Consider the following 288,358-nt stretch of genomic DNA (forward strand, 5'->3'; position numbering starts at 1 on the left):
CAAGGACCCAAGTACCCCATCAGATGCAAATTACTTTGAGTTTACTTTATTCCTATGTAACTTTTGCCCATGCCTGATGTGTTTTGAATGCTGCATGTGGGGAAGAAGGCTCACTCTGGACTGGTGGAGAGAATGTTGAAGACAACATGAATTGAATACCTGAATTCAGGGTGGAGTTAGTGCCAGAGCTTTCCTGGGGAGAGATATATATATAGTTCCAGATACTCTATGGGAAATAAAAAAAGACTTTGGGAGCTGCAGATAGGTAGGAGAAACCAGCTCCTCAACTCCCTTAACATGTCCTTAGTTTCCAATTTGTCTCCCTAGAGATTTTAGGAACATTATTCTTTGGTGAAATTAAGACCTTTCTCTTAGTTTGAGCTGAGTCCTTATCTCACTCCCAATACAAAGGGTTCATTCACTCATATATTTTTTGCTATATTCTAATATGTAGAATTTCTTCATAACTATTTGCTGTTTGCTTAGGTAAATGGGCTTATTCACTATTTCCTATTTGTAGTGGTCTTTTCTGTAATCAGCATTACATCTAAACTGTAGGATGTAAGCTTGGGTCAATCTTTAAGTGTTATCAGGCTTAAAGGGGAAAGAGATAAACAGAAGAAAATAGGGTGGAGGGAAATAAACAGCTGTGAATGCGAATGGGATGGACTTACCCATAAAAAGGAAGTACATAGCAGAATGGATTAGAAATCAGCATTCAACAATATGTTTTTTATAAGAAACAAACTTGAAACAGAAAGACATGCACACAGTTAAAATAAGGAACTGGGACAGAATCTATTGTGCTCCAGCTGAGGTGGAAAAAAAAAAAGGGCTGGAGTAGCAATCATGATGATCTCCAACAAAGCAAAAGCAAAAATAGTTCTAATTAAAACAGATAATCAATGGCCAACATGACAAAACAGGAAAATGATAAATGTTGGAGACGATGTGGGAAAATTGGAACACTAATGCGTTGTTGGTGGAGTTGTGAGATGATCCAACCATTTTGGAGAACAATTTGGAACTATGCCCAAAGGGCTACAAAAATGTGCATACCCTTTGATCCAGCAATAGCACTCCTAGGGCTATATCCCAAAGAGATCAAACAAATAGGAAAAGAACCCACATGTACAAAAATATTCATAGCAGCTTTTTTTGTGGTGGCAAAGAATTGGAAATTGAGAGGATGCCCATCAATTGGGGAATGGCTGAGCAAGTTGTGGTATATGAATGTAATGGAATACTATTGTGCTATAAGAAATGATGAACAGGCTGACTTCAGAAAAACCTGGGAAGACTTATACGGTCTGATGCTGAGTGAAGTGAGCAGAACCCAGAGGACTTTGTATACAATAGCAACCACGTTGTGCAATGACTAAAATTGTTAAACTGAACCCTTCTCAGCATTACAAAGATCTAAGACATCTCCAGAGGCCTCGGGATGGAAAATGTTGTCCACATCCAAAGAAAGGACTATGGAAGTCAAATCGCCCTCACTTATTTTTTACCTTTTGTTGAGTTTTGTTTCATCTTTCTGATGGTTCCTCCTATTGGTTTTAATTTTTACTTACAACTTCACTAACGTGAAAATATGTTTAATAGGAATGTAAATGTAAAGCCTATATCAGATTGTGCGCCATCTTGGGGAGGGTGGTGGGGAGGAAGGGGGAGAAAAATTTTCAACTCAAAAGAATAGGGAAGTGATTGTTGATAAATCAAAATAAATTAATAAAATTTAAAAAAATTTTTTAAAGAGATAATCAAGTAAACTACCTTTTTCTAAAAGGTTTCGTAGAAAATGAAAGGTATCACAGACAATATTAAACATATATGCACCAAATGGCAGATTAACTAAATTCTTAAAAGAATAAACAAAACCAAATGCAGCCAAAATTAGAAAGAAAGCAGGAAAATGGGGGAAAAAAGGTTTACAGCAAGTTTCTCTGATAAAGGCCTCATTTCTCAAGTATATAAGGAACTGATTCAAATTTATGAAAATAAGAACCATTCCCTGATTGATAAGTGGTCAAAGAGTATGAACAGCCAGTTTTCAGAAGAAGAAATCAAAGCTATCAGTAGTCATGAAAAAATGTTCTAAATCACTCTTTATTAAAGAAATGCAAATTAAAACAACTTTGAGGTACTGTCTCACATGTTTCAAATGGACTAACATGATAGAAAACAAAAATGACAAATGTTGGCAGGGATGTGAAAAAATAGGTATACTAATGCATTGTTGATGGAGTTATAAACTGATCCAACTATTTTGGAGAACAATTCAGAATTATGCCCAAAGGGCTATAAAACTGTGCATAAACATGGCTAATATGGAAGTACATTTTGCATGACTTCATATGTACAATCTATATCAAAATCTTTACCTTCTCAAGGATGTAGAGAATTTGGAACTCAAATTATAAAAAAAGAATGTTAAAAATTGGGGGGAAATCAAATAAAGCATTCTTTTAAAAAACTGCATAAACGCTTTGACCCAGCAACACTACTACTAGGTCTGTGTCCCAAAGAGATCAAAGAAAAAGGAAGAGGATCTATATGTACAAAAATATTTGTAGTAGCTGTTTTTGTGATGGCAAAGAATTGGAAATTGAGGGTATACTCATCAATTGGGGAATGACAGGTTGTGGTATATGCACAGGAAGACTTATATAAACTGATGCAGAATGAAGTGAGAAGAACCAAGAAATCATTATACACAATAATAATAATATTGTAACAGTTGTAACAATGATAAACTACTCTGATCAATACAATGATCCAAGACAATTTCAAAAGGACTCATGATGAAGTATTTTATCCACCTCCAGAGAGAGAACTGATTAACTCTGAAAGCACACTGAAGTATAATTTTTTCACTTTCTTTTTTTTTTCTTGCTTTTTTTTGCAACATGGCTAATATGGAAATATGTTTTGCATTGATATCATAACCCTTGCCTTCTCAGTGGATAGAGGAGTGGCTGAAGGGAGAAAGAGAATTTGGAACTAAAAAAAAAATTTAGTAAATGTGAAAAATAAATACATAATGATTTTTTTAAAGTTACCAGCCTTTTATTTTAAAGCTAACTTGTATCCCTAGATCAGAAATACTTGGGTTGGCAGGTAGATATAATTCTTGTCTGGTAACTTCTTGAGGTACTCCTAAATTTGGCCTGCCCCTTCCTTCCATTCTCTTCCCTGACCCCACCCTTATAACATGCAGTAGGTGGTGCAGGAATTGTCCTGATCTCTCTTCCTCTCTGCAGAGGAGAGTTAGCGTTCAGGTAACATCCATCTGTATTGCCCTTGAACCATATGTATATGATATGGACACCCTATATAAACATGAACATCTTTCATGGGTATTCACACCTATCTTACATGCATTTTGTTCATAACCCTTCCAAGACACATCACCCAGGAAATTTTGTGCAACCAGAATGCCGGGACCAGGCATTACCTCACTTCCCCCAATTTTCCATAGCTTTGGGCCTTGAAAAGAATCTTGTCCTACAAAGTCAAATGACCAAGGATGCAGAGAAGCACATGAAGAGAGAGGAAGAAAGTAAGGATTGTGCTGGTTTCTCCTCCACCCTGCTTCTCTTGCCAAGTCAGTGAGAAAGTGTGTGGGGGGGGCGGGGCTTGGATCCTGTCTCTGCAAAAGAAAAAGTTGAAAGCAAGTCGAGCTGAGACTTTGTGGCACATAGGAACATGCCCAACAACCGGCAGAGCTGGGATTGGAACCCATAACCTCTACCTCCAGTTTCAATGCTTTTCCCAAGGTGCCATGTTGCCTTCTTAAGGTTTGGGTCTCTTGGTTTTCATTTCAGTATACATCCTTTCTTTAAAGTTAATTAACTTTTTAAAATAGGGATTAATGACAAGCAATATTAAATATCAGTGTGACTAATAAAACTTGCTTTATAACTATTTGCACCAATTTCAACACATAAACTGAAATAGCAATCTTTCAGTCACTCCTTTTAAGTCTCCATCGGGATTTATATGTCCATTCATTCTCTAATTTTCCATTTTTGTCATCAGAGTTCCTGTAGGCTTTGTTCTTCTGGTTCCATATTTTTTTTCTACTTTGCATCATTTCCAACAAATTTGTCTGGGTTTTTTTCTATTCCTCATATATTGTCATTCTTAATTCTATTAGAGTATTCCATTTGGTTTATGCAACACAGTTTCCTTAATCATTCCCCTATTGTTGGAAGTTCAATGTACTTTGCGTGGCTTTGTAGGATACAGTCATAGATCTATCAGTGGAAGGGACCCCAGAAGCCATCTAGTACAATTTCTTCACTTTACAGATGAGAAAAGAGAGGAAACAAGGTTGAGTAGTAAATATCAGGTGTAAGATTTGAATGTAGGTCTTCTGGATTCAGTCAGTATGCTTTCCACTATACCAATGCTACCTCATTCATCCATAGCAGTTCAAAGCAAGGATTTTTTTTTTTTAGGCAATTGGGGTTAAGTGACTTGCTCAGGGTCACATAGCTAAGTAAGTATCAAGTGTCAGAGGCTGGATTTGAACTCAGGTCCTTCTGACTCCAGAGCTGGTGTTCAATCCACTGAACCACCTAGCTGCCCCTGAAAACATGAGCCCAAACCCTTCATTTTTTTTTTTTTTAGGCAATTGGGGTTAAGCGACTTGCCCAGGGTCACACAGCTAGTAAGTGCCAAGTGTTTGGTTTGAGGCCAGATTCAAACTCAGGTCCTCCTGACTTCAGGGCTGGTACTCAATCCACTGCGCCACCTACCTGCCCCTCAAAGCAAGGATTTTTAAACCAGATTATTTTTCTGTGGCCATGACAATCTCAGACAGTTACCTAAATAGAAAGTCACAGCATAACACAGAACTTTGGAGCTAGAAGGGCACATGGAAATCTTGTAGTTCAACTTCAATACTTTACGAATGGGGAAATGAGGGTCCAGAGAACTGATATGATTTGAGCCAAGTGTCACAGTTAACATACGGCAGGGTTGGGATTCAAAGCCAGGTCTTTTCACTCTTAAGTTCAGTGCTCTTTCTACTGACATGGTTCTTCTGAACTATTTTGGCTCAACACACATTTCTATGTCCTAAAAATTTTTTATATCATCTGTCCCATGTACATACTTTCTTGTGTGTTCCAGAATTCAGAAAATTCTGTGGATTTCTAAAGTTCTTTTCCTCAAAAGAATAGTATAATCTATAGACAAAACTATTACTAACTTCTTCCACGTTGTTGTGAGAGTACCCAATAAAAACCAAAAGGTATTTTGTAAACAATAACTGCTTCCCCCCAAAAAAAATCAGGGATTTTTAATCCTGAACAATAATAAAACGGTTGACCATTTGTGAAATTGATTTTTCCATAGAAAGCTATTATTCCAATTCTTTCAATACCTGAGAACTCACTTTGTTTATCATTATTTGGCCTTACTCTTTACTAGGAAATTAAAAGATGGGTGGAGCCAAGATGTCAAAGTAAAAGCAGTGACTTGCTTGAGCTCTTCCCCAAAGCCCTCCAAATACCTGTAAAAAAATAGCTTTAAACAAATTCTAGAGCAACAGAACCCACAAAAAGACAGAGTGAAACAAATTTCCAGCCCAAGACAACCTGGGTGGTTGATTGGCAAGGTCTGTTACACCAGGTTGGAAGAGGAACACAGGTCAGCACGTGTGAGCAGGCAAAGACCAGGCCTCAGCAAACCTGGAGCAGGCCTCAGGGGACTGAATCACAGGCAATTGTGGTGGTTTCCAGACTTCTCAACCCACAAAGGCCAAAGACAGTTTGGAAGGTCAGTAAGAAAAGTCTGTGACGGGTGAGAGAGAAGCTCAGTCCCAGCCCCAGTGCCAGCGCAACCCCAGTGCAACAGCTGCTTCCTGAGTCGGCCCACAGACTGAAGGGGAATCGAGTGGCTGATCAGAGGGGGATTGCAGGGCTCTCTTTGCTGGTGCAGAGCCAGGAATCTCTTGCTTTGCCATTCTTGGATCTGGGTCACAGTTCTGGGTGGCGGTCCTGGGGCAAGGAGGAATGCTGGCATGGTAGAGTTTGTAGTGGAGGTGCAGAGAAAATCCTCCTCACAGTTCCAAGGCAGAAGAGTGTTTGTGGTCCACTCATAGACCAGAGCAAAGGCCAGAAAAGGAGTAAACACCTCACCCTTGATTGTACCCCCTTGAAAGAACTGAAAATTTACAGGTCCCTAGAAGTATCTCTGAAAACAGCTGCACGAAACTCCCAAAGCCTGGGACAGTACATTCCCCACATTAGAAGCAGACCCTTACCTTAACAAAGAATTTAAAACTCAAGTAATTGGCTGGGAACATGAGCAAACTATGCAAAACAATTCAGACCATGGAATCTTTCTTTGGTGACAAAGAATATCAAAACATATAATCAGAAGAAGGCAACAAAGTCAAAGCTCCTACATCCAAAGCCTCCAAGAAAAATATGAATCAGTCCCAGGCCATGGAAGAGCTCAAAAAAGATGTTGAGAAGCAAGTAAGAGAAGTAAAGGGAAAACTGGGGAGAGAAATGAGCGTGGTGCAAGAAAATCATGAAAAACAAGTAAACAGCTTGCTAAAGGAGACCCAAAAAATTAATGAAGAAAATGACACCTTGAAAAATAGCCTAACTCAAATGGCAAAAGAGGTCCAAAAAGCCAATGAGGAGAAGAATGCCTTAAAAAGCAGAATTGGTCAGATGGAAAAGGAAGTCTAAAAGCTCACTGAAGAAAATAACTTCCTTAAAAATTAGAATGGAGCAATTGGAAGCTAGTGACTTTATGAGAAATCAAGACATTTTAAAACAAAACCAAAAGAATGAAAAAATAGAAGACAATGTGGAATATCTCACTGGAAAAACAACTGACCTGGAAAATAGATCCGGGAGAGATAACTTAAAAATTATCAGACTACCCTGAAAGCCATGGTCAAAAAAAGAGCCTAGACATCATCTTTCAAGAAGTTATCAAGGAAAACTGTCCTGATATTCTAGAACCAGAGGGTAAAATAGAAATGGAAAGGAAATGAAAAGGAGAAGGGTGCCTTCTTTTGACTTTACCCTTCTAGAAGCCCCAGAAAAAAAAAAATAGAGATCTTAAATTTAGAGCTGAAAGCAATCTTGAAGGTCATTTTAATTCTGCCTTCTCATTTTTAGGTGGAGAAATTGAGGCCCAGAAAGGTTAAGCTATTTGCCTAAAGTTCCACAGGGAGTTAAGGGGCAAAGCTGGGACCTCTTTCTCCGCTATAAATCCAACACACTTTCCACTATGCCACGCTGAGCCAGGCATGCAGATAGTTAAGGCGACACTTCCCACATCAAGGCAGGCCTTGTTCAAGGGCTGAGTTATTTATACAAGCTGCCTTGCCTGCCTACCAGAGACAAAGTGGGAAACTCGGAGCCTTTGCTTCGATGCTTGCAGACACTTTCAGGAGCCAAAACAACCAACTAATGAGCTTCCATCATTCCCAAAATAACCCTGGAGGCTAGGGTAGACGTTCCCTTGAAACCGTTTTCCTGGAAATTTTTCTCTTGTTTTTTTTCTTGAAAGCCACTGATTCAGTGATTCTGGTCATTCATGGGGATAAACAAGCCAGGAGAGCTATAGCAGGAGAAAACGGATTCAACGTGAACTCGGAAAGAATCAGGAAAGCTGAGGACTAGTCAGGGATGTGCTGGTAAATGTTTAACAACCAGCTTTCCAAAGGGGAAAAAGTACTCAGGATACACTTTTAATATTAATATGCATTATCAATATTTTCTCCATCACTTTCTTAAGTCTAGACAATCAACAAAACAATAAGTCAAGACCCGATTTTTATCAGTTGTTGATTTTCAAGGTGTAAAGGTGAAAAAAGTCACCATCGGCTCTTTTGAGACAGGCTAGTTCTAGCTGACGCCTGGCTTTAGGCCTATCCTTGTCACTGTCTCACTGAGAGTTCCAGGCAGATCTAGAAACTCTGAGGGGAAAAGGAACGTTGAAACCTTCTGATATACCATCCTACCTTTACGGCATTCTCGATAGGTGCTCTGCCGTGGGGAAGTCGCTATCACCCAAGAGGGCTCATTCCACTGATGGGCAAATCTGATCATTGGAACGTTTCTCCTCCTGTTGAACCTCAAACAGGCCTTCCTCCAACATCCACCCCTAGCTCCTCCCTCTGCCCTGTGGGGCCAAATAGAACACGTCTACTTCGTCTTTCACAGGACAGCCCTTCATGTGATTGGACAAGGCTATCAGACTGTCCTTATATCTCCTACAAGAATTGGTCTTTTTATGGAGATGGTCCAGTTTGTCAAGTTTCCTTTCCCTTAGGCCCCATATAGCCAGCATGATGATTCCTCCATCCATTCCTCCCTTGGCTCTTTTCTTTTCCTTCTGGTAGTTGGGATGAACCAGGATTTACTGGATGTAAGATAAAGGTGGAAGGTGCTCTGAGCAGAGTCTCTGTAGCCTGAGGGGACCCTAACCTGGGGCTGCACGCTCCTTCCTAAAACTGGGCAAGGCCAGTGTCTGCCACTCACTGAAGGATGGAAGGAAGGCAAGGGGTGTTTTGGAAGAGTCTCTGCCGCAGCGGGGGATACCAAGATGGTCCCTGCATAAATCTGTAAGTTAGCCTTTGCTCCTGCAATGAGATGCTGAGGGAGCACGTTAAGGAGGTGAGTTTTCTGGTGTTGATGCATATGATTGTACCTTGATGATATCCTGCTGCCCTTCTCCTGTGGACTTAGCTACCCACCATCTGGCATATAATTCTTTTTTATTGGTAGATTGGAGAGTTAAAATGGTTTGGAGAAATAAACTGATCTTCTATCTTATTCATGTCTCAAGCTTTCTTAGACACATCTATAGAATAGAATCTGACCTTTCTTTAATGATTCAGGCTCACATTGTGAGCAGAAGTCATTGTCTTGTGCCCCAAGGCCTCTTGCCCCAAACAATCCATCCTTCATAAATGATTGAACATATGGAAAGAGCTTTTTAAGCTTTAAATTCTCATACAAATGCTAGCTATTATTACTATGCATAGCCCTCGTGTGGAGATCTGGTCAAATCATATATGCTAATATAATATTATAACATAATATTTTATAGATACATATTGTTCAGTCATATGTGACTCTTTGTGACCACATTTGGATTTTTCTTGGCAGAGATACCAGAGAGGTTCGCCATTTCCTTCTCCAGCTCATTTTACAGATAAGGAAACTGAGGCAAACAGGGTTCAGAGGCTTGCCCAGGGTCACACAGTTAGTAAGTGTCTGAGTCTTCCTGGCTTCATATCTGTAACTCTATCTGCTGGGCCACCTACATGCATGCATATATATAGAAGTATGGGTATATGTGTGTATGTATATGTGTGCATATGTATGTCTGGAACTATCTACTGGTCCATCTACCTGCATGTATATGTATGTATGTGTGTGTGTATATACATGTATATATATACATGCACACATATATGTGTATATATATATATATATTCAATAATTCCATATTTCTTAGCAAGTAAAATTCAAACTCCTTTATCTGACATTGAGAGTCCTCCACAATCTGGCATCTTGTTTATTCCTGTCTTATCCTCTATTAGACTGTGATCACCTCAAGGGCAGAAACTATCTTTTGGCTTTCTTTGTATTCTCAGTGATTAATACAGTGCTTGGCACATAGTAGGAATTTAAATGTTTGTTGACTGACTGATTGCTCTGATTTAAACTGCTCAACTCTCTGTCTCCCAAGCAGACCTTCCACTGTGATGCCTCTTCTTGACCCGTCCCCTATACTTGTGATGACTGCTGCCTTCTTCATGTATTAAATTGTTTAAATTCCAACTCCTCCATGAAGTCTCCCCTGATTCCCTCTGGATTGGTACCTAGCTGCCCCCTCAGATCTCACACAGGACATTGCTTTAGACCTCAGGAAGTACTTACCACGTGATGTGAATTAGATTAGAGCTCTCCATTCTGTGCCTTCTCCCCTTTACTAGACTTTATACAGGGGCTGTGTCTTGTCTAAACTTTGGGTCTCCACCTCCTCCTCCAGGGCAGGCTTTTGCACAAGTGGGCACCTAAAAAAGGTCTGCTATTGATGTGATTGAGAAGTTTTCCCCCTCAGAAGATGATCCCACACTTTTGAGATCTCAAGTTCTTCTCATTCCTACCTAGGAGAGCCAGCACCACCCTAGCTAGGGTCACACTAGATTCCTCATGCTCAGTGAGCGTGCTTATCCAGGTGAAATCAGGTTAAAATGACAGGTAAAGGCAGCACCGAAGTGACGAAACAAGATCACAAAGTGGGGCATGATGGGAGGAGGAAGGATGTGGAGGCAGGGAAGGGCAGTGGGTAGTGACTTGTGAGAAAGTAGCAGGTCTTCCAAATGATGCTGAGGAGGGAGGTGTGGTACCAAGACTCTTATATACACAATGAGCCCACCATCCCCCTCCTCCAGACTTAAATGCTGCACCTCTTATGGAGTGAGGGGAGGGGTGAGAAGATGGAAGTGAAATTATGGGCTACAGAGGAGCCTAGGGCTTTTAAAATTCTGTTTTTGTTTTGTAAGGCACCAGCTGGGTGATGAAGAAAAAGGGTGTCAGACTTGGAGCCAGGAAGCCCTGAGTTCGAATCCTGCTTTAGACACCGCATCACCCTACGCAAGTCACTTAAGCTCTCTCATTCTCAGTGTCCTAATCTGTAAAATGGAAAAAATAATAGCTTCTATCTCACAAAGTATTTGTAAGGACCATACAAAATCGTATATGTAAAGTGTTTCACAAATCTGAAAGCAGTATGTAAATGTAAATGTAAATGTTAGTTATCCTTATTATTATTGTTGTCATTATTATTATCCTCCTGCTATTATTCAGTCACATTCAACTCTTCATAATCCCACGAACCATTCTGTCCTTGGGGTTTTCTTGGCAAAGACACTGGAATGATTTGCCATTTCCTTTCCAGTAGATTAAGACAAACAGAGGTTAAGTAACCTGCCCAGGATCACACAGCTAGTAAGTGTCTGAGATCAAATTTGAACTCCGGTCTTCCTGACTCCAATTCCAGTGCTCTATCCACTGAGCCATCTAGCTGCCTCTGTTATCTTCCAAATTGCCTTAATAAGTCATTGCCTAGGGGCAGCTAGATGGCGCAGTGGATAGAGCATTGACTCCAAGGAAGCCACTGCTTCCCAAAGGTAGGATCTCTGCACATACTATTGTCTAGAACAGAATATGGCATCCAGTCCTAGCTAATAGAATGAGCAACGTTTCTTCAACGAAAACTCTACAAGTTGTTATAATCACATGAACAGCAGCAGAAGGTGCTGCTGTTAATTTTTATGAAAATAAATTGGCTTTGCCAGTGTGTTAAGCTAATCTCCTCACAGCTCCTGGGGCTCTGCATGCTGTGGGCCTGACTGGGTGTTATTAATAATGTCGAGCCTTATTTGAACCACTCATGGAATGTCTCCTGGGTTGTGCCCCAGTAACAGCTACCAGTTGCTTCCTTTGGGTTATATCACCCTCTCTTTTTTGAAAATGGGCTGGTGGGTTTTTTTCTCCTTCCCTGGAAAATAATTAAAGCCATAGAACTCAATAAATACTTAAACAGATTATAGTTTTAATTAAAGTCCTTCCAGAGAGTCAGCTCAGCTGCTATTCACCTCAGGCAGGAGAAGCAATGCAATGTTTGTACCAGCAGGCATCTGTGGACTGAAGAATCAAGGATCTGCTTTGCCACTCCACCCTAAAGATCATGGGACCTTTCCATCTTACTTGTAGAATGTGAGTGCCTGGAGGTCAGGGACTGTCTTACTTTCTTGTTTGTATTTTTGGGGATCAGTACAATTCTTTGCACATAGAAGGTGCTTAATAAATGCTTTGTAAAATTCATTCATTCATTCATTCATTCATTCATTCATCTGTTCTTGATCTTCAAAACTCTTCCTCCTGGTCCCTAGATTCTTTTTTCCTCTGGAAACCATTGACTAACATCTGAATCAACCAGGGATATCTGCAGGTTGCATTTTTATTGAATTTTTCCTGTGTAGAGTTCTGCTCTAGTAACAATATTAATATATACACACACACACATATATAGCACTTTCGTGTTTGCAAAGTTCATATGTATTATCCCTCTGTGAGAGCAGGTACTATTCTATCCCCATTTTATAAACAAGGAAACTGAGGGAGACAAAGTCACACAGCTCAGTAAGGGTCTGGAGCAGGAGTGGAACTCAGATCTTCCCAAATGACTTCCTCCTCTAGCACTCTATCCACTAGGCCTTCTAGAGGTCACAGTGAGAAAGAGATAAAGGAGTTCAGAGGTATAGGTGAAGGAGGGGTGTGGTATAATGGGAAGAAAAATAGCTTAAAGTCAGGAGGTCTGGGTTCTAATTCAGACTCTGCCATTTTCTACTTCTTTGACTAGAGTGGACAAACCATTTCACTTCTCTAAAGCCCCAGCTTTTCTCATTCATAAAATGGGTTGGTTTTATCTTTCCTACCTACTTCTACATGGTTCCTATAAAGAAAATGTTTAGTAAACAGTGTGGACTTGGGTGGGACCCTGGGCTCTCAAAAGCTGCATCAGAGGAGAATCAGCCCTGGGAGTTTGTTTTGCTTTTCTTTGTGTGTTTGTGTGTGTTTTGTTTTTATTTTTTACCAAATTCTGAAAGTTTCCAGTGTGATCCCAGTGAAGGAATAATTGAGCAGACAACCCAACACCAGGTGGTTTTTCTCACGTACACCAACTTTTAGTAAACCGTATATCAAGGAAAGGGTGGGTTTGAATCTGTATTAGTGGAAGTAGACTCCACAGGGGTGGAATCATAGGCCTTTGAAGTATTGCTCTATCTGTCCCTGCCCTCCAAAGTTTGTGTTCTCATGGGGAAACAGGACACACACAACAGATTTAAAAGAACATACACCACTACCACAAGTGTTACATTAATAGATGACTTCCTGGAATCCAGAGGTAACTGAAGTGCCTGAAACCATTGGTAGGGATAGGGGTAAGGTTGGAAGGGGAGAATCAAGGCTTCCTGGGGGAGATATAAAGAAGGAAAAGACCACGGTTTTCTGGGGAGACCATAAAAGGACCTTTTAAAAGGAGGAGGAGGACATTTGCAAAGATTCCAAGTCTGAAGGGAATTCAATTCAATTTAACTTGACAAGCACTTACTGTGGCATGCTTATTATTTGCAAGATACTGAACTAGACTATGGGGATACAAATATATTCCCTGCCCTCTAGGAGCTTATATTCTACTAGAGAGATGTGGCATATGGCCAGAAAAGTAATAATAACTCACATTAATACTGCTTTTTGAGGTTTGCAAAGCATTTTCATCAAAATAACCCATGTGGGGTAAATAATACAAGTGTTATTATCCTTCCATTTCACAGATGAGGAAACTGGGTAGGTGAATTAACCTGAGGGGAGAGGGGGAGGAGTGTAACACAGCTGCTAAGTGTCAAAGCAGGATATTGAACTTGGCATCCTAACTCCGGCAGGATTTCCGGTATACTGGGGTGGGGCAAAATAGTTAAAGGCAAGAAAATTTGATGGAAGAAAATTAGCTGGGGAAAGCCCAAAAGCCTCCATGGAGGATGTAGCCCTTGCAAGGATGAGGATGCTAAAGGGTAGAAGAGAAGATGATGTGGCCATTTCCATTCGATTCGGCTGTAATAACAAATCCATAAAGAGAAGTAATACAACAACCCATGGGAGGAAAATAGTGCAAGTATTATTACCTCCCATTTCACAGATGAATAATCTCTGTGAGAAGTCTGGAAGATTGGATTGGAGACCATGAAGCATGCTATCTTGTACAGAGAGATGACAGACTTAGGGGGCAGAATGAGACATATATGTATGTATGTGTGTGTGTGTGTGTGTGTGTGTGTGTGTGTGTATGTATATATAATATATATATATATATATATATATATATATATATATATATATATATATATATATATATATGCAAGTTGGATAGGTCGCTGTCGTGCAAATTGCCACTGGGGTGGTGTCTGGAGCAACCCACTCTTAATAAAATCTATTATCCCTTGTGTGTCATGATGACCGCCCCCCCCCCTTAGGAACTAAAAAAGCATATCTGGGGAGGAGTGGCTTAATTATCCCAGGAGCCCAGATCCAAGAAACCTCTTTAGTATTGTACTGCTATTTAGACTTTTTCACTGCAAGTTCATACACAGTAAATAGCTGGTTCAAAATAATAGCATTAAAAGATACAATTACATGAGTTTCCAAATGGTCCCGAATGACACCCACTTATTATTCAAAAAGCTTTCTTTTTCCACTTTGGGTGGGAGAAGCCTTAGTTCCCCAAAAGGCAGTGCAGCTGAATTTTACGCCACCCTGTCAGTAGAGCTCATCCCAAGGAACCTCACAGACAAAGCTCTCCTAAGAAGATTTTGCAATGCTTTTCGCAACAGTTAAGTCATCATCATCATCATTATTACTATTATTTTCTAGGGTTTTAAAAATATAAACTTCAATAATTATATAACAGATGTATTTATAACAGAACAGTATTCAGATTGAAAAGAGGAAGAAACTTGCTTTAATAGCTTCTCTTAGCCTTCTTGCACTTAAAACATCACCAGTCATGTGATAATAATTTAGTTTAATACCTTTCAAAGTTACCAATTCATAGAAAGTCATTTATCTTATTACCCCTGGCATTTTCATGCTAATCGTAGTAGTTGTTGTAGTGCCTACCCCGTGACAGGCTTCTTCTATGTCTTAAAAGTTGCTCAAGCCTGTTCTTTAGTAATACTTTAAAATGTTTAGTCTATGATTTCCCAATTTTGTTAACATTCCATGCCAATTAGGAAAAGTACCTATAGATGGGATGGCATTTTGTTCAACTGTATTCCTACAAGGTCTGAACACTACAATGCTCATCCTTTACACAAGCTCAGCAGTGTGTTAAGGACTTCACAACTATGTGTTTCTCCCAACAAACCTGAGAGCTAGGAGTAAACATTTATTATTCCCTTCATATATATAACAACTGCTTAGATTCTCTAACTTAGCACCGTTTTGATATTTTCAACCCAATCAATTTTTATTTATGGTGATTAGTAGTAATAACTAAACTTCATTTTGTACAAGGTTCTATTATTTTTAGTTGGCTTCTATTAAAAAAAAATCCATGGTGACATTCTCAACTTCCCATTACTGCTTCTTTGTTTCTTTGACTTCCCTAAAGAGCCAAACCAATTCCTTTCAATTTTCTTAATGACTAATCCTTTAGCACAACTATCTAAACCAAAGCAAAGAGATAATCCTTTCTCTATCAATCAATTAATTAACGTATTTTATGAAGCATGTTTTGTAGACTTATATTGATTGAAGAAGGAAGACATACATCAACTATCAAAGGGGCATTGCTTTAAAAAAAATTCCTACATCTTTTCTGTTTCAGTGGGATTAAGACCCTCTCTGAAATCTCCCTTTCACAACACCAAAACTCTTACTTTCAAACCCTGAGTTTACCCTGTCAGTGCAAATAAATTCCCGCTTTCTTTACCCATCTACTCATCCTTAACTTTTCTCATTTCCTTATGCAACACTACTCTTTCTTGATTCTACTTGCTTACTTTCTCTAGTAAACCCCTTTTTGGTTCTTTAGTGGTTACCATTAATACCAATTTCTTTAAGAGCTTTTAGGCAATTAGAATTCGTCACAACCACATAGTTTTTATAAGTGATAGGCAAATAACAAGAAGTTCTTCATTTTAGGGTGTCAACAGATTTTAGCAAGCAAGATGACTTTAGACAAATCTTCTGTCTCCTTCTCAAAGTTAGCCTCTTTTATACTGGAAAGACATTCATCCAGCTATTTTCGCAATGTCCAACGGGGATTGGACAAGGCCCAACTATGGCACAGAAATGGTACCCTAAAAGGTTCTCTGCTATTCTCACAATAGTAAGTTACTCTTATTACCCTCTTCTTCATTATTCACTCTTAATGAAACACTGAACAGTTTTCTCAAAGGCAACTTTCATTTTAGTGCTTGTTGGCTGGGAATGATCCTGATTCCTGCCTCTTTCTTTTTTACAAAGTTTCGATATTTTCCAAAACTGTAGTTTCCCTGTTAAGAATTTTATGTTTGCCTCTCATCAAAAGAAGAACTGATTTCCTAATAGTTATAAATGAACAAAAATCCTTATTATACTAAATTAACTTTGAATTCACTTAAATTAAATAAAGTTAAATAAAATTTTCAAAAATTTCAACTTCCTCAAAGGCTATTAACTGTCAATATTTCAAATTTTAGGGCCCAATACCATCAATATGCTCCTGTTTTAATATATTTTTGACAATTATTTGAATTAGAAAGATCCTTTTATTTGAAGTATAACAATTTCTTGATTTAAAATTTCTATTTTTATTAAAACAGTTTTTTACTTCATGTAGAAATAACCGGAATTGCACTACTTAAAACTATCTGATGGAGATTGTATTCTTCTGAAGTGCTCAGGACATAACTTTTCCCCCATTTCCTTTCAAATCACTCAAAATTAAGTCTAGTTAGTTAGTTAGTTAGTTAGTTATTTTGCCCAACCTATTGTATGGCATCATTTAGTAGAAATTTCAAATCACTGCTTTATGGCTTTGCAAGCTTTCAACTGATAAGAACTTTCTTTATATTTTAAGTTTCCCCATTTCATCCTATAAAATGTTTATTTGTCCTGAAATAATTTGCGAGTTCTGCTTTTCCCTCTCAAAATTTCAGTATTTCATATTTTATAGGCTATATGCTGATTTTAATTTGATCTTTTCTAATCTAAGCACCCATGATCATTTATTATTATGATCATTTATGACTTTTCATGGCTTTCAGACTGGCCACCCTTACTTCTGAAGCTGCTATCAGTGAGGGCTGCTCAAAAAGGCTTTGGTGTGGCTGTAATCAGCCCTAATACCATGAAAGCTACTAAGAACCTTTCTCTCCTATTAAAGGGTTATAGGGCTCCACTTCCAGCCCCAACTCTCTGCAACTAGAATCACAGTGCCCTCTCCTTCAGTCCCAGGCACTGCTGCCAACAGCATTGCCCTGTCCCCTTTTTATGTGAACTAAACTATTCCTTATATTTTTAGGGTTTGGGAAATAGGGGGTCCCTGTCCTGAAGAGTTACGCCCGTGGTTCGATCCCTTCAGCCTTCATGAGAGGCTTCTCGGAGATCTAATCACAGACTTGGTGTCCAGGCTCATAAGATAAGAGATCCCCAAGCAAGCCCTACCTGGTATGCATGCACTTATTTTATTATTATACCTAATTTTAATTTTTATGTATATAGTCCTATTTATTCCATCTTCAATGATTCTCTCCGTAGTTTACTATAGCCTTATTTGGACAGTTTGAATTTATTTTCACTAACCAATTGATTTCAGTGTTTTGATTTACTTAAATAATTGACTGAAATTGCAGTAGTATCATTAAGCTTCCACTTAGCTTCAATTGCCTTCTGATTTCAAAACAAGTTCTCTTTTTCTGGGAGCACTTTGCAAATCACCTTCAGTCTGGGATCCCTAATCAGGACTTGCTTGGTACCCTCAGGTTGCCTGTTTAAAAGCAGTAAACAATGGAAAGATAAATGAACCCCAATTCTGCCCATTTTTATTCTTTTCTGAAGATGGTCTAAGATTTCCTTATTCTGTTTTCTAATAATAAAAATTCTTTCCTACAATAAACTTATCTCAACTTTGAGTACAGTTTTTAAAGTATACCTTTATTCTATACTAAAATTAAAATCCATTTCACAGATCGATACCCCAAAATTTTAGACTCAGAGACTGCTTAGCTGAAACTTCTTTAAACTTAGCAAATGTGTTTCTTCTTTTTTTTAATTCTGAATTGTGGGATTATTTAAACTCACAAGAATTTTAATCCAATTTCTCCTATACTATTTCTTAAGGTTTTTTTCTTATTTTAACACTTTCCTGAATGCCTATTTCACTGAATCTTTCCTGCACATATCTCATGACTATTAAGACAGCTCTTAAAATGCAAACTTCAGCTTTAACTCAACCCTCGGTCATTGTAAAGGTCCCTTTTAAGGAATAACTGATAGGTAAATTTGGTTTGTTGCTGTTATTTTCGCTGAGCTCTACGGAGTTTGGTAGTGTAGAACTCACCACCGGCTTGTGGCTGGGGTCCTGCCATCAGCCTAAGATAATTCTTCTGTTTCCTAATTATATATTAATGCTTTTAGAATCTTATCAATAAAACATGTAATTTAGTAGCAATACAAATTGCTCCAGTCTAATTTGCCTTTGCCAATTGGGTTCACTCATTTAAAGTGTACTTTGTATTTAGAACAAGCCTCTAATAGATAGAAGAATAGATAGAAGTTCAAGTTCCATTCCTCTAAACTTTTTTGCCAAAGTATAATCACAGGAAGAAAAACTGAGACTGATGAAGGATTAAGCAATATCAGTAGTACATGTATTCTAAGGTGATTTGGGAGGTTATTCAATAAAATTCCATAACTTTCTAAGTAACCAAAAGTTCCATGCTTTGGCCAAAACAAGCTCCTAAACCTTTTGTATTCTCAAACCAAACTTCACACCACTTAATAGTTCTTTCTTTCATTATCCCCACCCCCCAGACAAAGAGTCCACTCTTTTCCCAGGCCATAATGGGGATCCTGTAGGATGCATTTCTCCTCTCATGCCAACCTCTCTCATTCTAGTGCCACTCTTTGGAGGAATTTCCCTTGAGAGAACTGGACTAGGTTCCTGAGCTACACACCTTTTTGGCTATTCCTTCTGAGAAGTTCCCCAACTGAAGGTGAATAGAGATTACCTCCCTCAGATATCCGCCCTGGGCAGGGAGTTCACCCTTTTCCCAGGCCTCATAATAAATCAAGGAAGATAATTTCCAATAGCCTATATCGGAGTCTTTCCTACAGCTAACATTGTAATATTCAGGGATCTCCTTTGACAATTTCTCCAATACTTCCAATTCTTAATTTCTGGGCTTAACCTCTAGGGTCCTAAGATTGGTCAACTAGTGCCTAAAGGTGCTTAATAAGGGAATATTCAGCAAAATTTATAACTACTTTCCTTTAAAACTTCCTGAAAATTTAGCTCTGACTTAATCCTAAGTAAATGTAAGTGAAAGTAACCTTTTCCTTTCCTCATATCTATAAAACTAAAATAAGCCTTCTCAGGTCAAAAGAGGGTGGGATTGTTCCCGGGATGGTCAAAGCCTTGACAGCTTACTGCTGGGGTTGGAAATCTCTCCCCTAAGGCCCCAAAAGATCCCCCCCCAACCAATTTGAGAGGTTTCTCTATTGAGAATTATTTGTTTACTCCTTGTAAAAAGAATTTAAAGACAAAAAAAAAATCTGTTTTAACCCTGCTAACAGGAAGTTTTAAAATTACCTGTCTAGCAATGGTGGCTAGCTAGCTGAAAATGAGGAACTAGCAATTCCACTGCTAAATCTCTCTGGTCTTAACAAACGAAAATAAGAAAAACAGAGGAAAGAAAAACAGTAGCCTATGTTAAAAAAAAAAAGTTAAAATTATGGCCATATAATTTTATAAAAAATGGAATTTGAGTCCTCCAGAGCTTATAAATTTGGACAGATTAGTCACAAATTCAAATAATCCCTGTTACCTCAATCAGGGACCCTTCTTAAAGAAAATGAATTTAGGGTAAATCAAGACAGACTCACAGACTCTTGAGGAGACTTACCTCAGGCTCAGAGAATCTGAGTACAGATAGTGAGGGGAGTCCAGCCTCCCAGGGCCAGTGTCTGTAGGAGAGCCATCAGCAAAAATTCGACCCTCTGTGTGCTTCCTCTTTGGGTCACTTGCAGAGGCCAGCCAGCAGAGATTGGGGTCCATGCATAGCTGCCCCAGCAGAGTTGCTATTTATGTGGGGATGAAAATCATCAAATCTACAATAAGAGAAACTGAAGCAAAGCTCTGAGTCAATGGTACTTTATTAAAGGATCCATGGTCCCCTCTGATGAAGTGGACCTCACCCCCTCCTCCCAGGGCCCTGTTTTAAAGGACTCAATATGCAAACAATCAACAACAGAATCATTTCATTGGTTGACATATGATGCACAGGCTGAAATAAGCAAAACGATATATCAACAGAGTCATGAGTTGGGCAGAGTAAGGAATATCTCCACTGATTAGTTGGTCGTAAGATGTCACAAGATGGGCACCTGCTCATGCTGGACAAGAGAGAATGGGCCAGAGGTACCAAAATAACTGGGGGGGATTTTTCATGTAGTTGAGTCACATCTTCAACACTAGGCTTGATCACCGGGACATGGAATAACAAGGGGGGAGGGCCTCCATCCAGCTTCCCATGGTGACAAAAATGATCTTACCATCTGCAGCTCACAGCTCTGGGGCCTGAACTTACAATTATATCAAATGGATTGATACTGATTGGAACAGGGTAGGAGTCTTCAATGAATCAGCTTCATCAGGAGAGAGAGAGAATCTCCATACACACAGGTATATACACACATATGTATATATATATATGCAGCCAAGTATGCACACACACACACACAGCCACTGAGAGAATTTATTTTGATTGACTTTTCATATTTGTTACCAAAAAAAAAAAATGTTTTTCTTTTCTTTCCACTGGGAGTGGAAGGGAGCAAAAACAGATTTCTGTTCATTTTTTTAAAAATAGAGAGAGGTGAAGGTGTGTTACAAATGGGAAACGCTGCATGACCTTTCAGATGAGATCACTGGATTCTTAGTTTTACTTAACTGCTTTACTATGTTACAAAAGCCTTTTCACAAAATGGGAGCAATAATCTGTATTTGCAACGTAAAAACAAAATACACCAATAAGACTTTTAAAAAAAACCGAATAGATAGAAATCGGATTGTGGAAGGCTTTAAATACCAGGTTAATGAGGTTGTATTTGAACCTACAGGCAATAGGAAGCCACTGAAGGCTGCTGAGCAGGGAAAGAGACCTGGATAAATTAGCCTGGCTGGTAAATAATTGATGAGGTGTCTAATAGCCTATGGGAATGGTCCTTCATAAACAAATTACAGTTACTCAAAACTGGCTGCCCAATTGACGCAACAGTTTTTGAAGTTTCTATTGTCAAGAGTTAACAAAGACTGGTGTGTAATTGATGTGTTTAAAGAATTTCTCTGGGATATGAGCTAAACCAGGGGTAGGAAACCTTCGGTCTCAAGGCCACATTCAGCCTTCTAGGTCCTCAAGTGTGGCCCTTTGACTGAATCCAAACTTCACAGAACAAATCTCCTTAATAAAAGGATTTGTTCTGTAAAACTTGGACTCAGTCAAAAGGCCACACCTGAGGACCTAGAAGGCCACATGTGGCCTCGAGGCTGCAGGTTCCCCACTCCTGGGTTAAACCATATCAATTATTTTATTCTTTAGCAGACATACCTTTCCCCACCCCTCCATGCCCCAAATCTACAAGTCCTATCTATAAAAGCACTGCAAGTGACCATGAGTCACACCTGAAGTTCTAGTTTACTGGGAAAAAAATTGTTCATGTATTTCCAATGCTATGGTAAAAGAAACAGGACATGTATTGGAATGTTTGTATATTTGTTATTATTAGGGTTCTAAATTTTATGACCCATCTAAGTTTCCAATTTCTTGGCTTGCAAAAGATTCCAGTTCTGGAATTAACAGGTTTTGGTAATAAGGGATGGACATGTGCTCTACCCCCTCCTTTCACATTCAGCATGAAATGAAGAGAATACTGAGTTGGAAGTCCGGAGATCTGGGTTCCAGATCCAGCCTTGCCACTTCCTAGTTAATGTCACCTTGAGAAAATTTCTTCACCTCTCTGAATCTCAGCATCTTCTTGTGTAAAATTAAAGGAGTGGATGAAAGGACCGCATAAGTCTTTTCCAGCTCTGACCTCTAAGTTCCATTCTGGCTCTGACTCTTTTTGGCCTATGATTCAGTTGCCTGCATGACTCGTGTTTTGGTTCCATAAGGGCACCTTCTACTGAGATTTGACCCCAGTGTTGGCCCTGCCGCAAAGGGGGTAGAGGAGGATGGCTGGGGCTGAAAAGGAGCTAAGATGCAATCCCTCCTTGAAAAGGGGATTTGGCTTTCCCGTGTCTGTGCATTTAAAATCCCTCTTTAAAGCCACAGCCTGAACGTGTCCGCGGGGAGACTTGAGGGCTGCGCATTGCCAGTAGCCAGATGAGGCTGTCTCAGGACCCCTCTTCCAGGCCCCTCCCTCAGGCCCAGAACCACTCAGCTACGCCTTTTGCGCACTTGTTTCCGAGCTCTGGATGCCCAGGAGGGATGCCACTTACATCACTTTCTCTGCCAGGGCCTCCTCCAGGCTCTAGGAACAAAAATCTTTCCTCTTCACTCCCCTCACTCCAGCAGGGGACACGAACCACCAGTCCACTCCAGCCCTCAAGGTATGGATCATCTAAGCGTTTCCCAGAACGATTCTTTGGCGAGATTTGCTGGCCGTATGCCTCCGCCAGAGGGCGCACCGGCTACGGGCCGGGAAAGCTGTAGGATTCAGGCGAACGAGAATAGGAAAACCGGCCTACAGGCAGACAAATAGCCAGGCTCTAGCCGCTTGCCGGATCCTTGTCCAGGAGACATTAGCTGGATTCCGTTTTATATTTAACACCATCCTCCCTCCTTTCCTCCTTCCCTCCTTTTCCTTCTCTTCACTTCCAGGTTACTGGGGAGGCTGACGGTGGCGGCAAAGCTCTGGCCAAATTGACCGGCGGCTCTCCACCATAATTCAATGATTCTCCCTCTGGCTGTTTCTCTTTGTTCGAATTTTCTGGTTATCCCCTTATTCCTAACTCCTGGAGCCCGGGGAGTTAGAGCTTTCCTGAATTTCGGCGCTGGTTAAAAAAACAAAAAGCAGCCACCACCAACAAAAACGAACGAACATAAAGGCGAAAACTCAGATTGTCAGATTTAGAGCTGAAAGGGATTTCAGGGGGGAAAACGTAAACTCAGGGAAACTGAGACCAAGAGACTTACCCACCTCCTACACGTTTTAAGTTGCAAAGCATGCGTTTGAACCCAGGTTCTCAGACTTCAGAAGAGCATGATGTCCCTGGTAATACTGTTTTCCTCTTGCATGAGGAAATTCAGAGGCTGGGATAAGGTAGAGGAAAGGATATGTTATTCATTATTTCAGAGGACCACAGATTTAGCGTTGCAAGAGACCTCAGAATACACCTACTACAGAATCCACCCCCTTTATTTTACAGGCGAAGAAAGGGAAGGCCGGTGAGGTTAAGTGACAAGGACTGTGACTTCACATCCATTGTATTTTCCGCTGTTGCGTCTTTATAAGGAAAGCCAAAGGCTCGGGTGAGGGTGGGAGAAAGATGCGCTATTCGGTTATTTCTTTTCTCTGCCTTAATAATAAGGAAGGATATTAGCATAATAATAGCTCTTGTTCGTTCTGCAGGCAGACAGGCATTTTCTAGGCGCCCCTTCTAGGTCCCAACCCAGCCAGCAATGGAACTGTAGAAGAGAACCCAGGAATCCCTTTCCCGAGCCTTCAGGCTATTTAAGCGACAGCTTTGACAAACACATATTTAAGTCTCGATGATCTCAGAATTGGAGGTGGGGGGCGGCAAAGAACGGCTTTCTGTCTGAAGACGCGGGAAAGAGAGAGGACAGAATAGAAGTAAGAATAGAGATACTGAGCTGGATTAGATAAGGAGGCAGGAGGAAGGCCTGAATGACCTCTGGAGTGCTCCCTCCGACTCTCTGGCTTTGTTCACACAGCCATAATCCCCCCACCTCCCTCTTTTCATATTCACATTCATCTTCATCCGTCCCTCATTTTGGCCAGAAGAAGGTTTTGCCAGGTTGCCAACCTGCCTTTACCGCAGTTTAGCTTGACCTAGAACGCCTTAAAACCTCTTTTGCAACCACGAAAACAAAAAATTATTTTAAGAGAACTCTGAGGACCAACGTGGACCCTTCCCTCTCCCTACGGGCCTGGGAAACAGCCTTGTTTCTCCTTAAGGACAACTTATCTAATAGAGAGGCTCTCTGGGCCACAGGGTAACTGACCAAGGAGCCAATCCAGGGCTGAGGGAGTAAAACCGACAAGGGCAGAGAACCAGGAAAAGCTTTTTAAAGGAAGGCGCTGGGACCTGAATTTCCCCTCCCCACTTTCATTTCTATCAGTCTCCCCCCAATCTCGCTTCTTTCTTTCAGTCTGGCCCTTTCACTCCTCTCTCCGGCTCCCGCTGGGCCCCGCGGCGCAGGGCCAGGACGCAGAAGGCTAGCCGCGCTAAATAAGGGCGGTTCTCATACGTTCGCCTATCTGGTTTGAGAGCCATCTCCAGAACAGGGACATCTCTTGTCTCCCGCGCACCAGGGAAGCCGAACCCAGGGCTGGAAACCAAGATCCCTTGTTGCTGAGTATCCGGCACCTTTGCTATCACTGTCCCGTCGCAAAAGGTGGCTAAGGTTTAGAGATAAATGCTTTACAAAACCTGTAACGAGTCAGAGAGCTCTCGGGTAGCCAAGAAAAGCTGGGCAGACTTCGCTCTCCTGGGTACCTCTATCGAAGCATAGTCCTGACTAGCCTGGCTCCACCCTGAGTGTGTACCCCGACTCCAGTCCCTTTCCAGTGTCTTGAGCCACAGTTGGACACCCAGCGATCCAGACTTTCCTGGTTCCCCAGTTACTCCCACACCCATCCTGCCATCCTGCACACACACAACTAGCCGAGGTTTGGTTCTTTCTCTCCCTGTCTGAGTAAAGGGCGAGCAAGTGCAGCTCAGTCCAGAGCTGAGCAAAGAGACAAAAATACCTAGCTCCGGCCCAAGTGACTACTCCGAACTGGGTACAGGACAGCTCTCCATCCCCTTTACCCTTTCAGCCCTATCCCTACCCCCAGAACCTTCGAGCTTCCCTGGTTGGAAGAGAGGTGGAAAGCAGGGATAGCGCCTAGGGCCACAGTAAAGAAAAGAAAAACCTTTGACACACCTGAGGCCATTCTCTCCCGGGTTGGCTGACTGGCTGAGGAAGAGAAGGGAAGTGGAAAGGTCGACGGTTCCCTGGTGAGGGACAGGGGACAGAGACCTAGCTGACCCAGGACTCCCACGACGCCGGGCTCTGGGCCATTTTTTTTTCTCTCTTTATCCTTGTGCAAGGCTATATATCCCCCTTTCCCGGGCCTTGAAAACTGGAGGGGGCCACGGAAGGCTGAAGATTTGATGAAGCGGCTCAGGGAAGAAACTGATTCACTATGACCTGCCTCACTCGGCGACTTCGGGGGGTGCGCGCGCATGGGTGTATGCGAGTGCGTTTGTGCCCGAGTGTGTGTTCTTATTTATTGTACAAAGAATCTCCAGAAACCCAGGTTCAGGATGGTCTCCCTAGACTAAGAAAGAAAACAAAAACTCTCCTCAGCTCTTTTCTTACTTCCCTCCCCCGCCCCTATCTTGGTCATTAAAATGCTAAGCATTCAAATACGCTGCTGCATAGCCTGGAATATTGATCTTCTTAGACACCAAACAAAATTGGCAGATGCTCTATTGATTAAGAGCGGGTCGGGGCCGGGGGGCTATGCGCACGTGTGTGATCGCAGTGACTTCATCTTGAGGGAGGAAGAGTATTCACTATGCCTGCGGGTGCATGTGTATAGGGGTGCTGTTTACCCCTTACGTCGCTACGCAGGAACATTGACACACACGGATGTAATAGACAAATGAGGGGTGTAGGAAAGCCTGTACACGCTGGCTCACGTCTCTCCTTACAGAAGCAGTAGCCTGTCTTATATGAAAGTGAGCTAGCTGGGACATGGCGGTGGGGAGAGGGGTAAAGGCTTAATAGGTAGCATCACCGGGTCTGACGGATGGAGAACGATGTATTAACACTCATTAGCTGATCGCCTTCCAATCCCTTTGTAGAAATGTTTCGGCAAAGTCTATGCGCGCAGGACAGTATAGTGACTCGTACAAAAGACACAGACCTAATTCGTTCTGGACTCCTACACCTTCCTCCTTCTAACCCACCTCCCTCACCCCCTCAGCAGAGATAAGACAATCACCTCCCTCATTTTTAAGTTTTTGTTTCTCGGGGATCAGCTTCCGCACAAATGTCCTTCAAGACCACCCGAGGAGGGATGATATGCGGTTAGAAAACCAACCTAGCTGCGTCAGTACCTTTCCACTTAGCTCCTGAGGGGTATAATACCCCGTATGCCCCAGAAGAGCTCATTCATCGCCGGAGCAGCAGTGCCGACTCTTTCTCCATCCCTGCCCATTTTGGGTTCATAGATAGCCTCAGCTGTGCACTCCACTCTGGAAGCTGGATCCCTCAGCGAGCCAGCTGACTTCTGAATTCACCAGTTCAGCACCGAAGTAATCGGCCTGCTGAGTAGGCAGGCCTGTAGTAACCACACTGTAGTGGGGCTACTGATTGACACCTGTTTCCATCCCGCCCACCTGTAAAAACCTCCCTGGAGTCATTTCTTTCACCCTGTAATTGTAACCTAGCACTGTGGTTCGTCTCTTTTTGTCAGGCTTATTTACCTGGCACGGGAGAGGAGTTTTTATGGTGGCATGTCTAAAGGGGGTTTGATTGGGTGAAAAGAGCTTTGGGCTTGAGTCAAAGGGCTTCTCTGAGATTTACTGCCTGACTTTTGACTAGGCATTTAATTTCTCTGAATACCTGTTTCCTCAACAATAAAATGGGGCTGATATTTGCACTATCTACCTTATAGAAACATAGTTCTAGAACTGGAAGGGGCTTTACAGGCCATCTAGTCGAACCCCCTCACCCACTTTACAGATAAGAAGACTGAAGCCCAGAGAAGTGGATGACTTGCTCAAGGTCATAGCATAGTAAATGGAAAAAAAAATAAACCTAGGATTCGAACCCAGATCCCATTTCAAATACAATTCAAATGCTGTGCTCTTCCGACTCCACTTTGATGCCTACAACAATCTCCCGGCACTTTGTGATATGCCTTATAAATGTGAGTTATTGTTATTATATGACTGGGTATGTATGTGTGATTGTGTGTAACAGAAGGAGAAAATGGATTGCGCCTGCAGTAAGATGAATGTGGGCGTGGGTGTGGGCGCGGGTGGGCGTTGGTATGTGTGGTTAGCAGGTAGTGTACGTGTGTATGAACAACTGCGACTGTGGGAGTGAATGTAGGTGAGCTTAAATGAGATTGTGTGAACCTAAACGACTGTGCTCCTGTGATTGTGCTGTTTAGATGTGTGTAAGCGGCTGTGTCAATATGTATCGTTGTGTGTGTCTGGGGAAGCAAGAGCCAGCCTTCAGTGTGCGCCCAGGGAAAGTGCAAAGGCGAGACAAGAGGAGGAGATCCGCTGGTTGAGGACATTCAATTAAGAAGCAGCTACGTTATAACTAGGCATTCCCCTACATCCACATTTACATAGCTTGGATACACAGCCAGAGGGAGCGGAGGGAGCGAGTAAGAGAGGCAGGCTCACCGATCCAGAATCTACACCCACAACGAGCAAGCTACTAGTAGAACCTTAGATGGCCCCTGATAGGCCTTGGGTGGGATGGACACAGGGTATGTGTCCAAGGTTCTTTTTCTCAGTGAATGTTGAACTAGCCCTGCTCTCGGCCTCTATCTTGGTCTAGATCTGAGTTCTCTGCCTACCCTCCTCCTTGTCCCCACCACACAGCATTCGCTGTACATCTCCCGGAGTGTGTTTATAAGACATCACCTCCTGGGTTAAATTGGACTTTGAAAACAAAAGATGTGTTGCCAGGAATCTGGCTTGAAAGAGAATGAGGAGAAACAAGGGAGAATGAGGGCCTCAAAGAGAAAACTCACTTCTTCCTCGTCTTCCTCCATCAAGCTGTTCTCAGCATGGGATGCTTTTGGGTGTGCCTTTGTATCTATTGGGGTGGGGGAGGAGAGGAGAAGGTCGGAAAGTCGAAATTGCCAGGTTCTAGACAAAAATAGAAGGGAGGGAAGATGAACTCTCTCCTAACACAATCAATTATGCATCATGTTGAATGTGGCTTCGAAGAGAATGGAGTGGGGGCTGAAGGGAGGGAGAGAGGGAGAAAGGGAGAATGGAAGGAGGAGGGAGCAGAGAAGGGGGAAATAAAAGACTTCACTTGAACTGGGGATGGGGAGCTGAAATGTAGATCTCCATCCATTATTTTTCTAATCCAGAATCCAGTCAAGATTTTTTGGTGCGTTTGTTTTGTTTTGTTTTTGTTTTAATAAAGAGTTTAAAGACACAAACACCCTACCCCTTCCTGAGCCCCTCCTTCCCCCAAATTCCTCAAAGATGGTTTATCTCACGAGCTAAAGCGATTAAAAGCTGTTTGCATTCAATCAGTGAGCAGATCCAATGTACTCGCAGAATATCTGTGTGTTGGGGCGGGGGGGGGGAGCTGGCGGCTGGGCTCTGTAAGATGGCAGTGAGCACGAAAACATACTGATGTGATAAATATTACATTGGCTTTGGTGAGGGTCCCTACAGCTTTAACACACGCAGAATATGCAGGAGGTGGGAGAGGCTAGGCGCGTCCCCGCTGGCCTCGGGAGCGCGCTCTGACTGCAGCTTGCTGCCAGCCAAAAGGTGGGATTTGGGGGGAGGGGGCAAAAGTGACTGCACTAGAGTTGGGGGGCAGGCGGCTGGAGGAACCCAGAGACTCCCTCAATTCCTATCTTTCTTTTTTCCTTCCTACCCCCAAAACGTGGACCTGGTGTTCTCACAGACCGAGACTAGGCGGCCGCCGTCACAGCAGCAACAGATGCAGGAAGACCTTCTCCGCCGGCGTCCGTACTTCGCAACTCAGCATCTAGTTGGGGGTCCGAGTCCCCGGGGAATCTGGGCCTCATCGCTCCCCAACAGCAGTGAGAGCTCGGGGACCTGAAGCGAAACAGGTGAGCAGGTCCCCAGTACGACGCTGAGCCAGGTGCGGTTCTGGGGCGTGGGAAGGACCCTGGACAGCGCACACGGCGGGTGCTTGAAGGTCTATCTTTGTGTGTGGACTTGGCCCGGGCGACTCCCTGGAAGCGGGGACCCGGAGCAGGGACATAGGGGGCTGAAGGGCCTCCGGGGTGTATGGAGAGGGACAGAGAGACACTGCCAAGACTGGACGAAGGAGGTTTGCTCTGGTGAAGGAGGAAGGAGATAGGAGACATTTGGGTAGGGGAAAGGGGGTAACGGATTTTCCAACTCGGACCAGCAAACATCCTGGAACCGCTTCAGATAAGCTAGCCCTGGAGCGGTACAGAGCTGGACATAGACTCTGTTAAGCGGAGTGAGGCTTCGCATATCCTCCTCCAGCTCTGGTGGGTGAGTAAAGACATTGCTCCATTGAAAAAATGGGGGGGGGGGAAGCAGGTTTTTTGGGTCTAAGAAATAAGTACCTTGTTCCTCTTTTCCCCAAGCCTTACAGTCCCGGAGCCCCTTAAGCGAAAGAACCAGCCGATTTGACAGATGGACACTGGTTCTTCCAACCCGGGAGCCTGCGATGCCAGAAGGCTGCAACAGGGGGTCTTTAAGCACCAAGGGAGAACTAAGGGGGTGTATTCCAGGACAGCGGCTGAACGTTCCCACCCACTGGGGTTTCACGGGGGTGGGAATGAGGGGGAGGGCTGTCTTTCTGCCCTAAGTTTTTATGTTTTCTGGTCGGTTGCGTTAAGAGGACAAAAATGTAGTCACTGCGAATATTGTGTTTTTACTTAACATTGGTATGTAGAAGGGTGTGTGCATGCATGTGCGATATCTAGACTTGCGTTTGTGTGCGTCTGCATCTGGGGGCATGTGCATGTATTTGTGATTGTATCAGTGTGAACATGCGTCGTGTGTTTATATGTATGTTTGTACATGCTACAAAGCGAAAGAGGAAGTCAAGGACAACGACACTGTTTTTGTGTATTTAAAGGAGAGCCGCCCTCCCCTCCTTTATGGAGCTTCTCTGAATCTCATAAATTCCAGCAGAAAGAAATTCTTCTTCTAGCTGCCCCATCACCCCACCTCCCACATCCCTTACCATTAGCTGGGGAAGAGAGATGCTCAGATAGCGCCAGGCTAACCCTTGGGGAAAGCTTTCGGCGCCAGGTAGCACACTCCGCCTTAGCATCAGCTCAGTGGAGAGGCGCCGTGGGACTTGACTTGGACACTAGCATGGAAACTCAGGCTCGATCCAGCAGAAGACTGTGGGTGGCGTGAGGCGGGAGCTGGGACAAGGGCCTGGAAAGGGGGAGGGGAACAGGATGAGTTGCGCAGAAACCTTATTAGATTCCCAGCCATTTTCAGCCCCCCTTCACGTATCTCTCGGAATCAGGGCTGTCGCGAATGGGACCTATACCAGCAACAGCTCTAGGACAGCCTCGACAGTTGGGGTGGGAGACATAAGGGGAAGTGATCAAGACGAGGATAAGATAGGAAATTTGTTTCCAACTGGAGCAGGACTGGCGCAGTGCATTGCCCTTTGCTTGATGTAATGGAAGGGACCGAATTGGGAATCAAAGACCTGGCTGTCCTACCTGTGCAAAGTCACTGTACCCCTTCTGGACCTCAGTTTTCTCATCTGACAAATAATAGTGTTGGACGATCTAACCTTGCAGTCCCTTCCAACTATACATTCTATAATCCGGTGACTTCCCCTTTCCTCCCCTCTTTGCAGGAGACACGATGGCGGCGTCTTTGCGGGGCCTGTGGCTGGTGTGGGCGCTGCTGGGGGCCGCCCACGGCTGCACCGAACCCTGCGCTTGCGTGGACAAGTACGCGCACCAGTTCGCCGACTGCGCGTACAAAGACCTGCAGGAGGTGCCGTCAGGGCTCCCTGCCAACGTGACCACGCTTAGCTTGTCTGCCAACAAGATCACCTCCTTGCGTCAGGGAGCCTTCGCCGAAGTCACGCAGGTCACGTCTCTGTGGCTGTCCCACAACGAGATTAGCGCCATCGAGCCAGGGGCCCTAGCGGTTCTGGTCCAGCTCAAGAACCTGGACATCAGCCACAACCAGATCGTTGACTTCCCCTGGGCTGACCTGCGCAACTTGAGCGCCCTGCAGCTGCTCAAGATGAACAATAACCGCATGGCGGCGCTGCCGGCCGACGCCTTCCGCAACCTGCGCGACCTGCGCTCTCTGCGCATCAACAACAATCACTTCAGCTTCATAGCCGAGGGCACCTTCGACGCGCTCACCTCGCTGTCGCACCTGCAGATTTATAACAACCCCTTCGACTGCACGTGCCGCCTTCTGTGGCTCAAGGCGTGGGCGGAGAACACTCTCATCTCCATCCCCGAGCGGGAGTCCATCACGTGTGCCTCTCCCCCAAACCTCAAAGGCATCGCCCTGGGTAGCCTCCCGGCGCTGCAGTGCGCGCCGCCCACAGTGCGCCTTAGTTATCAGCCCAACGTAGACGGAGCAGAGCTCCAGGATGGCCTGGCCCTGGCCCTGCACTGCATCGCCACCGGCCACCCCATGCCGCTGATCCAGTGGAGGATCGAGACGGTTGGCGGCGCGCTGCTCATCGAGCAACCCAACGCCAGCGAGGCCGGGGAGGAGATACCCCCGCGCTCTCCACAGCGCTTCCTAGCCTTCGCCAATGGCACCTTGCTTATCCCGCACCTGAGCAAAAAGGAAGAGGGCACCTACACATGCCGGGCAGACAACGAGCTGGGCAGTAATGAGACGTCGGTGAGCGTGGCGGTGGCCGGACCGCAGAAACACCCCCCGGCTTCGCCCAGAGGTGAGCTCCCGGGCCTGGGCAGCAAAGGCTCAGGAGGAGATCGCAAAGCGTCTGGCAAGGGATATGGCAATAGCGTCCTGACCTCCAAGGGCGAGGAGAGGACCAAAGGCCGGGGTCCCTGGGGAGGGCAGGGCAGGGCGTCAGCTGCACGGACCCCCGAGGTCCTGGAGGATGTCGAGGTGGAGGCGGAGGCAGAAGAAGACCCCTTTCGGCCACCGCCATTTGAGCGGCGCTGTGGCCAGGGGGACCCTACAATGTACGTGTCCAACCACGCCTTTAACCAGAGCGCGGACCTTAAGCCCCATGCCTTCGACCTGGGAGTGATCGCACTTGACGTGTCCGAGCGAGAGGCCAAAGTACAGCTGACTCCGTTCGCGGTCAGGCCAGAGAAGAGGCACCTGCGAATGCTCTACCTGTGCGCTGAGGGCGGCCACGCAGTAGTGCAGTGGTCCCGGATTGAGGAGGGCGTCAATTCCTACTGGTTCCAAGGCCTGAGCCCGGGCACCAACTACTCGGTGTGCCTCACTTACGTGGGCGAGGCGTGCCAGGTGCAGGTCGTGTTCACCACCAAGAAAGAAGTGCCCTCCCTAGTCATCATAGTGGTGGTCAGTGTCTTCCTTCTGGCGCTGGCCACTGTGCCTCTGCTGGGGGCCACGTGTTGCCATCTTCTCTCCAAGTACCAGGGCAAGACCTACAGGCTCATCATGAAGGCGCAGAACCCTGACCAGATGGAGAAGCACATCGCTGCCGACTTCGACCCCCGCGCTTCCTACTTGGAGTCTGAGAAGAATTACAGTCCCACAGACTCTGGTCCCGGGGTGGGAGAGGGGACTGGACCTGGGAGCAGGGCTAGGACAAGAGTAGGGGAGGAGGAAGAGGATGATCAGGAGGAGGAAGAGGTGGGTGGAGGATTGGAGAGGGACGAGAGCCTAGTGGCCGGCTCCCTTCCGGAGTCCCAGTCCAAGGCCAACCAGGAGGAGTTTGAGGCAAGTTCGGAGTACAGCGACCGGTTGCCACTGGGGGCTGAGGCGGTTGATATCGCCCAGGAAATTAATGGAAACTATAGGCAGACAGAACGTTGACTTTCCTCTCCCCTCCTCCCCCTCCTTTCCACCTCCTCAATTCCTGCCTGACCCCCAACCTTGGACATTGGGAAACAAAAGAAAACGGGGTGGGGGGAGGGATAAGACACGCTCTAAAGCATTTCACCTTAACAGTGTAAATAAGGTTGCCCGGGGGTACTGACCTAAAATTCTCGGCATGCAGTCGGATAGCGGGGAATAGAGTTCGTCCGCCCTTTCCACTCAGATGGCTCCTCCGCCCAGTCCCGGGAGGCTCAGCCTCCCACACCCGGGAGCCTTTCTGATTGAACCATCCTTCCCCATCTCATTTCTAGCTGCTTTCCTTTTAAAGCAGGTGCACTTACTCCCTAAAGACCGGGCCCCAAAGCCCTTTTGAAATTTTAAAACAAAAAGAAAAAAATATATATCCCTTTCCTTCCTTCCATGGCTTTGAAGGGAACAAAATCTAAGTTCCGTGTTCTCCTCCTTCCATCTCCACCTCAACCATTTGCAACAGAAAGAAACGAACGGGGGGTTGCAGACTGGGACAAGTTACAACTCACCACTCCTTTTGATTTTAAGATTTGTATTACTTTTTAAAAGGAAAATCATGACGCTGTTGGATCTGGTGCTAACACCCCGCTTCCCAGCCTGATGGGAAATAAGGGTCTTTCATTCATTCATTTCATTCATTCACCTGTGTTCCCCTCTCAATTTTCCCCCCATCCTTGCCTCCCCCACTCTCTCTTTCTCCCTTCTTTCCCTTAAAACCGGGAGTCTATCCGATCACGCCCAACTGTCCAGGAATGTGTGAGTTAGCTCCCATTGTGTATTTCGTTGTAACTGTCTTTGAGTTTCAGGAGGTTTCCGCGCTGGACAGGTCCAGTACCTGCTGTACTCACGCGCCCCCACTGGGGAGATAACTCAAAAGGTCCCCCCGAGCAAGGGCTGTTTGGGAACAGTGAAAAGAGTGAGTTTAGAAAGAGCCCCCAGAATACCCCCTCCCCACTCGATTCCTCTCACCTGGGAATCAACTAGATGTGAAACAGAGTTGGGTCTGCCACACTGAGCCCGCGACTCGGAAGGTGTGTGTCTTTGTTTGTATTTGTGGCTTGGACTAATCTTCAACCGCGAGTGCTTTAAATTTGTTTGGCACAAAATATCTGTATATAGAAATGGATGAAGGACGGAGAAAAGAATCTCTGTTCTTTTGTGGATCTCGGCGTCCCGCCCCACCCTTCCTCCCTATCCCTCCAAATAGATATGATATTCCCTACTGAGAACTGTATTAGAGAAATGTGTATTCCTAGGCTAGAGTGATTTCTAGAAACAAAAGTATGTGGTCCTGTTCATTGTAAACCTGTAGTCTTAGCAGGGGCTGGGAAGGGGGGAGGGGAGGAGGCGAAGAAGAAGGTTCAGCCGCAGAGACTACCCGGGTCTAGCTCAGCCTTGCCAGTCCTCAGTCCCGAAAGCGCTCGAGGGTCTTGCTTTCCTTTCTTTCTTAAGAGAAAGAACTGTATATATTAAGGTTTGGTGGGATGTGGGGGAGGGGGTTATATTGTTGTATTTGTTTGTTTTGAGAGAGGCTATTTTTCTCTGGCCTTGAGACAAATTTCAACTACCACCCGCATTGCCCAGCTCAGCCAGCACAAGCTCTTCGTCTAGGGGTCGTCCCCGGAAGGACCGAAGAGTACAACCAACCCTCCCTCCCTCTCTATCGAACCATCAAATCAGTGACCTTTCCTAAAGCGCTTCTGTGTGTAGAGTCAATAAAAGAAATGGATTCAAAACGGACTTTTCAAACTCTGTTTAGAGGGAGGAGGTTAGGGGAAGGAAGAGGAGGGGGGATTTCCATATTCTTTCTCTTTTTGGGATAATTTTCATGTTGTTTTTTCAATCCATTAATATGATCAGGTATTTGCGTCTAGGTGGAAGTCATTCTACCCAATCCCTTTCCTAACTGCCCACTTAGACTAATTCCTCCTTGGGCTTTCCAGAAGACACCACTCAGTGCTTCTCCAGCTTCTGAGATTGCACTAGGGTGGAACCAATGTGGGTAGTTTTGGGAAACAGAGGCTAGCTCACCAAGGAATCACTGTGACCAGAAGCCAAAAAAGGCCTCAAGTGCCAAGGAAGGGCTGGGTCATCTTCCAAGTATTGAGGGTGGATGGTTAACAGTGTAGGGTCAGTGGTTTCAGAGAGTCACAAATATTGGGAAGCATGAAACCTAAAACTTCTGAGCAACTACATCCATCCACCCCCAAATCAGAGTCTTGTGTGTCTCAGTTCTGTTTTCACCATAAAGTCCCTTCCGGCTCCAAAGGTCTAAGATAGTAGGAGTTTAATCGACGAAGACGCTGCATGTAACAGCAACCTGGAGCAAAATAACCATCCTATAGGAGTTGTTTTCCATCTGAGAATTTGGCTATTGAGACCAAACATTCTATAGAGCAAAAGAGAACCTTTTGTTGATTAAAATGAACTCCTAGTTAGCATGGATCATATTTTTGTAAGAATTCTGAGAAATAAGCAACCTCTTTAAGTAGACACTTACTAAACACACAGCTATGCTGTTTCTCAGCTGGATAGTGACTTTCTCACCCTGTGTTTGTGTTAGAGAGAGAGAGAGAGAGAGAGAGAGAGAGAGAGAGAGAGAGAGAGAGAGAGAGAGAGCAGCTAAGATGAGGTAGAAATATTTTATATTTCTTCTTTTGAGAACTTTGTTCATATCCTTTATGTCTATTGGAGAATAGCTCTTGGTGTTATAGAGCTGTATAAATTCCCCACAGATTTTTATATGGAGAGGTGAGGGAGAAAAGGAGGATCACTGAAAAAGGTAACAGAAGGGGAAGAAGAGAGGATTGGAAAGATGGAGAGAAAGAAGGGAGGGAAGGAGAGGGATGGTAAGGGAGGAAAAAGAGGAAGGAGAAGAGAGAAAGAGAGGGAAGGAAGGAAAAGAGGGGAATGAAAGAAGAAAAGGAGAGAGAGAGATCATTTTGGCTCTTCTCAGATTTATTTATGGGTGCCCATATACAGTATCATTGTCTCAATTAAAAACACAGCAATTTAACAGCTTTATAAGTGAGTTGGTTTCAAATGGGGCTCGAGAAACAGAAAAACAAAGCGGGAGGCATGGAAAGCTGGCCAAGACAAAAGCAGCTTCTGTGCTTGCTTGGCCTGTGACTGGTCTGTGAATTTAAGCTCAGTGGTATGGGGGAGGGGAGCAAAGGAAGAAAGCCCAGATCTTTCTCATACAGACTCCCATACACACATATACACATTCCAAGCATATACACACCTATGGAGTGATTTCCTCCATTTATCCTTCTTTTGGCCAAACTGTAGATATAAGCTCAAATAAGCAGGCCAAGAACAGTTCAATGGGGAGAGGCTACATAGAAAAGCATTCTCCCTTTGGGTCCTGCCCTGGGCTGTGCACCTTGTCACACAGTTGTGGAACTTAGAAAGTTGAAGGGAAAGGGCCACTTGCCAAGAGGACAAGGTCATCACCACCTGGGCCAGAGTTTCATGCAGATGAAGAATGTTGTTCCATGGCCCCTACCCTTCGCTCCAATATAGACTGACTTCTATCTACACCTGAGGTCTATTCCCTAACCCTGATCAGAGACTGCCCTGGTAAAATACTGACCCCTGACCCTAGCCAATTCCTTAAGTGTAGCCAAGGACTGATCTGTAACATTAGCCACAGGTTGATGCATACCTCTGTCAACAGTTTGATCCCTAAATCTTGCTACAAATTGACCTCTAACCCCAATCACAGCCTGACCTATCTCACTACTGATTAACCCTTAATCCTAGACAGAGAGTGAGTCCTAATCCTGGACAGTTGTTTTACTAACAAGATCATAAGGGGGAAATTGTGAGAGTGTTTGGGAAAACCTCTTAGCCAGATCAAATAATGGGGCAGCATTTTTTATAAAGAAGATGACTTTTCAAAATTCTACCTGCATATATAGAATATATGACCAAAGGGAGGAGGACCATGGCTAACCCATCTGCTGTCTCAATTCCTACGTACACACATGAAATATATGCTCAAGAGGTCAAGATGCATTAGCCATCAGAGACTATTCCCATCTAAGGACAAACATTTGAATGGGAAGTGGAAAAATGCAGCTGATGACCCAGACACATCTAAATTCTCATAGGACCTTTTCAGTTTTCATCCAGATGTTTGGCATTGGCCCCAACTTGTCCCACTCTCAACTTCTCCCTTTCTTCCTGTTCCCTTCTTGTCTTTATCTGTTATGTATCTAGGCAGTCAGTATGGTTATGGTGGAATGAGTGCTGGATTTGGAATTGGAGGACCTCGATTTGAATCCTGCCTGGCTCTGTTATTTACTACCTGTGTGGTTTGAGGAGAGCCACCTCTCTGGGCTTAAGGTTCCTCACATGTAAAATTAGGGGATATGGTCTAAATGATCTCTCCCTTTTAGCTCAAGAATAATCAGGGGTTCTGAACCTGGGATATGGGCACTTTATTGGTTTGTAAATATATTTTAATTATTGTATTTTTTAAAGTCACTTTAATTTTATTTTCAGTTCCAAATTCTTTACCCTCTCCCACTCAATGAAAAGAGAAGAAAAATAAAACTCATTACAAATATGTATAGACATGCAAAACAGATTTCTGCATTAGCCATGGGATAACTGTATTTCAAAAAGATTGGTTTCCTTTGTAAGCCTATGCATTTTATTCCAGGGCTTTAAAAACGTGTATGACAGGGGTCCAGAGGCTTCATCGGACATAAAAAACCCCTTATGCTAGATCCTATTATCCTATCCAGTTATTGGTTTTTCTGTTGCTCACTTTCCACATTCCTCTCACCAGTCTACCTCTTTTACTGGGATTTATGCCAAAAAGCACAGTTTTCTTTCCCTAAGTCTTCATCTGTGTGACTCCCTCTCCACCCCTAGGACCTGAGTGAGGTATTTTCTTTCCCATGAAAACAACACAGGATGTTCTGTTCAAGAGGCTGGTTCACTCATAGATTTTGGGTAACTGAAAGCCCCACACACATTCCCAGACCCAAGTTCACAAACCAATCTCTATATATGTCAGGACATATGGAAAAAGATTTGAGTTAGAAACTCTTAGGATTTTTTTTCTCTTCAATGAAGGAAATACCAGCCCCATTATCCTTCCCCCTCCCCCCAAAAAGCCACCCAGGATATGCTCTTGACATTCTTGGCATAGATGGGGACCTTCTCATTCATAGGTTTGAGGTTTGATAAGAGACACAGATTTTCCTCCAGGGTGGGAATTAAAAGGAGGAAAGGAGGAGAAAGAATAGGAGTGAGAAAGGAGAAAGTGAAAGTGGCAGGAGAGCAGAAAGAGAAAAGCCAGGAAGGACTGAAGAGAGAGAGGTGAATCCCAGAGGCTCAAGAGCTGCGCTGGAGCTAAAACAAGGTATCTGTGTGCCCCAGGAGAGGTCTGATAATTGTACCCACTATGTATTACTATCTACCAACGACTCTCTGTCTTTCCTGTAATGTACAACACTTGACACCAGAAAATTAAATCATAGAGTCAGAATGTTAGAGCATGGGAAGACATTAGAACATTGAGCCTATAGTGTCAAAGGTAGAAAGGATCCTAGAATACAGAATGTTAGAGATGGGAAGCGCAAAGGGCAGAGCTAGTCTAGTCAATATAGTACACTTTTGTGTCCTGGATCCCTTTGGTTTGGTGAAACCTGTGTACCCCTTCTCAGAATAACATTTTTAAAAGTATTTTTAAAAATTACATAGGTTGACAAAGAAAACCAATTACATTGAAAAGCAGTTATCAAAATTTTTTTAAATAAATTCACAGACCCCAGGTTAAGAACCCCTTAGTTCCCCCCCATCTTTGTTTTACTTGTGAGGAAGCCAAATGCCTTCATACCCAAAAGAATAAAATGTGCTGATATTAAAATGTGTGCATTTTAAAAGGGAATATTAAAAAGTGTCCTTTGTTTTGGCTCCCCTAAACAGCTTCCTACCTGGCCTCACCTAACTCCAGTGCTTATAGCCAAAAAAAGAGGGACAGCTTGTGTATCCTAACTTGAACTGCTTCAATAGACCTTTTTCTCTACCAGGAAGGCTGTTGTGTAACACATTCAGAAAGGAAGATGTGCATTGTTATTCTGGTAGAAATCTTCTTAATGACTTGTTTATTTCACTATGAGTCCAAATGGCACCATGGGAAAGAAGGATAGGCTGGGAGACTTCCTTCTGCTTCTTTCATTTACTGAGCTTATGGCCTTGATAAGTCTCTTGTCTTTGTGTGACCTCAGTTTCTCCATCTGTAAGGAGAGGGGTTGGAACTACATATTCTCTAAGGGTCCATCCAGCATTAATGTACTGAGAGAGACAGCCTGTGAGAGCAGAGGAGAAGAAAGCATCTGGGCAGCTGCTGCGGGTCTGAGCACACACAGGTCAGAGCTCCATGAATATGGAGTTATTGATGCTGAAATGTGCTGAGCTAGTCCCTTTGGAGAAAACCCTGATGGAGGCAGAATTCTCTTTGAAGCCAATGAGAGGAGGGGTCGGAGACCTGTTGGGGAGGGGAGTAAGGAATGTGGACAAAGGCTTCTGGCCAGATGGGGGATGCACAATCAAAATGACCAGTTGATGAGAGTAGGTCCATTGTATGGTATGGAATCTTAAATCAATAGAAAGCCCATCAATGACCTGCCATCCCCATGAATAAATAGTTGGGTGTTAACCCAATGAAGTGACCTGAAAATTGCCCACCCAGGGCTCAGGGGAGCAGTTCTCTCTCTCTCTCTCTCTCTCTCTCTCTCTCTCTCTCTCTCTCTCTCTCTCTCTCTCTCTCTCTCTCTCTCATTTAACACCCCACATTCAGTACCTACTATTTGTAGACACTATTCTAAGTACTCCAGACCAAACAACACATTTGACAGAAGTATGTGAGATATGGCCATCAAACAGAGACACAGTGGAGAGAGTGCTGAATGATGAGCACAGAGCTGCGGCCATCTCTGTAACTTACTACTCGTGTGACTGAGGACAAGTCAGTTCATCTATCTGGATTTCAGTTTGTTTGTATACAAAATGTTAGAGTTGGACTAGATGACCTCAGAGCAGAGGTTCCTTCCAGTCCTAGATCTATGATCTTATTAAAGAATAACAGATTTGGAGGGAAGGGATCACTTCTGGCTGGGGAGATCAGGGAAGGCTTCATGAAGAGATGGCACCTGAGCTAGGACTTGAAAGGAAGGTAAGACTTTTAATAGGCAGAGACATCTCTACATTTTTAGAGTGCATTCCAAGGAGCAGGGGTGGGGAAGGGCAGCTTGTAGAAATGTGTGGAGGCAGGAAAGGGCAGGAAGAGATTAGAGCACTCTGTTTTGGTAAGTGAAGGAAGGCATACATTCAACAAGCCTTTATTAAGTACCTAGTTACTAGCTGTGTGACTCTGGGGAAGTCATTTAATCCTGTTTGCCTCCATTTCCTCATCTGTAAAATGAACTGAAGAAGGAAATGTCAAACCACTACAGTATCTTTGCAAAGAAAACCCCAAAGAGTCAGACACAACTCAAACAACGGAACGATAAACGTTTGTGCCAGGCATTGTGCTATGCCATGGTGGGGGTGATGATGGTGATGATAATGATGAGGGCTAGCATTTATCTAACCATGTTTACAAAGTGCTTTACACATGTTAACTCATTTTATCTTCACAACAACCCTATTAGGTGCTGTTATTACCTCCATATTACAGATGGGAAAACTTAGACGAAGAAAGTGACTTGTTCAGGATCACACAGGTCTCAGAAGGGCCAGAGCTTACATTCTACCTGGGGCTGGGGAGGTGGACAACACATACATAGATAAGCAAATGTAAACTATATGCCAAAATAAATATGAAGTCATGAATGAGGGAGGGAGGAATCAGGAAAGGTTTTCTGTAGAAGCTGACCCCTGAGCAGAGTATGAAAGAGGGCTAGGGATTCCAAGGGGCAAAGGTAAAGATGAAGAGCATTCCAGGCATGGGTGAATAGCCTATTCAAAAGCATGGAGATGAGAGATGAAATATTGTGCATAAGGAATTCAAAGTAGAACACTTTGTGTGAAATATACTGTGAAGGGGTAGGGCAGTAAAGTGAAATATGGTTGGAAAGGTTGGTTGGAGCCAGCATATCTTGAATGCTGGGAATGAGGAGTTTGCCTTTTATATTACTGACAAAAGCAATCCATTGAAGTTTTTAAAACATCACCATCCTCATGACATGATCAGATGTATATGTTACCAGGATTAATCTGGAAATTATGTGAGAGACAGTTTGAGCCTGGGTGTGAGGGGAAGGTTAGAAACAGAAACACCAGGTAGGAAACTTAAAGTAGTCCAAGTGAGAGATGATGGTACACTGAATTGCGGTGGTAGTGAAGGCAATAGAAAGAAGGGAATGGATGCAAGATACTGTGGAGGAAGAATCGATCAGACTTGACAATTTGGTGAGTGATGGCATGGGGGATGGTGAGGGAAAGGAAGAGAACATCATAGAATCTAAGAGCCAAGAAGTGACCTCCTATTACATCTGGCTCAACCCATGCTTGACCAAAATTATCTTTTACGAAACCCTCAACAAGGGTCAGCCAGCTTTACCTGAAGCTCCCAGTGAAGGGGGATTCACTGCCTTTGGAGGCAGCCACTCCTCACTTTAGAGGAGCCCTAATTGTTAAGAAGATCTTTTTTCCTTTTCTTATATTGAATTTAAATCAGACTCTTTAATTTCTAATAATTTTTCCTATTTCTGTCTTCTGGAGTCAAGCAAGATTTATTTTGGCAAAGGATAAGGACAATATGAACGGATTTGTAAGCAAAGAGGAAGGAGCTAATGGAAAAGGAGAGACTGGAGATTCCAGAAAGAGTAGAGGCAATTGGACAATGGCACAAAGTCCTTAGAGACACAAGAGGGCACAGTGAGCTCAGGTGGGGCCAGTTAGCCTTGGGAAAGAAGAATTCATGGGGCAACAGAGAGGGGGTGAGAAAAGGATAAGTGAAAACAGAAAGAGGCTTAAAGTGGCTCAGGAGGGGTGGTCTAGGAGCTCACAATGCTTTTTATTTTGACAGTAAAGTGGGGGAAAGGGAGAATCCATTTACTGGGTGGGGAGGGAGGGAGATGACATTGGGAACTGAGAATAAGTGTTAGATACAGCCACTATCAGGAATAGGGGTGGGGTGGGTAAATATAGTGCTAGGGAGTCACTCAGAGATGGTAAAAAACAAATTTTTTTTGTGCACTTAAGAAGGTCCACTTGAGGGTAAATTAATTTTTCCTATGGTGTTTATATGAACAGACAAAAGGGAATGATATTTCCCTGGCTATACAGGTAAGGGTATGCAGCAATATGCACCTGACAGAGAAGGTCATGTGGGGACCAGCAGCAAGAAAAAGAAAGTTAAGGCAACCATCCCTATGCTTGGTATTATGGGGTACATGGGAGGAGAAGATGCTGCCTGGAGAGCTCCCTCTCTGGATGGAGAGAAGACTCAATAATAGGAGACAATGAGAGAATAGCACAAGGAAAGATATGATTAAGCATCACGGATGTGTAAAGTTCCTATTCTGTTAGCTTCAGGAGGTCAGAGAAGGGAGTGTTCAACCCTATGTCCCTGATTAGCTTAATCAAGGTAGGCTCTCTGGAGATGAGTCTTGAATAGGACCCTGATTGATGGGTAGGATTTAAACAGGAAGAGAAGAGATGGGATGGCATTTCAAATGAAAGTGGTGGAGACCCACAAAGGCTCAGAGGAAGGAATGAGCCTGGTGTGTTCAGGCAACAGTAAGTTGGCCAGCCTGGCTGGAACAGAGGGTGTGTTTGGTGAGCATTGAGAGGACACGGTGGAAAGATGGAGTGAGAGATCGCAGCCCAAGGGGACTGAAGAAAAAGAAAATGTTTTTATTTAGCAGGACAAGAGTGGTCAAGCTGAGTGCCTGCACTGGTCAATTTCAAACATGTACTTGTTTCATTTCAATTCAATAAACATTTATTAAGCACCTACTGTGTACAAAGTGCTGTCTTTGGTACCGAGGGGCAGCTTGGTGTAATGGAAGAGCATGGTCTCTAGAGTGAAGAGACCTGAATTTGCATCTCACGTTTTCTGTTTAGGACTTGTGTGACCTTGACGGTTTTTTCCCCCTCTCTGGCCTTAGTTTCCTCACCTGGAAAATGAGAACATTGTAGTAGATAATATCTATGATGCCTTCCTTTTCTAAATCCTATGATCACAACCTAAGGGATGACCACTCATCCTTTTCCAAACCTATATCCATGACAATTTACAGACTACAACTTTTGGAGAATTTTCTCCATCTCCCTTCACCCCTCTACTCCATCTCTAACCTCCTAGTGCTAACGTATTGCAGCACTCAAATGAATTCCATCAAAGACATAGGGCTTAGACACCTACTGTATACCCACCTGCTGTGTATCAAACCCCAATCAGTCAACATTTATCAAGTGATAAATGTTGTTCTGCTGAGTCCAGAAACTGGGACTTCCGGAATTAAGGCAGGAAATGATGCCTAAGGAAAAGAATTCTAAATCCCTGCCTTCTAGGACAGAAGCATTTTTTTATAGGGGGGAGGTGCAGGGAGTGGAAAAGGATTGAGGATGGGGAGGAGTCACCCAGCCAGGCTGAGTCTGGAGTTGCTTGAGTCTAGCAATGGGAAGTAAAGAGGCTTTGGATCCTTCTCTGGGGCATAGCCCCCACAGGTGCACAGCTCAAGAGGGCTGAGCCTTGTCCACTTGCTCCAGTGACACAGTGCAGAGGAGAGGCTACATCTCTAGTGAACCAAGGACTTACCCTCTGACTAGGATCCAGTGGGGGGGGGAGGAGACACAATTCCTGCCTTCAAGGATGACGACTGAATATGGAAACCAGTGCCTGCCTTTAGGGAGAATGGAGTCCCAGAGGCAGACTCAGACCCTGCCTTCAAGGAGCTCTCATTCTAAGGAGGAAGTATAGCCCCGTCTGCTGGTTGTCCCCAGTTTGAGAGAACCTTAGTCTGAGGTGGAACACAGGTACAGCTTAATAGGAACAACATTCAGAATAAGGAGTGCAAGTGTAACAGGTGGTGTGTATGTGGGCAACCTCCCACTGTCTTCCTGCCACTCCCACCCCCTGTGGCAGGGTACTCTTGGCTAATCCATCCTCACCCACGAGTCCATGCCCACTATTTAGATCCAGCCACTAAAAACCAGATAGACCTCGTGTCATAGGTAGCGTTGTGATAGTGAAATATATATATGTATATATGAGTGTGTGTATACATATATATACTATATATACATATATACTTATGTATATGTATACACACATATATACATATATACATATATACATATATACATATATACATATATACATATATACACACATATATACACATATATACATATATACGTATATATGTATATATAGTATATATGTGTGTATATATGTATATATGTATATATGTATATATGTATATATGTATATATGTGTGTATACATATACATAAGTATATATGTATATATAGTATATATATGTGTATATATGTATATATGTGTGTATACATATATACTATATATGTATATATAGTATATATAGTGTATATATATGTATATATATGTATATGTATGTATATATGTATATATGTGTGTATACATATACATATGTATATATATAGTATATATAATGTGTATATATGTATATATGTATATATATATGTGTGTATACATATATACATATATGTATATATAGTATATATGTGTGTATATATGTATATGTATGTATATATGTATATATGTGTGTATACATATATGTATATATATGTATATATAGTATATATGTGTATATATGTGTGTATACATATATACACATATATATGTATATGTATATATATAGTGTATATGTGTGTATATATATGTGTATATATGTGTATATATGTGTATATATGTGTGTGTGTGTATATATATATACATATATATACACACACACACACACACACACACACATATATATATATGATTAGGAGACTGTCACAATGGCCCATGGCCCCAAGCAGACTACCTCATCTTGTCTTAATCCCCCCTTTAAAAGACTAAAGGTTATCAGTGGCTCCAAACTCCAAGGCCAGTCTACAGAAGACAGAAATGTTGGTTTAACAGCTTGCCCACCACCCCAGAAACATTCTGTCTCTGGGATTCAGTAGCCACAGGAACATTGCTGCTCCAGAAGGGGTAGGTCTGCCTGGGGTCTGGACAAGGGCAGATGGTGTCCAGGCTTCAGCTGGAGTTATGAAACTGTACTGCCATAAAATCCAACTTCAACAAGCTGGGAAGGAAGATCTCATAGGATTCCAGGGTCAGAGATTTACAGCTGGAAGGTGTATTAGAAATCTTCAAAGCCACTCCCCCCCCCATTTTAGAGATGAGGAAATGGTGGCTGAATCGAATTGTCCAGTCACATGGGCAATAACAGACAGAACTAAGACAGAAATCTAGGTCCTCTGACTCCAATTCCAGGCAAGACACTATTTTCTTTCCCCCTCTCCCCTCCAATTCTTTCCTATCACCTTTCTTGCTGACTTGATTTGTTTTAAACTTTAGAAAGTCTTTCTGAAGACCCTGACTTAAACCCAGAGTTTACACTGAGGCTGCATTGCCATTTGCTTTGCGCCTTCCAAAAATCCACCTTGAGCCTCAAGCCTCTGAGAGAAGTGGAATGAAAGAAATCAGGAAGACTTTGAGGGTAACCTCCAGATAAAAGGTCCCAGAGAAGCCCTTAGCTACCCTCCTTACTGTGCCCCCACACACTGTTTTTTTCCTAATACAACCCAAGGCGATTCTGCTTACCCAGTAATAAACCCAGCCCCCTCTGAGTGGACTCATTGGTTAAGGAGCTAGTATGTCTTTCAGTAAACTCAGATGTGCTTGCAAAATTGAAGCAAGCATTGAGGAGATCCTTGTTTACCAAAAAAAATGAGTCAATTCACACTTTTGGCTGAAAAGATGATTATGAAAAAAAGCCTCAGGCACTAGTTGGGAAGTAGCGATCATTTCAAACCACCTTTTGGGTTTCAATAAGCACCACTGTTTCTTGATTTATGCGATGGCACAAAAAAATTCCTTTGACTTTATGGTCTCCAGCAGGCTGGCTCTGTTCTGGAAATGCCCCTACCTTCCACACATGTCTTGCCCTTTTCTGGAAATTCCCATACCCTATTTTTTTTTAAATTCACCAGAGAAACCCTGGTAACTCACTCCCTGCAGATATCAGAGATAGGAAACCAATCAAACCCATGGGAGTGAAAGTCTGCCCCTCCTCGTAAGATCTTGTTGAGTTCCTTTCTTGTGGAGGTGGGGGCACCCAGTCATCACACCATTAATTAGGAGGAGTTAAGAGTGCTGGCGAAACTAGCCATGCCAAATCCAAGGGCTACTTTACCAATGGAACGCTGCTCATCTGCCTCACCCGTTCCTTATCTTTTCTTTCCTCCCACTGTGACCCTCAGAACACCACACCTGAAGGTCCAACAGCCTTAATTGTCTTCTTCCAGTGATACCCCTGCCCTCCGTGTTCTGATCCCTGGGTATCTCATCTCAGGCCTTACTTTGAATGACTTAAAACACACCACACAAAGGGTCTTCTTGAGGCAGCCAAGGATTGTGAAGGATAGAGTAGCACTAGGCTTAAAGCCAGCCAGTTCTTAGTTCAAATCAGCCACTTATTAACTGCATGGTACTGGGTAAATTTCATTTTCAGTCTGTTTCCTAATAGTAGGGCAGCTGGGTGGTGCCACAGTGCACAGAGCACTGGGCTTAGAATCAGGAAAACTCATCTTCCTGAGTTCAAATCTAGCCTCAGACACATAGTAGCTGTGTGACCTTAGACAAGTCACTTAACTCTGTTTGCTTCAGTTTCCTCATCTGTCAAATGAGCTGGAGAAGTAAATAGCAAACGACTCCAGTATTTCTACCAAGAAAACCCCAAATGGGGTCACGAAGAATGGAACAATACTGAAGTGACTAAAAAACAACAAAATTATTATGCTGCTCTGACTTTTCTTTGAAAGGCCCTTCTAAGGACCTAAACTACTGGAATGAGCTGGAATAAGATCACAAGATTTCTCTAGAGACAACCTTAGAGATCGTCTAGCCCAACCTGGTCATTTGATAGATGAAGACACTGAGTCCCTGAGAAGGGACTTGCCTGAGGTTACCCAGGGAGCAAGAAACAGAGCCAGAATTTGAACCCAAGTCTCCAAATCCAGAGCTCTGATTACTAGATCATACCACCTTCCAGAGATCTCTCTGAAGCCTGTGGACTCAGTAACAGACAAGAATCCATTTTCAAGTCAATATCTCACTGAAAATACATAGACTGCAATCCAATCGGGCAGAGAGATGCTAAGTAAGTCCTACCTGTATACACCAAAGGCAACATGGGATAATGGAAAGAGTTCTGAACTCACGAACCTTAGGTCTGAATCCTGGCTCTGGCATTTGCTGTGTGACTGCAGGCAAGTTGCTCCCCCTCTCTGAGCCTCAACTTCCTCATCTGTAAAATGGGGAAGAGAAATAAGAAGCAGGGCATGGCCTGACCAGAGGATTGTTTTGAGGAAAGTGCTTTTGTAACCTTGAAGTACCCAGCTTTTACCAAGCTGGAAAATCCTCAGTTGTGGGATGTCCTGTTGTCTAAAGACTAGTCTAAATCTAGGCAGGTTTCTTATTATAAGGATAACCACCAGGTGGTTAATGTTCAGTCTTGAAAGACCATCATTCCACTAGGAAAAATCCTACCAGGACTGTGGCTGGACTCCAACTGATGGGTGATTAACCAATCAGAATATGGGAAATTGAGTCACATCTCACTCTTTCCCAAATAGTCAAAAGTGGGCTTGCCTCTGACACAATTCTACCGTTCCTTTCAGTACTCTCACTGAGCTGATCTTCTGGGGCTACATGAGTATGAAACCCTCAGGGTAGGAAAGGTGTAGCCCAAACTGATCCAGGTACTAGTATAAGCTAAACGGAAAAATTTACACCTTTCCCCCTCAAGCTCTTTGTCTCTGTCTCTGTGTGTGTGTCTCTCTGTCTCTCTGTCTGTCTGTCTGTCTCTCCTGTGTAGGGCACCATCATCCTTCCAATTTCCTGAGTTCTCAACCTCCTGCCTATTCTTGAGTCTTCACTCAATTGAAAGGACTGCCTTCAAAGTGACCAATCATCTCTTAACTGCCAGATTTGATGTCCTTTTCTCAATCATCATCCTCTTGACTTCTCTATATCATTTGATACCACTGACCACTCCTTCCCCCCATATAATTATTATCTCCTGAACTTTCTTCTTTCTGTGGAGAATACCAAGCTCATTCCAGGTTTTCAACCTTGTCAGACTCCTCCCATATCCAATCATTTGACAGATTTTCTCATTTTCACCTCCACCACATCTTACATATGTTCTCTCCACTCACATAGCTAAGGTCCTCATGCATCCCTTTTATTTCTTGCCTTGACAAGTGACATAGCCTCAGGTGTGTGTGCTGGTAAATATTTAACCCCCATGCCTCAGCCTCTCCTTTACCAGGGAGGAGGAAGAAACTATAACCAGTTGTAAGCTCAATCTTCACTAAACATATTCTCCATTATTCCTTAAGTCTAAATAATCAATCAAACAATGAATCAGGACTGAATCTGTAGTGCTTACTGATTTCTGAGGTGTAAATTCTAACATTGAAAATATGATAATCACCACTCCTGAGCCAGTACAAGCGGGTTCCAGCACACCACTGCTAGTCTCTTATTTGGTTTCTCTACCTCAGGCCTCTCTCTCCCTATTCCAATCCATCCCTCACATAGTTGTCAAAATGATTTTCTTAAAGTGTAGTTCTGACCATATCACCCCCTGCTCAATACATTCTACTGGCTCTCTATTAACTCTAGGACCAATATGATTTTATCTTTATCTCATCCTTTTTAAAATATGTGTTTTTGTGTGTGAGCTTTCTTGTTCATCCTTCATTTTTGAAGGGGACCAATGACATCATGGTGTGATTTCTTGACTCCTGAGTGAATTAGATTTAAGTGAGGCAGAGTTGCACTAAGTCACCTGTCTCACTGTCTCTCCCTGAGTCATCAAAGTCCAGTAGCAAGACAAGAGTCAGGGCTGCTGTCAATGGCCTGGGATGTAGTGGATGACCTTGGTGTCTTCAATACTTGACCAAACTCTTAAGTGCTCCATAGCACCTGCTTCAGCCATCTCCATGGTCTTTGGAACAAACTGTTCTCATCCACCCATTCTGTTGGAGGACTTCTTGGGGTAGACATCCCCTTAACTCACTGACAAGTTTCAGGCCTGTTGGTTACCCTCAACATGGGTTAGCCCATCTGCTGAGAAAGTTTTAGTGGGTTATGGCATACTTACAGCTTCTTGCAGTCACAGGTGAGAGTTGGGTGACAGGCGGACATCAAAGGTGGATGAGCAGCCTTCACACCAGAGGTGCGAGTCCTCCCTGAGTATTAGAACATTGGTACATGCACACAATTTATAAATAAGTAAATACACATATATTGAGGATACAAGCACCAAGAGTTTTGGTTTTGTTTTTGTTTGTTACTAATAGGATTCATGATCACAAAAGGTTGTAGCCGGCTGCATCAAGGCACGGAAGCATTGGAATCTGGAAGAGAAGAACATTCAGCTAATGGCTGTGGTCCATCTTCTCTCTTCCCTTCCCCTCCGTGGTACAAAATTAACTGGCCATGCTATTCAGGGTTTATCTGCACTATTTGAAATGGATGATTCAGTGGATATTTGGCATTTGGGGGCTCTTCTCTATGATTCCCCCCTGGCTTGTTGGCTTACTGTTCCAGGAACACACCAAGCTTATTCCGTCCTCTGTCCTGCCATCCCAGGCTGAATCACATGGTCCAGCCAAACTCACCTTCCTGCCACTCCTCATTCATGGCATTCCATTTCTTATCTTGGACTTTTTATGCTGTAATCCATTCCCTCCTCATCTCTATTTCTTGCAATCCCTTGCTTCCTTCTGAGCTCCTACATGAAGTCTTTCTTATTCCAAGCAGGCAGCTCGGTGGGAAAACTCAGCCTGGAGTCAGGAAGACCTGAGTTCAAATCCAGCCTTAAACACTCACTAGCTGTGTGACCTTGAGCAAGTCTCTTAATCCTGTTTGACACAATTTCCTCAACTGTCACGGAAATAATGACAGTACCTATCTTGAAGGGCTCTCATGAGGATCAAATGAGATAATATTTGTAACACGGAGCCTGGCACATAGTAGACTCTATATAAATGCTAATTCCCTTCCCCTTGTTCCCCTAAGCATTGGTGACCTCCCCCTGAAATTACCTTGTGTTAACTTTGTACACAGTCAGACCTCAATTAGTACATGTATTCCAAATTCTCACTATTCCAAGTTAGAATTATATAAAATATGGCCTTTGGTTCCAGACTCAAGGAAATATGCAGTGTGAGTTAGAAGGAGGAGGAAGCAGGAGTGGAGAAAGTCAAAGAACTGAGAAGTTAGGTTTTTACAGGAATGATCATTGTGAGCATTGAAGTCCCTAAGAATGATACAGGGGACAGGGATATAAACTAGGTACTGGATTCATTCACTAGACCATTGGGGATTCATCATTTGTACATATCGCTGTGTGTATGTATTTATATGTGTACACACATACATACACACATACATGTTCTTTCACAGATTATAAGCCCATTGAGGACAGGTACTATTCCATGTATGTCTTTATGTTCCCAGCACCTAGCATGGAGCTTAGCACATAGTAGGCACTTAATAAACTATCTCCCTCAATTATTGTCCTTCCCCCCATCAGTCCTGACTTCACCGATTATTCTGGCATTTTGTAGATACTTTTTAATGTATCTTGTAGGTACATAATAATTTGTATTTGTATGTTCTCTCCCCCAGTAGAATATGAGCTCCTTGAGGGCAGGGACTGTATTTTTTGCCTTTTTTTTTTAATCCCCAGTGCTTAGCACAGAGTCTGGTACAAAATAAGTGATTAATAAATACTCATTGCCTGATTTATTTATACAGGTTGGTCGGAAGTTCTGACACCCTGATCTTCACCTACTTGGATTATCCAGAGCAGGCGGACACCCTGGGACTCCACTGACGTCTGCTTCCCCTTTGGCAGCTCAGGCCCCCACAAGTGCAGAGCTGAGCCCTGTTTCCCACAGATGTCTTCTCAGCAGTCAGGCTGGCCCAGAGCCTCATTCCCATCTGCAATCCCAGGCACCCAAGGCCAAACTTGAAATAAATAAGAGGAAATTCTTACTTGCAGATCATGCAGCAAGCAGACAGATGGGGATGGATGTGAAAACAGGCCCCTGGGAATTTTTGTGACAATTGTTATTATTCATGGCAGAGAATCAGGCTCCGGTGGAGGCTGTAGATGAGAAAATCATGGGACCAGACTGAAGCTCTGGTTTGGAAGCAGGAGGTCTTCACTGAAGTCTTCCATTTGTCATCTAAGTGACTGTGGACCCCTCTGAGCCTCAGTTTCTTCTTCTTTAAAATGGGGATAAGAAAACTTTCCCTGCATTCCTCATAGGGTTGCTGTGAGGGTCAAATGATTTAATGAATTTGAAAACCCCTAGTCTATACTATGAAAAAGTCAGTTGTGACTCTAACTATTGTTAATTGAACCTCTACTTCTTACTCTGACCCTTCAAGCACAAGGTAGAATTAAGAGCAGTTTCCATAGGAGAAAGGGAGAAAAGAGGGGCCCGTGCAATGGGGGGAGCAGGTAATCTGACGGAGCCGCTCATCTTCACTGCACTCATCAAACACAATATATGTTACATGCTATGTTCTGCTATACTAGTATAGTCTATGATACTGCTTTTCTATATGGTTAGTAGTTCCAGGAGGGGGACTCCTTCACTGCCCTGGGCCACACTCACTTTCCCCATCTGTAAAAGGAAGGAGCTGGTCTAGATGTCCTAGCTCTGAACCTGTGGGCCCAAGTCCGTTCGTCTACTCAAAGGACTTCTATTGGTCTACTTACCCAGCTCTGCCTCACTTAGATCCAGCTCACTTGAAGTCAAGACATAACCTCTGGATGTCACTGGTCCTCTCTGAATGAAAGGCCAGCAGAAACAACACAATATCGATGTGGAGAAGGGTGTCACATATACAATATACATATATAACATATGTAAGTCTACATATAGATATATTTGTGTATATATGCATCCATCTAAGAAAAGTTATAGGTACAGGGTATTCCAAAATTCTGCATGCAGTTTTAAGCTATTAAAACTTTAAGCTAACCTTAAAACTGCACAAAGATTTTTGAAACGCTATGTATGTATAGGTACACATATTACACATGTATGTATTATATAATATATATAACATATTATTATATATTATATACAATATAATACACAATATATTATTATATTTATATACAATATAATATATTATTATATAATATATGATATATAATACATTATTATATTTTTATATGATAATATATATTATATTATATATGGCACATGATAATGTATTATTGATTTTGTTGTTGAGTTATTTCAACTGTATCTGACTCTCCGTGACCCCATTTGGGGTTTTCTTAGTGAAGGTCCTAGAGTTGTTTGATGTTTCCTTCTCCAGTTCATTTGACAGATGAGGAAGCTGAGGCAAACAGGGTTAAATGACTTGCCCAGAGTCACATAGCTAGTAAGTGTCTGAGGCCGGGTTTGAACTCAGGTCCTCCTGACTTCAGGGCTAGTGATCTAACTACTCTGCCACCTAGCTGTCCCATATGTATCGATACATGCACAATATTATGTGTAAAATGACATAGTGTGCTATAGTATTTATTATATATGGTATATTATGCTATATATTATTTATGGTAATATATGCATCTATACATAAGAGTGAACCAAAAGTCTTTATCCAGTTTTAAAGTATAGCTTAAAGTTTTAATAACTTTAATAGCTTAAAACCACATGAAGACTTTTGGAATATCCTGCATTACATATTACTATGTTATATATAATGATAATATATTATATACAATACTATATATTATATATGATAATCTGATCATCATATGTTATTATATGTACTAAAGAGTATGGTAAATACTAATCATATAGTAAAGTATATAATATAGAATATATAATGTTCTATATATAGCCTATAAGCACTAGTGTGTATGGATATATGTGTGTTGTATATATTTGTATGTATACATAGCTATATAAAACAACTGCACGTATATGAAAGCTATTGCAATTACAAGGCCTGTTGGAATAGAAAGGATCGTGTGGGAAATCAGGAGATCTGTGTTTCAGTCCCAGCTCTTCTCCTAATTTTCTATAGGTTCTGAGACCAGCATTTCACCCTTTCTGGGCCTCCTTCTTCCTGTCTGTAAAATAAAGCGGTTGGCTCACTGGATGCCCTTTAGTGACCCTCCCAGATCTACCTTCTCTGACCATCTGCCATATCTTTCTCTGGTTCTGCCTCTCACATTGTTTCCTCCTCCTGAAATGCCCTTCTCCTTCTCCCCAAACTGTCCTTGAGGCCCAGGGTGATGCTGATCTCCAGGAAACTTCCTCTGACCATGGGAGCCCACACTGATCTGCTCTTTTGCTATCCCATCAAAACAGAAATATCTTTTCAAAATAATCATTTCCAACCTTCCAACTTCTCTAGAGTCCTGGTTCTGGCACCCAACTTAGGCTGTCTGTCTGCTCTTTAGCTTAACAGTGTTCTCCCTAAAATGTGACGTCCAGGGGTATGCGTCTTACTCCAAAAGTGGTGTGAGCAAACAGTGTACAGAGAGACAGTTGCCTCCTCATTCCTTGATGCAGTGTCCTTCTTAACGTGTGTAGCACCTGAGGGCGAGGCCCGACTTCCAAAGTGCGTCCAGCCAGCAAGCTCCTCAGGTCAAGACGATAGCTTACATGCCCACCTCCAACAGGCGAGAGAGAAGGCACAATTAATTCAAAGTAAAGGCATGCAATGATAGCATGATATAATAGGGCCTAGTCAGGCCTGTTAATGACAAGTGACTCCTTTACCCTTATGGGTGAGAGCAGCTGCAACTTTCTTGAAAGATTTGGTATACCAAATGAAAAGTTTGCAAAAGTTTGCAAAAGTGTGCTGTACCTAAGTGCAGCAGTCCAGCTGTTAGTACACTAGTATTCTAATCTGTCCACCTCCAAAGCCCACCAATGTCTTAGGGCCCTCCCCCGTCAAAATTTCCCTGGTCTGCCAATCACTTTGAAAGATCTCTGACCACAAGCATCCTGCTGGACTTCCCAGAAGTATTGCTATTCTTAGAAAGTCTCCAACTAAGAAAGTCTGTGGGTTCTCATATAATTGGGCTGCCCATTACTAGAGAGAGAGGCAGGGTTGGAGCCACTCCCCAAGGTCAACCTATTACTACATGGAGACCTGGATGGATGGCGACACCTCTGTATTTGCACTAACTCTAATTAAAATCAGTGTAACTCCTCGCTTTATAACCAATCACCAGATTGCACCCATTCAGCATCATTGTAGAAGGTGTTCATATAGCAGCCTGCCAAGGGCTATCTGAGTCTGAGGGGTCCCCTCCTCTGCCATTTTCTCAGTTCCAAGGTTCTTTTGGTCTCACATGTAAATAAATGAGAGGAAGAAAGGCAGAGGGAAATAAAGACCCTAAGGAGAACTTGGAGGTATTGCAAAAAATCACTATTTTGATTGTGCTCAGAACTTTGTGCCTCAGTTTACCTTATTGGCAATCATGACTGTATCACTCCTCTTCTCAATCATTTGCTTCAAATTTTGCCCTTTAATACATGTGTGTGACCAGTTCCAAAGCTTTTCAGGTTTTGTAACCATACAGCAGATCCAGACTGGTGAACACACCATAACTTTCACTCTTCTAATGTACAATTCACTTTAAGTCCTCTATTTTCTGCAGATGAACTCATGGTCAGCCACATCTCCCCCATCCTGGAAATTTATGAAGATGATGTTTTGAAATTAAGTGTAATATTTTAGATTTATCGCTGTCCTGATTCTATCATCTACTATGTTAATACTATCCTGCCTTGCTTTATGTCATCTGCAAATTAGACCAATATGCTACCTACGCAAGTACTCGTCATTAATGAAAAAAAAAGGTTTAACTCACGTTCTCATCGTCGCCACCACCATATACATCCTCAACAACATCACCTCCCCTCAACCAAAATAATTTCTTGTTTCCCTTTGCATGAAAAAGTCTCGTCTCTCTACCCCCATACTCCAGTGCTCAATCAGGAACTCATTCTTCTCTAGCCTTCCTTCCCAATGTCTTTGACATCCTTCCTTTCCATGCCCATTGTTTCCATCTTAGTTCCCCTAATTCTTCACCTCTTTGTCTCACTGGGTAGCCTAATACAGAGCTGGGCTGTAGTAGGATGGGTTGATGTTGAATTCATTTGTTAATTAGGCAAAATGTGTCTCAAGGCCAGCCAAAAAGGGCCTGACTTTATCGAGTCCAGGACTACTAGAAAGCCAGCTGGCTTGGAGGAAAAACAAATTGGAAGTGAAAGGGTCAGATTTATGAGTTGTTAGGCCAAGCGGAGTCTGCCACTAAGGGAATAAGCAAAAAGCCTGTGACAGATTTATGGGCTGGGGCTTATTTCCTGGACAGGCAGAAGGGAGGTATGCCATGATACCAATGGTGAGAGCAAAGAGATGAGGAGGTAGGAGTGGGGGTGGGGAGAGACTTATTAGACAATGCTGAAGAGGTCATATCTTCCACTGAGGTTTCCAAACTGATTTCCTCATCTCACAACAATCCCAGAAGGAGGTGCCTACAAGAATTATTTTGCTCATTTTGCAAGTGAGAAAATAGAGGTTCATAGGTTTCCACAGAGGCAATACTCAAATTCAGGTTATCTCACTCCAAGACTCTTTCCACCAATTATTTTAGTATCTCCATGCTCCAGATTCAGTTCCGTCAAATGCTAATAGAAACAAGAGCACTAAACTTAGAGAAGGATCCCTATGGGCTACTTAGTGACTGAGAAAACCACATATTCACATTGTCTATAGTCTATTGCATTTTTAAATTTCATGAAATATTTCCTAATTGCATTTTAATCTGCTTCAGGCCCTACTTGGGAGGAGGGCTGTAGGTTGCAATGCTGTTGGTTGCATATTTGACATCTCTGGCCAAGAACACCCGCAAATTCAGGGCCTTGAGAGCTAAATCCATTTTCAAGACGCACTTTGGTTGGGCATTTATTCAAAACCAAAGCTCATGAGTCTCTGACAATCTTTGTCTTTTACCAAACCACACTAGAGAATGTATATTTTTAAAAGGGCATTTAATTAAAATAGAATAGCAAAGTTAAGAGCAAGGAACATTTCCCCACTCTGGCTCTCCAACCTCATATACAGATAGATGCTGTTCCACAGATGGTCACCATTGGCGGAGGAGGGAACATGAATAAAAAACATATCTAGCCTGGACAATTCACTCCTCCTGGGCTACAGCCAGGGAGTGCTGGAGGCAGCTTATCCAGGCTCCTGAGAGTGACTGTTAAATTTTCAGTGTAATTTGCACTCCCCAAATTAGCTGCAAATAAGGGTTTGAGTTACGATTTTACTATGGATTATCTAGAGTGAAAGTGATGAAGAAAATGTTAATAATGCAAATTAAACTTAAAAGTCTGCGTGGGCACATGTCTTCCACTCCCTTCCCCAGAACTGGTTGTTAAACATTTACTAGCACACCTCTGGCAGTATCTCAGTCGGAACGCTTCTCTGACTCTGAAGCTTACCTTTTGTTTCTGAGCTGTTGATGTCATCTACTGGCTTGATCATGTCATCTACTACTACATCTTCCACCCAGCTGCAAATTCCCAGTGTCATCTTTGGGTTTTCTTCACTGTGCTGCCTCGGAATAGAGTTACTAAGCACTTATTAAGTTCTTAATGTGTGCCAAGGTCTTTGCTGAACCACATCAGCTATGGGACAGCTTCTCTAGGGAGAGGCTATCCGAAGTCTTTTGTGAGTTAACTCAGCATTCAGGGTTATTTTGGTTCTTTTGTGAGTTAGACTCATTGACAGACACAGCCAGCTAACGAAAGTTCTTTGCTCCAATCTGTCTTTTAAGCTGATCTTTTTTTTTAAACCTCCAAGACTACTCCAAGCCTGCAAATCAGTCTGTTATTTTGGTGAGGATAACAAGATTAGGGCAGCTAGGTGGCACAGTGCATAGATTGCCAGGGCCTGGAGTCAGGAAGACTCATCTTCTTGAGTTCAAATCCAGTCTCAGACACTAGCTGCGTGACCCTGGGCAAGTCACTTCACCCCGTTTGCCTCAGTTTCCTCATCTGTAAAATGAGCTGGAGAAGGAAGTGGCAAACCACTCCAGTATCTTTGCCCAGAAAATTTTAAATGGGGTCACGGAGAGTTGGACATGGCTGAAACAGCTTAACAACCAACAACAACAATAACAACATTGCTTTTCATTCCCAGCCTGTCCACTGGGGCCACACAGATAATGCCAGAGCTTCACTCTCACCAGACTGGAGTATCAGGGTAAAGATGGTGACCCTTGTCCTTCGATCTAACAACGTCGCCTCACATCCCTAATAGCCATGTCACACCCCTAAAATCATCTTTGTATAGAGAAAAAGGAGTTTCCCTTGGAAGCCACATGTGATTAGGAAGGGAATTTATTTATCACACTTTCTCATTTCCTGTAGGATCATGTACAGATTCCTCAGCAGCAGACTCAAGCTCCTTCATAATTTGGCCCCAACCTATTTCCCGTGTCTTTTCCTATACCTCCTCACATGTATCCTCTGCTCCATGAAGTCTGATATCCTTGACTTGTAGAAGGGGATGGGTCCTGAACTTGAATCAGTCCTTTTCCTGTCGTGTCCAACTTTCCATGACCCCATTTGGCGTTTTCTTGGGAAAGATACTGGAGCGGTTTGCTATTTCCTTCTGCAGTTCATTTGGCAGATGAGTAAACTGAGGCCAACAGGGTTAAGCGACTTGCCCAGGGTCACACAGCTACTAAGTGTCGAAGGCCAGATTTGAACTCATGAGGATAAGTCTTCCTGACTCCAGGCCTGGCGCCACCTAGCTGCCCATAGACCATGTTTTACTGCTTGCTGTAGCTCTCACCAGCTATCTCACCTTGGACAAGTCATTTAACCTCTCTGACGTTGTTTCCTCTTCTTCAAAATGGGGGTAATATTCGTATTACCAGTCTCATAGGATTGTTATGAGGACAACCCTTTGTAAAACTTAAAGTGTTACATCTATGTGAATTATTATTCTTCCTCCTCCTTTCCTGTCTCCTTATCCCCTCAGACTTGTGCTCATTCTCACCTTCGTACCTTTATCTACACAACTAAAAAGAATACAGGATTTTGAGTCAGAAGGCCTGGGTTCAAACTCCCATTCTGACATTTATTTCCTTGTGTGACATTGGCCAAGTTATTTACTCTCTCTGGGCATCAGTTTCCACATCTATAAAATGAGAGGCCAATAGTCAATAAATATTTATTAGGCACTTTGCTAAGCACTTGGGATACAAAAAGAGGCAAACATCAGTTCCTGCCTTCAAAGAGCTTACAATCTAATAAAGAGGCTGAACTAGGTCAGGGACCTTTCAGCTCCCGTTCTACAATCCCCTGATTCCCTGAAGTGCCTCACATAGGTTGTACATATGGGGGAAACTCAGCAATAATTTGATGGATTGGCTTTAATTGATCCATTCCCCTCACTCCTCTTCCTGCCCTGAAGCTCACTCCTTTCAAAGACACTAGATCCATCTGTAGAGAGCACACCCAGAGGCTAGTGAATCATCTATAAGCCAACGACCTCCACTGGAGGGCTACCAGGCTCCTGCCCACCTCGCCGAGGTGTCCAAGAGCGTCAAACAGTTCTGCCATTAGCTGTTACCTCCTTCACAGTGAGAGGGAGCCTGGGTGCCTCTGGGCTCCTGTCCCGGAAGGGGAGATGCCAGAGGCTGGGAATGGAGGCGGGGTGTAGCTGCATGGAAACTCAGAGCCCTGCTGCATGACCCGTTAATGAGAAGCAGATGTCAACAGCTGGAGGAAGGACATTCCGCAGAGCAGCAAGAATGTGTAACCTCTCTGTCTCTAATGAACCCTTTCGAAACTGAAGTGGTTTGACATGTACAAATTGCACCCGGTATGAGGTTCATTGTGTGGCTGACGTACACTTTAGTATTTTTGACTAATGAGTCTCTTCTACATGCACGAACACATATGAACACTATGTACACATGCGTATCACGATTCCCACTGTAGCTCAGATCGTCTACATAGGACATCTGCCTGTTAAATGAGGGAACTGAGATCCAAAGAGAAGTACATTTCCCAGGGTCACATATTTTTAAAGCACTGTGCCTTGCACATAGTAAGTACTTAATAACTGCTTATTTCATTTCTTCCTTTGTAGTACTTTTTCACGTGTCTCTTCCTTATTGCCCAAGTCCTATGACATCCTCTAATCTTCAATCTATGGGGAACTTCCCTAAAGTCTACCAGGTGCTTCCTTATGAGTTAGGGCAAGTCAAGTTAACAGGCATTTATTAAGCCCTTACTATGTGTCAGGCACTGTGCTAAGTGCTAGGGATACGAGATGAGCAAAAATAAAGAAAATCCCTGCCCTCAAAGGAGTGTGTGTAGGGTAGAGAAGGTCATGGAGAAGTCCAGAGAGTCAGTAGTGAAGGAATGAATATGGGGCTGACCTGGGCATTTCCTCAAAGTCTTAGGAAAAACTGACCAATCAAAGGATGAGCCCATAGGAGCAGAGGGACTTCTTAGGATAGGGAGTACCTATAAGTACCCAGTGGTTGAGACTGAAGAGTGCAATCCAAGAATGTTGGATTTGGAGCCAGAAGATCTAGATTCAAGTCCTAGTCTGACTACTGTCTTTCCTCTGTCTGATCACAAGCTGTTTTCATTCCATCTCTCCCTGTGCCTCAACACCCCAAAACCTGTTCTTCATACTTATCATGATCTCCAATCTCTCCATCTTTCAATTTTTTTTCTGGGCCATCACCTCTACACTGGCTAAACTCTCCTCCTTTCCCCATCTTGGCCCCTTGATGAACCAATTCTACTCCACTGTCACCTTTCAAATCTTCATCCCCTTGCCCTACTGAAGGTCTTGCCTTGCCATGTCTCAGCCTTGGATTATTCCCACCGTCCACTGTCTTCACTCCTACTCATGTGCTGCTGAATGAAGTTGGATTAAATCACGAAGCTATGCAGTCTGGGTCACCTATAAATGTATGTTACATTATCTTAACTGGGTTCTCAATGAGGCAAGGTAATCCCTTTACTCAATATGCTGATTGCCTCACTATCCCACTCACCATAATGTTTTTTCCTACCTTCTTCATCCCTCTCGGAACCGTACATGACTGTCTCTTCCCTCACCCTCTCAACTGAGAATTTTGCCTCATATTTCACTGGGGAAAAAAAGCCATTGGCAGAGAGGTCCATCTTATCTCCTCCTCCTCTTTATCTCATATCACCCAAATGCCTTCTGCCACGATCTCCTGCTTCACCTCTGTCTCATATGAAGAGGTAACCCTTCTCTTTGCCAAAGCAAACCTCTGTACATGCACAAATGATCTCATTCCATCTTATCTTCTCTGATAGATTGCTCTTCTATTACCCCTACTCTCTCACCAATCTCAAATATCTCTCTCTGTCCACTAGCTATTTCCCTAATGCCTACAGATACTTCCCTCCATTCTCAAAAAACCTTCACTTGATTCATCCATCCTCTCGAGCAATCACCCTGTATCTCTCCTCCCTTTTATGTCAGCTCCTTGAAAGGCCATTTATATAGGTGCCTCTGCTTCCCCTCTAGCTCTTTTCTTAACTCTGTGGTCTGGGCTTCCAACCTGATCACTCAGCCAAAACTGCTCTCTCCAAAGTGATCATTGATCTCTTAATTGTAAAATCTGATGACCTTTTCTCAATCATTAACCTTACTGACATCTCTTTTTGCCTTTGATACCATCAATCACCCTCTTCTCCTTGATACTCTCTTCTCTCTTGGTTTTCATACCCACTACTGTCTCTTGGTTCTCCTATTTGTTTGACCACTCCTCCTCTACTGGCTTTTCATCCAGGTCGAGTCCCCTAACTGAGTGTGTCCCTCCAGGTCCTCTTATCTTCTCCCCTTTACTGTTTCACTAGGTGATTCTCATCAGCTCCCCTGAACTGAACTATGATCTCTACATAAATTATCCTCAGATCTATTTGTCCAACTCTAAACTCTTTCCTGACTTTCAGTCTCTTATCTCTAACTGTGTATCAGACATCTCTAACTGTATGTCTCCCAGTCAACTTAAACATGTCCAAAACCGAACTCATTATCTTTCCCCAAAACTTTCTCCTCTTCTTAACTTTCTTGTTATGGTTGAATCCTACTGCCCTCCCATTCATCCAGGCTCAAAATCTAGATGGTATCCTTGAGTCTTTACCCTCTGTCATCTCCTCCTCATGGTCAATTTAATGCCAAGTCTGTCAATTCTACCTTCAAAAACACCGCTTGCATATGCCCTCGTCTCTGCCTTGACACAGCTGCCACTCTGGTGCAGACCCTCCTTTCCTCCTGCCTGGACAATTGCAATAGCCTCCTTGTCTTCCCAATCTCAAGTCTCTCCTTTATCAACTGCCTGAGGGATTTTCCCAAAGTGCAAGTCTGACCATGTCCCCAGGGTCCCCATGTCACTCCCTCATTCAATAAACTCCAATGGCTCCCTATCAGCTCTAGGATCAATTAGAATCTTTGGGCATTTAAAACCCTAAATAACCTGGCTTCCTTCTACCTTTCTAATTCTTATTTGCCCCCCACATCCTCTTCACCCCAGTGACACTGGTCCTGTTACTCTTCCTCACGTAAGATACTCCATCTCCAGTCTCAGGCTTAGGGCATTTTCTCTGACAGTCTTCCAAGCCTAGAACATTCTCCCTCTGCATTGCTGCCTCATGCTTTCCCTAGTCTCCTTCAAGTCCCAGCGAAAATCCTGTCTTCTACAGGAAGCTTTCCTGACACCCCTTAATTCTAGTGCCTTCCCTCTGTGATTAATTCAAATTTGCCATAATTGTTTGTGCATTGTCTCCCCTCCTAGACTATGAGCTTTTTTTTTTAAAGGCAATTGGGGTTAAGTGACTTTCCCAAGGTCACACAGCTAGTAAGTGTCAAGTGTTTGATCTGAAGCTGGATTAGATACCCTGGACTGTGAGCTTTTTGAGAGCAAGGATTGCTTTTTACCTTTCTTTGCATACCTGATGCTTAATACAGTGCCCGACACATAGTAGGCACTTAATAAATTCTTGTTGGCTGGCTGACAGGTTCTGTCATTTGTTATTGGTGTGACCTTGGCCAAGTCACGTAACCCTCTCCAGACCTCAGTATCAATAGCTATAAAATCAAAGTGTTGAATAAGATAATCACTCAGGTAACTTCCAGCTCTGCAACTATGTCCTGTCATGCCCTGCCATGTTATGACTAAATTGATCTCTACCAGTAATAATAATGATAACACATACAATAGAAATAAGCACTTGCTTATATAACACTTAACAGTTTACAAAGCACTGTCCCACATCTTGTGTTAGGGAAAATTTTTGTGGAATAGTCAAAGGACCTTAAAGTGAGCTGTGAAATTTACCCTAACTCTAAATCAGAAGTTATTTGTTTGTTTTTTTAAATAGATATTTTGATAACTACATTGCAATGTGATTGGCTTCATTTGAGACCCAATGTACCTTATTTCATGCATTTAAAAATATTATTCCGGAAAGACGTCCATAGGCTGCAAAGATGTCCAAAATGGGGGGGGGGAGTGTGAACAGTTAGTGCCCTAATTGTTAGAGCCAGCTGTACTGACCTTGAGAAGGTACAAAATGTTTTCTTCCTGTGAAGTCCATGTGATGTGGTAACCCCAAAAGCTAACATGTCCTTGGGTTCCACTACAGCATAACTTCTAAGAATGAGGAAATGATAGCTTTACTCAGACCACATCTGCAGCCTTGTGTTCAATTTTGAATATCTCAATTTGGGAAGGACATTGATAAACTGATATACAGAAGGGGTGATCAGGATGGTCAAGGGTATTGAGCTCATGCTCCACGGGAATAAGTAAATAGAAGGGTAAACGAAGGAGGAGGAGGAGGAGGAGGAGGAGGAGGAGGAGGAGGAGGAGGAGGAGGAGGAGGAGGAGAGGAGGAGGAGGAGGAGGAGGAGGAGGAGGAGGAGGAGGAGGAGGAGGAGGAGGAGGAGGAGGAGAAGGAGGAGGAGGAGGAGAAGGAGGAGGAGGAGGAGGAGAGAAGGAGGAGGAGGAGGAGAAGAAGAAGAAGAAGAAGAAGAAGAAGAAGAAGAAGAAGAAGAAGAAGAAGGAGAAGAAGAAGAGAAGAAGAAGAGAAGAAGAAGAAGAAGAAGAAGAGAAGAAGAAGAAGAAGAAGAAGAAGAAGAAGAAGAAGAAGAAGAGAAGAAGAAGAAGAAGAAGAAGAAGAAGAAGAAGAAGAAGAAGAAGAAGAAGAAGAAGAAGAGAAGAAGAAGAAGAAGAAGAAGAAGAAGAAGAAGACTGCCTATTGAAGAGGCTTTAGGCTTATTCTATTTGGCCAGACAGAACTGGGTGTGGGAGAGAGTGGAACAAAGTTGCAAAAAGGCAAATACAGGCCCAATGAAAGGACAAACTTTGTAACAATGGGAGTGCTTAAAAAGTGAAACGGATTGCCTCCAGAGGCACAAAGCTTTACCTGCACCTGGCACTAAATGCTATGCCTGTCAGGAAGTGCTTCCAGCAATGAACTCACATGGTCTCCATCTTCCTCCTGGGCTCCCCCTTACTGCATGTCTTCAAATAGAGACTGGATGACCACTTGTTATAGATAGATAGATAGATAGATAGATAGATAGATAGATAGATAGATAGATACAGATACAGATACAGATACAGATACAGATACAGATATAGATATAGATAGAGAGAGAGAGAGAGAGAGAGAGAGAGAGAGAGAGAGAGAGAGAGATTATATCAAGAATTCTTGCTCATGTATGGGTTGGATTGGATAATTACTTTTAACTTGGAAATCATGTATATCTGTAGTGCAAATATAAATATATCCATTTTACTGATGAGAAAACTAAGACTGAGAAAGATACTTGTCCTTAGTCACTCAACCAGTAAAGTGTCTGAGGCAGGATTTAAACCCGGATCTTTTGACTCCATATCCAACCTTCTATCCACTATGCCGTGATGATATCCGTCAGCTCCTTACTCCTAGCTCTCCCGGAAGCCACATTCTCATACCTCTCTTTCTCCTTGAGGATTTTCTGACTTTGTGGTCGGCACCAGGAATCCACTTTCCCCTCCTCCCCACAGTTGTAAATGACCCCATTTTCCATTGTTACCTCCTTCCCCAGTTTAGGGGAAGACGGCAACCATATTGTGGAATTCCTGAAGAGTGGAACTTCTTGGGTCAGACGCCCATAAAGCAGTATTTCTGTGTCCTTCTGCCTCCTAGGACATGTACTCTTATTTCTGGCATAGCAGCTTAGCAGTTGATGGAGCTAGCTGCTGTGGCAGAGCGTACTGCCTCTGGGTCGTGTACCCTGTTCTCCCTTTAGGAAGCCTCCTAGGGCCCTCGAGTTCCCCCTCCACCATCAGATCATGACTCCTCAGTGTGACTCTGACCCTGGGCTTCCTTTACCAGATGCAAGCACATTTTCAGCCTGAGCTCTCAAAAGGGAAATGAAAGAGAAATTAAGAGAATTTTAAAAACATGGACTCTTTGAGTCGTACAGAATTTCAAACATCACATAGTACATCGACCTCATTTTACAGATGAGGAACTTGACACTGCAGAGAAGTTTAGTAACTGGCTCAAAAGTCCCACAGCTAGCTAAGTGGCAGAGGCACGTTCTTAACGGAATGTTCTTTTCCCTACAAGGATCGGACTCCAAGCCTGTTGGCTCCTCGTTCAGGTTTCTTTTTCCTGCACTATCATAGAGGAGGCACGTTCAGACCTCATTTGTTAAGATCTCAGTGGGAGGGAGGGCTTTGGGAACTGGCATGGGAAGGTCCTTTCTGGAGATCACACACATGGGCTACTCTAGGTTAAGCTGGTCCTGGGTATGTCACCACCAAAAGCTTTTAGCAAGTGCTAGCCAGGCCTGGGTTCTGTATATAGACGACTCCAGACCCAGTGCTGGAACTCCTCCCTGGACATCATGGACTGGGGGCTGGGCCAGTGGCTCACTGTGACTTTCTGGCATCCCAAAGAGCACACTATGCCACTTACTACCTGTGTCACCTTAGACAAATCACTCATTCTCTCTGTGCCTCAGTTTCCTCAGATGTAAATGAAGGGGAGGACCAGATTATCTGTTTGGTCCCTTCCAGATCTAGATTTGTGATAATGATAATAATGATAACAGTAATATTTAATATTAGCTAACATTTATATGTCATTTAAAGGTTTGCAAAGTGCTTTATACTATATACACATGTATATGTATTATTATATATTATATATGTTTAAATGTATGTATGTATGCATATAGATATATAATATATATGTATGTAATATCTTTTAATCCTCACAACAATGCTGTGGTCCAGGATATGATGCAAGGACCCCTTTTCCTTTAAAATCCTCACAATATAACAGATCCCACCCTTCCTGGGTTCCTCAGTACACAGAACTTGGTCAATCAAATCTCCTCCCTGAGACACCCAGCACCCTCCACCCATCATCCTTCATCTCATCTTCTTCATGAAACCCACCCATCCATCACAGTCCACAGTTTTTCATTTAGAATACCCGAAGAATGCTGAGCCAGGACTTGGTGACCCCTTTCCCTTAGCTCCCAGGGAAGCCCTAGGAAGTTTAGCATAAAGACAGAATTAGATCTAGAAGTGTTCTTGCAGCCATCATCTAGTCCAAAACCTCATTTTTCATGTGAGGACACAGGGGTCTAGAGAGGGGAAGTGACCCGACAAAGGTACAAGGTGGCAGCTAGGATTTGGATCTAAGAGTCAGAGCCAATAAATGTGGCAGAAAAATACATATGTGCTGGGCTACTTCTTCTCCTCTTAGGGACAGCCCCCTACATCCTCCAAAGCAACTGGAATACTTAAAACAGTAATAAGAAACTGCAACTTGAAATTCTGGAAAATAAAGAATTATCTTCAATTCCTGGAAATTATGAAATGGGGCAAAAAGATGCAATTAAGCATTCACTTGGGGAACAACCAAAGAAATTTAATTGGGTCACCATGCCCTGCCTAATTGAAGAAAATGTAGACAAAACACTACAAATTAGGTAATTCCTGGTAACTATGCAGTAAAAAAAACTGGGTCAGTTTCCAACGTGGTCAAGAACTTGGAAAATCTGTGGGCAGCTACTGTAGTTGTCATTGTGGGCCAAACACACCTTTGCATGGTTAGGAGAATTGAAGGGATGCCAAGAATGGGCAGAGCCAGATGTTTAAAACAGGAAGGATTGGAAAATTCAACAAGAATGAGTCCCAGAGCCTTGTTGGTGGCATACCAAGACTGTCAGGATATCAAATCCCATTCATATAGTATGTCCCAACTAATTTGTTTTGGAAAACATGAAAAGGGGAAAGGAAGAGAGAGGAGAGAAGGAAAGGAGAGAGGAGAGAGGGAGAAAGGGGTGAGAGAAGGAAAGGCAGAAATAGAATAGATTTTTTTTAAAGAAAGGAAAGAGAGAGAAGGGAAAGGGAGGACGGAGAAGGAGGAGAGGAAGAAGAAAGAGCAGTCGGAGAAAATGGTGGAGGTGGGAGAAAAGGTCTGGAAGAGTCCCACTGAGGGGATATAGAATGGAATATTGTTCTGAAATTAACTTGAGTTCTTTTGTCTTACTTAGAAAAGGCCTCTAACGTGCTATAATTTACAAGCTAGGAGGTCAGAAAGTTCTTCCCAACCTAGGATAGGAGGCAGCGTGGTGCAGTTGAAAGCTGATTGGACTGAAGGTGATAGAATCATAGCTCTATTACTGGAAGGGACCTCAGAAGCAATCCTGTCTACCTCTTTCATTTTTAAGGTGAGGAAACAGGCTCAGGGAGGTTAAATTACTTGCTCAAGGTCACATAGGGAGTAATCATCAGAGGAAAGATTTGAACTAAAGTCCAGAGTTCTGTCCACTGTGCTCCAAGAACTGAGTTCTGGTATTGACTCAGTTTGACCTTGGGCTCATTCACTTCCTCTTTCTGAGCCAGTTTCTCCCCCTGGAGAGCAGGAACTCACCCAGTCTTCTGGGGACTAACCTTGAAGGCTGCCTGTCTGTGTGCTTGCTTGTTTGGAAAGACAAGAGACATCCTTGACCTCACCCAATTGGGAAGCTTCAAGGTGGAGTGAAGAGAAGAAAACTAGAAGCTATCAGAACTGGGATTAACCAAGGGCCTATCTCTGTCCTTGGGAAAATCAGTGCCAGAAGATCCCCTCCTCTGGCCACTGACGTTTTCTCACACATTCCCGTGGGCATCCAGTCCATTCTGCCCTCAGGGGCTCTGCTCCTGTTCTGCTGGGAATGTCCTTTTTGTTTTTTTTTAATGAGGCAATGGAGTTAAGTGACTTGCCCAGGGTCACACAGCTAGTGAGTGTTACGTGTCTGAGGCCAGATTTGAACTGACTCCAAGGCTGGAGCTCTATTCACTGTGCCACCTAGCTGCCCCCTGGGAATGTCTTTCTGCTGACAACTCCTTGTCCCTTCAGGCCCCGCTTGAGTCCTACCCTCTCCAAGAAGACTTCTCCAACCAATGCAGCCTATACCATCTTGAACTTCCTTTATAAATCCTTGCACATTTACATCTCACAGAGTTGTTGTGAAGCTCAGAAGAGAACAAATGAGATTATATTTCTAAAGCAGTTAGCACAGTACCTGGTATACAGTAGGTGCTATAGAAAAGTTCACTCTGCTCCCCCACATATGAGAGGCCATGGAGAATAACATTGGACTTGGGGTCAGAGGAGCTGGGTTCAAATGCCACCTTTGTCATTTAATACCTCTTGTGACCTTGGGCAGATCACTCAGCCTTTCTAGGCCTCCATTGCCTCACCTGTAAAACGAAAGAAGCAGACTAGATAGGTCCGTTCTGGGGCAGTGAGGTGGTACAGCGTCGAAAGTGCCAGGCCTGGAGTCGGGAGGACTCATCTTCCTATATTTAAATCTAGCCTCAGACACTTACTAGCTGTGTGACCCTAGGCATGTCACTTAACCTGTTTGCCTCAGTTTTCTCATCTGTAAAATGAGCTGGAGAAAGAAACGGCCAACCACTCCCGTACCTTTGCCAAGAACACCCCAAATGGGGTCACAGAGACCCAGACATGACTGAAACAGCTGAACAGCAGCAAAAGGTTCCTCTTGCTCTAATCTGTGATCCCATGAGCCCCTGACCCAATTACTTACTAGGTGAGTATTTCAGCTCCTGGTCATATTCTGTATTGAAATTGGTGTCATTTCACCTGGGAGCCCTGCCTTCTCAACCAGACAGTGAGCATCCCAAGGGCAGAGGATGTGTCTGCCCCTCCTTCCGCCCTACCCACTTAGGAATATAATTTATAGAGCAATTTTTCCTTGAGAGGACAATATCAAGAAGGAATGTAGTGGAGTACACAGGAGGCCTGGGCAAGTCTTGAACAGTTTGGCAATTTTATTTGGAGGTGGTTTACCCTAATTACTTTCATTTACGCAGGTCTCAGCCTCTCCTGTCCCCTTTGGCACATTGCTCCAACAATCATCCCTTTCCTCTGCCTAATTTTCAATCTCACTGTATCTTCTGGCTTCTCAGATGTCTACAAATACACCCAGGCCTCCCGTATCCATAACATACACTCACTTGCCCCTGCCAAACTCTCACGCCACCATGTTGTATCTCTCCTCCCTTCCAGGCCAAACGCCAACTTTCATTGTCTCTACTTCTACTCCCATCGCTCACTTCTCAGATCCTTGTCTGAACCCATCACACGACTCACGGCTCCTTTTCAAAGTTATGGCAGATCTACAGGCCTTTTCCTAAATCCCATTCTTCTTTGCTTCTCTTCAGCCTTTGACACTGCTGGCCGTGCTCTGCTACTGGTTGCTCTCTCCTCTCTGGCGTTTCACGACACTGTTTTCTCCTGGTCCTTGTCCTGCCTGTCTAACTACCCCTTCTTAGCCTCCTTTTCAGGATCATCCACTCATCCCCCTCTCCTAAAAGTAAAAGGCTCTGTCTGGGGCCTTTTTTCTTTTCTCTCTACACTTAGCTCCCATTAGCTTATCTACTCTGTGAAGACAATGCCCAAATCTATAGCTAACCTTAAAGAATCAATTCCTGGCCTATAAGGGGCCAAGTAACTTCCCATTCCCCATTCTGTACCCAGGCATGTGGTCTTGGTCAGACTCAATCCCCTTTAATGAGGGGAGCTATATTTCCATGTTCTCACACTCACAAAGATAGTAAGTCACCCACCCCAGCATACTGAGGAAGATTTTACTTACGAATCTCATCTAGAATTTCCTCTCCAAAAGAAGGGGGTGGGGAATTTAAAAAAAGAAAAGGCGCTCAATAAGCAATACGAATCAGGCATGGCACAAGGAATTTGTGCCTACAAACAAAATAAATGCTAACGACGGTACATTTACAAGGCTCCCTTATCCAAAACAAAATTAAAACAGGATTCAGTAATAACTTCTAGCTATTGTTGCAATCTGTTGAGAAGCTGATACTTAAACCTCATCAGAACACAAAGAAGTTTGCAGGGTTTTACATTTCGCCTCGACTCAGCGTTGTCGACTGGTAAAACAGCCAGGCTGTTTTCGAGGATGAAGCTTTCCTGCCAGCAGCCCATTCCTGTAGCTGTCAAAACCAGCCTCTCTTCTAATGGGGCCCAGAATGTTCAGACTTCTTGAACTCAGAGGTTTCCTCCAATTCTGAGAACATCCATCCTGAGGTATTTGTTTGCCTAAAATTGGGGGAAAATAAACTACCACAAAAGAGGCAGCCCAAACCCAGGTTCAGTGTTTAGGTCGGCCAGTGGTAGGTGAGGAGGCAGTCCAAGGAAAGCCACCCCTTCTTCCACAGGCTCTCAAGTAACAGATTGAAACAGTCCTAATCCCACTTCAAAGCCAGAAAGAGAACAGCTGAGGGGCTGGTCACTTCCTTTTATAAATCCACTGAGTCACTGGTTCTTCTGGCTTTGCGGCTAATAAGGGGACTCTTTGTCATCTAAAAATGGCAGCCCTTTAGCTGGCTGGAGCAGGCCACCAGCTTCTCATCTATCCTGCATTAGCCTATAATTGGTCACTTTACCTCCGATCTCTTCTTCCACACAACTGCCAAAGTAGCAACCATAAAGCGCAGGTCACTCCTCTGCTCCATAACCTCCAGTGGCTCCCTATTCCCATTAGGAAATATATACATGTGTGTGTGTGTGTGTGTGTGTGTGTGTGTGTGTGTGTATGTGTATGTATATATATATATATATTCTTCTGTTATACCTTTAAAGCATTTTGCAACCTGGCTCTAAGCTGCCTTTCCAAGCTTATTATACATTACTACCCTTCCCATGATCCAACTAAACTGGCCTTTTCACCCACAGAGGACATTCTCTATCCTGTCTCCACGTCTTTTGCGCATCTGCCCCCATGTCTGGGATGTATTTCCTCCTTACCCCCAGCTCTCAGAATCCCTGTTTTCCTTCAAAGCTCCACTCAAACACTGACTCCTATGTGAAGCTGTTCCTGATCCCCCCAGCTGTGAGCACTTCCCCAGCCCAAAGTGCCTCAAATTTATTTTGGTTTTGTATAGATTTCTCTGTCTCTGCCTGTCTATCTCTTTCTGTCTCTCTTTGTCTTTGTCTCCGTCTCTCTTTCTGTCTCTGTCTCTGTCTGTCTGCCTGTCTGTCTCTTTCTGTCTCTCTGTCTCTGTCTGCCTCTCTGTCTCTGTCTGCCTGTCTCTCTCTCTCTCTCACACACACACACATACATACACAACACACACACACACACACACACACACACACACACACACGCTGCTACGCTTTTGTTGGATTTCCAAGATCTCCAGCATTTAGCACAGTGCCTGGCATATGATAAGTGCTTACTAGATGTTGATGATTGATCTCACCCAGGCTGGAAGTGCAGTGGCCCTCCACATGGGAGCTTTGAGGTACTCGGACTCGCCCTTCTCCCCAGAAGCCTGATGCACTCTCCGGTGTGCCCCACATTGGGAAGACACCCAGTTGGCTTAGCCTACGTTAGTTCTGAAATCCCTAGCCCAAGAGGTCAGCCAGACTCAGTCTCCTTGGAAGTAAGGATTACAGGTATGTACCACCACTCCAGGTATAAGCATAGATTCTTAATCAACAACCCTGGGAGCAGCTAGGTGGCACAGTGGATAGAGCATTGGCCCTGGAGTCAGCACCTGAGTTCAGATCCAGCCTCAGACGCTTGCTACTTACTAGCTGTGTGACCCTGGGCAAGTCACTTAACCTCATTGCCTAGCCCCCCCCACAAAAAAAAAAATCAACAACTCTATGCCTTGTCCCTGTTTATCTATTTTTTTTTGAGGCAGCTGGGGGCATGGTAGACAGTTATTTGGCCTGGACTTAGGAACATCTGAATTCAAATCCTTCTTCAAACACTTAATAGCTATGTGACCTAGGGCAGATAACTTAACCTCTGTTTGACTCAGTTTCTTCATCTATAAAATGGGGGTGATATTTAGCACTTCCCTTACAGAGCTGTTGTCAGAATTAAATAACATAACATGTTGAAGTATTTTGTAAACCTTAAAGTGCTCTGTAAGCTAGCTGTTTTTATTATTTTGAATGCTGTATACCCTTTCAAAACCATATTCTGGTCACAAGTTTCATTCCACAGAGTCTCAGTGTTACCTATAGCAGGGCTTTGCACATAACCAGATCACTTAAGATGGAGGGACCTGCTTCTGTGTTTGGGTGGGAATAGCCTCTTTGCAGGTTGGCTGAGCAGCCAGAATAGTTTTCATCTTTAAAATTCCCACAGTCATGTTCACCTATAACATGGGCATCATGAGCTGGCCGGTGGGGGTGGGAAGTGCTTCTTGCCCCCACCCCACTTTTAGACCCTTTGGTCCTGAGAATCAGGCTCAGGGTTTTTGGTCTGTTTTGTTTGTCCTCTTCAGTTCTACGCTCAGATGGTAGAAGCCCTGCCAGACCACAGTGAGCTTGGAGACAGGATTCTAGGCCAGATGTCGCAGCCAGCCCAGCAGGAAGCTTGAGAAGGGTGCCCAGGCCTCAAGCCCAGCAGGGGCTTTGAACTTGGAACTTGGTGGGAGTGGACCATGAAGCTATGAAACTCTTCCTGTCTCCTGAGACTGAGGTGGTGTGTGGGGGGGGGAAGATTATGTCTCCATGTACCGGGGTTAGGAGGAGATTGGGGTGTATATATGTGTGGGGCAGGGTTAATGATTACATGCCTGTTCTTGAGATACCTTTGAAGTAAATACTCCTTTGTAAAATCTCATCTGACTGTTAAGTGGTTAAATGGAATTGGGGTACAGGGAATCCCTAAAAGGGAGGAACACCATCTGGGGACTTGAGGCAGTGATAGAGAGGCTACTAGGGGTGAGGACCTGTGGCCTTGAGGCCACACGTGACTTTCTAGGTCCTCAAGTGCAGCCCTTTGACTGAATCCAAACTTCACAGAGCAAAGCCCTTTAATAAAAGGATTTGTTCTGTAAAACTTGGACGCAGTCAATAAGCCACACCCAAGGAGCTAGAGTGTGGCCTATTAAGGGCATTTGTTCTGTGAAGTTTGGATTCAGTCAAAGGGCTGCACTTGAGGACCTATAAGGCCACATGTGTCCTGGAGGCTGCAGGGTCCCCACCCCTGCAGCTAAGCCCTCCAGGGTCCTTCTTTGCTTCCTTCTCAGTGTCTCGGGGTCTAGCTGGGTGTTCCCCTCTGCCTCTGCACATTCCTTTTGCTGTTATTGTTTCCCCTTCGAAGCATTCCCTTCCCATGTCTATTTTTCAGAATCTGCTATCATCCTTCTAGGCTCTGCTCCAATGTCAACTCCCCTGGGAATTCTTCCCTGATCCTTCCCAACCCAAAGTATTCACTTCCTCCTCGAGTGCTCCTAGAACACTTAGTCTGGACTCCTGCTTTGTTCCGGTCGCCTTAGATTGTCCTTTTCCTGGGGCCATGTCCTATCCTTCCACCGTGCCCTTCCAAAGAAGATAACTCCTCAGTGACAGGGATTATGCCTTTTGTTTTTATGGGCATGAGCCCTGTGGGCATTTTTTTTGGCCAAATTAAATAAAACCTATTTAGTCTATGATCTTGTCAGCACGAGCGTTTTCAGGGAAGCTGCATTCAGAGCCCTTTTGTGAGAAACAAAATGAGCCACATCCTAATGTCCCCAACATTTCTCTGGGTAGGAACATAAACCAGATGAACATTTTGGGAGATGTGAGCCAGATACTGATGTTCCCAGGTTTGGTAAAAGCCAGAGAGATTTTGTGAGAGGCACCCTCAAAACTGCACCCTGGTCCTCAGGTCAAGAACCACTCTCTATCCCAGGATCAAACATGCTTACAAAGACCTAAACGAAGGCACATCTCTTCTCCCACATGCCTATGCATGCACATACACAAGCATATACCCTAAGGCACAATACACATTCATGCACAGGCAATTTCTCTCTCTCTCTCTCTCTCTCTGTTTCTCTCTGTCTCTGTCTGTGTGTGTCTCTCTCTGTCCTCTTTCTGAATCTCTTTCTTCCTGTTCAGTCAAAGCCTACAATGACACTTTCAGGTCAGCAGATGAGAGTGTCTCCACCCTTAAGAAGCAGAGACTTCAGGAGCAAGAATCAGGAGACTTGTCAGTTATGGGAGGGGATAAGGGGGATGTGTAGGGGACACTCCAATGGCCGGTGTGATTTTCCAAGTGGTCCCACAGAAAAAAAGACCTGGCAGAGGAAGAGAGAAGAGGAGTCTGGAAAAGTGTGGTGGTGGGAAGAAGAGAGAAAGAAACTAGCCACATCCTAGAAACATTTCCCAGAAACGGGAAAGGGAATAGGTCAGGGAACTATAGGGGGAGGGAGCAGGGTCAGGAACCTAAAACAAGTAAGAGGAGAGAGGGAGAGAGAAGGAAGGAAGGTACAGGCAGGGCTGGGAGGCTGAGGAGTGCAAGGTACTTGAAGGAGGTCAAGTCAAACAGGTTATAGGGAGGAAGGACTTCAGGGCTTGTAACTTTTCCTAGAATGACATGATAGAATCAGGAATCACAGATCCAGAGCAAAGGGACCTCGGAGGCTGCCTGTCCAACCTTCTCACTTACAGATGATAAAAATGAGGTGCAGCAAGATTAAGTGACTTGTCCTAGGTCACCAAGGAAATAAGTGGCCAAGACAGGATCCAAACCTGTGGGGCTTCTTAGAAATGATGGTGGCAATAACTGACCTTTTGGCAGAACATTATCTTTGCAGACATTTTTGCACTTGATCCCAAAACAACCCTGTGCTATATATTATATAAAGAGAGAGAGAATGGGGCTATAGCCCCATTTTGCCGATGAGGAAACTGAGACTTGGAGCTGACAAGTGATTTGCCCATTGCCAGACAACTAGTAAGTGTGAGAGATAGGACTGGCATGCAGGTCTTTCTGAACTTTGGGTTCAGGCCTCTTTTCTGCCATACCATAGCTGCCTTTGAGAAGGGGGAGCAGGCATAAAGAGGTGGGGACACTGGTGGAGGTGAGCAGTACAGGTAGAGTCCTAGGCATTTACACTGCCTTCTCCAGCTCCAGCTCCTCATTCACTCATCCATCCACGTATTCATTCAATTAGCACATATTTATTAAGTGCCTACTGTATCCAGAGGAGCAGCTATCAAGTTTAGATTAGACGGGGTCTCTGACTTTACCTAACTTCCAGTCTTGTAGGGAACGACATAGGCACGTATAGCTCTAACCCCTTATGAGCATATTGGACAGTGCTATCTGGTCTCTGGAAAGGAGTCACTGCTCAGTGGAGAGAAAGAAAGGGCTGGAGACCAGAGAAGACTTCAGTGAGACTTTGACATCTGAGCTGGGCTGGAGAGATTGGGAGGAAGGCAGAGGATGAAAGCATCCTAGAGGTAGCAAAGCCATAGCAGAAGCCTGAGAGCACAGGGCATGTTCAAGGGGTGGAGAGAAGGCCAGTTTGTCTGGCTGGAGGGGATTCAAGATGAAACTGAAAAAGAGGGGGGCACTCACCTGTGGAGCGCCTTACATGCCAGACAATGGACTTTAAACTTCATTTGGGGAACAATAGGGAGACATAGGTGACAATGCGGAACTCAAGCAATGAACAAATCTCTGAGCGATTCTTGTGCGCCCAGCTTTGTTCTCCAGGACAGGGGTGAGGAGATGTTATCGTCACCCCCGGGAGTTTACTGTCTGGTTGGGGCTGTGGGGCAGGGGGGAGGGGGAGGTAGAGTTTAATAAATTGTATTGTTAGCTACTAATTGAATCATTTATTGAAGAAATAATTGGCAAAGAAGGGAGGGAAGAATGTAGACTGGATGTAGAATGTAGAATGTGGATGAATGTAGACTACAACAGCCTGGGAGACTTGAGTCTTGAGTTGGGCTTTGAAAGGGAAGGAATAGATTTGGATAAGAACTGGGCTTGCTTTGCTCCCTGCTAGAACTGTAGGAGACAATGTGCAGAGTTAATGGCCAGGTGTGAGCTTTAGTCTTCCGGCCAAGAACAGGATGGTAACATCTGCCTGGGATGAGTTTTCCCAGTCAGGTGGGCCACCCATCAGTCACCTCTGGAATAGCAGTCCAATTGTGAATTTTTGAAAGCAACTTGGTGAATATCCACTGTTTTCCTTTTTCTTCCTCCACCTCTTTTTCCCAGCTTCTGCCGAGTGCAAAAGGTCCTCAGACAGAAATCTGGACACAAGGGGTGGGTGTCTTTGGCCATAGCAATTCATGAAGATGTGGTTGGATGGAAGGAGATCATGAATATTGGTCTGTGACAAATTGGGAGAAAATGACCACCTCCTCCAGAATGCTTTCTGGTTTAATGCCATAAAGATTTCATCATCCTTCCATTCCAAGTCACAGTCCTAGCTTATGGATACACAGTACTGAAGCTTGTTTAAAATGTTTCTGCTGTGGGTGTTGTTCTATTCCTCCTTCTACCTTCCCCACCCCATGCCACCCCTTTGATGGGATTTAGATTATTCTGTGTCTGTATGCATGTGTCTACCTTGGATAGACTGTCATTGTTTCTGGACCGTAAAACCACACACACACACACACACGCACACACACACACACACACACAAGTAGAAAGCAAGACAGTGAAGGATAAATGTAGAATATACAGTGAGAAAAGAATTTAAAATCCCGTCTCTACCAGGAAGCTTTCCCTGATTGATAGAAAGAAAAGAAGCAAATTCTCCTTAACCCCCATTGGCATCATGGCTTGAAGTCATCTACACTGGCTAGTCCACCAATTAGAAACTTTTCTTTTTCTTTTAAAAATATTATAAAAATATATTTTCTTCTTTTTTTTCATTTATATTACTGTCATATTTTTCCTTGACTCCCCACCCCTATTCCCAGGTACAACAAATTTTTAAAAATTTTTTTTGGTAAAACTTATGACTCTTCTGGCATGTGGAGAACTCCTAAGTAAAGAAATTCTTTTCAAATATGGTTCTGCACCTCCACTGCAATTTATATTCTTCGAGACTCACCCAGGGCACTGAGAGATTAACTGATTTTTGCAGCCACCACATGTCAGAGACAGAACTCAAACCCATGTCTTCCTGATGCAAAGGCCAGCTTCCTATCCATGAAACCCTGCTGCTTCTCTGGAAGAAAAAAGTCTAGTTAAGTAAGATAAATCCACACATCGATCATGCCTGAAAATATGTGCGTCATTGCTTACCTTCAGTCTACTGTCTACCCTGTCTACTGAGAGGTAGGAATCATACTTCATCACCAGAATTCTGAAGTTGTGACTGGTCACTGCATTGATCTGAGTCCTGAAATCTTTCACTACTGTTTTCATTTCCTTTTATCATGGATACTGGGTAAATTTCTCTCTTGGTTCAGCTTCTGTTCATAGAAGTCTTCCTAAATAGAACCAAAAGAATTTATTATGATTAATTTGGTGCAATGATTATTAATATTTCTCTTTTCTTATTTCACAATAATATTTCATTCCACTGATGTGAGAGGTAGTGTGGCATGATGGATAGAGAAGCTGTCAGACAGACTTGGGTTCAAATACCTCCAATGACAAATTCTGGCTGTGTGATCCTGGACAAGTCACTTAACTTCTCCGGACTCTAGGCAGTGCTTTAAGACCATAAGTTGCAGAGAAGATACTGACCTGCATCAGTAGAGAGAATTTCCTTACATGGAAGTTCCCTAATTCCCAGACCTAGTCCTACGTTCATATGCCACAGTTTGTTCAGCCATTCCCCATCCAATGGGTACCCTCTTTGTTTCCAGTTCTTTGATAGTACAAAAAAATGCTACTACAAATATTTTTGTAGACTTCCAGCCAAGATGGCAGGGCATGAATGAAGGCAAACAGCCCAGCTTCCATCTGCCTACTCCAGCAAAATCTTGAAATTCTCACCAGACTAAATAATGATCAAGAGATCCAATGAGAAGTGACAGCAAGTGACTACTTCCATACCAGAACTGAATAAAAAGGAAGACAAAAGATCATAGGAAATAAGAAAGAAGACCATTATCAGCAAAACAAGCAGCAGCTCAGGCTGCTTGGTCAGAGATGAACCAGAGACAGGTGTAGCTCATAAATCTCTGTGTCTGGCGGCAGCAAGAGGGGAGAGTTGTCTGCCCCAAAAAGCCGTATGGTGGTAGGAATTCCACAGAGGAAACTTTGGAAGCCCTAGGGAGTGACAGCAACCACTGAGGTGCCACAGTGTTCTGATAAAGGCTGCCTGGAAGCCCAGGGGTCTTAAGGTCCCTAGCACTCAATTCTGAGTCACCACTGAGGACCCTGAAGACCTAGGGCTCTGAACCTCAAAAATTCATAGGGTCTTAACCTTAGGAGGTAGAGGTGGGTGTAGAAACCCGGGTGACCCATGGTGAAATAAAGCCCCACTGACCATCCTACCCAAAGCCCAGCAGGTCATAGAGTTCAACCCTAGCACAAAATCCCCAAATCAGGAGCTAAAACTAAAGAGGAATAAAACAAAGAACACATTGACTAGCATAAAGAATTATTGGAGATCTAGAGATGCTCAAAAATTCAGGCTAGAAAGAGAAAAGAACTCTATAATAACTACAGGCTGAGGCTCAAAGGAGAAAGTGGATTTTTCACAAGGACTATATGATTACCTAGAAGAAACAAAGCAAAAGATTTTTTAAAGAAGTTCTGGAAGAAAGAATTGGAAAGGGAATGAATAATTTTGAAGAGAAATTGGTAAACATTACCTAAATAACAAACTCCATGAAACTGAAACTGAAACCAATGGTTCCTTGAGATAGCAAAAAAATATTAGAACAAAGTTAAAAAAATTGAAAAAGAAATGTAAGATAGCTGATTTCTTTTCTAAAACTGACTTGGAAAACAGATCAAAGAGAGGTAATTTAACACTTCTTGGACCCTTTGAAAACCATGATAAAGTATTTCAAAATGAATATTTCAATAAATCGTAAATAAAAACATATTAGATCCATTAGAACCAGAATGAAAAATAAAGATAAAATGATTCAACCACCTCTTGAAAGGAACTCAAAAAAGTCATAGAAATGTCATAGCCAAAATCCAAAGCTCTTACATGAAAGGCAAAATATTGTAATCCTCCAGGAAGAATCAGTTCAAGTACCAAGGAACTACAGTCCATATCACATAAGACCTGCAAGCTTCTACAATAAATAAGAGAAAATCTTGGAACACAATATTACAAAAGGCAAAAGAGATAGATATACAAACAAGAATCATTTACCCTGCAAAACTGAGTGTAATCTTATAGCAGAAAAAAAATAGAGTTTTAATAGAAGATAGTACTTCCAAGCATTTCTGAAGAAAACACCAGAGCTAAGCAGAACTTTGAAAAACAAAAGACAAGTCCAGAGAAACCAATAAAAGCAAAGTTATGTGAGCACCTGGGAGAAACTCTATGATGATACAGTGTTAAGATTCTAACAAGGGAAGAAGAAACATATGTCCCTTCAGAATCAACTATCTTCAAAGCCTATGGAGGAAATTAAATAAGAAAAATAAAGGTCCTAAGGGTAGATTGGTTCTATTCTGAGAACCTGAAGATGACAAAGAAAAGGGTAAAAGGAATACACTGTCGTAGAAAGGATGAATAAAGAGTTGTATCTTATTACTTGTCAAAATTGGGGCACATGAGAAAGAATATGAAAATGTAGAGGAAGGGATGGGAAGTGGGGAGAGTGACTTTCCTTTTTATCTGAACCAGAGACAAGAGGGTTAAAAACATAGAGTTTGGAATATATCAAATTCAACGGGGAAACAAATGAGAATAGGGAGTCAGGGATTAAGGCAGGAAATAGTCACTAGCAAAACCAATGTCCTGATATTAAAGAGGGGAAAGAAAGAAAAAGAAGAGGGGAAGAAAGGAGAGGAGAGGAGAAAAGAAGAGAAGAGAGGAAAGAAGAGGAGAGGAGAGGGGAGGTGAAGGGAGGAGAGGATCTAAAGGAGTGTTCATTCATTGGGAAATGGCTGAGCAACTTATGGAATGTTAATATAATGGACTATTACTGCGCTGTAAGAAACAAAGAAACCATTTCAGAAAACCCTGAGCAGTATGAACCGATGCAAAGTGAAGTAAACAGAACCAAGAGAACAATTTATACATGGAAAACAGCATGGAAAAGAAAACAACTTTGAAAGACTTAAGAATTCTGATCAATGACATGACCAACCTTGTCTCCAAGAGTTACTGACCTCTTGAAAAAGAGGAGATGGACTTGGGTGTCACAGTGGGTAGAGCACTAGCCCTGGAGTCAGGAGGACCTGAGTTCAAATAAAGCCTCAGACACTTGACACTTGCTAGTGGTGTGAACCTGGGCAAGTCACTTGACCCCATTGCCTAGCCAAAAAAAAAAAAAAAAGAGGTGATGGACTCAAAGTGCAAAAAGAGGAATTCATTTTTCACTGCAAGGGACTCATTTTGTTTGACTATGTTTATTTTACAAGGGTTTTTTTCCCTTTAGTTTTTAATTGGGGGGGTGTGGTTAAGGGAAGAGGGCCATTAGAGATGAGAGGAGACTTAGCAAAAGTGATGCCCCCAAAATGAGGACCGTTGAAATTTTTTTTAAATACACAGAAGAGAATGCAACTGCTCTGTTTGGCATTTAAAGCCTTTCACAGTCTAGCCTCAGCCTCTTTCTCGGATAATTACATATTATGTGCTTTGTGTTATAGCTAAACTGATCTGTGTGTTGTTCTCCATACGTGACACCTCATCTCTCACCTCTGGGCCTCTGCAGATGCCATCCCACACACCTAGGATATTCTTCCTCACCACTTCTGCCTCCTTTCATGGCTCAGCCCCAGTGCCAATATCCAGGGGTCTTTTCCTGATTCAGTTGTTAATTTCTGCATATCTTTTTTGTTTATATTGTATGTTTTCTTATATGTAGACATATTGTATCTCCCCAGGTCAACATAAATTCTTGGAAGCAAAGACTATTCTTTTCTTTTCTTTTCTTTTTTTTTAATATAAATTTATTTATTTTTAGTTTTCAACATTCACTCCCAGAAGTTTTTGAATTCCAAATTTTCACTCCATCTCCCCCCATCCTCCACCCTAAGATGGTATGCATTCTGAATATCCCTTCCTCTAGTCTGTCCTCTCTTCTATCTCTCTCCCCTTCTCTTATCCCCTTCCCCTTCTATTTTCCTGTAGGGCAGGATAGACTTCTGTACCCCATTTCCTGTATTTCTTATTTCCCAGTAGCATGTGAAAACTTCTTTTTTACACATATGTTTTTAAAACTTTGGGTTTCAAATTTTCTCTCTTCCTCCCTCCCTACCCTCCCTCATTGAAAAAGCAAGCAACTCAATATAGGTTGTATATGTGCAGTTGTGCAAAACACATCCACAGTAGACATGTTGTGAAAAACTAACTCTATTTCCCTTAATCTTATCCTGCCCTCCCATTTATTCCATTCTTTCTTTTGACCCTGTCCCTCCTCAGAAGTATTTACTTCTGATTACCCCCTTTCCCAATCTGCCCTCCTCTCTATCATCCCCCTGCTCTCTTCTCCCCTTCTCCCCCTATTTTCCTGTAGGGTAAGACAGATTTCCATACCCAGTTGAATGTGTATGTTATTCCCTCCTTAAGCCAAATCCTATGAGAATAAGATTCACTCATTCCCTCTCACCTTCCCCCGTTTCCCCTCCACTGTGAGAGACTTTTCTGGGTTTTTTTTTTGTGAGATAATTTACCCCATTCTACCTCTCCCTTTCTTCTTCTCCTAGTATAATCCTCTCTCATCCCTTAATTTTATTCTCCAGATATGACCCCTTAATCTTCAACTCACCCTGTGCCCTCTATCTATCTATCTACATATAAATACATACAATTTTTTTCCTCCAACTACCCTAATACTGACAAAGGTCTCATGCGTTATAAATATCATCTAAGCAAAGACTATTCTTTTGTCTTCATATTCCCAACTCCTAGCTCAGTCCCTGGCACATAGTAGGCATCTCAAAAATGCTTGTCGATTGATGAATCAAAGCCAAGGACACTCAGGACTAAAAACTCCCCAAGGAAACTATAACCACCATGATTCTTTTATTATTATTATTGTTATTAATTTATTTTTAGTTATCAACAATCACTTCCATAAGCTTTTGAGCTTTGAATTTTTCTCCCCCTCCCTCCCCAAGATGGTGCGTAATCTGATAGAGGCTCTACATATACATTCCTATTAAAAATATTTTCACATTAGTCATGTTGTAAAAGAAGAATTAGAAACAACAGGAGGAACAAGAAGAAACAAAACAGAAGGAAAAAAAAGAGCAAATAGTCTGCTTTGATCTGCATTCAAACTCCATAGTTCTTTCTCCGGATGTGGACAGCATTTTCCATCAGGAGACTGTTGGAGATGTCTTAGATCCTTGCATTGCTGAGAAGGGCTAAGTTATCAAAGTTAGTTATCACACAGCTTGGCTGTTACTGTGTACAATGTTCTCCTGGTTCTGCTCACTTCACTCAGCATCGGTCCATACAAGTCTCTCCAGGTTTTTCTGAAGTCCATTTGCTCATCATTTCCTTGTTTGTTTCTTTGTTTGTTTGTTTGTTTTTGGCTAGGCAATGGGGTTAAGTGACTTGCTCAGGGTCATATGGCTAGTAAGTGTCAAGTGTCTGAGGCTGGATTTGAACTCAGGTCCTCCTGACTCCAGGGCCAGTGCTCTATCCACTGTGCCACCTAGCTGCCCAGCTCATCATTTCTTATAGCACAATAGTATTCCATTACATTCATATACCACAACTTGTTCAGCCATTCCCCAGTTGATGGGCATTCCCTCAATTTCTAATTCTTTGCCACCACAGAAAGAGTTGCTATAAATATTTTGGTATATGAACCACCGTGATTCTTGGCACTTTTTTTGATCTCACCTGGAGGCAATCTGGTAGAGTGAATAGACTTGCTGCATATGGAGTTGGACTAGACCTGGGTTCAAATGCTACCTCTAATGCTTTCTGGCTAGGTAATGTTTTGCAACTCATTTACTGTCTTTGAGATTCAGGCAGCCCTTCCAGACCTCTCCCGTAGAGGAAGCTGATGGATGCCTAGAGGGAAAGATGGATGATCTAAGCTCTGGAAGGCCTCTAGAAGATTATTTTTGAGTTGAAGGTATCACCCAGATGACCTTGAAGTCAGTAGTCAGAATATAAAACTTTTATTGATGGAAGAAAAGTTGCCGGGCTGGAGAAGTATAAAGAGAAATAAGAAAAGACTGAGAGAAGAAGAGGAGCATGAGAAAGGTGGGACAATAAGCCAAACTGGGAAATTTGTTTCTAGCCCTTGTCTTAAGCCCTTTGCAGGTTTCCCACTAGAGCGGTCTACTGCCCTCTGACCTGCATCATAAATTCAGACAATGAATGCACAGATGAACAGATTGAAGTACAGAGAAAGAAAGAGACTGGCTCAAGGTCACACAATGAGTGGGTTGTAGAGAGATGATAACTAAGGTTTTCGGCTTCCCATCCCTGGTATGTTTTATTCCTCCATGATTCCTTTCAAAGAGGAAAGTAGCTTAGAATCTCAGGTCCCTAGGGTGGGAGTGAGAGAGTGCTGAGGGTGTCCCTGAAGGTGTCAGGAGTTTTCATCTCAGGGGGATCTGAAAGGAGTAATGATAAATCCCAAAGATGGAGAGAAATTTGAGTGGGGAGAGATTTGGGGGAAAGGTTAGGAGTAGGGAGAAGAGTTTCTGAGTAGGAGGCCTTCCCAGTGCCCCTTGTATCACGATGGATGGGTGCCCACCAGCCTTGGATAAGGGAGGGCAGTGTTTCCCACTGTTGCATTTCAGGATCAGAAGGAATCCAGCTGGGCTCCAGGCAGGAAATCTGGGGTGATCAGGGCTACCAGATGTTGGGCTCCACCCAGAGCCTGGCCTAGGGGTGAGAGCCCTTGCTGGCAGCAGGAGGCCCCTGTGGCCGGATCCCAGTCTCCCACCCTGGAAAAAGATGTGTATTCATAACAGGCAGGCCTCACAGGCAGCCTGGCAGGGGCTTTAACCAAGGAAGGAGGATTTTTTTTTTTTTAAATAGGCCAAGCAGTTTGGCTCCTCAGCCCCAGCAGGGCCTGGTGGGTGTTTCATAAAGGTTCTGCCTCATCAGCCATTCACTGAAGAAAAAAAATTAAAAAAATAAAAAGGAAAAAAAAATAACCAGGCCTTACATTCCTTCCTCTGCAGACCACGGAAAAAAATAACCCCCCTTTTTTTTAACCTCCAGAGTGGGTTTGACAAACCCCTGAACCCTGCCTTGGGACCAGTAATCCTTGGATTCAAAGTCCCCCTCCTTCAATCCCCCTCTCTTCTCGAGGTCCTTCCGGCCAGCACTGTGTCTTTAAGAAACTCCTAGCTGTATGGAAATCCGCCCCCCACCCCCATCCCCCCCAAAAAAAAGTGAGTGAGAGAGAGCACAACCCAAAAAAATTTGGCATCTCCTCTTCCTCCAGTTTCTGGTGTCACTTATGAAACACAGGTCCCTGCGGCTGCAAAGGCGATGTTTGGGCTGCAGGCGGACAGCAGCGCCAGGGCATCCTGAGCCCGCACCCAGTGCCTTCCAGCCTGGGCTCGGAGGCAGTGGCCCCGGTAGGCACCTCGAAGCTGGGGGGGCGGGCGGGGGGAGAGGGGAGACATGAGGAGGGGAGGGAGTAGTGAGCCCGCCCAGCCCCTTGCTCCTTCCTCCTGGAGGCGAAACCGCCCCCTAGGTCGGGGCCTCCCTCTGCCGGCCACAGCTGGCCCCGGGGAGCCCAAGCGCTCCAGGCTCCGCGTCTCACTGTGTGTGTCTGACTTTCTGCTGTTTTTGACTCCCTTTAGAGGGTCGGGAAGCACCAGGCTGTCAGGACCTCCAACCCGGTTTAGCCAGCCTGTCCTAATTGCCTCGTTTCAAAAGACAAAGGAGAGAAAGGGGGAAAAAAAGAGGTAAGGGCTTTTATTTATTTTTTTTAAGAAGTTTTGGGCTGGGCTGGAGAACGTCGGCAGAAAGAACTTTTAAGAACTTGACAGAGGCCAGAGGGGAGCCCGCTTGGACTGACTCCCCTCCTATCCCCTCCCCTTCCCTCCCCCAGGCAGGGACAGATGCCCTCTGGATAATTTCAAGTAACTTTCCCCAACTCCCAATTAACTTCCCAGGAAGCTGTGTCTTGCGACCTGGGGATCTGTTCGGGTCCAGGGTCTGGAAGCAGGAACCCAGCTTCAAGGATGCCCCGCTGACACCCACTCTAGAGAACTTGGGGAAATCTCCAGCTTCAACTTTCCACACCCAGGCATGGTGGGGGGAGGGCAGAGTGCCGCGGAGATGGAGATGAGAGGTGCAAGCTGGCTGCCTCCCCTCCACACTAGAGAGACAAGGAGGCTTGTCCGGGGACACAGAGGTGATTCAAACCTTCAAAGAGGAGGAAGGGGGGAAGGTGGCAAGGAAGGGAGGAAGAGGAAGAAGGGGGGGGCGTCCTGGATGAATTTATTTAGACTAGGTCCCTGGGTGCCCACAGCTAACTGGAGAAGGTTGAAGAGAACAGGCAACTGGGTGTGTTTCAGGAGTGGGGGTGGGGGACTCCATAGCATAACAGGGGCCTTCAATAAGCGAATATAAATACATACCTAGCAGTGGGGCCCTCTGAGGGAGACAGCTGAGTCTGGGATGTCAGCAGGAGAGGAAGCAGGGGAAAGCATTTGTGGTGGGGGTGGGAGGGGAGGGGAGGGGAGGGGAGGGGAGGGTGGCTGGAAAAAACCCATTTAGAACTGCAGACTCGGAACTAGAAGAGACTTCAGATACCATCTAACCTAACCCCTCCCCCTCATTTTGCAAACGAGGAAACTGAGGCCTGAAGAGGGAAGTAACTTGTTCATGTTCACAGAGCTAGATAGCCACGACTAGGTACCAAGCGCCCTGACTGCCTGGGGCACTGCTCTTTCCACCTACCAATGCAGCCTGTTTGTGCAAATGGAAGCAGAAATCATACCTTTTTTGTTTTTTGGGTTTTTTTTGAGGGGGGATAAGAAGAACCTTATTTCCATATTAGTTAATATCAGAGACCCTAGGGGTCCCTGCAGGCAGTCTTACCCCAGAGCTGGAGTTTTTCTAGTCTTTGTCCCTTTGGGGATCTCCAGCAGTGGTGTTGGGGGGAGGGGGGGCGGCACAGCCACTAGGCATGACTCCGAAGGCAGCAGTTAGAGACTCAGAAACAAGCAGCAGAGAAGGGGCACAGTGCTTTACCACATCCAAAACACCTTGGCAAGCTCATTTTTTTATTCTGATCTGAGAAAACTGGATCATAGAATTTGAAGAGACTTGAGGAAGGGCATCTAATAAAACTCTGTATTAGAGATAAGAAAACTGAGTCTCGGAGAGAGGAACTAACTTGTCCAGGGCCACACAGTGGGTTAGTGACAGAGCCTGGACCAGAATTCAGGGCTTCTGCTTCTCTATCCAGCTCAGTGCCTTTGGGAGAACTTTCTCATGTTCACAAAGCTACTAATGCTGAAGAAGTGACTTGGACCTGGGTCAGGAAGTATGCCAGGCTTCATAAAATGAGAGAGTAGGGAATACATTTTTTCTTTCTTTGTATCCCTAACACTTAGCTCAGTGCCTAGCACACAGTAGGTGCTTAATAACCATTTATTGACTGACTTAGAGGAGACATTCAATCCCTACTTGCAAGCAGCATCACCTCCTCTCTGGGTGAAGTATGGAGTAACATATCTTGATGCCACCATGGCTCTCTATAGAATAAGAAAATAACATCTCTGTAGGCTCAGCTAGGTAGGAGGGAGACATTCTGGGAGCTGCATTCAGTATTCCAGTACCCTATTGAGTAAGTAGAATAAGTGGGATCCCAAAAAGGGAATGTGGTACGCTGGAACTGCTCCCATGTCTTCCCAAGAAACATCTAAGACACAGAGGGAATCTGCCCTGGTCTTCCATGGCCATATATGTGAGGATGCCAGTGTCTAATCTGGGGTCACTGGAAGCTTCTTACTAAAAGGATTCAACTGTTATGAAAAGATCAGCACACGTCTAAGATAGTCATACAGGATCAGAGTTGTAGGGCTAGAGGTGAGAGATTATCCACAGGTCTTTTTGTTCATTCCCCTGCCGTGGGGTAGGACTGCAAACCAATCCACCCAAGCCAAGAGTGATTGGTTCTGTTCTTAAAAATTCCCCAAACCACTTGCTTTATAGAGAATCCAAGGGATTCCTTCCAATGTCTAACCTCAGTTCTTCCTGCTTCAAGGCCAACTTGCTTGGCCTTGGCCAACTCCAATTATTCAAAGAAATCTATTACCCTCAGGGGGGTTTCCTTCTTAGGGTTGGGGGTGGGGTGAGGTGGAATGAAACCTGTATGTAGGGAGATAAGGATAATACAAAGTAAGTTAAAGAGTGCCACCAACTTATGCAGCTCTCTTCCCTTTCTGAGCCTCAGTTTCCTCATCTGTAAAATGAGGTAGACCTCAGTTGTAGAAGTCAATTTCTTCCACCTCTGAATCTATGATTCTTTTATTCTAACTGGAGGAAGGAAAGGGGGAAGTCAAAGAAATTTTCTGGAAAGGGCAGAGATGATGGGATAGTGAATGCCAGCCATTAGGGATAGTTTCAATTCAAATTCATGGAGGTAGAAGATGTGAATGCCAAGTTCCGACAGACAACTTGCTCAAAGCCCAGAATTCATGAAGGGCATCAGTATTAAATAAGGCTGGGAAGGTAAGTGGGAACAGCTTCGGAAGCTATATTTATGGATGAAGAGTATTTCCATCACACAAGAGAGAACCAATGCAAGCATAAGGGGAGGAGAATAACATCATCAGACCTGTGTCCTTGGAGGATATTTTGGCCATTGTACTTAAATGGGTTGGGGTGTGGGCCCTGGGAGTCCTTCTCTGATGGATGTGTGGGGAAAGCATCAATACCCTAAGATCCCAGGTACTTATCCTTGGGAACCACAAGCCTGGATGGCTCCAGATAGAGGGCTTGTCATCTGTGGAGAGGGCTTAAGTGTCTTAGATTCTAGCCTAGTTCTTGTTTATGCTGTCCCTCCCTCACCTAAGGCTGTCAGCCCAGCAGGAATATCCTCTCACTGGCCATGCTTGCTCTGACCCATGCTAATTACAACCCTCCCTCCTTCTGCTCCCATCCCTGTAGAGGTCACTTGGACAATATTTACCATAGAGACAAAAGGGACACCAACAGGGGCCATATGCCCCCTGCTCCAACGCCCACTCCCTTTCCATTGTCCTTTAACGTTTACCTGAGCAGACCTAAGCTCCAGGAGGATTCAACCATCCCCAGGTTGAACTGCCCAACTTTAGTCGTTTTCTTTGGTGTGATGCAAAGATTGTCATAAGGTCATAAGACCCATGCCCATACCTGCTAATAGTTCTTTGGTTGATATTTGATAAGTCGGTTCATTACTTCTTCATTTCCTCATCTGTAAAATGTGTTGTTTGAATTAAATCATCACATTGTAGATTGTACATGACTATATATAGTTAACCCTGACCTCTTTCTGGCTGAGGCAAAATTCCAGTTACTGGAAATGTTTGGCTGATGAAACAGTGGCTTATATTATGGTGTCTGAAGGTGGAAAGGCACTTGGGGGAAAAGCTGACACTTTCTTCGAATTTCCCTCAGGCCTTGAGTAGGTGGGTAGATACGGATGGCATCAGCCTCTTCTGCCCTGAGATGGGCAATGGCCCTCTCTTTTCTGCCCCAGTTCAGTCCTATCTTCTTTTTCTTCTATGAACCCAGTTCTGGGTTTAGCTCCTCATTTGGAGGAAGGAACCTGCTTCTTCCTCCCAACTGCTAGCCTTCAGTGTCTCTGTTTCTGAGTTAGCTCCTTCCTTTTACACTAATTCTTTTATGGCATGTCCAAGTCTCTCATACAAAGAATGTGATTGATTTAAGGAGGTGTACAGGCCCTGTTCACATTCTATTCTGATTGATTCAATCAAGAAGTGTTGTGTTTTGTTTTGGTTTTGAGAGGCAATTGGGAGGTTAAGTGACTTGCCCAGGGTCATACAGCTAGTGAGTATCATGTTTCTGAGGTCACATTTGAACTCAGGTCCTCCTGACTCCAGGGCTGGTGCTCAATCCACTGTGTCACGTAGCTGCCCCAAGAAGTATTCTTACCAAACAGAGGTAATTATTATAACATGGGTGCTCAGTGGAGCCTAAACCTTACACTTCTATTGGGATAGTCCTGGTGGGTAGGTACTGAAGTTACTAAAATTCCCGCTTTATAGATAAGGAAGCTGAGGCTTACAAAGATACAATGACTTGCCTGTGATAACACAGCTAATTAGTGGCAGAGCTAAGATTTTATCCTTGCCATGTCTCCAGACCTCAAGGCCAGTGTTCCTTCTAATTCACCAGACTTCCTGTCTTACAAATGTCTTACTTTTTTCCCCCTCTGTGAATACTTTAGCAGAGTTAGCTGAATCCTGTTGTGTAGAAACGTTGGTCTTGAATCAGGCTGAGGACCCTCTGCTAATAGCTAGTGGGAGTTTAGCAGACCACGCTAGTAGAGAGGAGATCTGGCTTCAGCCCTGACCTCCAGGGCTAGCTGGGAAGTAACTGGGCTTCTCTCTAACTGCTTCCTCCGTTCCCCCAGGAGCAGAGATGAAGCAGCTCCACCTGCTGTGGCTGGCCAGCTTCCTAGGCTCCGTGTCAGGCTGCCCTGAGGTGTGTGACTGTGGTGAGAAGTATGGCTTCCAGATCTCGGATTGTGCCTACCGTGACCTCCAGTCAGTGCCCTCTGGCTTCCCGGCCAACGTCACCACCCTCAGCCTCTCCGCCAACCGTCTGGGAGACCTGGAGGCAGGTGCCTTTGACGAGGTGCCCCTGCTGCAGTCACTGTGGCTGGCCCACAACGAGATACGGGTCGTGGCCCCTGGCAGCCTGGCCACCTTGGTCTACCTCAAGAGCCTCGACCTGAGTCACAACCTTATCTCCAACTTCTCTTGGAATGACCTGCACAATCTCAGTGCCCTGCAGCTGCTCAAGATGGATAGCAATGAGCTGGCAGTGATACCTAAGGATGCCTTCAAAAACCTTGGGGATCTGAGGTCCCTACAGCTCAACCACAATCGTTTCCTGACTCTGGTTGATGGCACTTTTGAGGGGCTCACCTCCTTGTCTCACTTGCAGATCAACGACAACCCTTTTAATTGCACCTGTGGCTTGCTGTGGCTTAAGGTGTGGGCCGTGGCCACGGCAGTCTCCATCCCAGAGCAGGACAACATTGCCTGCTCTTCACCCCCCTTCCTCAAGGGCATCCCGCTAGGGCGACTCCCCCCTCTGCACTGTGCCCCTCCCACGGTACAGCTCACCTACCAACCCAACCAGGATGGGGCTGAGCTCCGGGATGGTTTTGTCCTGGCCCTGCACTGTGACACTGACGGGCAGCCCCCACCAGAGGTCCAGTGGCGGATCCAGACACCTGGCGGCAAGGTTGAGATCACCAGCCCCAACGTCGGGCCTGATGGACGGGTCCCGGGAGTGGCTGGGTCCCCCCAGCCCCGCTTCCAGGCATTTGCCAACGGCAGTCTGCTCATCCCAGGCTTTGGGAAACAGGAGGAAGGGACCTACAGCTGCCGGGCCACCAACGAGCTGGGTAGTGCAGAGGGCTCTGTGAACGTGGCTCTGGCTTCTCCAGGGGAAGCCAGCGAGGATGCCCTGGGTCGGAAGTTCCATGGCAAGGCTGTGGAGGGCAAGGGCTGCTACACGGTTGACAATGAGGTGCAGCCATCTGGACCCGAAGACAATGTTGTCATCATTTACTTGTCCAGCACAAACCCCAAGAAGAATAGGGCAAATCCTCTTGAGCAGCTGGGCCCCTGGATTCTTTTACTGTGCCTTTCTCACCTGGCCTTCTAACCTCCCCCTTTCCTTTCTTCCTCTCTGTGCCCCTCAATATCTCCATCTGGTTAGAGGATCTATGGCGCTCTCTCATCCAGCCCTGTCCCTATCCACTGGCCTCCCAAAGATACCCTCAGACCTTTCTGGTCTTGTCACGGGTGGAGGGAAACAGCTGACATTGCTTCCAGGAGGTGAAATAAGCTCTCTCCCAGTGTTTTGGAGCCTTCTTGTTGCCCCAAAGGCCTAACAATGTCTTCCATTTACTCATGGCTTAGACATCCTGAGAGGCCACTGGGTCACCAGAGGCAGGATGGAGGCAGTCCATGATATGTGCCTTCAGTTCAACTAAAAAAAAATCTGAATTGTGTGCCTTTGCATACTCTCCGTTCTCTTAGTCACCTCCTCCTCACCCCCTTTAAATTAGCCCCTCAGACCTCCTCTCAGCTATCTGGGGCTAGCTCTGAGAAACCAATTCATTCCAAGGTGCTATTAATAACAGCTTTTGTGTGTTTCCCCGCCTCAAGTGGATTCATGTCCCAACCTGGGCAATATCTGAGGTGGAAGGAATGAAGCTTCCACAGTAGAGTTCTAGGCAATATCAGAAGCAATGGGGGAGATATTAAGGAGAAGAGGGTCCTTCCAAGCTCTTCTCGCTTCATTTCCGTGGGCAGGGATGGCCCTGATGGGGTCATTGAGTGATGGCTGCAGAGACCATTCTGGGCATAGGTGAGGGAGACAGAGAAGGGAAAGCTTCAGGCCATGGTGATATGCCTGGGTGGTGCCTGGACTCTACCTCCTCTCCTCTGATCTCCACCTCTCCCCCTTCTCCCCCAACCCGAGCTCTTAGACACTCCCATCCACAGGAAGGGGACCTTGAGAAGCATCCTCCCTCTCAGATCAGAGGAAGTAAGCTGGTGCCATCTGAACCTGTCTCTGTCCACCAAGAGAAGGAGGGTGGGTGTGTCTTCAATTCCCTTCTCCTACTCCCTCAGCTGCCTATGGCCTCCCTCAGCCCTCCTGCCTCCTCCCTCATCTAGATATATTCTCCTAGAGACCCTGTCCCACCTTGTACCCTTGAGCACTGTTGGGACAGAAGGGGGCAAAAATATTGCCCACTGTAATAAATAGTATTTCCCATGAGGTCTCTGCTGTTTTGCATGGAGTGGCATTTGCTTGGGGGTAGGAGGGTGGAGGATGAGAGGGGGGATATCCAATATGAAAAGGGTCATCACCACAAAATCTCTTCGATCTTTAGTAAAGGCAAATTTCCCTCACAGTAACCTTGTGAATATTGTATCCCCATTTCACAGATTAGGAAACTGATAAGATTGATTTGCTCCCCAACTGGTCCCAGATGTCTTTACCCAAAGGAATAAAACATTAAATGAAGTCAGGTGTCCTAGCCACATTCACACAGCTGGTGTGAGGCATGGCCAGGTCTTCTGGGAAATCAGGCCACTTCTTCAGGAGCTCATCAGTCCAAAGGGGGAAATCATAGATAGCGACATGAACACATTAGCACATACATGTTACTTGTGAGATGGAAAAATCCCAAGAAGTCCCCTTGAACTCACCACATCTAGGGAATAGGAAGAAGCAGCAGACACAAAGCCTTTGATAGGCTGATTATACAGGTGTCCCCTGCTTGAAAAAGAGGTAAGGTCAACAAATTAGTCCTACCTCAACTTAATGCATCGAGAGCAGGGGAAAGAACTGGAAGGCAAAAATGATTAGCCCTATAGAGGGAGAAACGGCATTTCTAAGATGGTCCAGGAAGCCAGGGGCTTAGGGGCCCAGGGAGAATGGAAGAGAGAATTCAGTTTTATAATCAAAGTGTTGGGGTCCGACATATGGCATATGAAATGCTAAGTTCAGTTCAGGAAGCATTTATTAAGTGCCTGTTGTGTTGTAAGGGCCTGTACTAGATACTGGAGAGATGGAGAAAATAACAAAACAGCCCCTGCCCTCAAGAAGCTTATGTTCTATTGGGAGATACAACACGTGTGGATAAGTACAGACAAGGCAGTTTAGGGAGGGAGAGAGCATTGTCCAGCCTGGGGGTAACGAATGGGAAAGTGACTTAGAAGTATGACATCTTCTTCAAATGTAACTGTAATCTGTGGGCACAGAATCCCAGGCTTGGGTTTAACTGAGCACCTCCAGTCTTGGAGTCACACACAAGTCATTCTCCTTGGTGTGGTGTCTTCCATCCAGTGATTCCCCTGAGAACGTTAGGATGTGGCTCTTGTGTGGGTCTAGTACTAAGGAATGGCGAGGTCCAGCTTGTTCCTTATTGGTCCAGAACTTAATGTGCTCCAATAATACAACCACTTCTGAGCCTCAGTTTCCTTTTTTGTAAAATGCTCATGGCTATACAGCTAGTAATTAGTGAAGGTGGGAGCTGAATCCAGGACTTCCTTACTAAAGGCAGAACTCTATCCATTGCACCAGTGATTCTCAAACCGTTGGGTCTCAGGATGCCTTTACTTTTAAAAAATTATTGAGGGCCCCTCCAAAGAGCTTTTGTTTATGTGGGTTATACCTACTGATATTTCTCATATTGGAAGTTAAAATATCTTAATATTATTATGAAAATGGTTTTGACTGAGAACTACTGGACTATAACTCAGCTGCCTCACTTTACAGAAGAATTCGCAAGCAGGGCCCCCTCCCTTTTTTTCTAGTTTTTAGGCAATTGGGGTTAAGTGACTTGCCCAGGGTGACCCAGCTAGTAAGTGTCAAGTGTTTGGTCTGAGGCCGGATTTGAACTCAGGCCCTCCTGACTTCAGGGCTGGTGCCCTATCCACTGCACCACCTAGCTGCCCCCAGGGCCCCTTTTAAGGAGAGATGCTCCATTTGTTTATGACCAGGAAGTAGGAACGAGGTGAAGGGGTTTAGGGTGATGAGATCAGAGATTATAGGCTCTATAGGGATGGGAGTGGGGGGAGCTTAGAATGAGGAAGGTTAGGGAGTAAAAGGACAGAAAGCAGGAGTGATTGGGGCAGAGTGCTAGGTGTCCATGGGTCTAGCTTATCAGTGTCCCTACAACGTACCACCAGATCTGAACACGATACCTCAGATTTAGTCTGACCAGGGCAGAGCACACAGGGAATCCTTATTCCCAGAGGCTGGGGAATTGGACTTGGAGTCAGTAAAACCTGAGTTCAAATTCTGCCTCAGACACTTACTAGGTATGTGATGTTGGATAAGTCACTTAACCTCTCTGTGCCTCAGTTTCCTCAACTGTAAACTGAGGAAATTGGACTAGATAACATTTGAAGTCCCTTCTGTCTAGGATTCCAGGATCTCAAGCATCCCTAGGTGTCCTTAGCATGCTTTTAGACAGCCACTTTCCATATTGCTGACTCATATTAAATATGAAACTCATTAAAAACTCCAAAATCTTCTTCAGACATGACACACTAGTATTGCCTTCCCTGTCTTGTATTTGTGAAGCTTTTTTTTTAACCCAAATCTGAGACTTTACACTCTCTTAAATTTCATCTAATTAGATTCAGTCCCAGTCTTTAGCTTGTCAAAACCATTTTAGATACTGGGTCAGTTCTCCCTCTCAGCTTGGTGCCCTGCCAGTCTGATGATCTCTGCCTTCAGCCAAGTCATTGATAAAAACATGAAGCATCCCAGAGTTGAGGTCCAAGCACAGGACAATGTTAAGGACTGTTGTCCCTGCAAAAAGGGACAAAAGAATTGGATTGAGTCTACCATGCACAGGCTTTGTGACCTTGGTCAGGTCATTTAACTTTGATGGAGCTCATTCAAGGTTTCTAGGAAGTCAATGGCAGAAAGAATTTTCCAACACTTGGGTTGATATCCATGTTTTAGGAATGTGGCTACTGTATAAGCCAGACAGCAAGGAAATCCTGCCCTGAATTTAGGGGCATCAGGAAGGAGCCTAAGCCTCTGGTCTGGCCCCCTCCTTCTCCTCTTCCAGGAAACATCAGTCCAGAATGCCCCCTCCCCATCCCACCCCAGACAGACTGGAGACCACCAGGCTGTAGGTGGATGGGCTTCAGCTTTCTTGGACTGGCTGTGGCCTCTTGACAGATCCTATTAGCTCTGCACCTCCCAGGGGAAGAGCAGCCCTGTTTGGGGTCTCCTTCCCTCCTCCCTCTCCTCAGCCTCAGTCCTCTGTCTTTTGTCATCCTCCCTCCTCATTCACCTTCCTTCCCTCCATTGCCCTTAATTGCGGTTTTCTTACGGCCTCATTACTAACTTCAAAAGGGCAGGGAAGCAAACTGCCTTTCATTGAGTCCTTGTCCCTGCTTTCAACTCAAAAAGTTTCACCAGGTTTTAATTGCCTGTGCCACAAAACTCAAGGAGAAGTCAAAGATGGAAGGCAGAGGCTGGTAGCCCTGGCTGAGGCTAATGCAGTTGGGAGGAGGAGAGTGGCACGGCTGTCACTAGGTCCTCTCCTCTCTGTCTGTCTCTCTGTCTCTCACTCTCTCTCTCTGTCTCTTTCTCTTCTTCCTTCCCCCTCTTTCTCTTCCTCTCTTTTTTCCCTTTCTCCCTCTACCCCCCTCCTCCTCTGCCTCTTACTTTTTCCTTCATGCCCTTTCCTCCTTTTCCCTAAGCAATCCTTTTCCCCCTCTTCTTTCTTCTCCCTCTTCCTCCCTATCTCTTTCACTCCTTTCCTCTTCTTATTCCTGTCTCTCTTCCTTCTTCCTTTTCCTCTCTCCTTTCCTATTCCATTTTATCCTTTTTTCTCCATCTATCTTCCTTTCCCTCCTTTAATCAACCCTGCCTTTCTACTTCCCTGTCACCCTTTCCCTTTCCTTTCCTTTTTCTCTTTTCTTCTCTCCCTTTCTCTCTCCCTTCTTTTCTCATTTCCCCCTTCCAGCAGGAAAAATCAGCCCAGGGACTGAGGCTTTGTTTGGAATGAGAGTTGTGGTCCAGATTCTGAGCATCAGCAGATTTGAGGATGAGGATAGGAATGGGGAGAAGGAAGTTAAAGGTAGACGGGGCAATGCTTCCTACTCCATGCCTGGAGAAAGCAGATCCTCACATCTGGAAAAGAACAGTTAATCCCAGCGGGTTTCACAATATTTCTGGAGCCAGGCTTAGCTGAGGTGGACATTTGATCCTCAGAGGTGAGTCTGGGATGCAGACTGGCTAACTGTACTACAAGGCCCTATGACAAGGGCTTTGTGGACCAACAATTCTGTTATGCTCTCACTAGAATCTTGTTTTCTAGAACATCCACCTAGTCTATAAAATGATTTTGTCCTTGTTGCCCAGTTCCACATCATCAGTTCTATGAGGATGTGTCTGTGTGTGTGTGTTCGGTGGGGGAGGGGGAATTTCTGTATTTTCCACTTGGGTTCTAATTACATGTCTGTAAAAAGAAGGGGTTAGACGAGATGATCTCTAAGACCCTTATGATTCTTCCTCTTGGTACTTAGCTTTTGGGCTAGCCCACGGCCTCTACAGAGCCTCAGATTTCTTGGACCTTAGTCTCATTGTCCATTATTTCCTTATATAACATGGTACAATGGAGAGACCACTTACCATGAATCAGGAGACCTGGGTTCTAGTCCTACCCTGTGACATTAGGCCACTTTCAGTTTCCCAGACTCTAAAATGATGGATTCAATAGTATCTCTGGTCTCTTTTCAACCCTAACATTTTGTATTTCTAGGATGCCTACTTCCTCCAGTCCATGGTAACAGCAGAGTGGGGAATGCAATGGCCACTGATGAAACTCACTTTATTTACTAGGGGAAATGAGAAAACTTTTGTCTGGAAACAAGAGAAAGAGTCTCAATGTCCTTCTGTCCTATTCCCACTGTTCCATGGCTACTGCTGTCTTTGCCCCCCTTCCACTAATTCTACTGCCTTGCCTCTCTGAACCTCATCAAAATATGGGTAATATTACTTAGATTATCTAGGCTTATGGTGAGGAAAGTGTTTTGGGAACCTCAAAGTGCTACTGAAAGTTATCACCAAGGCTGCTTCCCCATCCACACAATCTCCATCTGAGTCAGAAGGGGCCATCTCCAGTCATCCTGATCTATATCTTCCCATTGGACCCAGATGACGATGGAGGACAAAGTGAGGCTGGTGACCTTGCACAGCCCTCCCTCACTGTAACACAATTCACTCACAAATCATGGCGTCATCTTCCTGATGTCATGGTCCTCTTCAAGAACAAAGGACGAATCATAACATGACCTGAGTCAGATGTGACATTCCAACCCCAGCATCCAAATCCAGGGGTCTCTAGGACTTCCCCTCCTTCTCTTCCTCTATCCCATAAAATAGACCAGGTTGTCTGGTCCAATCTGTACATGAACAGAGGTCCCTTCTACAACATCCTCAAAAAGTGTACACTCAGCCTCTCTTTGGATATCTCCAGAGAGTGGAAACTCATTGCCCTTTGAGATAGTCTGTATCTTGGGACAGTTCTGATTGTTAGCCAGTCTGGGGGCATAGTGAGCCCAAATCTACCTCTCTATAACTTCTGCCCATCACTCTGAATTCTGCCCTCTAGGGCCAAGAGGAATAAGGCTAATCTTCTTTGTGATTGCTCTTCAAACACTTGGGTGGGGGGCAGCTGTCATGCCCCTATTAAGTCTTTTCTTCAGTCTAAACATTACCAGTTCCTTCAACTCATCCTCTCCTAATCCAGTTTCCAAATACTTTCCTTCCTCTGCTCCCACTACTGACTCTGCCCTCATGTCCATAGCTCTATCCACCGCCCCACTTAGCTGTCTCTCTGCCCCTGCAGGAGATCATTTATGTAAAGGATTAGCAAACCCTGAAGTGCTAAGTAAAGGTCAGCTGTTACAGCAGATGAATGATGAGCATTGATTGATTGATAAGATGACCCTTCTGAACCAGAAATAATCAGAGGGTCTTCATTTGGAGTCATTTATCAGAAGAAACACACCCATCTCTTTCATAACATGCAAAGGTAGAAACACTCCCAAAATCTGAAGTCCACATTTCTATCCAGGTCAGGCCCAGCTTCTGAAATGGCAAACCAGAGGGTAAAATGTGATTTGAGATGGGAAATTGCTCCCTGGGGATTTCCCATAGTAGTCACAGGAGCCAAATAGTCACCAAAAAGTCTGACTGTCTCCATGCTTTCCTATCTTGGGAGGTCCTGAGAGGGTTCTACCAGAGGAAGAGAGGAAGTGGGAGGGGAAGGGGAAGGGATGGAAGAGGGATTTCAGCACTGAATCTTGGACTTGGAAGAACCCTCCAAGGGCATCTAGGCCAGCTCACAAGAATCCCCTCAACCATTTCCATAAGTGATCAAGCAGCCTTCACTTGAAGCCCTCCAGTGAAGCAGAACTCATTACTTCCCAAGGCAGTCTAGTCTACCTTCGGATAGCTCAGATTGTTGGGGAGTTTTGCTTCACATCGAGCAGTCATGAACACTGGCTGTGTATGAAGAGTGAGATGTAGCTCTGAGCTGTCAGAGGCTATAGGAAAAGAGTTCCTCTGTATTCCAAGGTACCTTAGAGGCTTAGGAAGGTTCTGGAACTTCTAAACTTCTAAGAATCCCTTACAGCCCATTTTTGGGGGTGGCAGACGAGGAGACAGGGTGAGGACTTGGTACCATTTTAGTATCCCAAACCCTCCAGTTGGCCTCCCTTGTCCCAGATTTGGCCCATACTACACCCCCGATTAGACCCAGACCTACCATGAGTTCATTGGTCCCTGGAAAATGTCAAAGGCTAACTTCAATCAATTTACTTCTCCTGTGATCAAGACAGCATTTGGATCCACAATTCCCTTGAGGACAGAGGGGAAACCAGTCTGATTCACTGCACTGAAATGATGTTCTGCATGTCACTATCACAACATATGTGTACATGGAGTTCTACAAGAGTCATGGACAGAAATATTTCTTTCTTGTGTACTCTGGGGAGCAGGGTGATGCAACTTTTGTCTGCTTGAGGAGATTGTGAAATGTGGGAATAGTCTTTATTTTCCCCCTGGACCTACTCAGTCACCTGCTACTGACTGAATGATGGGGGAAGAATTTATTAAAAAGTGAAGTGATAACATCTGGTTTTTCCCTGGAAAGGGGGCCAAGCCAAGAATACTCTAGCCTTCTTCGGACAAAGAGATGGCCACTGGGGCTGGAGACAGAGCTAGAGAGGGACGTGGGAGCCCTAATCCCCTGCAAGGCAGATGAATGTCAAACCAAACACTGCCAGGGCCTGAGTCCCAGACAGCTGGGCTGGGATCCCAGAAGTTAGAAGGTGCCTCGTGGAGATGGAGAAAGTATCTCAAGAAGTCTTTGGATAAAGCTCTAAGAATCAGATCGTTGCTGTCATTCAGTTGTGTCCAACTCTTCATGACACCGTATAGTCCATGAAGTTTTTTGGGCAAAGATACTGAAGTGGTTTGTCAATTCCTTCTCTGGTGGATTCAGGCAAACAGAGGTTTAATGACTTGCCCAGGGTCACACAGCTAGTAAGTGTCTGAGTCCATATTTGAACTCAGGTCTTCCTGATTCCAGGTCCAGTGCTGTATCTACTGAGCCACCTAGCTGCCTCTAAGAATGAAACAGAGCTGAAGTGAAGAAGGTTGGTACCATTTAGAAGCACTGACCAGTAGTGGGGCTTTCTGGAATAGGAACCTGGATAAAATCTTTAGATGTAAGCTCAGTCCTGGGGCCTCTCCAATGAGTCACACATAGCACTCTTTCACTTCCTGGATACTTAGTTAAGTCTGCATTTGGGGGTGGCGTGTATTTCTCCTTTATTCTTGATAATGAAGAAGCCCCACTAGAATTAGTTTGGGGCTGGGTCTCAGAAGGAAAAGAGATGACCCCAGAGAGGGGAGTATCCTAGAAACTTCCTTAAGGCTCAATTCAACTCGATCCAGGTGCCATCTCCCAAGAGAAATGTTTTCTAACCTCTCTCTCCCTATTCTGATCCTCTTGTACTTATTTGTGTAAATGGTGTAATTGCCCCAATGTAATATAATCTCTTTGAGGGCAGGAACTGTTTTTTAACTTTGGACCCCTAGAACCCAACACTGACTGTCTCTTAGTAGGTGTCTAATAAATTGTTGAATGAATGAATCAATGCAAGAATGAGACAGAAGAATATAGGGAAATGAACTTTGAAGATTATAGATTTTTGTCTGTAGTAATGGTCCCATGGAGGAGGAAATGGGATGTAAGTTTGATTTGGAGTAAGATTGATTTCCCTAGGCATCTGGGACTTGGAGATGGGATTCCTCTGGGTGCATGCACACACGCGCGTGCGAGTGTGTGTGTGTGTGTGTGTGTATACACACACACACACACACACACACACACACATATTCATTCTAGGAAGCTGAGGATGCTGACATTTGCCAGGGGTCACAGCAAATTAACAACAAACAAAAGCTGAAGGATGATGCACCATCAGCATTCAGGAGCTGTTCTCTGCACAGTCTCTCTAGGTGGGAGGAGTCCAGCATTCCTCCAGGGAAGAACTTCAAAGCAGTGACTTTGGGAAGAATCCAGGAGGAAGGAGTGAGAGGAAAGAAGGAAAATGTCAGCGAGGCTCCTGCCAGGGACCTCCCTGGACAGAGACACAAACAGGCGGTTCCCTCTTTCCCCTCCCGGCTCTGCAGATCCGTCAGGGCTTGGAAGGGTTGGGCTGGTTCCCATTGGCCAAAGGGCCGGCCAGAGTTTTCTTCCGGAAGGCCAGGAGAGATGGATTGCGGATAAGGGTATAAGCCAATCCCCAACGGACCCGACTTTGCTTGGATTTGGTGGTGTTCCTGGCTGGGTTCTTGGTCTGCAGCAAATGGATCCCTGAAGGAGACAGACCCCCACAAACACAGAACAATGTGGACTCTCCTTAATTCCTGACCTTCCATGGCCCCTGCCTCCCTTACACACCCACCTCTCATTTCTCACAAAGCTTCCTGAGCCTAGAGATAGAGAGGGTCCAAGACAGGAACATCCTTACTGAAAGCAGGAGGGATTGACTCATGGACAGCTTAGATACCTTCTTGTCCCTTATAAAGTTTTTTCCCATAACATGGAGCTCAGATTTTCCAGTGTGTGCTTTTGGGATCAGTGCCAGTAAGGACTCACAGAGAACATTTTATTCTTTAGGTGAACTGAAATATGACAGAGGAGAGGCTCTCCCTCCACTCTGTCAGGGTTCACCACTGGGAGCCCTAGCTATGCAGCCAGGACAAGAGTAAGGAGGGGAGAAATTTGCAGCCAGAGACAGACTTTCATAGTATCCTTCCAAAGCACTGCTCAGCAGCCAGTGGGACAACCCAGAAGGACGAAGGCCAAGGAGGAAGCCTTGGAATAGAGGGAGGCAGGAAACAGCAGGGAAACTCTCACCCTCCTCCCAGGCTGGGGACAGAGAAGCCAGCAAGCTGAACCATCTCACCTTCTTCTACATCACTTGGTCTGAGGACAGCTTGGGCTCCAGCCAATCCCCTAGAGCCAGGTGATTGCAGGAGCAGGAAACAAAAGGCTCTCATTGCTGGATGTGACTGGCTGACCTCCATCTTCAAGTAATAGCAGTAAGTGCGATAGCCTGAGGGAGGGATGAAAAGCCTGGCTAGGGAGCTTATACACACCGTGGGCTGGCTCACACACAAACACCTTGTGCTCTTGTCTAGGCAGGCTCCACGTGCCCATCATCCCTAGTCCAGGCCCCCTTAGCCTTTCACCTGGTCTACTGGAGTAGCCTTCTAGATGGTCTTCCTACCTCCCATATGTCCCTTCGCCAATCCATTTCTCATAGAGCTGCAGAAATAATTCTCCCAAGGTACATACAGTCTGACCACGCCACACTCCTGCTCTAAAAACTTCATTGGCGGGGCAACTAGGTGGCACAGTGGATAGAGCTCTGGCCTTGGAGTCAGAAGGACCTGAGTTCAAATCTGGTCTCAGACACTTGACACTTACTAGCTGTGTGACCCTGGGCAAGTCACTTAACCCCATTGCCTCACCAAAAAAAAAAAAAACCCAAACCAAAAACAAAAAAACCCGCTTCATTGGCTGAAACCCAAACTTTGGAATTGAAAGCTTTTATAGTTGGGCCCTAGGCTACCTTTCTAGCCTTGGTTCCCTTTCACCCAGGCAGCCCAGATAAGCAGGTATCATCTGAACCTGGAATTCCACCTCCCTTCTTAGTGCCCTCCCCTGGGTCACCATCCGCCCTTGCCTGTCCATGCCTTCCTCACTTCTGGCTCTCTCAGAATACTCCTCTTCCTTCCAAGCTCAGCTCCCAAGCCACCTAGTCCATGAGCTCCTCCATCCCTCCACGTGCTAATGGCTCTCTTCCTCCTCAGATCACCTGGTATTGACTTAACTGTACCAACCAACAGAAGGGAACTTCCTTAAGGGAAGGGCTTTTTTTTTTTTGAAGGGATTTTAAAAAATCCTTCCTCTGATCCCTGCCCTGCCCCCAGTCCCCTTAGAATAGGGCCTTGACCATGAAAGATGCTTTTGATGGTGACAGAATCAGAACTGAAAGGAACCTGGAAGGTCATCTAGTCCAATCCCCTTAAATTACAAATGAGGAAACTGAGGTCTGGGGAGATAAAGTACATTGAGGTAGATCCCACAGTAACAGAACTGGGATTTGACCCCATTAAACCACTCTTACTGTAACAGAACTGGGATTTGACCCCATTAAACCACTCTTACTGCTGGTTAAATTGGATTGAATTCAATTGAATATACATACTCTGAGTGCCTAATAATTAATAATAATAATAATAATAATAATAATAATAATAATAATAATAATAGCTAGCATTTATATAGTGCCCTCAGGTTTACAAAGTACTTAATGAATATGATCCCATTTTGCCCTCACAAAAACTGTACAAGGTAGGTGCTGTTATTATCCCCATTTTACAGATGAGGAAACTGAGGCAGATAGATCAAGTAACTTGCCCAAGATCACCCCAATTAGTAAGCGCCTTTGGGATAGCCAGGTGGTGCAGTGGACACAGCACTGGGTCTGGAGTCAGGAGGAACTGAGTTCAAACCTGGCCTCAGATCAAATACTTGACACTTACTAGCTGTATGACCCTGGGCAAGTCACTTAACCCCAATTGCCGTTAAAAAAAGAAAGAAAGAAAGAAGAGAAAAGAAAAGGTAAGTGACTGAAGTGGGATTCAAACTTAGGTCTTCCTGGCTCCAGCTCCAGTTCTCTGGTCTCTGTGATATACACACACACACACACAATCACCACAGTACTGCCTCACACTCAGTGTGTACATACGAAGCATGTACAGAGGCTCCTTTCACATGTAGTGTGAGTAACGCTACATAGGAAGTGTATGCATACACAGGATGCCTTCTCTGCAGCCTACCGACATCCTGAGAGGGTACACAGGCTAATTCTTTCACAAACAGCATGGAATAGGGAACAGAGCACTTACTTGGTGTCAGGAAGACCTGGATTCCAATCCTGCCTTAAATAGTAGCTAGCTGCGTGACCCTAGGCAAGTCGCTTAACCTCTCTATGACTCAGTTTCCTCCTTTGTCAATTTTGGTGCTTGGGCACAATGACCATTAAGGTGTGCTCTCAGACAATCCATCTCACAGACAAGGGGTGCACACGAACCACCCACACATGAAACGCACACAGACATACAATCCCCCAAGGCTTTCAGGCTGTCCATGCAGGAGAAAACAATTGCAAGAAGGGAAGGGATTTATTTCAGACTGCACTCGACTCAGTGGCAGGCTCAGGTCTCTTCCTTTCCCTCCACCCCATCCAACCTCTCTGCCAGGCTCAGTGCCCCTCCCCCACTTGGGCAGCCAGTGGTCTCAAATTCATCCCCATGGCTGCCCTTACCTGGGTCCAAAGTGTCCACACCATGGCAGAGAAAGCTGAGGTCCATCTGGCAGAAGTGGATGACGTTGAAGAGGGTGGAGATCGCCATCCTGCAGATGCCCACTATGATGCCCACCAGCACATTAATGGGGAAGAGCAGGAAAGTGATGGAATATAAAGCTTTCCTAATGGGGAGGGGACACAGGAGAAAAGCTGAAGAAGGGGCCTGCCTCCCTTCCCTCGGGAAGGCAAAATGGCAGGCAGAGAGAAGTGTGTCTATGCCAGCCTCCACCCCTGGGGCCCTAGAATGCTCCAACTGACCCTGTCACAAAAAAAGGAGTTAACAAGTCCACCCTGGCTGGGGTGGGAGATGAGCCACCCTCTCCCACTGTAATCAAGGAGCTTGGAGGGAACAACGCCAAACCCAAAATGAAGCTCATGGGCACATTTCAGGCATCAAGAATGACAAGTGGAGAAGATATTTCTGAATAAGGGGGACGGCCTTTCCATTCTATCATGGAAGCAGGCACCAATTCTAGATTCAAATAAGGATCCTCCTGTCTGAGCACCGGGCTTTCTGAGAGAACAAAGACAGAGCACAGGAGAGAGAATAAAGCTTGGAACGGGAATCAGGAGACCCATTCTCTCCCCATGTAACCCTGTTCACACAAGGTCTACATCAAGGCCAAACTCCTCAGCCACTTAACTTCTCTGGCCTCAGTTTCCTTATCTGTAAAATCAATATAATTATACCCACCCTTCTTACTTCAGTGGGCAAACGACTATAGTCCTAGAATCTTAAGACTACAAGGGTCCTTAGGGATCATCGAGCTGAACCCTCACATTTTCCAGATGTGGCAATGAAGCCCAGAAAAGAGAAATGCCTTGCATAAGATCTCTCAGGAAGTGAGTAGCAGGACTAGCACAAGAATCCAGGTCTTTCAACTCCTTATTCAGTCTACTTTTCCCTACCCCCTCAATAACAGACATGAGGGCACATGATAAAACCCTAAAGTGCCATACAAATATAAGGAATTATATTTATACATATAAATTTACATATAAAATTATACATACAAATTTTATATAATTATAGTTTTTATTATCCAAAAAATAAAAAAGAAAGGAAAGGCAAAGAAAAATGAGAGAGAGATGGAGGAAAGGAAAATTAAAAGGAGAGGCAGAGGGACCAAGGGAGAGAGGGATAGAGAAAGAGGAAAAGAAGGAGGGATAAAAAGGAAGAGACAGATAAAAATGGACAGAAAGAATGGGATAAGGAAAGAGGGAGAAACTGAGGGAAGGGGAAGGATAGAGAAAGGAATAGAGAAAGGACAGATAGCTTTGCTTTGTCTGATACTATTTTGTCCTGCTTTTTTTTTCTATTCACCTGATACATAATAAATTTTGTTCCAGCCTCTCTTTTTCATTCTGTAAGGGTCTACTTTTCAGATGTTTCTTGTCTATAAAGATTGTTGAAATAGACAAAAGGAGAGGAAGGGGAGCTTAGAGGGACAGGGCAAAGGTAGAGGGAGAAGGAACAGACTGAAGGAGGGAGAGAGGGAGAGATGGCAGAGTTCAAGAGAGAGGGACGGACAGAGAGACAGACAGAGAGGAGAAAGGACAGATAAATCAAGAAAGGCACAGAGAGGGAAAGACCGAGAGAGGAAGGGGGAGGCAGGGAGAATGAGAGAGAGAGAAGTGTGGCCTCCTCACCTGTTAGTCAGCTCTCGCTGGTCATGGTGACTCTCTAGGAAGGCCCAGCGAGCAGCAAGGTTCTGCACAATCACAGCCAGCACCAGAGTGAGCCAGAAGGGCCTATATGGAAAGGAGCCACAGTGATAAAGCCAGGGCTGGGGAAGGCCAATGGAAAGGTGCCATGCAGGGTCATCTTGGGGCCAAGCCAGGAAGGGCCAAGTCAACGACTGCAACAGACCTGGCTTCCCCCGGGTCCCCAGGCCAGCCCAGCCCAGTCCGGTCTGCTCACTCACCACATGCTCTCCAACATACGGAAGAGCAGGAGGTTCCTGCTGTACAGGATGGGTATGATGACCAGAAAGGTGAAAACCACAAACCCAAGGAAGAAGACGACCTGCTGGAGGAAGAGCCCTGAAGGGGGAAAAAGAGGCAGAGTCAGCTGGGCTGGGACCACTGAGGCACTGGAGGCCAGTCATGCCGAGCCACACTCAGGGCTCCTGCTAGGTGCAGCAGAAATGAAAAAGGCAGGAGCAAGCCCAGCCCTGTCCCCAGATCTGCCACCGTCTAGCTGGGCAAGCTGGGTCCTCTCTCTGGGCCTTGGTTTTCTCATCAGGAGAGCCCTCCCTGCTCTACCCTCCTCCCAGTGTTACCTCTCTGCCTCTTTGGGCTCCCCAAAGAAGCAGCAGTCACCTTTGGGGATAACAGTCACTTACCTCCATAGAGGCAAAGAGCGTGAGAGCACTCTAAGTATTTTAAACTCTACACACACACACACACACACACACACACACACACACACACATACACACACACACACACAGGGTAGTGACATGTTCTGGTAGCTGCCTTCCCAAACTTCTTCAAACTCCCCTGGAAAGGTGTTACTTTTTCATATATATAATTGTGTTGTATTATTATATATTAATATATTATTGATATATTAATATATTTATTTAAAATGAGATCCCTTTAAAAAGGTATTATACATACAAATATATTTAAAATGAGATCCCTTTAAAAACATGAGATACATATATATGTAAATGTATTTAAAATGATATCCCTTTAAAAAAGTGTCATAAATATAACTTTTAAATGACATCCCTTAAAAGACATAAAATATTAACATATTTTAAATTAGAGTCCTTTAAAAAGTACATATATTTGTATATATTTTTCTCTCTGTCTCTATGTATATGTGCACACATAGAGGATTGCTTAAGCACTTGCTTCTAGGAGAACCATAATGAATCCGATGTAAGGGAAGTGTCTTGGAGAGACAGGAGCATGTGTAGACATCCTATAACTAGCAGGGATGGTTGACTATGTGGTTGAGAGGACCTTTCTTCTAACTGGTCTTGGGGCTGGAACTTAGAACTGTCCTGCTGGTCTCAGCTGCCACCTCCTTTGCCTCACTCGCTCTTGGGGAATCTAGGTGACTCTTTCACCTACAGCAGGTAGTGAAAGAGTCTTGGGACCTTTTCCCCAATGCTGCCACATGGGCCCAAGAAGGAGGCTTTGGTCCTTGGCCTTTTCCTTTGTTTCTCTTGTTCTAAATGAAGGGAGTGACATGGCACAATTTAGTGAGTTAGGAAGGTCATATTGAGCGCACTCAAGTACCCCAGAGCGTGGGTTCCAAGATGAGTGCAGCAGCCAACCCAGCAATGAGTCCCTGAGGAACAAAAAGTCTTTTACCTAGGCCAGCAGAAGCTGAGATGAGGATTCATCAGGAAGTCATGCCACATCTGGAATGAACTTGGTGGGATCCATGCTATATGGGAACTGAGCTAAGTTTTGAAATTAATCCCCCAGATATGAAGTAATACACAACCTAGGTGTTCAAGGAAATGCTTCTATGTTTATTCTTTCAATATCTTTGGAGTAAATATCATTTTGCAAAAAATTAATTGATTTTAAGTGGTTAAATGAGGGGAAGGAAAGAGAATAAGGATTTATATAGTCCCTACTATGGGTCAGGCATGGTGCTAAGTGCTGTAAAAATATTATCTTCTTTGATTCTCATAACAACCTTTCAAGGTAGGTGATATTGTTATCCCCATTCTACAGTTGAGTTAACTGAGGCAGACAGAAGGGAAGTGACTTGCCCAAGGTCACAAAGCTAGTAAGTGTCTGAGGCCGAATTTGAATGCAGATCTTCCTGCTCTATACATTGCACCACCTAGCTGCCATGGAGCTGGGACACCAGTTACTGGTGTCTAACAAAGCCAGTTTGAGCCAAAGTTGATAGAAAAAACAGATATCCCCAATTTCTCAGGGTACCCTATAACCCTGAGGGGTGAGGGGGAGGTGGGGGATGTAGCCTGCCAGGCCTTGGGAAAGGAGCCAGAACATAGTTGCTGCAGATATAAGAACATACACATATCATTTAAAGGGCTATCATTTTAAGAAAGTATATTCATGTATAATCCATACAGGTCTATATGTATAAATACATATGCCTATGCCTGGTGTGGACCAGTAATTTGCTTGGTGTATGAAGCACTTAGTGAGGAACATTATCCATAAGTACAGGTCTATACCTTTTCCGTAAAATATAGAATTGCCTGGAGTACCCAAAGGCACACAGCCAGTATATGTCAACAGCACATTCTCTATTACCACCATTGGTACTCTGAGTTCCATTGCAGGCAGCCCTCAGGCTTTACACAAGCTAAACTTAGGGCTTAGGGAGGGGGATAGTGGCTGGACCACACTGTAAATATTCCTCTCCCTTGGACTTGTCGCATGGTGTTTTCCACCCACCAAGTCCTAGTATCAGATGGGCCCCTTCTAAGACAATGCATACCTGTGAAGCATCCTCATCTCCTCCTTGGCGACCACCAACCCTCTCACCTGAAATTCCTTCTCTCTCCCTCCCTTGCACCCAGCTTGCCCTGAAGCTCTGCTCCCTCTTCCTTCAGAAAGCCTGCCATGATCAATCTTACCTACATGAAGTCCTCTCTCCTTTGGCATTTGGTAGCCCTATTATCTTTATTTCTTATTTGGCACTTAGCCTTATAGGGTAAGTTTTCTAATTGTCCATGTAAGATTCAAAGGACAGGGAGCATCTTCACACCTGCAGTAGAGTTTAGCATTGAGCTAGGCACAGGATGGGGAGAGGGAAAGTGAGAAAGCTCATTGATAGGGCATTTAATGGACCTCTCTCCCTTCTTCCTCTTCTAGGGAAAGAACTTAGTGATGCTCGAAGGCTTGAAGTCTAGGGAGGAAGGGGGCAGCTCACCGAGGCAGACGAAGGCTGTTTGATAACCTGAAAAGCTCATCCAGCAGAAGATGGCAGTGGCACTCACACCCTGCCTCTGTGGCTTGGGTCCTCCATCTGGAGCAGCACCACAATGCCGAGCCCTCAGGTTAGCTCTGTTGGGAAGAGAGATTGGGGACCTGGTGGAGGGGAGGCAGGGAAAGGGGAGCAGGAGAGGGCCTCAGCCCACCCACTCTTGGGCTGACTCAGTGAGAAGAGAAGACTTCTGGGTATTAATTCTGGGTCCTGCCCACAGCCTCTGCTGAGCTCCCAGATACCCTCTTACCATGCCCCCAGGAAGCCACCCTCTTGGGATCCCCAAAAGAAGCAGTGGTGGCCTCTATGAATAATAATCAGTTATATTCAAAAAGTTCTTTGCTTTGTACAAATTGTTTTTTTCCCAATGGTGTTGTGAGGGAGGCAGCAGCAATATCAGGCATTTGTGTGGTGCTTTGAAGTTTGCAAAGCGCTTTACAGATGACAGGTTGAGTCAACAAGCAATCATTAAGCACTTACTATTTGTCAAGCATTGGGCTAAGGTCTAGGGACATAAAGAAAGGCAAAAACAGTCCCTGCCCTCAAGAAGCTCACAGTCCCATGAGGGAGACAATGTTTAAACGACAATGTTTGCAAGATACATGCAGGAAAAATTGGAAATAATCCCAGGGGAAGGTGCTAGCATTAAGGGCAATCAGGAAAGGCTTCTTGTAGACAGCCTAGACTTAAAGGAGGGAAGGAAGATGGGAGGAGATGAGGATAGAGAGCATTCCAGGCATGGGGGAAGGGGGATAAAAGGAAGAGTCAAGAGAGGGAGGACCAGGGAGGAGGCTGGTGTCGCTGGGTTCCAGAGGAATGGGGGACCAGGGAAGGGGCTGATGTCACTGGGTTCCAGAGCACTCAGAGGGGAAGGAGGTATAAAAAGACTCAAGGTCTAGCAAGGACCCAGGTAGTCAAGGGTGCGGGATGCCAAACAGAATTTTATTTGCTCCTGGAAGCAATAGGGTGCCACTGGGATTTATTGAATAGGGGATGGGGACACAGTCAGACTTGTGCTTTAGGAAGGTCCATTTGATATCTGTGTGGAAGGCAGACTGCAGTGAAGGAGTCTCCAGGCAGGGAGACCAATCTGCATCAAACATCCAGGAATGAGGCGATGAGGGCCTTCTGTTCTTATCTGATCCCCACAACAACCCTGGGAGGCAGGTACTAATATCATCCCCATTTCACAGATAGAGAAACTAAGGCGAACAGAAGTTAAGTGACTTGCCCAGAGAGTATCTTAAGTAGAATTCAATCACAGGTCTTCCTGACTCTAGCCCCAGTGCTCTATGGACTAGCTGCCCTCAGAAGTTATGACTGCTCTCACTCACAGACATTGAGGTGAGCTATACTGGGCTTATATCACTAGTTAGTAGCAGAGCTGAGACTTGAACCCAAGACTCTAAGCCTGATGTTCTTCCCATCGTACTACACTTCCCCTTCATAAATGGGAAAGATCTGAGCAAAGTTGTTTCCCAGCAGTTTTGGTACCCCTCAAATAAACTCTTAAAAGACAAATTCAATTAAGTAGGAAGGGAGAAAAATCTTTTCGGGGAGACCTCGGGACACAAAACCCCCCTGGTTGGAGACCTCAGCTATCCCTGGAGGAAAGAAAGGGAAGGGGCAGACGGGAGAGGAACTCCCCTGGGTCATCCCTTTCAGGGGAGGAAGCCCTCCATCTGCTATCTTTCTATTTTAACCAATTATCTAGTAAATTACTACTGAATTCAGGTGTTTCTACCTATTGAAAAAGCACAGGTAATGTCAGGGCCCTCAAAACTTCAGCACCTTAGAAATAAAGTCCTAATTGCCTCTTCCTGATTACAATTCGGACTCTGGGACTGAAGTCTGATGGTCTAGGCCAAGGAGGAGGAAGAAAATCAGATCAAATCCTATGGGCCATCAATTCTAAGAGGCTAACCAGAAGTGGCATGTTATCTGTAGCTGCAATGAAGTCTCCTGCCTCAGTCTTTACCCCGTAATCCATCCTGTATGTGTAGACGCAGTAACCTTCCTCATATATACTTAGCTGCCACCCTCTAAGTCCAAATCAAGTCTCAGTTCTTTTGTCTGACATTCAAGGCCCTCTACATCTGGTCCTGACCTACCTCTCCAACCTCCCCTCCCTCTAACCTGCACTCTCCATTCCAGCCATTATTACTCACTGCAGAGTAATAATTAGCAGCAGTGGCACCTGGGACAAGCAACAGGAAACCTACCATTAAATAAGCTTTATAAATTATGATATGAATTAATACAAGAAGTAATTAAAACAAATTCAATTGAGTGGGAGGGGAAATTATTTATTATAGTGGACTATATGCTATTGGAGGAGTTCATGTAATAAAGTTTTGTGCCCTATGCATTTCCACGCCCTAGGGAAAAACCCCTGTCTCTCATCCTAGTTACAGCTCTACCTCACTGATCCCTCTACCTGCCATGCCTTTTTTTAAACCTCTGTACATTTTGCTCATTCTATTCTCCTCCCTTCCCTGCCTTCAGCTTCTAATCTCTTGGTGCTCTCTGTATTCAAATCCTTCCTAAAATTCACCAACCTGCCTTTTCTAGGAAGTCCCCCTGATCACTGTTCATATGAATGCCTTCCCTCTGTGATTATTTCCAATTTATCTTGTTAAGTTCCTGTTCTTATCAGCATTGTAAGATCATAGATTCGGAATTGGAAGGGAATTAGAGATCATTTAGTCCAATCTCTTCATTTTTACAGATGAAGAAACTGAGGCACAAAAAGGTTTAAGTGACTCACACAGGCAGTAAGTGATAGAGATTCACACTCCAGTTCTGTGACTCCACGTTCATCCCTTTTCCCCTTGTCCCACCCCTCCCTCTAAGCTCTCAGGAGGTCAGGGAGCTTATACCACTCATTCCCTTGGGCCAGTACCATGGGCCAATTAGATCCTTCCCTTCCCTCTCCCATACTCCATACCACACTCACCTGTGTGTGACCATTGATCTTGTCAGCATGAGGAAGGTGAGTAAGCAGGACAGGACCAGGGCAGAGACATAGCACACTGGAAAAAGAATGGGCCTGAGGGTCAGCAGCCAGAACCAAAAGGACAGTGACCTGAGTGACACCTCCCCCAGACACCAAGTTAGGCTTTCTCTCCGACACCAGTCTCCAGAGCAATGGCTGCCATAGGCTTGGTGTCCCTTGTTTAGGGATGACCATTACCAGAAACACCATCAACTCTCAACTGCCAGTATATGGATCCAGTCTGTGGATTATACATAACGAAATGCCTGGCTCCCCCATCCCAGGACACTCCTCCTTGGCACATGCTCAAATGATGCCAATCCATTCTAGCATCTGGCTGAGCCAAGCAACTAAGAAAGATGTTGTAACAATCAAACAAACAACCCTCCTCCTCCCACCCCTCAAAAAACCAAACCTTACAGACATTTTTCAAATCTAAATCTATACAACTATTTGTCACGGCTCTCCCTACATGAGGATGGGCAGTCAAGTCTCTTATACAGACAACATTCTCTAGAATATACACGATGCTTACACATCTATATTATGTATATGTCATATATAAATTTTGTCCTTCATTAATACAATGGGTCATCTCAGTGTTGAGGTGACCTTGGTTCTCAAATGCCCAGCCAGCACCAAGTACAACCCGGGGCAAGTGCCTGTGAAGCCAGAGGGACTTCAAGGGTGGACTCTGTGGATGGGCCCACCCACCTAAATTTGAAGAAACTTCTCCTCCTCAGTGTGGTTGCAGGGGGAGGCATGACAACCCTCAGAGAGCAGCAATTAAGTCAAAAGGGCCACTGGCATCTGTATCAGTGGAAGGAATTTCCCTGCCTGGGAAGTCCAGGGTCTTGAAATGTTTCAGTCAATGTTTATGAGAAAGACAGGAAGGGACAGAGATGGGAAATGAGAGGGACAGAGAAGGGTAGAGGAAGGACCCAGAGGAGGGATGGCTAAAGATAAAACATCAGCTAATATTTTCAACAGAGGAGAAAACACATTTTCCAAGTTTGTTATTAATAAAGGCCCTTTATTGAAGCCCCCGTATCTTAATTATAGGTGGAAAATGCTAGCTAAAAATGGACCTTCTCTATATGTATTCAATCTCTATACAGATATACCTGTATCTATCTATATGTATCTGTATCTATATCATCTATAGGTATCTAAATTTATATTTATCTCTATTTATCTATATCACCTATATCTGCATATGTATTTATGCACATATGCATGCATACACAAACAAAACTGTATATTTGTGCTTAATAAATGAATATATACCCAAATATGTGTGCATGTCTGTGTGTGTGTGTGTGTGTGTGTGTGTGTGTGTGTGTGCGCGCGCGCATGCGTGCATACACACACATCTGGGTATATATATATTAAGCACAATAAATATTTACTACTATATTACAAGGCAAGTCAGTGTAGTATAGTGGATAGAGAAAGGCCTCAAAACCTTCAGAAAGACTTGGGTCATGACACATGACCTCAGTTCTCTTGGCAACTGCCTACAGGTTGCAAAGAAGATGCCAACCTCCATTACTACAGGAAATCTCCTCACCCTGGCATTCCCTTTGTCAAAGAAAACATAGGTCCACTCCCCATTCTATACAAAGTACTGTTGTAGGTGCTATGGAGAACTCTAAGGGGAATAAGTCATGGTTTCTGCCCTTTAGAAGTTTAGTCTAGCATGGGAGAGAAAACTCACAAGAAATTATAACCAGCACTTCCAGGCCAGACATGCTACATGTCAAATGATTGGGATAGACCATAAGTATTTGTAAAGAAGGGCAGGTGTCCTCAGGGTTCCTTGAGGGCTGTCTGAAGAACCTGGGTTTATAGACTGACTTTAACTCAAAGTTGCACGTCATTTGAACTGTCTTCTTGGAGGAAACTACCTAAGTGTAATGGGTAAACAGGAACGTGTGAGTGGGAGGTCAAAAAGTTCCCTGGTCACTAAAAGGATTCTTAATTGGCTGAAAGTTGGCCTGGCATTATGAAATGCATCCAGAGGGACCAATCCCAAAGGGATGAAGAGTGTTCTGAAGAAGAATTATCTTCATTTTGTGCCTCATGGGAAGAAGACATCTAAATTAAGTCTAGACAATCATGGGGGTTGAAAGAGGGCTGAGGGCTCAGGGAATTTTTAGCTACCTGTTCAGGACAGGTTACTATAGGATCATTCTTTTCCATGTACCTCTGATTGTCTCAGCTTTCTAGATTATGTCTGAATTTATACATCATTTCCTTTGTGAATGAACCTAGGAAAAGCCCACTAGTGGTCTGGTATGTTTGCAAAGTGGGGAAGAGAACACGGATGCTAGGAATGGATGTTGGAGCCAGGACACCCAGGCGAGTGGTGACAGCAGAAGAAATGAGACAGATGACCAGCAATATGAATACCGCAGGCCTTTGATCCCAAGGAGCCAACCTGGCTCAAAGGCCAAAGTCTCAGTGCCATGAGAGCTGAAAGGCTAGCAAGGTTTGCTTACAGCAGAGGAAACTCTCTTGGCAAATGGGCAGGGTTATACTTGGAAGGAATCAAGTTCCTTGGGAAACTGAGCTCCTCACTAGACCCTCCGCATGGGCCAGTCCTCCCTTTCTCTCTTCTACAGGAGGTGAGATGAAAGAAGGAGAGGTTTCACTTTGGAGTGGGATAAACCAATCACAACTAACTAACCTTGGACCCAGAAGCAGTTCACCTAAGTGATTGTTCTTCCCTGCCTTGGACACTCAGTCTATAGCGATGTATTTATAAAGGATCAGCCTGAGTGTAATCCTAAGCCATGGCCCCATAGATCGATGCACCTGGTAGAAAACGGCAGGTTAGCATTAATACCTGTCATGTGCCAGTTCAGGAGAAAGGGCAGGAAACCAGAGAGGAGGATGAGAGAAAGGGAGAAGAGAAGAAGCAATGCAGCGTCTGGGAGGCGAAGGGGATTCTTGAGGGGGGGTGGGATTAATAGTGGAGAGGAAGAATATTTACAACATGGGAAATTCATTTTATTCCTATCTACATTAGTAGATAGGATATAACGGAAGCCATTAACTGCAGAGGACATGGACTATGGGAGCCTCCAGTTGGGCTACGGTAGGGTCTCTCCTCCTGGCCCAAGCCCCCACAAGTCAGGTGACTAAGATGAAATACCATCTGCTGTGTTGTAGCACAAGTTGGCATCGCAGCGCACATGCCATCTGTAGTGTGGCACCATCAACTTGAGCACCTCCCCCGTCTTGTGGAGTTATCACTGAATGTTGGTCCTTCATTCTTGGACCGTAAGGCTTTTCTTCTTTTTCTCCCTTAGTGCCAAATAGATGATGCCTGCCCTCAGGCACCCCTTCTCTGGAGAGTTCAGCTAGATAGCTTGAGACAAGTTCTGGAACAGAGCTACATCATCACTTACTCTAGAGGAGCACAGTCCTTAACCCAAGACCAAAAGAGTCAGCTGTGAATAAATACTCCGCAATAAAGACATAAGGGGAAAGAGACCCAGGCCCTCCAACACTAGCAGCTGTAGCTGTATTCCTCCTGCTATATATAATTGGTCCAGACATTTTTATCTACATCCAATGCCACTCATTCTCACCATAGCCAACTGCTTATCCAGGACACGTTAGCTCCGTTCCCACTTCCTGGTTCCTAACAGAAGTACTAGTGACATCAGCCTCCACTTGCATCTTCTCTTTGCCGTAGCTCTAACTCCTTGGGAGAATCCTAGGGGAATCTCCCCTGTCCTCTAAAAGATGCCATCTGTGCTACATCTAATGCCATGCCTGCCACGCTCCATTCTCACTACCCTCCTAAAGCCCAAGGGATTCAGGGTGAGGCAGGAGGCTGGGCAAGTGGAAAGAGACTGGAAGCCATTTAGGGGGAAAAAGCATAGGGAGGGAGGGAGGGATGAGGAGTACTATAGGATCCCACATTGAGGAACAGTCTTTTCCTTGGTTGGCTCCAAGGTAATCAGCAGGTCCTGATCCTTTAGACACACGCTCCATTAGGTGAGTGAGTCAATGCCATTGGAAGGGGTGAGGGAGGGAGAGTAGGAAACTTTCTCTGGTGGTCTTTGAAAACTGAAGGGCCATTGCCCTCATGATGGTGCTGCATGCAAGCGCAGCCCCATCTTGAAACAAGAGAATGAATAAGATAATCCCTGATTCCCCTTTCAACCCTAAACATCACATCTGGAATTTCCCAGTGGCCTCACCTTCTAAAGCCCACAGGTAGTACTTCACCAGCTCTATCACCTCCAACTTGTCTTCTGAGAGGACCAGCCCAAAGCCAGCCAGCAGGTAGGTGACTTCTTCTGTGATTCCTGCTCTGGCCTTTTGGAGGATGGGAACAAAAGCCACCAGGAACAGCAGGGCCTCCTGTGAAGCAATGACAACATTATCTTGGTCTGGCTCCTAGAATTTTGTATAGAAAGAGTCTCATGGGATGGTCAAAGCTCATTAATTCAAACCCCACCAACCCATGATCTGTAATCGTCTCCTCTGGGCTAACCAGAAGTTGATCTCTACACTGTTAGCTAGAAATAAAAAAGGAGAATCTGCTGATTGTTAACCATTGATTAATTAGAAGGCTTTCTCTGTTCATGAAAGTTGGTCCCCAAATACAGTATAACTTTCTACCAGAAAGCAATTTTTTTATCTTTGGAGGAGATCACTGCAAGTATTTGAAAGCGTTAACACCCGCCAACTGTTCACTTCTTTACATTGGCCATCTGGACCTCAGAAAATCCAGATTAGAAGACTCTGACTGTAAAGGGATTTTTGAGGATTCTATTTAGGGAAGTGCCTGTCTGTTGTGGGGGCAAACTAAGTGCTGGGATGAATTGTTCTTTCTTTGTAGTAGATGTGCACGAATTATGATACTATTTTTGTGAGTTCTTTTTTGTCTCCTCCCCTGGGGAAAGAGGAGCAGAAGATAACTCCCCCCAGTGATTAAGGAGCAATTAGGAAGCTTCTAGTGAGGGAGGTGATGGTGCACGTGCACTTCACCCTGGTCAGACCATACCTAGAGTATGTTCAGTGCTGGGCACCATATTTTTAGGATAAGCATTAGTGAGCTGGAGGGCAAACAGCATAATGAAAGGCCTTGAGACCATGCCATGTGAGATCTATTGATGGAATAAGGGATATTTAGGCTGGAGAAGAGAAGTCTCATGAGGCTTATGGTAGCTTCCTGGCATTTATATAACACTGTAAGGTTCATGTAGGTGATCTCATTTGCTCCTCACAATAACCCTGAGAGGTAGGAGCTATAATTATCCTCATTTTAGAGGTGAGGAAACTGAGGCTGAGAAAGATTCTGACTTGCCCAGAGTGTCTGAGATAGGATTTGGATTCAGATCCTTCTGACTCCAAGGCCAATATTCTATTCACTGCATAGCTGTCTTCAAGTATTTGAAGGGCTGTCATGAGGGAAGAGAATTAAGTACCTATGATGTGCCAGGCAACACGTTAAGCACTTTACAAATATCATCTCATGTGGCAGAAATTTATTTTGTATGGCCCTGGAAGGCAGAACTACACAAAGACAGATTTAAGCTAAACGTAACAAGAATAATAATCACAGGATCTGAGTGTTGAGAGGAAGCGCAGTGGCCCCCAAACTCTACAGGGATCCCCACTTTAACATGATCCATGAGTGGTCATCCTGTCCTGCTTAAAAACCTACTCACCCAAAGCTGAATGCACTGCTCTAGGGTATGGTTGCTGTGCCCTCACTGGAGGTCGTCTGAAGGACCTCTCCTCAGGGATGGCATCCAGGAGTGGGGAACCTGGGTTCTGTGAAGTTTGGATTCAGTCAAAGGGCCACACTTGAGGACCTAGAGGGCCACAGGTTCCCCACCCCTGGAGACAGAATTTTTGGTCAGTTATGAGTTGGGGCCTAACTCTGAGGTTCTGTGATTGTTTGAGTTTATGATGCAAAACAGCTGAACGAACTCAGGTCATGGTGCCCAGGGGAATCAATCCTTGTGGTTGATTTCATAGAAATTTGTACTGACTCATCTCCATGCATGCCGCTTTCCACCTGGAAAATGTCATCTACTTAGGGGACCGGGGGAGTGGGGGGTGACTCCTTGTAAAGGAATGCAGCAGGATGGGGGTAGTAAGGACAAGGGGTACAGATGAGAAGACAGCATAAAGGTGGGGGAGCAGGGGGCATACCTGGTAAATTGTGATCGCTGCCAAGGTAGCTGAGAGGATGAGTTTCAGGGGAAGCCGGAAACCTGCAATCCCAAAGGGAAGGGCAGAGTGATCAGAGCCTACTTGATATTCCCAGAGGTCTACCCATCCACTGATCACACAGGTTCAACCTAGGGACCAAAGGTTGTGTCCATACACTCCTCCGGCCTCTCTAGTACCAGGCTCTAACCCTTGTATCAATCTGCCCATGTTCTTTAGCCTAAAGAGAGGAAATAAGTTGCCAAGGTCACATTGGTAGGAAACGGCAGACAAAGGATTTAAATCTAGATCCTCTGATGCTTTATGTTAACCCTTAATCAGCCACCTTTCACCTGAAGTTCTGCTCCAATGTCTCACAGTGACATGGATGTGACCTTGGATTCTTAAAGGCCACATCAGTGAAGCATGAGGTCTGACCCATGCTCCCAAGTTGGAAAGGATTCTGTGAAAGACCCTCAGAGGGAGAGGAGCTTATTTCAAGACTGATCGGTCTCTAAAGGAGAAAGGTAGTAGCATTAGAACGTCTCCTAGATCTTGAGGCCTTCCTTCCATGAGCCCTCACATTATAAATCCATTACCCTCTGGTGAAGGCAGGGTTATTATTCTGCTCTGACTGGACAACTGAGGCTCAAAGCCAAGAACCACAGGGGAATCTCTAGAACTTCCCTCGGCCTGCAATTCCTCTCCCCATTTACCTGCTGAAATCCTGCTCAATGTTTAAAGCCCAACTCTTCCAGGAAATCTTCCTTGATCACCCCTCCTTCCCCCAACACACAAACACACTCCTACAGTAAATGATCTATCTGTATTATTATCTCTTAACCTCCAGGGCCTAGGTCTATATCTTATCAAACTGTCTCTCTTAATCATCTCCCATGGAGCTCTGCATACAGCAAACACTTCATAAATGTTTGTTGACTAAGTAAAAGAAGAAACCAAGAATCTGGATGACCATTCACTCCCCATACTGCCACCACCACCCCCCATTTAAATTGCCTGTGCTGACCTCCCTTCTGTATTAGCAACACTCAGATCCGATCTGGGGGTTGGAGGAAGCTCCCCATGATTTGGAGGGGGTGGCTGGGAAGGGTTGGGGGAGCCATTAAGGAAGACTGGGTAATGCCCATGTCTAACATAGTAGCAGCTCATTCCCAGATGGCTTCCCTGAGAAAGCCAAAACAGATGGCTTCTTGAGGCTGAAAGCAGAGTGGGGGTGGGGAAGAAACCAGCCAACAAGAGTCCTCCAGGTACCATCGGCCAACCTCCCCCCAGTCATGCAGTACCTCGCTGTGGAATGTAGATGTAAGAGAGGAAACAGAACAAAACCCGGGAGGCAAAGTTTGGATTGGTCACTGTGAAGCTGGAAATGAGAAACACAGACAAGGACAGCTTGGCACAAAATGAATTTTTTAAGAAAAGAAGCAATTCTAGGGGACAGGCAGGGTACACTGCTGGTGATCAGTAGTACTGGTGGAGTGGCGACCACATGCCAGTCTCTGCATTGGGCACTCTTTGGGGAGAGAAAGAAGAGGCTCAGTCCCTTCCTTCAGGGAGCTCTTGCTACGATGGGGGAGACACAGCCCTCTCTTTAGGCTCCCCCCACATCCACATATACACACCAAATCTAACGGAGTAGAAAGGTCCTCTTTAGATCCTAGGTGGAAACCCTAACTTACTCGGGACAGAAGCTCTGTCCCTACTCGGACTAGCACAGCCCTCCGAGCCGCCCACTCTCCCAGCTTCTCCACCCAGGCCTCTAGTGATCCCAGCTGAGATTAAGGAGGGGATAACTGAAGGTGTAGACTCCCCACCTGCCTTTTGACCTCTTCCCACTGAGGACGTGCCTGAGGTAGTCTCCATAATAGCTTTCCTCCACCACCTGCAGAAAGAGCACAGAAAGAAAAGGGACATAACATGCAATGGCTTGCTGGGTACCAAAAGGCTAAATGTCCTTACTATGATGAGCTTTGAAATTTTCAAAAATCATGTCATTACTTCTTTTTTTTTTTTTGGTGAGGCAATCAGGGTTAAGTGACTTGCCCAGGGTCACACAGCTAGTAAGCATCACGTGTCTGAGGACAGATTTGAACTCGGGTCCTCCTGATTCCAAGGCCGGAGTTCTATCCACTGCACCACCTAGCTGCCCCTCATGATTTCTTTACACTCTCTAGTGGGGCATCATCGAAAGAATGATCGATTTCTTGGGTTCAAGACCAGGTTCATTTACTAGCTGCTCAGCCATGGTCAAGTCATTTGGCCTCAATTTTCTCATAGGAGAGATGGGCATAATAATTGTCATTGTGATGAAAAGGATTGGTAAATCATAGATATTTGGGTTTTTTTTCAGTCATTTCCAACTCTCTGTAACCCCATTTGGGTTTTTTTTTTTTGGCAAAGATACTGAAGTGGTTTGCCATTTCCTTCTCCAGCTCATTTTACAGATAAGGAAACCAAGGCAGACAGGGTAAAGTGACTTGTCCAGAGTCACACAGCTAGTAAGTGTCTGAGGCCAGGTTTGAACTCAGAAAGATGAGTCTTCCTGACTCCAAGCCTGGCACTCTGTACACTGCCAACTAGTGGCCCATGGAGCGGTATAGAATGTTGTTGTCCTTCAGAGAGCAAAGGATTTAGAACTGGAAACAGCTTTAGTATTCATCTACTCTCATCACATCCTTTTACATATATGGAAACTAAGGCCTCAGTCTCTTCCTTCAGGGAGCTCCCAATGTGATGGAAAAATATAGTTCCCTCTTTGGGACTCTCAAGTCTGATGGAATTGACCACCTGTTGCTGGGCCTTAGGTGGGGACCCTTGGCTTGGCAGAAGCTCCGTCCCCACCCAAGCTAGCACTGCCTCCTCTGCCTACACTCTCTTCCATCTCCCTCTCCACTTCCTGATCCCAACCTGAACCTCTCCTGACCCCAGCTGAGATCACTGATGATTTGAAGTGACTCACAACAAGGTGTCAGAGGCAGAAAGTGATAGAGCTAGGATTTGAACCCAGAGCCTAGGATTTCACAGCCAATACTTCCCACACCTTTTTAGAATCCAGAAGTGATCTTGGGCTCTTGATGACTGCATCATCAAAGGCCAGGCTCTCACTGGGGCTCCCTAGCTGGAAAGGCTTCTGGGACAGACCCTCAACAGAACTGCCATCTGAGGACCAGCTTCAGAAACATAAGGACAGGGTTCATTCCCAGAAGGTTGGACACCAGCTGACGAACATTCTCCAGCCCCAACTTGGAATAGCTGTTACTAAGGGGGGAACAAGTGATCTACATCTGAGGAAAGAGACTGTGCTGGTGAGACCAGGGAACCTGGGACGTATTGGGGAAGGACCCAGAGGTAGTTCAGCTTAGTGGACAGAGTGCTGGTTGTGGAGTCAGGAAGATCTCAGTTCAAACACTGCTTCCCATACCTATGTACGACCAGGAACAAATAACTGGATTTCTGTAAGCCTCAGTTTCTTCATCTGAAAATGGGGATAAAAACACCTACTTCTCAGGATGGCTGGGAAGATTACTAGATAATGCCTGTGAACCTTTGCAGATGTTAAAGGGCTATATCCCAATGTCGATTATTACAATGGGAAAAGCAGCTTGGTGGATAGAGGACCAGCCTTGGCCTCAGGAAAACCTGAATTCAAAGCCTACTTTGGACAAAGAATAGCTATGGGTAAATGAGCAGGTCACTTAACCCTTCGGTGCCCTAGGCAAGCCTTTAAAACTACAACCTGGGGACAGGTAGGTGGCGAAGTGGATAGAGCACCAGTTCTGGAGTCAGGAAAACCTAAGTTCAAATCCAGCCTCAGACACATAACATGCACTAACTGTGTGACCCTGGGCAAGTCACTTAACCCCATTGCCTAGCCACCCCCCCCCAAAAAAAGAGTAAAACTACAAATTATAGAGAGATTGCCTAGCTTTATTAATAGAGGGATTTTTCTATTCAGGGAGTTGCATACAGCAATGATGTAATAGATCTGGACCCAAACAACCACAGATTATTTTTATCATTATCATAGATATTTCAAAGAGTATTGCCTATTATCATAAAAGACACATTTGACCATATCACTCCTCCCCACCCCTATTCCATTCAATCCCCCCCAGGATCAAATATTCATTTGGCTTTTAAAGCCCCTCATCACCAGTTCCTGTGGATGTGTCCAGTCTTCTTACACCTTATTCCCCTTCTCAAGCTCTATGCACCCAGTGACCCTGGATTCTTAGCTGTTTCTTGAACAAGCCACCCCATATCCTGATTCAGAGTATTTTCACCAACTGTCTCCAATGCCTGGAACTTTCTTCTTTCTCGTCTCTACCTCCTGGCTTCCCTGACTTCCTTTGAGTCCCAGCTAAAATCCCACTTTCTCCAAAGAGTCTTTCTCAGTCTTCCTTAATCTTTTGTGTCTCCCCCCTGGAGGTTCCCCCCAATTTATCCTGTATATATCTCGCTTATACACAGTTCTTTGCGTATTGTCTCCCCTATCACTGTATGAGTTCCTTGGGGAGAGGAACTGTCTTTACTTTGCTTTTGTATCCTCAGAACCTAGCAGTACCTGGCATGAAGCTGGTACTTAATTGATTGATTGATTTGGTCAAGGTTCATTCATTTAACAAGCTGGTGAGGGAAAGGTAGTCCAGATTAGGAAATTGTTTTGAAAGTCCACCAGTCTTAATCTTTTATTCTTTTCAAGTACAAAAAATAATTTGAATTCATGACAAACAAGGTGTTTTCATGACTAACAAATGTTGACCTCTAGATGTTATCTGCTCCCTCCCCTGTCTTTATGCTGAGATTCTGCTCAAACTGGGTGACCTTTTTTTGTGAGTCCCTTTTACAAGGGACTCTACCCCAGGACAGGCCACCCCTGGCCAACAGCTACACATTCAACAGCATTGGCTGCCAGATTTCTTCTTGGTATCTATTTCAAGTCCTGCCTGCCTCTGTTCTTCATCCACCCCCTTCCTGCCATGAGCGTGAAGGCCAAGGCTGCTGGGATGAAGGTGAGTCAGCCTCCTATGGGAGGCCACATCTAGCCGAAGGACTCAGTAGCTGGAGCAGAGAGTTGGGCAATGGGGTCACTCCGGGCCTCCTGCTCTTGGCCTGGAGCATCTCCACTGGGGCCAGGCGAAAACACCAGGCTAAGAGCATTTGGCAAAATCCCCTTCAGAACTTTTGCTGTTGGGAAGTGCCTGGAGCCCACAGGGTGGGTGCCCTCCTCGGTCTGGCCTGGCTCCTTTGCCCCCAAATCAGGAAACAAACACATGAGATTATACAGTTATTGCCATAACCCTAAATGTACCCTTACCTCCCCTAACTCCCTCATTCCCATAGTGCAGGGTCAGGTCCTGTTAATATGGGCCTGATTAAGGGACTGAATCCTCTTGCACTAAGGGGTTTATATAAGTGAGGATTTTCTTTGCCTTCTGGATCTGGAGGGGAAGTAAATGAAGAAAGAGAAGAGATAAGGAGTCCTCATATTCTCTCTAGAGCACAAAAAAAGAACTTCCAGAAGAAAGCCCTAGAGAGAGATGGTTCATCTCCATATGGTTTAGAAGCCTCAAAAGAGGACATGCCCAGGACACCCAGTTCCACCTCCCTCCTCCAGTCACCTCCAGTACCACCTTAGAATCATCCTCTGCTCTCTGTGCTCCCTTACTCCCCTCCCTCACACCCCAGCAGCATCCCAGTTCTTGTCTGTTCTGCCTCCTAGACATCTCTTTTTTCCATCCCTCACTCTCTGCTCTCAGCCACCACCCAGTTCAGACCCTCATCATTTCAGGCTTAGACTAATGCAGTAGACTCCAAACTGGTCTGTGCTGTATGCAGTCTCTCCCCAAAGGTGCCTAGTTGATGGGCATAGGTCTGACCTTGTCACCTCCCTGCTCAAGAAGCTTCATTATCTCCCAACTGTCTCCAGGATAAAATAGAAATTCATCCGTTTAGCATTTAAAGCTCTTCACTCTCTGGTTCCATCTATCTTTAATTACGTATTATTATGTATTATTATGTATTATTTCTCTTTATTATGTTACTTAAAACATATTACATATTATTATTATGTACCTGTTTCTCTTTATGTATTATTTAATTACATGTTATTTCTCTTTATATAAATTCCTCGAGGACAGGGACCGTTTCATTTTTGCTTTTCTATCTCCAGCATCTAGCATAGTATCTGGTGAACAGTATTGTTGTTCAGTCGTTTCTGAATGTTTCGTTCAGTCGTTTTCCAGTTGTGTCTGACTCTTTGTGACTCCGTGTGGGGTTTTCTTGGCAGAGATGCTGGAGTGGTTTGCCATTTCCTCCTCCATCTCATTTTACAGATGAGGAAAGGGAGGCAAACAGGGTTAAGTGACTTGCCCAGGGCCACACAGCTAGTAAGTATCTGAGGCCAGATTTGAACTCAGGGAGATGAGTGTTCCCCACTCCAGACCTGGCGCTCTATGCACTGTGCTACGTACCTAGTTGCCCCTGGAGAAGAGTAGCTACTTTAAAAATGTGTGTTAATTGACTGATGCACAAACTCTGTAGCTGGACAAACCAGTCTTCTTGTTTTCCTCTGCAGACAACAATCCATATCCTTCCTGCAAGTCTTTGTACCTACCCAGACTGTTGTCTTGCCTCACATTCACCTCTTGGAATAACTAATTCCCTTCAAGGCTCAGCTCAAAACACCATCTCCTTCAAGAAGCCTTTCCCGATTTCCCTCTCCACCTTCGTTGTTGGTGCAATCCTCGCTGTCCCCAGGAAATTATCTTTTATTTCACCTACACTTTGTGTTTATTGTCTTTATACAGGTTGTCTCTGAGGGCAGGGCTTTCTGTTTTGGTCTTTGTCATTCCCAGCCCTGAGCACAGGGCCTAGCAAAAATGGGAGGTTGCTAGCTGACTTGACTGGAATTGAATTACAGAATGGCTTTGCATGGTCTAGGGGTCAGCTCCTCTCCATTCTCAAAGATGGTGGCTCCATACAGTCAAAGCTTGATCTAGAACCCCAGACTGTTAAAGCTTCTAGGGACCCCAGGGATCACCTGGTCCAAACCCTTTCATTTTACGGAAGAGAAACTGAGGCTGAGAGGGGGTAGTAATAATAACAACAAAAACAGCAGCAACAATAATAATAATAATAGTAACAGCTAGCATTTACAGAGTACTTTATGGTTTGCAAAGCCCTTTATAAATATAGTGAAAGGTAGTCCAAATTGGGAAACAGTTTGAAAGTCCAGCAGTCTTAACCTTATCCTCAAAGCAACTCTGTGTGATAGGTGCTATTATTATCCCCATTTTACAGATGAAGAAACTGAGGTTAATGATTTTGTCCAAGGTCACACAGCTAGTAAGTATCTGAGGCAATATTTCAACTCAGACCTTCCTAACTCCAAGTCCAGGACTCCATCACCTAATTTTCTTTTGCTTTTTTCTTTTTATTTTTTTGGCTAGGCAATGCGGTTAAGTGACTTGCCCAGGGTCACACAGCCAGTTGCATCTGAGGCCAGATTTGAACTCAGGTCCTCCTGACTCCAGGGCCAGTGCTCTATCCACTGTGCCACCTAGTGCCACCTAGCTTCCCCCTAGCCACCTAATTTTCAAGGCCAACTCTATGACCTCATTTGGGGTTTTCTTTGCAAAGCTACTGGAGTGGTTTGCCATTTCTTTCTCCAGTTCATTTTATAGATGAGGAAACCAAGACAAACAGGGTGAAGAGACTTGCCCAAGGTCACACAGCTAGTAAGTGTCTGAGTCTCCCATCTCAGTAATGTCCCAGGAAGGCTGTGAGTGTGTCTTTAGTAAAGTTGCTTTTCCTCTCCCTGAAAGACATAAAACTGAGCAGATACCTCTGGCCATCCCCTTTCCTCGGAAGGAGGACTGAAGTAGAGTACAGCCCTGTCACAATGTTGTCATTGTGGGCATCCACTTCATGGACAGTGAAAGGATTACTGGCATGGAAGTCAGGATTCCCAGGGTCTAGTTTTGGCTCTACCATGAATTGTACGACTGTAAAATCCCTCCTCCTTTTTTTTTTTTACAAATGAAGAAACTGAGGTACAGAGAAAGCAAAATCCTTGCCCAAGTTTACATCACTAGTAAAGGACAGACCAGGGAAAGCACAGGATGTGTCTGGAGGGCAAAAAAGAATCTAGTTTAGCCAAGGTATAGAGTACACAGAAGAAAATTCTACGAGGTGGAAAGATGAGGTGATGCCAGAATGTGATGGGTCTTGAATGCTAGGCAGAAGTGTGTGGACCATGTGGTAGGTCATGGGAAGCTACAGAAGGCTTTTGAGCAGGAGAGTGACATAACTAGAGCTATGCATGAGAGGTTATTCTGGCAATGGAAGGAGGGATGATCGATTGGAGGGGGCAGAAAAAGAGAGGCAGAAAATCCTACAAGAGGAGTATCCCAACAGTCCAAGGAGGGGTCCATGAGGTCCTGCACTAGAGTATTGACAGAGGAGATAGAAAAGAGGAAGAAAATGCTGGAATTATTGCAGATGGGTGATTGATAGGACCCAGCAACTTAGGACACATGAAACATGAGGGAGGAAGAAGAGTCAAAGATATTCCCACGGAGACTGACGAACAGCAGTGCCAAAGATAGTCATTAAAAGGAGGAAGAAGGGAGTAAGCATTTGCATGGCAGCTACTGTGTGCCAGGTCCTGTGCTAAGTGCTTTTTACAAATATTACCTCATTTGGTCCTCACAGTAACCCTGAGAGGTAGGTGCTATCATTATCCCCATTTTAGAGTAAACTGAGGCAGACAGAGGGTTAGTGACTTACCCAGGGCCATATGGTTACTAAATATCTAAAGCCGGATTCAAACTCAGGTCTTCCAGACTCCAGGCCCAGTGGTCTACCTACTGCACCACTGGCTGCCTCTGGCAGTAGAAGTAGGTCTAAGGGGAAGATAAGCTGTTTTAGGCATGTCAGGTTTGAGATACCAGGACATCATCCGGATGGAGACATGGGTCTGCAGCTCAGGAGAAAGGCCAGGGCTGAGGATACAGGCATGGAAACGCATAAAGGTGGCCATTGCCGCCATTGTAAATAGAAAAAATTGTGAGGGAAGGCCAGGTGGCCAAGGACGAACTTAGGGTATGCTTATGTGAAGAGAATGGGATGAGGGTGAGAAGTCAACTAAGGAGACAGAGAAGGATCGGTCAGGTTGGAGAGCTGAGAACATGTGATGGCTCTGAAGCCCAGTGGGCAGGGGCGGTCCAAAGTGTCAAAGGCTGCTGAGGAGGAAAAAGAAAGAATCCACTGGATTTAGTGATCGGGTCATTAGGGAGCTCGAAGGTAGCAATCCGGGCAGAAGCATAATTACGAGAGTGTGAAGGGGAAATGGAGAGTGAGAGAGGGGAGACAGCTACTCTAAACAGCCTTTTCAAGTGTAACAGTGACGAGCAAGAGGGGCATGAGGGCATACCTGGATGGGGGGCAAGGATCAAGGGAAGGATTTTTTTAAGGACTGAGGAGGCCTGAATGATTGTGGACAGATGGAAAAGAACCATTGGTAAGAGAGATGAATGAGAAAGTAAGGATGCTGAGTGTGGCAAGTTCTTGGAGGGAAAGAGAGAGAATAGAATACAGAGTGAAGAATGGGGACCCCTCTTTATCTGAGACTAAAGGGAGGGAGGAGAAGAGGGCAGAGGGATCTCACACTGGGTAACCTTGATCCTGGGTTTGAAGAGGAAAGGGGGAAACGTGGTCCTCCCCGGTGAGTGTGGGGGTGGGGAGGAGAGAAGAAAAGCATTTGGAATTGTGTCTGTGGGGAGCAAGATAGGCGATCGATAAGGGCAGAATGGAAGGATTGGGGAACAGCGGGAAGGCCCAGCTGAGGTCAGGTACCATGAATGTGTCATGAATGAAATCAGCCCATTATGGGACTTTCTGCAGCAGCCCGGTAGCAGGAGCGGAGAAATAGGATGGTGGGAGTTACCCAGGGATGAGAAGTCCCAGGTCAGGGAGCAAGGCTCAGGCAGACAAGGGACCCAAGGGCCAGGCCTTGGGGTCAGAAACTGGGTGTCAGAGAGGTTAAGCAATCTACGTCACAGAATTTAAAAAGCTGCACAGATGTCAACTGTTAAAGAGAAAGAAGTGAGTCAGTATTAGTCAAGTGACGCAATGGATAAAGCACCGGGCTTGGAGTCAGGAAGACTCATCTTTGTGAGTTCAAATCCGGCCTCAGACACTTACTAGCTGTGTGACCCTGGGTAAGCTGTTGTCTAATAGTCTTAGTCGTGTCTGACTCCCCGTGACCCCGTTTGGGGTTTCCTTGGCAAAGATACTGGAGTAGTTAGTTTGCTATGTCCTTCTCCAGCTCATTTTACAGATGAGGAGACTGAGGCACATAGGGTGAAGTGACTTGCCCAGGGTCACACAGCTACTAAGTGTCTGAGGTCAGATTTGAACTCAGGAAAATGAGTCTTTCTGGCTCCAGACCTGGTGCTGCCTAGCTGCCCCACAAAGCCAAAAGACCTGAATATAAATCTCACCTCCCTGACTTGCTACCTATGTGACCTGGAGCAAGTGTTTTGATTTCTTTGGGCTTCAGTTTCCTCATATGTAAAATGTCCCTTCACGTAGATGGCAACTAAGTCACCTTCCAGCTCTGAAATCTACAGCCCTTATGATTCTATGATCCAAAGGCAATGAGAATAAGAAAGCTAGGTGGACCTAGTAGGGAAAGGGCCAAGAAGACCTGAGTTCAAATCCTACCTCAGACATTTGCTCGGTAAGTCTCTTAACATTTCTGTGCCTCAGTTTCCTCATCTGGGTTGCTGTGAGGATGAAGTAAGATAATACCTGTAGAGTGCTTTGCAAGCCTCCAAGACGTGTGTGAATGTCAGGTATTAGCATGATGATGCAGTATGCTGGGGAAGGGGGAGTCAGGTTTCCTTTAAAGGAAAGAAGTAAGATAAGATATGTGACGTTAACTCTCATCATAGGAAGCATCCCGTAACATTTATACCTCCCTGCTTGAGAGAGGTACCGTGTTCTAGGAGCAGAGAGGAGGGAGGCCTCATGGAGGAGGTGACGTTTGAGCTAGGCATTGAAGACGGGGCCTTAAATAACAAGAAGGACTTGGTCGGGTGGCAATGTTGGGGTTTGGGGGGGAGACAAGGAGAGATTACATTCTAGGCAGGAGGATTGGTGGCACAGAGGTGGGGGGTGGGGGGCTTGGGACTTGTCAAAGAATGACAGGAAGTCCAGTTAGGGTAGAAGAGTGAGATGGGAGGCTGGAAAGCTCACAAAGGGTCAGATTGGGGAGGGCCTTGAATGCCAGGAAAGCTCACAAAGGGTTAGATTGGGGAAGGCCTTGAATGCTCGAATCTTGGCTTTGTCTTGTAGACAACGGGGAATCCTGGAAAGGTGTTAGAGCAGAGGGGTGATTATAGTTGAAAACCCCCAAGTGAAGGAAAGGCCCCAAGAATTCCTCTTAGTAAGACCTATTAGAAGCAGTGACTATCTCATGCTTGTCTTCACATTTCCAGCATCCAGCGCAGAGCCTGGCTCTAGGCGGCAAGGCTTAACAGGCAGCAAGGTAGCTTAGTGGGCAGAGTGCTGAGCCTGGACTCAGAAAGACTTGAGTTCAAATCCAGCTTCAGACACTTACTAGTTGTATGACTTTGGGCAAGTCACTTAACCTGTTTGCTTCAGTTTCCTCATCTATAAGATGGGGATAATAATAGCACCTACCTTCCAGGGTTGTTGTGAGGATCAAATGAGGTAATATTTGTAAAGCACTCAGGCACATAGTAAGCACCATATACATGGTAGCTATTATTACTAAACACTTGCTGACTTTCTGGTTGGTTGTCAGAAAAAAAGCCTGGCTGTATCCAGTAGGTGCTTAATAAATGCTTGCCTACTAAATTGATTGGTAGTCATAGAACGTTCACTGATCTGGCAGCCAGAGGGGCTGTCACTTAATTTTTGGAATCCATGGTTTTCCCATCCCCATAAACCGGGATGATCCCACCCCCACATTGTCCCTGGCAGGGTGTTGGGGGACGTGTCAATCTGCCACAGAAGCGTGACTCATGATTATCATCTCCGCGGTCCCCACCTCCACCCGCATCTTCCAAAGCTGCCTGCAATGCCACGGAGGCAGCACGAGCAGCCCCCGTGTTACCTCTGGGCCAGCCGGGGCCGTCTTCCCACTCCAGCATCTCAGGAGCTGCACGGGGTACCACAGGCTCAGAAGCACAAGGCCAGAGAGGAGGGGCAAGGAGACCAGCAGGGAGTAGTATCTGTAGACCTGGACAGACCAACAGCTCCCTGAGCCGCCTTCCTGCCTCCCCCACCCACCCCAGCCCCGCCCCCTCCCTCCTAGACCTCCCTGCTGATGGATGCAGGCAAATGCAGCAGTAATGCAATGCCGAGAACTCAGGACGTAATCTGGGTTTGAAACCTGGCACTGATACTTCTGAGCTGTGTAATTCTGAGCAAATAACCTAGACCTCTGAGGCTCAGTCTAATCTGGAAACTGGAAATGAGAGTAACTTCTGCTATATAAATGTGAGTTATGAATGTGATATATATGTGCATGTATGTAATGTCCCAAAAATCTTAGTGCAGTTTAAAGCTATTAAAGGTATTTAAAGGGGCAGCTAGGTGGCGCAGTGGATAGAGCACTGGCCCTGAAGTCAGGAGGACCTGAGTTCAGATCTGGCCTCAGACCAAATACTTGACACTCACTAGCTGTGTGACCCTGGGCAAGTCACTTAAGCCCAGCTGCCTAAAAAAACAAATAAAATTAAAAGATATTTAAATCACTCCATCCATAAATATTTACCAAGCACCCACTATGTAGCAGGCACTGTGCTAAGCACTATTTAAAGGCCATTAAAGCTTAAAACGGGGCTAAAACTTTTGGGACACCCTATATATATATGTATTTATTATGATCCTCTGTAGATCAAACAGGGTTTTTTTCAATTAAAAAAAAAGAGGACCACTGAGCAATCAGAAGAAGAGAGGAATAAATCGATTTTTTTAACTAGTGTGGTCCTGCTAACTTTCACCCTTCTCAAGAAGCTCTGATGCCTCCTCACTGTTTACAGGATAAAGCCTGGACTTAGCCCAGTCTGGTTCCAAGTCCTCCACAAGCTGTAGCCGGCCCCCTGCCCCCCCCAACCTATTATCACGCTTCTCTCCCACATGGACCCTCCATCTGCTCTGGCTGAGCTGGTCTCCACTGTCTGGGGCTCATGCCAGCTTCATCCCTGCTGGTTGCTTCATGCATGTTGTTCACCCCACTTCACCCCACACCCATGTGGAATCCCTTCCCTACCCTCTCCCAGGCCTCCCTATCTTTCAAGGGCCGGGTCAAGTCCTTCCTCCTCCAGGGAGACTACCCTGACTTCTCCTGTTCACAATAATGTCCCCCGTCTCTGAATGATCACAACCCTTGGGGTCTGAAACATGTGTCCCAGTGCTCAGGTGTGCCTCTCAGTCTTCCATGTGTGATTCTAGACTCCCCAACAAGATAGGGAGCTCCCTAAGAGCAAGAATACATCTCTTCCTTCTCTTCCCCCTCTCTCCTTCCTCCTCCCCCCTACCTCCTTCTCCTCCTTCCTCTCCTCCTCTTTCTCCTCCCCACCTCCTTTCTTCCCTCTTCCTCCTCCTCTCCCTCCTCCTCTTCTTCTTTCCCCCTACTCTTCCTTCCCCTCCTCCTCTCCCTCTTCCCCTCCTCCTCCTTCCCCTCTTCCTCTCCCTCTTCCCTTCCTTCTCTTCCCCTCCTCCTCCTTTCTTCTTCTTTCTCCCCCAACCTTTTCCTCCTCCTCTTTTTCTTCCTCCTCCTCCTCCTTCTTCATTCCTCCTTCTCCTCCTCCTCCTCTTCCTTCCCCCTTCTCCTCTTCCTCCTCTTCCCCTTTCCTCCTCCTTCCCTTCCTCCTTTTTCTCCTCCCCACCCTTCCCCCTCTTCCCTCTTCCCCTATCTCTTTCCCCTCCTCCTCTCCCTTTTCCCCTCCTTCTCTTCCTCCTCTCTTCCTTCTTCTCCCCCCACCTCCTTCTCCTTCTCCTCCTCCATCATCTCCTCCACAATACAGCTGGAGACAGAGATGAATCAACACTGTGCTAAAAGGAGCCGCTGTCCCAGAGCCCCCAGCCCCAAAGCTCCACTGCATTGCACCTATCATTTCTATAGAGCTTTACAAAGATTTGCCCAGTATCATCCCATTTCAGAGAGAAGGGAACTGAGGCTCAGAGATGGGGAAGTGGCTTGCCCAGTGTCAGACTATTAGTGGCAGGCCTGGGAGGCACTAGAGGGATCCCAACAGTCCTAGAAGGATTATTTATTCTCCAAGAGTAATGGGATCATAGACTTAGGGCCCCAAGGGGGAAGGACATTTACAAAGCTCCTACTATGTGTTTTTTTGGGGTTTTTTTAATATATGATCTCATTTGATCCTTACAACAGCCCTATGAAGTAGGTGCTATTAATATCTCCATTTTCAGTCGAAGAAACCGAGGCAAACAGAGGTTAAGTGACTTGTTCAGGGTTACACAGCTAGAATTGTATGAGGCTGGATTTGAACCCGAGTCTTCCTTACTCCAAGGCCCAGTGTTGTACCCACTAAGCCCCCAGATTCCTCCAAAAATCTTAGGGACCATCTAGCCCAGCCCCCTCTTTTGGTAGCTGAGGAACCCAAAGCTCAAGACCTGCCTGAGACAAATAAGGGCGAGGAGGAGTAGGAGCAGGGGCGGGATTTGAACCCCAGGCTTCCTGACTCTAGGTGAAGCAAGCCCTCCAAGGGTGGCCTTTCATAGACTTCCATCTCCCCACTAGTCAGCATGCTGTCTGCTAGGGCAGCACCCAGATGAAGCAGGACTTTACCTTGGCTGTCTCAGGGCATTCCACTTTATGCCATATTTGGACCCCACAGTGGGCCCAGGAGAGTAGGCAGCCTAGGATGTATCCAGCTTGGTGTTGGACCGTGGCACATGCAATCAGAGGGTAGTAGAGGGCTGGGTAGTAGAGCAAAGCCAAGGTCTTCCAGTAACCTAAAGGAAGATGGACAACCAGACAGACAGAGGAATTAGGGGGAGGGGTGGCAGAAAACAGAGGTGAGTTACTCAGGCAAAGCCTTGGGTTTTTCTCATGATGGTCACGTCAGGGAGCCCAGTGAGAGACCCTAGAAGCTACATCCTTGGCCTGTAGGGAGAAGAATCTGGTGGAAGGCAGTATGCCTTCTGCAAGATCTACTAAGCCCTATCTTGGGGCCTAGGCTTCTATTCTTTCCCCATGTCTGGAACATCACCACTCTCCCTGCTTCCCCTAGGCACCAGCCTGCCCCCCCATCATTACCACATCACCATCTCCCCTGGATTAGCCCCTCATTCTAAGCCTTCCTCCTTGCTGAATTCTTTCAGCATCCTGAGCTGATGATCTCATTCTGAACTTGGTCACATATTACTTCCAATTTGTCTTCTGTGTGTGACCCTTGGCTCCCCAACCATATTGGGAGCTCCCAAGGACAAGAAGCATGAATTCTCCCCGATCTCCTCCATATAGTCCCTGTCTATTACTGACCACCTCTAGCTGACTTCAGTGTTAGGCAGGGATAAGTAACTGGTAAATATAAAAAAAAATCAATTCTATTTGGCCCCAAGCTGCACTGAGCTATTGTGGGAGAAGGGACTAAAATAGGCTAAGCTTCCCTGAAAGTTAACTGGCTAATAGTAAGAGGAAGCTGGTAATGACCACGCAAGAGGGCTGGGTGCCAGACATTGGGCTGGGTCTGCCATATATGGTTAACTGAGAGTTGATCTTCATCCCACTACCTTCAAAGCTTCTTGAGTCTCTCTGTGACACCTAAGACAAGGATTATCAGCCTCATTTCCAAAATGGGGAAACCAAGGCCCACAAAAATAAAATTACTTGCCATGAGTTCACTCCATGAGTTATAAAGCAAGTGATTTGGTGAAGCAAAAATTCAAATTCAACTCTTGTGGCTGTCACACCAGATGACAAACCCTTTGCCAGTTACCATCGCCTAAGAGTTGACACACCTTCAATGCCTCGCTGCACTCCAGAAAGGGTTCCTGGATCTGAAGCAGAGCCCTCACCCCAAGGGATTTCACATGAGTCAGCATGCTGGAAGAAGCCCAGCAAATCTCCCTTTGACCTGGCCAGCTAAGCCCCGGAGGGTATGTTTGCCGTAGCCTAAGATGCCCATTCAGCAGCACATGTTTCTCTCTGCCAACCTCAGGACCCATGTCCCCACCCCTTCCAGGCAGTAACCAGAAGTCACCTGATAAAGCAATTGGCACAGACACAACCCCACCCCCGCCCTGAACACAGAAGAATTGGGAGGGAGCAATGCAACATGGTTCAGAAAATGAACATTTAGACAAGCTATCTTCACTGATGGTCTCAATGTCCAATGTCTCCTCCCCTCCCCCGGTCCATGCGTCATCGTTGGCTTTTCCCCAGTGCATAGAATGCTATATTCCCCTGCTAGGAATAGCTTCTGGGATCCTCTGTGCTGCATGTCCTCCAAAGAACAGCTCAAGATCCTCAATCACAGAATCTCTCAGGTCAGAAATGAACTGTCCGATGTGCTCCTATCTATACAGAAACCTCTCTTAGAGCATCCCCAGGGATGGGGAGCCCACTACTTCCTAAAGCAGCCCAGACCACCCTCTAGCAGACTTGCTGCCTCTACCCAACGCTTTTAGATCAGCTCTTTGGGAGCAGAACAAGTTCCACACTTCAGCCCTCCAAATGCCTGAGGACTGTTGTAGCTTCCCAAGGCTCCTCTTCTCCAGACTAAATGCCCCCAGTTCTTATAAGAGACCCTCCTTCATGAGCACTCTCCTTTCCTCCCCATCCTGCTTTGTGCCCCTCTCATGTCCTCCAGCCAGTTAGTATCATCCTATAAGATGTCACAACTGAACAGGTACTCCAGATGGGCTCTGAGCAGGGCAGGAGCAGAGATGCCATCTCATACATTCTCCATATTCTGCCATGTCTCCAGGAGTTCCTCTCTGACTGTCCCAGCCCTTTATGTTCATGAGGTCACAGATTTAAAGCTGGATGGGGCCTTAGAAATCTTTGAGTACAATGCCTTCATATTATAGACAAAGAAACAGAGAACCCCAGTAGTTATATAATTTGTCCAAGGTCACACAGCTAGTGAATGGCACAAGCATAGGCAGCTAGGTTGTGAAGTGCCTGGAGTCAGGAAGACTTGAGTTCAAATACAGCCTTAGATGCTAGCTGTGTGACCCTGGGCAAGTCATTTAACCCTGTTTGTCTCAGTTTCCTCATATGTAAAATGAGCTGGGGTAGGAAATGGCAAACCACTCCAAGTATCTTTACCAAGAAAACCCCAAATGGGGTCATGAAGAGTCAGACATGACTGAAACAATTGAACAGTAAATCCTCTGATCCCAAATCCATCTGAACCCCACAACCTAACATTTGCTGATGTTTCCCATGTGTCTGGGCCAACCACGTGGCCAGGAGAGTAAGTAAATGCATGGTGGTTGGTCAATGAATTTCCCTCAGGCCTGAAGTCTTTCAAACAAAACTCACCAGGCAGTTGACATTTATGATTACAGCTCTCCTAAATAGAGGCTGAACTGTTTTGCCCCTATCCTATGGGATTTGCTTTCCTAGATACGCCTCACTACCTTCCCCCAGCCAGAAGTGGACTATCTCTGAAACACCATTTAGCCAGTCAGAGTAAGAGAATTGATTCCATATGCTGGTACTCACTCAGTGCTCCTGGATCATAGAACTGGAAGGACCTTAGAGGTCATCTTAATAATCACTCTTAGATGAAGGAACTAAAACCCATAGAGGTTAGTGACTTACCCAAGGTCACAAAGTAGTAAGCAGCCAAGGTAGGATTTGAACCCAGGTCTCTTGCATCCCTATGCAACATCCCAACATAGTATGCCACAATGGCCTACTCTCAGCTTGGGACTCTGGGGAGATCCTGATATTTGAAATTAAGTAAACCAAGAGGGAACTGAAGTGTTAACAGAAATTCCACTAGGCAGATCCAGTGAGGACTCCAAAAGATATCAATAAAGCCAATAGCTAGGCAGACTGGCAGTCAATAAACTGGAAAGCCAGGCTTGCTTGTCCAAAATGCTGTTGGCTAATCACCAAAGCTGAGACATTCAAACTGATTGGCTGCTTGCAGACTGGACAAGACAAATCTGGCCTTCCAGTTCATTGACCACTCTTCTACCTAACCACTGGCTTTACTGATGTCTTCTGGCCCCCATTTGATCCATTTAACCGAGGCTTCATCAATACCTGATTTCTTTATTTATTTTTTATGAAAAGAAATCATTGGAAACCTAAGATCTTAATTATCCATCCTGCTCCAGGGAAGCCTGGAGAGGCAGCTGGTGCTGAGAGGTGATGCTATCTATTCTTAGCACGTGGTAGGTTGCATGGAGGAGTTGAGAGCAAAAGTTTGGAGAAGGAATTCAAAGCATCAAGGTGGAAGCAACTGAGTGTTGAAAGAGAGTGCCCTAGAAAGCATAATGCTGGTTGACTTAGAGGCAGCTAGTTAACCTAGTGGACCTGTAGTCATGAAGACCTGAGTTTGAATTCTGCCTCAGATGCTTACTAACACTGTGACTTCCCCCAAACATCTCATCCTTAGTTTCCTCATCTGTAAAATGGGGTAATGATAGCACTGCCCTCATAGGGTTGTTATAAGGAGCATCTATCTATCTATCATCTATATATCTATCCATCCATCCATCCATCTATCTATCTATCTATCTATCTATCTATCTATCTATCTATCTATCTATCTATCTATCTATCATCTATCCCCAAACACTTACAATGCTACTAATAGCTAGTATTTACATGGTATTTCAAGGTTTGCAAAGAACTTTATAGATGTATTTTATATGTGTGTGTGTGTGTGTGTGTGTGTGTGTGTATATAAAATACATTTATAAAGCTCTTTGAAAACCTTAAAATACTATGTAAATGCTAGCTATTAGTAGCATTATAAATGTTAGTTATTTTCAACATTATCAATATCAGCCATTACTAGCATTCGTCTAATGCTAAACCCAAAGAGAGGAGAAAGCACTGATGATGGGATTTCAGGCATTGTCATAGGTAAGCAGGGATATATTTCTAGGCAAGGAGGCCTTCCCTGATCATCCTCCATCACCCCACACAACCAGACCCTTCTTCCCATTACAGAGAGGTGCCTCTATGTTTCACCCCCTCCCCAGTCCTATGGGGGAAGGACAGCCATAAGTGACCCACAACTACACACAGTACTACCTTGACCAGCTGGGGAGGAGATGGGAACGAAGGGCAAAGGGTCGTCATCTAAACCCAGCACACAGAGGTTAGTGAAGAGGATCCCAAACACAGCCACAGGCACCAGCCGGCCACTTTCTTCTGCCAAGAAATCCCAAGGGCTGCAGTCAAATGGATGAGATACAGGGGGTTGGGGGTTGGGGTGGGGGAGATGGGAACAGGGATGAGGAGAGATATTAAGTTAGGCACAGGATAGCAGTCCCTCCCACGCACACTGCTCACATTTCAATCCTGTCATCTCATCAGGTTTCCATGACACCCCTCTGAGATGGGGCCATTTCTATTTCACAGACAAAGCAACTGAGTCTCAGAAAGGTTAAGTGACCTGCCCTGGAACCCACAGCTAACTCCTGGTTGCTCTAGAAGAGATGGCCCCTCCCCCATCAGGATTTCTAAACCTTGTAGGGAATTCTAGAAATTTCAAAAGAACGTACCCAGTGTCTACAGAACCAAGGATTCTAGTCAAGTCTTCGACAGTCACAGGATATCTGTGAAATCCTTGAGTATCTCCAAATTCACCTGACTTTTGATAGATGCCTACTGGCAATGAACTTGGACCAATGCTCTGAATAATCAGTCATATTCATCAAACACTTTCTGGTCCAACATCCCTGAAGACAGGCATGCAGTTTTATTATTCTCATTATTTATTAGAGATTAGAAAGTTGAGGCTTATCCAAGGTCATACAAAAAACACATAGCAGAATTGGTATTTAATCCCAAACTCTTAGATTTTAAATCCAGGCCTCCTTCTACTATAGACAGCATTGCCTCTGGTCTTAGGTCCTGCAGGTTCAGGTTCTTAGATGCTTCTCCCCATCCCAGATCCTTCTCCTCACCTGGGAAGTCCAAAGGTCCCATGCCAGCACCCCAGGCAGAGCTTCCGGCGTTTCACTAGCAGGGACAGCAGCAAGATGGTGGCCAGCTACAAGGGAGAGAGGCAAATCCAACTGGGGTGATTGTGAGCATTCAGCACAGAACCCCAGTATCTCAGAGGTGGAAGAGAGCTCATTTTGACCCACTTGTACCTGGACAGGAATCATCTGTGCAGTGCTCTGAGAAGTAGTCATCCAGCTGGGGAGGGGGTTCTTAGGATTGGGGACAACCCATGTAATATCACTTAGGACAGAGTGAGTGATTGAATGAATGAATGAATGAATGAATGAATGAATGAATGAATGAAAAATCATTTGTTTAGTGCTTACTAAGTGCTAAGCCCTGGGAATACAATTAGAAAGGCAAGATAGTCTCTGTTCTCAGGAAGCTTACATTTTAATAAGGGGAGATAGCAGAAGCAAAGAAGGGCATCCCTACACAAAGCCCAAATTGGCCAGGATTGTCCCAGGAAACTGGGCCCTGATACCAAGTGGTCAAGGACTCTACTCCCTACTGTTGCCTTTCCCTCTTACCACAGAAAGGGGTGTTTAGTCAGTTTCCCCAGGATGCTCCCCCTTTCCCTAGTTCATCCCCCATTGATCCCTGCTGTGTCCTTCCTCAGAACGACTCTCTTTTATCTATGCCTGAATTGGGCCTGATCTAACATAGAGATCTAGACATACATCACTCCCCTGGGGCTCAAGAATCTTTGATGGCCCCTTACTGCCTAAATGTGAAAGCACTATTTAAATGTTGTTTGCTGAAGATGAGGCAGGTGGAGGGGAGAGCTGCAGACTCCTTACCCTGGGATCTAAAGCCCTCCAAATTTTGGCTCCCTCTTTATTTCACTGTACACAATTAAACAGATCTTTATTAAGCTGTATGTGAGGCACAGACCTAGGTAGTAGGAAGATAAAAATCGCAATATGACAATCTTTGCCCTAAAGGAACTTGTGATCTCGTAGGAGGTCTGTGATTTACACAAATAAGTGAGTGTGATAGGAGACAGACTGAAATCAGGACAAAAGGAATATCTATGAAAGTGCTCTAGCAAAGTTTGAAAGTCAATACTGTCAGTTCAGGGAAAGCCTCATGGGGCTGAGCCTAAAAAGAAAAGGATTCCAAGAGATGGAGAGGAAGAGAGGAGGCAGGGGTGGATGATGCCGGAGGCAGAAGAGGACAGAAGGGAATTAGAGACAGGCAAGTAACAGGGCAAAGGGAGTGGCATAAAATACATTAGAAGGATTCGAGGCAAAGGAAGCCCCTGCAGGTTTGAAGGTGGGGAGGAACACAGTCAGACTGGGCATGAGGAAAGCTATTTTGGCAATAGTGGGTTATCTAGGGGAGACACTAGCAGTTCAAGGGCCATTGTGAGAGCCTAGGCAAGAGGTGAGAGGAATCTGAGAGCGGCCAGGGAGGGGATGGAAAGGAGAGATACCAGAGAGGCTGAATATGCAGGAAATGGTAACCGATTAGTCTGCAGGAGGTGAGAGGGAGGGAAGAGTCCATGAAGACTCTAAGTTTGGAGCCCGTTTGACTGAGAGGACGGAGTGATAGCAGTAGGAATAGGGATGTTGGAAGGGAGGGCTTAAGGAGGGAGAATGAGTTTGGTTTTTGGACAGGTGGAGTTTAGATGGATGTCCAGGAGCAGATGTGGAGCAGGTATCTGGAGGTAAGGGCTGGAGAGCTAAAGGGAAGCTTAGGAATGTGCTGGGATAGAGACTGGGGGTCAAGCGCGCAGAGGTGATACCTGGAGCCAAGTGAATGAATGGTTGGAAAGAGAAAGAGAAGGGGAAGGGGAAAGAAAAGGGAAGAGGAGGAGATAGGGGAGGAGAGGAGAGAGAAGGGGCTAAGGATGGAGTCTTGAAGACACCCACACATGTATATTCCTATAAAACCAAATTATTAGCAGTTTGCTGACTCCTACCCACCTGCTTCTGCCTCTGGACACTCATTCACATTCCTAGAATCCCCACCTCAGTCTGTCTGTTGAAATCTTTCTCTTTCTTTCAGACTCAGCTCAGCCGCTACGAAGCCTTTCCTGATCCCTTCTAGCTGAAAACATTCTCTCACATTTTCCTAGAACACTTTGTACCTCTTTTTTACCTCCATCAATTTCTATTTTTTATTAAATTTATTTGTGTGCCTGTTTTAATTTCCCTACTAGACTGTAAGCTTTTTGAGGGCGGAACAGAGTCTTTTTTCCCTAGAAATCCTTGCATAGCGCTTCACACTTGATAAATGCTAGGCAGCACAGTAGATAGAGCATTTAGGCCTGGAGTCACGGAGAACTGAGTTCAAACCTGTCCTCAGATACTTACTAGCTATGTGACCCTGGACAAGTCACTTAACCACTGGTTGCCTCAGTGTCCTCATCTGTAAAATGGGGGTATCGTAATAGGACCTACCTCACAAGGTTGTTGGGAGGATCAAATGAGATGATATTCGTAAATTGCTTATCTCTGCGTCCGGCACATAGCAGGCATTTAATAGGTGCTCATTTCCTTCCTCCCTTGTTTGACATCCTGGCTCCAGCCATGCTTCCAGGCTGATTGTGAACTATCCCTCACCCTGCACTTTTCAGTGCAGCCCCCTCACTGCTCCTCACATGGGACGTTCCCTCTCTATCTCTGAGCTGGATGCCCTTCCTCCCCACCCTGACCTCTCAGATCCATTCTCCTCCAGCTCAAGTTTTCCCTGAGACCTTTTCTGACCCCCACCCCCAGCTGCCGAGGCCCTTTGTGTATAAGGTGTTTCATATAAACCTCTGTATACTTTTACGTCTTCGTGGATGGGTGGATGTCGTCTCCCCTAATAGTTTATAAGCCTGAGGACAAAGACGGCTTCATTTTCGTATGCACCCCTAGTGCCACAGGAGGTACACAGTAGGTGGCTTAATAAATAAGTGCCTGTCGATTGGGCGAATGAGTGCAACACTTGGCGTCCCAGCACTGGCGGGGCTTCAGCACCACCTGTCCTAGGGCAGGCGTTGGGAAGGCAGGAGAGCCCCGGGCCCGGGTGTACTCACCGACAGCGGGGCCAAGCACGTATGGTAAAGGCTGGGTGGGAAGCTGTGTTGGCAGGCCAGAATAGCTCTGGAGACACAGGGAGAGAGAGGCACAGAGACATGAACAGAGCTCACCCAAGCCTGGCCAGAGACAGGCCACATGCCAGCAGGCCATCGTGCGCCATCCCCACGTTTCAGTTCCCTTATTGACAACACTTGTCTTTGGCATTCCTGGCCGTCTGCCCCCTGCCCAACATTCTCCCTCATGGCTCCCCAACATGCTCCGGCCTCACTGGGTACTTCACCCTCCCCAGCGGGTATGGACTGTTACGTTTGGAATCACGGGGTCTGGGTTCAAATCCTGCACCTGACACCATGGGCAAGTCGCCTCGCCTCCCTGAGACCTCAGTTGGCATAGATGTGAAACAAAGGAACTGGGCTCAGTGATGTCGGCCTACTTTCCGTGATGCTATGAACATCCTCATTCTAGGCTCTGCACTTAACTCGTGGTGCTCCCCCAACCCTAGAATGACCTCCCTTCTCAATCCTCTCCCTTCTTGAAGGCTTCTTTCTAGGGCCACCTCCTCCGAGAAGTCTTCCCTAACTGCTGGAGCCCACATCCTTCTTGGAACTCCTGCAGCCCTCAAAGTCTGGCCAGCCGGTCTTACTTGGGATTCCACACCATTGTGTCTCACTCTTTGTTTCACGTGTGAGCCAGGGGATGACTAGATGGACACATTGCTTTATAGGGAACCAGCAGATATGAGATCAAGTCAATTCAATGGTCATTTATTAAATTTCTGCTATATACCAGGTACTACAGAGCTTACATTCTTCTAGCTTCAAGTCCTACTTCTAACACTTAGAAGATGTGTGACTTTAGGTAAGTCACTTCCTCTCTCTTTGCCTCAGTTTCCTCATCTGTAAAATGAGGTGGTTAGATGAGATATCCTCTTAAGATGACTTCCAATTCTAATGTTCTCCACATCTATGCCTCATCAACTAGCCTGTGAGAACACTATAGTGAAAGACTGTCTCCTCCTCCTCTTCCTCCTCCTCATTTTCTCCAAGCGCCCCCCCCCCCGCCACTTCTCCTACAACACCCACCAGGGCTCTGTGGATACAGAAGCTGCTCGGTAGAACTGGCAGTTAATTGATACAGCTCAGTAGTCCTAGCTGGGAAAAATGACTGAAGAGAACACCAGGGGCCTTGCATGGGTTCCTAAGTCCATATGCAACTCTTTCTATAAGGGTGAAGGATTGGGGCAGGGGTTCAAGAGGAACACAGCTTGAAGATTAGGGAAAGAACAGAGAACGTCCTGAGCTAGATGGATATACAGGGAAAGAAGGCTGATGGACAAAACGTTCCAGGCCTGAAAGAGATCTATCTCCCCACCAACTCCATCTTGCCAATACATCCCTACTTCTTCATTCCCTGCCCTCATCTGTCCTGGCTCCCACAGCAATCCAACAGGACATTCAAGTGCATTCCCATGGCTCGCTTCCTTCACATTGTCCTTGGGAAATTACAACCAAGCGTGCACAAGAGGCCTCCAATAAGCTGGCCCTACAAGATGGAGAACACTGTGACCCCATAACCAGAAACATCTCAGCTTCATTGCCTGAGGCTAAAACCACCTCTTCCTCTCTCTCTCTCTCTCTCACAGTGAAATACTTAGGGAGTGAGAGCCAGCAAAGAACTTACCAAGTCATCTGGTCCCCTCCTTTTGGCAAGGAGTCTGGTAGGGGATGGAAGGAGTTAGGAACAGAGCTTTCTTTGCAACCGGAGCTGTGATTCCTATGGTCTCATGAAAACCCCCTATCAAAATCCACCCTTCCCCCTACCTTTATACTTAAAAACCACGTTTCATGCAGATAGATTGTTTCTCCAGCGTCCTCATCGGCAAATGGATTCGAGGACCTCTGGGATTCCTTCCAGCCCTAACATTCAAAGAGAATAGGATTCTAGGGTTCCTAGGGGGTACTCTGGCTGAGCCCAGGAACTGAGTCTTGGTGAATGATGTCCAAATAACTCCTGAGAGCAGGTTTGATAGGAAGAGGACCATACAGACAAGGGGAGGAGGCAGAAAGTAAGGAATGCTGGGAAAATGAAAGACAAACTCCAGCACTTGCAAGAAAAATTATGATTATTTTTTATATGGTTCCCACAGTGGAACTTCTACCTCCTCTCCCACAAAGACAGGAACTTTACACTGGAGCCTTCTTAGAGTGTGTCCTTGAACCATAGGGTTCATAACCAAAAAGGACTTCAGTTACCAAGTCTAATCCTTTCATTTTACACATGAGGAAACAGACTCAGACAAGAAGTGATTTACCACTTACAGTGGCAGAGCTGGGATGGAAACCCAGGTTTTCTGACTCCAAATCCAGTATTTTTCTGCTATGTCAGAATGCATAGGTGACATCTCCCCATGGTAGAGGGATCCACTCAATCCCATATCCTCCTCCATTTCATACCTCATATGATCAAATGAGAGATTTATGAAGCACTCAGTACAGTGCCTGGCAAACAGTAGGTGCTTAATAAATACGTGTTCCCTCCCTTTCCCGCTGTCTATCACGATATGGGCTATGTTCACACATACACACACACACCAATCAGATGATGTCTCTTTGTCCTTTGTCCCTACCCTCTGGGCAGGCATCCACTCTCTGGACTTCGAGATATTCCTGACATTCCAGATGTACCCCTAATTCATTCCAGTCTCCATACCCCATGGGGACCTTTGGAAATGCTGGAGGGGAGAGGAGGAAAGTGGAAATTCTTATTTTATAGGCATTTCTCGAGGATGTCTGGTGCAATGGGAGGAGCCCTGAGTTAAGAGTCAGGAAGTCTACACTCCACAGCTTTGTACATTGTTCTAACTCGCTCTCTGGGCATTACTATGGGCAAGGCACTTCCTGTCTCTGAGTCTCAGTTTTCTCATGTGTGAAATGGGGATAATAATGATCCCTTCCCTACTACCCCTATAAAGATACTGTGAAGATCAAATGACAGGTAGGAAAGTGCTTTGGAAAGCATAAAGTAATGTGCAGATGTAAGTTTTTATTTATTTTTTTCTCATGATGAGATTCAGAGTAAATCCATCCAGAAAATGACATTTCTTCACTAGCTCATCACTTTCCACTGAATTAGCCAGCCTTTGAGACCCCTACAGTCAGTACTTTTCTAATTCCTTCCCATCATGCCCATCACTTTTGACTTCTGCTCCCCAGGGAAAGATGAAGATATTTGACAGAGAAGACTGTCTAGGGCTCCAGCCCACCTTAAACAAAGGGAACTAGTGATCACATCTGAGCTAACATAGGCTAACCAAGGACCAGTTCTGCTGCATGAACTTTGTAGCCACCAGGGTACTAATCTGATTTATCAGTGCAATTCCATAGATGTGGTGGACTTGGAAGGGATAAAGGCATTCAACACAGTCCCTGATGATATCCTTGTGGACCAGATCAAAGAGATATGGGAAGATGACGAGATATGAAAGATGAGATGTTTTTGGCATTTTGGAGGCAACCAGGGTTAAGTAACTTGCCCAGGGTCACACAGCTAGTAACTGTCTGAGGTCAGATTTGAACTCAGGTCCTCCATGGCCAGTGCTCCATCCACTGCACCACCTACTGCCAGAGAGATTATGTAGATAGGCGTACTTCAAATGTATTGACTGGACAGACCCAAAGAATGATGAAGAATATCAACCTAGAAGGAGATCTATAGGTGGGCATCACAGGAGTGTCCTTGGCTCTGTTCAATGCAATTTTTCTTCATTGACTTGAATGAAAGAATAGACAGTTTGCTTCTCAGATTTGTGGATGGCATAAAACCAGGAAGGGCAGCTGGATGACAGAATTGTGATCCTCAAATATCTGAACAAAATTAAAAATTATGTTCTGAATCTAATAGGAGAAAATTCAATACAAGTAAGTCTAAGTTGTATAACTGGGTTGAAAAAACCCAACTGTATACAAACAAAAGGGTGGAGATCTGGGTAGACAATTACAGTTCATGAAAAAAAAGCTTGTGGGTTTTTACCAGACTGTAAACTCAACATGAAGTAAGAGCATGGTGTGGAAGCCAAAAGGTAATTCAATCTTAGGATGTACTGAGAGGATTTTAATGTCCAGAATGAAGAGCTTCTCTGCTCTGTGCCCTGGTCAGACCACATCTGGAGTACTGTGCTCATGGCTGGACATCACGTCATGTGAACAGTGGTTGAAAGAATGCAACATAAAATATGTGATGCGTGCCATGGGGAAGTGGGCTTGGATTTCTTTTGGAGAGCTCTGGAGAAGAGAACTAGATAGAATGGAATGAAGATGTCCCGTCTGAGCTGTCCAAAGCGGAGATGGGCTGCGTCAGGAGCCAATGAGGTTCTCACGACCGGAGGTCCTCCAGCAAAGGACAGTGGATGGCCCGGGGAGCAGAAGCGAAGGTGGGCAGTCAGAGGACCTCTATTTGAACCTTAGCTCTGGGACTTAACACTTTGGTGATGCTGAACCGTTCTGCCTCTCAAACAATCAATCAACAAGCGTCTGTTGGTTGCCTTTTATGTGCCAAGCACTGTGCTAGGTCTCCTCAATTCAGTGGGTTCTATTCCTTAGATATGTTTTATCTGACCAAGCCATTAGCCACCACCAGTAGAGAACAGGACCTTGAAAATCAGGGGACCGATGATGGGTGGGTCTAGAGCACAGGACATAACAGACCCATGATGAAAGTGGGTCAGAAGTCTGGAAAGGCGAAGGAGCAGTAGGACGATGCTAGGCACTGAGCCCTGGGCACCCGAGATCCCGAGTTCTGGACTCACTTTAAGGTCTGTAGGCAAAGAAAGCATCATGATACAGAAGAAAGAGCCCTAGGTTAGGAGAGCAATAACCATTAATACATACAGCACTTTAAGATTTGAAAGTACGTACATCTATCATCTCCATGATTTGGATCCAGAAGACTTGAGTCTGGGGAATCACCTGAACCCCTCTGAAGGCAGTCTGTTTCACCCCTCCCAGGCCCTACCACTTCAGCCCCAGCCAAGCCCCACTCAGCTCTCCCACAGCTTTCTTGCCAGCTGCCTTGCTGAGCTCTAGAATTATAATCAAATCAATACTGTCATTAAACCTGGAAAGGGTGTGTTAACCTACTTCCCTCTGATTCTAATCAAAATCACGGTACTTTTCCAAACCAAAATCCCTCTCCCTGGCCCCCACTTCTTTTTATATGTTGCCTGCTCTTACTAGAGTGTAAGCTCCTTCAGGGTAGTGACTGTCTTTGCTTTTTTAAGAATGTGTTTCCTCAGCACTTAACACAGAGCTTGGCACAAAGTAAGTGCTTAATAAATGAAATGGGGTTTTTCATTCATTCGTTTGTTTGCTCTTTCATTCATTCATACAACCATCCATTCATTCATCTGTAAATTGTGGGCGTGAGATGAGATGCTTTCTTAAGTCCCCTTGAGCACTAGATCCTGTTACTGCTTTTTTTTTTCCTATGAAATCTATTAAAAAGTCCTCTGGCTGAGTTCCCTCACCTCCCCCTCATCCCTACTCCTGAAAGGAGTTAAGGAAAGGAAGGCAGGTTTCTCTGTGTGAGGAAAAAAAAACAGGCTCAATGTTCACCACAAGTCTGCCTCCCCAGAGGGAAGAAGGATTGGATTTACAGAAATTACTCTCTGCTTTCTAAGACCCAGCATGTATTATGCAGATAGGCTGTGGGCCTCCACAGAACCCCCCTTCACTTTCTCCCTCTCCAGCAGGTCTTTTCTTCTTAGGGTAGTTAAAAATCCAGACCCTAGAGCAAAGCAGTATTTTCATTCTATTAACTTAGAGAATATTGTCCAGTCCTTAACTGCATTAGGTTCATTATGGAGGAGGGAAATGTTTTGTGCTATTGGCCATTGCCAAGTCTCCATCGATCCCACGTGGTGCACATGTGTTAGGTTTTCCTATGGCCTTGACGAGAGCTGTAATCCAGAATGGAGAGCCAGGAGTATGTATTCTGTGCTCCCTAGCAGCCTTCCATTGGCTTTAGAATCACTGGGTACTCCCTCTTGGCTCCTTCTGAGTCCAGGAAAAAGAGGAGGAAAGTGATTCATTCTGTAAGGATATGAAGGGGGCTGGTCAGCATGACTGTGCATCAACTGTGAAGAAGGGGAGACAGGGCAGGGGAAACACTAGTTCCAAGGATCCTAAGATCCTAGGGCCCTAAGGGACCTCAGAGGGCATCCTTGGACCTCCCTATGGCTCTAATTAGGAGCCATAGAACTTTCCAAACCAAAATACTCCTCCCTGACCACCTCCCCTCTTATTAGGCTATTAGTTCTGTCAGGACAGTTACTGGTACCAAGGGCAGTGTGGTACCTAGAAAGACTATGAGATTTAGAGTCAGGACTTGGGTTGATATATAAGCCTGGCTAACTCTCACCCACTGGGAACTGGGAGTTGGGATGATTCGCTTCATTTCTCTAGGCCCCCATTTTCTCCCTCTATAAAATGAGCATTGGATTAGATCAGAGTTGTTCCTCTTCCTTGGGAGCCTGGTAAAGCCTGTGGACCCCTTGTCAGAATAATGCATTTTTCTATTAAAATAAATATGTATTTATTTTAAATCCATAAAATAAAATACTTAGGATTACAAAAGAACCTAAAAGCTATTGAAAATAAAGGGGTAACTTTTTTCCCATCCAAATTCATGGATACTCTGAAATCTAGCCAATGATTGTTTGGAGGTCTGTAGACCATGAGCTAAGAACTCTGGGGCTAGATGATCTCTGAAGTTCCTTCTAGTTCTAAATCACATGATTCTATGATTTTCACAGCAGGGGCTTAGCTCCCCGCCTGAGGAAAGAAGACAGTGAAAGGATGGGGGGGGTGGAGAAAAGGAAAAACAGGATAGGGAGACAAAAGGGGAGGAGGAGAGAGGGAGAAAGAGATGGAGAGACAGGGAGGAAAGAAGAAGAGGGAGAGGGAGAGGGATAGAGGGAGAGACACACATAGAGAGACAGAGAGACACAGAGAGAGAGAGAGAAGACATGTGTTAGGTCAGGAAAACAAGTTTAGAACAAAAACAACATTGTAAAGACAAACAACTTTGAGAGACTTTAGAACTCTGACCAGTGCCGTCACTAAGCATGACTCCGGAGGACTGGTGATGAACTCTGCTACCCATTCTGGACAGAGAGGTGATGGACTCAGGGAACAGAACTACAGAACAAGACATACACTTTTGGACATGGACAACGTGGGAACTGGTTTTGTTTGACTATGCATGCTTGTTACAAGAATTTTGTCTTTAAAATGAGGAGTGGGGCAAGAAAAATAAATGCTTGCTAATTGAGAAATAAAATACAAAGAAAGACTTGTTAAATGCTATTGCCATTTCTAAAAGAAATAACGTCTATAAACAAATGCACAAAGAATAGTTACCAAGCAAGGTAGACAAGGAATAATGTCGGACTTAGAGTCAGAAGACTTGGGTTTGAATCCTAGATTTGCCACTTATTATTTGTGTAACCTTAGGCAGATCACTTCACTTTTCTGGGCCTCAGTTTACTAATCTGTAATTTACTGTATTAGTTAACTAATCACTTGATGCTCTCTAAAATCCCTTCTAGCTTAGGATCCTATGATTCTATGAATGCTGGGGAGTAGCAACCCTACCCTATTTTGATAGCTTTTTGTGAGAAGCAACTGTGACCTAATTATGTTAGAGAAATGTTAAACTATATAACTGGAGAAACGGAGGCATAAAGATTCACATTGCCTTCTGATGATGGTGCCCAAGGTCACTTTGTTATAGGCAGTATACAGCCAGGAGCTGAACCAGTCAGTCAGTCAATCAATACACATTTATTAAGCTCCTACCATGTGCCGGATGCTGAGCTAACATGCTGGAGACACAAAGGAAGGTGAAGAGGGAAGATCTCTGCCCTCAGGGAGTTCACAGTCTAAGGGGAAAACAACCTACAAACAACGATATAAAGACAGGATGAAGGCAGGATAAACTGGGGCAGGGTAAATAATCTCAGAGGAATCACATTGAGGTTAAGGGGGATGGAGAATGACTTTTTTCAGAAGGTGAGACGTTAGCTGAGACCTAAAGGAAACCAGGTAAGTCAGAACTCAGAGAAGAAGAGGGAACTATCCTATGCATGGGGGACAGCCAATGAACATTCTGAGCCGGGACATGGAGTGTCTTGTAGGAGGAACAGCAAAGAGGCCAGTGTCACTAGATTGTAGAATTCATAGTATATATGGGAAAGATGCTGAGGAGGCCAGGCCTTCTGACTGTCCATTAGGCCCCCTTTACTGTACCAAAGTGACCCAGGTCACTTGTGAAGTTTCCCACTAAAAAAAGAAACCAGTACATTTCCCCCCTCAAGCTGGAAGAGAAGAAAGAGTAGTGATGGAGGCCGATTCCCAAAGGTCCAATATCATTACAATAAAAGTCTTCTTGCAACCACAAAACATCCCAGTCCCAGGACAGCGATTCATTGTTTTGAGCTGCATTCCCTCTATACAACATAAGTCCAATGTAACCCAAGGATCTGGCCAACATCATGCATTATTTTTGTAACAGAATATGCTCCAGAGCCCATGGTTCACCACTGCTGCCTTCAATCCTCAAAGAGGCTATGGAGTTCTGGTCCCCACCAATCCTCTTTCATCATCTGTCATCACTGTCAGGGCCATCTTTGTGTAGTGGAATGAATATGGGACTTAACAGTCAGAAGACCAGGGTTAGAGTCCCAGTTCTACCATTAACTAGCAGCCAGTCAACAAACATTTATTAAACTCCTACTATGTGTCAGACCCTGTGCTAAAGTGCTGAGGATACAAAGGAAAGTTAAACAAACTTCATTTCACTTCTCTGGGGCTCAGTTTCATTTGCAAAAATGGGGTTGCATAAGCTCACAGGGTCATGGTAAAGATCAAAAGTGGTAATGGATATGAATAGCAAACATAAAAGCTAGCTGTCATTGCCACTGTCTTAATCTTCTTGACTGCTTTAGTCAGTGCCTACCTGTCTGACTCATCTGGAATTTCTTCTCGAAAAGAGAAGTCATGCAGGGGTCAAGCCCACAGGATCCTAGCCTCTTCCCAAGAGCATCAGGGGGTTTCTGAATGTTGGAAAGTTGGCAAAGGGATTCGACTCTGGTCATGACCTCATCATTAAACTATTACTTAGTGAGGATGCATACCTTTAAGGGAATGCTTGAGAATCCTAGAAACACCCACTCTGTCACATTTGTGATCCCTTCTTACACGATACCCACCCGACGGCTCCAGTCATAGCCTCGACCTAATTTTCTTGATTTAGCTTCATTGGTAGCCAAATGTGGTACAGGGGAAAGAATCCCAGTTTTGGAGTCAGAAGATCTGACTTCGAATTCTGACTTTGTTACTTAGTACTTGTATGACCTTAGACAAGTCACTTAACATCTCTAGGCTTTGCATCTCCAAAATGAAGGGGTCAGAGTAGATGGCCTTTAAGGTCCCCTACAATTCTGGATCCTATGATCCTAGAACAGTCCAGAGGATGGGGGTGGGGATGGTGGAGTTCTTCTGTGGAGGATCTGTGGACATGGACAAACATTATGGAGGGATGAAAAGACATGTGTGGATTGCAATGGACATCAATGGAATGAAAGCCCATATGGTAGATATCACAGATCCACTTGGGGCATTGATGGATTACCAAAGTAGAAGCCAGGAGGAGCCTGACCAGTTAACTCCTTGATACCCAGATCAAACTGAAGGATGAGCCTTTTGTTCTGGAGCTCTTGTTTTGTTCTCCCTCCACAAAGTATAACCCCACCCCCACCCCCCACGCCTCCCCCAGTGACACAGCATGGATACTTAGCCCCGGCACTGAGGGTGGCTCCCTACACAATGTTGTCGCCAACCCATAGGGAAACAAAGGCTTGTGATTTACCCAAAGTCTCTCGGGGAGTTAGCAGAGATTGAATTAAAAAGTCCATTCTATTCAAGGCTCTTTAGGCCTTTCCACTTATCCAAGCAGCCCAAGAAAAGAGACAGATGTCTCCTCAGTTTCTAATTATGGAAGATGTAATATCTCCACTGAGATCGTGCGGTCAGACAGCAAGAGATTCAAAGCAGGCACCTTCTCCTTTGTTCAGTGTCCTAGCCTAGCACGCAAGATAGCACTAGATTAAGCTTTGGGAAGTCTCTGCCCTGTAGTGATGAGGTTCCTGTCTCTCTTTGCTCTGTCTCTCTCATCTTCTGTTCTCAGATTCTACTGTCTCCTCCATTCATTCTCTTCATCCCCCTCTCTCCTTCCCCATTTAGCTTCTTCCCAAAAGGTACTCTGACCCAAATGATTCATCTCCTCTCTTAACCCCCAAAACACCACAATTCTCACTGCATTCTAGCTAGTGCAGAAGAGGGGAGGGAGTATTGAACAGCACAAAGTCCTGTTTATGAATAGCTGGCCACAATTCCATTTCTAGCCTTTCCTCTGCCCCCACCATAAGTAATATGACTGGAGCCTTCTGGAGCTACAGAACCTTTCCCATAACCAGCACAGGATAATCTCTCTTGCCTGAATAATCCAGTCCTGAGGCCCCAGAGAGTAACACTCACCAGTTGTTGTGTTTTGTTTTTTGGGGTTTTTTTTCCCCACCTCTAGTTTCTACGGTTCAAGATGATGTGAAGCAGATGTGAGTACAGCTGGCTCTCTGATTCCCTCACCTTACCTTTGCTGTTTCCTACCCCATAAAACAGATTTGTGAGGTGGGGATGGGGCCAGACCTTGGCAGGAGGCTGGCTGTGGGAAAAAGAATGGGAAGGGACCAAGAACCCTACTTTGAGACCTGTCCCAGCAGAGATGATTTATCTAATGCATCTCTCACTCTTCTGACACACTGGTCTAAACAGTGACATCAAAGTTTCAGAGCAAAAACAAACATGGCAAAGGCTGAGGATTCCTCTACCCATGTCTGCTTCTACCTGTCTCTCTCAGACAAATAACAAAACTATTTCATTTACGTATTAGAAGATCATCAACCCAGAATAAGGCCAACACCCAAGGAAACAACTCCCCAAATAAAAATATCATTGTTTCCAGAATGACTTATTTCTGCTTCCAAGCCTGTTTCATAGATCTCCCTTCTCCTTCTTAACAAATAGCTCAACATTATCCAACAGAGTTCTCTACGTGGACCAAAACTTTTTCTACATAGACTGTCAGAGTTGGAAGGGATATTAGGGACCTTGGGCATCATAGGGTCATAGATCACCCAGTCCAAGTCCCTCATTTTATAGTTGAGGAAACAGGCCCAGAGATCAAGTGGTTTTCTTTCCGGGTCATACAGGCAGTAGAGATCTGATACATACGATAGATAGGATAGGGATTTTATCTTGACTCGGATGTCAGCACTCCCATTTAAGGAAGACAAAACTGAGACCCAGTAAGAAGAGGCAATTTACCCCATCATAAAGAGAATGAGAGCTGAGACTAAACAGAGCTTCAAGCCCAGGATTTAGTGGATTATAATGGGGGGGAGGGGCTCTTTGAACAAAGGGTCTCTAGGGATGACAGAAAACATTCATTGCTTGTGGGTATTCTCATTACTTGCTATTCAGCAAGGCTTTTTACACTTTGCAAAGCACTTTTTCATCATTTATACCTCAAATAGTTCACCATACCAGCCCTTATGAGATAGGCAGACAAGAAATTAAAAAACAAACAAAAAAAAAGTCTATTTTGAAAGTCTAAACCCAGGGAAAGTAAGTGACTTGCTCAAGGTCGCCTAGTCAATTCAGTTGCCTAGCTGGGGCTAGAATTCCTAACTCTCAGGCAGACTCTTCTAGCCTCTAGTTAACCCCAACCAGAGGAACTATTAGAACGCAAATCTCCTAGGAAGCCGGGAAAGGGAGTTTCCAAACTTACTTGTCTGGTTGAGATGCGTCTCCTCCTGAGGTCGGTTCATCAATGTACCAGTTCCCGTAGGAATAATCCTCAGGCTCCCCGGAGCTCTGGTTTGCTGAGGCCAAGGATGACATCTTCCCAGGCAATTTTCCTTTTGATCCCAGACACAAAGTAAAAAAAACAAAAAATTAAAAGAGGTTTTGGAAAGAAAGCAAAAATCTCCTTGTCTTAAAAATATGCAGGCAAATACAAGACAACAAAAACTCTCTTGTTTGTCAAAAGCCAGCGTCCTGGAAGCAGGGGTGCCCTCGGGGGGAGAGGTAGGAAGAGTCCGCTCTCCCAGGCAGGGCTGGGAATAGCCCCGGTACAGGAGCCCCCCTGGCGCATTTGCCCATCATTCCCTGTCCATGGGGATGACTTCCAAAGGGAATCTGCAGGACTCCCACAGCTCTTTGAAACAAAACCCGGCGCTGAACCCCGGTCCCACTACGCGCGCACGCACACCCACATACTCACCCACACCCCCAACCCCAGGGAGAAAGCCAGTCGGGACTGGAAGTGAAGTGATTACAATAACTTAAGGCGGGTTTAGAGTTGAGTCCAGCCTCTGCCCTCCAAGCTCCCCCTCCTTCGCCACCTCCCTTAGGGTGTGCAACCTAGAACTGCCCTGGGGCTGCCTTCCTTAAGCACCTCTGGCTTATTGTGAAAGGCCCAGGAGAGGGAGCCGGAAAGGGAAATCGAGTTAAATTGGTCCCTGGGGTAAGGAGGGAAGGGAGCAGGGCAGGAGCTCTAGGGGAACTTTAAGGGGCTAAAGCCATGAAGGAGATGGCCCCACTCTCCCCCCTCTCAACAGTCAAGGGGAAATGGGAGACACAATCAATTGTAGTGGAAAAAAGAAGCGAATTTGAACTTGGAGTGGGTGGGATTCCCAGCCTGGCTCTGACATTCCAGTTGTGCCATCGTGGACAATCCCCTTTAAGTCTCTGAGACTCAGTTTCCTGCTCTGTAAAATGAAGGGGTCAGAAAGATTGATTGCTAAGATGCCTTAGAGAAGGAATTTATACTTTTCATATTAATCGATATGATAAATGTAATAAATATACTAATAGATTAGATTTTCCAGAATTGCCTGTTCCATTGTGAGTCAGACTCACAATGCAGTTTGAACTGATCAAACAAACTTTGACAAGGCTCACAATCCCTGGCACCCTTCTGCTTGTGTATCTGAAGTGAAGCGAATCAAAGACTGGAGAACCTGTTCCCTGTCACAGAACTCTGGTCCTGTGACCCACCAAGTAATGACCCCGAAGGACTAGAGCAAAAAATGCTCCCACAGGACTCCGGAATTGTTGTATTGTCTTCATTTGTGGACTCGTGTGGGAAACCACTCTGGCCCTAGGAACGATTGTTTGTAATCCACCTTCCCCCTCCTCCTTCTCTACTTGTGAGTTGTGTATATAATCATTGTGTTCACTTCAGCAAGGTGGAATTCTGATCGGAGAATTCCCGATTTGCAAATCTGTTCCTCATAATGAAACTAATTGATTAAATGGCTACCTCATTACTGGCACTTTGTCTCTGGCCTGCTGTTTCATCGTTCTCAGGTTAGAGACTGGCTCAGTAAAATCCTGTCAACACCTTCCAGGTCTAAATTTAAGATCTTATGATCCAAATGCTTTCATGGATATATCACATTAATGCCAATGTTTTACCAGAAAAGAACACTGACACATCTATACAAATGAGTGATGAGCTACACACATATTTGTACAAAGATGACTCCTTTACGTGCACATACAAACACACCCACCTTCACTAATATCCACCTTCGTAGAATGCACATACATACTGCAGAATAACCTTGTATTTGCTTCTATGTGCTATTTCTATGCATATACTTTTAAAATTACCTTGCATATATGTGTGTGTGTGTGTGTGGTGTCTCCCCACAGAATACATGCTCTTTGAGGCAGGGAATTTTTCATTTTTGTCTCTGTATCCTCAGTGCCTGGCACACAGTAGGCACTTCATCAATCAATCAATATTTATTAAATGCCTACTATGTGCCAGGCACTGTGCTAAGTGCTGACATTTTAGGAATGCGTTTTGATTGATTTCATGGGGATGGGATCTGAACCCCTAAAAGGAAAATATCATGTCTTTGGGATCTGGACCCCAGAAAGGAAAAACCCTAGACTTTCCCACAGGGTCAAATAAAATCTCTGGATTTTGCCTGAGGCCATAATCCCATCAACTGGCTTTTCATTTTTGCCTATGCCCAATCTCCCAATTCTCTATTCCCAGGCCTCCAACCCTATCTAGACCCCATTCTGGCCCTCCCAGTCACTCCCATCAAGATCCTCCTTAGATCCCTCCCACAGTCTTTCTGTATAGAAGGTCCATCTTGTCTCCATTAAGGAGCTCAGATTCTTTAAGAGTCTGGCCAATATGGCTGATCTTTAATAAACCTTGTCTCTGGCTGAAAGACAGCTTGGGTCAAATTTATTCGGGCAGGACCTGCATGTTGTGATTTTGAGGTCTCAGCACCCTAAACCTCTAGACCTCAACATACTGATCAAAAGCACCCACAGGTCATGTGCACACTAATACTCAGACGCGTGCCATCTGATTTACCCAAGCCAGAAGAAGACTGGTCTGGATTGTGGAAGGAATTCATAGGATTTTGCACTGGAATGGGCCGCCCCAGAAATAGGATTTTTACCCAATTCTCTGACTCCAAATCCAAGGCTCTTGATCTTAGACCACACTGTCTGGCATTCCAGACTTACCGTCCCCTGAGACCAGCTTTGCTGCGTCAGAAAAACAGGCGCACAGAGGAACCTTTTGGCCCTCTGGCTGGCTGGTCATTCTGCAGTGACCACTTTTACAACAGTTAACTTAATGAGAAAGTACGAAGGCAAGAGAAGAAGCCAGAGAGGAGGAGGCCAGCTCCCCTGGGACCTTCTGACACCAGGAAATCAGTTAATTGGATCTGGCCTTCTGGGCTCCCCCTCTAGAGTAGCCCAGAGTCTCAAATACCTTTTTGTTTCTTCCACCCGACTAAGATAAACTGATCCCCACCCCTTTCCCCAAGGTAGAAAACATTTAAATAAGAAGCAGACCGAAAAGGCCTGCACTTGACAAAAAGCCACCCAGAAAGGAAAAGTAATGAAACTCTTTGTCCTTCCTTCCTCCCCTCCCCTTCCAAACCAGTCTATTTGTCTGTTGGTCACTAAGCCCTCCCATCCCCATGAGCATCCCCACCAAAAGGCACAAGCTAGGAGGGGGTGGGGGAGAGCAAGGGGAAACTTTGTAGAGAAGAGGGATAGAGGTATTAAGAAAAGGAGATAGGGAGAAGGGGGATCTAAGGATGAGAAATGAGAAGACTGGAAAAGGAGAAGGTAGAGCAGAGAGTAGTCAGGGAAGGAAGATGGCGGTCTGAGAGGGGAAAGAAAAGGAATCAACTAAAACCTATCCCAAAGCCTGTGGAAAACTGAGGATTTTGGATTTAGGAAGAGAGCTAGAAGGGCCTTAGAGATTTTACAGGAAGGAGAAAGAGGCTCTAGTGACTTTCCTAGCATCACAGAGTAGCAGAGTCTGAATTCATCCCTAAGCCCTAGACCTCAATATCTTGCACTCCTTCCACTGCCCTTTGGAGGCTGGAGTAGAGATAGTACTTGAACTGGACTTTGAAAGAGGAGATGGGGCAGGAGGGAGGGAGCCCATTCTATACCTAGGGATCAACGTGATGTGATTATAGAGCATCTCATGTGCATCTCATTCCCACACTAGACTGTAAACCCCTTGGTGGCAGGGTACAGTTGGCATCAGTATTAACTATAACAACAAGTCAATCATTTATTAGGCTTGTCTATAAAGAAGGCATATTGCTAGGTGATTGGGGATACAAAGAGGAAATGAAAAACAGTCTCTGACCTCAGGGAGTCTATATTCTACTATTGATGATAACCAGTATGTATAGAGCACATCAAAGATTGGAAAGCCTTTTACAAGGATTATTTCCTTTGAGGAATCATAATCCTCATGTGACATAGGCAATGCAGGTAGGTCTTGCCGGACCAGTTTTACAGATTAGAAACTGAAGTTCAACGTGATTAACTGATTGGGTCCATGGTCACAGAGGAATGCTGTAGTCAAGCCCTCAAGCAGTTATTTTATGTTGTAGGTAGGATTTGAATCCAGATCATTGGAACTCCTAGTCCAGTCCTCCATCCACTATGCCAGGATGCTTCTCCATGTCCTCTGAGTTCCCTTCCAGTGGGAGAGGCTTTGATTCTGTGAGGGAATCAAGTCTATTTTCATCCACAGCATCCCAGTATCATGGGTGGTATCCACCATCTTGCTGATCCTTCTCTCCTTAAAGGAATGTTCTTGATCTCCTAGTTTGGACCACAAAGTCTCCTACATTTTCTTTGCCATCTCTCCAAGGAGTACAATTTCCTGGAGGTCCATTCAGTCTTTCTAGCTTAGGTTTCACTGAATCATTTCCTCCCTGCCCCCAGCCACAGAAATCCTATGCAGACACAAGTCAGCCAGTCCCAATGACAGGTCTGAATAGAACAATCCTGATTAGGATGGGTGACCAAGCTCATTTGTTCTCACCCAGCATTAATAATTCCCTTCCCTTGCTAGTGCCAAGGTCACCCATCAGGAGTTCACCTTTTGGGACAAACTCTTCTCTACTCCAGCCCCTTCCCCTCCCATCTTCTTGTACCTGGAGAATCAGAGTGTCTCCCTTTGTCGTTTCTCAGAGAAGTCATGACAAAACTGCACCGTAGTCAAGCAGGGCAAACTGTCCTCTGCATGCAGCCTCACCCCCACCCCATTCCCCATTCTGCTCTGAGCACTAGGTTCTTCTTCACGGCTCTGGTCACACATGCTATGGAGGGCACTGTTTATTCCTGAGGTTCTCTGACTGAGCAATCCTAGCTTCTGCTGCATTCAATAACCTCCAGGCTGGCTTCCACCAGCCTTCGGCAGGAAATATTCCCACTTCTGGACCCAGTTCTTTCTCTAGTATATGCTGATAGTAGTGTGTGACAATAACTCACCAACCTTCCTCTCCAGGGAAGGCCAGAGCTTTCTGTACCCCTACCACCTTTGCTCTGGGAAGAGTCTGACCTAGGGTCAATCTTACAATAATTGTGAGCTTGATCGAGTTTATCCCAGTTCCCTATGTCTTCTTCCTCCCCCCACGCATGAACAAGACCCTCATCCCCCTTTCCCATATGTATAGTCCCAATACCCGATGCCCCATAGGGCCTGCTTCCCTGGTTAGTTTCCCTTGCTCCACCCCCTATCCTAAACCCAAGTATGTATTCTATCACCTTGCTCTGCACTCACACATATTAAGCACCTAATAAATGCTTGGTGAATTTAATTGAATTCCATTTTCTCAAGGTCCTGTTTCCAATGAATTGCTCACTGCAATGAAATGCTCTAATAAGCTAATTCACTCAAAGGTGAATGATAGAGGCAGAATGAGCCCTGACTGTAGAATCAGATGACCTAGGTTCACAATCCAAGCTGAGCCATTTACTAGCTGAGTCACTGGGGGCAAGACTTTAACCATGCCAACCCTCCATTTCTTCATTGGTGAAACAGGGGCAAAAAGCCCTCACACCATCTACCTCCCAGAAAATCCTTTTGTAGTCCTTAGGATCTAGACAAATCTTGTTAACAAATGACAATGCCCCTGCACTTTGCCTTCCTCCGACCTCATTGTGTCTGGTTCGGGTAGCATGGCTTAAAGACACTGATGAACTGGGGAGCACTGAGGAGGGCAAACAAGATGGCAAAAGGTCTTGGGTCCACATGAAATGAAAATCCATTCAAGGAGCATATTTAACCCAGAGAAGAGAAGACTGGAGGGGGTGGGGGGGCACACTAGCTGTCTCCAAGTATTTGAAGGACTAGCAAGAGGAAGACGGATTAGATTTACCTTGTTTGTCCCCAGAAGGCAAAAAAATATGAACGGGTACAAAATTGTAAAGAAGGAAATAAGCTTGATTTCAGGAAAATAAACAAACAAGCAAACCTTCCTTAACAATTGTGGGCATCTAATGATAAAGGAGGTGGTCTCAGAAAAATTTGGGAAGACTTCCCTGAACTGATGCAAAGTGAAGTGAGCAAAACCAGGAGAACATTGTACATAGCAACAGCAACATTGTATGATGATCAGTTGTGAAAGACTTAGCTACTCTGGTCAATTAGCACAGTGACCCGCACATGGTAGGCATTTAACAAATACTGGTTGATGGATTGATTGCTACAACAATCCACGACAATTCCACAGGATTCACTATAAACAATGATAATCACCTCCAAAAAGTGAAGTAATGGACTCCGAGTGAAGAGTGAAGCATTTTTTTTTCACTTTGTTATTCTTGCTTCTCTCCCTCCATCACTCCCCACCCCCAACTGGCTAATGTGGAAATATGTTCTGCATGACTTCTTATGCATAATAGGTAGCATATCTCTTGCCTTCTGGATGGGTGGGGGAAGGGTAAAGGGAGGGAGAGAATTTGGAACTGAAAACAAAAATTAATTTTTTAAAGATTACACATATCAAAAAGTGGAATGGATTGTCTCTAGAGGTTGCATGCCCTACCCCTTTTTCAACTTTTTCAAGCAGATGCTGGATGACCATTTGTCGGGTATGTTATCATGGGAACTTCTGTCATGTATGAGCCTGACGGGTAGATGGCCACTGAGATCCCTTCCAACAGTCAACTTCCATTTGTCTTTCCTGAGAACTGTTGGCATTTTGATGCTCTTTGTTGTTGCTATTTGTCTTTCATTGTCAAAGAGCACCAAGGACAGCCCAGGGTGATGTCTTGATTTGCACATGAATTGGATTTAAGATCAAGCAGCTCACAAAACATTTAATGCATAAGATCTGACAGCAGTCAGCTATTGCATGCTCCTTTCAGGTTTGCAAAGCACTTCACACCTAGTTCATTTGGTGGTCATCCTGGGAAGTAGATACTACAGGCACTCGGAATGAGAAAAGAACTGAGGATCTGATGGGTGAAGGGATTGTAGAATCATTCTATAGCTACTAAGGATAAGAGACAGTATTCAAACTCAGCTCTGGCCTGACTCCAGCTCAGTATTATTCTACCCCAGGAATGAAGGTCATAGGCTCCTGGGGATAATGTATTTATATCTGGGGGGAAAAAAACAACCAAAAAACCAACCATTGAGGCAAGCTTAGTTCAACCTCTTCATTTTAAGATTCTAGAAAGCTTAAATAACTTACAAGGCCACCCAGGTAATACATGATAAAGGCAGGAATGAATCTCTGACTCCAAAGCTTATGCTTTTTCATGTGATTTTTATAAATACACGAATTGGTGGTGGTGGTGGTGTCTTATAGTGTTTGTTGCTTTTGTTTTTTTCTTGCTAAAAAATTCCATGCTCCGTAGCATATTGGTATTTATTTTATGGTAAATCAAGTCACTTATATCCCAGGAAAGGCTCAGAGATAATGTACAAAAGGGCCTAATTTTCAAACCCTGCTTTGGGCACACATTCTTGTCTTGTCTAGACTGGGTATGGAATGACCTCACTCATTTATGGGGACACTACCACCTCTAGAAGCAGTCCAATTCATTTGGGGATTGCTCTGATTTTTAGAAAATGTGTCTTTCTTTGAAGCCAGAATTGGCCTTTCCACAACCTTCATCTGCAGCAACTCATTTCACCTTCTGGGGTGAAATAGAATGTGTTTCATCTCTCTCTCACATGGAAGCCCACCAAATGCTTGAAGAGGGCTATGATGTCTGCCCCCAACATTCCCTAGCCAGGAGTTTGACCTTGATCACAGATGTGCCCCTGGATTCCCTCTTCCTGGAAAGGCAGGTTCTCCAGAAGGCCCCTGCCAAAATGCAATTAGGTTCCCCAGGAGGGAAGGGAAAAAAAACATCCTGACACATACACTACACAAGCCAGATCGGTTTATCAAATTAACTAGTTGTCACCCTGGAAAGCAGAGAGCAAGACCCAGGGTAGAAAGACGACTGTTTGCCATAGATGGTGCTTGTCAGGTGCTCACTCCCTACTAGGTGATGAGATCCTGGGGGGGGGGGGGGGGACTTGCATTTCCCCTACCTAAGTGTCTTCTGCCCAGGCCCTGCCTGGAGAAGTCACTGAATGAATGGCTGCTGAAATGAATGGACAGGCAGGTTTTCTGCCAATTTGAAAATGGAGGCTATCTGGTCCAACCTATGCCCAGACTAGCATCATCTGTTCTAGCCTTTGCTGGAATACTTTCACTGTCAGGACCCTCACTCCCTTGGGAGCAGGCCTGCTTTCAGACAGCTGCATTATTGTCCGGTTTTTTCCCTACGACGAGCCTACACCTGGCTCTCCACAACTACCACCCACTGCTCCTCCTTCTGCCCATCGGGACAAAGCAGAAGTCTGATCCTTCTTCCATGTATCTGAAAACAACTAGAGTGTCTCCCTAAGTCTTCTCTCTTCCAGGATAAACATCCTCAATTCCTATTGAGATGAGAAAGAGGAAGGGAAAATCCAGGAGCCTTTGATACTGCTCAGGAAGGTCTCTGGGAGGTGGACTGCTAGATACAGATGCTGGAGGATGGCTGAGGGGTGAGGAGTACAGGCGAGCAGTTTATCTTTCAGTAAATTTTCATGATTGCCCAGTTATGCCTGCTGTTGGCACCTAACACACTGCCTGGCTCATAGTTGTTGCTGTTTAGTTATTTAAGTCCTATTCCACTCTTTGTGACCCCATTTGGGGTTTTCTTAGCAGAGATAGTGGAGTGGTTTGCCATTTCCTTTTCCAGTTCATTTTTACACATGAGGAAACTGAGGCAAACATGGTTATGTGACTCGCCCAGGGTCACATAGCTACTAAGTGTCTGAGACCAGATTTAAACTCAGGAAGATGAGTCTTCCTGACTTCAGGCCCAATACTCTATCCTCTGTGCCACCTAGCTGCCCTCTGACACATAGTAGGTGCTTAATAGATGCTTGTTGATTGGTTGACATAACAATCGATAATACAGCTCAGCCAATGTATATTAAGCAACCCCTTTCCTCTCCTCCTCACCCCACTACCACCACTCCATCCCTTGCCACTTAAGCAAAACCGTCTGTACCCACTGGTCTAGGAACTGAGGAGAGTTATAAAGCTTAGGTCAGACCCAATTCCATCCTTCACGGAGCTTAGGGGAAATGGCAAAGTCACAGATCATTAGAATATGTTAAAATCACGGTAAGTGCCTAGACAGGAAAAGACACTGCCTATGGGGAGAATCAAAGGAGACCTCCCTGAGTGCTTAACATTGAAACTGAGCTTTAAAGGAGGACCACCAATAAGGGGACAGGCTTTACTGAGTGTGGGTTTCAGGTGACTCTGAGCTGGGCAGTTAATTCTGTGGTGCCCTGATCTCCCTCTCTGGTCACATAGGAAACCTTTTAAACAAGTAACAGGGCAGTGAGGTGCAGCTGAAAGAGCCCCATATTTTGAGATAGAGGACCTGGGTTCAAATCAAGATCTGCTAGGGCCGGCTCAAACACACCAGAGTAGAGCCTTAAATTTTCAGTGTGAACATTTACACCTCACAAATCTGGCCTCGACTGGTTTTGTGGATCTTTAGACTTAAGAAAATGACAGAGAAAATTTTAATAATGCAGATTAAACTAAAAGGTGCGTTGTGTGTACTTTTTATGCCCAGAGAGCTAGTTGTTAAACGTTTACCAGTCCACCATTGGTTCAAATCCTACTCCCTATGCATACTACTCTGTAGCCTGATAACAGGATTTTTTACTGAGCCAGTCTCTAACTTGAGAATGCTCGGAGCCCCACAAAGCAAGCCTAGAGACTGGAGTGCCAGTAATCAAGTAGTTTAATTAATCAGTTTCAGAGTGAGGACTGTTCTAGCTGAAGTAAAAGCACGGGTTATATACTTAAATCACAAGTGGGGAAGGAGGGGGGAAGGTGGATTACAAACAATCGTTCCTAGGGCCAGAGTGGTTTCCCACACAAGCCCACAAATGGAAGACAATACAACAATTCGGTAGTCCTGTGGGAGCATTTTTGCTCGAGCCCTTGGGGTCATTACTTGGTGGGTCACAGGACCAGAGTTCTGTTATGGGGAACAGATTCTCCAGTCCTTGATTCACTTCACTTCAGATACGCAAGCAGAAGGGTGCCAGGGATTGTGAGCTTTGTCAAGGTTTGATTCATCAGTTCAAGCCAACTCCAAGCCAGAGGGGCAGCTCTTGAGAAAACTAAATTATTAGCATATTTATTACACATAGCATATTGATTAATATGAAAATTATAAATTCTCTTCTCAAACCTTAGGAAATCATTTCATGGAAACGAGGTGATGTCATAGATAGAAGGCTAAGCTTGGAGTCTTTCTGATTCAGAAGGTTCCTGCCTCAGACACTTACTAGCTATGTGTATGACTGTGGGCAAGCCACTTAACTTCTCCCAGCCTCAGTTTCCCCATCTGTAAAATGGAGATGGTAATAATAACACCTACCTCATTGATAGGTTGTTGTGAGGATATAGTATTTTATCAACCTTATACAGAAGCATTATATAAATGCTAGCTACTATTTTTATTGAACTTCCTTGGGCCTCAGTTTTCTCATCTGCAAAACAATAAGTTAAGCTAGATGGTCTCTGAAGTCTCATCTAAATGCAATAGGTTAGAGCAGACAGAATAAGGTATAGGCTGGTGTGGTTCAGGAAGCCTTCCTGGAGGAGGTGGTAGTTGAGTTAACCTTGAAGAATGAGTCAAATTTACGTGGGAAAAAAAATTCTAATGGGAGCATGCACAAAGACAAAGGAGCAGCTGATCATGGAGAAAGTTAAGCGTCTGCCTTAGTGAAGAAACTAGCTACAGCCTTAACTTCCAAACATGGTGTCCTCTGCCTGTGTACCAAGCATATCAGTCTTCAGGAAGATGCCTGATACAGAACTCAGAACTAGAAGGGACCTCAGAGACCATCTAGAATACCTCTTCATTTTACAGATGGGTAAACTGAGGCCCCTTAAGGGGAAAGGGGAAGTCTCAAGCGGCATTGACCAGGCTAGTTCAATAGAACTCCTGAGCAGGCATGGGGTATAGTGCCCACACTACACTATGTTCCCTAGCTAAGGGGGGGAGCCCAAAAAGTTCCTCGTCCCTGGTTGGAGAAAAGCCTTTGTCCTCTGGGCCCATCCTGGAACTTCCTTCCCTTCCCTACGGCCTGGGTTCTTCAGACCATGAAGGACCAGGGACAAGGCTTCCTCCTTCCCTCCCTCCTGCTGTTTTCTTTCCTGTTGATTAAACTCAAGGAATTTTAACCACTGGGAAAACAAGACCTGCCTTTTCCCCCTCAGCCCAGTCTGCAAAATCCATTTTTATCAAAAGCCACAAAGGGCAAAGAGGAAAAAAATCGAGAGAGAGCTAAAAATAGGTCAGAGAGAGAAAAAGAGCCAGACAGGCGTGCAAAAGTGCTTTTCCTTCTGGACCCCAGAGAGCCCAGGCCAGACATAGGAGAGCTGCTTTCCCCGGCCCCTGGTGTCATCTGCAGCACCATTTGGGAAGATAAGGATCTCTGTAGTCTCTAACCCAATTTAGACTAGTGCTCCCTGGTTACAGACCAACCCCCAACCCTGGCAACAGAAGGAGGCTCAGTCCATCCTCCATGACCACAACCTCAGACTGCATCCCGGCTCTCTCCACAAACTGACCCCAAATTCCAGGCTTGAACTTCCCCTAACCTAGTCACTGGCTGACCCCTGATCTTATCCGTCTGTTTTAGGTGTGACCCCAGGCGGAAAGGCGGCTGAGCTAAAGCATGGAGGCCCATGCCCTGCTAGCCATCCAAGAGTCGTTATTATCAGCTGCTTACCAAGACCCTCACTCAACATGCAGGGGAGTCCCATCCCCTGTCTACACTGAGGGAAGCAAAGGACACACAGGAGGTCCACAGTGCGGAATGAGGGGTGTTCTAGAGGAGGTTTGATCATGGGCCCAGGAAGAAAAGAGATTGTTGTTTTATTCTATGTGGTTCCAAAAGGCAAAGCTCCAAAAGGAAAAACCAGTTTGGGAACATGGGGATGGGAAGGGCCCTGTAGAAGATTTCTGCTCAACAGAACTTCCTAACAGTTTAAGCTGCCCCACAAAGGAATAAGCTGCCTCCAAAGGTAGTGAGGTCCCCATCCCTGAAAGCGATCAAAGAAAGGCTGGATAACTAACTGCCTGTCGTGGATGCTTGCATCAGTCAGGATGTTGGACCGGATATCTTTACAAGTCATTTGGGGCTCTGAGATCCTGAGACTTTATAGCACTAGGCATTTTCTTCCTTAGAAGTGTGATGACTGAAGTGTGAATTAATATGACTAAGGGTGAAATGAATTACTGTCTCATCATCTAACCTTTCAACAACAGGGCTCCTGGGTTCTGATTCTCATTCTTCCACTAGCCATGGGCAAGAACCTTGGAGTCCTTGTCCTGGGTAAATCTACCTCCTCTGATCCATCTTGTATAGACTGGCATCAAGTCAGATTCATCTCTAAACATTGCCTTAGTTGTGTCACCCCCAAGCTCAAGAATTTTCAATGGCTCCCTATTTCCCAGTAGATCAAGTTTATAATCCTCAGCTTGCTATTTAAGGTCCAGGCCAACCCAGCCTCTCCTATGGCTCCCTAACATGCTGGTTCTATTGCAGCTAGACAGGTCCCCTCACTACCTAAGCCTTCCTGGGTCTCAATTTTCTCACCTCTAAAATGGGGGATTTGGATTAGATATCCTCTAAGGCTAAACCTGGGGTCCTGTGGTCTCTCCCATCCCATTACATTTTGCCCATTTGCAGGTGCTGGTTCATAGAACCCCCCCTGCGTATTGTGAGGTCACATCCCTCCACCCCCCATCCTTCCCTGATGTATACCTATACCATCTTTCATGGACCAGCTCAAGTCCTACTACTTCTAGGAAGCCTTGCCTTGCCTTCCTGCCCCACTCTTCTCTGTGCCTTCCTCAGCTCCCTAACCCCTGAAATTTAATGATGAGGAAGCTCTCCCACCACTGAGTGCCCCTTCCCCCTAGGGAGCCCTGGGCCCACAGTGAAAACAGAGTGATCCTTGTCTCAGCCCAAATGGAAAGTGCCCCCCCATCCCACCATTTGCCTGAAACCCAATCCATTTCACCCTGGGTCTAACCTCTGAGGAGAAGCCCCTCCTCCAGCTTAGATCAAGGGAAGGCCCCCTGGACTGGCTCCAGATTGATGGCCTCAATAAGCCCCCTTCCCCACTTCATTTGTCACCATCATCACTCCTTGGGGGTGGAGAGAGGGAACCAGTTGCTGTTTTGCTCAGATGAATTTCACAGAGGGGGTGGAGGGGAGGGCCTGGAGAAGGGCGCCTCGGCAGCCCAGTGGCATTTAATAAAGATGATAAACATCAGGATACTCTGAGCCCTGTGGATTTTGAAGATTTAATTCCCTTCAATTTGACTTTGGATTTGGGCTTCAGAATTGTGGCCTGGCCCTTTGGGTATTGGAAGGTTGTAAAAAGATGACCTCTGAGGTCTCTTTCAGCTCTGGATCTATTCCCTAAAGATAAGAAGACTGGAGGGCAGGCAGGTGTCTCCAGAGAGCCTCTCTGCCTCCCTAGAATGCCTTTCATCTTTCCCCAGGAGATTGGACTCCAACCTTGGCTTGCCCTGAAGCTCTGAACTCTGCTGGTTTCCCCGACACACACACTCAGGAAAGGGCCCACAGGGCAGGGTCTGCCCCTTCTCAACACAGAGCAGGCTTCCTCGGGCACAGCCTTCAGAAGGACCTGCCCCCTCTCACCACCCCACAAAAAATCATGGTATAACATAAAGGAAGATCTAGCCATGAGTCCAAGTGTGTCTCCTCTTCTACCCTTGCTCCCCAAACACATAAAGTTCTCCCCTTCATCATCTAGATGCAATGAAAAGACCATCATGTTGGCAGTCAGAAGATATGGTTTGGAATTCTAACCCTGGCACTTACTCTCTGTTTGACTGATCTGGGCTGTTATTTAACCTCTCTGCCATTGGTGAGAGGCAGGGTGGGGCAGCGGGGGGAATAGAAAATATCTAGGCTCTAAAACTCTGTTTGTCCACAGCCAGTATCTATTGCATGTTGGGCACTGAGTCCCATGGCCAGAACAGCTCTGTATAAGCCAAGTCAGCCACCAGAAGCTTGGCTTTGCTCAGGAGCAGAGATGATGGCAGAGGACAGAAATGCTCCCTCTATCCAAGACCTTTCCTCTCCTAGTGAGACTTGAGACCCCTTTAATTTTATGTATTTATTTTTGTGAGGCAATCAGGGTTAAGTAACTTGCCCAGCGTTACGCCTTTACTTTTGAAGAGGTACATAGGGAGGCAGAAAGATGGATGGGTAGATAGAAAAATGATAGTAGATGACAGATAAAGGGAGGGAACACACATTTACTGAGTGTCTATTATGTGCCCTGCATTAGGGGTAGAAAGGCAAACCAGATAGCTCTCAATCCCAGCTCTTAAGGAATTGACATTCTAATGTAGAGAAGATGATATATAGATGCTAGATGGGGGGAGGAGGGGAGGGGAAGGGGGAGGAGGGGAGGGGAAGGGGGAGGGGATGTAGGAGGTGTGCCCTCACACAGGCAGGGTGAGGGGCCTGGTCCCTGGAAAGATGAGGGATCTGCGGAGTTGGGGGTGGGTTGGAAGTCAGAGGTTTCCTTTGAGGTGAAGATGGTCAGGGAATGGGGCCATGGCATCCAGGAGACTACAGGAAAGGTGGGAAGAATGAGACTTTCATTACCCAAGAAGAGTTCAGGCTTATGTGGGGTGTCCCAAAAGACTTAGTGTAGCTTTAAGCTATTCAGACTTAAAACTGCTTGAAGACTTTGGAGACAGCCTGTATGTGGGCCCTGGAAGAGGGCCACTCCTTTTCATTGAGGGGCAAGGGAATCTGAGCTTCTTCAGATTTGGGTTGATGGCGAGTAAGAAGGATAGATAAGCAGGTGACAAAAGGTGGAGAGGAGGGAGCAGATGCCATGTGGAGATAAAGGGGCAAGGGGAGGTGACGCAGGCGATCTGCAGTAGGAGTACTGAACTTAGAAGCCCTGGGTTCAAATCTCGGCTCTGCTACTCTCTATCTGGGACACCTTGAGCAAATATCTTCACTCTTATGGGTCTCAGTTCCCTCATCTTTAAAATGAAGGGATTCGAACCCATGAGTTCTAAGGTCACTTTGAGCTCTAGATTCTTTTTCAGAGAAGGAAACCAAGGGTCAGGATCACACAATGTCACGGGGAACTAAAGCTTTACTCCGGGTTCAGAATTCTTTCCCTTTCACCGTCTGCCTTGACTTCCCTGGGAAGGGCTTTCATTTCTTCTATAAAATGAGAGCTTTGGGCTAACTGAACTTTAAAGACCCTTCTAGCTCTGACATGTTGTGATTCTCTCTTTATCCTTTGCCAAGGACCAGGCCTGTGGGCAGATGCCCCCATCCGCCCCACCCAGGAGGGAATCCTACCCCCTCTCCACCCACACTACTTCCCTGTTTCCACATCTCCTCCTCCCCTCCCCCAATCAGGTGATGGTTCCAGGCCACCCAAATCCCATCCCTTCCTCCCTCCCTTCCCTGCTTTGCAGACACAGCGGTCTTTTCATCCAACCTGGGGGAGGTGTGGCCTGCCTCAGAGGCAGCACACAAGGCCCTTTGAGGAGGAGGCAGGGCCTGGGCAGCTGCCAGTTCCCCTTCTCTGAGGGTGGATGTGCTGGCCTGAAAGGAGTGGCCCTTCTAGCTGGCTCAGTATCAGGGAAAGAGGGACGGGGAGGGAGTGGGGCACCTGGGGGCCCTGAGGGAAAACCCCAGCTATGGCTCCTGCTGAGGGTGGGAACTTGGGTCTAACGTAGAGACATATACAGTCACAGAATCAGAGAATGCCAGGGCTGGAAGAGATCAGTCCCCTTTCTTGTTTTACAAATGGGGAAACTGGGGTACAGAAAGGCTTTTCAGTCTGGATCAGGGAAGGCACCCAGAGACCATGTGATCCAGGGTTTCTTCGTCGGATCCCTTTGGCAGTCTAGTGACTCCCATAGACCCACTCCTCAGAATAATGTTTTTAAGTGTGCAAAATGAAATGCACAGGGCTACAAAGGAAAATAGTATATTTATAATTATATAAATGAAAGTAGTTATCCAAAATATTAAAAAAATGAATCCCTAATCTAGTCTAATGTCTCCATTTTACAGATGAAGAAACTGAGGCTCGTGGAAAGTGACTTGGCTCACCTGAGAATACTCATCTATCCACAGAATCATACATAGCTTTACAAGGGATCTCAGAAGCCATCTAATATACATATAAACATATATGTGTATATACATATATGTATATATATGTGTATGTGTATACACACACACATACATATATATGTATATACATGTATAAAACCCCAGCATTTTACAAGTGAGAAATCAAAGCCCAGGGAGCTTAAGTGATCTGCCCACAATTACACAGAAGGAAACAGAGGCAGCTAGGTGGTGCTGTAGTGCACAGAGCTCCGGACCTGGAGTCAGGAAGACCCTAGTTCAAATCCAAGCTTCAGTTCTTACTAGCTGTGTGACCCTGGGCAAGTCACTTAACCTCTGTTTGCCTCAATCCCCTGGAGAAGGAAATTACAAACCTCTCCAGTATCTTTGCCATAGACAGTACTGACGTGCTATGATCCGTGGGGTCACAAAGAGCCGTAGATGACTGAACAACAGGCAACAGAGGCAAAACTTGAACTCAGGTCCTCAGACCCCTGAGTCAGCGTTTTTTCACTAAGACAGCTCATTTGGTGCAACCACAGGGAAACCCATCCCTAGATCTCCTGGAAGACAGTACCAGCCCTGCCCATAGAATGAGAATGTGACCACTTCCCAGTGTGGCGCAAGAGACACTGAGAGGCTCTCGAGCCCCTAAATGCCAACTCCAGAGTCTGAAACTCCCCTGGATTTCAATTGAGCTTTGTTCCGGGCAATCTTGTAGGCTTTCCTGGCCAAGCTGGGAGGGGTTATCAGCTTAACTCTTCAGCAAAGGATTTAGTTTATCAGGTGCTGGCTGATTACAAGGCCCTGTGGTACTAGCCCAGTTCAGATCCTCCCTACTCCTAGAAACCTTCCCTGGCTGATCCTCCCAATTCTGACCTTCTCCAGCCCTGACTACCTGTACCCCACCCTGCCTGACATTAGCAGTAAAGCACACCCTCTGGCATATTATGGCAAGTTTTGGGACGGTGTAGACTATTTGCACAGGCTCCGAAGGGTTCCCCGTGGGTCTGGAATCCCTCTGGCCTCCTTACCTAGAGGACTGCTGTTACTTTCACATGATGGGTATGTATATCTCCAAGCTCATGAACCTGCCATCATTGTGCCTGCCCTTACCAGTCAATTCTTAGAAACAATTAGCTCAAAGCTAATTTACTACAGACAGAAAAAGTGGGGCAAGGCCGTGGAGGGAGAAGGACTAACCTGAGAAAAAGATTGGGGGTGGGAAGAATAGACCATGTGGGGAGCAGGGAGAATATGTGTGTGGCACTTAGATTATGTTCAAGAGGTTGGTAAATGAGTGGACAAAGGTGGGAGAAGGAAGTCTGCACCAATGGTGCTAAGCTGAAGGTTTGAGGCTCTTGACCTAGAAGGTCGCTGTAGAACTCTGCCCATAGAATGCTCAGAAGGAATCACAGGCACAGGTAGATAAAAGGAATCCTGTGCCAAGCAGGACCCAGGAGGAGGAGACTAATAATGACAGGCAATGACTTCCTCTAATGAGGGACTGGGAAGCTGCCACATAGATCTCCCATGGGCAATGAGGAAGTCTGCTGTCATCCTGAAGCATCCACCCACCAGCTGCTCCCCACTTCTGCTGGTTCACACACCTGTGAGCACTACAGTCAGATAACCCGAGTCAATCAACCACCAGGCAATTACTAAGCACTTAACTATTTACCAGGCACCATGCTAGGTACTGGGGATGCAAATACAGTAAGTGAAACAATCTCTGCTTACAAAACAGGTCTCTACTGACCTGAAGGCTCAGGCAGGAAAGTGAAGGCCATGGGGACGCAGGCTGAGTTATAACTAACTATATATATTGGGCAGTAGAAAGTACAGCAGATTTGTACTCAGAAGACCTGGATTCATAACTTGCTACTCATTCCCCATGGAACCTTGGGAAGATCATTATTGTCTCTGAGCCTCAGTTTCTCCACCTGTAAGAGGAGGGATCTGGATGGTCTCTGGGGTCCTTTACAACTCTACATCCCATGACAATGCATCATAGATTTAGAGTTAGAAGGGACCCTTAGTTATTATCTAGTCTAGTATCTATCTTGTTTTATCCCAGGGACCGAGGCCCAGTAGTCAGATGATTTGACTAAGGCCATCCGGGAAAAATCAATGGCAAAGGGAGGATTTCCACTCAGGTGCCCCGACTCCTGAGTCAATGCTTTTCTTCTATCACGCCTGATTATCGGGAAGAGAGAAGGAATGTGTGGAATGAATAGCGAGGTCATTAAGTGACTCCATAAAGGAGGATTTGGTTTTCTGGGCCATGGATTATGATCCCTGAACAAAGGGCTTCTGGCAAAAGAGTAAATCCCTGGTAGAAGGGGAAGAATGTATTTGGCAAGACATTTGCTGGCCTAGTCAAGAATTGAAATTGAAATCTGAAAATGAAGGAGAAAAAGGCCCAGAGAGATTGCGATTGAGATAGCTGGGATTTAAAGAGTCCCCTCCACCATTTAGTCCAATGTCTTCATTTCAGAAATGGGAACGCTAAGTCCCAGAGAAGGTGGAGAGGGGCAGAATTCAGATCCCCATGCTGACTCCAAATGCAAGGTGGTGTTTACTTCACCACTAGGCCTCAAAGGTAGGTGCTCTGGAGGGTCACAGGCTTGACATAGAGATCACAACAATGCATGAAGGGTCTGGGAATTCTCCAATGAAAATAATGGAAAGTGTTGGAAAAAATGCTTCCAGCCTCAGCTGTCTCCCCCCTCCCATTATTGCTACGAATTTATGCCAAATGCCTTCTACCGCCACCCTAGGATTCTAGGATACCCACGAAGAACTAAGGGGATTTGATTTTTTTTTTTAACAAAAGGAGGTATCACTAAGATCTATTAGAATGAGACCTATGCCTGTATATGTCTACATGGGCATGTCTTTTTTTAATTGTGAATTTTTAGAATTCTGAACTAGAAAATCTTCAGCATTACTAGGCAGCAGAATGGATAGAGAACTGGATTTGGAGTCAAGAAAACCTAACCTCAAATCCTGCCTCAGACATTTACCAGCTGTGTGACCCTGGGTAAGTCACTTGAAATCTCTTCACTTCAGTGTCCTCATTTGTAAAACAAGGGTAATAACAGCACCAACTTATTGTAGGAATTAATTAACATGTTTTATATACATACATATATAGTGTTTTGCAAGCATTACATAAATGTCAGCTATAGCTATTATTATTATTATTATTATTATTATTATTGACAAGTATGGATATTTCCATATACAAAGAAGACAAGAAAATTGAGACTGTATGTGAAATTGTGGATCTATTACATATAGCTTCTCTTAATTATAAAAAGATATATCTGTATAGGTTTATATCTACATAGTGAGTATCAAAACAGATAATGAACAGCTCTTTGAAAACCTTCAAAAATTGTATAAGTATCAATTATTCTTGAAGTGATGATGCCTTGCACACAAGCAGGTATTTAATAAATATTTGTTGAGTTGAATGGGAGACTTTAACCATCTAGGGCAGCTGGGCATTCTACTAAGAGCCTCATTCTTCTAAAAGCAGACCACCTAATTCTTTACTCATCTTAATGACAACTTTGTGAGATTTAATTCTGACCAAAGTGGTGCCGAAATGAGCCAGCACAGATGCTCGTGGATAACACCAAAAGACGTAGGTAGGTGCTATTAAAAGCATTGGGCAGGAGACTCCCAAGTAAGCAACTCCAGGCATGGTTGTGATGCAAGTACTATTGAATCCCACCCTGACCCCAATGGGTTTCCCTTGTGCACCAAAGCTGGCTTTGTTTGTTGTTTCCAATCCTGTTAATCTTTTCCACTTTCCCATTTTAATGGCCCTAGACAGCCTCTGACTTTTGATTTCTGCTTTTCATCTCCTTGCCCTCATTGTAATGACCCTGGAGGCCTTATGCACTGTATTTACAACTTCCATTGATTGGCCTTGACTAGGACCAAGTTAGTGATGTGGAAGTGATGGAATCTTGGGAGAAAGTGACTAAGTCATCTTGTAATTCATGGGAAGAAAGGAAGAAAATGCCAACCTTAGTCTGACATGGATCCAAGAATTTGGGAAAGCAGATTTAAAACTTCAGTAGATAGGTAGGTAAATGGATGGATGGATGGATAGATAGGTGGATAGATATAGATGACAGATTTATAGGCAGCTATAGATTAGATTGATTAGATTAGATATGGATAAAAATAGGTGTGTGCATGTGAGAGAGAAAGAGAGAGAGAGGATCCCACCACTTGGAACTCTTAAAGGGAAATGTTGGGATAGAAGGCTCTTAAGAATGAAATTCTGATTATGGCTAAGTCTCATTAATGCAAGCAATGAATCCCTCAGCGCTGCTGCTGTATGTTGTGACTGAGTAACCTGGTGTGCACATCCATTCTTTGCTGCCACAGAAAGCTGAGCGTCTGGTTTCTATGACCAGCAGCCCCCTGCCGGCAGGCACCCTGGCACATACTTTGCAAGCAGTCCCTACCTGCCACGTGGAATCGCTTCCAGGTACATCTATGGCTATTAAGCCTTCAGTCCAACTTTCCTTGTTTGCTGCACTGATCAGGTATCTCACACGCTCAGCTGTGATACAGTTAACCACTATCAGTGACCTTTGAGAAATCTTGGAAGATGAGAAAGATGCCAGGATACCAGAGAAGGCAAATATCCTGATTTTTATAAAGAGAAAGGAAGGTAATTTCAAAAATCGAGTTTGGTGCCAATTCCTGGCAAAACTTTAGAACAGACTGTTAAGCAGAAGGCTTGTGAGCTCATTAAAAATAAAGTGGTGCTCATTAGGAGCCAGCATGGATTCACTAAGAAGAAAACACGATATACCTAATTCATTTCCTTTTCTGCCAGTCACTAGACATGCAACGAATTCTTCAGGTCCAGCAACTCTCAAAAACCTCCTAAGTAATAAAGAGGCTGTGCTTCGTTTCCATGGAAGAAGTACTTCTTACAGCAATAAAATCACATATCCTTGTTGTCAAAGTGTCAATTCAGCAAGGAATTCAACAAGTTTTCTCATGACATCCTTAAAACCAAAGTGGAGGATTGTGGAGAACTGTCACATATGATAGTATGACTAGATGAACTTGTGGCTGGTGGAACAATTATACCCAGAGAGTTTTTATTTTAATGAACTGATTTCAACCTATTTGGAGACTGTTGTGTGAAAAAAAAGAAAAAAAGAAAAAGAAAAAAGAAAGACTGTTGTGTGGAACTTCCATTAACGTCCTAATCCATTTCCTCATCCTGGATTAGAGGAATCCTGGGCACTCGAGGTCTATGCCAGTGAAACATAAGCTCTGAAGGTCCTACTAACCTGGAAAGCCTTTGAAGTTGGTCTGGCAAGTCGTCAGAGCACCGGCCTTCACCAAGTTCAAAGTCTACCACCGTAGAGTGATCCATCAGTTGAGAACTTTGGTCACAGCAACTCAAGAAACTCTCTACAGAGGTGTGGAGTGGTTGAATTCTGCATGGGTGGAAGGACTCCCCACAGCGACAATATCAAAATCCTTCTAAATACTGATATACACCCTATGGGAGAGGGCTTAGGCTTCTTCCATGGGGCTGTAGAGGTCAGAATCGATGGGTAGAAGTAATAAAGAGATTGATTATGGTTCAGTCTAAGCAAAAAAAAAAATAGTGTAACAAGTAGCTGATGAAAAATGAAATTGTCCTACACTTTGACCCAGAGAGAAGCAGCTGGTGGCTCAGAGGATAGAGTGTTGGGTCTGGAGTCAGGAAGACCCAAGTTCAAATCCAGCCTCAGACATTTCCTAGCTGTGTGACCCTGGGCAAGTCACTTAACTTCCCATTGCCTAACAAAAGGATCCACTGGATCCATGGAAAAGGAAATGGGAAACCTGTCTAGTCTCTTTGCCAAGAAAACCCCATGGACTGTTGGTCCATGAGGTCACAGAGAGTTGGACATGACTGATGGACTGAACAACAATCGATCCACAGATCCCTCTACTAAGAGTATTGGCAAAAACAGATTTTTTTGTAAAAGAGAAAAGAATCCACATGTATAAAACTATTTATAGCAGCTCCTTTTTGCAATGGCAGCAAACTGGGAACTAAGGGGACACCCACTAACTGGGGTATGGCAACCAAATTATGGTATACCGATGCGATGGAATCCGTAAGAAACTACGAAGAACAGTTTCAGAGAACCCTGGAAAGACTTGTAAGAACCGATGTAGAGCGAAGTGAGCAGAGCCAGGAGAATAATTTATATAACATTCTACAGACAGAGAATTTTAAAAATCAACGATCAATGCCATGATCAGCCACAATTCCTAGAGACTGATGAGGGAGCACGAGACCCACCTCTTGACAGATGTATGACAGATGCAACATGCAGACATACATCTTTGGGAATGGCCGATTTGGGAATTAATTTTGTTCGACTGCATACTTGTTACAAGGATTTTCTCCTTTTCTTTTTTCTTTTTTAAATGGGAGGGGGTAGATGGCAGGAGAGGAAATACATGTTTGTTAGTGCCAATTTTTTAAAAAAGAAATGAATTGGTTACCTTTGTGACGTACTAGCATTCACTGGATGAGTTGTTCAATGGAAAGGATGCTGCCTTTGAGGTCAGAGGACCTGGGTTTGTATTCCTCCTGTGTTACCTGCTAACTGTGGAATCTTAGACAAGTAATTTTAGCTCTTGAAGCTCAGGCTTCTCATCTACAAAACAAGGGGTTTTACTAGATAACCTCTATGTTCCCTTCTAGCTTAAATCTAGGATCTATAAAAGACTGAATGGCTAGTACACAGATTTCCCACTCCTGCTTCCTCAGGAGAGACTGGCAAGTTGGTCAAGATGACCTGAGTCTTTCCAGCGCTCAGATTCTAAAATTCCACATGGGATATATTACATATGTATAATACATACATATATACATATACATATATTTACATATGCATGCAATCTGTATGACTATATGCACATATTTCGCTATCAGCAGGTAGGAGTGGGTTTTGTAGGGAGCAAGTCAGTTCACATGTGAGGGAGTCAACTCCAAAGTGATCGAGGCAAAAAAATGCTAAACAATGGTGGAGATAAGGAAAAGGCTACATCATCCAATTTCACACAACACCAAGTTCCACAGAAGTTATGACTCCCTCAAGGTCACACAGAACCTACAGCAGAGCTGGGAATGAAGCCTGATTCTCTGACTCCGAGGCTGATGTTCTTTCCATAAGAAACCACTAAACCCTCCCAGCCCCCCACCCCACCCCCTGCCAATATAACCCAACAAAGTCTCCTGACAGCCCCTGATACCACCACCACCCACCCACACCAGCTTGCACATGCTGCCTTGTAAAGGTCCATGTAAGCCAGACAGAAGGGGGAGGGGGGTCTAAGACATTGATTCATAGCTCTCTAGAACTGGAAAGGATCTAGAGACCATTGAATCCAACCCTATCATTTTACAGAGAAGGAAAGGTTGTGATTCCAAGTCTTCTGAATTCAGATCCTGAACTCTTTCCATTAGAATTTCTTAGAATTTCTCTTTATCCCTTGTCCGGCTAGAATGCAGAAGTAGAATCTTTTTTCAATTTCTCCTCTTTTCTTTCCTTTTTCTATCTCTCCTAGTCCTCTCTTTCTCTTTCTTTTCTATCTTCTCTCCTCTCCTCTAGCCTCTCTTTTCCTATGTTTTTTCTCTTCTCTCCTCTCTACCTCTTCTTTCTTTTCTCTCTCCCCCTCTCTTCTTTCTACTTCTTTCTTTCTTTCCATCTCTTCTTTTTTTTCCTCTCTTTTCCAATTCTTTTGTTTCTTTCTCTCTTCTTTCTCCTCCCTTTTCTATCTTTGGCCCTTTCCCTTCTAACTCTTCTCTCTTAATCCTCTCTTTTCTCTCCCTCTTCTCACTCTCTCTTCTCTTCTCTCATCCTCTCTCTTCCTCCCCTTTTGTGTCTCTCGCTCCTAATGCTGAAAAACTCTGCTGACACCAGCTCAAAATTCTCCACTACTCTCCGGTCCTCCCTGCCCTTTCAGTCATCTTTACCCCAACCCAGTCAAACCAAGCCCTTGGACCCTAATTGCTCACCTACACACACCTGCCCAGCGCTCGCTCTCTCTCTCTCTCTCTCTCTCTCTCTCTCTCTCTCTCTCTCTCTCTCTCTCTCTCTCTCTCTCTCTCTCTCTCTCTCTCTCTCTCTCTCTCTCTCTCCTCTTCTCCCTCCCTTTCCTTTCTCACCAAACCCCCTAAGGCAGACTCTCTTACCTGGATTCACTTTTGCAGAAGGAGGCTCCCTGGACACCAGAGGACCGCTTACAAAGCTCGATTCAGACTCAACCTCCACCTATCAGTGACCCCCGCCTCCCCTCGCACCCTGTGGGATGCACTAGTGCCTCCAGTGGGAGGCCCGGGCTGGATTTCCCTCCCGCTTCAGCTGCTTCTGATCCCCAGGCCTCTGAACTCCCCTCAGAGCCCGCCTGGAGGCAACCACGCAAACTGAAAGGCAAAGTTCAGCTCTTCGGTGTTCCCCTCCCCACGGGCTACGTTACCCAGTCATCTTATCCCCTCCTTGCCTAAAGGGGCTTGGTTTGGAGCCAGGAAAGCCTCGGAAGATTTCCGGACAGTTAGTAATATTCTTCTTGAGGGTTTGCCCATCCGTAGCTAGCCATAGACCCAAGTTCTGCTGGTCCCTAATGTCTGTTCTTCTGAAATGAACTCCCTTGCCCCCCTCCCCTCAGGGCAAAAGAGCTGCACCTGTAGCAGGAGGGGCTCAGGTGAGAGGAGCTCAGGACTTGCTAAAAGTGATAAAAGCTTGACCTAAGACCCACTGAACAGGCTGCTTGTTTCTCAGGAGGACAGGTGCCTATTTCTCGTGGAGACTCAAATCCTTAAGGTCCCGTCAAGGGTGTTATCATTGATCTTCACTTCTCCTCCCCCTTGACCTTGATGCCCAGACTACCCTTTGTCTTGTTCTACATCCTCTGAGTTCTATTTACTCCATTCCTTGGTCCCAGACTCCACTGGAGAGAATTGATACTCCAGAGTCAGCAAAGGGACACAGTCTTACAGAGAAAAACTGGGTGCGATTTCTCAATAACAGCCATGGCAGAGGGTAGGGAGAAAGGGAAAATTACAAGACTTTTATGTGCACATTGGAGGAGAAACATCCACATTCTTCCAAGTCCCTCTTGCCTTCCCTTTTATGTTTTTAAAATTTAATTTTATATTTTTAATGAACAAAATTTATTTTCTTTGTCTCTTTATTTTTACCCCTCATTGGAAAAAAAACCCTTGTAATAAATATGCAGAGTCAAGCAAACCAAATTGCCATCTTGGTCACATAAAGAAAAATGTCTTAATTAGCACCTTGAATCCACCACCTTTCTGACAGGAAGTAGGCAATGTGTTTCCTCCTCAGTCCTCTCAACTGTGGTTGGTTATGCTAATGATCAGAATTCTTAAGTCATATAAGGTTGTTTGAGTCAACAGTGTTGTGGTTATCCTATAAATTGTCCTGGTTGTGCTCCCACTGTATCAGTTCATACATGTCTTCCCAGGATTCCCTGAAACCATCCCTTTTATCATTTCTTACAGTACAGTAGTATTCCATGGGCAGCTAGGTGGTACAGTGGATAGAGTACTGATCCTGAAATCACTAAGACTCATCTTCATGAGTTCAAGTCCAGCCTCAGACACTTACCAGCTGTGTGACACTGGGCAAGTCTTTTAACCCTGCTTGCCTCAGTTTCCCCATCTGTAAAATGAGCTGGAGAAGCAAATGGCAAATCATTCCAGTATCTCTGCCAAGAAAACCTCAAATACGGTCACGAAGAGTTGGACATAACTGAACAACAAAAAGTATTCTTTAACATTCATATGCCATATTTTGTTCAGGACATTCCCTAATAGACAGGCACTTTATTAGTTTACAATTCTTTGCCATTACAAAAACAGTAGCTGTAAATATTTTTGTGCATTTAGGGCCTTTTCCTCTTTTTTCTCTTTAAAGTCTCTTTGGGATATAAGCCTATAGTAACATCAATAGGTCAGTCGCCTTTCCTTTATAGGGGACTTTGGTGAGAAGGACTTCCCCGGGGCAGCAGAATGAAACTGTGAGGGGAACCCTTCCCCTTGTCTATGGGTTCTGGCTCTCCACTGATGAGATTCCGTGTTTATGAGTGAAGTGGGAAGGAAACATCTAAGCCTATCTCGTTGTACCCATGGTAGGAGAGTGGGGAAGCAGAAGGGTGCAGAAGCCCCTGCCACTTACCTAGCCTGGAGACCCTGGGCAAGTCATTTAATTTGTATCTCTCTGTGCCTTAGTCTCCTTCTCAGTAAAATGAGGACAAAATACCTATACTGCTGACCTCATGAGGTTGTTTCAGGGTTGTTCAAAAATGTTTGACATAAATCTAAAGGGCTTTGTTAAGGGCTGAAGATCACTCAATGTTATTATTACTTTTCCTTATGTTTCCTCCCTGGACCTCAACTTCTTCCTCTGTTAAATGAGGGGTGGGGCTAGGTAATCTCCAAGGACCCTTCCGGTTCTAACATTCTTCATTCAAGAATTTTATGGGGTGTCTCAGAAAAGCAGCTGAGGGGGAGAGGTCCCTGAAACATAAAATTGTATGAAAAAGTAGAGGGGAACTGCAGGTCACAACTGCCTCCTCCACAGTCCCAAGCATATGCTAAAGTATATTTGGGTCGTGGGCCTCTCTGGAGCAGAAGGAGTCTCCCCCCAGCTCATTCTAAGGAGGGGATAGATAATTTAAAAAGGTCCACTCTTCTTTTGTGGAAGCCAAAGGGATCTGGGAGAAACAGGCAGGTCAGACTAATTACAGGACAGAGGGCACCTTCAGACAAAGCCAGCAGCCACAGAATGGCTCTTTCCCTGGATAAAAGAAAAGACCTTTCAGACTCCAGGGGGTCCTGATGTTAAAACCCCTTCCTCCCCACTTTCACATTTCCTGGCCTCACTTCTCTCAGGGGCTTTTAAGCCTCATTCCAGCCCAGGAACAAGAGGCCTCTGGGGGCAGAGCTCTGCACCTGGGGGAAAGCCAGAGTAGGATTACTGATGACCTAGTGAGAGACAAAGATGATTTAGCTTCCTCCCCCCCTCTCCCACTTGCCTTCTGGCCACTATCATGCCATTGGAAGTTCATGGTTTTGTATCAATCTTCTTTTTTCATATATTCAAATGTATTTGTTGATGATTATCGTGTTCATATTAATGTTTTTAAAGTCTGTGTTAGAGCTGTCCAAGGAACAGAGAAATCTGGGCTCCCAGCCCAGGGCACTAGACAGACAATCAACAACAGTACTGACAAACTTCCCACTCCTACTCTGTGGGAAAAGGTGAAGGAAGGGGAAGACTTTGTCCCAGTCTCTAAGAGCTGTTAAGAAACATCCTGGTAGAGCAGAGAGTCAGGTGAAGTCTGGTTTCAAATTCTATCTCTGATAACTCGACAGTTGCATGACCCTGGGCAAGTCACCTGCCTGTCTCTGAGTCTTCATTCTTCAACTCTAAAATTGGAATAGTAATAACTGTAGGGTTGACATTTCAGTATCCTAGTGAGGATCAAGTGAGAAAATGTATGTGAAGTGCTTTGTAGACCTTTAATCTCTATTTAAAGGTCAACTGCAATTATCAGAGTCCAGCTGAGGTGGGGGGAGAGAGAGAGAGAGAGAGAGAGAGAGAGAGAGAGAGAGAGAGAGAGAGAGAGAGAGAGAGAGAGAAGAGAAAGAGAGAGTGAGAGAGAAAGAGAAAGAAAGTGAGAGAGAAAGAGAAAGAGAGAGAGAAAGAGAAAGAGAGAGAAAGTGAGAAAGAGAAAGAGAAAGAAATAGTGAGAGAGAGAAAGAGAAAGAAAGAGAGTGAGAGAGAAAGAGAAAGAAAGAGAGTGAGAGAGAAAGAGAAAGAAAGAGTGAGAGAGAAAGAGTGAGAGAGAAAGAGAAAGAAAGAGTGAAAGAGAAAGAAAGGGAGTGAGAGAGAAAGAGAAAGACAGTGAGAGAGAAAGAGAAAGAGAGAGAGAAAAAGAAAGACAGAGAGAGAAGCGAACTAAACTTTTATAAAGTGGCACAGATGAACAGCAATGTGGGATGGTGGATAAAGGACTGGCGGCGGCATCAGGACTACCTAGTTGGAGGCTTACACACAGGGAGTTCCCCATACCCATAAAACCACAGGTCTGTCCTCCTCCCAAATGAGATTGAGCAGAATCTCCATTTGCGGTTTGGGAAGTTGAAGGGGACAAAAAAAATACTGATCAGAGTTAGGTGACCCTAATCAATGCAGGTTCTGGAAAAGAAGGTTTGATCCAAATTTTTGAAGAAGAAAAGTTCTTTTGCCAGGCAGCAGTTAGTGTTCCAGCAAGTGATGTGTGTGCTTCTGGCCACAGGCAGCGGGACAGGGAGTATCCCTGAGAGGACATGGACAAAAGGAGAGAGTAGGTTCTGGGCTTCATCTGTTGGTATTTCTAGCCATGTCCATATACCTAGATCTCTTAGATTTCCCTAAGATCAAGGGATGAAAGGGTCCTCAGAGCTTGCGTATTTCAATGCCCTTATTTTACTTATGAGGAAACTCAGACTAAACAACTTGGCAAAGCTGGTGAATGGAAACCCCAGGATTTGAACTCAAGTCTTCAGGCTTTCAATTCAATAATCTACCTCACCCTTTAGTCATTTCACACTTTAGAGCCTCACCTTCCTCATTTATAAAATAGAGGTGTCAATCTCAGACTGCTGACTTCATAACGTTTTGTTTTGGTTTTTGGTAAGTGTAAACAACAGGTATTTCTCTGACTACAACCTTTCCCTTGACCCACAGGTAGAGAAAACTACCTAAGACTCAAAGGAGATACCAATATAAAAGGCTTTGGAAATTTGACAGCGCTTTAAAAATGCCGTGACTTGTTGTCATTGTTATTATTATCCTCCTTAATTGAAGGCAGCAGGATTTGATGTGCTAGGCTTGGAGTCTAGGAAGACGAATTCAAATCCCACTCCTGACACTCACTACTGTGCGACCCTGGTCTGAATCACTTAGCCCCACTGTGCTCCCTGCAATTGTCTCTGAGGTAGGTCCTAAGTCCTTCACAAGTTGTGCTCTGCATTGGGGGATGGGGGGGGGCTTTTCTCATAATTGTAGATCTCACCCCTGAAGCCAGGCTTTCTAAAAGATACCTTAGAAATCATCTAAGCCAATCACTTATTTTTACCTTCTGTTGAGTTTTGTTTCCTCTTTCTGATGGTTCCTTGTATTGGTTTTAATTTTTACTTACAACTTCACTAATGTGAAAATATGTTTAATGGGTATGTAAATGTAAAGCCTATATCAGATTGTGCGCCATCGGGGGGGGGAGGAAAAGGGAGAAAAATTTTCAACTCAAAAGCATATGGAAAAAAAAAAAAAAAAGTTCACAGAAAAAAAAAAGGAAAGAAAGAAATTATCTAAGCCAGGGGTGGGGAACCTACAGCCTCAAGGGCATATGCGGCCCTCTAGGTCCTCAAGTGTGGCCTTTTGACTGAATCTAAATTTTACTTTGTAAGATTTGGATTCAATCAAAAGGCTGCACTTGAGGACCTAGAGGGCCGCATGTGGCCTTAAGGCTGCAGGTTCCCCACCCTTGAATTCTAAGCCAAGGAAAAATCGACATCCCGAGGAGCCCTCCATGATGAGTCAGGAACAAGGCTGGAAGCAGACCCCAGAGCCCTGACTTCTGCTAGTCCAGCATTCTTTTCATCTTCCTCGAAGTGATGCTTGTGCCTCCTTTCTGGTTCTCTCCTTCTCCCACCTGCCCCCTTTAAGGGGAGGAGTCCTTAGGGCTTTGACTCTCCATCCTCCCTCCCTCTTCCCCTCACCCTTTACAGAATCTGCAGAAATACGCTATATCTCTTAACCCTGCCTCATTACCGGCAGAGCACCTCACGCCTGAGCTCCCCATCTCTGGCACATTTTCCAGCAAGCCCCTCTTCCTTTCAACCTTCATATGGGGCTGGGGTCTTCCAGCCCCTCCCTAAGAGTCAACAACTTTAGGAGGAATCCATCTCATGCCGAAAAGCCAAGGACTGGGGCGAGGGGTATCTGAAGAAGGGGGGAGGGGTAATATTCCCCAACCACTCCTCTCTACCTCCCCCACACACACTTATTCCCCAACAAAGCTGTAGTTATAAAATCACAGCTTTTTGGACCTGGAAGAGAGATTCAATTAGAGATTGAATTCATTCCAATCCAATATTAAACATCTACTGTCTGCAAGATTAAAAGCACCAGGATGTAGTAGACAGCCGTCTGGCTATAGAAGTCAGAAAGCCCTGGGTTCAAGTCCCACATCTGACATGCATTGGTCGTGTGACCTTGGGCAAATCACTTAACCTGTGGGTACTCTAGGAAACTATATAAGTAAATTGCAGAGTAAATGCTGACCTGCATTGATGGAGGGGACGGTCTTTCCACTCTTATTAAACCTCACTTCCTCCTCTTTCACTGGCTCTCTCCCAGGTCTAGAAGGCTCTTGCTCTGATCTTTCCTCCTCCTGGCTTCCTTCAAGTCTCATTGTCTGCAAGCAGCCTTTTCCAGTCCTCCTTAACCTTGGTAACTTCCCTCTGAGATCAGCCCCAGTTTATCCTGCCTGTGTCTTATTTGTATACAATTGTTTGCATGTTATCTCCTCCATTAGTGCTTCTTGAGAACTGAGACTGTTTGGTGCCTTTCTTTGTATTCTCATCACTTAACTCAGTACCCAGCATATGTTAGGGCCTTAATAAATTCTTGTTGACTTGACAAAGACCATCAGTGCTTTGGACAAGTCTTGCAAGTGGACAATGAGCTGAGTGGGCTGGTATTAAATAAGATGACATTGGCCTGGATCCCAGCTGGGAAGTGGTTCAGCACCACTTTCAGTTATCCCAAGCTTCTCTCTGCCACCAGAACCTTTCTTTCTAATACCGGTATTCCTTTGGTGATACTTACTGTTCAGTGGTTTCATTGGGTCTCTATCTCTTCATGACCCCATTGGGGTTTTCTTGGCAAAGATTCTGGAGTGTTTTACCATTTCCTTCTCTAACTCATTTCACAGATGAGGGAACTGAGGCAAGCAGGGTTAAGTGACTCGCCCAGAGTCACACCGCTAGTATCTGAGGCTGGATTTGAACTCAGGTCTTCCCGGTTCCAGGTCCAGCACTCTGTGCACTATTGCGCCACCTAGCGGCCCCACTACCTAACTACCTCAGCAGAAAACAGGTGAGATTTGAAGCTAGGTCCTTTGACTCCAGGGACCAGTGCTCTTTCCCCAGTACTATGTGATCTCTATCCTTATGCACATTATAAAATGTGCACAAGAAGTCAACATTTTAAAAGGATGAGATAAAGATGAAATGAATCTTTGATCCTAGAGTCAACAGGGAGACACTGGAGTTTATTTGAAGAGAAGTGACTAGTCGGACTTGAGCTTTAGGCAAATCCCTTTAGCAGTCCCAGACACTGTCCTAAACCCTGAGGATACAAATACTAGCACAGAGACAGTCCCCACCCTCAAGGAGCTTACATTCTAGCTGGGGAGAGACAACAGATAAAAGGAAATTGAAAGAAGGGACATGGGACCTGTGGCCATGGTGGGGGAGTCCAGAGTCAGGAGTGGTGCCTGGAGAAGAATGATGATGACCTGGGCTGACCTGGGCACTTTCCTTAAAACGAGGGCACGGGAGGAACTGACTAATCAGAGGAAGGGGCCTGCAGAGGCAGTGAAATTTTAGTGTAAGAAATCTAGGGGTGGAGTAAGGAGGCTGCAAGGACAGTGACAGTCCAGTATAAGTCTGCTGTGACATGATGGAGAAAATCTGGAGAGTCAACAATGAAGCCCAGAGAGGACCGAGGAGAATGGATTGGAGGCTGGGAGACCAAAGAGGAGGCTATTGGAGTCATTTAGGTGAGAGGAGATGGACTAAAATGGTGGCCTGTAAGCACAAAGAAGGGAATTGATGAAGGTAAAAGGGGACAAAACTGAGATGTGGCAACTTATCTGATGCATGCAATGGAGGGAAAGTGAGTAATTGATGAGAGCGTAAGAAAGTGAGAAGAATGATAGTGCCCTGGACTGTAGTAGGAGAATTTGAAGGGAATGGGCTCGGGGGCAAACATAATGAAACAAGACCTGTTATGATGATGGCCATCTATTCACGCCTGCTTATCCTATGTGATGCACTTTGCCTCACCCAAAATGAAAAAGGGGGAGATGGGTCCCTTCTGCCAAGTACCCACCCCCAGGGTAGCCACTACAGCCAGCAGGTAACCAGAGTGGCAGGGGATCATTGGTGAAACTTTTCCAATACCACCTGTACAACTATTGCTTAGGAACTTTGCTCAAAGGAGGAGCTTTCACAGAGGAGAGAGGCAGGGAGGGAGAGTTTGAAAGGATACCAATAGATGTGGCTATGTTGGGAAGAAGCCCCAGGATTAGCTATCATATGCAGGGAGGGGATGCACCCAGGGGCAGGCCTCAGTGCCCCTGGGTAAGTCTACAGCCTCCACTTTGGGGACACCTGACATAAATAGTGCTATCTCTCCCAGGAGGGGGAAAGTTAACAAAGAAGACTGCCTGGAAGAAATATCATTTAAGCTGGTCACTGAAGCAAAGGGGATTGGGGCTGCCATTGGAGAAGAGGGATAGCGCTGATATTTTAGGTTGGATTATGTGTTATGGAGAAGAGAGTATATTGTACTTTAATCCAGGAAGTTATGGGTTCAAATCCTGATTCTGACACTTGCTAGCTATGTGAGAAGCTGTGAGGGTTGTTATGAGGCTCAAATGAGTTAATGTATTTTAAATACTTTACAAACTTTAAAACATTTAAAAAATAACAGCCATGACTACAATTATTAGTAACTAGTAAATAATTATTAAGAATTATCATTAAAAACATTTTGAATCACAGATGGAGATGTAGAGGTAGAAGGGACCTTAGAAGCCATCTCATCAAATATTCCCATTTTACAGATAAAAAGTTGAGGCTCAAAGAGGTTAAGCAACTTTCCCTCAAGGTCATATAAATAGTAAATGGGAGAGCCAGGATTCTCACTCAGGTTCTATGACTTTCAAGTTCATTGCTCTTTTTACTATACTTCTCTGCCTCCCATCAATTAGTCAGTCAATGAGCAGTTACTATATGCCAGGCACTGTGCTATGCTAAGCTTTGTTGCTGTTGTTCAGTTATGTCTGACTCCTTGTGACCCCATTTGGGATTTTCTTGGCAAAGATCCTTCTCCAGAGTAAACTGAGGCAAACACGGTGAAGTAACTTGCCTCGGGTCACACAGCTAGTGTCTGGGGCCTGATCTGAGCTGCTCTTCCTGACTCCAGGTGGCTCAGACGATAGAGGGCTATGCTAAGCACTGGGAATACAAATACAAGTCAAAAGACAGCCTCTGCCCTAGAAGGAGTTTATGTTCTAATGTGGAAAGACAGCACATAAAAGGAAACTGGAAAGGGAGGGAGTGGTAGGCGAAGGTATCCAGCTATGGTGGAGAAAGTCAGGAGTGCAGCCTGAAGAGGAATGAGACATGGCTGGCCTGGGCACCCTTTTTATTTTTTTATTTTTTGTTTTTTAGGCAGCTGGGGTTAAGCGACTTGCCCAGGGTCACACAGATAGTGTCAAGTGTTTGGTCCAAGGCCGGATTTGAACTCAGGTCCTCCTGACTCCAGGGCCAGTGCTGTATCCACTGTGCCACCTAGTTGCCCCTGGGCACCCTCTTTAAAGGGAGGTTCTTATAGGAGTCACTCAGGCAGAGGGAGAGCCTTATCAGAAGTACAACAAATGAATTCCAGGGCTGGAGGGAGGCTTCAGATGAAGAGCTGGGGTGTGGTAGACAAAGTCCAGAGTACAGCCCAGAGAGGAGTGAGACATCAGACATCTAATTCTCTATGTGACATTAGGCAGGTCACTTAACCTGGGAAGACCTGCTCTAGGTCATCCCTACACAAATATTGGCTCCTTGAGTCAGATAGAAACTTAAAGGCCATTTCAACCAAACCCTCAGCCAATGTGTGAGTTCTCTACCGCCTTTCTGACAGCCTAGAAATGCTTTCAGGGATGTGGTGCTTACTATATAAAAGCTCAGTATGCCTTAAGAGTGTGATGTGAAAGCCAAAGAAACTAACAAGCTCTTGTGCTACATAAATAGGCACAGCATCCAGAAACCAAAGCACTGATAGTGCCCCTGCATGTTGCCCTAGGTAGAACACATCTAGAGTACTGTGCTCAGAGCTGGATTTCATGTTTAGGAAAGATGTTGAGAAATTAGAAGGCATCCAGTATGGTGAGGAGATTCAAGAACCATGTTAACGTGGAGATTGTTGAATCAGCTGGGGAAGTTTAGCCTGAGAAGATTTAAATCTCTCAAGAGATACATAATTCCTATTTTTAAGCCCTGGAAGAGCTGTATATAAAGAAGGATTAGCCTTGTTGTGTTTAGCTCCAGAGGGTAAAAACAGAAAGAAGTGGAAATCACGAAAAGGAAGACATAGGTTCTCCTATAAAGTGCTAGACCTTGAGGTAGAAAAAGTCCTCCTCCTGAATTCAAATCTGGCATTAGACACTTCCTAACTGTGTGACCCTGGGAGGGTCACTTAACCCTCAGTTCCTCATCTGTAAAATGAGCTGGAGAAGGAAATGGCAAACCACTCCAGTATCTTTGCCAATAGAACCCCAAATGTGACCACAAGGAGTCAGGCACAACTGAAAAATGACTAAACAGCATATAAAGAAAACTTCCAAAGAACTGAAGTTGTTCCAGAGTGAAATGGGCAGTTTCCCAAGGTAGGATTCCTTCTCTGGATGTCTGCAAACAAAGGCTGAATAAAAGCTCATTGAGGGAGCTATAGAGGGCATTCCTTCACAAGTATGGTTGAACTAGATGGCCTCTGAATTCTATTCTACTTCTGCTATCCTGTTCAATGGATAATTCCATTTTATTGCTGGACAACTCCAATTGTTAGAAAGTTCTTCCTTGATTTATATAAACCGATGCACAGTGAAGCAAGCAGAACCAGGAAAAAAGTATGCACAATAACTACAATAGTAAAGGATGTTCCAAAAGTCCTTTAATAGCTGAAAATGGTAATGAGACTTTTGGGACACCTTGTAAAAGTGAAAGGAACAAGAAATAAATAGAAGATGAATACTGTATAATTATAATCAATCTTGACCCTGAAGATGAGATATAAGAAAACATTTCCCTTACTTTTTTTTTTGTGAGGCAGTCAGGGTTAAGTGACTCACCCAGAGTCACACAGCTAGTGAGTATTATGTGTCTGAGGCCAGATTTGAACTCAGGTCCTCCTGCGTCCAGGTCTGGTACTCTATCCACTGTACCACCTAGTTGCCCCTAGTTCCCTTACTTCTTTGCAGAGGTGGGAGACTATGGATTTGGCTAAATATTTATAAATATTTATAGAAGTTCTTTTTGTGGAAGCCAAAATTTGGAAATTGATGGGATATCTATCAATTAGGCAACGAATGAATAAGTTGTTGGTATGGGACTGTGATGGAATATTCTTATGCTATAAGAAATGACGAGGGGAATGGTTTCAGAAAAAAGTGGGTAGGTCTATATGAACTGATGTGAAGTAAGCAGAACACAGTACACAGTAACAGCCATACTGTAATGATGATCAGCTGTGAAAGAGTTAGCTACTCTGATCAATACAATGATCAAAAATAATTCTGAACAACTCATAATGAAAAAAAATGCTCTCCACCTCCAGAGAGAGAACTGATGAACTCTGATTGTAAACTGAAGCATTATTTTTTGACTTTATTTTTCTTGCTTTTTAGCTACATGGCTAATATGGAAATGTGTTCTGCATGATTTTACATGTACAATTGATGTCATATTGCTTACCTTCTCAGGGCATGGGCCAGGGACTGGAGAGAGGAAATTCGAAACTCAAAATTAAAAAAATGCTAAAAATGAGTAGTAAATTAAAAAATAAGATAAAATATAAAAATTAAAAATAGGAGGTGAGAGACTGTGGCTTTCAGACACTACTGCCTGATTTAGTTGATGTCTTTGTTAGTTGTACTGAATTGATTTTTTCTTTCTTTTTGTTCCATATTATAAGAGATGGCTCTCTGCATGGAGGGGGGGAAAGAGATATTAAGAAATGAAAGTCATATAAAAACAAAAGATATCAATTTTGAAAAATAAAGTTCTTCCTTGGCTTGAGATCTAATGGGGTTATGGCTTTAGGGATAATTTCATCTAACCCTGTCATTTTACAAATGGGGAAACTGAGACTTAGAGAGAAGTGTCTTGACCCATATCACACAGAACTGGGACTAGCATGCAGGATTTCTGACTGCTCTTCACCTTGGGGAAATGGAAGAAGGGACATATGATATTAGAAGAGAGAGCCATACTGTACACCGTGGAAACTGCATTAAAGGGAACAGCCTATATAATGTCTTCATCCAGATATTCTTTGCTTTAGAGAGTAGCTTTCCTCTCAACACAACAGATGCTTAATAAATGTTTGTTGAATTGGAATCAAGGCATTGCAGCCAAACTGGATGGAAAGTGAATTCTATTTCCCTCTAGATTATCTTTATAGAATCAGAGATTTATTTCCATGCCAGGAAAATACAGACTCTGACAGGTCCTGCTATGCTGGAACATTTAAACACAGCCTAGCAATAATCTCTGTGTCTGTCATAGGTTTATTGGATGATTGATTTAGAGCTAAGAGGAAGCTCAGAGGCTATCATGTCTAACTCTCTCATTTTACTGAGGAAACCAAGACTGAGAGCGGCTAAGTGACTTGTCCAAAGCCACATGGTCATGACTTGAATTCTAGGCCTCTGTCTCTAGGGCCTGGACTCTTTTCTTCTCTACCAAAATGAGCTCTACCGAACTCCCTAGCTGAGATTCAGCCAAGTTATGTGCTGAGAGTTTCGCTCCTAGAGAGACAACCAACAGGTCATGATTGTTTGTGGCCTTGGTGACTCATGAAGACTTTGAAGCACAGAAGAGTTACAACCTGCATCAGTGGAGGGGGTCCCCAAACTGATGATAGCAGAGATATTTCGAGTATTGAAAAAGTCTTCCCGAGGTTAGGTAGACATGTCAACATTCTCCAGTGGATTGTTGACTATATTAGACAGCATTTGGGTTAAGATGGTAGCCAGACCCATGCATGGCTTGTAGGCCATTGGATAAAAGTAAAATGTCCCCATTGAGCACTTTCAAAGCCCTTTCCAAATTCCAAAGTCTATCTGTCCTTGAAATCCAGCCAACAAGTAATGAATGATGTCTCCATCTTGAGGTTATGTAAATTGAAGATTCAGAGTTCTAGAAAATAAATTTGTCCCCTGTTGGAATGAAAATCTGAAATTTTGCATCTTGAACTAATTTAAAGAGGAAGTCAAGAATTCATATTTCATTAGAACTTTAAGATTTACAAGGCACTTTCCTCATGATTACTCAGTGAAAGAGGTAACCCAAGTATTATCATCCCCATTTTATAGACGAGGAAACTGAGACTCGAATGTGAAGTTCCTTACCCAAAGTCACACATCTACTAAGTGTCAGAGTCATGATTTGAACTCAAGCCTCTCCTGGTTCTGAAGCTAGGACTTATAAACGTATTGGACCCACTGTCTAAACCCTCTGACCTTTCTGAGGGCGTTTGTTAGCATTGCTTAGCATATCTTAGAATAAGCTGTTTAGTACCATTTGTTACCTGTAAGGTTTTGTGTCTGGCTGGTTTCTTCTTAAACAGACATGGGTGTCACAGAAAGAAAGTCAGAACTCAGTTTTTAAGGTGGCCCCAAATCATAAGGGAGATAAGCTCTATCTCCTTCAACTCCACCTCCACTTCCCCTGCCCCCCCATCCTTCCTTGCAGCATCCTTTGTCTCTGTATCTCCTGGGAAGGGGCTAGACTTGAAGTTCCCTGCTTTTGGGGTAACCTTAGCATGAAAATGAGGATAGGTTTGAGGTCCAGGCCAAAGAAGAATGACAATACATTCTGGCTCAGGATCAAGGGCACTGAATGGACCAGCGGATCAGGGACTTTGGAAAAGCAAAACTGGGGGTGACCTCATGGAATGAAATCGTCAGTAACCCCATAGAATGAAATTGTCAGTGACCCCATGGAATGAAATTGTCAAGGTTCTACCTATCTGCTATGTTCTCGAAGACTTCTTAGACTTTTCTGGGTGTGATGGTACAGAGCAGGGTATAAGAATGAGTCTTTAAGGCTCTGCTAAGTTAGGATTGAAAAGAGAGAAGAAGGCCTTGGGACAGCGGTAGAGAATACCAGGTTAAAGAAAGCAGGTTACTACAGGGACATTGCTTCAGTTGTATAATGGGCATTTCCTCCCTTGCTGCTGGCACAGGGGCCGCAGACGTCATTGATGGGGTACAGAGGAAACTAGCTTTGAGAATACTTTCCCCAGATACCTCTTTCTGTGGAGGGAAACACAGAGAGGGAGCTCATCTCAGGACAGCCCAGACCTTTTCCTCAGTCCACCGCAAGCACCTCATTGTCTTGTTTCTGTGACAGATAAATTGGGAAATTCACATTCTCTGAATCAAGTAAAAAATTGAGCATGGCTATGTGCCCATCCTTTTGTTAGGTGCTGTGGGAAAGAAACAATGATGCATCAGATAGCCTTAATAGTTCTATACCCTCAGAGGAAAGACTTGCCCTCTATGTCCTGACCACTCCAGTGATGTGCTGTAATCACACGTATTACCCATGTGCCCTTCTATGTGTGTTTACAAGTTGCACCTACCTTTCTCACTGACACCATGTGTATTTGTGGAAGACTGTACATCATGTTGTTTTGGGGGAAATGTCCTATTGCTCCTTTTCTTACTATGCTATTTCATTAAATGCCTTTGCTTCGAGCAAATTGTGTTTTCTCACTGGCCAGCAAAATTAAACACATTGATAGTGGCTCTTGACTTAGGGTTTTTCAGTGGGTGGAGAGCCACAAGCATCTTGAACCTAGGATAACTTGTCTGGGAGGACTTTCTTGTGAGTGAAATGCTACCTGTTTTTTATTGTGAAATTCAATTTTTAATTTGTGGAATAAAACAAGCATTTCCATAACATAGTATAATGAAAAGATGATTGCACATAAAACTGCAGATCTTGCTATTCCTTTCAGATATGCAACTAAATTATCTTGTAAATTTCTCATTTTTCTTCCATTTCCCTCCTCTGCCCTAGAGATCACTACCATTAGCCACAAATAAATGTATATGCGTATGTATGTATATATGTATATATACATATATATGTAAAATTATTCTGTACATACTTCTATTTATCATTTCCTTCTCTGGATAGAGATAGCATCTTTGTTCACATGTCCTTTATGGTTAATTTGACTACCTATGTTTTTATTCACCTGTAGGCTTTTGCTACTTCACCTTCTTACAGATCTGCATACAGTCATTCCTTCGTGATCCTACTCATGCACCTTAATATGCTTTAGTTTGTCAATATCTCTCCTAAAATGTTGTATTAAGAGCTGAACACAATACTTTAGGTATAATCTGCATGAGACAGAGTTCATTCAAAGCATTATTTCCATTAGTGTGAACACTACAGACTTGCCCAGATTAATGTCATTAATGGGTCCTTAAGTTAAATAATATTCCAATCCAATCTAATCTAATAAGCATTTATTAAGTGCCTCCTATATGCAAGGCACTGAGCTAGTCACTGAGAATACAAAAATAAAACAGGGGCAAAATCTTGGGTCATTACCATCCATCTGCTTTAGAACACCATAAGGATGTAGAGGGCCCTGCAGCAGCAGAGGCACGGTGTCCCTTGACTTCATAATTTCCTTATATGATGTGCCTTATTACCAGTATATTCTAAAATTTTGCTAGTTGGAGAATATGCTCCAGGTTCATTAGAGTAATGCTTTAGAAGTATTGTTACTTTGCCCATCCTAATAATTGCCTTTGTTTTGGGTTAGTGATGTCTACTGACTGAATATGAAAATTAAATATACTGGTGGGGGTTCATGAGTTATGGTTTTAGAAGTCTGGACCAACAGTACTTTGAAACTGGGGGAATTATCACACCGCTGGGGACCCAACCTGCAAACCTATCACTGTTAAACTGGGGAGGTTGCCCAGAGGTAGTACTATGTATACTGAACAAATTGAGGGATAGAGACAGGACCTATGACTTCAATGATATAGGAAGCTACCAGTTGGGGAATTCTTTCTACCAATGCAGACTGGCTCTGCTCCGCATTATTTTGGGTGCCCTCCCTCTGTTGATTATCCCCAGTTTATCCCAGGCATAGCTTGTTTGTATACAATTGGGTGTTATCTCCCTCAGTAGAGCTCCTTGACAGAAGGGGCTTTCTTTTACCTTTTTTTGGTAACCCCAACATTTAGCACGGTTTCTGAAACCTAGTGAGAATTTAGTAGTTGTTTATTGACTTATTTATTGACTGACTTTTAGTCTTATGGCATTGCCTTGAGTACTGGAAGTTACTTGGTCAGGGTCACACACACAGTATGTACCAGAAGCGTGACTTGGACCAAGGTTTTTCTGGCCCTGCGCCCAGCTCTCTATCCATTAGACAATGTTTTATATATAGACAATATATGTATTACATGTAATATATGTATTATATATAGATAATATATGTATTTATGTGTAGACAATACATACAAATATATACTCTACCCAAAATACCAGGTAATTTCTGGGAGAAGATGTTCTGTGCCCTGGGGGATCAGCAAAGTCCTCATGTAGAAGTTGGTGCTTGAATTAAGCTTTAAAAGAAACTAGAGGGGTGTGTGGTGTTCAGGGTGTTCAGCACCTCTGCCAAGGGGGCTTGCCAAACCCTTTTCAGGGCTGCTCATCCACCTTTGTTGTCTACCTTTTACCCAACTCTCACCTGTGGCTCCAAGCAGCTCTTGCATGTGCAGTGGCCACACCTTGGTAAAACCTTCTTGGCAGATGGGCTAAACCAGGTGGAGAGTAACCGAGGGGCCTCTAACTCATTGGTGAGTTAGGGGGATGTCTACCCCAAGCATGTGAAGACTCCCCCTGGAGGAATGGGCAGTTGAGAACAATTTGTTCCAATAGCCACAAAGGCGGCTTGAAGCAGGCTCTGTGGAATGCTCAAAGCTTGGTAGGGCATTGAAGATGCCACGGCCATCCACTGCACCCTGGGCTGTCCTGATATTTGTCCTGCTACTGGACTTCAATGACTCTGGAAGAGAGAGGATGACTTTGTACAACTCTGCCTCACTTAAATCCAATTCAAAAGCAAGTCAATATATCTCCCCATGATGTCATTGGTCCTTTTTGAAAATGATGGATGAGGGACAGTAGATGGCACAGTGGATAGAGCACCGGCTCTGGAGTCTGGAGGACCTGAGTTCAAATCTGGCCATATGATACTCACTAGCTGTGTGACCCTGGGCAAGTCACTTAACCCCGATTGCCTCACCAAAAAGTTAAATTAAATTAAAAAAAGAAACAAATAAAAAGAAAATGATAGACGAACAGTAAAAGAAACTACAGATTCTAAGAAGCAGAGGTGAGGGGAGAACAGTCTCCCTTTCGTTGCATTTGGGAGCAGCTAAACCCTGCCCCTACACCAGAGGAAGGTAACTCAGCCTGGGCTCACATTGAAGCTAGATTTCATTGCCCATCCTGCAGCTCAGGAGAGTTACCATCTCATCTAGAGAAGATCAAAGTGTTGCCTCTCCCCCTCCCAAAGTAATTCTGTAGAGATATGGAAAAGGCACAAGAGTTAGATTTGCATGTTATTTTCTTCCTCGACCTTTCCGCTTCCTGGTGGTCCTGGCTCTGCTCTGTATCTGTGGTCTGCTCTTGGCCCTCAGCCCTCATTAGCATCCCTGCCCTACTCCATCTGCCGAAGCACTTATTACATAGCCCATTATTCATGTGGGTTTTTAATCTTGCTTCACATATCAGCCATCCCTCTGGCCTCTTCCTCTTTTGGGCCACCATTGCTTTGGGGAGATGAGCACAGACAGAACTGAAGAGTTCAGTGAGTGTGTTTGTGTGTCTGTGTGTTCAAATATGTGACTGTGGGCCAGGGTGAATGAGGATTGTGTGCATATTAAATGGATCTGTGTGTGCAGATTATGTATCTAGATTTCATTACACATTATTACAATACATTTGTATATAGTACATGGTATGTATTTGTATATAGTATATATTATATGTATATATATATATATATATATATACATATTTCTGTATGGGTCTGTATGAGTAAATATGTTTGTGTGTGTCAATATACCTATCTGTATAGATGAATGTATATGGTATGTATATGTTTGTGTATGTGCTTGTATAAATGTGACCATGGGAATACATAGATGAGTGCACGAGCACTTTGGTATGAGTCTGAACGGCAGCATCTTACAGTGGAAAGAGCCCTGAATTTGGAGTCAGAAGTCCTGAGCTCAAATCTTGTTTTTGTCACTTACTATCTGGGACAACTTGGGCAAAGCCAATTTCTGGGCCTTGGTTTCCTTATCTATAAAATGGAATATCTGAGACAGGATTAGAACTCAGATCCTTTTGATTCCAACTCCAACATTCTGTCCTATACTACACTGAGAAAAGGAAGAAGACAGCAAAAGAAGTAAAACCAGTCTAGTGCCTCCTCTTCTCTCTCTTTCCTCTTCAGGATGATTGGTTTCTCAGGATTGGGAAAACCAAACAAATTTCCCCCATCCCCCAGGAGCCCATCAGATAGATGAGGGGAGGGGATGGGGAAACAAAGAGAGGCCTGAAGAAGGTGAGGCTTGAGTTGAGTTTTGAAGGAAGCCAGAGAAACTAGGATGTGGAGGCGAGGAGGAAGAGCATTTCAGACATGGAGGCCGGCCAGTGCAAAGGGGCAGAGATGGGGTGTTGTGTATACGTGTAGCATCAAGTAGATGGCTATACTATAACTAGATTACAGACTGCATGAAAGGCCGTAAGAAAACTGGAAAGGCAGTGAGGAGCCAGGTTATGCAGAGCTCTACGTGCCATAGGACATATAGTTGATCCTGGAAGTAATGGGGAGCCAGTGGGATTGGAGGAGTGCAGTAGTAACATGGGCAGATTTGGGAAAATCAACTTTGGCAGCTGATTGGAGGATGGATTGGAGCTGGGAGACATCAGAGGCAGGAAGAGAAACAAGAAGGCTTTTGCAGCAATCCAGGTGAGAGGTGATGAGGGAGGTGACTGTATATGCAGAGAGAAGTGGATGAAAGATGTGATGAAGGTTTTTGTAGCTTTTATTTTGTTTAGTTGTTTTCAGTCTTGTCTGATTCATCTTGACCCTATTTGGGTTTTTCTTGGCAAAGATACTGGAGTGGTTTGCCATTTCCTTTTCCAGCTTATTTTGCAGTAAGGAAAATGAGTCAAACAGGGGTAGGCGATTTGCCCAGGGTCACACAGCTAGTAAGTTTCTGGGGCTGGATTTTAACTCAGGTCTTCCTGACTCCAAGGCTGGAGCTCTATCCACTGTACCACCTAGCTCCCCATATTATAAAAGTAGTAATATTTGGCAATGGACTGGCTATGTTGAGGTGAGTGAGAATGAGGGCTTGAGGATGATTCCAAGGTTGCACGCCTGGGTGACTGGGAATATTGTGGTAATAATGAGAAAGTTCAGAAGAGGAGAAGGTTTTGGGGGTGATGGAGTTAATATAATCTGTTTTGGGCAAGTTGAGCTTGAGATGTCTGCAGGACATCCAGTTTATGATGTCCAACAGGCAGTCGGTGAGGCAGGCCTGGAGTGGGAGAGATATTAGCACCCAATATATAGATCTAGGAATCAGCTGCATAGAGGTACTTGAACCTATAGGAGCTGATGAGGTTACCAAGCAAGAGACTATAAAGGGAAAAGGACCCAAGACAGACCCCAGGAGAATACCCATGGTTAATGGGCACAACCTGGATGAAGATCCAGAAAAGTAGACCGAGAAGGAGGAGTATGGTCCCCTCAGCTGGCGCACAGGGAAAGAAAGATTCTCCCCTAACTACCTCCTCCGTGGCTTCCAGACCAATCAGAATCAGGCCCACTAGGGTTGTATAATAGGAATTCAAATCTGAGAAGTAACAATTCCTTGCTTATCATAGAATCGTCATTATTGTAACATTCAGATTACACCTGTAAAATGAACAGGTTGGACTCAGCATCTTTTTTTTCCATTATATTTTATTTTTCCGCAGTTACATGTAAAGACAATTTCTAGCATTCATTTAAAAAAATTTTAAGTTCCACATTTTCTCTCTCCCTCCGTCACCTCCCCCTCCCTGAAACATTAAGCAATATGATACAGGTTGCACATGTTCAATCACGTAAAACATATTACCATATTAGTCACGTGAAAGAAGACATAAACCCAAAGGAAACACACGCATGCACACACACACACACACACACACACACACATACATGCACACAAATACAGAAAGTGAAAAATAGTATGCTTTGATTTATGTTCACACTCCGTTAGTTCTTTCTCTGAAGGTGGATAGAATTTTTCATCCTGAGTCCTTTGGAATTGTCTTGGATCATTGTATCACTGAGAATAGCTAAGTCATTCACAGTTGATCATTATATAGTAATGCTGTTACTACATACAATGTTCTTCTGGTTCTGCTCACTTCACTTTGCATCAGTTCCAGATTTTTCTGAAATCTGTCTGCTCATCATCTCTTATAGCCCAGTAATATTCCATTACAATCATGTACCACAGCTTGTTTAGCCATTCCCCAATTGATGGGCATCCCTTGGACTTAGCATCTTAAGATGCTCCCTAGATCAATGATGATATGATCTTTAATAGGCTGTGTCCATAACATTATGGTGGCTGCTTTGTGGCAAAGCCAGACCTAATTAGAACAAAGGACAGGGGCAGCCCTTCACTAAAGGATGATGCTGGCCAGCCTTGACGATTGGTGCATACGAATGGTGGAGGTTAAGTCCAAGTTGGGATCAGATGGGAACAAGGTATCATTCTCTCCTGACATTTGGGTGAGCTTCTGTGGCTAGATTAGGGATATTTAAGACAATGTTCCAAAATGAAACCAGTCAGTTCTGTGTTCTCCATTTTGTTTTTTTCCTATATCTTGTAATCACTTTCAAGTAATTTTTGAAAAATTTAACCTTTGTTCCCAGCCAACTAGTAAGAGGAAGAAGTTTGTTCACTCTAAGACCTAGTGATTAGGGGAAATGGGTTCTTTGGAAATCAGACAGAAACTGGTGGCAGCAGGGGAGGGGACTGCTAATCCGATAACATTTGGAGGAGCTTGCTAGAGAGTATAGAAAATCTCCCAGGAGCTGGTCTAAAGTTCAGTTATAAGTTTTCCCCTGACCCCATGCCCACATGGAACATTTCTTTAAGACAAGTCAATAAACATTCATGAAACACCTACTATGTGCTAGATGCTGGATTTCTACTCCTCTATAGCCCTACTCTCCTATACTCTGTGCTCACCTCAGCTCCCCAGTGCTTCCTATCAATGCAATAAGTTAGTCATTCCCCCACACCCATCGACTGTCTGGTAACGCCCAGCCCAGCCCAGCCTGCTCCCGGTGCCCAGGGTCACAGGCTTTGGCTGGCACAGGCCAGACATCCAAACCCCAGGCTTCCCCTGGCAGCAAACACTGCAAGGGAATCCCAAGGCGAGCGTGGACAACAATTTGGGAGTTGCCAGAAATAAATGTTGGTTGAAAACCTCTTTGGGTGTAGAAAACCAAGCTTGGGAGAAACCGCAGGAAGGCGTGGGAGGTTGATCTGCAGCAGGCATGGAATGCTGGGCTGGTGCTTCATCGTCAGCCAGTGGTGCCCACATCATCTGGTCGTGGCACGTCTGAACACACCGATCAAGCAATAAAGAAACATTTATTAAGAGCCTACTATGTGTAAGGTACTGTCTGGGGATACAAAAAGTGAAACAGTCCCTGCCCCCAAGGAGCTTATATTCTACTAGAGGGCAGGGGTGGAGGCCTGGGCGGGGCGGGGGGGGGGTATGGTAGAGATAGGAAAACACACAAAATATTTTTGAAAATTCAAAACACATCCACGTGATTTCTTTTTTTCTGCCCCTCCCCACTCCCTTTTTTTCCTCAACCCCACAGGTTGGAGCAGGGAGCAGTCCAATGGGGAGACCTGGGAAATGTAACTCAGAGAAGTTCCAAGTCACTTTTCTGTTCTTCCTAGTTCCTGGGTGGAAGATAAGGCATCCTGGTCTAATACCTTAATTTGCTCATTTGGGGCTCTTTCCTCTCCTTGGTATCTCATATAAAATTAATTGCCAAATTCTGTCAATTACACCTTTGCAGTCCCTTGGATGCCCCATCCTTCTAGCTCAACCAAGCAACACTGCCTTCCACACATGTCAATTTCTCTTTCAGCTCCTGCCCACACACCAATTCTCTTTCTTCCCTCCTCCCCCAAAACAGTCAGCCTCCATGCCTTTGCTAGAGTCATTTTCTTTGCCTAAAATGCCCTCTCTCCTTGTTTATCGAATTCCTACCCAAATCTTTAAGCCTAGCTCTTCTAGGGAGACTTTCTTGATGTCTCCTGTCAGTAATAACCATTCTCTCATCAGACCACATATGTCATATTGTGTATTACAGTAATCAAGGTTGGTTTTTTCTCCGTAATAGACAATAAGCTCCCTGGGGGTAAGGTTCAGATGCTTATATAAATATGTCATTATCCTTTAGTCCCTAGCATAGTGCTCCGCTCACAAATACATAATAAATGTTTGTGGAATTGAACCAAACTGAATTGAACGAAATTGTGTTAAATCGAATTGAAGGAACCCAACTGAAATGAACTGAATTAGATTGAACATGAATGAAATGAATCGAACTGAATTGTCTGAACTGAATGGAAATAAGCCTAACTGGACAGAATTGGACTGAACTGAACTGAATTGGACTAAGATGAAGTGAAATTAATTATGTGCCAGGCTGAACTTCTGAACTGAGCTCAATGAAATTGGATGGAAATAAATGGGATTAATTTGCCCTGGAAGGAAAAGAGTTAAAATAAGCAATTAACTTGAAACAAAATGAATTGTTTGGAATGGAATCACAACAAAGTGAATTCAATTGATTTGAGTTTAAATAAAGTGAAGTGAATTGAAATGAATTGAAGTGAACTGACGAGAATGGAACGGGCACGGAACAGCGGGCCCTGCCCAGATTGTCAGGGGCTGCCACCACTTGCCCCCTTCCCGTAGGCCGGACTCAGGCTCCTCGGGGCTGGGGCTGGCTCAGTGCTCCTTTCCCTGCTCGAGGTAACGGACCCGGCGGGTAATTACAGGGCATTAGGCTGATTGCCTTTTCCAAGCGCAACAAATCGCCGCCCGAGCCTCGCAGCTCCACCGCTGCGTTCAGTTATCAAAGCTGGTACCTGAGGTTGCAGAGAAGCCCCAGCCCCAGTCCCTTTTCCTCTCTCTGCTTCCTCTCCTCTCCTCTCTCCCTCTCTCTCTCCCTCCTTTCCCTTCCTCTCCTCTCTCCCTCCCTCCTTCTCTCTCTTCCCCGCCCCCCACTTCCTTTCCCTCTCCCCGCTTCCTCTCCTCTCCTCTCTCCTGTCCCCCTCCTTCTCCCCTTTCTCTCCCTGTCTCCCTCCCTTCCCCTCCTCTCCTCTCCTCTCTCCCTCTCTCCCTCCCTCCCTTCCCCTCCTCCCCTCTCTCTCCCTCCTTCCGCCCCCTCTCCCTTTCCCCTCCCTTTTCCTGCGTGACTCCGAGGCTGACAGTGTCCCTTGCTAAGCGATGAAAAATATCTCGACAGCGCCTTTGTTGGTTTTCCATAAAAGAAAATCGTTTCTACAAAGAGAAGGCCTCGGGTAGCTTTTAACCAGCACTGGGGAAGCCTGGGGCAGAACGTGTTTAAGCTGGAGGCGGCTGTCACCGGAGAGGGGAGGGAGGAGAGCATGAGAAACAGCCTCCCTTTCACCTTTTCTCCTTCCCTCCCTCCTTTTCTCGTTTCCTCCCCCTCTCCCTCCTTTTCTCCTTCTCTAATCCCTTCCTTTCCTCTTTTCTCCCTCCCTTCCCTTCTTCTCTCCTTCCTTTCTCCCTGAGAGGCCCTCACTGCATTAGCTGATGGAAGTGGTTCCTGCCCGGGGCCTGATTGAGTTTTCTCAGGCAACGACCAGTGGGAGAGGGAACCTTTCTAAAGAGTAGGGAAAAGGAAAAATCAATATTAATCAGGGGTGACTGGCATTATCATAAGAGAAATTTTAAGCAGCTGTTGGCCTGATGTGGGGGAGGGAAGGGGACTTAGCACATGTCATTTGTAACTTGCTCTCTCTGAAGGAGAGGGAGGGGGAACGAGAGGGGGAGGGGGAGCTGGTGCTGAGAGAAATTACGAGCCGCCTGGGGTGGTTCTTTTAAAAAAAATAATATATCTATTGAACCTGCATTATTAACGCAAACCCTTGCATGGGGGAGGGGAGCCTGAGTCTCTAACTGGAGTTAAGAGAGAGATGAATATATTCATTCCACTCAGGGTAATTGAGTGAACAATTGGAGTGTTTCTACAGCCCATAAAACTGCCTGATTTGTGGAGAAGGGAACCATCAGCCAGACTTGATGGAGTAGGAATCAGGAGGAGGAGGGTCGGAGCTAGGGGCTGAGGATGTGAGGTCAGTTTGGAGGAGAAGGGTGCGACTGACCTGGGGCTAAGACTCCTGGCTTTGGTTCTTTACTAACCTTTCCATTCTTATTATATCTTCTCTATTCTAGCCCTACAACAAAGAAATAAATAAATTTTAAAAAAAAATCTTGATATGTTCCCTTTCTCTCCCCTCACACAGCCACCATCTAGGTTTAGGCCCTTACCTCATCATCTCTTACTGAAAACAAAACAAGACAAAACAAAAACAAAAACAAAAACAAAAACCCCAACATTGTCCTGGTTTCCAGTTCTGCCCTCTCCAATCCAGCTTCCATACAGCTGCTGAAATAATCTTCTGAAGGCACAGGCCCCTCATCATGTCACTCCCCCCCCCAGAATTTTCAGTAGCTTCCTATGACTCCAGGATAAAAATAAACCTTCCTCAGCACAGGATTTAAAGCCCTTCTGAACGTCCTCAATCTACCTTTACACACTTATCTCATATTGGTCACCTTCACACACTCCGCATTCCAACCAAACCAGGATCTCATCTCCTACCTCCAGACCTTTGCTTCCCCCCCCCATGTACTTTCTTTTCACCTTCCCTTCTTAAAACCCTTGCTTTTCTTTGAGGCTCAACTTACATGCCACTTCCTACCAAAATCCTTTCTTGATTTATAGTTAAAGATGCTAATTTTACAGATGAGGATACTGAGGCCAAAGGAGATAGTGATAGATAGGATAAGCAGTCATAGATAGTCATAGATAGGATTTAAATCCAGGTCCTTTGACTCCAGAGGCATCATTCTATGTGGAGGAACCAGGCTTATCAGCACAACCAGGTGTTGGAATGTTTTGGCCACAGCAAGTTGTGAAACAGTCATGGAGATAACAGGAGGGAAATGCGGATACATATGTTGTTAGCTGTGTCCCTATGTATCTATTTACAGGTTTATATCAGAATTCTTCTCTTGGTATTCCTGTGCCTAAAAGAGAGCCGTACTAGATAACTGTTTTGTTGGACTGGATTTCCCCTTTAACACCTCTCCACACCAATATCTTAGGAGCTTGAAGGGACCTTAGAGTCAAACCCCCTCATTTCATATGAGGAAACTGAGGCTCAGAAAAGGTAAAGGGACTTGCCTGAGATCACACAGGTAGTTAGGAGTAGAAGTGGGATTTGAAACCAGGTTTTCTGATTGCAAATGTTTTCTGTTTCACCACAGTGGCAGACCAATTTCCAGAATCACCTGCCTTCACAAACCTTAATAAGCTGCCATTCCCCCAAGTACAAACATTGGACATCTCCATCTTGTGTGAACACCCTCACTTCCTTCCCGTGCTCCCACTGCCCTTGGGGCAACTTGGAAAAACTTGGAGGTTCTAAAAAATCTGTGAATTTACAAGTGGAGGAAGGGAAGCAATTTGAGCCTAGCTCTCCCTGGTATCAGTTTCCCCATCTGAGAAATGAGAGCAGTTACCCTTTTTCTTCTAAAGATTTGGGAGAAATTAGTCCTGCTTTTATATTTCCCAGCTACTCATAAGTTCTGGAGCCTGGAATAATAAGCCTGGAGGGGATCTGGGAGATGTAGCCAAAGCAAGAGTATCCAGAAGCCAATTTGTGAATAAGGTCTCAGGGCCATCTGGAAACAGACTGCCAGCTGAGAAGGAGATGAGACAGGCTGAAAAATCACAGAAATCTACATCCTTTTCCTTTCCCTATAGAAAGTGTCTTGTAAGGTATTTTAAGGTACCATTTATATGTGGTACCTTATACCATATTATAAACGTCAAATATCATTATTATTGAGTAGCAATAAAAATACTGGATATAATTCCCATGTGAATGAATGAATAGACAGGCATTAAGCACTTACTCTGTGCTCTAAGAATCACTATAAAGCAAAACCCTAGTACTCCAAGGATATGGGATTTTATCCATTTTATCTACCTTCAATGATAGAAGTCACACTACTCTACCCCTGCTGCCATGATGTACTATGCGGTGTCTTGTCTTCCTGTAACCAAAGCATTGCAACATGTTCTGGCTAATAATGCTCTGGTGATAAGCCTGCTTCCTCCACCTAGAATACTGACTTACAAGACAGAGGATCTGATTTCAAATCCTATCTCTGACTGCAAGTCACCTCCTCTGGGCTCAGTCTCCTCATCTACAAAAAGAGGGGGTTGGATCGGATGATCTCTGATCCTTTCTGCTTCAAGACTTAGAAGCTAACGAGCTGGAGCCTTTCTAGCTGTGTGTCAGACCCACCCAAAGATTCCATTCCACTGCCATGGGTGACCTTCTGCTCCAGGAGAAGGCATCTAAGGATGGACCCTGGATTGACCTTGGCGATAAAGTGAATGAAAGATCATTGAATATTGAGCAGCTAAATAAACAATGTTATAAACATATCATATGAAGAGCAGTGTGCCATAGTGGGTAGAGAACTGGCCTTTGAGACAGAGAGACTGGGCTTCAAGTGCTCTCTCTGGAACAGATTGGCTGTGTGATGCTGGGCAAATTACTTAATCTCTCAGTGTTCTGGCCGCTCTTTCTGACTGCCAGCTGCAGAGCAGGTCCTCACCTTCCTAGGGAGAGGAATTTTTCTTGTTTTGGAGTTCTATATACCAACTAAATCATAGGTCCAGTCCCTCCTTCAATGATAAATACAAGTTAATATAATTCCTAATGGATAATATGGCTAGCTTCAGTGCCAAGAAGACCTGGGTTCAAATTTTGCCCCTAATGCATACTACTGAGAAGCCTCAGGCCACTTATTTAACTTCTCAGTGACCAAGGCAAATATCTCAGTTTGTAAATTCTACATGTTACAGAAGGTATGATCTGCATTCGTGGAGAGGATTTCCATGGAAAAGATTCCTTAAACTGATCATATTCACACATCTGGATTTGTCTCTGTTTCTCTTTCTGTCTCTCTGCATTGGTCTCTCTCTCTCTCTCTCTCTCTCTCTCTCTCTCTCTCTCTCTCTCTCTCTGTCTATCTCTGTCTATCTCTCTCTGTCTATCTCTGTCTCTGTCTCTCTATCTCTCTCTGTCTCTCTGTGTCTCTCTGTTTCTCTCTCTGTCTATCTCTCTCTGTCTATCTCTCTGTGTCTCTGTCTCTCTATCTCTCTCTGTCTCTCTCTGTGTCTCTCTCTGTCTATCTCTCTCTGTCTCTCTCTGCCTCTGTCTCTGTCTCTCTCTCTGTCTATCTCTGTCTATCTCTCTCTGTCTCTCTCTGTCTGTTTCTCTGTCTCTGTCTCTCTCTGTCTATCTCTCTGTGTCTCTGTCTCTCTCTGTGTTTCTGTCTCTCTCTGTCTCTGTCTCTCTCTGTCTCTGCCTCTCTCTCTGTCTCTCTCTCCCTCCCTCCCTTCCTCCCCCCTCTCCACACTCTGACTCTTACTGGCTAGGTCTGGGTGAAAATGACTTAAGCTTTCTGAGCCTCATTTTGCTCAGGTGAGATTCAGTCAGTCAAATATCAGCCAGTGGAGAGTTACTAAGAGTCATACAAATGCCAGGCTCTCTGCTAGAAGGTAGGGAGTCAAAGATGAAGAAACAGTCCTTGCCCTCAAGGAGCCTACATTCCTATACATCCACAGAAATAATAACACTCACTCTACCTACCTCAAGGAGTGGTTGTAGGGAAATCCCTTTCATGACATTGTGGACTTAGAAATCATCTAGTCTAGTTTTACAGATGAATTTAAGGACCAGAGACATTACCTAATGTCCCCCAGACAATAAGTGGCAGAGCCAGGATTTGAACCCAGATTCTCTGACTCCTAATCCAGTTCTCTCTCTCTCTCTCTCTCTCTCTCTCTCTCTCTCTCTCTCTCTCTCTCTCTCTCTCTCTTTTGCTGCTGCCAGTTGTTAATATATTATCATTCAGTATAATGGAAGAGGTCCTATTTTCCATATTGGGACATTTGGCAGCCATTGTGGGCAGACAAAGCTCTAGTCCTTTTTCTCAGGGAGCTCCCATCGTGCAGATCAATATAACCCCACCAGTGACCCGGTCAGAGGCTTCTCTACTCTAGTTCTCCTTAATGAAGACCGAGAGCAAACATTTCCTCTGTCAAGCACAGGTCCTTTCAAATCCACAGAATTGGTTCCAAGATCTAAGCATTTATCATAACTTTATTATTATATTGGGTGTTCTTGGTAAAAAAATTTTTTAAAGATCATTTGCCTGAAAAAAAGAATGAAAATCAATTTTAAATAAAAAAAAAAGCTAGAAAGCCACACTGCAAAGGGTCCTAATGGGTTTTAGATCATCTCCACAAAGAAACCACATTGTTTGGGCCATGCTAGTGGGCAGCTAGGTGGGTCAGTGGATAGAGCACTGGGCCTGGCGTCAGGAAGACTCCTCTTCCTGAGTTCAAATTTGGCCTCAGACACTTCCTAGCTGTGTGACCTTGGGCAAGTCACTTAGCCCCATTTGCCTTAGTTTCCTCATCTGTAAAATGAGCTGGAGATGGAAATGGCAAACCACTCCTGTATCTCTGCCAAGAAAACCCCAAATGGGGTGGTGGAGAGTTGGACATGACTGAAAAATGACTCAACAACAGTAACAACAGTGGGAAGTAATGAGGACTGCTGGGATGTCCCAGACTCTTCCCAGCAGGACACACAGAAAGGGCTCCCTCGACTGGGAGAACAGAGTTGACATGGCCTGGGTGGGGAACAGACCCTAAAAATTGGGAAAGAGTGATCAAGTCTCCAGGGCCTAGACTCAATAGTTTCAATTTTAGGTAATAATTCCAATCATAAACCCCAGATCTTGCCCTAGAAGTACTGCTAGGAATTGCAATCCCCAAATTTTCCCCTTTAAATAATAATGACTAGGAAGAGGTCACTTTATGGTTGTATTCCCACCCCCCAAAAACTTTGCTTAAAACTGTAGTCCAGAAAACAACACAAAACTCTACTCTAAACATAAATAAAAATCTACTCCATAACAATGTTTGGTGTTAAATGGGTGTGCCGATTTTGGACCCGAAAGTAAAATGAGGCAAAATGGAATTCTATACCCGGGAGGACTGGAGAGGAAAGAAGAGAGGTTTTTAATAGTACCATAATGTCATAATCTTTGGAGCTGGCTGGGACCTTAAAGGTTGTTAGAATAATCCGGTCTCGTCATTATAGACATTAAGGCCAGAGCAAGTGAAGCATTCTGCCCGTGGCCACACAATTAGTAAGGGGTTCAAATTTGAACCCAGGTCTTCTAACACCAAATCTAAGCCAGACTTTGTACTCAGACTTGGCACTCTTTGCTTCTCTCCTAGTGGGGTTGACCTACATAGAACCATGCGTACTGGCTCCCCCCTCCATCCTCCCTTAATTCGACAAACATTTACTGAGTGCCCACCGGGTTCAAAGCACTGCACTCTGGAGGCTACAGAGATGAATTAAAAGCAATCCCTAACCCCTGGGAGCCCTCAGTGTAAAAAGGGAGGTGAGGCTGGAGCACAATAACAGTACAAGGCTGAATGTTGAAAATGTCAGTAGAGGGGTGTGACCACAGAGGTTTTCAGAGAAGAAAGAAAACATCTCTGGCAGAGGATGATCAAGAAGGTCTTAATGAAAGAGGTGACATTTGAATTGGGTCTTGGAGGTTGGGTAAGAATTAGACAGGCAAAGATCAGGGAAGATTTCAGGTGGAGAGAATGATATAAACAAAGGAAATTTCCAGGATGCTGTCAGGCTATGGTAAGAGCTACAGTTTGGCTCTAAAGAGAAAAAGGGAAATGGATGTTGGAGAAAAGTAGCTTGGTACTCAATCGTGGAGAGCTTTACACGTCTAGGTAAGGAATTCATGTTGTGGTGGGGTTTTTTCCTGAAGACTGCAGAGAGACACAGAAGACTAATAACGAGCAGAAAGAATGACGCGACCAGATCTGGACATTAGGAAAATTATCCCAGAGGAGTAAGCCAGAAGGATGGATTGTTGAGGAAACCCAGAAGGGAGGATGACTAGCTTAAGAGGCTGACACGATAGTCCAGACATGACACAGAAAGACCTTGTGCACTCCCATAGGAATTAAAATGGATCTTCTGCAATTAAAATCCAGTCGATGACTTCTATTTCTATCACACTCTTTACCCATCCATCCCTGCTCCTATCCTTTCCCCATCCTTACGCTGCTTTCCCTCGAGGAGGAAAACAGGAGATCTATTCATTCCCTCTGAGATGGGAAGGGATGGGCTGAGGATCTCCTCCTTCCAAGGGGTTCATGGTATAAAAGAAGATCCTAGAGAGAGGAATACTGAGCCCAAATGAATGAAATGAAAACAGTGATGGTAATAGCTAACATTTATAGAATGCTTTCTATGTACTTAGTGCCTTATAATTATGATTCCATTTGATCCCCTCCAATAAACTTGGGAGGTAGATGCTATTATTATCATCCCCATTTTACAAAAGAGGAAACTGAGGCAGACAAAGGTTAAGTGACTTGCCAGGGTCACATAGACAGTAAATGTATGAGGCTGTATTTAACCAGATCTTCCTGACTCCATGTGCCTGGAGCTCCCTCCGCTAATAAGAGGCTGATAATAATTCCACTGATGATGATGGAATTTCAGGCACTGTGGCAAGGTGATGAAAGCCCCAAACCCTGACCAGCATTTTGGTGTGTGTCAGGGGTTTGGATGGGGTCAGGGGTTGAGAAAATTCTCATCACCCATCACATCACACTCCATGTAGGCAGCTGCCTTCTCTGCTTAAACGTAAGGTTAACTCTGCCTAAAAGGGGCAGTGTCATGAAAAGAGTGGTGGTTTTAGGGGTCAAAGGACCTGAGTTCAAATTCCACCTCTGATGCATGCTATCCATGTGATTTTGGGTAAGTCATTTAACCTCTGGGACTCAGTTTCTTCATCTGTAAAATGAGAGGATTGATCTCAATGCTTCTGGAGTCTCAGCTCTAAATCAATGGTGCTAATGGAGTGCCTGCCATAGGGATAGGAACACAGGAAAGACATTTCCCACATGTCCTCAGCTTGTGAGAACATCTGAGCAGCATGATGTGAGAGAAATGGATGGAAACAGGATTTTTTTTTAATAGAGGAGAAAATTGGCAGTCTCCTCTGGGAACCTGCTCTCATGCTTCCTGAGGCACGAAAGCCCTGAAGTCCAGCCAGTCAACCTTTCCAAACAGGCAAGCCCATCTCCTGTTCAGAAATGTGTCATGGGAGTGGGCCTGGGGCCACAGGGACTCAGCAGGGAACTTCAGCTGTTTCAGAGGTTAGGAGTTCAAATCTCAGCTTGGTCTCCTGCTCAGCTCACTGGCAAGCTCTTCATCCAGATGGGAGGCAGAGAAAGGGGTTGAAATGAGATCTTACCTTGGAGGCTACAGCTAGGGGTGGGGTGGAGAGGTGCCTGAGTGCTTCCTTGAGAAAAAAGAAATTGGGCCTGATGCTTCAATTACTCTATGGTGGGAAATCAACAGTGCTTATAAAATCAACAGATTGTATAAAAGTGCTATCTATATATTTCTCCAAATCCATTATGAATGTTACCAATGAATGACTCCAGGCAAGAACTTAGGGTCATAGGATCCTAGATGCTGAGATATAAAAGACCTTGAAACAATCAAGTCCAATCCTATTATTTTATAGATGAGGAAACTAAGGCACAGAATAATTAAATGACTTACCCAGGATCACAGAGCTAGTTAAGTGCCTGAGGAAGAATTTAACCCAAGTCTTCCTGACTCCAAGTTAGGGAACCTATCCACAAGCAATGATAGAAATAGACAGTGGTCAACATCAAACTATTAGTCATTGGTGGAAGACTTCCCAGAAAGGGAAACACACCCTAAGAGATCTTTTGAATTACAGAATGGAAATTTTTTTGTAAATAATTAATTAACTTATTTTTAGTTTTCAACATTCACTTCCATAAGATTTTGAGTTTTGAATTTTCTCCCCTTCCCACAACAGAGTGCAATCTGATGTAGATTCTACTTATACATTCATATTAAACATATTTTCCCATTAGTCATGATGTAAAAAAATAATTAGAATCAATGGGAGGAACCATGAGAATGAAGCAATAAAACAAAACAACAAAGGAAAAGGAGAGCAAATAGTCTGCTTCCATCTGCATTCAGACTCCATGTTTCTTTCTCTGGATGTGGATAGCAATTTCCATCATGAGTCTTTTGCTGAGATTCTTGCATTGCTGTGAAGAGCCAAGTCTATCAAAATCAGTCATTGCACAGTGTGGCTGTTATTGTGTACAATGTTCTCCTGGTTCTGCTCCTTTCACTCAGCATCACTTCACATAAGTCTTTCCACATTTTTCTGAAAGTCCGCCTGCTCATCATTTCTTATAGCACAATAATATTCCATTACACTGAATGGAAAATTTTGATGGGCTCATTTAGTCCAGACTCCTGGCTTATACAAATAGGGAAATCCAGGTTCAAAGAAAAGAAGAGACTTCCCTAAAATCACATACTAGGTTTTCGGCAAAGCTAAGACTAGGACCCAGGACTCAGCACAAGGTTTTTTGTTGGGGGTCCCCCAGCCCCTGCCACTTCACAAATTTGTAACTATGTTCCTGGAAATTTCATTTTGTTTTTAGAATGAGCTTGTAATTTCATTAGTATAAGGAGTTCTCAGGGGAAAACCCTCTCTACAATACAGATTAACATCTTCTCTACAACTTACAGTGCCTGGGGCATACAGACATCAAGTGGCTTACCCAAGCTAGTATGTGTCGGAAGTAGGATTTGAACTCAGATCTTCCCGGTTCTGAGTCCAGCTCTCCATCCACTGTGCCATATTGCCTTTCCTGAGGAATAGATTGGACTTGATTGTTTTAAGGTCTTTTACATCTCAACATCTCGTATCCTATGACCCTAAGTTCTTACTGGAGTCACCTACTCACTGACAATGGATTTGGATTGATATATCGATAAATTTGGGTTGACAATGGATTTGGAGAAATATATAGACAGCACTTTTGTAAGATCATATCATTGTTGGTTCTCCACCATAAGAGTAGCTCCCTAACTTGATAGAAAGAAGTCTGCAACAGGTAGCAGAGATGGCCCACCTGGACCACTTTTCAGGGCAGGGGTGGGAAGTGAGGAGTCAGTAAGGCTGGCTGGGACCATGGAGCTACCACTAGACAGGAACTTAGAGGTTACTTTTTTTACTAAGGAGTAAAGCTTAGTTCAGCACAGTGAAGTGACCATAGGATCAGGGCCAGGAGTCAAATGCAAGCTCTCTGTCCACAAGGTCACCCTGTCGCTTCCTACATTGCTCTGATCATGAAATTCTACTCAAAAACATGAATTCCTTCCCTTTGCCAAATAAAGTCCACGTTCTTGATCCTGGATTTCAGGGTCTTTCACAATTTGGCCACAGTCTATCAGTTTTATCTGTCATTTACATGTTCTATGTTTCAAACTGAATAACCATCTATCCCCTTTTCATCCTGCCCTCTGCCATAATATGACTAGCATTTATATAGTGCCTAAGTACCTATGACACTTGGGGCAGGTAGGTGGTGCAGTGGATAGAGTGTTAGATTTGGGGATCAGGAAGAATCGTCTTTGTGAGTTCAAATCTGGCCTCAGGGAGATAGATGGGGAAAGGGAAGATGAGGTCCCTCTTACTGCAGGCTCAGCCACCTGCCCATCACCACCCCCAACACCCAAGGGCTGTCTCCTTCCAGAAAGCCAACGCTTTCTCCATTCTTTCCTTGAGCTGGAGTGTTGAAGGAGACATTGAAACTCCATATGGTGGTGATTCACTCCCACTTTTCTCTTCCAAATGGAGTTTGGCAAGCCTGGGCATTAGGTTTGAGGAGCTGAAATATTCAATCTTACATCTCTTCTGCCTTCTCTGATGAAGAGAATGATCTTCAGAATGGAAAGTTTAGAACAGACATAGATAAGAGGGAATAGAAGCCCCAAATTGGTGAGAAGTGTAATGAAGTACTTAGCTACCTTCCATAAGTTAATGTCATCCGATCCAGATGGGTGACATCTCAGGCTGGTGAAAGAATTTACAGATGAGATTATTGAACTCCAGTTAGTGATCTGTAAGAAAGGACAGAGAAGTACACTAAGACTGGATGTGGGCAAATATCATAGCTATTTCAAAAAAAAAAAGGAGAAAGTGGATTCTGAAAATCTGGTGAGCTGAATATAGCTCCCAGAAATTTTCTAGAACAGAATATTTAGCAGATTGTCTATGAGCACTTAGGATGGGAAATGGTAATCACTGGGAGACAACATGGGTTTACTAAGATGAAATCCTGCCAGATTAATCTGATTTGCTTTTTTTTTATTGTCAGACCAGGAGAATGTTATAGAATAGCATACATAAATTTTGGCCAGATACTTGATAAATTCTCTCAGAACATATTATGTATTTATACATATACATAGGTATGCACACACACTATCAAAATATCTGCCTATATACATATCCACTCATATATGTAGAGATTTATATATATGGCATTAGCATATACATATTCATGTGTGTGTATGTATATGTATGTATTTAATTTGTGTATAAGATGGAAAGCTCTCCATCGGACCATAGTTACAGCAAGGTAGACATATAACTTGTTGAAAGATTATACCGAAACAGAACTGAGTAACAAATTAATCTAACTTGGGGTAGGAGTAGGGAGAGGTAGAAGTGAGGTCAGACAGAACTGTGACCTCTCCTGTTCAGTGATTTATCAACAGCTGTGATGAAGACATGGAATTCATGCTTATCAATTTTTTATCTGAGAAAAGCAGGGAGGGAAAGCTAGTTCATTGAGTGACAAAATTGTGATACCGATTTTTAAAAACTTAGTTTAACTCTTTTCATTTAACAAGTATTTATTTTCTCTCCCTCTCACTCATTGAAAAAGGAAAAGAAAAAGAAAATTTTTGTTATAAATATACAGTCACCCATGCTGGTGGCATAACTCTGTAATCCCTGCTATCTGGAAGGCCGATTATGAGGACAGAGATGTGGCTGGTAAATATTTCACAATCGGTTTTCTGTAAATGCTCACTGACATGCACATTGAAAATTTAACAATTGTCTCTCCCAACCAGGTCCTAGCTGGCTCCAATACATACTGACCTTTTGAGCTCAGGAGTTCTGAGAACAGGCCACTGGCAGTGGCCTATATGCCATAGAGTATGTGGCTCTGGTGTCTGTACTATTTGTCATTATTATGGTAAGCCCCCAAGATCAAGGGAGCTGTCAGGTTGTCTAAGGTGAGGCTAACTGGCCCAGATTGGAAATGGAGCTGGTCAACAGTTCTTTCATTCATACACGTACATGCACATACATACGTGTATGTGTGTGTGTGTGTGTGTGTGTGTGTGTGTGTGTGTGTGTAAGATTGGGCCACCCTACCTCACTTTGGCTAGAAGTGCAGAGGGACCACTCACTGGCCCTATCCCACTCTGAATGGCATATTCATACATATATACATGCATGTGTATGTGTGTATATGTGTATATGTACACATGTTTTCAGTATAGGCAATATACACACACATACATACACAAACACATATAGATATATAGATATATGCCACATGAGAAAAGGTTGGAAAAGACTAGGAAGAGAGCCATTCCATTGTCCCCAAATATTTGCAAGGCTACCATTTGAAAAGAAATTAGATTTATTCTATTTGGCCCAAGAAGGCAAAGCTACAAACTGAGCTCTAATCCCAACCACAGACTGACCCTAGCCATAGACTGATCTTTAACCTTGGCCACAGACTGACCCTGAACCTTGGCCAAGGACTGGGTTCTAACTCAGTCACAGACTGATTCCTAACCCTGGCCCCAGATTAACCTTTAACCCCCTCCACAGACCAACCTTTAATCCACAGATTAAGCCCTAACCTTAGCCCAAGACTGAGTCTTAACCCTACTAAGGGACTAACCCTAACCCTGGCCATCACTCATCAGGAAAGTAAATAATAAGGTTCCTTACTTTTGGATTAAACTCTTCCCCAAACACTTTCCCATCAACTGTATCATTGGAGTTTACAACAACCCTGGGAAGTCAGCATTGTTTGCATTTTTAAAATGAGGAAACAGAAACCCCCAAGACTTTCCCTAGGTCGCTGCTGGATAAGGCCAGCCAGGGCTAAAACTCAATTTTCTTGGCAGACCTTTGTATGACAACATTGACTTGTAAACTGTTCTCTGTTTAATGTTCTTACACTGTCCCTTTTTTTCCCACAGGCTCATAGATTCTGAGCTAGAAGAGACCTACTCCAACCCTCTAATTTTACAAATGAGGAAACTGAGGCTCAGGGACCCCAGGAATAAATAGAAATGGGATTTGAACCCAAATCCTCTGCCTCCTAACCCAGCATTCTTCCTCTATACTACTACCTCCCACCCTGTAAAAGCAGATGTCATGGTTTTGTGGGAATCGGTAATGAATTCTGGAACTCATGGGGAATGAGTCCGTGAAATTGAGCTGACATTGAAATGAGAGGCAAGGACCCAGGCACTGAATCTCAGATGGAGCCCTGGGCTTGGGTCCCAGCCTAGATGGGAAGAGCATAACCTTCTTTCTTAGTGTCCCTCTGTTCCACATACCCCCACTCCTTCCTGTCCTCCTTTCTCCACTCCCCCCAATCCTCCTACCAACCAGGGAAAGGGTTTGGGGAGGGGCCAGTTCCAATTAACTAACACATGTGGCCTCATGGGAAGCATGAGAGGCCCAGTGAATCCTCACCTACCAGACCAGATGAATCCAGATCAGGACTAGTCTTTGCCAGGTCAGAAGAAGAAACAATTCACCTTCTTTTCATTAACAATCCCAAGTCCACATCTCTCCAGAGGGCTGTCCTGCTTCCTGCCAACCTCCAAGGATGGACGGGCTATCCCCCTGGGGGTCTGCCTCCTCCCCTGGGGATGAGTCTGTTTCTCATTAGCAGTGAGGTCAGAGGGCTTGGGAGACTAAGAAGTCAGAGGGAAAAAAAATCCATTAAAATTACAAATGATCTCTCCTTGCATTTGGTTCTTTCTTCTTCATTTTTAAAAATTTGAGAGCCACAGGATGCAATGAAATGGGAGTTATTAGTTCTGGAGTCAGAAGACTTGAGTTTGAATTCTGACTCACACACTAACTGGATAACCCTGGACAAGTAACACAATCTTTCTCTTTCTCAGTTTAGAACAATACAGTGGAAAGGACACCGTATCTGGAAGCAAAGAACTTGGGTTGGAATTCTGCCTCTATCACTTACTATTTGTGCGATCTTTGTTGTTCAGTTGTTTCAGCTGTGTCCAACTCTTTGTGACCCCTTTTGGGGTTTTCTTGGCTAAGATACTAGAGTGGTTTGCCATTTCTTCTCCAGTCCATTTTACAGATGAGGAAACTGAGGCAAACAGGGTTAAGTGACTTGCCTAAGGTCACACAGCTAGTAAGTGTCTAAGGCTGGATTTGAACTTGTGTGATCGAGGTCAAATCATTTAGCCTCTCTTCCCATTTAGGAGCTGGTCTTATTGGGCTCTGTGGTCCTTCCAAGCTCCAAATCTATAATCCTATGATTGTGAGCTAAGAAATGGGGTGATAAGACTTGCATTACCTCTCAGAGAATTGGTAGAAAATACATTCTAAACCTTAAATCTATTGTTCAATTCTGGGCACCATATTGTAAGAAGGACATCGTCAAACTCAACTGCTCTGAGACAGCTAGAGGTCTAGAATACTGAGTCATGGTTGAGGGAATGGAGAATGCTGAAGAAAAGACATAAAGGGTACATGACAGATACGTCGAGGACGACCCTGAAGAGTGAAATTCGATAAGTGCACTGGGTAGAGCAATGGACTTGTAATCAAGAAGACCTGGGTTCAAATCCCGCCTCAGACACTTGCTAGCTGTTTGATTCTGAGCAAGACACTGACTTGTTCTGCTTCTCAGTTTCCTCATCTGTCAAATGATGATCCTTCCAGTGCTAAATCTATAATGTTGTGATTTATCAAGACCCAACCACATGCCAGGTATCACGCTCGGCACTGAGGATACCACAGTATTTGAGAAGGCAGAGTCCTGTCCTCAAAATGCTTACTTACTACTAGTAAGGACACAATATCAAAACAAATACAGGTGCCAAAAGGTATACTATGATGGGGACAAAGAATAAGCCCAGACAAAGGGTTCTAGAAAAATTTGAGAAAGGAGAGAAGACTTTCAGCTGGAATCAGAAAAGGCTTCTCGGAGGAGGTGACATTTGAGCTAGTTATGAAGGAAAAGGAAGATTTCGTAGGGGGGTGATGAGGAGGCCTCGAGAATGATCTGGGGAGTGAACACACGGCAGTGGGAGTGAGCAGGACAAATTCAGGAAAAAAGCTGAGAGAAATATTTGAATGGAATATGCAGCACTGGAAGAGGGCCATAATCTATAAAGCTGCAAAGGTAGGACTAACCCAGATTAGGGAGGACCTTAAATGTGAGGCTGAAGAGCATGCATTTTGTTGTTTGTAGGTGGTCATTGATTATTTTTATGTAGGTGAGAATTAGACACCTTCTGTTTGAGCCCAGAGAGAAAACCAGATGGAAATTAAAGGAAAGAAGACTTCAGTTCAACATAAGAAAAATCTTTAGGATGATTAGAGGTATAGGACAATGGTTCTGACACTAATGATGAACTGTTTGTGAGTAAGTAAGTTTGTAAGTTTGGTTTGTTTGTAAATAAGGTAGTGAACAGGGAAGCTAGGTGGTACAGTGGATGGAGCACTGGGCCTGGAGTCAGGAGGACCTGAGTTCAGACTTGGCCTCAGACACTTACTCACTGTGTGATCCTAAGCAAGTCACTTGCTTCACTTAGTGTCCACATTTGTAAAATGAGCTGGAGAAGGAAATAGAAAACCACTCTGCCAAGAAAACCTCCAATGGGGTCATGAAGAATCAGATAGGACTGAAAAACAACCACAAAAGATAGTGAAGTAGATGGCACAGCAGAGAGAGTACTTAATCTGGAGTCAGGGAGACGTGAGTTCGAATCCAGCTTCAGACGCTGCCTACTTGTGTGACTATGGGCAAGTCATCCAACTTCTGTTTGCCTCAGTTTCTTCCACTGCAAAATGGAAATATTAAATAGCACCTACCTCCAAAAGCTATAGGTTATGAGGATCAAATGAGGTGATATTGATAAAGTGCTTAGCACATAGTAGGTGCCATATAAATGCTAGCTATTATTAAGTGTTCCAGCAGAGGTTCGGTGACCATGTATAAAGGATGAAAGAGAGAATATTACTTCATTGTAGATGGACAAAATGAACGTTTAATCTTCTCCGATTTGTCCAAGACCACGTTGTTCCCTCCCACAATCCAGCCACACTGGCTTGGTTGATCTTTACTCATGGCATTCTATGTCCTTTCTCCATCATTTTATATTGACCATCCCCTCTTTTTGAAGAATGCCTTTCCTGGTTGCCCCCTCCCAAATTTGCCTCCAGTTGTATGTATTATGAATATTTAAAAATACACAAATGTTGTCTCCCCCATTAGAATGTAACCTTCTTGAAGGCAGGGACTATTTTACTTTTATTTTTGTGTTTCCATAGTCTAGCACAGTACCTGGCACATAGAAGGTGTATAATAAATCTCAATGATTGATGACTTTGCAAGGGCATGGCTGAAATGGGACTAGAACTCATATCATGATTCTCAGACATAGATATTTCCCACTAGGGCACAATAGTCAACAAAACTCCATCTATGACTACAAGATGGTGCTCCAAGAAGAGAGTCCAGCTCAACTCAATGTAGACACGCATAAGGAGGGGTGTTGAGTGGTGAGGATTGGCCACTAAGTCCAGCCCTTATGAGCATGTATATCCTGCTCCTTGGATACAATCCCCCTGCCCTTCTGAGCTTGCATAGGTGGTGTTCTCCATCTGCTTGCTTGCCTCGTGGTGGGGAGGAGTGTTTTGTATTGGCTGCTGAACTAGGACTTAGAGGCTGACAAAGGTTCTCATAGAGACAACTGGCTCTTTCTCTTGCCTGGCAGATTCAAGTAAGGAGGTAGAAAGAGAGAGAGAGAGGCCTTGGGCCTTTATCTCCAGCTTAGACTTGGCCTGTGGCCCATGAATAAAGGCCTTTGTTCTCTGTGTATTTATGTTTGTTCATTCCCGTTCTTGGTGAAGGAATGTCACACTAGGCTTTGACTTTGTAAACTTCCAAAGGTGGAGAGATCCAGTCAACAAAGACTTAGAGACCATGTAAAATTTTTTACTTTTTACACTGGACATCTGAGTCCAGTGAGGAGGGTGGTCCCTGGATCGAAGGCAGCCAAAAGGGGAGCCGTCCACTGGTAGTGAGCGAGAGTTGGGGAAAAGATTCCCCAGAATAAATGTGGGCTACGCATACATTAAGCACCTAACATGTGCAAAACATGGCAGATACAGAGATGAACATTGACAGAGTCTCTAATAAAAACAAGTTTATCCTCTACAGGGGGAGGGGGGGGAAAGGATGCTGCATGTAACACAGATGAGTATTATCCAAGGTAAGATGTGATGGGAACACAAAAAACTATCCAAAATGCTCTAAGCCAATTAGAGACGAAGAAGGCCATAGCTGGGCTGATGGCAGTATGAGGGGGTAGAAGGGAATGTGAGAGATATCATGGGGGTCCAATCAACAGGACTTGATAACTGATTGGGCATAATGTTGAAGAAGAAGGAATACTAGAGAATGGGTGAAAAGAATCCCTGAGATTATGCATATTTCACTTCCTTCCAATCCCTCTCACTTTTTTTTTTTAATGGTGAATACCTGACAACTTGGAGGGCTGAGGGATTCAATTCAGTTCTGTTCTTTCTAATCTTATTCAGAATCGTAGAATGTTTGAGATGGAGCGCATCTGGTACAACCACTTCATTTTACCAACGAGGAAACTGAGGCCCACAGTGAATAGCAGAACTGAGATTTGAACTCGGGCCCTCTGACACTTGGCTCATTTAAGATCACCCAGAAAATTTGTGACAGAGGCAGGATTAAAATGTGGGTCCCTTGACTCTGAGCTCGTATCAAGTATTATCCCTTCCAAGAAGCCTTCCACAATGACCCCACCCCCCCCTCCAACTATCGCTGACTACCCACAGCTCATGATTATATTGGATTTAATACTGGATTCTATATCATCTTGTCTTGTTTCCAAATTTTAGCACCCTAATTCCAGGGGGTTTTTTTCTGTCCACTCCACCATGTTGTTGGAACTTTGGTATTCGCTTCCTGTTCCCCAGAAGATCATAGCAGAAATCTGGCAACCCAACCTGTAGCCCTAGCCAGTACATAGCCCCCGGGCTGGGAGAGACAGATGACATGAGGGACAGATTCCAGGAGAAAGACTGAACAAGTCGATCTGCAGGATTTGGCCCTAGCCATGCACTAAAGCCCCCAGGGGGAAGGGCGAGATGGCTGCTTAGGTCTCTGGCTGCTCTAATTTCTATAATTTCCAGTCATCATCCCCCCACCATGTTCCCTCTTAAAGTGTCAGGTGTTGGCTTCTGGAGAGACAGGAAAATGACTTTCAGGGGTGAGGGAAATCGCTCCCCTCCCAGCATCTGGGGAAGAGAGGGAGAAAATTACCCTGGGCCTGACAAATACAGAAACTATAAAAGTCTCCTAATGGAACAGACAATGGAGGAGGGAGAGAGAGCCGAGCTGCCGTAATTATGCCACAGGTGAATTGGTATTTCTTTCTTTCTTGCCGTAAATGGAAAGGGAATTAATTCAGCCCGTTTAGCCCGGAGGAATTTTGAGATCATTCCAGCCCCTCTCTAGATGGGGAGGAGAAGGAAGAGGGGGAAGGGGAGGAGGAGGAAGAGTGGGGAGGGGTAAAGAAGTGAAAGAGAAGAAGGGAGAAAAGGAGGAAGAGGAGAAGGAGAGAGGAGGATGAAGAGGAGGAGGAGGAGGAAGCCCTGTCTTTGAAGCCTCTCTTTACTTCGACTAGGGTGGGAGGAAGGGGGGAAGGGGTAGGGAGGAGAGGAAGGAGAAAGACAGCAAGGGGAGGGAGGGAGGGAGGGAGGGAGAGCTGGGGCAAACTGCAGAGACACGCCTGCAATTTCTAATGAGATCCCGCAGGGCCCCCTCCGAGAAACAATGGAGATGAGAAGCATAAAGCTTCTAAGTGACATTTACACGACATGTTGGGTGGCTGGCAGCCTCCTCCTCCTCCTCTTCCTTCTGGTGCCACCCCTGATCCTCTGAAAACCCCTTAAACTTGGCCTTTCCCTTCCTGACCTGGGACCCTTTCTAGAGAAAAACATCTCACCAACTGTGACTCATCCTCGGTCATGACCTGGAAGAACAGATAATTGAAATCCTGGCCTCCTATTTTGACTTGAGATTCTAAACCCCACCCCTCGTGAAGGGGTGGACAGCTCCTGAATGAGAAAACAGATTTGATGGATCTGAGCTTATGCTCACAACTGCATGGGGTTGTGGAAAGAGACAGGATTCCGAGGCAGACAACAAGGGCTTAAATGCTCTCTCTGTCTACCTGTGTAACATCCGGCAAATCACCGCACCTCTCCAGTCGGCCTCAGTTTCTCCTCCCATAAAACAAGAGAATTTGGACCAGACAGCTCTAAGTTTCATTCTAGCTTAAAGTCTGTTCTGAGTTCAAATCTCCGCTCTTCTGTTTGCACAACCTTGGACAAATCACTTAAAACCCTGTTTCCTTCATCTGGAAAATGAGGGGATTGGACTAAAAGCCCTTAAAGGCGCCTCCCAACTCAATCATTGATTGCTCTTAAGGGTTCCCCTCCCCAGGGCACACTTCAGCTTGTCACGACCCTCCCTTAAATGTTCCTGGTACATAGTAGGTGCTCAATAAATGCTCAGGAACTTGCCTGAATGGGGATTCTATGCTGGACATGGCTTGAACGCGATGGATACTGAGGTCCCTTCACCTCTCAAATTCTGTGATTCTGGGGTTGTTTTCTTCATGTTTTAATATTCTGGGATCAGCTCTACATGGCCCCCTGTTTCTGAATCGCTTGACCCCTTATCCTCACTCCTGCCTAGGCAAACCCCAACTCCATAGCACTCCCACAAGATTTGTCTTCCTTTCTTCCACATATGCTGCTGGGTGGAGGTCTTAGGTGTGGAACAGAATATAGGCAAGACACATTGAATAGCAAACTATGAATATGGGGGAGGGGGACAGGGGACTGGAACAGAGCTTTAAAAGCCAAATAGGATTTTATATTTTGTCCAATAAGTGCTTGAGTCAGGATTCGAACCCTAGGCTCGCTGAACTCAAGGACCAGCAAAATCTTTCCCTTATACCTCAGTGCTTCTGCATTGTTGTACATGGTGGTGCTTAATAAATGTCTGTTGATGAAATGAGAGCAAGGACTCCTTTCTTACCTAAACTTTAGATCTTCTCCAGCATAGGGGAGGCCCTGCATAGAATATGTCACTTATTCAATTAACAAGCATTTAAAATGAATCTATTCCATGCCAGGAATTGTGTTGAGTTCTGGGGCTACAAATATTCAAATAAGACAGTTCCTGCACTCAAAGAGCTTACATTCCTCTGAGGAGGATACAACATATACACAGGAGTACAAAATCTGTTCCAAGAAGGTATAAAGTAATATGCGGATAGAGGAGGGAGGAGAGTACCAGCATCTGTACAAGTCAGGACAGGCTTCCTAAGGAAGTCAGTCAACCAGCATGTGGCATTGTGCTAAATGCTGTCCCTGCCTGGGACACAAAGAAAGGCAAAAACCAGGTCTCTGCCCTCAAGGGCTCATAGCCTAATGCAGAAGACCATATGTAAACAACCAGGGATTCTAAAAGCTGGAGGTGAAGAAAGTGAGCATTCCAGCTCTGGGGGAAACAGCCCATGCAAAGGCAAGGAGGTGGTAGACAACTTCTGGTATGATTGAGCCTGGAAAAGTTAGTATGCTCATAATTTCAGTTGTTTCAGTCATGCCCAACACTTTGTGATCCCATTTGGGGTTTTCTTGGCAAAGGCACTGGAGAGGTTTGCCATTTTCTTCTCTAGCTCATCTTACAGATGAATAAACTCAGGCAAACAGGGTTAAGTGACTTGCCTAGGGTCACACAGCTAGTAAGTGTCTGAGTTCAGATTTGAACTCATAAAGACCGGTCTTCCCGATTCCAAGCCCAGCACTCTATGTACTATGGCGCCCCCTAGCCGCCCTTTTATAGTTCTAGATAGTCCTTAATTTAATAAATGTTAACTGAAAACACCATCCCATGAATGTTTGTGAAAGTTCTATTGACTGGACTAGATTCATTTATCCAGGCAGGATGGTGGTTTAGAAAGCCAGCCTAAGCATCGCCCCTCCGGACGGGGACTGGTCCCAGCACCCAGGATAACTCGACTCTGGTGGTGGCAGAAGAAAAAGCAAGAGGCTGAACCTGCCCCTTTCCTGGCCAGGCACGTCTATGTGGCCCAGTTCCTGGGCTGGGCCTTTCTCCCTGCAAACCTGCTCCTCAGTAGCTAGGAGTGGGGGTGGGAAGAGGGAGGGCAGATACCGTTTTAATCTTCCCTTACCCATGATTGCTTTTCACGACCCCAGGACCCACTGGGGAAGGCAGATTTCCCCTCTAGATTGCTTTCCCTGTTTCTGGGCTGGGAGACAGGCCGGGGCCTGGTCCATTTCAGCACTGCATTAATCCAACTGCAAATGAGATTTCATAGCCTCCAATGAGATTAGCTCCTGAGGATTTCCAGGCTCTAGGGAGAGAGCAGACAGACAGACGGACAGATAGCAGCAGGCAATCAGCCAGCAAGGAGACATCAGAGATATCAGAGGAGGAAGAGCTAGAGGAGAAGAGAGGGGATCGGCGAGTGTTAAACAAGAAGGGAAAATTCAGCTTGAATCAGCTGTTCTTGGTAACTGAAGCTACTTCCCTCTCCTTCTCCCTCCCCACAAGGTAAGCCAACTCCCCTCCTCTCCTCCGCCACCATCCATCTTTGGCTCCCTTCTCAACAAAGGATTTCAAGTAGGAAGGGACCTTGGAAGGCCAGCTGGTCCAAAACCTTTGCTTTTCAGAGGAAATCACTCAGGCCCACTTTTCCCTCCATATGATTCCCCTTGGTGATCACATCATCTCCCATGGATTCAGTTATCTTCTCTATGCTGGTGATTCACCAGTCTCCTTACCTGGCCCTAACCTCTCTGCTGACCTCCAGCCCAAGTCTCCAGCTGCCTATTGGACATCTCCAACTGCATGTCCAATAACATCTTAAACTCAGCATGTCCAAAATTGAACGCATTATCTCTTCTCCCAAACCCTTTCCTCTTCCTAGCTTTTCCTGTTATTGTTGAGGTTATCACCATCTCTCAGTCACCTAGGCTCACACGGGGATGTCATCCTTGACTTTTCACCATCTCACCCTCCCTTTTCCAAACTGTTGATTCTACCACCAGAACACCTCTCATATACTCCCCCTTCTCTGTCTCCTCCACCACCATACTGCAGGCCCTCATCACTTCATGACTGTGAGTCTGCCTGCCTCAATCTCTCCCCTCTCAATCTCTTCACCTGTCAAAGTGATGGTTCTACAGTGTAGGTCTGATCATCTCACTCCTCTACTCAACAAATTCCAGAGGCTCCTTATCACCTCCAGGATCAAATATAAAGTCCTCAGTTTGGGGCTCAAAACCCTTCATAACCTGCCCCCTTTCTAGTCCTCTTATACCTTACACTCCCCACATACTCTGTGGTCCAGCAACATTAGCCTCTTTGCTGTTCCTCTGACAAAATTCTCCATTTCTCAGCTCTAAGGATTTTCTCTGACTGTCCTTCATGCCTGGAATGTTTTCTCTCCTTATCTCTACCTCCTGGCTTCCTTTAAGGCCCAGTTAGACTCCTACCTCCTACAGGAAGCCTTTCCTCACCCCGCCCCCCCAGTCTTTTTTTACTCCTTTAATTTTTTTTAATTTTTTTTTAAATTTATGGAACAAGACACACATTTCCATTATACAGTATAATAAAAAAGATGATTGCACATGAAACTGCAGATCTATTATGTACAACTTGCTATTCCTATTAAATATATAATAAAGTTATGTAAATTTCTTTCTTTTTCTTCCCTCCCTTCCCTTCCTGCCCTAGAGATGGCTATCGTTAGAGACAAATAAGCACATATATGTGAAGTTATTCTATCCATACTTCTATTTATCAATTCTTTCTCTGGATGCAGATGACATCTTCCTTCATAGGTCTTTCATAGTTAGTTTCAGTATTTATAATAGTCAAAAATGATTCACTCAAAGTCATTTTTAAAGCAGTATTGCTGTTGCTGTATGCAACGTTCTCTTGGTTCTGATCACTTTGTTCTTCGTTATTTCTTGCTAGTCTTTCCATGTTTTTCTAAGATCATTGAGGTCATTATTTCTTATAGAACAGTAATACTCTTCATTCTTGGCAAAGATGCTGGAACAGTTTGCCATTTCCTTCTCCAACTCATTTTACAGATGAGGAAACTGAGGCAAACAGGGTTAAGTGACTTGCCCAGGGTCACACACCTAGTAAGTGTTTGGGACTGGATTTGAACTCAGGGTCTTCCTGACTCCAGGCCCTGCATTCTGTCTGCTGGGCCACCTACCTTTGCCTCCTTGAGGGCAGCAGCTGTCTGTTGTTTTTGTATCCCCAGGACTTAGCATAGTGCCTGGTATATAGTAGGTGCTTAATACATGTTTATCGAATGACTGACTTAGGAGATTTGACCACGTTCACTCAAGTATTAAGTAGCAGAGTCAGGATTTGAACCAAGTATTCTGACTTCAAATCCTGTGGGGTTTTTGTATGGTTTTTTTTTTTGTTTTTTGTTTTGCTTTTTTTTTTTTTGGCAAGGCACTTGGGGTTAAAGTGACTCACCCAGGGTCACACAGCTAGTAAGTGTCAAGCGTCTGGTCTGGGACCAGATTTGAACTCAGGTCCTCCTGTCTCCAGGGCCAGTGCTGTATCCCCTGTGCCACCTAGCTGCCCCTAAATTCTGTGTTCTTGCAGAAGGTGGACACCTCCCTACAGTGGCTGGGAATGCTATGATCTGAGAAATAAAAATTAAACTAAAAAAAAAAATCCTTGCCCTGGCACAATGGAAAGAAACTTGCATTAGAGAGTCAGAAGACTTGGGTTCAAATCCTGTCTGTCACTTGCTATTTGTGTGGTCTTAGGTAAGTCATTCAGGTAAGTGGTAGCTCCAAGACAAAGAATCCGAATTGCATTAGCTACTTCTGAGACAGGAAATTCAGAGGGGGCAAGTAAGAGGCCGTGGAGGAGGGCACTGACCCTGGAGGCAGGTGTGAGTGGGGTCAGGAGTTGTAGACTTAGAACTGAAAAAGACCTCAGAGATATTTTAGCCCAGCCCCCTTCAAATCTATTCATTGATCATGTCTGAAAATCCTCAATTCTTTTACAGAGCTAAGCATCTAGGCCATTCTGATTTCTTGGGTGCCATGTATCCATGAGAAGGGAAGCAGTTCTCTGTTTGTTGGCTGGCTCCTATCTGTTCTTTAAGGAAAGGAACTACACATTTCTTCCCACTCTAGACCCTGTTACAAACTGAATGTCATGATTTTCCCCAAGATGTGAGACTAGGCAGTGAATAGCAGCTTCTGAATAGCCCCTCCAGGGACAATGTAAATGTCTGTTACTCAAGGGGCCACGGTGGTGTGCCCTCTCTTACTCTATCTAGGACTGCTCTGCTATGCCTAGGATGAGGTCAGAGACTCAAAGCTGGGAGGGACATTAGACACTAGTGCCTTGCCAAAAAAAAAAAACCCAACAAAAATGTCACCTCCTCATTTGACAGATGAGGAAACTGAGGCCCGGAGAGGGGAAAGGACTTGGGCAGAATCACACAGCCAGGCAGTGGCTGAGTGAGAATCAAAGCCACGTCCAGCTGGATGCCGGTGAGCATCTTTGCTTGCTGGAGTTGGGGAGAGGGGAGGAAGAGGTCACAATGGAGTGTGGGGCTAGCGACACACATCATAGGCTTCACTACTGGACAGAAGACCAGCTCCAGGGTGGCTCGGGTATCAGGCTGGCTGGAGGGGAGGGGCAGGGAGAAGCAGGACAATTTAAGAGAGCCCAGGGAAGCATTGACTTAGAAAAGCTTGTGGGGAATTCAGAGCCTCTTCATTCTCATTACCCCCTCCGGCTGTTATTTCGAGGGGTCTCTGGAGGGAGATAAAGCTGCCTCCTCCTGCCCCGCCCATCCATCACTCCTTGGGAAGGGCTGTCAGCCCTGAGAAGCTCGTCATTCTCTTTCTCAACAAGATTTCTTGCACTAGCTTGGGCAGGCCAGGACCCCCTCAGCCCTGGCCCTCCACGCTGAATGAACCTGGAGGTGGAGGGAGGAGGTGGGATCAAGGGTAGAAAAGAGCAAAAGACCTAGAGTTAGATGAAACCTGGGCCTGCATCTTGCCATTGGCACTCACTAGCTATATATCTACAGTCAAGACATTTCCTTAGCCTCTCTGACCTCAGTTTCTTCATCCATAAAATGGGGCTCACAACAACTGGTATTACTCACAGGGGGGGTTGTAAGGCTGAAATGAGACCATAGTATCCTGAAGGTCACATTAGAGGTCACCTAGTCTAACCTCTTCATTTTACAAAGGCAAGGTTACAGGCCATTTACAAGGTCATACAAGTCAAAACTAGCATAGCCGAGGCATTATTAGAACTCAGGTCACCTCACTCCAAAGGTAATGTAGGCAAAGCAGTCCAGAAACTTTAAGGTTCAATAACTGAGGTGTATAGTTTCTTTTTTCCCATATTTATTTTAATTTATGGAACAAAACAAGCATTTCCATAACACAGTAAAATAAAAAAGATGATTACACATGAAATGGCAAATCTATTATGTACAACTTGCTATTCCTTTAAATATATAATAAAGTTGCCATGTAATTTCTTTTTTCTTTTTTCCTTTTTTTTCTTCCTTTGAGATGGTTATCATTAGGCACAAATGTATATATGTATATATACAAATATATTTTTCCTTTATTTTTATTTTAATTTTTAAAAAAATTTTTTTAGGCAATTGGGGTTAAGTGACCCGCCCAGGGTCACACAGCTAGTAAGTGCCAAGTGTTTGGTCTGAGGCTGGATTTGAACTCAGGTCCTCCTGACTTCAGGGCCAGTGTTCTATCCACTGCACCACCTAGCTGCCCCCATATATGTCTTTTCTACAGTTTCTTTTGGCTGTTGTTCAATCATTTTTCAGTCTTATCTTGCTCTTTTGTGACCCCATTTGGGGTTTTCTTGGCAAGCTGCTAGAATGGTTTGGCATTTCTTTCTCCAGATAATCTTATAGATGAGGAAACTGAGGCAAACAGGATTAAGAGACTTGCTCAGAGTCATATATACCTAATAGTGTCTAAGACTGGATTTGAATTCAGTGGATAGAGTGCTGGGCCTGGAGTCAGGAAGACTCATCTTCCCGAGTTTTTCAAAGGTTTATCTTTTCAATATTGTTGTTGTATAAATCATTCTCCTGGTTCTGCTCACTTCACTTTGCATCAGTCCATAAAAGTCTTCCCAGATTTTTCTGAAACCATCCACTTCATTTCTTACAGCACAGTTATATTCCATCACATTCATATACCATAACTTGTCCAGCCATTCCAGAACTGATGAGCATCCCCGCCGTTTCTGATTCTTTGCAGCCACAAAAAGAGCTGCTATGAATGTTTTCGCGTGCCTGGTTCCTTTTCTTCTTTCTTTAATCTCTTTGAGGTGTGGACCAAGTAGCAGAATTGCTGAGTGAAAGGGTATGCACAGTGTAGTGACATTCGGGGCATAGTTCCAAATGTAGGCCCATGGCTAACACAGTGCCTAGCCTACAGCTTGCTGAGTAACTGGCCGATGGAGCAATTACCAAACAACTGTGGGGAGTTTATAATCAAGTGATGGTCTCATGGCCACTAAGTGCTGCAAGAGGTCAGAGAAAGGTGGGGTCAGTGTAGCCTAGAGGGATGAGAGAAACATTCTGGGAGAGTCAGGATGTGAACTTGGCTTCACAGGATAAATAGGATTCAGAGCAGACAAAGGTGCCTCCTACACCCTGGGACCAAGGCTCCAAGAGGAATTGTGGAGATGGTGAGGAGACTGGCTTGGTCAGAACAGAACATTTGTGTTGGGGACTACTTATGGTTAGGCCTCAGTTTTACAAGCAATAAAATGGGAAGAATTACATCTACCTATTTTTAGTTACGTTATGGGTATCAAATGATAAAATCTAGGGGGGAAAGGGATCTTAGAGACCATCTAACGCAAGCCCCTCACAAGGTCACATAAGGGATAAGCATCCAAGCCAGAATTTGAATGCAATTCTTCTCCATCAAGGCCAGGACTCTTGTCATTATATGACACTCTACATCTTTAAAATACACTCATGAGTAGTAAGTGATGGGAGGGATAAAACTGTTAAAGTAAAAGCTGTATATCAGCCTCTGTATTTATGCTGTCCAGATAACCCAGCCCATTTCCTCCATCCAATATTAGGTTCCATTGTCCCCGTTTTCTCCGTAGATACTGAAGACATAAGAGTAGTACAAAGCTGTCAAAGTCGATTAGATCAGAAAGGCACCACAAAGACCCACCGCTCCCAAATATCTCCTTTACCAGCCACCTTCTGATCCCTGGGGGGTTTATGTTACTTTTGTTTTTAAATTCTATTTTATTTTCAGTTCCAAATGCTCTCCTTCTCCCTGCCCCTCCCCCACCATTGAGAATGAGGCCAAAGCATCTGCCATTAGTCAACCTTTGAGTTTTAACATTAAAGACAGCAAATATTATATGGGACGGGGAAACATAAAGTTACTATCAGCCTTTAACAACTTGGCCTGAATTAGTTTATCTCATTAGCCAAAGCTAAGAGCTAGGCCCTGTATCTTTGAAACACAGTCTGAAAAGGTTTAGGAGAAGAATGGAATGGGGGAAGTGAGAAGGAGAATGGGGAAAAAGGAAGGAGGAAGAAGTCTTGGGGTCCCGTTACTCAGGAGATACAGGCCTACGTAGGGCCCTGGGCAGTTGAGGGGCAGCAAAAGGCAGGTGCTGGGGCCATGAGGGTCAAGGGCTAAAAGGAAGGATGGGGTGGAAAGTTGAAAGCAAACCACCCATTTCATGGTTCCTAGTAGGGCAACTCTTGTTCCCACAGATCCACGGACCAGGGGAGCCCTGCTGAGAAATTCACCTCTGCCTATTGGTACTGAGTGGAGGGGGAAGGAAGGGAAAGGGTGAGGGACAAAGTGGGACTCGAAAAACCACAGGATAGTGCCTAAGCAGGAGGTAAATCCTTGTTGACTTGACTAATGGCATCAATCTGGTCCCCCTCAGGCTGTAAAAGCCATACAGAAACCCCTGCTGGTAGGAACATAGCTCTCCAGTAGATAAGCAGCTGGACCTTTGACTTTCCTGATGGGCCAGCCCTATGACCCCAAGGAAGAGAAGGTGTGGGTACAGTCAGGCTTTGGAAGCACGCCATTCATTCTGCACTGAATAGTCTGGACGTAACATCTAGATGTTGCTGTTCTCAAAGAGAACCATGACATTGGGAAGGCGATGCCATGACTTGCAAGTGAATTGGATTTAAGTGAGGAGGGCTGTGCAAGGTCAGTCACCAGCCTCACTTTCTCCTTCATAGCCTTCTGAGTCCAGTGGCCAGATATAGATCAGGATGACTGGAAATGGTCCCCAACTGGATGGGGAAGAGAGCCATTGGGAGGTCTCATCCTTCTGAGGAAAGAGCAACAATTCATAGGATCGTAGGCAGAATCAGCAAGATTTGGCTACCTGTAGGATGTGGGGGAGGAGTGGATGAGTGAGAGTGAGGAGTTCGAGAGCCCTCCAAGGTTGGTGTGGACCTCACCTGAGTTAGTAGAAGATTGGTGGCACCATCTCAGAAGAAAATAGGAATCTAAGAAATAGGAATCTAAGCAATCTAAGCAGTGGCTGGGAGGGATGGGAAGGGGGCAATGAATTCCATTTTGTACTCGTGGAGTTTGAAGAGCCTATAGCACATCTGGGGGCAGATGGAGACACTGGACTGGAGCATTTAAAGCTCTTCATAACCTGCCCCCTCCTACCTTTCCAGACACCTTACACCTTCTTCCCTTACTCCTTCATGTCTTCTGGGACCCAGTGACGCTGACCTCCTGGCTATTCCTCACATAGTCCCCACCCCCACACATCTGGAACACTCTATATATCTATTCCTTCTAGGCTCCCTGAACTCTTTTAATTCTCAGCTAAAGTCCTACATTCCACAAGAAGCTGTTCCCTGTCCTCCTTAATATTAATGTCTGCTGGGCTCGGAATCAAGAAGACTCATCTTCCTGAGCTCAAATCCAGAGTCAGACACTTACTAGCTGTGTGACCCTGTGCAAGTCACTTTACCATTTGCCTTGGTTTCCTCATTTGTAAAATGGGCTAGAGGAGGAAACGGCAAACTGCTCCAGTATCTTTGCCAAGAAAACTCCAAATGGGGTCACAAGAGTTGGGTGTGTCTGAAACAATTGAACACACACACTTCCCTCTGAGGTCACACTTGATCTATATCTTGTTTGTACCTAACTGTTAGGCTGTGAGTTGCTTGAGAACAACAGGTTTTTAAACCTTTCTTTGTATCCTCAATGCTCAGCAGAGTGCCTGGCACAGTGTAGGCACTTAATACACGCTAATTGACTCACTGAAATTCAAGAAAAGGATGAGGGCTCACCGTGTAGATTTTAGAGGCATCCGCGTAGAAGAGAAGAGAAAGGAACCTACTACGCGCCACACACTCTGCTGAGTGCGTTACAGACGTTATCTCACGTGACCCTCACCACAACCCTGATGAGAAAACTGAGGCACAGAGAGGTGAAGTGACTTGCCCAGGGTCACACAGCCAGGAAGTGTTTGAGGAAGGATTTGAACTCGTGTTTCTGACTCCAGGCCATTGGCTGATGGTTGAGTCCGTGGGGCCTGGGGGAGTCGCCAATGGAGAAGAGAACCCTGATGTTCCTGCTCACCTCAGGGTGGGCCATGAATGATGACCCTGTGAGGTGGACTGAGGGGATCGGCCAGATAGGTAGGAAGGCAGAGCAGGGTCATGAAAACCTAGGGAGGAGAGAGGGACCCAAGAGTGTCAAGCGCTCCAGAGAAGTGAGAAACCAAAATGAGTCGGATGTGTTCACTAATTTTGTTTCCCCAGCCCAAATATAAACTTTGTGAGGGCTGGGAGACATCGGTCTTCTTATTCCTTCTCCTACATTACTGGCAAGCGGTCACCCAACGTCTCTCTAAAGATCCTTGTAATGGGGAGCTCACTACCTCCTAGGGAGCAGCCCATTCCTTTTTTGGTCATTGATAATTGGAAGGACGTTCTTCCTTCTATCCAGCTGACCTCTGCTCCCCTGTCTTCTCTTCCCTAACCTCCATCTCCCCCAATTTCTACCCATTGCTTCCAATTCTGTCCTCTTGGGCCGAGCAGAGTAACTCTGATCCTTCTTTCACATGATGGCCACCATGCCTTCAAGAGTGACCTCATCTGTACAAATAAGGGGGCTCGGATGGAGGACCACTAACTCTAAGACTCTTACTTCTAATATTAACAACCTACAAGTCTGTGAATGGTGGTTCCTCTGCGCTCTCATTTACCTCTGACATCACATAGCATCACCATGGTAATAGAACCAACCCCCAGCCCCTCAGGGGAGGGGAGAGTAGGTTCCCCAGATGTCCGTGAGAGCAGGGAGACAGTGTCATCCCCTCGTCCTTCATGGGGCGGCACAAGGACTAAGGATGCTTGGCTACTGACTCCGCCATCCCCTCCCCCCATTGACTGCCATGTCTATGGCACCTGATGGCATTGCCAGACCTGGAGTGCCCCTACACTGAGGAAGACGCCCAGCCACCGTTCTGCCCCGTCCGCTCCTGTCTCTGGCCGCCACACAGCCTCTAGCTATCGCTCTAACCCACCTTCCCAGGGGATGTCCATGCCCGTGTCACTGCTCCACAGACTTGGAGACACCTGTGCCAGTTCCCAGGTGGAGTGGGACTGATTCTAGTTGACCCAGCAGTGCCAGACATTAGCACCTAAGATTACTAATTGAGTGAGAATCCAAGAAGAAAGCTTCTCCTCTGAAAGAGAATGGGATGGGGCAAGAAAAGGGTAAGCCGATTATTCATTAGTTCTGTGATTTTCAGTTTTTCACTTCCCCACCATAAGCCTGTTTTCTTATCTGCAAAGTGGGAGAGACAACCGGTAATTGCGCCAGAGCCCATCTGGCTCTACTATCCTACCAACCTGAAGTGTGCCTAATACAATATGATGGTCTAGCCTTCAGGTAGCAAAATCATAGAGCCAGAAAAGTATCTAGAGAATTCCCTAACTCCTGTTTCTAGCCTAGGTTTGAAGAACTCAGGCAACAAACAAGTATTAACCGTCTACTATGTGCCAGGCACTGTGTGAGATGCCGGAGATGTACATACAAACAAAAAGTAAGACAGTCCTTTTCTTGGGGAGTTTACATTCTCTTTGAATTTTTATTTTTATTTTCAATTCCAAATTCTCTCCCTCTCTCCACCCCTCCCCCACCATTGAGAAGGCAAGAAATACAACACTCATTATACATATAAAGTCATGCAGAACATTTTCACATTAGCCACGTTGGAAAAAAAAAAGCAAGAAAAATAAAGAAAAAAATATGCTTCTGTCTGAATTCTGAGGCCATCATTTCTCTGTCTGGAGATGGACAGCATTTTTTGTAATGAGTCCTTTGATATTGTTTTAACTACTGGTTTACAGACTTAGATGACCTCTGAAGTTCCCTCTAAGATTCTAGATGTTTAACTTTACAAAGAGACACAATCTTCTTGTTATTTTTTGTTGAAGGCATCTATGTAGAATTCATAGAAAGCACAGTTTCAGGGGAAAAAAAGACCTTATCAAAAAAGCTATTTAAAAAAGATTCCTCCTTTAGAAGAAAGAATGGTGGGATTTTTACTATTTCCATTTTGTTCTAATTTGTGTTTCTTTTTACTTGGCTATGACTTTGAGAACTCATTAGAAAGAAATGATGACCAATTAGCATTAGTCAGAATCATCACCATTTTGTCAAATCGTAGTGAGGAATTAGTGCTGGACCTCAAAGAGATAAAGGACTGCAACTACAGTTTATATTTTGAGTTGGGTAATGCTATGCATCTGTGGGTTGTTTTGTGCACACCGCCCCCCCCACAAAAAAGAAAGTGAAATTATAAGAAATGGTAATATTGAAAAATGAAGATAAGCATGGTTTTGCTTTGTCTTTTGACTTAGAATTAAAGTACTGACATCCAAAAGTGTCCAGCAAAAAATGACCTAATTTTAAAATAAATATTTGTAGGCTTCACAATAAAACTTGGGTTTCTTTTAAAGTAGGTTCTCCTGAAACACTGACATGCTAATTTGAGAGATTTTTTTTGCTTGCTAAACAGGGCCTTTAAAGCTTCTAAGAAAGAATTGTACAGTACTCTAGGAATGGCTGTTATGATTATACAACTGCTGCATTTTCACTAACACTTGAGGGGATGAGTGTTAATGTTTGTTTAGATAGAATTTCTGAAGACATGCTTTCTGAGGCAGTTTTTATGCTGTCTCACCCTGAAGATTTCCTGGAAAGGATGAGGTTACCGATTCTAAGAGCAAGAGGGAGAAAAACCAGCACTCTACCTGGCTGTTGCCAGCTAAGTGGTCGGAAACAGGTGTCGTCTAGGCCACGCCAAGAGTGCTATCAGTTAGAGAATTAAAAGAAAAAGATAACATGAGGAGACAGGAACTTGACCTAAAAGGAAAAGTAAAAAGGAAAAAAGTAGTTCAACTTCCAAGACCTTATCCATGCTTTTCATCGTTTCATTGGCTAAACAGGACACGTTATTTGGATTATCAGACTAAAACATGAGTTAAAGTTTTAGTGGCATTTCAATCTTCAGGTCAATCAAGAAAAAAGGCTTAGAGCACTATCAGTTCTAGTTTCTTCTTATCAACTGAAGTTATCAAATAGATTTGTTGATATTTAATGTGTCATGGGTGGGGGAATCTGAATTGAACCATTTAGAGATCTAATTTTACTACCAAGTCAAACATAATAGAATTCCATATGCTTAGTATTTGAATTAGTTCTAAGTCAGACCATATTGATACCAAGTCATTTTATTTTGCTCGTCTCAAGATTTCTCATCAATCCAGCACACTTATTTACACAAGTGGCTGTCTTAAAAACTACATGATAAAATGGCCCCAGTTCCTTTAGTGGCATGGAGGGTGCATGTCAATAATCAGTCTGGCTAGGGGTTGGTATTACCCCTCATTTTTGATGTTGCCCATGTACGATCTTGTCCAATCTAACAAAACTGCCCCATTCCAGAGGGCATGAGAAAGAAAGAAAGAAAGAAAAAGAAGGAAGGAAGGAAGGAAGGAAGGAAGGAAGGAAGGAAGGAAGGAAGGAAGGAAGGAAGGAAGAAGAAAGAAAGAAAGAAAGAAAGAAAGAAAGAAAGAAAGAAAGAAAGAAAGAAAGAAAGAAAGAAAGAAAGAAAAGAAAGAAAAGAAAAGAGTGGAAGGAAAGAGAGTGAGAGAGAGAAACCTGGGTGCCCACATACATTTCTTAAGCTATGTTCAATATTTCTATCTCATCTTCCTGCTATTTCTGGGACAACTGCTCTGATCCAGCACGGGAAACTTCTTACACTGATAAAATTAAAGGTCAGGTTTAAAGAAAAAAATGTGCAAGACCCTACAGATAAACATGTGTGGAGGCAGAGGTGAGGGTGGAGGAGAGAAGACCAAAGTGGGAAAGTGCCCACCCTTCAGAAGCTTCTCATCTAGTGGAGGGATATAGCATGAATTAAAAATCAGTATAGTACAAGGTCATTTCATGAGGAAGAGAGCATTAACAACTGGGGAGAGGGAAGCAGGAAAGGCTTCCTGTAGGAGGTGGCACCTGAGTCAAACCTTTAAAGACGCTAAGGATTCTGGGGAGAACTGAACAGAGAATGTTTTCCAGATCTAGGGGACAGCACATGCAGAGACAAAAGGTAAGAAATAGAATGCTGAGTTCTGGGGTCAGCTAGTGGGCTACTTTGGTTGGGACAAGGAGTATGGGAAAGGGCTGAAGCTGAATTGGGAAAGACTTCAAGTGCACAGTGGAAGAGGAGATAAGGACCTGAACTAAGAGAGTGGCAGTACATATGGAGAAGAAACAGATGGAAGAGACATCACAACGGTAGAATCAGTAAGGCTTGGCAACTGATTGATCATAGAGGGTGAGAGAAGGAGAAGGTTTAAGAAGGACTTTGAGAGTTTGAATCTGTTTCCTGCCCCCTCATTTGACCTCTAAGCCCTGCTTTAAGGTCTTATAGTCTATGAGACGATCATAGAACCATTTTACAGATGAGAAAACTGAGGCTCACATCTCAGAACTGGGACTCTTGGATAACAATTCCATATTACATTCCCCTCCTTCATTTTCCTTGGTGCCTTCTCATCCAAACTTACCTATCCTATGTCTTAAGTCCTGATTTCTGCAGGAATTCATCTAAGGTGTCAGTTGTTTCACGCACTATTCTTTCCTCCCAGTTAACACCTGTGTTTTAATATCAGCCTTTAATTTCTTTGAGTTTGGAGATTGTTTGTTGATACTGCTGTTGTTTTGGTTAAGACCCAATGAGATAGATGTCTAACGAACAGCTTCATATCAGGTACTGGGGGGGGAGATATTTTTGCATGAAGAGTGCCCTTAAATCATATCATATAAAGAATCACATATTTGACCTGTATCTCCTAGACAGTTCTGTCAGTGACCCGGGAAGTTTGGTTCAATCATTAGACCACAAATGTGCTACTTACTGCTTTCAGTCATGTTTTCCCTTACCTCCATCCTCCAAAATCTTCCTCCACCATCTTTTTTTTCTTCTCTAATTTTGATCCACCTCCAACAGAAAACCTTCCTTGACTCCTCCAAGGTGCACTGCTCTCTTCCCTCTCCATCTGACCACAGCTCTTAGCTTCTGAGGCACCCAACTCAGTTAGCCCTTGATCTCACACTGTCCCATAAATATTCTCCAACTTTGTCACCTAAGTCTTCTCTTTCCAACTGGACTAGGAGGTCCCTAAAGAAAGAGAGCCTGGTCTTCAATTCTGCTGATGAGCTCAGTGCATGGGAGTTACTGGCTTGAGATTAATTGATGCTAATTGATGGAATTTCAGGCTATCATGCAGTGGGAGGGGAGAAGGGAGAAAACAAGCATTTAGTAGGTGTCAGGCATTGTGCTGAACAGTTTAAACTTTAAATGTTTTACAAATACATCATTTGATCAACCACAGGAGGGAAGCACTATTATTATTCCCATTTTACAGTTGAGGAAATTGAGGTAGACATAGGTTACATAACTTGCCCCAGGACCATACTGCTAGTAAGTATCTGAGGCTAGATTTGAACTCAGCTCTTTCTGACCCTAGGGCCAGCATTCTAGCCACTGCGCCTTCTGGCTGCCACTACCTCTACCTCAAGGTAGCATGACGTAGCAGACAGTTCTAAGTTTGGAATCAGAGGAACTGTAACTCTGCTACTTGCTGGCAGATAATTTTGGAGAAGTTCCTTTACTAGAATTCAGTCTCCTCATTGTAAAATGAGGATAATAATATTTTTTGAGAAGCTCAGATAGGCTCTTGTTTATTAGGAGGTAGCATGGTATAAAACAGAGAGAGGGCTGGACTTTGGAATCAGAAAGTACTGGTTTGAATCCCATTCCAGGAACTAACCAGCTGTATGACCCTGGGGAAGTCTTCTCTCCCTGGGGGATTGTAGACAAAAGGCGGATCATTGCATATGAAGCTTTGTAAATCTTCCAGAGCTATACTAATGAAAATCACTAGCCCCCAGAGGGGCTATCTATCTATTTACCTATCTATACTTGCATATATGTATAATGCATGTGAGTATATATACAGCACACATGTGTATATATGTACATATATATGACAGCCCTTTGGTATCTGAGTTTCATCTATTTCAGGATTAATGCAAATGCTTAGCATCAAGATGGATTTTCTCAAAGGTAATTATACAGTTAAGGGTCCAATTTTTCTTCTCTTCTCACCTCCAGAAATCTGTTTGTTACACATGCAAACAAGCCAAGCAATTACTCTGGTGTTGATTCATGCCGTGTTCAAATTTCATAATTTCTGGAAGGCTTTTCATTGGGGGGAGGAGCAAGGGACTCTCACCATGGAGACGCCTAATCAACACTTCCCAATGTTCCTGAAAATTGACCTTACTCTCTGCTCTGGGCTCACAGTCCCTACCCCCCACCACTTCATGTTGAGGGTCAGCCACAGGCATTGGAGAGATCCACTCGATTTAAAGGGGCCTTGTCATCAGGTGGATTGTCAGTTTTTATAGTCCTGTTGCCAATAAGATCCATCTGGGGCTGTGGACTTTTAAAGAGACATTTGCATATCACTGGCAAAAGTGGTGATGAGTTGATATTAAAACACCCTGTCAGCCTTTAGGGAAACTGGAAATTCAGATGAACCATGGTCTATCTTTTCTTTGTGAGCCATTTTTCCTCTTCTGTGGTGCCCTTAATCCCGACAGAGCTTTGGGGGTAACTCTTTAAGACACTCTGTGGCTGACGATCCCTGGGTCTCTCTCCCCGAACCATGTGCTGGCTAACCCTGAGAGTTCTCTTCCACCCCCGACTGAAGGGCTTTGTCCTCAAGGAAAGGGATTTCAGACTTAAGCCAGCAGGGGGAAAGGATATTTCTTAAGGTAAATTGTTAAATTCTCCCTTATATTGATAGATATTGTATCATGAGAGAAAGGACTCATACTCGTGGATTGATTAGAAACCTATGTACTACAAAGACAAGCACAGAACAGCATAGTTCATAATCTAGGTTCTATAAGAGGTCAGTGTGAAAGAGTCAGAAGTAGAGTGGATGCTGGATCTGTCTTTAGAGAGCAAGGCATTGCAAGAAATCCATTGGACTTAGAATTCAGAAGATCTGGATTCAAATCCCAGCTTTGACACCAGCTGTATAATTGGCCAAATCTAAGCTCTCTAAAATTCACTTTCCTATCAATACAATAGGAACAAGGATGAGGACTTGACCTTTGATTTCATTGGTAGAGGGAACTCCCACATAAAGAAACTGCTTTTATCAATAGGCATCAACCTTTAGTCTTAGAGAGTTGCCTAAGCATTTGAAGGTTAGTGACTTTCCCAGGATCACACCAACGTGTGTATCAGAGGTGGAACATGAAGAGTTCTTGACTTTGCGGCCAGCTCTACCCGCTATACCCCACTGTCTCTCTATCTGTTCAATGGGGCTAGTAATACTTATACTACCTACCTCACAGAATTGTTGTAAGGAAAGTACTTGGTAAAATAGAAAGCTCCCACAGTATATGTGGGAGCAAGTAGGTAATACAGTGGATAGAGTGCTCTACTAGGAGTCAGGAAGATTTATCTTCATGAGTTCAAATCCAGCCTCAGACACTTAGTAGATGTGTGGCCCCGGGCAAGTCACTTAACCCTATTCACCTCAGTTTCCTCATCTGTAAAATGAGCTGGAAAAGGAAATGGCAAACCACCCCAGTATCTCTGCCAAGAAAACCCCTAATGAGGTCATGAAGAGTCAGACACAACTGAAATGAATGAACAACAAAACATGTATATGAGAACAGTTCAGGAGTCCATGATGTTTGGCCATCCCTGAGAAGCTCTGAGACCGTTGTTCCGGGCCCTCCTAACCTCCATGCTCTCTCAAGGAAACAAATACCCCCTATTCCTTTATGTTATTGAGCATGAATGTATCTACTTAGGTGGCACAAAGGATAGTGTTAGGAAGACCTGAGTTCAAATGTGACTTAAGACACTTACTAGCTGTGTGACCCTGAACAAGTCACTTAGACATTTGTCTCACTTTCCTTATCTGTAGAATTAGCAATGGCAAACTACTCCAGTATCTTTGTAAAGAAAACCCCAAAAAGGGTGATGAAGGCTTGGACACTACTGAAGATGACTAAACAACAATTGGAGAATACAGCTCAATGCATTTACGCCCTATCCTCCAGTGAATTGTGAGGGTCATGTCTTGTCTGAGGCTCATCTCCCCCTAGCCCTGCACAGAATGTTCTGCTCATTGGTACTTAACTGATATTTGCTGGATTAAATTGTATCAAATAACTTGTTCAGTTGTATCCAACTCTTCCTGACCCCATCTGGGATTTTCTCAGCAAAGATCCTGGAGTGGTGTGCCATTTCCTTCTCTGGCTCATGTTACAGATGAGGAAACTGAGGCAAACAGCCTTAAGTGACTTGCCCAGGGTCACACAGCTAGTAAGTGTCTGAGGCCAGATTTCAACTTAGGAAGATGAGTCTTCCTGACTCCAGGCACGGTGCTCTAGCCACTACACCATCTGGCTAGGGGAGGGGGTGGGGAGAGAAAAGGAGAGGAGAGAGAGAAGTGAGAGAGAAGGAAAGGGGTGGATAAAAAGGGAGAAAGGGAGAAGGGAGGGAGAGGTGGGGAGAGGGAGGCCTTCCAATGACTATTGTTCAGGTTGAGGTGAATTATAGCTCATTGATTTGACTGTGGAGCCATGGGCTCAGAATCAGAGGCACCTGGGTTCAAGTCTTGCCTCTGATGCATACTGGCTGCAGTGCCCTGGAATGTCCCATAACACCTAGTTTTCCTGGTACCTCTTGGACCCAGAGAGCAGGAATGTTTTTGTATGCCTTTCATAAAACATGGTAGTTGACTGACTTACTAACGATACACCGCAGAGTAGGTACTGATCGGTGGAGGAAGAAGGAGGCTCCTCACACTGAGGAAATCCCAGGCCTCCACGGCAGGCATTCTTAACCTGAGGTCCAGGGAGAGATTTCAGAGAATCTGTGAAGTTGGGTAGGGGAAAAAATCTTTCCTTTCACCAATCTTTTCTTTCTTTTGCAGTTCTATGTATTTTATTTTTATACACTTAAAACATCGGTCTGAGGAGGAGACCATAGGTTTCACCAGCCTTGCCAAAGGGGTCCAGGACATGCAGAAAAAGGATACGAATCTGATCTCTGGCTAGATGGGGACTCCCTCTGGAGGCAGCTGGGGCCCCTAAGTGGTGTAGCAAATAGCGTTTTGGACTTGAACCCTACCTCAAACGCTATATGACCCTGCGTACCTCAGTTTATTCATCTGTAAAATGGGGATAATAATAACACCTATTTCACAGGGTTGTTGTGAGGCTCCAATATGTTACCACAGGTAAAAGCACTTTTGCAAATTTATAAAATACTAGCTATTATCACCTTAGGGGAAGACTCCTATTCTTTGCAAGATGATTTTTATTTTAACTTCTTTCCTTCAGAGTGTTAAGTTAAAGGCTTTTTGGAATGTCTTAACGTTTGTCCCCAGGGGAGGAAAAGAAATTAGGAGGCGTCCCTACCAGGTTAGGGAAGGCCCAATAAAGGCATCAATAAAGATATACAGATGGAGTCAGGAGGACCTGAGTTCAAATCCAGATTCAGAAACTTAACACGTATTAGCTGTGTGACCCTGGACAAGTCACTTAACCCCGATCGCCTCACCAAAAAGCAAAAAAAAAAAAGATATACAGAAAGGGTCACATTTTAACAGCTCTGATGTGGGTGAATGCAGAGGCAGTGAAGATTAAGTGAAGCTAAGTGTAGACACTCAACCAATTAGTCAACAAGTATTTATTAAGCTCCTACCTGCCACGTGATGGGCACTGTCTTCAAATCTGGGGATACGAATAGGAAAGCAAAGCAATCCCTGCCTTCAAGGAGCTTGCATTCCAAAGGGAGAGACAACATACCCAACATTAATACAAACAAATAAATACAAGGTAGTTGGGGAGAGAAGAGGGCACTAGCCCGTGGGGGAATTGGAAAGCTTTATATAAAAGGTGATATTTCAATTTCATCTTGAAGGAAGTGAAAGATTCCACAAGGCAGAGTGAGGAGAGAGCGCATGCCAGGCAGAGAGAAAAGTAGGAAAATCCTAAATGGACTTGTATGTGGATTCTCTCTGTTCTGTTGGGGTCTCATAGCCATCCCCCACCCCTTCCCACCTTCCTCTCCCTTTATTTGGTATCTTCTTCCCTTTCTCCTCCTTGCTGACATTTCAGGTCTGACACAAACCTAGGCATTATGTGCCCTCCCCATGGTTTTGGTTCCCCTTTAGTTTATAGGATTTTCACACACACACACACACACACACACCCTCACCCAGCACCCCAGTTAATAAAATGCTAGTCTGTAACACGGGAATCCTGGATTCTAGCTCTAGTTCTGATCTTTACTTGTATGAATGCAACAACCTTAGTTCTTCATCTAGGAAACTAGGAATTCATATTCTTCGCCTTCTCGGGCTAGGTTTTGTGAGGCTACGTGGGATTTGGGAAACTAGCTATAATAACAATAATCTGTGTGAAAATCTTTGAGGATGTATAGATGCCAATTAGACTGGCAACCTAGTGTTGACCTGGGAGAAGAGAAACCTGATTTAAGTCCCAGACACTAATTTACTTTGTGACTTGGGGCAATCAGTTTATATCTCTGAGCCTCAATTTATAAAACAAGGGGGTTAGATTTAGGAAATCTGATTTCCAGATGAAATGATAGGCAGGATCTCTTGGTTTGAGACTAAGAGGGGTGAGAGAGTCTCACAGAAGAAATCCTCACAATACAATTTCAAATTACCCTGATGGAGAAGGATAAAAAGGGCAGGTGTCTAAAGAGACCAATTAGGCTGCCCAGAGGGGCCCAGATTTTAAAAAGAAACCTACAAAAAGATGGAAGCTGAGAGTGATAACCAAGGTCAAATGCACAGCCCTTTAGGAATCAGGTTGGGAATGATAAAGCCCAGGATGAATGGAAGCTGGGGGGAAATAAAGAAAGGCTTTTGTTTTCATCTTTGTCTAGAGCAAGGAGAAGAGAGAAGAAGGGGCAGATGGTGTAATGGTAACAGATGACAGAGAGGAAGCAGAACTACTCAATCCCTATTTTACTGCCAAGGAAACTCCCTGACAAGAATAGCACCCAAGCCCAACGTGGTAGACAGATGAGGTTATAAGATTTGAGGCTCATTATAGGTGCGGAGATGAAAGGGTCCCATTCCTGTTCCATGTATCCGGGTCTCCAATTGAGTCAAAATCACAATTATCATCGTTATCATCACATTATAATAAGCACGGGTGTGATCAGTCACAAACACACCAGTCATAATCATTTGATCTTCACAATAAGCCTATGAGGTGGACAGTACAATTCTTTGCATTTTACAGATGAGGAAACTGAAACTCAGAGAGGTTTTTGCTGTTATTCACTTGTTTCAATTTTGTCTGACTCTTTGTGGCCTCATTTGGGATTTTCTTGGCAAAAATACTAGAATGGTTTGTTGTTTCCTTCTCCAGCTCATTTTACAGATGAGGAAACTGAGGCAAACAGAATTGAGTGACTTGCCCTGTGTCACATAGCCAGTAAGTGTCTGAGGCCAGATTTGAACCCAGGTCTACCTGACTCCAGGCCTCAGACTCTATCCACTGACCTCAAGGTCAAACAATTGGCAAGTGTATGACCTGGGGCTTAAACCCCAATCTTACCAACTGCCAAATCCATCACTTTGCCACTGGCTGAATGACATTCCAGGGCACTCTCAGAAGATCCAGGTAAGACAGCTGTCCAGTATGAATAGCTGTCCACGAGGAATCAGAAGAATAGGATGGATGCCACAGACTGGAGATGGGCAAATGCTCCATTCTTTGAAAGAGAAAAAAGATAGATTCTGGAAACTACAGCTATGTGAGATTGTTATGCCCATCACTGGGCAAAATTAAAGAACAGACTATTAGACAGATGGTCTGTGAGGACTTAGGGAGGGAATCCGTGTAGGTCCCCTAAGACCAGGTTCTATCAGACTAGACATTTCCTTTTTTGTTAGGGTAACTATCAAAACCAGCTTGATAACTAGACTATTGGATCATGGAATTGCTGAATGCATCACACATTTAAGAATGTTTTTTATGGGTGGACAAATGAAAAGATCATAGAATCCTAACACTTAGAGCGGAAAGGGACCTTGGAAGCCATCTGGCCCAAGCCTCCTCATTTTACAAATGAGGGAACTAAGACCCAGGGAAAAACAAGTGATTTGCCTGAAGGAGGGGGCAGGACTTGAATCCAGATCTTCTGACTCCAAATCCCACATCCTTTCCATTGGACCACACTGTCTCCAGTGGGCTGAATGATAGTACAATGAGATAGACATATGGTAGCTAGGTGGCTGAACAGGCAGAGGAGCAGTGTGTAGGTCTCATCCTGAAGGGAGATACTATGTAACACTCCTTTCTTTTCAGATCAATGATTTATTTGAAGAAATAGACGGTTTGCTTTTTCCCATTTTCAAATTATGAGGAGAACTGGGAGGGATCAGTACATTGGATGACAGAAACAGGATGCAAAAAGGTCCTGATGGGCTGGAATGATGGGACAAATCCAATGAGATGAAATCTAATATGGACAATTAATGAATTAATATGGATAAATAAGAGTCTTTTTTCCTAGGTTAAAAGATTAAACTCTACAAGTGTAGGGCTGCAGTTTTAGTTCAATATGAGTCAGCCATGAGACATGGCAGCTCCATTCAATCCAACAGGCATGTATTCAGTGTCTTCTGTGTGCCAGTTGTTATGTGAGGCACCGGGTTTAGAAAAAAGGACAAAAATTAAACAGCCCCTATATTCTACTATCATCTGAGGCTAGGGACAGCTAGGTGGCACAGTGGATAGTGTGCTGGGTCTGGAGTCAGGAAGACTCTCTGAGTTCAAATGTGGCCTCAGCCAGATCTACCAGCTGAGTGACAAGATGGACAAATCTGTTTGCCTCAGTTTCCTCATCTGTAAAATGAGCTGGAGAAGGAAATGGCCAACCACTCCAGTATTTCTGCTAAGAAAACCCCAGATGGGGTCACGAAGAGTGGAATAGGACTTAAATAACTGAATAACGACAAATCATCTGAGGCTGCATCAGTAGAAATTACAAGTATAGAAATTACAAGCACTTAAAGTACTGAGGTGTACCCGATTTGAACCCAGGTCTACCTGACTCCGGGCCTCATACTCTATCCACAGATCTCAAGGTCAAACAACTCACAAGTGTATGAGCTGGGGTATACAACAGTGTGTTGCTATGCTCTGACCTGGATCTTGAGTCAGAAGACCTGGGTTTGAATTCTACCTGTGTCACCCTAAGCAAATCATTTCTCTCTCTGGGCTTAAGTTTTCTTATCTGTAAAATGCAGGGAAAGGAGACCTGAATTAGACAACCTCTTAGGTCCATTCCGACTCTAGCATCTGATGATATTCAATCAGTGGCTGAGGTGGAGAAACTGAGGCCTGAGTAATCAACTAGACCACAGATGAGAGAGAAACAGCCAGGTTTCTAGCCTGCCAGGTACCAAAGGATTCTGGAGGGGTTGGCAACTAACAGCCTGTATACTGTAGAAATTGAATTAGGGGCCATAAAATGGGTTCCATGGAAGCAAAGTTAAGACAAAACCTCACCTTCCTCTTTTTCTAATTTTTTCCTCTCTCCCTCTTCCTCCCCCATGCCTGTTGGGACTCAGAATTCCCAGGCTCCCAAACACAGCGCTGAGCATCATTTGGAGGAGTGGGGAGGGAGGGGCTGTAGCTGAGAAGGGAAAGGTTGAGACCTTCCCTACAGGACTCTGGCACTAATCAGTCCAAGAGAAAGGAGTGGGCTGAGGGGAGAGGTCAGTAGGAGGAGAAAGGTCTGTCTTCTGTCAATGCCTTGTACGTGGGCTGTGTCTCTGCAACCCGAGCTGCTGCAGACATTTGGAGCTCAGGGCAGGCAGAGCCATTAACTGCTTCAGTACTGCAGGAGGTGGGGGAGGGTGGGGATGGGAGGGCCCCCTCACCTTGCCCCAGCAGATCGAGCCTGGGGGGATTTGTGAGGTTTGCCTCTGGAGCCCCTGGCTTTCTGCCCCATCCCTCCAGCCAACTGCTGCCTTCCCCTCTGCCTCAGGCCCACCTGTCAGAGAGGAGGGTGTCAGAGACGGGTACTCCTGGGAGGAGGTGAGAGGGACAGAATATTCAGCGGCCTGTGGCAATGCAAGATAGAGCCAAAGAGGAATTTCTGGCATCCTAACGGGCCAGTAAGGAAGAGACCAGCAGGGTGGGGCTTGCCTGGACTCCCCGCATCATGCTCCTGACTGTGTGCCCTCTGAAGACTGGCAGATGGGCAGGAGGAAAGACAAAGGGAGGGCTCTGAGGAACCTGCTTGCATGACTTCAGTGCTCCACAGCTGTGTGGCCTTGGGCAGGTCAATTCACTTCCTGGGCCTTGGTTTCCTCATATTTACTATGAGGAGGTTCTGCTAGACCAGATTGTCTCTCTGGTTCTTTCCAGTTACAAAGCTGAGGGTCCTAGTTCATTTCTCCAACAGATGAGATGTTGGAAAGGAATTCAGAGACAGGGGAAGGGATTCAGCTTTGTCAGCTAGTGGACTCTAGGATTTTGTCCATTTGGTGGCTAGAACAGACTGTAGATTTTATCTAATCCCGAGTCCAGAGAGGCTAATCAACCAGCAATCATTTATTAAGCACCTACTGTATCCAATTACCGTGTTAGGCATTGGGGATCAAAAAGTCAAACAGTCCTTGCCTTCAGGGAGCTTACATTCTACCAGAAGAGGCGACACACACACACATACACATATATGTCATATACGGATTTAGGAAGAGATGGAGAATGGACCTGTGATTTTAATGACACAGGAGACTGACTCCCCATCACCTCTATGTGGAAACTCTCTTTACCAATGCAGGTCAGCACCTTCTACAACGTCTGGTCTTAGAGAGTTGTATAGAACCCTAAGAACTACAGTGACTTACCAAGGTCGTCCTGGCTCTTAGGGAAGGCTCTCCATCTACTGTGGTATATTCATATACATGTGTGTATAGGTATACATATATATTTATAAATATAGTTATACAAATATAAATGTATACATTTATAAATTTATACAAATTTCATTTAGTTGTTTCAGTTGTAACCGACTCTTAGTGACCACATTTAGGGCTTTCTTGGCAAAGATACTGGAGTGGTTTGACACTTCCTTCTCCAGCTTTTTTTACAGATAGGGAAACTGAGGCAAACAGGGTTAAGTGATTTGCCCAGAATCACACAGCTAGTAAGTATCTGAGGCCAAATTTGATTTCAGGTCTTCCTGACTCCAGGCCTGGAGCTCTATCCACTGCGCCACCTAGCTGCCATATAAATAAATACACATGTATAAATATATATGTGCATACAAAAATACATGGGTTGCAGATTGATTTCCATTTATGGGGAGCTTGGAAGGGAGCAAACGTGACATTGCAGGGAAAAGGAGGAAAGAGGGAGAATGAGATACAGCTTCTCTGGCAGGAGTAAATTTACTTTTTTTCTGTCCTTTATTCCATGGAGCCTTCTTGGCATCCCTGCTGGCCATCTTACTCACTTCTGGGCCCATCTGCTCTTACCTTACTCTGTATGCCAAGTTGGGAAGGAAATCAGGGCCATTGGGTTCCCCGGGTAGGGAAGGGTCAGCCCAGCCCAGCCAGTCCAGGCTCTGGGGAAACAGGTCCGGGTGTGGTCACAGAATGAAGAACTGAGATTTCCAGGATATTATCCTGGGTCTGATGTTAATTTACTGTGTTATCTTAGGCAAGGAGCACTCCTTTTCTGAGCTGTGGTTTTTCCAGTTAAAGTAAACCAACGATGTTCTCAGTTCCTTTTTACTGTTTAAAAGGGTACTAGGAGGAGAAAGGGCTTAATCTTTATAGAAGTCAAGAAAATGCTTCACATAAATTCAAGGTGCCCTATGGTTAATTCATAGAGGACTGTTTATCCTGAATCAGGTTCCTCTGTTACAGGGAAGTACAAACACCAATTGCCTTTCCTCTAAGTCTGGGTGTTGAACAAAGATAGTCAAAGAGTTGGAAGGAACATTAAAAAGCTGCTTTCCTGCTTGGGCCTCAATTTCCTGATCCATAAAATGTTTGTGTAGTGGATAGGACATTGGACTCGGAGCCAGGGAGATCATCCTTACTAGCTGTATGACCTTGGGTAAGTCATTCAACCACTTCAGTTTTCTCCTTTGGAAAATGGGTATAATCATAACACTATCTTCTAAATAGTTAGGGTACATGGCCCCTGAGGTCCCTGTCAGTTCTAGGATCATAATTATCTTATCTCCCCAGTTTGATTTCTGGATTAGGAAACTGAGACCCAGAGAGGGAGCCATGCCTTGCCCACAGTCACAAGGTTAGTCAATGGTAGAGCTAGGTTTCTGATTCCTGGTCCAGGGCTCTTTCCACCAGACTACTTAGAAAAGTAAATTTCATAGAGGTGTACAGGATTTGAAAGAGGATTGGGGGGTATAGAGAGAGAGTATATATGGGGGATGTGGATGGACAGAGAGATGACATACACCCAAGCCATACATAGATGATTTTTATGTTATTTATTATTTGGATCACCATTCCCCACTATTAGTGTGGATCATGGGAGAGTAGATTTGGGGCTGGGACAGACCTTAAAGGTTATCTAGTTCAAACTCCTCGATTTAAAGATGAGTGACCAGAGGCCCAGAAGGCGAATTGACTTGCCCCATGAGACTTGGGAGGTCCTTCAGAGCTAGGACTCCCGCCTAGGTCCAGCTGACTCTAAATCCGTGAGACACCAAGCAGGGCTCCGGTAATCAGGAGGCAGGCCACGCTTCTCCTGAGTCAATAACCTGTCCCCAGCGCTGCAGCATTTTCTTTGCTGTTGAGTTGTTTCAGTTATGTCTGACTCTTCATGGGGTTTTCTTGGCAGAAATATTGGAGTGGTTTGCCATTTCCTTCTCCAGCTCATTTTACAGATGAGAAAACTGAGGCAAACAGGGTTAAGTGCCTTGCCCAGGATCACACAGCTAGGAAGTGTGTAAGGCTGGATTCTAATTCAGGTCTTCCTGACTTCAGGTAGGGCACTCTATTCACTGTGCCACCTTTTCTCCACAGCATTTTCTCCCTTCCCCTAAAAGAAGCTAAGCCGAGAGTCATGTCTTCTGTTTCCCCATCCCTAGTCCATTTCTTTGGTTTCCTATTCTGAGGCAGATGAGCCTTCGAGAGGGGACAGAAAGCTAGAGAAGACGACGTGTGTGTGGCCAGCTTTCACTTGTGGCAGGACCTGCCTCCTGCCTGGCCATCTGCCCCAACCTTTATCCTAGAACACTGGGAACCAGAAAGATGGAGAGGGAGAGAGGGAAGCCAATGAGGCTCCTCAGGAGGAAGGCAGGCCCGGCAATCTGGACTTTCATTAACACCTCTGCTACCGCTGATGATACCTGCTAGGGCCGTGACAAGGGAGGGGGAAGGAGCGAATTGGTTCTGTCAATCAAGGGGGGGCGGGATCCCTGGCTGCTGCTGGTATCTCTGCCCAGGAAAAAGCTGCTGTGGGTACTGTCTTAGTAACACATCTTGTGCCTCTGCAGATGTTTGATTTCTCAAAGGCTTATAGGCAGAAGGCAAAAGGCACTGGCCCGAGAGTCAGGAGACCTTGCTTCTGGTCTCTGCTGAGAGGCAAATTTGTTGTGAGACCTTGTGTAAGTAACTTTGTCTCCTGGGAGCATCAGTAACCTTGTCTGGAAACCCAGATGACACAGCCAGCCAGTCAAGTGTCAGCCTGATCGGTTCTATGCTGATGGTATGTATGTGTATGTATATGTGTGTGCGTGTGCATGTATGTATATGTATGCATGTATATATACATACATATATGCATACACACATGGGCACATACACATGTGTATATACACACATAAATCAGGTATATATTATATTGTATGTGTATCTATCTATTTACCAATCTGTCTAGATCAGCTAAGGGGCAGATAGATAGATAGATAGATAGATAGATAGATAGATAGATAGTGCAGTGGATAGAGTGCTGGGCCTGGAGTCAGGAAGACTCCTCTTTCGAAGTTCAAATCTGGCCTTAGACACTGGCTGTGTGACCCTGGGCAAGTCACTTCACCCTGTTTGCCTCAGTTTCTTCATCTGTAAAATGAGCTGGGGAAGGAGATAGCAAACCACTCCAGTATCTCTGCCAAGAAAACCCCAAATGGGGGCATTAAGAGTCAGCCATGACTGAAAACAACAAAACAACAAGAAAAAATATATCAGCTATATGTGATACAGCAGTAATGAGGTAATGTTTGTAAAGTGCTTAGCATGCTGCTTTATACACCCTACAGGCGGTGATTGTCCAAGGCCAAGAGGATGGGCCCTGTATAAGAATAACAGGTATTTATATGGAGCTTTTAAAATCTGCAAAGCGCTTTGCATACGTTAGCTTATTTAATCCTCATGTGTGGTAGGGTACCATCATTATTCCCATTTTACAGATGAGGAAATTGGGGCTGAATGCCAAGGTCATGCAGCTAGTAAGCATCTAAGCAAGAATTTGAATTCACTCCCATCTTCCTAATGCCAAGGACAGTGTATCTCCAGTGCCTACCACATAGTAGATGCTAGTTGAATTGAACTGAACTGGTCAGCTCTAGCATGTCCCAGAGCTAAGCACATTTCCCACCACTCTACTGGGACATTGCCCCTCTGGTCATAGGACATATGGTCATTGGTACTCAGGACCCTGACTGGTAAGTGTGGGAGCCTCTGCCTTCAAGGTCACCCAGCCAGAGTGGCTGATCATCCCAGGGATCTCAGCTCTCCCTGGCTTCCACTTCCTTTGCTTTAGTTGATTAATTTGTAGGATTATAATATAGGTACCACTTGGTAATGGTGAAATGAGATAATTGATGGGTACTTGCCAAGCCCTTTGCCTATACCTATCATGTGCTTAATAGCCTGTGCCCCAGCCAAAACCCCATCCCCCCCAATTAACAAAGAAACACCATTTCTTCACTACCCCTACCTGGTAACTGTTCCTGTGGTAAGAGCCCTGTATTTAGAATCAGAAAATGTGAGTTCTCTTCCTAACTGTTCAACTTTGAGCCAAGTAGCAAACTGCTTTGTGCCTCGGTTTCCAGTAAGAGGCATTATGGCATAGTGAATAGAGCACCGGACTTTGAATTACGACCTGAGTTGGAGTCTTGTCCTGCCCCACACACTTACTTCCTGTGTATCTCTAGGCAAACTGATTTTCCATTCTGAGCCCCAATTTCCTCATCAATCAACAATCTTAGGCCCTTACTACATGCCAGTCATCTATAAAAAGGGGAGAATAACAGTTCCACATTTCTCTGAGTATCAAATTAGAGCATGCCTGTGGATTACTTTGTAAACCTTAGGCTACTAGGTTCATGTGAGGCATCATTATTGCTTTCACATCTATAAATGACATAGGGCATCCCTAAAAGGGATGGAGAGGTCATCTTGTCCATCTCCTCTCATTTTACAGACAGGAAAATTGAGGCCAGAGAGTTAGTGATATTTTCAAGGTCTCCTTGGGATCGAGCATCAGAAGTGGTACTCGTACCCAGGTCCCCTGCCTCTGGGGCCAATTGTCCTTCCTTTTACAGGGTTATCATGGGGGCTCAAATGAGAAACTGTATGGAGAGTGCTTTGCAGACTTTTCTATACAGGTAGCTCTTCTTATTGGCTGTTCTAAGCCTAGGCCTGGTTCATTACCTCTAGCGGCTCAGCTCTTTGTAAGCATCTCTCCCTGGAACTGAGATCAGGCATCTGACTTTAGGGCTCTTCACCCCTGGGGCACCTCCTACCATGCTCTGCTTTCCTCTGGAGGGAGTTTCCACATCCGTGGACTACCAGAGACAGGGTCCAATGAACAGTTTACACCAGCACCTTGCTCTCTACAGATCCTCAGCCCACTTAGCTATAGTCTCAAGGTGATGAGTTACTGTCTTCAGGCTGTCTCTGCATCAGGGAAATGGGTTTCTTTCCTAGGATCATAGGAATTCAGAGCTGGAAGGGACCTTAGAAAGCAGTTAGTCAGACGAAAATGAAATCTAGAGTAGGGGTATGATCTGTCTAAAGTCACACCGCTAGTAAGGGGCACAGCCAGGATTCAAATTGAGGACCTTTGACTTTAGATTCATTCCTAGCTTATTCTCCAGTCTTATCTTAATGGTTTTGTAGTAGTACACACACACACACACACACACACACACACACACACACACAGAGTCATTATACAGACAGACAGCCATAACTAGGGTGGGGCAACTGTGACTTTTCCCAGGGTGCCAATATTTGTGGAGGTGGTATCCTTTTCTCCCTCCCTTCTCAATTCTCTGATACTTTACACATTTTGGAATGCCAAGAATATCTCTCCCTTCTCCCAGGGCCCACCTTGTGCTACAACAGTCCTACCAGCCTCCTTTACCTCCTCACCAGGCTTCTACCCCACCCTGGGGATTACCCAGCATGACTCTACCCAATTAGAGTGCACTGCCCTTCTGTGCACCATCAGTCCTTAAATGAATTTTATCCAGGCACTGAAGTTCTTAGTTAGAGCTCTGCTCAGGCCATTTCCACTTGAGGTAAGAAAAGGGTCCATTTGTCACAAGACAGAAGAGATATTTCAAAGGAAGGATGCCTAGCACTTTACAGAGTTCCTCTGGGGTGCACAGGTCTGTATCAGCACTGTGAGAAGACACACAAAACTAAGGTGGAAGGGAAAAAGCCCTGAACTTAGAATCAAGAGACCTGGCTTTGAGCCTCAACTCTGTCCCCTGCTACGTGTGTGAACCTAAGCAAATCACTCAGCCTATCTGAGCTGAGTCTCCTTGTCTATAGACAATTGCTCTTCTCACCTCAGAGGGTTGTTAAAAGGAGGGAAGGTCTGTCTGTACAGGATATAGATGAGAGAGAGGCAGAGATAGATGGAGAGGAGGAGAGAGAGAGACACAGAGATAGAAAAAGAGAGGCAGACAGAGGAGAGAGAATTAGAGAGAAAGAGAGATAAGGGAAAGAAATTAGATTTTAGAGAGAGAGGGAGAAAGGAAGGAGAAGTGAAGAGAGAAATAAGAGAGAAGGAGGGAAGTCAAGGGAGAGAGAGAAGAGAAGAGAAGAGAAGAGAAGAGAAGAGAAGAGAAGAGAAGAGAAGAGAAGAGAAGAGAAGAGAAGAGAAGAGAAGAGAAGAGAAGAGAAGAGAAGAGAAGAGAAGAGAAGAGAGACAGAGACAGAGAGATGAGCTGTTATGGAGAGGAAGAAGCAGTAGCCCTACCTGGAGAAGCTCTCCCTGGGATTCATGGTTGACAGGGAGTGAATCACGTATTAACTGGATAGATAAGGTAGGTCTGAGCATGCCTAGGGAGGTAAGATAGGCATTCTGTCTCCATTAGATCACACTTGGACCCATCAGTTTGAATAGGAGGGACAGAAGGAGCTCCCCAGAGGCAAAGACAACGTGACTTAGGATCACAGAAACTGCCAGCTTTCTTCAGTGAAAACAAGGAATCAGCGTTACCCCATAAAGTCCCCCTGCTTTGAAGCTAATTGCTGAAAGCCAGGAAGGACTTAACTTAGTGGAAAGAACCCTGGGAGCAGAGAAAGGGCTGAGAGAATAGGATCTTGGAGTTGGAGAAAGGACTTTCTCTTTTTAATATTCATTTTTAAAAATTTTTGAGTACCAAATTTCCCCCCTCTCTCTTTCCTTCTCCCCCTCCCTCCCCCAAGACAGTAAACAGTTTGATGTCGATATGTGCAATCATGTAAAACATATTTCCATAGAGAAAGGACTTTGAAGAGCATCCAGATCCCAGAGCTGGAGATCTGGAAGGAATCTCAGCAGCCACCCTGTCCAACCCACGCCCAAGAGGAATCTGCACTAGAAAATACCTGGCTTGGGGCTCTCCTGCCTCTGCTGAAGACCTCCAAAGAGGGGGAAAGCCCACCTCTCGTTGAGGCAGTCTATGACTGATGGAATCTGAATGCAGATTGAAACATACTGGGGGTTTTTTGAACTTTATTTTTCTTGGGGTTTTTTTGGTCTGTTTTCTTTTTACAACATTACTAATATGGAAATATGTTTTACATGAGTGCACATGTATAATATTTATCAAATTGTTTGCCTTCTCTGTGAAGGGTGAGGTGGGAGGTGGGAAGATAATTTAGAACTCAAAATTGTAATTAAAAAAGATTAAAAATTGGTTTTGCATGTAATCGGAAAAATAAAATATTAAAACTTTTTTTTTTGGATAGCTCTACCTGTTAAGGAAGTTTCCCTCTAACATCAGACTTCAGTTTGTTTCTTTGATATCAACAGGTGCCTACAGGACTATGTATCAGTCACTGGGCTAGGTACCAAGGACACAAAGACAGCCCCTGCCTCCATCCCACCCCCACAAAGCTTATGTTCTTAGCCCGATCCCTTTGCTCCACACTCACCCCTCCCTGGTTATGAATTTTGGGGGAATGTCCCTGTAAGGGCACCAGGTAGGGATCAGAGTGAAAAACTAACTCTATTTCCCTTAATCCTATCCTGCCCTCCCATTCTTTCTTTTGACCCTGTCCCTCCTCAGAAGTATTTGCTTCTGATTACCCTCCTTCCCAGTCTGCCCTCCTCTCTATCACCCCCCTGCTCTCTTGTCCCGTTCTCCCCTATTTTCCTGTAGGGTAAGACAGATTTCCATACTCAATTGAATGTGTATGTTATTCTCTCCTTAAGCCAAATCCTATGAGAATAAGATTCACTCATTCCCTCTCACCTTCCCCTGTTTCCCCTCCACTGTGAGAGACTTTTCTGGTTTTTTTGTGAGATAATTTACCCCATTCTACCTCTCCCTTTCTTCTTCGACTATCATCCTCTCTCATCCCTTAATTTTATTCTCCAGATATGACCCCTTAATCTTCAACTCACCCTGTGCCCTCTATCTATCTATCTACATATACATACATAAAATTTTTTTCCTTCAACTACCGTGATACTGACAAAGTTCTCATGAGTTACAAATATCATCTTTCCATGCAGGAATGTAAACAGTTCAATCCTAATAAGTCTCTTATGATTTCTCTTTCCCGTTTACCTCTTCATGTTCCACAGGAGTCCTGTATTTGAAAGTCAAATTTTCTGTTTAGCTCTGGTCTTTTCATCAGGAATGCTTGAAAGTCCTCTATTTCACTGAATGACCATTTTTTTCCCCTGAAGGGTTGTACTCAGTTTTGCTGGGTAGGTGATTCTTGGTTGTAATCCTATCTCCTTTGCCCTCTGGAATATTATATTCCATGCCCTGAGGTCCTTTAATGCAGAAGCTGCTAAATCTGGTGTTATCCTGATTGTGTTTCCACAGTACTTGAATTGTTTCCTTCTGGCAGCTTGTAATATTTTCTCCTTGACCTGGGAACTCTGGAATTTGGCTATAATATTCCTAGGAGTTTTCCTTTGGGGATCTCTTTCAGGATGATTCTTTCAATTTCTATTTTGCCCTCTGGTTCTAATATATCAGGGCAGTTTTCCTTGATAATTTCTTGAAAGATGATATCTAGGCTCTTTTTTGATCATGGCTTTCAGATAGTCCAATAATTTTTAAATTCTCTCTCCTGGATCTATTTTCCAGGTCAGTTGTTTTTCCAATGAGATATTTCACATTGTTTTCTAATTTTTCATTCTTTTGGATTTGTTTTACAGTGTCTTGATTTCTCATAAAGTCACTGTCTTGCAATTGCTCTATTCTAATTTTTAAGGAAGTTTTTTCTTCAGTAATCTTTTGGACTTTCAATTTGGCCAGTTTTTCTTTTTAGGGCATTTTTCTCCTCATTGGCTTTTTGGACCTCTTTTGCCATTTGGGTTAGGCTGTTTTTTAAGGTGTTATTTTCTTCAGTATTTTTTGGGGTCTCCTTTAGCAAGCTGTTGACTTGTTTTTCATGATTTTCTTGCATCACTCTCATTTCTCTTCCCAGTTTTTCCTCTACTTCCCTTACTTGCTTCTCAAAATCCCTTTTGAGCTCTTCCAAGGCCTGGGACTGATTCATATTTTTCTTGGAGGCTTTGGATGTAGGAGCTTTGATTTGTTGTCTTCTTCTGGTTGTATATTTTGATCTTCTTTTCACCAAAGTAAGATAATATAGTCTGACTCTTTTTGCTGCTTGCTCATGATCCCAGCCAATTACTTGAGTTTTAAACTCTTTGTTAAGGTAAGAGTCTGCTTCCAATGTGGAGAGTGTACTGTCCCAAGCTTCAGGGGTTTGTGTAGCTGTTTTCAGAGATACTTGTAGGGACCTGTAAATTTTCAGTTCTACCAAGGTGGTATGATAAGGGGCGAGGTGTTTACTCTTTTCCTGGCCTGTGACCACAAGTATTCCTTTCTGTACTGTAACTGTGAGGAGGGGTTCCTCTACAGCCACCACAAGCTCCACCACGCCAGCGCTCCTCCTCACCCCAGCACTGACACCCAGAACTGTGACCCAGATCCACATACGGGCAAAGCAAGAGATTCCTGCCTCAGCACTGGCAAAGAGATCCCTGCAGTCCCTCTCTGATCAGCCACTGGATTCCCCCTCAGTCTGTGGGCTGGAAGCTTGGGAAGCAGCTGCCCCCCCAGGGCCACGCTCTTGGGGAATGGAGCTGAAACCCCCCTTCCTCTCTGACCACCGACAGAAACAGACTTTTCCCACTGACCTTCTAAGGTGTCTTTGGCATTCGTGGATTGAGGAGTCTGGAAACCTCCACAGCTGTCTGTGATTCAGTCCTCTGAGGCCTGCTCCCGGTTTGCTGCGGCCTGCGTGCCCACACTGCGCTGCGCTGTGCTCCCAGCCTGGCGCGATACACCTTTCTGATCAATCATCCAGGTTGTCTTGGGCTGGAAATTTGTTTCACTCTGTCTTTTTGTGGGTTCTGCTGCTTCAGAATTTGTTTAGAGCCATTTTTTATGAGTATTTGGAGGGGTTTGGGGGAGAGCTCAAGCAAGTCACTGCTTTCACTCCACCATCTTGGCTCCGCCCCCTTTGATTTGTATTTTAGATAGGGATTTCTTAACCTGGAGTCCAGGGACCCATCATGGATAGATTTCAAGGGGGTCTATGATCTCAGGAAACATATTTGGATAAATATATTTCAATATGATTGATCTATTCTTTGTAGTCCTATGTGTTTTACTTAAGACATTTGAAAGCCATGATTCTGAGAATGGATACCTAACCTTCACCAGACTACCAAAAAGGGACATAGAAAAAAGTGGTTAACAGCCCTTGCTCTTTATGCATCCTTCCTCAATTGACAACTGGTCAAAAGATATAAACAGGCAGTTTTCAGATGAAGAAACCAAAACTAACAGTAGTCATATGAAGAAATGCTCTAAATCACTACTGATTAGAGAAATGCAAATTAAACAACTCTGAGGTACCACCTCATACCTATCAGATTGTGACGGAAAAGGAAAATAACAAATGCTGAAGAGGAAGTAGAAATATTGGGACACTAATGCACTGTTGGTGGACTTGTGAACTGATACAAGCATTCTGCAGAGCAATTTGGATCTATGCCCAAAGACTTTAAAACTGTGCATATGCTTCAATCCAGCAAATACCGCTCCTAGGTCTGTATCTCAAAGAGATCAAAGAAAAAAGGAAAAATACCCATATGTACAAAAATAGTTACAGCAGCTCTTTTTATAGTGGCAAAGAGTTAGAAATTGAGGGGATGCAAATGAAATGAACAGAACCAAGAAAACAGCGTATGCAATAACAGCAATATTTCATGATGATCAAGTCATGAAGATGAATGACTTCGTTATTCTCAGCAATACAAAGATCCAAAACAGTTCTGAAGGACCTATGACTGATGGAATCTGAATGCAGATTGAAACATACTGGGTGGGTTTTAAACTTTATTTTTCTTGGGGTTTTTTTGGTCTGTTTTCTTTTTACAACATTACTAATATGGAAATATGTTTTACATGAGTGCACATGTATAATATTTATCAAATTGTTTGCCTTCTCTGTGAAGGGTGAGGTGGGAGGTGGGAAGATAATTTAGAACTCAAAATTGTAATTAGAAAAAGGTTAAAAATTGGTTTTGCATATAATTGGAAAAATAAAATATCAAAACTTTTTTTTTAAAAAGAAACTTTCTTCTAGGGGGTTCACTTATACCCCTCAGTAATACTTCCTGGTTTCAGCCATGAGGTCCCTTGAGCCCCAGTCCTGGTTCTTACAGGATTCTAGGGATCATTGGAAGAGGCCACAGCCATTCTCCTTGATGCCAAGCTTACAGGACAAAGATGTCACTGAAACACCAAACTCTCCTCAGAATCTATGTAGGGATCTCTTCTAGGGAGTCCATTCTTCTGGGGTTTGGCCTCCCAGTGGTTTCCTTCCAGATGGAATTAGGTCAAGTGGGTCTTGATACAAGCAGAAATTTGACCAGGGAAGATCCTGTCCCCAGGTTGGGGAGTTAGTCATGTGGGAGAGAATCCCTGTCTCTTAGGGGATGAGACACCACACAGCCTGTTCTTCTCTTCCTCTTGGAGGCTAATTAGTTAACATACAATAATAATCAAAAAAGATGAGAACAAAAAAAATAGTAATAATAGCTGACATTTACATATTTAAATTTTGAAAAAGTACTCAACTATAGCATCTCACCTGATGAGAGTTCTCCTTGAACCCCATTACCATATGCAAGATATTAGATGATGCAGAGGGAATTCTTCCTTTCACGGCTCCTACTTCCATCAAAACCAACATTTATGTAAAGCTATGAAATTTACAAAATGCCCTACAAGGACATTGTGATATTCTGGCTCTTATCCCCATTTTCTAGATGAGCAAACTGAGGTTCAGAGAACCTCAGCCACCTAGATAATAAGTGTTAAAGGCAGGATTGGAAACCTAGGTCTATCTGACTCTGTCTGTGTCCTCCCTCAATCCAGGTCACCATCTATTAAAATAAAAATCACAAGACCCTCCTACCATTCTTTTTCTTAGTCTTTCTCTTTTCCATTGTACTGCTACCACATCCAGGTTCTAGAAGCACAGGTTTGATTGTGTTATGTTCAAGGACTTTCCATTGCTCCCTATTGCCTGTAGAATAAAGTTCAAACTCTTTATCTTGGCCTTCGAGGCCTTCCGCAATCTGACCCCTGCCTTTCTTTCTAACCTAATCTCTCACTAAGGTTTACTCAGTACTCCCTAAACATGCCACTGACTAGTGGTATGACTTTGGGTAAGTCACTTTCCCATCTCTGAGCCATGGTTTGTAATAATAGCTCACACTGATGTATTGATTTAGGGTTTGCCAAGTGGGTTGCATACATTATTTCATTTAAATGTCGTAATATATAATGCAGTAGTCATTATCATCCCCATTTTATAGAAGAGGAACCTGAGACTCAGAGAGCTCACACAGCTAATAGGGAAGTGTCTGTGGTAGAATTTGAACCCACGTCTTCCAGATTCCACATCTAGGGCTCTATTTCCCTCTGTGCATCACTACTTCCCTTTTCTGCCTTTTGAAATTGAGGGGGTTGAGCCAGATGACCTTGCAGATGAGCCTTGAGGCTTTAGCGGACAGTAAGCTCAGACTCTGTCCATGGCACAGCATGGCAACTGGAAAAACCAAATGTCTTTGGCTGAAAAGAGAGGGAGGCACCGTGTCCAGAATGAGGAGGCAAGAGCAGCCCCACTGCGCTTTGCCCCAGGCTTACCACATCTGGAGTGTTATTTCCCATACTGGCCACCACATTTGAGGAAGACCAGTGTTGGACCGGAGAGGACGACAAGCCAAGCCATCAGAAGGTTGCTTGAAGGCACTGGGCTAGCCTGGAGAGGAGATGACTTAGCAGGGACAGGAGAATTGCCTCGCTGTATTCAAAGAACTGACGTGGAAAAGGAGGAGTCATTTCCCTCTCCTTGCCCCAGAAGACAAAAGTAGGTGCAGTGGATAAAAGACCTTTTATAAAAAGATACTTTAGCTCAAGCTTCCTAACAAATAAAGCCACCCCAAAAAAGAAGGGGCTGTCTTGAGGAGGTAGTGAGTTGTCCTCCACAGAAGATATTTAGATAGAGGCTGGATTGGGGCTATCATAGCATAGAGGGAATTCTTGTTCAGGCAGGAGTTGAACTACGCTTATTCATTCATTCATTCATTCATTCATTCATTCATTCATTCATTTTCCTTCATTAATTCATATAATAAGTACCTACTATGTGCAATAGGACACAAAGACAAGGGCTCTGAAATTCCTTCCTGTTCTGAGATTCTAAAATCCTCCCATGTCCTGCCCGTGGCACCCATGTGGCTCAGTGGATAGAGTGCTGGAACTGCAGTCGGGAAGACCCGAGTTCAAATTCAGTCCCCAGACACTTACTAGGTGTGTGGCCCTGAGCAAGTCATTCAACCTCTACCTGTCTCAGTTTCCTAAACTATAAAATGGGGATAATAACAGCACCTACCTCCCAGGCTTGTTGTCAGCATCAATAAGATAATATTTGTGAAGCACTTGGAACAGTGCCTAGCGTGTTGTAGTCATTACCTAAACACGTATTCCCTTACCTTCCCCTTTTGCTAGTTTCATTCTGTTGCTCACCTAGAACGTCCTTCCCTCTGACTATCTAAGACCTGGCCATCCTTCAAGGCTCAGTTGAATTCCTAGTAATTTCTCCTCATTCTAAACTGCTTGAACAATTACTGTCTGTATCAATTCATTTGGCAGTTTTCAAAATGTCTTCCATTATTGACTTGAACTGTTATGGAAATCTTTTACTTAACTCTAGTTTCAAGGTAATAACTCACTATCTTCAGGCTGTCTGCCCTCCGGAAAAGTAATTCTTTCCTAGGGTCCTAGGAATTCAGAGCTAAAGGGACCTTAGAGCCCACCTAAGTCATCTCTCTCTCTTCTCTTTCTCTCTCTCCTCTCTCTTCTTTCTCCCCCTCCTCTCTCCCTCTCTCTCTCTCCCCCCATCTCTCTTCTCTCTGTCCTCTCTCTCTGTCTCTCTCACTCTTTCTCTCTCTCTTTTTTCTTTCTGTCTCTATTTCTCTGTCTCTGTCTCTTCCTTTCTCTCTTTTTCATTCTCTTGTTCTGTCTCTTTGTTTCCTCTGTCTGTCTACACAGAGAGAGAGAGAGAGAGAGAGAGAGAGAGAGAGAGAGAGAGAGAGAGAGAGAGAGTGCTATGGCAGTATGGGAGTGTGGGAGTTGGGGAGAGTGACTGAAGGGGTGCTTTAAAGACTGGAGGCCAAGAGACAGATTGGGATGCTATCACAATAGAACAGGTGAGACAAGGACCTCTGGGGTTGTTGCTGGAACAAAAGTACATTGTAGAAGAATTAGATGAGCTGGTCAGTCCTGAAAGCAACAGGACCTTTTATTTGGTGGGTTTAAGGGAAGGCTCCAAAGGATCAAAGGGCCCTGGATAAGAGCTAGAAGGGATCTCAGAACCCCCTAATTTTACAGATGAGGAAACTGAGGCCCTAGACAGTTAAGTGACTTACCTGAAGTGACCAATATCGTGTCAGAGGCAGAGTTTGAGCTCAGGTTCTCTGACTCCAGACCTAGGGCTCTTTCTACCAATAAACTAGGATACCCAAGTTCTAAACCTCAAAGGTTCCAGAAATGTTCAGATCGGGGAAGGGCGTTCCTAGAGGAAGGGTCCTCAGGAAAGGAGAAGAGGATTTCAGCTAAGATGGCCGTTGTGAGAGCATGACTGGGAATAGACATCCAGTGGGACACAGAAATACTAGGCCAGAGAAACCAAAGGGTTTTCTACTCTATAAAGACTTAGACCAAAATGGTATCATTGGTAATGGAAAGGAAGGAGCAGGAAGGAGACATTCTATTTAATAAGTATTTATTAACTCTCTTGATTAGAATGTGAATTCCTTGACAGCAGGGACTGGTTATTCCTAGTGTTTATTTGGTATATATTAGGTGCTTAATAAATGGTTCTTTCTATTAGAAAAAATAAGTATTTATTAAGCTTCTGTTATATGCAAGGTACTGTATTAGGTGATCAGAGTAGATAATTTTACAAGGACAGTCTCTGCCCTCAAGGGGCTTACATTCTCTCTCTCTTCTCTCTGTCTCTCTGTGTCTCTTTCTCTCAATACAAAAAATTTCTTCCCTTTACAAAAGGATTCCCTGTAAAATTCAATTCAATTCAACAAGCATTTATGGAACACCTACCAAGTTCGAGGCAATATCCTAGGTACCAAGGGTATAAAATATAAATACACAATAGCTCCTGTCCTCAAGGATCTGACATTATATAATTTTGTAAAAGAAGAACCGTAGCTGGAATCTCTAGTACCATGATTTGGTTTACAAAATTCTAAGCTGCATACAACTTTTCAGAAAATTTGTGCAGCATACAGGCAGAAACATATGCTTTCCACCAAGCAAGGACTCAAAGTCAGCTGTCCACTTCTGAGGTGGGCTTGACAGAACTTGGCATTTAACTGACTATGGTAAATGAGAGACAGAGGGGCATGAAATAATACTCCAAGGTTTTGAGTCTGAGTGACTAAAAGGATGTTAAATTGAGCATTAGAAATTGGAAGCTGGTATGAGATTATAGAAGCAGACAAAGCCCTCCCTGCTGCCTCTTTTAGAAATATTAAGAAAGCATTTTAATAAGCAATTAGGGAAGTGATTAGACAAGATCATGGAGTCCTTGGATTAAGTCACTTTGACTGGATTATGATCAGACTCTGAGACCTCTTAAGATGATCTTTAGCCATCTCAAAAGGAGCACTTTGTGATGGAACTGATCAAAGATGGATTGAGTGGTTTTAAGAAATAATTTGTGACTATTGTTCTAAGTGGTGAAACAAACTGTTAACTGAACTTTTTACCTTGCCCTGAGCTGTGTAACTCTGTGTGTTTTTTATTATATTGTGAAAGATCAACCTTGTTGAAAAATCCTAAAGATTGGGACTGCAGAACGACTTGTGTTAGATTTTCAAGGGTATGGGGGGATCTTGTCAGTTTGGAAATTTATCTCCCTAATCAGAATAAAGCTTGGATTGGAAGAATGACAAATTAATCAAAATTGTTTCTGGCAGACCTGCGCCTACAACACATAATATAGTATTGATTTTTTTTCCCTTTTACAAAGGGAAGTTTGGGACATTTTGAATTTGAGGGGTCAGCTTAAGCCAAAACTCAACAGTAAACTCAGTCCTAAAGGAAAAGAGAATCAGTGAGAAGAGATGGTGGAGCCAGTTGGCCTAGAAATGGACTGGCTGTAAAATTAACATCCCTTTCTCCTGGCTTTCTTCTGGTAGGTGGCAGAGTCCCCCCTGCCCCTTGAAGAAGCTTCCCGCCATGCAGAGACCACCTACGGCCACTTGGCGCCAGCCGAAAAGGAAATCATCATAATCACGCTCCACGGAGCTGTCAACTTGCCCCCCAACAAGAATGGCTCCAAACCCTTGGCCTTTGTGATAGCGTGAGTACCTGGCAAGGTGGCGGGGGGGGGGGGGGGGACAAGAGCCTAGGCTCCTAGGGGTGCATATGTACTTCACATATGCTCTGTAAGGTACAGGTGTATGCTTACCAGAGATATGATTATTAGGTGTATAAAATACTAGAGACTGAGAATAAGAGTCCAAAGGAAATTAGAGGACAGTATGAAGAGTGAAGTGTAAGTATCTGGGCTGTGAGAGGTCAAGTCCTTGGAATCCAGAGATGTGAGGGGATGAAAATAGAAACATAAATACCAGATTTTGAACCAGCATTAGTAGGAGTATGTGTCTGTGTGCCCCTACTATACCTGTGGCCAGACAAGAGAATGCCTTATTTTTTGTAGAGTAATACAATGGAAAGATTTGGAGTTAGAGTCAAAGGAATGTGGTTCTCATCCCAGCCCTTCCATTTATTACTTGGGCAATCTTAAGCAAGTTTCTGGGTCCCAGGTTCCTAATTTGTAAAATGAAGGGGCTGGACCCGATTATCTCTCTAAAGCTCCTTCCAACTCTGAATCAATGGTGCTGCGTTTCTTTGTAACAGCAGCCATGCTGAGAAGATAGGAGCAGTTCTGAGGCCTGTATAGACCAGAACCATACCTTGAAATCTTCTGGCCTGCAGTGGGTTAGGTATTCTTTGCCAGAGGCGGCCAGCCTGGTGCCCAGCTGCTCCACGTTTCCTGATGGCTCTTGTCACAAACTGTCACTCCTGCCTCCTCCCTCGTCCTGAGGCTCATCCTTCCGTCTTGACTTCTTTTGTTCTCTGATTTAGTCCCCTATTCTCCCTCCCAGGATCTTCCTCAAGCACCCCTCCAAATCACATGTGACTCTGGGCTACTCTGGCCCGAGGAGGAGCAGGGTTAGACAAGGCCTGTCTGTCTGACCCAAAAGAAGCATGGAATCTGAGTCCCGGATCTGGACCTGGAAGGAGCTTCATAAGCATCTAGTCCAACCCTCTTAAACCTGAGTGTTCTGACCCCCACGTCCTGCTCTTTCTTTCCTCTATATCTTAACAGTCTTTCGTTCAGTACAATTCAATTTAAAAAGCCTTTATTAGTCAATTCATTGACAAGCACTTACCAAATGTCTACTATGGACTACTATAGACTGGGCATGGACAGATAGAAAGATAAATGTGAAACAATGCCTGCTCACAGGAAGCCTCCGTTCTGCTTGGAAGATACAATATGTACACGGATAAGGAAATGAAAAGTATGTACTAAACATTTCAAGGGGTCATAAAGAGAGAGCAGGGCCACTAGGTGATGCAACAGATAGAGTGCCAGACCTGGAGTCAGGAAGACCAGAGTTCAAATCTGGTCTTAACCACTTCCTAGCTGTGTGACCCTGGGAAAGTCACTTAACCCTGTGTGCCTCAGTTTCCTCATCTGTAAAACGAGCCAGAGAAGGAAATGGCAAATCTGTCCAGTATCTTCGCCAAGAAAACCCCAAATGGGGTCATAGGGAGTCTGACACATCTGAAACAACTCAAGAACAACAACAAAGGAGAAAGAGCTAACAGCTGGGGAGATAAGCAAAGATCTCATTCCTAGGAGGAGGCAGTTTTGAAGGGCACGTTCCACATGGCTCCACATGTCTGGCCTGGCGCCTGCTGGTGCTGACTCTAAACTACCCCACAAAGGGTAGGAGGCTGGAATGGGCCAATTCAAGTCAATAAGCATCTATAAAGCACCCACTCTGTGCTGGCCACTGAGGGGATAAAGGAAAAATAGAACAAAAACCAACAAAACAATCCCTTCAAGATGGAGAATGAGACCAGGGACTCATAGTGATCAGAGCAGAAGGTTTAGCTTCCACAGGGGCCAGTAGGTGGGGGTGCTCGTGGAATGGCTGGGAGTATAGAATCCGAGTCCTGCAGACTGCTGAGGGGCATAAAGGAAGAGCAAGCTCTGGGGACCCCAGCACCCCTGCCCTCAGTGGTTCAAGTTCCCAAGTCACCTCTGGCTCCATTTTGTCTAGCTGTGTTCATTGCTATTTCTTTCCAAGAAGGTCCAGGCCTTTGCCTCTTCTCTATCTTCCTCTAGGAATGTAGGGTTCTCTGGGGCAGTAAGGGCTGGACAGAAAGGAAGGAAAAGAAATTGGCTTGGCTTTAGCCTTGCTTGGCCTGCAGATGCACGTGTGAGAGCTGGAGGGAGGTCCAGGTTCCCACAGGGTATTTACAGCTCTTGTTATCACCCAGAATGTCTCAGCAGTCCAGAATGTGGCCATGTTGCAGCTTTTTAGTGGGAGCCGCTTTTTGCTGGGGAGATATGGTGAGGGAGGCTTGAAGGGGAGGAGGGGGTATCTCTGAGGGAAGGAGCCAGGGCAGGTGGTTGGTTTTCTGCTGTGGTGAGCTCTCTATGTTATTGTTGTTGTTAAATTGTTTCAGTAAAATTTGACTTTTTATGAACCCATTTGGGGTTTTCTCAGCAAAAATACTAGAATGGTTGGCCATTTCCTTTTTCAGCTTATTTTACAGATGAGGAAATTCAAGCAAATAGAATTCAGTGACTTGTCTGGGGTCACATAGCTAGTAAGTGTCTGGGGCTGGATTTGAACTCATGAAGATGAGTCTTCCTGATTCCAAGTCCAGTGCTTGATGCACTGTGCCACCTATATTCCTTGTCCTCTCCATAACAACCTCCTTAGCCACTTCATCTATCTCCTCATGCTTCTTGCCATCTCTGTCTATCTTTCTGTACCTTATCTCCTCTCTCCTCCTCCTCTTCTTCCCCCTTCTCTTCTCCTCTCTCTCACTCTCTCTCTCTCTCTCCTCCTCCCTCTCTCTCTCTCTCCTCTCTCTCTCCCTCCCCCCCTCTCCCCTCTTCCTCCTCTCCTCTCTCTCTCTTCTCTCTCTTCTTCTCTCTCTCTCTCTCTCTCTCTCCTCTCCCTCCCTCCTCCTCCCTCCTCTCTCTCTCTTCCCTCTTCCTCCTCCTCTCTCCCTCCTCCTCCCTCTCCTCTCCCTCCTCTCCCTCCCTCCTCTCCTCCTCCTCTCTCTCCCTCCTCTCTCTCTCCCTCCCTCTCTCTCTCTCCTCCTCCCTCTCCCTCCCTCCTCCTCCCTCCTCTCTCCTCCCCCCTCCTCCCTCTCTCTCTCTTCTCTCTCTCTCTCTCTCTCTCTCTCTCTCTCTCTCTCCATGTATATAGCTTGTTTGTACATATATATCTGCTTATTGTCTCTCCCTTTTAGATTGCAAGCTCCTTGAGGGCAAGGACTATCTTTTTTCTCTTTTTGTAACACCAGTGCTTAGCCTATTTGGGAAAGTGGGATTCACACACACTGAGCTGTTAGAAAAGAATAAAGGATAGTGGATAATATACTGCTTTATGGGGTGGTACCTTATTCCTTCCTCAGTTAAGTTGCCTGGAAATGGAGAAGGAGCAAGCTGTGGGGACTTATGACCAGGTACAAGCTCAGTGAGTTGAGTCTGGGGACACGTCACCTTGCCACTTCCTTAAGCAATCTGACCAATTCGAGGTAGAGCCCTGCTCCCTTCTGGCTGCTTTGAGGCCAAGGTTGCTGTATAAGGGTCCCCAGGCTTCCAAGAATAAGTACTCAGATGAGATGGATCCCAGGGAAGGTCCACAAATATATTCACAGGACATGGAGCAGAATTTGCAGGCTACTGTTGTTCAGAGAGTTCTCTGGATGCACCAGGGAGTTGGTCAGTCAATAAACATTTTGTTAAATGCCTACTGTGTGTAAGCACAGGGCTAGGAATACAAAAAGAGGTCCGTTCCCTCAGGGAGCTCCCAATCTAAATGGGAGAGACAACAAGCAAATAAATACGTACAAACAAGTTCTATACAGCGCAAGTAGGAAATAATTAACAGAGGGAAAGCATTAGAATTAAGAGGGATTGAGAAAGGCTTCCTGTAGGAGGTGGGACTTTATTTGAGACTTGAAGGGAGCCAGGAGTTAGTGATGAGGAGGAAGAGAATTCCAGGCACGAGGGACAATCATAGGAAATGCCCAGAGTAGAGAGATGGGATGTCCTGTTCACTGAACAGCAAAGAGGCAAGTGTCACTGACTGAAGAGAACTTGGCAAAGGAGTATGAGAAGACTGTCCAGGTAGGAGATGGTTGGGTTAGGAAGGTTTTGAAGACCAAAAGAAGGGCTGATCCAGGAGGTAATAGGGAGTTTGAGTAAAGGGATCACATGGTTGGATTCATACTTTAGAAAAATCACTTTGGTGGCTGAATGAAAGATGGATGGAATGGAGGGAGACTTGAGGCAGGCAGAGCCGACAGCTGCTGCAGTGGTCCAAGCGTGACATGATGGGGGACTCTACCAAAGTGGTTGCTATGGGAGAAGAGAGAAAGGGTCATATCTGAGAGATGTTGCAAAGGGGAAATCAAGAGGCTGTGGCAACAGATTGGAAACAGGGGGGTGAGGTATAGCGGGGAGTCCAGAATGACACCCAGATTGCTTGCCTGGGGACTGGGAGTGTGGTGTTGTATTCTATAGCAATGAGGAAATGAGAAGGCTGGGAGAGTTTAGGGAGAAAGATAACGAATTAAGTTGGTGAGTTTTAAGATGTCTACTGGAATCCAGTTCAAGATGTCTAAAAGGCAGTTGGAGATGGAAGACTGGAGGTGAGCAGAGAGATGAGGACATGATAGGTCTATTTGAGGATCATCAGCATAGAGACAGTCATTCAATCTATGGGAGCTGATGAGATGACCAAATGAAGCAGTGAAGAGAAGAGCAGAGAAGAGAAGAGAAGAGAAGAGAAGAGAAGAGAAGAGAAGAGAAGAGAAGAGAAGAGAAGAGAAGAGAAGAGAAGAGAAGAGAAGAGCAGAGAAGAGAAGAGAGGAGAAGAGCAGAGAAGAGCAGAGAAGAGCAGAGAAGAGCAGAGAAGAGAAGAGAAGAGAAGAGAAGAGAAGAGAAGAGAGAGAAGAAGAGAAGAGAAGAGAAGAGAAGAGAAGAGAAGAGGGTCCAGGATAGAACCCCATGGGATGCTTGCGGTTAGAGGGTAAGATGTGGAAGAGGACCTCACAAAGGAGACTGAGAAGGTGGTAGAAGTAATCTTGTCCTAGCTCAAATGAAAGTCTACATGGCAGCAGGAAATAGAAGGCTGGCAGTCAGAGGAAGGACTCTCTCCCCTTAGGCAGCAAGGCAATGCAGTAGATGGAGTGCCAAGCCTGGAGTCAGGAAGACCTGAATTCAAATCCCACCTCAGACACTTACTAGCTGTGTGACCTTGGGCAAGTCACTTAAGCTCCATTTCCCTTAGTTTCCTCATCTGTAAAATGGGGATGATAATAGCACCTACCTTTCAGGGTTGTTGTGGGGATCAAATGATAAAATACTTGCAAAGTGCTTAGCACAGTGCCAGGCACATGGTAGGTGCTATATAAATGTTGGCTATTATTATTAATCAGTATCACTTTTTTCTCTTTTTTTTTCTTTTTGCTGAGGCAATCGAGGTTAAGTGACTTGCTCAGGGTCACACAGCTAGTAAGTATCAAGTATCTAAGGCCGCATTTGAACTCAGGTCCTCCTGACTCCAAGGCCAGTGCTCTATCCACTGCACCACCTAGATGCCCCTCAGTATCAGTATTATGACTTGAGGCTAGAGATCAGCTGGGTGCAGCAAGAGGTGGAAGGAATGTCATTTTGGCACAGTTGGAAATGAGCTTGTTACCTCGCCTGCATTCCCTCAAGGGCACGAGCAGCAGGAGATGGAAGATGGTGGTGGCACTAGCTTGGCGGAAGCCTCTCCGTAAAGCCCCACATCTTCCACCCTGCAGATCCAGGCTCTAGCCACGACACTGATGAAGACAAGAGAGCCGGCAGTGGGAGGGGGTTCCTGCCTCTGTGTTGTGCCTGCTGGGCTGACAGCCTTCACCAAAGAGGGGAAGTCTGCTGCTGCGGCTGCTGCTGCTGAACCCACAATTCCAATACTGCCCTCTTCTCCCATGCCTGCCTACACACTCGCCATCTCTCAGCCTAGCATTCCTGGGAAATCTCCCACTGCTTCTAATTTTGTGGTTGTGAGATTATTTACAATTGGACCTCAGCAGTCTGGCCAGCCCCTTCTGACCCTCCTATTTTTAGACATGGCTTTTTCTGCATCAGTGCCAGGCAGGGGCAGATCCTTTATCACTGGATGGTACAATAAGGATCATACTTTGTCAAGTGACCCAGGAAGGTTCACCTCCGATCATCAGCATATCAGCCTTCCACTAAGACCTGAATGGGCACACAGGTCCTACCCTTCTCCTCTTGGCTTAACCTTACCTGGTTGGCAGACAGCCAAGCTGTAGTGGAACGTGTACTGGCCTCAGGGCCAGAAAAACCTGTGTTTGAGTCCTGGCTGTGACACATAATAGCAGTGAGACCTTGGGCAAGTCTTTTGCCTCTCTAGCCACTTGAGAGATCAATGATCTCATTGTGATGTGGATATAACTTCAGATATTAGTTATTAAACATCCGTACCTGCCCATCCTATGAAACTTTTCCATGGCTTGCCATAAGCATGTTATGAGACAAGGCTCAGAAGCTTTCCTTCAAGCACATGAGCTACCCAATGCCTACACTCTCTCTGGCCCTGTGAGCTGCCTATCTTGTTTTTGCTTATGTATTGATAACATTCTTTACATCAGTTATTTTTCTCATTCTTTGTTTATATGGCAGTTTATTCCTCATAAAGTATAAAACAAGGCTTCTCGATCAGCCTACCTGGCCACATTGCTAGGAGGAAAGCGTTTTAGATAATGAAGCATCTTAGAAATTTAGGCCAATGTAATTAACTCTCAAGGATTTTGGGGGAGAAACTGAGGCAATACCAGGCCAGAGAGGGTCTGCAATAATAGCTGTCCCAAGTTCTCTTCTCTGCTAAGTTCTTAACTTTTCCTGACCTGTTCTATATCCTCTTCCCGGAGAAGTGGACTGGCTGTTGCCATCGCTACAAGTGGCCCCTTAGGATGCTCTGATCCTCCTCTATCCTGCCTGAGGCATGAACAAATCCCCTTTCCTCTAGTTCAGCTATAACAAAGTGAAGATTTGTACAAAGGTGCTAGAAAACCAAAGGAAAAAGGAACAGAGGCAAGTGGTAAAAGCAGGGGATTCTACCGAACAGACGTCTCATCCTGACGTGACTTAGCAAGTCTTCCTATGAGGCTTTGCTGGCCCAGACAATGGGACGCTCAGCCTCTGTGGGTCCTCTTTGCCTCCCAGACCCGTCTGGGTGGGCTAATAGACTGAGCTCCTCAGAACCTTCATCCAAGGGAGACTGAGGTTGGTGCCATGCTCTGCTCAGTGAGATTCTCAGCCCTCCCAGAGCCTGTTTCCCGTTCTTCTCTATGATTGCAGATCCCAGGAATATTTCCCCTCAGACCCCAAGTCATGCTGTGCTCTATAGTCCTTCTGCCTGGTCCCTGGAGCCCTGGGTGAGGAACTCCAAAGATTCCCCTCCTGGATTTCAAGCCCCCTGCACTGACCTTGGACATCTCCTCCTTCAGCATCCCAGGAGTATCTCGTTGAACCCTTAACCCTGATGTCTTACCCTTGCCCCATCTCGTTTCTCTCCATCCTGTTCAACTGGCCTAAAATCATATTCCCAACCAGCCAATCCGTCAATAAACACTTGTTAAGCTCCTACTGTGTGCCAGCTAAGACTGGTTCTAACCTTCAGTGAAACTCGGTTTCTTCTTTTCTTGTTCTAGGCTTAAATCTGAACCTGGTCTCAACTAAGTGTCCACTGCCCAGGACTCTGAAAGAGTGACCCCCTATTTCCCTGTTCATACCACGTTTACTTCCACAAAGGCTTGGAGGACAAACTCCTGGATTCTCTTCCTGGTCCTACTAACAGGCAGAAGAGACTCTGCTAGCCACATAATCTGTTCCATGCAGTTCTAGCACATTTTTACCACCTTCTTTGAAAGGTCTCAGCTCGTGTGACGTAACTGATCTCACGTGTCCTAGTGGCAATTCCTTTTTCTGCTACAGGTGCCTTTGGCCTGGTTGTCCAAACCCTTGCTCTTACCTCCCAGACCTGGTTTCCTCAGCTCAAGGGCCATCTTCTATATGGAACCTTTCCTGCCTTCCTCCCCATCAACTCCCAGCTGCTAGTTCTCTCTCCTCAAAATGCTTACTGATTGATTCGTCAATGGGTTCTAAGCCCTTCCAAGTCTGAGATTCTGTGATCTCTCAAACCACTGTGAATTCCACCAGGATGGCAGAGACTGAATCTTCTCCTTTTGTTTCTCCATAGCTTAGCCTAGCTCACCACAGGGCGAGGCATGGAGGAGTTGGCTGGGTAGAGACTTGCAGATTGATTCATGGTGGCAAACACCTGGTTGCTATAGCAATAATCGCCTTGGGAACAAGGGGATTTGAGCAGAAACGAGATGCCCTAATCCAACAGGTGAAACACCTGCTCATTTTGTGTGTGGGTGAGTGGGGATTTCCACCACACTTTGCCTCCTTTTTCCTCCGTCTTTCTTTTCCTCCTCTCTCCTCCTTTCCTCTCTCATATTCTGGACTCTCCTCATTTTCAGGTAGATGACAGGACAAGTTGGAGGGTGGTGAGGGAATAGGAGAGAACCTGTTTGGAAGAAGCTAGTGTTTTAATGGAGAGCTTGGCTTGCCTTCTCCCTGGCAGGCCCCTGGGTTATTTCCATAAACCAATTATCACCAGATGATCTCAGGAGAGTCCAGCAACACTAGTTACCAAGATGGGAGCACAGCACAGCGCTGATTGTCACGGCCCTCCCTGCACTTGTGACAGTCTCCATCACCATGTTACCATGGTAACGCCAAGATTGGGTAGGGAGAATGGAGCGGGGTGAACCAGAGCCAGAGCCAGTCAGTGGGCGTGAGGGTCTGGGAATTAGCCATGCAGGGCACATTGTTCCTCTTAGCAACCATACCAAGAGACTCCGTCTGGGAGGAAGCCAAGTCTGGGCCTGGGTGAAAAGAAGCTAATGCTGATGACACTGACCCCAGAGGCAGAGAGAGGCGGAATGCAGAGGGAGAAGGGGAATTGGGCTGTGAAGGATCTGGGGGGAGGGGGGGTGGGGCTGGAGGTGAGTGCGAGCCAAGGAGCAGACGAGGAGGTGTCTGAGATGCAGGGCCCCTGAAGCAGCTGTCATCACCCCCGGCTGCAGGTGATAATGAAATGCTCACGAAAGGAGAAAGGCAGTGCTGCTAGGAGGGAAGGGAGTCCCAGCTGTCATCAGAAGAGGGAGATGAAAGTCTTAGCCAAACCCTCCCCCTTCCCAACTGCCTGACTCCATCCTGAGGACTCTGCCCTCTGCCCCTGGTCAGGTCTCAGATTGAAGCTTAGAGACCATTGATGTAGGCAGGGAGGAGAGGGCTGGGCCCAGACGTGAGGTCTCCTCCATCCTGTCCCATCCTGCCCCAAGGTTCATCGATCATAGAAAGCAAGGGCTGGAAAAGACCTTTGAAGAGCCAGCTCCATTCATTATATGGAGAGACATGTGGAACATTAGAAAGGGAAGGGGGAATGGGGAGAAGGGCACAAGCATTTATTAAGTGCTTATCCCACGTGCCAGGTACTTTACAAATATTATCTTCAGAAAGAACATTAACTTTCAAGTCAGAAAATCTGGGTCCTGCCTTGTTACTCTCTGTCTGATCTTGAGCAAGCTGTTGAAATGCCCTGGCCTCATTTTCCTCATCTGTAAAATTTCAAGTCAGAAAATCTGGGTCCTGCCTTGTTACTCTCTGTCTGATCTTGAGCAAGCTGTTGAAATGCCCTGGCCTCACTTTCCTCATCTGTAAAATGAAGGGGTTGGGCTGAATGGTCTTTGATGATTCTATAAGTGTAAGGAATTGAAAAGGCCCTTTGTTCTTCCTACCTCCAGATCCAAGCTCTTATCTCTGTGGCCTGGGTCAAGTGATTGGACTTCTCAATTCAATCAATCAACCAATAAGCATTTATTAAGCACCTACTATCTTCTGGGCCCTTTGCTAATATCTGGGAAAACACAGACCAACACAAAACAGGCCCTGCCCTCAAGAAGCTTACTTTATTTATTTAATCATTCATTCATTCATTCATTCATTCATTCATTCATTCATTTATCTATCTATTTGTTCATTTATTTATTTATTCATTTATTTGCCTGCTTGTTTGTTTATTCATTCATTCATTCATTTGTTTGTTTGTTTGGTATGGGCAATTGGGGTTAATTACCCAGAGTCATACAGCTAGTTAGTGTCAAGTGTCTGAGGCTGGATTTGAACTCAGGTCCTCCTGACTCCAAGGCTGGTGCCACCTAGCTGCCCCTAGAAGCTTACATTCTAAAGGGGGAGGGGCGCAACATAACGTGCACTTGTGAGTTCTTGCAGATTGAAAACAACACGAATACAAGGTAGTTTGGAGGGAAATGACGTGAGTCAAGAGGTCCAGTGAGTTCCTGAGCTCCACAGACCTTCTTAGCATATAAGCTATTCACTGTAAGTAAAGCAGTTTTAGGCAGTCAACAAGCAATTATTAAGCACCTATTATGGGCCAGGCATGGTGCCAATCAACGTGGATGTAAAGAAAAGTGAAAAGTCCCTGCCTTTAAGTAGCTTGCATTCTTATGGGGGGGGGGCAAAACACCATCGAAGATGGTCTCAGAGGGAAGGACACTAGATGCTAGGACAATGGGAAAGGCATCTTACCAAAGGCAGGATTTGAATTTGGTCTTGAGGACATTCCAGGATATGGAAGACAGGCAGCTGGCACAAAGGTGGGGATGGGAAGAGGAGGAGAAGGGGGGGAGGAGGAGGAGGAGGGAAATGGGGAGGGGAAGGAGGGAGAGGAGAAAAGGGAGTCATCTTTGAATAGTGACATTTTAGGCAAGCTCATCAGCTGTGAGTGTGGGGGGAGGAGATATCATTGAAGGTTTGAGGAGAAATGAGGTTTGGAACAGCCACTGTGGAGAGTGGGAGAGAAAATCCATAAGGGAGTAGAGCGATTGCCTGGTGCGGTGGGAGCCCAGTTGAAGGTGGATGACGTGAACTTGTGGTGGGCCCAATGGGCAGGGTTTTGTGATTGTTCCCAGCTCTGTTCACCAGCACGTATGTGCTCACAGGAGTCAGACGGTGAGAGTAAGCCACGCTTGGGCTCGGGCAGGCTTTTGATCAGCAGTAAGACAAAAGGGTAGGGGCTTTGTGAGCAGAGCAAGTAAGAAACTTCGTAGGATCAGTTAGATGTCCCCCTAGAGACCAGAAAGGGATGCTGATCACAGCCATCTCTGCAGGGCTTCTCAAAATAAACTCTCCAAAGGGTGGCTAGGTGGTGCAGTGGGTAGAGCACCGGCCCTGGATTCAGGGGGACCTGAGTTCAAATAGAGTCTCAGACACATAACACTTACTAGCTGTGTGACCCTGGGCAAGTCACTTAACCCCATGGTATAGCCAAAAAAAAAAAAAAGGAATAAACTCCCCAAGAGTTGCAGGGGAGAATCTCATATAGTCCCTGTAGGAAATACAGACTCAGCATTAGTATTTTATTTTTATGGCTCATAGTAAAACCGAAGGCCCTGTTGCAGATGTGCATTAATGATCTGTTGGGATAGAAATCTTGAGGCAGTCACATGTGCTTGCTTTCTGATTTACTGCCCAAACACATAAGATCATAGAATTAAGAAGCGAAGGGGACCTGAAAGAGCATTTGACATAAGCTCTTCATTTTAGAGCGGGCTTTGAGAAAGAAAGTGACTTGCACTGGCTGCCCCCCTCCCCGAAATGGCTAGAAGATTCTCCCTCCTTTCCTCTGCCTCTGAATCATCTTTCAAGACTCATGTCAAACATAGCTTTCTTCATGAGGGCTTTCCTAGAGCCCTCCCCCTCCAAGCTTCTCTTGCCCTCCTTGTCCCTAAGGTTACCCTCTGTGTGATTTCTGTGTAACTATATGCATGCATGTCGCCTTCTGTCAGGACATAAGCACCTTGAGGACAAAGACTCATTTTGCCTTTATGTCTTCACTGATTGGCACATAATATATCTTAATAAATGCTTATTGGTCAGTTGACTCTTTTTAGGGCCTTTCCCACCCTGATTCATTGGAGGGCAGTCCTATCTCTCCAGTCAGACTGTCCCACCCCCCCTCCATTGCCACCATAATCCTATCAGACCATCTTATGTACAGCCACCTGCTTTTGCCCCAGGGAAAAAAAAACATCCTTCAGGGCCACCCAGCATCTAAGTTATGACTTCCGTTGCCATCAGCCAGGAGGCAAGGTGAAAATTCCGGCCTTTTTTCCACCTGGGCCAGCGCCCACGCCCTAAAGCTACCACCCAACTTGTAGATGCCTGGTAAGTTGGATCAAGGGATTGGCATGAGGCAAGGATTGCTCAGTGCCTATCATCCCCCAGGTTTGACGTGAATGAGTATGTCAGTAAAAACTCAGCAAGGGGCAGAGCAGGAGGATGGGAGTGACAGGTTGGGAATGACGGCAGCCAACCGGGCAGAGTCCGTAGACGTGATGCTGCCAAAGAGATCAGCCTGCAGTGTTGACCTCTAGCCAACGGTAAGGACAGGCTACTTGGCAGTTCTTCTTGCCACTGGCCTGCTATCGGGGAGTTAATGTTTGACCCACCTGATCACCTGGCAGGCTAGGTGTTGGGCTAGGGAGCAGGGCTCTGGAAAGGCCAGGAAAGTAGGCTGCAGCCCATCTAAAACAGTTATCACACAGAGAAAAATCATGTTCCCTGGCAACAGACTGAACCCCTAACCTGCCAATAGATCTAACCCAGGCCTTGAGGCTACACGTGGCCTTCTAGGTCCTAAGGGTGCAGCCTTTTGACCAAGTCCAAGTTTTACAGAGCAAATCCTTTTATTAAGGGGATTTGTTCTGTGAAGTTTGGATTCAGTCAAAGGGCTGCACTTGAGGACCTAGGGGGCCACATGTGGTTGCAGGTTCCCTACCCCTGATTTCTAGTCACTAGATTCTGACCCTGGTCATAGCCTGACCCATTGACCAGGCTAAATACTGAGCCCTGACAATAGACTAAACCCTACCTCTAGCTATAGACTGACCCCTAAACTCATAGACTTACCTCTAACTCTTTTTCATATTGAAAACCTGAGTTAAAATCTTTTTCTTTCTTCCTTCCCCATCTCATATCACCCAGATGCCTTCTGCCACTATCTCTTTCACCTCTGTTTTACATAACAAGATGGTCCTTTTCCTTGCTGAGGCAAACCCCTCTACTTGCACAAGTGATCCTATTCCATCCCACTTTCCATCTGATTGCCCCCCTTTTCCCCTACATTCTTTCATTTACCTTCAATTTCTCCCTGTCTACTGCCTGCTTTCCTACTGCCTACAAATACAACCATGTCTTTTTTATCTCCAAAAAAGCCTTGCATGATCCAACCATCCCCCCTAGTTATCTTCCTTTTTGTAGTCAAACTCCTTGAGAGGGCCATCTACAATAGGTGCCTCCAATTATTTCCCTCTCTCTTCATAACTCTCTACAATCTGGGTTCCAATTTCATCTTTCAACAGAAACTACTCTCTCCAAAGCTATTTATGATCTCTTAAGTGCCAAATCAATGGCCTTTTATCAATCCTCATCCTTCTTGATGTCTCTGTCACTTTGACATGGTTGACCACCCTCTTCTCCTTGCTACACTTCTCTCTCTAGGTTTTGGTGACACTTCTCTCTCCTGGTTCTCCCCTTACTTATATGACTGCTATTCTTTCCTTTGAAGGATTTTCTTCTGACTTACACATGAGTATCCCTTGGGCCTTTTTTTCTTCACTTGGTGATCTCATCAATTGTCACAGATTCAACTCTCATATCTGTGCTACTGACTCTTAAGTATATTTATCTAGCTAGGGCTGACCTCTAGTACCACATATCCAATTGCTTACTGGACATCTCAATCTGGATGCCCCATAGACAACTCAAAACTCAGCATGCCCAAAACTGAATTCATTAATTTTTCCTCAAACCCTCTCCTCTTCCCAATTTCCCCATTACTGTTAAGGATACCACCATCCTCCCAGTCACTAACAACCCTCCTCAGTCTCTCATTCCCCGATACTGAATTTCCAATTGCCAATATCTTTTGTATGTGCCTTCTTTCTTCTGATAATACCACCACCCTGGTACAGGCCCTTATCACCTCACACTTGCACTATTACAATAGCCTATTAATTGATTTTTCTGCCACAAATTTCTTCCCATTAATTGTTGTTGTTACTCAGTCTTGTCCCACTCTTTGTGACCTCATTTGGGGTTTTCTTGGCAAAGATACTGGAGTGGTTTGCCATTTTATTCTTATAGATGAGGAAACTTAAGCAAACAGGGTTAAGTGACTTGCCCAGGGTCTCATAGCTAATAAGCATCTGAGGCCACATTTGAACTCAGGTCCTCCTAACTCCAGACCTGATGCTCTATCTACTGTGCAACCTAGTTGCCCTTAATAAATGTTTATTGACCTCAGACTGCAAGTGACCTGGGTAAAGTCACTTAATCTCTCTTACCCTGAATTTCCTCATCTATAAATTGCAAATAATAATAATAATAAAATAATCTTTCAGGGTCTCGTTGTGATGATTAAATAACATGCAAATTGCTTTGTAAATCCTAAAATACAATGTAAATATCAGCTATCATTATTACTAAAGAGGGAATGTTTGAAAAAGAGTGAGGGTAGGAGATGGTGTATCTCACCACAGTTAGAGTTGGGGTTGTAAGTCCCTCCTCCCCAACTGAAAAGTGTCCTCCACTTCTTCTACTACCAGAGTCCATTCAATCCATTATACTACCACACCCCAAAATGGCACTGAAGAACAATCTGACAGATGTGGGGATGTAGAACACTGGACTGGGCCCTACTCTTGGTACATTTGCCAGCCCTGGGTGACCTTGGTCAAACTTCGTCCCCCTTTGGGTCTCAGTTTTCCCTCCCATAAAATGAGGAAATAGTCCTGAAGTGATTGCTAAGGCTCTTCTCTGCCCTAACAATCTTTGTTCTAAGGCTTTGCTCCAGCTCTAACGTTCTAAAGCATGGCCAGTGTTTTAAGACTGTGTCCAGCTCAAAGTCTATGAATCTCTGATTTCCTTTCTTGAAAGAAACACCCACTCTCTTCCCAGATGCACCGGGAGACAACAAGGCCCACAGTCCTGGATTCCCAGAAAGGACCCAGATGGCTCTCCAGAGAACCTGGCCCAATCCAGAGCATCTGGAATTCTTTTCCTCTCTGTCTCCTTGGCTCCAGGCCCTCTGGACATGGGAGGGGAAGAATAGGAAGAGGAGGTAGGGGAGAAAAAGCAGTCAATCTGACTAGGCAGACATCCCATCACATCTCCAGGGTCCTCAGCTTGGGTAGCTGTTATGTTCACTCCAGGCCAAAACTGCCTGCTCTTAGGTCCAGCCATCCATAGAGGCCTGAAGTCAATTAACATTGGTCTCCTTTTCTCTTGATTCCATTGAATTTTTATTTGGTGAGAACTTAGAAAAATGCTTTGGAGGCCAGTGGAAGGCAATAAACATGGCCTGAACAGAGGAAAGGACAGGCCAGCAGGAAAATGTAAAGGGAAGGAAATGTGCAATCCTTTCTGCCAATGGTGGCAGAGAGGGGCAGCCAGAATGGTGAAAGGGCTGGAGCCCTCGTCATCTAAGACTGGCTGAAGGAACCAAGGAAGTTTAGCCTGAAGAAGACTCAGGAGGACACTACAGGCATCTTCAAGTGTTTCAAGGGCTATCACCTGGAAGACAGACTAAACTCATTCTATTTAGCCCCAGAGGGGAGCAGTAAACTAAAGTTGCCAAGAGATAATTTATGACATAATGAATAACTTTGTGATACATTGAGTGGAAGAGCCTTGAAACTGGAATCAGAAAACTAGGGTTCAAATCCTGGGTCCGTCACTTTCTACTTGTGTGATCTTGGGCAAGTCTCTCTGAGCCTCAGTTTCCTCATCTGTAAAAGGAGAGATTTAAACTAGAATACCTCAAAGTTTCCCCCTATCTGCGATTCTGTGATCTCCCTGGGTCTCAGCTCCCTCATCGGTAAAAGGAGGAGGCTATACTAGAGGATGATAAAGGTCCCTTCCAGCTCTAAATCTATGATTCTATTCAAAAGTAGGATGAGCTATCTCATGAAGAGGTGAGTTCCCCATCCCTGGAGGTCTTCAAGAAAAGACTAGATGACCATGAGCCAGATACATTATAGAGAGGGTTCTTGTTCAGGTATGGATGGGATTAGCCTTCTAACTCTGAGGTTTTAGCATTTCGTGATCCTCTGACTTAAAGACACAGTCTACATTGGTGCAGCATCTGCTTTTCCTGACTCTTCCTAAAGGCCTTCTTGGCTGTTTTCTTCATGTTCTCTCACTGTGTTTAGACTGAAGCCAATCATAGTAGCTCTCCTCCCTGGCACTACGCAGTCAGCTCAAATGCCTTGTCCTTTCCTCATTCTGCTGCCCATCTTTATCAACAGTTTAGAGGAGGTCAGAGATAACCTGCTTATCCAATATGCAGATGAAGAGAGCAGGAAAGGATGGCCAATACTTACTCCAATACTTCTTGCTGGAGTGGTTACCACTCCCTCTACTAACACTGATTGCAACTCCATGCCTTAGGGGTACCATCTTCATGAGTAGGTGTGGCTGAAAAAAATCCATCCCCTTGTGTCAGAACCTCTAGGAGTGAGCCTCCCATGCTTACTGAAGCCATTTGTCATAAGTCAAGCTCACTGTCTCTCTCATCCCATGCTGGAAATCTTCCTAGCTCCCTTGGAGGCTCCCAATATTGCTTTCTGCTGACATCATGATATCTGACATCATACAGGGTACCCCAAAAGTTTTAGTACTGGCTTAAGCTTAAAACTAAGACTTTGAGGACTTCAGAGTTTGTAAAGCCTTGGAGCCTTGCAGCAACCCTGTGAGGTAGGTGGTGTTTTTCAGTTGTTTCAGTCATATCTGACTCTTTGTGATCCCATTTGGGGTTTTCTTGGCAAAGATACTAGAGTGGTTTGCCATTTCCATCTCCAGCTCGTTTTACAGATGAGGAAACTGAGGTAAACAGGGTTAAGTGGCTTGCCCAAGGTTACACAACTAGTAAGTGTCTGAGGACAGATTTGAACTCATCCGCTGTACTACCTAGCTTTAAGGTAGGTACTACCAGTATTATTAATACCTATTTTAGAGATGAAGAAACTGAGGCCCAGAAGTGACCCACTCAGGGTCAAACAGCTCCTTATTGGTAGTGCTCAGATTCAAACCCAGATGTCCTGACGCTCAGCCCAGGGCTCTTTATTATATTTCATATGTCTTCTCCTGCCTCACCAAGTCACTATGAGGGAAGTGCTAAGTGGGTAAGGTTAGACTTGGGGGCTGGAATGGGGCACTGAAAAGAAAACTGGACTTGGGAGTGAAAGGATCTTTGCTCAGATCTTAACTCTGACACAATCTATATGACCACTGAAAGCTGCTCCCTTCTATGGGTCTGGAAAAAGAGGACAATAATCCTTGCACTGCCTATAGCTATAGCTAACACTAATCTATCTGCTAGGGACTGTGCTGAGTGCCTTATGATTATCATCTCATGTGATCCTCACAACAACCCTGAGAGGAAGAAACTATTATTATCCCCATCATACAGTTGAGGAGACTGAGGAAAACAAGGGTGAAGTAACTTGCCCAGAATTACACAACAAGTAATTATCTGAGGTGGAATTTGAACTCAGGTCTTCCTGACCCTCCATCAATTGCACCAAGCTGCCCCATGGGGAAAGTGTTTTGCAAACCTAGGAGAGCCATAGAAAAAGCAAGTTACTATTTCCTTGAGCCCCCAGGCCCTGAAGTTGCTCTTACAGTCCCCCAGTTCTTGCCTTAGGCCCAGGCAGACCAATTTCTTAAGCCCTGTGGTCTAAGCCGCAATTTTAGCTTTGCCCTCCCCTGCACACCTTTCTCCTCTATCTCTGAAGTTGGTTTTCTGGGTTCCATTTATCTCCCTCTCTAGTCAGTAAAGAACTAGGGCTAATTGATTTAATCACTCCTGATCATTCTGGTCTCTGAAGGCACTTCACCAGGGGGTGTATAATTTGCTTCAAGGACAAAGAAACCTCGCAGGAAGCCAGGCTTCTGATGGAACCCCGCCCCCGGGTCACATCTGCGCGGGTCACACCCAAAGACACCGAGTATCTCTTAAACGGTGCTGACGGTCCTAGGCTGAGCGTGGGGAGGGAGAGATGAGAGAGCAAAGACCGGAACGGGAGGGGGCAAGTGAGGAGCTGCACTCCTCGGGATGAGCCCCTCCCATCTCTACCCCACTGTTCCACACAGCTGGGACTTGGGCTGGTTTTGAGGGGGAAGGGAGGGCAGAGATGGACATCTGAGCTGGAGAGGAAACATTAACCGGGAGGGTGGTGAAAGAGCTGAATGAAGAGAGATTTCGAGCAGGAAAGGACTTTGGAGCCAGTCTTAGAGCCAGCCTTCTCATTTTACAGGGTAAGGGGAGGGTAACTCATTTGTCCAAGGTCACACAGGTAGAAATAATAACAACAACGACAACAACAACAACAACAACAACAACAACAACAATAATAATAATAATAATAATAATAATAATGATAATAGTGAGTGTTTATATAGCACTTTAAGGGCTTTTCAAATATTATTTCTGATTCTAACAGCTACCCTTGGGTGCAGGAACTATTATTACCCCCATTTTACAAATGATAAGTGACTTGCCCAAGGTCAGACAGCTAGTGTCTAAGGCTAATCTTCCTCACTTGAAGTCCAGCCCTCTAGCTACTTCACCACCTCCAGACAGTAAGTATTAAAAGTAGCATTCGAACCCAAGCCCTCTGACTCTCAAGCTGGGTGCCACCTCTAGTGGTAATAATACAATCATATTTCTATATTTCTTTAGCACTTTAAGGTGTTAAAAGAGCTTTCCTCACAACCACCCTGAGAGGTAGGGAAGCTATGTAAGTGTTATTATCTCCATTTTATAGACTAAGGGAAGAAAAGATGTGCCTGGGTCACACAACCAAAAAGGGTCTCAAATCCCATGTTCTTTCTGTGACGCCAGAAACCTAGCCCTAGAATCCTGGGCTCTTCTCTTAAAGTCCTGTATCTGTTCATGGAACCACACCAACGGACTCCTAAGACCTACTTAATGACGTTCACTCCCATTTCTATAGTAATTCAGAGTCTGGGGCAAGTTTTGCTTCAAAACACCCTAGAAATGTAATGAGTGTAAGCTGTCCTATTTTACAGATGAATATGAGGGGTGTACTGATGGTATCGAAATGCCTTTGTGCTGTGTGGCTTGAGCAAGTCATAGCTGCCTTCTGAGCCTCTGTATAATGACAGAGCCTAGCTACATTCTCTGTGAGGTTCTTTTCAGCTCCAAAAAATCTGCCATGTGATGAACTGATGTAAGTACAAGTGGGTCCCACTTTAAACAACCCCACCATACAAAAACCCAAGCCTAGGAACTAGAAAAGTGAAGAGGGAGCCATGACTTGCTTTATACAAAGTGATTCTTTTTTAAAATTTTATTTTATTTTATTTTCAGTTCCAAATTCTCTCTCTCTTCCCTTCCTCTCCCCGACCCATTGAAAAAGCAAGAAAAAAATAGAACCTGTTACAAAAACATATAGTCATGCAAGACAAATTTCCTCATTAGCATTGATGCCCCGCCATTAAAAACAAAATGAAGAGAAAGAAAGAAAGAAGAAAGGAAAGGAGGGAAGAAAATATGCTTCAATCTACACTGAGTCTATCCATTCCCCGTTTAGAGATGCATAGCATGTTTCAACATAAGGACTTGGAATTGTGTTTAGTCACTGGGTCGATCAAAGTTACTAAGTCTTTCAGAGTTTTTTATTTTTAAATATTGCTGTTACTATATAAATTGTTTTTTTTATTCTGCTCACATTCCTTTGCATCAGTTCACGTAAGTCTTCCCAGATTTTTCTGAAACCATCCTGCTCATCATTTTTTATAGCACAGTAGCATTCTATCACAATCATATACCACGACTTGTTCAGCCATTTCCCAATTGATGGGCATCCCCTCAATTTCCAGTTCTTTGCCACCACAAAAAGAGCTGCCATAAATATTTTTTGTTCGTGTGGGTCCTTTTCCTCATTCTTTGATCTCTTTGGGGTATAGACCTAGTAGTGCAATTGCTGGATCAGATGATATGTACAGGTTAGTGACCTTGAGAAAATAGTTCCAAATCATACAAGATGATTCTTCACTTTACAAAAATTACCTACAGAATGCCTTGGGCTCCTTTAAATAGACACTCAGGCTTCAAACTCGAGACTTGTGATACCAAATTCAGTCTTTTCCTTTGTACTGTGTTGCCTCCCTTGCATCAATATGACAGTAACCAATCTGTTATACACTTACCAGCTATGTGTAGTAGTAGTAGTAGTAGTAGTAGTAGTAGTAGTAGTAGTAGTAGTAGTAGCTAATGTCTGTATAATACTTACTCTGTGCTAGTCACTGTGCTAAGAACTTTACAATTATTATGTCATTTGGTCCTCACAACCTTGGCAGTCAGATGCTGTTATTATCCCCATTTTACAGATAAGGAAACTGAGGCAGAGGCTGTGACTTGCCCAGGTTCACAGAGCTAGTGTCTGGGTTCAAATTTGAACTCAGGTCTTCCTGATTCCAGGCTTAGAGCGCTATCCACTGAGCCATCTGGTTGTCTTGGGCAAGTCATTTAACTTACGTCTGCCTCAGTTTCCTCATATGTAAAGTAGAGATAATAATACCTCCTAGGATGGTTGTGAGGATAAAATGAGCTAATATTTGCACTCTCAAAGTGCAATATAAATGTTAGTTATTATGATTATTATATTATGAGATCAGGAAATGTTTAAGAGTCTTGGTGCAGAATCTGAAAATTTAAACGTCCAGCGGCCTCTAGACATTGAAAAGTTCATTCAGAAAGGAGAGTGGGCATCTCTGAGGAGTTAATCAGCATCAGTGGGGACAGGGGGTTGATTTTATCCAGTCCTATCCCTGAACACTTGTCCCTTAAAGCCAAGCACACCTGTAGCTTTGTTTGCCCAAGGGGCATTAATGGTTGTTCATTATGGGTCTAATTAATGGATGAAACTCTGCAAGCTCTGGCTGAGAAATGAAATGATAACAGCCCTTGGCATCGTTGAAATAACAGCTCTTTTCTTGTTTCAAGTGACTTGCTCCCAAGAGCTCAAAGGACTTAACAGATGATCATCTTCCTAGCCCCTTTTTGAGAGGGAATGGTATTGCTTCGGTATTGTTTGTTATTGGGTAATAGGGTAACAGGAAGACAGGACTGGAGAAAGACAAGAATAAGTCATATTTCCACTGCTCCTTGTTAAAAAAGTACTTTCATCAAAGCTACATATGACTATTTTTTCCTTCCCATTTTACAAATAAGGAAACTGAGGCTTTGAGAAGTTAAGCAACTTGCCCATGATCACACAGCAAGAAAGCATGTGAGGCAAGATTTGAACCCAGGTTTCCTGACTCAGTTCTATTTTCTGCAACACTCTGCCAAATCCTTCTCAGCTTTAAGAAAGAGGAGTCCTGGTTTTTTCATCCTTGTTTATTGAGATCTAATGGTCCCAGTTTCTGCAACTCAGTTTCCTGGCATTGGGGTGGACCTCTGGTTGAATGGTGGAGGCTGGGGTCCTTGTAAGCTCCCCACTGCTGCACGTTCTCCATCCACATTAGGATCTGAAGCACGTCTTGCCCAGAATCCCCCACGGAGCTCATTATCAGAGGTTTGGAGGCTCCAACCTTGCCAGAAGGTTGCAGGCATTGTGCTAATCTTTAATCCAACCTACCTGGGCCTCCACTGGACAGGTCAGTTTCAGCCTTGACCTTGTCTTCCTCAGAACTTATTAAGTGAGGCGATGAAGTCATTGGATAGGAAACCACCTAAACAGCTGTACCTGGGGTGTGTTGTCTAGGTAGGCAACGGACTGACCAACGAGTGGCAGCCTTTCTCCTTCCTTCCACACATTCTTTTCTCATCCTTTCTTCCTTTTTCTCTTTTTCTGACCTTTTTTCTCTTCTTGTCCTCATTTCTCCCCCATCACATACTCCTCTCCTTCTCCCCTCTCTGTCTCTCCTCTCTCCTCCTCTCCTCTTTTCCCCTCTATTTCCCTCTTCTCCTCTCCCCTCCTCCCCCATCTCCTCTCCTATTCTCCCCCCTCCTCTTGGCTTCTCCCATCCCCTCTCTTCCTCTGGACTCTCTTACCCTCCCCTCCCCTCTCCCCCCTACTACTCTCTCCTCTCCTCTCCTCCCCTCTTTCCCCCTTTCCACTGCTCCCCTCCCCTTTCCTTCTCTAACCTCCCTTTTCCCTCCTCTCCCTTCTTCTCCTCTCTTCTCCCTTCTCTTCTTGCCATTCTTCTCCTTTCCTTTTCCCTCTCCTCCTCTCTTCCTTTCCTTCCCTCCCTTCTCCTTCCTTCCCTGACTTCGTCTCCTCCTCTCTCCTTTCTCCTCCTCTCCTCTCTTCTCCTCTCTTCTCCTCTTCCCTTCTCTCCCCTTTTTTCTTCCTTTCCCTTCTCTTCCTTCCCCTTCTCTTCCATCTCCTCCTCTCCCCTTCCTTTGCTTCATCTCCCTTCCTCTTCTCTCCCCATCCTTCTCTTCCTCTCTTCCTTTCCCTCCCCCCTCCCCAAGGCTTTTCACAGCTTAACAAACAGGCTCTAGGTGAACAAGGAGCTCCATTATAACAGTTTCCCAGGTTATCCTGAGGATTTAGGGGTGGGGATAGGGAGAGGGAAGCAGTAATGAACAGGGGAAAAGCCATCAATGACTTGGAAGAAAGAGTCATTAAATTTTCATCATTTTATTGCTTTGAGGGGGAAAATGGAGCAGAGAGGTCAGAGCAAGCGGGGGGGAGACAGGTTAGGCTAGGAGAGGAAAAACCTCCTTCGTGCTGAGGCTCTCAGCTCTCTAGGACTCCCAAGAATTGGTCCTTTCCAGGCCTAAAAGATGAGGTGTCTGAGTCTGCCAATGGTAGGACCCAGGAGACATGGAGAGGGGCAGGAGAACAGGAGTGTGAGTATGGGGAGGAGGGGGAGGGCTCAGCTCTTTTGCACTGCCTCTCCCCACTCCCCCTCCATTCTCCTCCATGTCTTTATACCCAGAGATTCAGGAGGCAGATGTGTGGAGTGTAAGGGCCATTTTTGTCTAGCCCCAACTGCCATAATTGCCCCGCTCACACACATATTCATTTATACGTTCCTTTATTTAACGTATTCTGAACTGAGCCCATCACACATCCAATCCAGTGCCAGGCATCAAGGGGGAATTGAAAAAAAAATTCAAGGATCCCCTCCCCAGTCCCATCCTCCACACCCCCACATCCTCTTCTCTCCCTTCAGCCAAATTTTATCAATTCATTAAGATCCAGCTGGAGCCCACCTCCTCCAGGAAACCCCTGCTCCCTGGATTTCTCCAGGTAGAGCCAGATGCTGTAATGGCAATGGCCTCTAAAGTGTCTTCTAACTCTAAATCTGTGATTTAACCTCTTTAATATAACTTAACCTCTGTCTACCTCAGTCTTTTTCAAACTTTTTTAAAAATTATTTTGGCAGTTGGGGTTAAGTGACTTGCCCAGGGTCACACAGCTAGTGAGTGTCAAGTGTTTGGTCTGAGGCCATATTTGAACTTAGATCCTCCTGACTTAAGGGTCCATGCTCTATCCACTGCACCGCCTAGCTGCCCTACCTCAGTCTTCATCTGTAAAATGGGGATAATAATAGTGCTTGTGTGCCAGGGTCTTTGTTAGGATCAATGAAATAATGTTTGTGAAGCACCTGGCATATCGTAGTAGGTGCTTAATAAATGCGTGCTTCCTTCTTTCCTCCTCTGGCCTCCTGCAGCAAGAGTCTCACCCCCAGAGTCTAGCAATTGATTAAACATTATTTTTTTTTCTTAGATAAGTCAGTGATTTCAACCTGTTAAGAAACTCCACTAATGCAGATCAGCAACTTCAATTTGACTTCCTGTCTTACTCTGGATAGTTTCCAGGGGACACTGAATGGTTCAGCAGTCTCCCCAGGACCACGCAAGCTACTACGTAGCTGTGTAGAAATAGGATTTGAACTCAGGTGTTCTTGACTCAAAGATGCCCCTCGATTAACCAAACCATGATGTCATCAATCTACTCTTAGATCCGGATTCATGGTGTTCTTTTGTTGAATTATTTTCTACTTGAGAGAGACCTTGGTATAAGAACTCTGGACCTGGAGTCAAATCTTTTGGGTTTCAATCTTGGCTCCTGGACTTACTGACTGTGAGACCAGAGACAAGTCAATTGACCTCATTTTCTTTACCTATAAAACAGGGATTCTTTCCACACTGGGTTGTTGGGAGAGAAGGGATTCATACGTTGTAATGTACTAGATAAATGAGCGCTCCTTTATGTGTCTAGATCATGTCTCTCCAACTCAACTGGAGTATTTGTAGTCCCAGAACGCCCATCAAGTTACACCATTAATGGCAGCATAAATCTCTCTCTCTTCCCGTCTGAAACGCCATTCTTAGATACTCATTCTTGAGTCTTGAAGGAGTTTCAGGCCTCCAAATTCCCATGATAATCTATATATCCCTAAGAGGAGTAAGTTTTTAGTGGGGATGGTGGAAATTAGTTTTAGTTCTTTCTGACTCTGAACTGACCACTGGATCCTTCAGACACGGGATACAAGATAGGTGCCTAGGGTAGGTTTGGAGAAGGGCGGGGAAAGGGGGAGTTATAGGATATTTGGATCATAGATTTAGAGATGGGAGGGTCCTCTAAAGTCATGTAGTTAGGCTTATGGAAACATGTCTAGAGAAGTTAAGGGCTCACCTAAGGTAACACAGGGAGTAAGTGGACAAATCAGGATTTGAATCCATACCCTCTGATAACAATTTCTGTTCCTCTTTCTAGGAAGGAGGAGAAAGACACTAAAGGTGGATCTCCTGGGTAGGGCACCCAGGACCCACTAGCAACTTCACCTAATGCCCCCCGGTTCATGGGTGCAAAGGAGTATAAGGGGTATCAGACTGAGATGAATTAGTCTAGATGTTTCCTAGAGCCATCAAGGAAGTGACCGATGTATTCCAGAGAACAAAAGAGGAAATCATTAGGAAGAAGCAGAGATGGGGAGAGGCAACATGGAATTCTGCACAGAAATATGAGTCCCCCCCCACCTTATTACAGTTCTATGAGCTAGATAGATAGTACAAATATTAACAATGTCCATTTTACCACTGAAACTGAGCCTCTAGGTCTAGGAGGTTAAATGATTTGCATAAATCATAGGACCAGGAAATGTTAGAACCTGGAGTCAATACCTGGTCCTTTGGTTCTAGGTCAGAAAATCATTAAACTGAAAGGGACCAGAGGCTCTATAGTCCATTATCCATTTTTACTGACAAGGAACATATAGGTGCTTAATCTAGACCCACAGAGAGAGTTGGCTTCTTGGCTGGATAGGCCTAGAACTCTGGCTAGAGAAACCTAAATCCTAGAATATGCACATTAGCTAATAACAATTGACTTAGATCTTTCTCTCCTCCTGGAGAAGAGATAATAAATCCTTGTTCACTTATTCTGTCAGAAGGCATGGGAATTTGAACCCAGGATCCCTGACCCCAGGGTCAGTGCTCTTTCTACTGTACGGCATTGGCCCCCTCCCCAACTCCTTGAGTGTCAGGGCTCAAAAGGACCTCAAAAGCCTTCTACTACAACAAATCTGTACACGACAAGGTATTCTTCCTCCATCACTCTTCTTCCCAGGTACCCCACGTGCTGCATCACAGGGCTTCATGCCTGGGGAAAAGGTGTGGGATCCAGAGGCCCAAACTAGAAACACATGGGGCCATTGCTATGATCACCGTGTTTTTCAAACCCACAAAAATGTGGTTCCCCAGGGATGAGAAGTTTTTTCCATAGCTCCCAGTCCAGGACAGCCTTATTAAGTTATGAGTCAAGACACTTGACAGCCAGTTGGCTCTGTTCTGTGTCTGGGATCCTACATCTCGCATCTCAGGGCTGACTCCAGACACTATATGGGTTACATCATGGCCCTGGATGGGGAAGAGAAGGGGGGAAGGCTGTGAGCTTCCCCCTTGTTCCATCAGAGTTTTCCTAGCACTGTCTTCCCATGCCCGCCCCATGAAGCATGGCTTGGACTTTGGGTCTTATACCTGGAGCTCACAGAGACCTTAGAGGTTAGAGAGTGTAGCACCCTCATGCTACAGACCAATGTCACACAGGTAGGAAGAGGCAGAGCCAAGATTGGATCCCAAGTCCTCTGATTCTTCCCACTGTACCACACTGCCTAACTTCCTGTCCCTGAATCACAACAGCAGATAGGATCATTGATTCGGAGCTGGAAGCATGACAAGATCATAGATCCAGAGTTGGAGGGGACTTCAGAGGACATAGAAGCCAGCCCCCTCATTTTACAGGCAAGAAAACTGAAGCTAGGCAAGATGA

General features: G+C 44.6%; 4 protein-coding genes across 13 annotated transcripts in view; 3 read left to right on the forward strand and 1 right to left on the reverse strand.

Annotated features, from left to right (window-relative positions):
* Positions 1 to 28,392: 28,392 nt before the first annotated feature.
* LOC110214080 (immunoglobulin superfamily containing leucine-rich repeat protein 2-like) lies at positions 28,393 to 34,556 on the forward strand. Its single transcript, XM_020994731.1, has 3 exons — positions 28,393 to 28,581; positions 28,721 to 28,889; positions 30,641 to 34,556. The coding sequence occupies exon 3, from the start codon at positions 30,649 to 30,651 to the stop codon at positions 32,791 to 32,793; it is 2,145 nt and encodes a 714-aa protein (XP_020850390.1). The 5' UTR covers positions 28,393 to 28,581; positions 28,721 to 28,889; positions 30,641 to 30,648; the 3' UTR covers positions 32,794 to 34,556.
* Positions 34,557 to 84,028: 49,472 nt separating this feature from the next.
* On the forward strand, positions 84,029 to 91,579 carry ISLR (immunoglobulin superfamily containing leucine rich repeat). Of its 2 annotated transcripts, XM_020994670.2 has the most exons (3): positions 84,029 to 84,174; positions 84,403 to 84,507; positions 89,193 to 91,579. In XM_020994670.2, the coding sequence occupies exon 3, from the start codon at positions 89,201 to 89,203 to the stop codon at positions 90,455 to 90,457; it is 1,257 nt and encodes a 418-aa protein (XP_020850329.1). In that variant the 5' UTR covers positions 84,029 to 84,174; positions 84,403 to 84,507; positions 89,193 to 89,200; the 3' UTR covers positions 90,458 to 91,579. The 2 variants fall into 2 exon arrangements, with proteins under 2 accessions (XP_020850329.1, XP_020850328.1); XM_020994669.1 differs by lacking the exons at positions 84,029 to 84,174; positions 84,403 to 84,507 and adding an exon at positions 84,735 to 84,959.
* Positions 91,580 to 99,532: 7,953 nt separating this feature from the next.
* STRA6 (signaling receptor and transporter of retinol STRA6) lies at positions 99,533 to 177,289 on the reverse strand. 3 transcript variants are annotated; one of them, XM_020994695.2, is made up of 18 exons: positions 177,085 to 177,288; positions 152,541 to 152,670; positions 140,636 to 140,702; positions 137,571 to 137,656; positions 136,693 to 136,832; positions 132,259 to 132,425; positions 129,553 to 129,678; positions 119,222 to 119,289; positions 118,694 to 118,770; positions 117,393 to 117,454; positions 115,427 to 115,589; positions 111,174 to 111,249; positions 108,164 to 108,297; positions 105,216 to 105,333; positions 104,941 to 105,042; positions 103,249 to 103,412; positions 100,819 to 100,968; positions 99,533 to 100,223 (listed from the first exon to the last, which is right to left on the reverse strand). In XM_020994695.2, the coding sequence occupies exons 2-18, from the start codon at positions 152,651 to 152,653 to the stop codon at positions 100,045 to 100,047; spliced, it is 1,992 nt and encodes a 663-aa protein (XP_020850354.1). In that variant the 5' UTR covers positions 152,654 to 152,670; positions 177,085 to 177,288; the 3' UTR covers positions 99,533 to 100,044. The 3 variants fall into 3 exon arrangements, with proteins under 3 accessions (XP_020850354.1, XP_020850355.1, XP_078006928.1); XM_020994696.2 differs by lacking the exon at positions 177,085 to 177,288 and adding an exon at positions 153,036 to 153,118; XM_078150802.1 differs by lacking the exon at positions 129,553 to 129,678 and having other exon boundaries at positions 177,085 to 177,289.
* Positions 177,290 to 231,152: 53,863 nt separating this feature from the next.
* Positions 231,153 to 288,358, forward strand: part of CCDC33 (coiled-coil domain containing 33) — a 221,305-nt gene continuing 164,099 nt past the window's right edge. For all 7 annotated transcript variants that reach the window (XM_020994637.2, XM_020994640.2, XM_020994645.2 and 4 more), the window contains exons 1-2: positions 231,153 to 231,620; positions 261,751 to 261,914. In XM_020994637.2, the coding sequence (XP_020850296.1) occupies positions 231,600 to 231,620; positions 261,751 to 261,914 (185 nt within the window). In that variant the 5' untranslated portion in view covers positions 231,153 to 231,599. The remainder of the gene's footprint in view (positions 231,621 to 261,750; positions 261,915 to 288,358) is intronic.

Source organism: Phascolarctos cinereus, unplaced genomic scaffold (assembly GCF_003287225.1).
Source record: "Phascolarctos cinereus isolate Bilbo 61053 unplaced genomic scaffold, phaCin_HiC Scaffold_3;HRSCAF=262, whole genome shotgun sequence".
NCBI classification, from domain to species: Eukaryota; Metazoa; Chordata; class Mammalia; order Diprotodontia; family Phascolarctidae; genus Phascolarctos; species Phascolarctos cinereus.

Coding starts and splice junctions, on each gene's coding strand:
- LOC110214080 (XM_020994731.1), top strand. CDS start 30,649: ATGGCGGCGTCTTTGCGGGGCCTGTGGCTGGTGTGGGCGCTGCTGGGG.
- ISLR (XM_020994669.1), top strand. CDS start 84,854: ATGGTGGGGGGAGGGCAGAGTGCCGCGGAGATGGAGATGAGAGGTGCA. Junction 84,960..89,192: donor GCTTGTCCGGGGACACAGAG/GTGATTCAAACC, acceptor CCGTTCCCCCAG/GAGCAGAGATGAAGCAGCTC.
- STRA6 (XM_020994695.2), bottom strand. CDS start 152,653: ATGTCATCCTTGGCCTCAGCAAACCAGAGCTCCGGGGAGCCTGAGGAT. Junction 119,290..129,552: donor CGGCCCCGGCTGGCCCAGAG/GTAACACGGGGG, acceptor CTCTTTCTGCAG/GTGGTGGAGGAAAGCTATTA. Junction 115,590..117,392: donor CAGCGATCACAATTTACCAG/GTATGCCCCCTG, acceptor ATTGCTTCACAG/GAGGCCCTGCTGTTCCTGGT.